Source organism: Drosophila subpulchrella, unplaced genomic scaffold (genome assembly GCF_014743375.2).
Source record: "Drosophila subpulchrella strain 33 F10 #4 breed RU33 unplaced genomic scaffold, RU_Dsub_v1.1 Primary Assembly Seq24, whole genome shotgun sequence".
NCBI lineage: Eukaryota > Metazoa > Arthropoda > Insecta > Diptera > Drosophilidae > Drosophila > Drosophila subpulchrella.
In genome coordinates, this window is record NW_023665550.1 from 1,447,570 (window position 1) to 1,735,927 (window position 288,358).

At 39.9% G+C, this 288,358-nt stretch overlaps 6 protein-coding genes and 2 long non-coding RNA genes across 18 annotated transcripts; 4 read left to right on the forward strand and 4 right to left on the reverse strand.

Annotated features, from left to right (window-relative positions):
• Positions 1–79,628: 79,628 nt before the first annotated feature.
• Positions 79,629–88,777, reverse strand: LOC119559436 (potassium voltage-gated channel unc-103). Of its 4 annotated transcripts, none has more exons than XR_005220772.1 (17): positions 88,644–88,777; positions 87,558–88,438; positions 87,256–87,499; positions 87,128–87,198; positions 86,960–87,070; positions 83,341–83,495; positions 83,163–83,283; positions 82,985–83,105; positions 82,873–82,921; positions 82,741–82,810; positions 82,627–82,681; positions 82,439–82,574; positions 82,243–82,385; positions 81,984–82,177; positions 81,471–81,565; positions 81,188–81,417; positions 79,629–79,759 (listed from the first exon to the last, which is right to left on the reverse strand). XR_005220772.1 is itself a non-coding variant. In XM_037872535.1 (17 exons), exons 2-17 carry the CDS (start codon positions 88,428–88,430, stop codon positions 81,279–81,281), a joined length of 2,514 nt encoding a protein of 837 aa, XP_037728463.1. In that variant the 5' UTR covers positions 88,431–88,438; positions 88,644–88,777; the 3' UTR covers positions 80,627–81,278. The 4 variants fall into 4 exon arrangements, 2 of the variants coding, with proteins under 2 accessions (XP_037728463.1, XP_037728461.1); XM_037872535.1 differs by lacking the exon at positions 79,629–79,759 and having other exon boundaries at positions 80,627–81,417; positions 87,558–87,883; positions 87,947–88,438; XM_037872533.1 differs by lacking the exon at positions 79,629–79,759 and having other exon boundaries at positions 80,627–81,417.
• A 1,599-nt stretch (positions 88,778–90,376) lies between these two features.
• LOC119559434 lies at positions 90,377–90,800 on the reverse strand. Its single transcript, XR_005220770.1, has 2 exons — positions 90,702–90,800; positions 90,377–90,582 (listed from the first exon to the last, which is right to left on the reverse strand). It is a non-coding gene; the product is annotated as an uncharacterized LOC119559434 (long non-coding RNA).
• Positions 90,801–93,900: 3,100 nt separating this feature from the next.
• Positions 93,901–95,055, forward strand: LOC119559415. Of its 2 annotated transcripts, none has more exons than XR_005220766.1 (3): positions 93,901–94,283; positions 94,364–94,432; positions 94,489–95,055. It is a non-coding gene; the product is annotated as an uncharacterized LOC119559415 (long non-coding RNA). The 2 variants fall into 2 exon arrangements; XR_005220767.1 differs by having other exon boundaries at positions 94,492–95,055.
• A 6,710-nt stretch (positions 95,056–101,765) lies between these two features.
• Positions 101,766–104,540, reverse strand: LOC119559432 (peptide-N(4)-(N-acetyl-beta-glucosaminyl)asparagine amidase). 3 transcript variants are annotated; one of them, XR_005220769.1, is made up of 7 exons: positions 104,102–104,540; positions 103,940–104,037; positions 103,042–103,892; positions 102,894–102,978; positions 102,735–102,831; positions 102,074–102,677; positions 101,766–102,007 (listed from the first exon to the last, which is right to left on the reverse strand). XR_005220769.1 is itself a non-coding variant. In XM_037872531.1 (6 exons), the coding sequence occupies exons 1-6, from the start codon at positions 104,460–104,462 to the stop codon at positions 102,268–102,270; spliced, it is 1,902 nt and encodes a 633-aa protein (XP_037728459.1). In that variant the 5' UTR covers positions 104,463–104,540; the 3' UTR covers positions 101,766–102,267. The 3 variants fall into 3 exon arrangements, 2 of the variants coding, with proteins under 2 accessions (XP_037728459.1, XP_037728460.1); XM_037872531.1 differs by having other exon boundaries at positions 101,766–102,677; XM_037872532.1 differs by having other exon boundaries at positions 101,766–102,677; positions 103,042–103,877; positions 104,102–104,536.
• Positions 104,541–108,151: 3,611 nt separating this feature from the next.
• On the forward strand, positions 108,152–110,012 carry LOC119559471 (actin-42A). The gene is made up of 2 exons (XM_037872583.1): positions 108,152–108,302; positions 108,515–110,012. The coding sequence occupies exon 2, from the start codon at positions 108,537–108,539 to the stop codon at positions 109,665–109,667; it is 1,131 nt and encodes a 376-aa protein (XP_037728511.1). The 5' UTR covers positions 108,152–108,302; positions 108,515–108,536; the 3' UTR covers positions 109,668–110,012.
• Positions 110,013–112,305: 2,293 nt separating this feature from the next.
• Positions 112,306–191,464, reverse strand: LOC119559373 (tyrosine-protein kinase Src42A). Of its 4 annotated transcripts, none has more exons than XM_037872415.1 (11): positions 190,643–191,464; positions 176,100–176,194; positions 115,532–115,653; positions 115,359–115,443; positions 115,196–115,274; positions 114,880–114,906; positions 114,208–114,376; positions 113,987–114,145; positions 113,645–113,822; positions 113,413–113,579; positions 112,306–113,341 (listed from the first exon to the last, which is right to left on the reverse strand). In XM_037872415.1, exons 1-11 carry the CDS (start codon positions 190,931–190,933, stop codon positions 113,133–113,135), a joined length of 1,581 nt encoding a protein of 526 aa, XP_037728343.1. In that variant the 5' UTR covers positions 190,934–191,464; the 3' UTR covers positions 112,306–113,132. The 4 variants fall into 4 exon arrangements, with proteins under 4 accessions (XP_037728343.1, XP_037728341.1, XP_037728344.1 ...); XM_037872413.1 differs by lacking the exons at positions 176,100–176,194; positions 190,643–191,464 and adding exons at positions 130,890–134,465; positions 149,379–149,747; XM_037872416.1 differs by lacking the exon at positions 114,880–114,906 and having other exon boundaries at positions 190,643–191,463.
• A 7,380-nt stretch (positions 191,465–198,844) lies between these two features.
• On the forward strand, positions 198,845–215,612 carry LOC119559376 (dosage compensation regulator). 2 transcript variants are annotated; one of them, XM_037872418.1, is made up of 5 exons: positions 198,845–199,004; positions 199,079–199,595; positions 199,943–200,261; positions 208,538–209,228; positions 213,297–215,612. In XM_037872418.1, exons 1-5 carry the CDS (start codon positions 198,929–198,931, stop codon positions 215,489–215,491), a joined length of 3,798 nt encoding a protein of 1,265 aa, XP_037728346.1. In that variant the 5' UTR covers positions 198,845–198,928; the 3' UTR covers positions 215,492–215,612. The 2 variants fall into 2 exon arrangements, with proteins under 2 accessions (XP_037728346.1, XP_037728347.1); XM_037872419.1 differs by lacking the exons at positions 198,845–199,004; positions 199,079–199,595 and adding an exon at positions 199,633–199,879.
• Positions 215,613–221,497: 5,885 nt separating this feature from the next.
• Positions 221,498–238,397, forward strand: LOC119559407. Its single transcript, XM_037872476.1, has 5 exons — positions 221,498–221,910; positions 221,967–222,362; positions 230,746–233,799; positions 237,482–237,729; positions 237,802–238,397. The coding sequence occupies exons 1-5, from the start codon at positions 221,584–221,586 to the stop codon at positions 238,247–238,249; spliced, it is 4,473 nt and encodes a 1,490-aa protein (XP_037728404.1). The 5' UTR covers positions 221,498–221,583; the 3' UTR covers positions 238,250–238,397.
• Positions 238,398–288,358: the final 49,961 nt, after the last annotated feature.

Sequence of the window (288,358 nt, forward strand, 5' to 3'; positions counted from 1 at the left end):
CGCTCCCTCTACGCCGAGATGTAAGTGGGTACTGCGCTCCGGCTGTTCGGGCGCTCCAACGACGAAAGATTAAATTAAAGTTGCACGGGCGCGTAAATGCGTCTCCAAATCTTGGACCATGCACCCAATGTGCGATGCCGATGCATTTGTTGCGCAACGCAAATTGGCCGCGTGCACTTGTTATATAACTCTTGGTGATTTGCCAACTTATAACAATACGCAAATCCGAAGCTTAGAAGACGGCCAAGAACCAGTGTGTCCACCCGGGGGCGCCAATGTTTGCTCAGGAAGCAGGAGTAAATATCCAACTTCGCGAACCCACTGGTTTTATTTAAAACATTGCTTAGCCGTCATCTATGTAAATTGTGCGTTTATTTCAAGAGCTTTTGTATTCAACCATGTTACCAACTTCCTCGTTTCAGATCTTCCCTATTACATTGGTATCTAGAGTTAGTATTTTATGGTAATCTAGTATTATTTTTAATCCAGTATTTTGTTGTATGATCGTTGCTTGCCGACTTGTAGGGGGTAATTTATTAGCGATTATCAGCTGTGCTACGCCCCTGCTCTCAGCTTTCGATAGTCGGCATCGCAACGACCATAGAAAACAAAACAAACAGTGAGATGACCAAACATACTCTTCATATAATAAAATTGTCTGAATATAATAAATTTAGAGTTATCACAAAAAGTTATTTTTTAAAACCACTTTTTGACTATTTTCTCAAAATTGAGTCAACCGATTTCTTTTTAAATTATAAATCATATAGCCCTTGAGATTCCTCAACTTTTAATATATAACACTTTTTGCCCTTAAAATTACCGTTTGGAAGATATTAAGCGACAAAAAGTGCAACTCGTTTCAGCTCCGTATACGAAATATTTCATACTTATTGGAACAAACAAGAAAAAAAACAATTCGATAAAAAATATTCTTATTAGATTTTTCCAAACGGAAAATCTGTTATGGTTTTAGGGTCCTTTACTTGCATGAAGCTAATCGAAATAGGAAACTTAATCTATTTGTTCTACCACTTTGGAAAAACCCGCTAGTTCGGCGGGAAATGTAAGAAACGACAGATTTTTCTTGGAATCTGAAACTATACAGCCCTTGAGATTCTAAACATGTGCTATTAAAATAGGTAATTGAAGCGATTAAGCTTGTTGTGCCTAATTTAAGTTTAATTTGTGTCTAAAATAAATAAACTATATTAAATTTATGTATTCGGCACGCTACAACAGAAAATTTACATGTAGGTAAATAAATACATATGTACTGTTGCGAACCGAAATCATAAATTTAATTTAGTTTATTTATTTTATCGAATGTAATATCATTTTTCGTCACAATTGTTGATATCAGAAATTTTTGTTAAAGGCGCGTTCGACACTACTTTTTACCTCGTTAAGAGGTGTTTTTGTTTGATAAATACATAGAAAAACAAGGGAGAACGCTATAGTCGAGTACCTCGACTATCAGATACCCGTTACTCAGCTTAAGCGACCAAAGGGAAATGGAGATATGCAAGCAGCAAAGCGAGATTTAAATGCGCCACCTACCGGCGGAAGACAGATTTAAGCGTTGTGTGCGTCAGGGTAGGCGTGACAAATTCATTGTTCAATAGAATAAGTTAGCCGCGCACCTTGCTCTCTCTGAGCGCCGGCAGTGCTTTTCTCTTTGCCGCTAAGTTCGGCCGGCAACTATTTACATACACACACATACACGCGTAAAAACATTTCGCACTGTCTGGCTCTGACGTCATAGCTTTTTTTCTTGGGAGGTTTGTGGGCGTTAGAGTGGGCGTAGAAAAATTTTTTTTGGGTCAATCGATAGGTATGGACAAGACTAATACATTTCAGTTAAAATTTTCTATCTAACATCAAAACTGTAGGAGCCACAGTTTTGGACGGTTTGTGGGCGTTAGAGTGGGCGTGGCACTCTACTGAAACAAACTTGCGCTGCGTAAGAAGCTCAGGAATCTGCTCGCCAAATCTCAATAGCCTAGCTCTCATAGTTTCCGAGATCTCAGCGTTCATCCGGACAGACGGACAGACGGACAGACGGACAGACGGACAGACGGACATGGCTAGATCGACTCGGCTAGTGATCCTGATCAAGAATATATATACTTTATGGGGTCGGAAACGCTTCCTTCTGCCTGTTACATACTTTCCGACGAATCTAGTATACCCTTTTACTCTACGAGTAACGGGTATAATTAATTAGAACCGGAGTCGAAGGCCACCGCATCCAGTGCTCTGTAATTTGTAATAAAGTTAGTCATTGTACGCTAAAATTAATTTGTTAAATAAATAAATAATGGCTGCGTTCAGCAGAACAACAATATCAAGTTTGTTCTGCTGAACGTCGATGACGACGTCGAACGCAGCCAATGACTTTCGTATAAGAGATTTTTTGATACTCAATAGGAGTATATTGACATCTAAATAGGACAATTTTTAGGGTTTTTTCTAGGGTGAATCAAATATGTCATGTTTATGTTTCTCGTACTTCGTGTAGTCTGAAATAAAATTGGTCTAATGAATGAATCTAACAATGCCGTGGAATAACCGCGTCATTAATAGACTGATAAAAAATTGGTCTAATGAATGTGCCGAGCAATACCGGGGAACAACTGCTAGTAACAATGATTTTAATTAACGGAGAGAACGCTAAAGTCGATGCCATCGAATATCAGATACGCATTACACATCTGAGTGTACTGGGAGCACTCAGGAAGTGCGAGGGAGATAGAGAAATACAAGTAATAAGGCGTCTGATCTCAGGATTGCACTCTTTATTTACGTATTGTTTAATAAATGGCCCGAATTGATAAATTCTTTTAAAATTGTTGTACATTGGAAGTGATCACTTCCCCTTTCAAATTGTGTTGTGTCTGAATCCGAGCCCAGACGGTTTTCCCTCTCTGCCAAATTAGAAAACTGATCTGATGGAACACTTTCAACAATAGGTACGAAGATTAAGTCCTACATGCACCAAAAAACCTCTCCCAGCTGCGATCGGTAGACACCAGTGCAGCACCTTTATAAGTCTTCAAATAGGACACACTCAACAAACACACGAGCACTTATTAAAAAGCAAAAATAGTCAAATTTGCTGTCTCTGCGGAGGACTCCTGAATATTGACCAGTTACTAAATGATTGCCCTAGCCTGTCTAGCGTAAGATCATACTTTTTTGGGCCTCAGCTGCCTACACAAACCTTAGTTCACAAGCCGATTTCATTAAAAAAGCAAAGATCTCAATATAAAAGAAAAGTAAAATATGAAAAAATAAATGTATAAATATATATGTATGTAAGTATAGATATTAACTTAATCACTGTGGACGGCAGTACACGTAGTGGCGAAGCGCGCAAGAGAGCGTGCGAAGACAACTACTATATATAGCCGCAGAATTGAAAATCTGCCATTATGGTCCGATCGTAACGAGTGACACACCAATCGATTTGAAAGGCAGGCTAACTACAAATTTTTCTGTAGAGTCACGCGAGACGGTGCTAGCAAACGATTTTTCACTCAACACTTGATCAGGGGTATAGAGCTGCGATTTTGTTAAATCGGGTATTCTTTCAATTTCCCAGAACTTCCTTAGCGTGTGATCCAAATTGTTGTCCTCAGTAGCTACTAGAGTGGAGTATGAGATACATCGTGCGGGCGGATTTTCTTTATAGGTCCCTGACGCTACCCAGCCAAAGACAGTATTTTGTAGAGTTGGACCTGAGTGCTTGTGACGTATTTGTCCTTCCCTAAGCAAGTCGAAAAACAACTCAGCGCCGATCAGCATGTCGACCCGTTTGGGCTTGTAAAAGTAAGGGTCTGCTAAGGAGATATCATTACGAATCCAATCGGAAGATATTGCGGTTGCTTCTGGACGATACCCTGAGATCGACGGTAAAATTATGCATTCAACTGCCGTTTCGAAGGAGTTTAATCGCGATCCAATTGTCGTCTGGACTGCGAAGCTAGCTGAACACGCGGAATTCCCAATGCCTGAGAATTTAGCGTAAGATGTACAACTCTGAATGAAATGGCTGTCTGACTTGCAGAAGCAACATTTAGACTTAAGTTCTTCGACAGGTCGGGAAACTGCTAATGTCGCTTTGCTATATCTGGGCTTGTTCCCTAGCTGTCCCTGTTTGGGAGCTTTTCTGCCTGTCGTGGATTCCTCAGCCGCTAAGTGTTGGTATCGTTTATTAAGCGCCTCTGAGCAATCTTTCCATAACGGAATAGAATCGTAACTAAGTTGCTCTTCCCATCGCGACCGCGTTTTGGGATCTACTCTAGATATGACGATGTGAATTATCATTGCGTTGGCGAGAGTTTTCTCGTTGCCGAGCGAGAGAAGAGATTCATATATAGCAGTTACAGTGTCGATAAGGGATCGCAACGCCGAGGCGGATGGCGCTTGCATTGTTGGGATTTCAAACAATCGAGAGATACTTTTAAGGTATATTAGGCACGGATTATCATAAACCCTGACCAAGACCGCATGGGCCTTTGCGTAATTTGCTTCTGTGATCTGGTAAGCCTTTACTGTTCCTAAGGCTTCCTTCTCTAAGCAGGATAACAGATGATTAAACTTTTCAACATTTGATAGAGATTCGTCATCGTGAACTAAGCTGTTAAATAAACCTATAAAATTTTTGAACTCGGCATAGTTGCCGTCGAATTTTGGGAGTTTCATTTGTGGTAGTATTCTGCTGTGACTTGCTGAAGAATTTAAACTACTGTTATTTGCGAAGGTAGAATGATTTCTTTCTCCTTCGGGCCGGTTGAAATTTGACATTAATAATGCCTTTGCGGATACACATAATTCTTCTAACTCCTCTCTACATGCTAATTCATTATTAATTGCCCCTAATTGTTTCTTGCAACTCGAACGCCTTTTCGATGTATCCATTTAAAATACCTAAACGACATTCCATTTCGCACGCATTAGGGGGAGTTACTTGACCACGAACTGTGACCTCAGTTCTAATTATATGATTCTTATTCCGCTCAAGCTGTTCCAGCAATTCGTTTGTGTCGTCCTCCGCTGAGGGAGTTCTGCCAAAACGTTTCCGACTTCCACCCATTGTGACTAGCAACTTCCCGTTTTTAGATTATTTCTAACAAGCAAATGCCAATGCAATGCTGCTGGTAGCGATAGAATGTCCGCACTGTCCCACCGTACTAAAATTCTCAGCCAGGCTATGCGCGATTGAAGCAAGGAAGGCGAAAAGTCCGACACAACCAAAGAGTGCGCGAAGATTAGGGCAAAGCAGATTAAGCAAGACCGAATGTGTGTGTGTGTATGTGTTGGGTATGGGCCTTTGTGTGTGTATGTGACTGAAAGCCAAGTGAATTATGATATGTGTTTGTGCAAGTGATGGAAATAAGGTTTGCATATATTTACGTAGGCCACTTTACCATATACAATACGGATCGCTGTACAGGCGCTCCTGCGATGAGATTGCGATTGGGATGTACTTCTCGGTGTTTCCGACGAGGTTAGGTTGAAGCCCGCTGATGCTCTCCTGTGACGAAATGGAGCTTAGTGACGCAGCCGATGTGCGCTCCCTCTACGATGATGTATGTGGGGCTCACCACTCTCCGGGTGCTCCAGAGACGAAGGACGACGTTCTATTGCACCTCTCTATGGGTGCCGACGAGATTGTGGCGAGGAGATGGACGCAGCCGATGTGCGCTCCCTCTACGCCGAGATGTAAGTGGGTACTGCGCTCCGGCTGTTCGGGCGCTCCAACGACGAAAGATTAAATTAAAGTTGCACGGGCGCGTAAATGCGTCTCCAAATCTTGGACCATGCACCCAATGTGCGATGCCGATGCATTTGTTGCGCAACGCAAATTGGCCGCGTGCACTTGTTATATAACTCTTGGTGATTTGCCAACTTATAACAATACGCAAATCCGAAGCTTAGAAGACGGCCAAGAACCAGTGTGTCCACCCGGGGGCGCCAATGTTTGCTCAGGAAGCAGGAGTAAATATCCAACTTCGCGAACCCACTGGTTTTATTTAAAATTGTGCGTTTATTTCAAGAGCTATTCAACCATGTTACCAACTCCCTCGTTTCAGATCTTCCCTATTACTTTGGTATCTAAAGTTAGTATTTTATGGTAATCTAGTATTATTTGTAATCTAGTATTTTGTTGTATGATCGTTGCTTGCCGACTTGTAGGGGGTAATTTATTAGCGATTGTCAGCTGTGCTACGCCCCTGTTCGCAGCTTTCGATAGTCGGCATCGCAACGACCATAGAAAACAAAACAAACAGTGAGATGACCAAACATACTATTCATATAACAAAATTGTCTGAATATAATAAATTTAGAGTTATGACAAAAAGTTATTTTTTAAAACCACTTTTTGACTATTTTCTCAAAATTGAGTCGAACGATTTATTATACCCGTTACTCGTAGAGTAAAAGGGTATACTAGATTCGTCGGAAAGTATGTAACAAGCAAAAGGAAGCGTTTCCGACCCCATAAAGTATATATATTCTTGATCAGGATCACTAGCCGAGTCGATCTAGCCATGTCCGTCTGTCCGTCTGTCCGTATGAACGCTGAGATCTCGAAAACTATTAGAGCTACAACACTGGGATTAGGCATGCAGATTCCTGAGATTCCTGCGCAGCGCAAGTTTGTTTCAGAAGAGTGCCACGCCCACTCTAACGCCAACAATCCGCCCAAAACTGTGGCTACTACAGTTTTGAAGCTAGAACAAAAATTTTAACTGAAATGTATTGTTCTCATCAATACCTACCGATTGACTTAAAAAAAAGTTTGCCACGCCCACCTTAACGCCCACAAACCGCCCACAAACTCCAAAAAATCGTAAATATGAACGCGGATATCTCGGAAAATATCAAAGATAGAGAAACGGGATTTCAGATTTAGATTCCGTAGGCTTGAGCGCAGCGCAAGTTTGTTACGCGAATATGCCACGCCCACTCTAACGCCCACAAACCGCCCAAATCTGTGGCGCCCACAATTTTCATGCTAGATAAAAAATTTTAACTGAAATGTATTGTTCTCATCAATACCTATCGATTGATAAAAAAACAGTTTGCCACGCCCACTTTTACGCCCACAAACCGCCCAAGCCTGTGGCGCCCACAATTTTCGTCCTAGATAAAAAACTTTAACTTAAATGTATTGGTCTCGTCAATACCTATCGATTGAACTAAAAAAAACTTTGCCACGCCCACTCTAACGCCCACAACGTTTAAATCTGTCTACCGCCGGTAGGTGGCGCATTTGCTGCTTGCATATCTCCATTTTCCTTTGGTCCCTTCAGCTGAGTAACGGGTATCTGATAGTCGAGGTACTCGACTATAGCGTTCTTCCTTGTTTTTTAATTAGTTTTACAACCATAGGATACATCTTTCCCCAACATAATCGGACTTGATCCCCTAAGATTTATATATCAATCTTTAGATGTTTTGGTTGTGTGATATTTATAACGTACACAGCAAACACATTTAAAATCAGAGTGTAAGTTTTTACTTCACATCGAAAGTCGTCTAGTGATCAAGAATTTTTGATCATTCTTAAGAAAAGACTAACATCTAGTGAAAAACTTGTATACATTTACCAAACATGTAGAAACCAGATACTAAGCAGCTTGTAACCAGCTAATAACATCTAGTAAACAACTTGTATACATCTACTAAACATAACTAAACATATAGAAACCAGATACTAAACAGCTGGTAACCAGCTAATAACATCTAGTAAAGAACTTGTATACATCTACTTAACATATAGTAACCAGCTAATAATAACTAGTAGACATCTACTAAACAGATAGTAACCATCTATTAATAGCTCATAAAAGTTAACAACAGCTAGTAATCAAAGTCCAAGCAGCTCAACCGCCATCACGAAAACCAGATGAGTATTGTTATTAAAGAGTTTATTAAACTTATTCAAAATCTTAGACAATGATGTCTAACTCATACAAATAGTGTACAAATAGAATAGAACCAGGTCACACCACCTATATCATATACTTGAATTAGAAATTAAATTAAAAGACTCTCCTATGTTAGCTAAAGATGCCTTCGAAATAGTTATAATAGTTATAATGTTTAAAAATAATACAACATCTGAGAAACACTAAATTGTGAGAATTTTTTGTACACCTATCTATGGGAACCAAGCGAAAATATGCGATTGGAACGAAGGTTAGCAACCCATATATTTCTTACAGAGGGAGGAGTCAGAAAATTAATTATATAAGAATATATATAATATATATTTAAGTGAGAATTATTTTACATCTAACTATGGGAACCAAGCGAAAATATGCGTTTGGAACGAAGGTTAGCAACACATATATATTTCTTACAGAGGGAGGACTCAGAAAATTAATTATATAAAAATATATATAATATATATTTAATTATGAATTAAATAAATTTTTTTACAAAAATAAAATAAATAAAATAATATTAAATGATCCTACAACATTTCTTTCTGACTATAATTAAAACAAGGAAGAACGCTATAGTCGAGTACCTCGACTATCAGATACCCGTTACTCAGCTTAAGCGACCAAAGGGAAATGGAGATATGCAAGCAGCAAAACGAGATTTAAATGCGCCACCTACCGGCGGAAGACAGATTTAAGCGTTGTGTGCGTTAGGGTAGGCGTGACAATTTCATTGTTCAATAGAATAAGTTAGCCGCGCACTTTGCTCTCTCTGAGCGCCGGCAGTGCTTTTCTCTTTGCCGCTAAGTTCGGCCGGCAACTATTTACATACACACACATACACGCGTAAAAACATTTCGCACTGTCTGGCTCTGACGTCATAGCTTTTTTTCTTGGGAGGTTTGTGGGCGTTAGAGTGGGCGTAGAAAAATTTTTTTTGGGTCAATCGATAGGTATGGACAAGACTAATACATTTCAGTTAAAATTTTCTATCTAACATCAAAACTGTAGGAGCCACAGTTTTGGGCGGTTTGTGGGCGTTAGAGTGGGCGTGGCACTCTACTGAAACAAACTTGCGCTGCGTAAGAAGCTCAGGAATCTGCTCGCCAAATCTCAATAGCCTAGCTCTCATAGTTTCCGAGATCTCAGCGTTCATCCGGACAGACGGACAGACGGACAAACGGACAGACGGACAGACGGACAGACGGACAGACGGACATGGCTAGATCGACTCGGCTAGTGATCCTGATCAAGAATATATATACTTTATGGGGTCGGAAACGCTTCCTTCTGCCTGTTACATACTTTCCGACGAATCTAGTATACCCTTTTACTCTACGAGTAACGGGTATAATTACAAGTACGAATGAAGGGAAAGTATGTTGTCCAATGTGTAACGTTGGCTACTTGCGAGTTGTTGCACGGTCGTAACTTCATCCCTTATCAATGGTCTTGAGATGTATGATCTTATCAGACGTCCTGCTCCTTAGGTCTTGGGCATGTGACTTTAATGACGGTCGGGTAATTATAGTTCACGGTAAGTTGGTTGGTATGCTTTGATAATTCTTAATGAGAGACTATAACTACTCATATCACTTGTTAACAGTTAGTCACCATCTAAAACCAAGTACTTTACAGATACTTTACAAAAAGTAATCATCCAAAATCATGTTCTTAACAGGTACTATACACAAAGTAACCATCCAAAAACAAGACTAAACAGAAAGTAACCATCAAAATACTGCTAGGTAACAACTAAATAACACGGGTCCAACGTGTCAAGTCCATGTCAATATGAGTACTACCCTAAAAAATTATATATCTCTGGATTATCTTCAAAGTCAAAATCTATTAAATTCTGGATGGAGCAGTGGAGACGAAATTTCTACGGGACCCCACTTCAATTTTTCTGTACCAATAAAATTTTGTTGAGATTTGCTGAGGATTGTAAAAAAAGTTTTGTTAAAATGTAAACATGAATTAGTGTTGATGTTAACTAAGAATCTTGGTGATGTGTTTGAACAACCCAGAAATGAACAATATTTTAAGCTGGAAATGACGAATATAACTTGGAAAATTCCCCATGTAACTCCGAGCGATTTTGCAAAAAATTTAGATGTATGATATTATTAAAAGTGGTGTAAGCCTACCAATTGCATTCCGTAGTTGGTATTCATATGTTAACCCCAAGTTGGGGTGTGGGAGTCAACACAGCTGGAATGTGAAATTGTCGGCTAACCGCGAAAAACCAAGATTTGCCATAATTGGATTTACACTAAATGGAGAACTTATAACAAATAACTTATCAAACTTGAAGCTCTGAATGTTGATTTTAGTAAGAATCAGTATGCTCACCTATACGAAATGTATACAAGACTTCAATCTAGTTACTATAATCGTAAATCACAACCATTTTTGACCACAAATGAATTTAAATTGAAGACCCCTATTATTGTGGTTGATCTTTCATATCAAAGCGAATCAGTGAAAACTGGTCCTATTGATGTGAGAATTTAAATAGAACTGAAGACACCAAGTCATGAAAATACCCAAGCTTACTGTCTCCTCATACATGACCGTTTAGTTGAATATAACCCATTAAACGGACTAGTACAACGAGTTGTTTAACATTAGAAAAATGTTGAAAGATACTGTTTCGACTGATGTTCAAGGTTTCTTTGATAATAATAATAGTTTTATTCTAAAGGAAATTGGAATTGTATTCGAAAAAGATCTAAATTTGAATAATAGTTTTTTAATAGAGCCACCATATGATTTTACTTTGCTAAATACAAAATCTCGAAAGACTGCAATTTGGTTAACCAATACACATCACAACATTTTTTGGAATGATGGAGAAAACAGTTTTCACAAACTCGAAAGTATCTAAGGACAATTTCAAGCGGAAAACAAATTATTTGTAAAGGTGTGGAAAAGAAACGATTTCTACAGACGTTTTTTGGGAGTCGTCAGCTCATTAATATCGAGGAAATGGGCTGCCCGTCATTAAACAGGTTTAAAGGAAACCAGTTTTCCTATTGTGAAACACACCTTAAGGGCGGGGTTTGTGCTCTTAACAATGGATACATTATTTTGACATTTTTTAAAAGTAGCTCCAAAACAATAAAATAATTTTTATACATAATTTTAAAGTTGAGACTAGATGTGTAAGGACCTACAAGAAAACAAAATTAAAACAAGGAAGAACGCTATAGTCGAGTACTTCGACTATCAGATACCCGTTACTCAGCTAAAGGGACCAAAGGAAAGTGGAGATATGCAAGCAGCAAATGCGTTACCTACCGGCGGTAGATAGATTTAAGCGTTGTGGGCGTTAGAGTGGGCTTGGCAAAGTTTTTTTTAAATCAATCGATAGGTATTGACGAGACCAATACATTTCAGTTAAAATTTTTTATCTAGCACGAAAATTGTGGGCGCCACAGGCTTGGGCGGTTTGTGGGCGTTAGAGTGGGCGTGGCAAACTTTTTTTAAATCAATCGATAGGTATTGATGAGAACAATACATTTCAGTTAAAATTTTTTATCTAGCATGAAAATTGTGGGCGCCACAGATTTGGGCGGTTTGTGGGCGTTAGAGTGGGCGTGGCATATTCGCGTAACAAACTTGCGCTGCGCTCAAGCCTACGGAATCTAAATCTGAAATCCCGTTTCTCTATCTTTGATATTTTCCGAGATATCCGCGTTCATATTTACGATTTTTTGGAGTTTGTGGGCGGTTTGTGGGCGTTAAGGTGGGCGTGGCAAACTTTTTTTTAAGTCAATCGGTAGGTATTGATGAGAACAATACATTTCAGTTAAAATTTTTGTTCTAGCTTCAAAACTGTAGTAGCCACAGTTTTGGGCGGTTTGTTGGCGTTAGAGTGGGCGTGGCACTCTTCTGAAACAAACTTGCGCTGCGCAGGAATCTCAGGAATCTGCATGCCTAATCTCAGTATTGTAGCTCTTATAGTTTCCGAGATCTCAGCGTTCATACGGACAGACGGACAGACGGACAGACGGACAGACGGACATGGCTAGATCGACTCGGCTAGTGATCCTGATCAAGAATATATATACTTTATGGGGTCGGAAACGCTTCCTTCTGCCTGTTACATACTTTCCGACGAATCTAGTATACCCTTTTACTCTACGAGTAACGGGTATAAAAATTAAAGTTCATGACGAAATTGACCAATTTAATGAACAATTTAAAAAACAGATAATTGGTCAGTATTTTCAATACCTTCTAAACCCAAAAACTATGTTCTTGAATCGAGGTGGACATGATCTCAAAACTACGAATTATGGTGAACACTTTACATTTTGTAATCCAGAAATGACGTCGGAAACGTGCGCCTGCTTCTTCTATGCAAATCGCCGGAACGAAGACAGAAAATTAATTTCAATATATAATAAAAATGTTCGCAATACCAAAATAAATGAATAAATGTATTATTATGCTACAAAATAACGTGATTTCAACCGCTATTACGGGAACGTATTAGAGCTAGCAGTCAGCCGTTAGATCGTTTGCGTGAGGCCCATGATCTTGTCAATGAGCGTGCGCCTTCTGGGTTGTGCATGTGTCCCTTTTATTGCGGTGCGCATGTTCGGGTAGCTCTTGCTTGAATCCCTTTTATGACATGTTTATGACCCATTTGTGGAAAGGAGAGAATCTTAGACAATTTACCAGTTAAACCTTCTGGGGCGGAAACAAAAATGTGTATTTAAAAATATTCCACATCTGAGAATCATTAACTTGTGAAACTTATTTTATTGGGGTTCTTTTGATTTCTTAATTAGTTTTACAATCATAGGAAACATTATTCCCCAACATGATCGGACACGTTCCTCTAAGATAACCATCTTTGAATACTTTGGGTGTGCGACCTTTCACACCTGCACAGCAACACCTGTGATAATGAGGTACCCTTTTACGTGATCACACCTTTCCCCAACATGATCGGTTATGTTCCTGTAAGATAACAACCTTTGGATCCTATGGTTGTGCGACCTATCTCACGTGCACCTTTCTCACCTGACTAGTAATTGCACATAATGAGGGGAAGGATACATGATCAATATTATCACATGGGGATGTGGGGGCGATGGGGGCAATTAAGTATACTCTTTATAGACATGATCGTGACATTTCTATGAGTTCAAAGTCCATTAAAATCAGTTTATCAGAGATGGATTTTGTCTTCGTTTACGTCGATGACATCGCGGTTGCATCAGTTAACATGGAGCAGCACCACGATGAACGACTGCGCCAATTCAACCTCACCATAAATCCAGCTAAATGTAGCTTCGTAAAAAAGTCGATCGATTTCTTAGGCCATCATATCGATTCAAACGGCATCAAACCACTGCCAGAGAAAGTAAAGGCCATTTCGGATTTCCCTCTGCCCAAAGTCGCAAAGGAGCTACGCAGGTTCTTGGCAATGATTAACTTCTACAGGCGATTCTTGCCAAATGCAATTCAACATCAGGCACCGCTAAGCCAACTTATCCCTGGAAATAAGAAGAATGACTCAACTCCAATCACTTGGACTGCCGCTACTATCAACGATTTCGGTGAATGTGAGCGAACTCTTGCAGAGGCAACGTTACTTGTACACCCAGCACCCTCTGCGCCACTTTCTCTCTACACAGATGCAAGCGATTTCGCAGTTGGAGCAGTACTACATTAAGTCGTGAGTGGCCTGTTTCAACCAATGGGATTTTTCAGTGTAAAGTTAACTGAAACGCAACGCAAGTATAGCACATGTGATCGAGAACTGCTCGCTATATACCTCAGCATCAGACACTTTCGCGACATGCTAGAAGGAAGAACGTTTGACATTCTGTTACGTACGCCGTCCCCCATACAAAGATTAACCCCGGCAAAACAACTGCCATTAGTTGAGGGTAGGGGCCGTAATGACTAACCACACTGCGATTGATAAAAGCAAAACAGGAAAAACAATTCGACCACTCATGGGTGTCGCGTGGCCAGAACAACGACCACGATCGACCTGCTCGTAACCGTACTCCAGTAAGGTGGCAAAGTGCACCAGCCGGCCATTGACTCCTAAAATAGGGGAAATGGAGAAACAGTACCCCTAGGTGGGAACACTTAGTTAATTCATCCAATATGGGGGGCTAGCGAAAGCTCTAGTCCGGTATAAAAGACCCCAGACAAATGGAGAAGGGACAGAAATTGTTCTGATCTCTCCCTGACGGTGGTCTAGAAGTACAACTCCCATCGACACAGACCACGACTGGAAGAAAGCTGGTGTCCAGAAGGATGTCTTGACGTTTCCCTAGGATCAACTTCACCCAGGAGAAAGTCCCGATAACCGGTCCTGCGATCGACCACAATCTGGAGGAAGTCAACCAGCAAAATCCCGAAGGACGAAACAAACTAGTGAACCAAGTGAATGGCCTAAGGACCCCAAGATGGGCGGCGAAACTTCCAAAGTGGCCGACAGCACCGCCAATGTGATTAATCACGTAGAGATCGTTAACCACAGGGACGATATTCAAGAAGTTAACAGGACCCTGAAGCTCATAGTTGGACTACTACTGGTTATAGTGATCCTTAAAGTGGTCAAGATGTACAAGCGCTCTGTTCAGAGACGCCGCGACCAACATCACACCCTGGAGAAGGTGGTGACCCACATCGGAGCATAAGCCGAGCAGATACAGTGAAGTGAAACCACAAAAAGACAATAAAAGCAGCAAAAAGTCAATAGAAACAATACAAATAATAATAAATAAATTGCACTCTAATATTATAAACAATAAGTGAATCGCCAAAACAATCAAAAACAATTTGCGAGTACATGCACTTCTGAATGCAAGTGTAAACAGAATCCCCAATTACATACGCTGAACAAGAAATTGGAGCTGCACCGACCAGCCCAGCCCGAGCATTGGAACTGACGTGTGCCTCAGTGGAACTCTCATACAATGCATACATTAGGGTGTCCCTTATATGGCAAAAAAAAATTTTTTTTCGAATTTTGTAATGCATACCCCCTGTATCTTTTATAAATGTAAAACCTTACTCAAATATGAAATTTGATCTTTCTAGCATGATTGCAACCCGTGCCGACCGAGCTTCAAATTTGATCAAAAAATGTTTTTTGTCCTATTATTCCAATCTTCTATAAAATTAATCAAAATGAAATTAATGAAGTGAATAAAATGGAAAATGAATTTATTGTAATATTTATATTTATTTAAACACATAAAATAATAACAATCAGGCAGGGTAACTTCTATTTAGTGTGGTTTTTTTACAGTCCGGATATAAATGTCTATGTTCGTTGACACAGCGCAACAGGTATTGTTTTTGTTCTTCTTCCGCCGTGATAAGTCCTTGAAAATCTTGCATTAATTTGACAGCCCTCTCAGCAGTGTCATTTACAACCTTCAACCGACTTATCCTACTTTTAGCTTTCAGAAAAGCAGCATTATCATCCCAAGAAGATATATCTTCCTGAAGAAAACTGTCGTCAATCTGCAGTCGAGTTAGAAATTGTTTGCTCTTCTCCGATACAAAATCATCCAGCGTTTTATCTGAAACAAAAAACAGGTTAATTAACAAAAAGAATTACAACGTAAAGTATATAAAAAACAGACACAAACAAGGGAGAACGCTATAGTCGAGTACCTCGACTATCAGATACCCGTTACTCAGCTTAAGCGACCAAAGGGAAATGGAGATATGCAAGCAGCAAAGCGAGATTTAAATGCGCCACCTACCGGCGGAAGACAGATTTAAGCGTTGTGTGCGTTAGGGTAGGCGTGACAAATTCATTGTTCAATAGAATAAGTTAGCCGCGCACTTTGCTCTCTCTGAGCGCCGGCAGTGCTTTTCTCTTTGCCGCTAAGTTCGGCCGGCAACTATTTACATACACACACATACACGCGTAAAAACATTTCGCACTGTCTGGCTCTGACGTCATAGCTTTTTTTCTTGGGAGGTTTGTGGGCGTTAGAGTGGGCGTAGAAAAATTTTTTTTGGGTCAATCGATAGGTATGGACAAGACTAATACATTTCAGTTAAAATTTTCTATCTAACATCAAAACTGTAGGAGCCACAGTTTTGGGCGGTTTGTGGGCGTTAGAGTGGGCGTGGCACTCTACTGAAACAAACTTGCGCTGCGTAAGAAGCTCAGGAATCTGCTCGCCAAATCTCAATAGCCTAGCTCTCATAGTTTCCGAGATCTCAGCGTTCATCCGGACAGACGGACAGACGGACAGACGGACAGACGGACAGACGGACATGGCTAGATCGACTCGGCTAGTGATCCTGATCAAGAATATATATACTTTATAGGGTCGGAAACGCTTCCTTCTGCCTGTTACATACTTTCCGACGAATCTAGTATACCCTTTTACTCTACGAGTAACGGGTATAAAAATAATTTTAGCTTACCAAACAACGTTTGGGACATTTCTTCCTTTGATGGAATATAGCGTTTGCCAACATCTGACCTCTTGTCCCTGTCTAAGTTTTTAATCATTTTCATTTTGGTTTGGTTATCAACCTCATTATCAAACAGTGATAAAATGACTGTCTCTTCACACAAGTACCATAGGTGGTGGCTGAACTTGCTTAAAGCAGCTTTTGAAACTGTTGTGTCAACTTTTTCGTACTCTTTTAATGCCTTCAAGAAGTACAAATCTTGGTTAGGTGCTTTAATCGCCACTGTGCATTCAAGCCAAGGCTTTACATACAATGTGACGATAAATAGGCAAACATCTTGTAGGGCCCTTTTGTCTTTTACAATCATTCTGACTTGAGATTGCAGCAAACATATTTTTAAAGAGTAAATCGCTCTTGCCATCCACCGTGCCTGATGCATAGCTCCAGGGGGCCTGATTTTTATTTTCTTGTTTGTATCTCCTCCCAGAAACACTACGCAAAGTTCAACTAATTCACGATAATCGTCTCTTATGAAAGATTTTTCCAGTTCTGCTTTATAAAACATTATCAAAGATGTAATATTTGTCTCAGCAACATATTCTTTAACGAAATCAAGGCATAGTTAAATTTTATTTGAATCGATGTTTTTCCAATTGTCTCTGAACTTTTTAAAGAGCGGAATATCTGCGCTGTTAGTAATGTGCTTTATCTTGGTTTCGAAGACAGTTTTTAAGACCAACTCATAAACATGATGACGACAAGCGAACAATAACAATTCTCTTTCTAAAGTGTGTTCTAAAAGAGCGCAAGCTCCATTGTAACGTCCAGTATTCGAAGATGTGGTGTCGCAGCACATTATTTGTACCTTGTTATTAAGATCCCAGTCACAAAGGGCGGTTGAGACGGCTTTTGATTGATGTTTACCAGAAGAACTCTCCAGTTTTGGTACTGCAAGAAGCTGTTCTTTGTCGTCAAATGAAACTATAATTGGCAAGCGTTCTTCTTTTGAAACTCGCACATTCAGCCCTGGTAATAGTTTTCCATCCCAATGGACTGTGACTACATCAGGAACATTGTTCTGAAAATCAGTTTTTATTGCTTCTGCCCTAGATTTTCTCATCTGAGTACGAATTCGCTGAATCGAGGATTTATTAATTGGGAAATCATCACTGCTCAGACCAAGCGCTTCTACAACCGCATGAAGAATGTAAACGGAGTCTCTAATGCTCAACTGACAACGGTCTAAAGCTGCGACAAGTTTAGGTGTTATCAGTTTCTTTCTACCTCTTTTCGAACTTGTTTTAGAGCCGAGAACCACTGGCAAGCTGATTTCAGAATACAAAATCTGTTCCCCGTCCGAATCTTCGGAATGTTCCAAGTTTTGTGTAGTAGAAGTAGATGCAACAGCCAATAATTCCATTTGTCTTAATTTTCTTTCCTCATCGTCTAATCGTCTCTGTCTAACTCTTTCTTCTTTCTCCGTCAATTTTTTGTCTACACCAGCTAAATATCCTGGTCGACCTGGTTCTCTTTGTTTATTCAAAAATAGTTTGTCTTCCTCTATTTTTATTATTTTCAAGGCATCAGCATGTGCAATATCAAATAAGTTATCAAGGCTTATTTTAAAATTCTTTTCTCGGTCCTTGAAAGTGGCTAGAGTTTTTTTTACAATTTTTTTGCAGCTCTCTCCAAGCATGGTATAAATCAATAAGTTTCTTCACGCAATTGGGCAATGCCCTTGTGGGAATTCTCGCTTTTTCCCAAAATATTAAACACTCCCTAGTCACAAGATTTGCACTTTCACTGAGAGTTAGCTTGACTTGCCGAATATTATAAAATAAAACGGAGAGAACCTGGCGATTTGATGGTAACTTTGCACCAGTGATTTGATGACTAGGTAGCCCGATAAGAAAAATATTTTCTTTATCACTACGTAATGTCACTGACATCTTTACTCAACAAACAATAGTGCACCAATAACACCAAAACTTACGAATGAAATAACGAATGAAGCGTAGTCCATAGTCGCAGCGCTGTAACCGCACCAACTTGTACGGACAAGCTTAAATTGCAAGTCGGCACGTGTTCTCTTGCATGCAACGGGCTAGTATTTTTTTCTAGAACATATTGAGTTATTAGGAACGTTTTAAGAAGGTATGCGTAAAAATATATCAAACATGAAAAATAAGGGACACCCTAGCATACATACATACATATCTATACAGCGGTAGTGTTATTTTTTTTTGTGTAACGTAATTTTTGTGTTTTGTTTTTTGTGAACCGTCATCAAGTCTTGCACGTATATACAGTGGTCGGCATAAGTATTTTGACAAAATAAAAGTTAAGTATACTCATAACTTGAATTTACTTCTTGTAAACTATAGGCATCAATGGAAAGGTAATTTCAATGCCGTTTGAATGATACAATACATTTCTTTACCCATTCAGTACTTATTGAAAAGGACGAATTTGTGTAAATCAACTTTGAAATTTAAAAAAAAAACTTTTTTCCTCGTCTTGAAAACTTAAATTTTTTGATGCAAGAAGTTTCTTCAAACAAAAATAATAGTAACTGCAAAAAGAATTTTTCAAATATCATTTTGCTTATATTTTTTATGATTTTTTGAAGGTGACAATGTCGGAAAAAATTTGTATGAAAAAGACAAAAATATGGCTCAAATGCCTGTTTTTAAGCATTTTCAAAAATTCATAAAAAATATAAGAAAAATGATTTTTGAAAAATTCTTTTTGCAGTTACTATTGTTTTTGTTTGAAGAAACTTTTTGCATCAAAAAATTTAAGTTTTCAAGACGAGGAAAAAAGTTTTTTTTAAAAATTTCAAAGTTGATTTACACAAATTCGTCCTTTTCAATAAGTACTGAATGGGTAAAGAAATGTATTGTATCATTCAAACGGCATTGAAATTACCTTTCCATTGATGCCTATAGTTTACAAGAAGTAAATTCAAGTTATGAGTATACTTAACTTTTATTTTGTCAAAATACTTATGCCGACCACTGTATATGTATAAACCAATTCTAAAATCTCCCAAAACCCAGGATCCGGAGCGTCGAGATCTCATCGCCCAGGATTAAAAAGAGGGTAAGTTTGTCGGAACACGGTTCCTTTCCTTATACATACATATATATATCCGTGCGCCATGATTACATCAGAAGCTTTAGCAAAAACAATAGACACCGATCCACAATTTAACGTAAGAATTTTATACTTGTTATCCAAAGCCAAACTGCCAATAACAGTGAGTGAATTAGAGTACTTATATATTGAGACCTTCCGTCTATATTTTTCTCCACTTGTCCACTGCAATAAGACACAAAAAGCTATCATTATCTCTACCGTTCCAACGGTCATTGTTCTCTCCCGTCTGGATAACAATTTGTTTTTGGGCAATGTTAATACTTTCCTAGTTAAGACAAAGAATTAATCTGTTAGGAATACATGTAATAATATATAATATCCACATATAATAATTGTTTCATATATATAATCATTTAGATATACTTTTCTTTTTATACCTTCTTTATACATAATAATTAGTATCAGCCTTGTAATTGTATGACAATTGCAAGAGCCCTCTGAGCGACGTTTGTAGTCGTGAATAGTCAGCATTTTGCTGATGTGTGCACCTTCACAGGTGGTCAAATCGATACTCTCCGCTAAAACAATAATTGTCAATTAATTTAACCCCCATATGAATTAGCCAAAATTATGTTACTCAACACCGGCACACGCCGACCTAAATATCATCCAATAAATTTGTAATGTGAAAAAGTATTCGAAAACATGGTGTGCTAAAGCTTTATTAAAGGGGTGTGCTGACGCGAGAAGTGGAGTAGGTCAAGAACCATGACATAACTTTTGACGGACAACCTTGACAATAGGGGATCGTATTGCGCGGCCCGCGACGATCCATTGGCACACGAACGTATGAAGGGGAGGGAATATGGCCAAAACGCAGCCCGATCGTATTGCGATCGAGCTACAGCTAAGCTTGTGGGGCAGTGTGGACTGACGACTGACGAACTTTACGAACTAATATTATTTTCCAGGCACTTTTAATATTTATTCTCGTTATGTTGGAGAGGAGAGAGGCTTACCAAGATCCCACGACCCGAATACGACGTAGCTTATGCCGGCAAATGGTGCCAGAATATCGGACGCCTCTCCCTCGGCCCAAGTCCTTGTCAGGACTCGGGCACTAATATGCCCACGTAACAGAATTGGCGCCCAACGATAGGATTTTTCATATTCCTTAAGGAATATTATTAGGGTCAACCATCTCGATGCCTGCGGTATCGGAGTGGATGCACCTAAGTATGGCAAAGCTTCCATCTTTATTTGCCATGAGTAATTTGACTGTTTTATAGAGCAGGGAGATTAAATAATTATACCCGTTACTCGTAGAGTAAAAGGGTATACTAGATTCGTCGGAAAGTATGTAACAGGCAGAAGGAAGCGTTTCCGACCCCATAAAGTATATATATTCTTGATCAGGATCACTAGCCGAGTCGATCTAGCCATGTCCGTCTGTCCGTCTGTCCGTCTGTCCGTCTGTCTGTCCGGATGAACGCTGAGATCTCGGAAACTATGAGAGCTAGGCTATTGAGATTTGGCGAGCAGATACCTGAGCTTCTTACGCAGCGCAAGTTTGTTTCAGTAGAGTGCCACGCCCACTCTAACGCCCACAAACCGCCCAAAACTGTGGCTTCTACAGTTTTGATGCTAGAGTAAAAATTTAAACTGAAATGAATTGTTCTTAGCAATACCTATCGATTGACCCAAAAAAAAGTTTTCCACGCCCACTTGGACGCCCACAAACCGCCCACAAACTTCAAAAAATCGTAAGTATGAACGCGGATATCTCGGAAACTATCAAAGATAGAGTATTGGGATTTCAGATTTAGATTCCGTAGCTTTGTACGCAGCGCAGGTTTGTTATGCGAATATGCCACGCCCACTCTACCGCCCACAAACCGCCCAAGCCTGTGGCGCTCAAAATTTTTATGCTAGATAAAAAATTTTAACTGAAATGTATTGGTCTCGTCAATACCTATCGATTGATCCAAAAAAAAATTTGCCACGCCTACCCTAACGCCTACAATGCTTAAATCTGTCTTCCGCCGGTAGGTGGCGCATTTAAATCTCGCTTTGCTGCTTCATATCTCCATTTACCTTTGGTCCCTTTAGCTGAGTAACGGGTATCTGATAGTCGAGTACCTCGACTATAGCGTTCTTCCTTGTTTTAAATGTACGCGTACTTACTTATTTGTCGAGCTAGTAACTGTAAAGTCCCCAACTTCTGTGACTGTCAGTGTTGAGCGGCCGCTCAATCAGAACTTTGTCGCAAAATAGAGGCCTGACTTTGAAATGCTTTTAACCTTACAAATTCTCTGTTTTGTTCATTTACAAATTTACCAGAACTTTCTTAAATAAAGAACTATGAGTTATCCTTTTTTATAATACTATACCTACAACTAAGTGTCGACCGACTACTTGTTAAAATTAACGTAAATACAATTTATAGGTGCTTTCTGGCCGACGCCACACGACGTACTAGGCATTTGCCCGGTCGTTTGAATTGGTTCGAGTCCAGAAAGAGCAGGAGCGCAAGCATTACGGTAACGCATTTAGCAGTTGCGGTGCGGGTCTACTGTTCGTTTGTCGATCCAGGACAGAATGTGGGTGGGGGAACTGACAGGAAACGCAAAGCCGACGCCCTACAACGTACTAGGCATTGGTCCGGTCGTTTGCTTGGTTCGAGTCTTTGCTGTTTCCCTTGACATATTTGGGCGGTGGACGATTTTTAGTTTCTCTGGCCGACGCCCCACAACGTTTTAGGCTAGCTGGTCAGGTCGTTTGCTTGGTTCGAGCCCAGAGAAATAGGAGACGGTTGTGGAGCCCGAGAATGATCGGTCAAACAACTTGTTTTCCGACGTCTGGCGGGAGGGGGTTTTTGGACAGATTCCTTATCTAGACACAGCAATTCCGTTTGGAACATTTGGGATGTCTAGAAAAAGGGAAAGTAAGGGCATGTTAGGTTAGCGGAACCGCGTTGTGTAGAAGCGGCTAACACCCCTAGTTAGGGAAATTTATTTTGTTTTTGTTTGGGGCTTAAATATCGGACGGTTCTTGACCGAAGAGAAACTTGAGAAGCAGAGAGAAGCACCCCCAGTTTATAAACATTTTCATTGTCGACTTATTCAGCGTATACGTCGCTGACCGGGTGTTTTGAAAAGAATCACGTGAACCTTTTATACCAAAACGCAAAAAAAAAAGTGAAGACAAATTTTAGTGCGTGTGTTAATCCGCACAAAGTGAAAATCTATAAAAAGAAAGCGGAGGCCTTTAAAGAAGGTCCAATCATATAAATGAAGGGGGCCAAGAAGAAGGTCTTATTCCAACCCAGCACCGGAAGAGTGACCCGAGCAACAACGCGCGAAGACAATCACCAACCCCGGAGTGCGAGCGCGCCAAGGCTAGGAGAAACATCTGAAAGAGAGCCTTGGGAGCTCGCACAGAATCAGCCAGGACAGGTAGATACCCTGTCCGAAGAAAACAATTTGGACCAATACACTGAAATGGAAGGAGCCGCCGGAGGGGAGAATCTACCCCTAGGACCGCCGAAAGGAAGATCAAGTATGCTTCCCCAATTTCAGAAGCACGAGGAGGACAACTTAGAGGCTGCCGAGCGACGTGAACAAAGATTGATGGAGCTCTTGAGGCAGAGCAACGAAATGCAGCGTGGAATGAATGCCCAGATAGAAGCGCTGAAAGCACAAATAACAGAATTGCAGTCTCCGACACCCAGGAGACCCGAACAGAAGGGACTGCCTTCGCCGCCCCGAACTGTTCCGAATCCAACGGACAGCTTCTTGATATACCAAGAGACCCCGCCTCTGGAACCGGTAACGCAGGACATGCTCAATAGCCAGATGCACCGGTTAAGAACACCCAGGCGGATGGACACCCCGTCCCACAGGCAGTCCAGAACAAACGAGAGGGAGACGAGTCACCAACTGCATCCAGAGATCGATCGGAGCTCATCATTTCAGGGACCAAGACCAAAAGACGTCAGATTAGACAGATGGAACCTAAAGTTCGATGGAAGCGGTCGCGGCATGACAGTTGAAAGTTTCCTGTTCCGCGTAGACCGATTGCAAGAATTGTACGACCTCAGTCGCCAACAAGTCTTTTGTGAGTACCATCTTCTGTTGGCAGGGGCAGCCACGAAATGGTATTGGCAGTTAATGGAGGACAAGGCAGAAGATTACGATTTTGACTACTACTCATTGACCCAAGAAATGAGACGGGCATTTTCCACTACCGGGAGTGACCTTATGAAAGTCAAGGAACTGATGGAAAGGAAGCAAGGGCCACACGAAACCTTTAGCGATTATGTCTCGGATATGCATAACTTTCATTTCAAGCTCAAGCACAAAATCGCTGAAGATGAATTCGTTGAGCTCTTAAAGGACAACATGAAATCCCAGATGGGGGGATTGCTACTAACATCCCCAATAGTCTCATTAGCGGAGCTCAAAAGAGAAGGTCTCAGAGTGGATCGCTGGTTGAGAAGTACTGGAAGAAACCTGCGCAGCCGAGCTGCAGTCAACGAAATAGAGGAATTCCAGACACTGGAGGACTTGCCGGACGCGGTCACGGTAGAGGAATTCAACCGGCAGCGGAAAGATACGCGAGGGCGTTACGAGGATGGACAGGGATGCCGAGGCCCATTACACGTGCTGGTGTGTTATAAGTGTGGCAAAGGAGCAGACTTCTACAGGAAGCATCCTTCGAAGGAAGAATCCTGCCCGATCAAATTCCACGATGCCACTTGCAGGTTCTGCGAGAAAGTCGGGACGGATGCAGATGCTAACCAAGCGGCTTTTGCGCGGAGTCCGTCAGGCAAGACCGGGATAGCCGGGCGGACCAGGACCAACCCTTTCCGGTAAAAACACCGAAGCCCAACCAAATCTCCCCCATAAGAGCCTAGAACAACGAGAGAGGGAGTACGAACTTGCTCGTAAACGTATCTTCAATGGCTCGGAAGATGCAGACAGCGAGACACGAACAACACGGAAAATACTTAAATTATATGATGCCCGAGCAGACTATCGCCGGCTCAAGCAAAAAGTGGTGGACACGGTGGTGAGCGTGCAAAATGACAACCGTTTCATTGCCAAAACAAAGGTCGATGGAGAAGAGATACTCGCGTTACTGGACACAGGCGCCAGTGCGAACTGTATTGGCAGAGGAGCACACGCTTTCTTGGAAAACCGGACGCGGCCGATAAGGAAGCTAAGCGAAGAATGCGTACGCACAGCAAGCGGTAATGAGACCCAAGTAACTGGAGCCATAACGTTAGCTGTGGAATGGGAAGGAAAAACCAAGGACCTAGAGTTTTTGATAGTGCCAGGTCTGACACAACGATTTTATTTCGGAATTAATTTCTGGGATACATTCGGCCTCACCTTCCTCGGTAAAGGTAGACGCGAGGTTGCCGCCGTTGAAACAACACCGGATTTCGACCTTATGACCGGCGACCTAGACATGACCAACACGCTCAAGCCCGAGACCGCCTATACCCCACATCAGCTTACCCCAGAACAACATTGTAAGCTGCAGCAAGTGATAGACACATATCCCTCTTGTCTAGGATTAGGAAAGACGAGCTTAGAGCAACATGTAATTGAAGTGACCAACGAGGACCTACCAATCAAGCAGCGTCATTACCCGATATCCCCAGCTAAACAGAAGCTGGTGTACGCCGAGCTAGATCGCATGTTAGGTCTAGGCGTGATCGAGGAGAGCAATAGCAGCTGGAGTTCACCAGTAACTCTGGTGCAAAAAGGGCCGAAAAATCGCCTATGCCTCGATGCGCGTAAAGTAAATTCCCGGACAATCAAAGATGCGTATCCACTACCACATATTGAGGGTCTGTTGAGTCGACTACAGGAAACGTATTACATTTCCGCAATTGACTTAAAAGACGCCTTTTGGCAAATACCTCTCGAAACCAAAAGTAGAGAGAAAACCGCGTTTACAGTGCCCGGCAGGCCACTGTATCAGTTTACAGTCATGCCGTTCGGCTTGTGCAATGCCGCGCAGCGAATGTGCCGACTAATGGATAAAGTTATACCAGCGGCGCTACGCGAGAATGTATTTGTGTATCTGGATGACTTACTGGTCTGTTCACCTACATTTGAAGCCCACATGGATATGTTGAGCCAGGTCAGTGCCTGCTTACAGCGGGCAGAGCTAACGATAAATGTAGACAAGAGCAAGCTACCTCCAGGCAAGATATTTAGGATATGTAGTTGGGGGAGGATGCATCCGAACGGATGACACGAAAATACAATCGATACAGGAATTTCCCCAGCCTAGCTCCGCCAAACAGATGCGGAGGTTCCTGGGAATGACAGGCTGGTACAGGAGGTTCATCCAAAACTACGCCCAGACAGCGGCACCGCTTCACGACTGTTTGAAGAAAGACCGCATAAAGAAATTTGAGTTGTCAGAAGAGGCAATCAAGGCGTTTGAACTTTTAAAAACCAGCATGGCAACAGCACCTGTACTCGTCACCCCGGATTTTAAGAAACCATTTACCAGCCCAATGTGATGCCTCGACCACTGGAGTGGGGGGAGTTTTGTTCCAAACAGATGACGAGGGCGGAGAACATCCAATCGCCTATATGTCATCCAAATTGAACAAAGCACAGCGGAATTACAGCATAACCGAGTTGGAGTGCTATGCCGCTATCCTCAGCATTACCAAATTCCGTGCCTACGTAGATGGGATGCCCTTCAAAGTGATCACTGACCACGCTAGTCGGAAATGGCTGATGAGCCAGAAAGACTTATGAGGCAGGCTTGCGCGATGGAGTTTGAAGCTACAAGCATTTGACTTCACCATAGAACACAGGAAAGGGTCACTAAATGTAGTCCCAGATGCGCTCTCACGAGTTCATATGGACGAGCTACGGAAGGCTGGGGCAGAAGAACTGGACATACACATCAACCTCGATTCGACAGCGTTCCAGTCATCGGATTATGTCAACCTAGTGCAGGCGGTGGACGAAAATTTAGGTAAAAGTCCAGACCTTCAAACATCAGAAGGCTATGTATATAAACGGATGGGATTCTGCCTAAATGACGCTGTGGATGAAGCCCGAGCATGGAAGCTCTGGGTTCCCGCCGAGCTGCGTCCTGATTTAGTCTGGAGAGCACATCATGCCATAACCGCAGGGCATGGGGGGTTGCACAAATCGCTAGCCAAATTGAGACAGTTTTACTATTGGCCAGGCATGACTGTAGATGTCCAAAAGGTAGTGAAGGAATGCGAGGTCTGTAAGATCACCAAGACCGCCGACTTTATGGGACCATACCCGAGGACCAAAGCTGGGAACTCGGTGATTTTTGTATGCCTAGACCATTTCTCCAAATTTGTCTGGCTACAGCCGATGAGACATGCAGTAGCTGCAGAAGTCATCAAATTCCTTGAGACCAAAATTTTCCATCAACTTGGAGTCCCCGAGTTTGTACGCTCAGACAACGGCAAACAGTTTGTGTCTCAAATTTTTGGCGAGCTAATGACCCGTTATGGTATTCGACACGTAAAGACTGGACTTTACTCTTCGCAAGCGAACGCGGCTGAGAGGGTAAACCGATCTGTACTCCAAATTTTGCGAGCGACAATTTCCACCGATCAGCGAAATTGGGATACCCAACTAAGTCGAATAGAGTGTGCCCTTAGGAATGGCCTACACGAGTCAATAGGCATGGAACCATATTACGCCATGTTCGGAACGCGGATGGTGACCCATGGAACAGCCTATCCGATTCTACGGAAACTGGGGGGAATACAGGCAGGAGATCCACAGATAAGTCTCCCAGACAAGATGGAACTTGTCCGACAAAAAGTGACCCAAGGATTATACCGAACTCATGAACGCGCAGAAAAGGCATATAACACCCGTAGCAAGCTCGTAGAGTTTTCCGTAGGACAAGTTGTCTATAGGAAAAACTACAAGCAGAGTAACAAAGCTGACGGATATAATGCCAAGCTTGGCCCGAATCGAATTCGCTGTGTTGTACTCCAGCGTAAGGGCAAAGCGCTATATGAGCTGGGCAATGCAGTGGGGAAAAGTGTTGGGGTATTCTATGCTAAACGTAATCCGACAACTCCAGAAGGCGACAAACTTAGAACTGTGGGATAGCACGAGTTGATAGAAGGTCCCGATCAACTGATGAGGTGAACACGTAATCAGAACTACCCTGATTCCGCTATAAAAGCCACAGCCGGGGACAGAAAATTATCCAGACATTATGAACACGTTCAGCACCTATGAACACTCTATCCAAGCTGCTCACCAGCTTAGGAGGCTGAAGAAGGAATACGAGGGCAGGGCCTCCTATCTGACGGTCCTGACGGAGTGGATGAGTGGGCTCTTCCACAGTATCCACATCGATGAGGAGTGTATCCAGCAGCGCTGGATACAACTCCTTTCGGCGCCTCAAGAACGAGAGACGATAGAACAGGAGATCAGGCAAAGGACCCGAAGCCAGGAGAATGACCGTAGTCAGTTGCTCCAAGTACAGAGGCAACTTGTACGGACTCAAAGACAGATAGTCAGGACTCAGGACAGTCAACAGAGGGTGGGGCGGCACATGAACCGCCTTGCCAGAAATTAGGCAAGAAGAAGCCCGCGCCTAGGAATCCTGGTGCGGGAAGACATTGTACTTATTTTAAGAAAACCTTAAATTAAGATTGTAACCAATACGTAAGTAAATATATAATAAATAAATATAATATAAAATATACTTATTCTTCTTGGGGAAATGGGAAACCTTTTTGTTCAACTTTTCACTTTTCAGCTGAGTAGCCCCTGGTCAAAAACCATGGTTATGGCATACTCAGCAATTTTATTCTCAACTTTTTAGCTTTTACTCACTTCTGATTTTTATATATATACTTATATATTATTTTTCATTAAAGCTATATTATATATTTTATTATGAGCCATATTTTTATTTACAGGTATAAATATGTACGTATGTATGTTTCCGTGCGAGGCCGGAAAGCTTTTCTTTTTCAGCATATATAATAGCATAATAAACAAGTACAATAATTAAACAACAAAGTAATAAGCCCGACTAGCTCATCTGAGACTGGGTTAATGTAGTGGGTCGAAGCCACACGTAAATGGGCGCCTAAGAAAAGAATAAAGGAGAAGAAGGAGATCTAACGAGATGGCCGTACGAAGATTTCTTTTACGAAGTCATTCCATGCGTAGCCGCATCGATCACTTCGAGCCTGTTACGTACGCCGTCCCCCATACAAAGATTAACCCCGGCAAAACAACTGCCTTTAGTTGAGGGTAGGGGCCGTAATGACTAACCACACTGCGATTGATAAAAGCAAAACAGCAAAAACAATTCGACAACTCATGGGTGTCGCGTGGCCAGAACAACGACCACGATCGACCTGCTCGTAACCGTACTCCAGTAAGGTGGCAAAGTGCACCAGCCGGCCATTGACTCCTAAAATAGGGGAAATGGAGAAACAGTCCCCCTAGGTGGGAACACCTAGTTAATTCATCCAATATGGGGGGCTAGCGAAAGCTCTAGTCCGGTATAAAAGACCCCAGACAAATGGAGAAGGGACAGAAATTGTTCTGATCTCTCCCTGACGGTGGTCTAGAAGTACAACTCCCATCGACACAGACCACGACTGGAAGAAAGCTGGTGTCCAGAAGGATGTCTTGACGTTTCCCTAGGATCAACTTCACCCAGGAGAAAGTTCCGATAACCGGTCCTGCGATCGACCACAATCTGGAGGAAGTCAACCAGCAAAATCCCGAAGGACGAAACAAACTAGTGAACCAAGTGAATGGCCTAAGGACCCCAAGATGGGCGGCGAAACTTCCAAAGTGGCCGACAGCACCGCCAATGTGATTAATCACGTAGAGATCGTTGACCACAGGGACGATATTCAAGATGTCAACAGGACCCTGAAGCTCATAGCTGGACTACTACTGGTTATAGTGATCCTTAAAGTGGTCAAGATGTACAAGCGCTCTGTTCAGAGACGCCGCGACCAACATCACACCCTGGAGAAGGTGGTGACCACATCGGAGCATAAGCCGAGCAGATACAGTGAAGTGAAACCACAAAAAGACAATAAAAGCAGCAAAAAGACAATAGAAACAATACAAATAATAATAAATAAATTGCACTCCAATATTATAAACAAAAAGTGAATCGCCAAAACAATCAAAAACAATTTGCGAGTACATGCACTTCTGAATGCAAGTGTAAACAGAATCCCCAATTACATACGCTGAACAAGAAATTGGAGCTGCAACGACCAGCCCAGCCCGAGCATTGGAACTGACGTGTGCCTCAGTGGAACTCTCATACAATGCATACATACATACATATCTATGCAGCGATAGTGTTATTTTTTTTGTGTAACGTAATTTTTGTGTTTTGTTTTTGTAAACCGTCATCAAGTCTTGCACGTATATATATGTATAAACCAATTCTAAAATCTCCCGAAACCCAGGATCCGGAGCGTCGAGATCTCATCGCCCAGGATTAAAAAGAGGGTAAGTTTGTCGGAACACGGTTCCTTTCCTTACACATACATATATATATCCGTGCGCCATGATTACATCAGAAGCTTTAGCAAAAACAATAGACATCGATCCACAATTTAACGTAACTGCCAATAACAGTGAGTGAATTAGAGTACTTATATATTGAGACCTTCCGTCTATATTTTTCACCACTTGTCCACTGCAATAAGACACAAAAAGCTATCATTATCTCTACCGTTCCAACGGTCATTGTTCTCTCCCGTCTGGATAACAATTTGTTTTTGGGCAATGTTAATACTTTCCTAGTTAAGACAAAGAATTAATCTGTTAGGAATACATGTAATAATATATAATATCCACATATAATAATTGTTTCATATATATAATCATTTAGATATACTTTTCTTTTTATACCTTCTTTATACATAATAATTAAATGTTAATTTTTCAGCGGCGAGTATCAGCCTTGTAATTGTATGACAATTGCAAGAGCCCTCTGAGCGACGTTTGTAGTCGTGAATAGTCAGCATTTTGCTGATGTGTGCACCTTCACAGGTGGTCAAATCGATACTCTCCGCTAAAACAATAATTGTCAATTAATTTAACCCCCATATGAATTAGCCAAAATTATGTTACTCAACACCGGCACACGCCGACCTAAATATCATCCAATAAATTTGTAATGTGAAAAAGTATTCGAAAACATGGTGTGCTAAAGCTTTATTAAAGGGGTGTGCTGACGCGAGAAGTGGAGTAGGTCAAGAACCATGACATAACTTTTGACGGACAACCTTGACAATAGGGGATCGTATTGCGCGGCCCGCGACGATCCATTGGCACACGAACGTGTGAAGGGGAGGGAATATGGCCAAAACACAACCCGATCGTATTGCGATCAAGCTACAGCTAAGCTTGTGGGGCAGTGTGGACTGACGACTGACGAACTTTACGAACTAATATTATCTTCCAGGCACTTTTAATATTTATTCTCGTTATGTTGGAGAGGAGAGAGGCTTACCAAGATCCCACGACCCGAATACGACGTAGCGTATGCCGGCAAATGGTGCCAGAATATCGGACGCCTCTCCCTCGGCCCAAGTCCTTGTCAGGACTCGGGCACTAATATGCCCACGTAACAATTCGCACAGAACATAAACCTTTGGTATACGCTTTTTCGCAAGAACCTGAAAAAGCCTCCCCACAGCAACTTCGACAATTGGATTTCATTAGCCAATTCACTACCTCTATCGTGCATGTGGCTGGAATTGAAAACTCTACTGCTGACGCGCTTTCCCGCATCTCAACCATCGAAAGCGAAATTATCGACTACAACCAACTCAGCATCGCACAAGTAAGTTGCGAAGAACTTAAACGACTACTGAACGACAACACCACTGCATTGCAGTTGAAGTCAATCAGCATTCCCAACTCTACCAATTCAATAGTTTGCGATTTATCTACTTCCAGCGTGCGACCTTTTGTTCCAGAGCCTCTAACGAAGAACGTCATCAGAAAACTACACAACATTTCTCACAGTGGAGTTGGATCAACTATAAAACTTATCAAGCAACGCTTCGTATGGCCCTCAATGCACAAGGAGATTGCTCAATTTGTAAAACACTGTACACCTTGCTAAAAATCAAAGATTTCCAGTCCCGTCCGCTCGCCGCTGCAGCAGTTCACGCTTCCTACACAAAGATTCGATCACATCAATTTAGATCTCATCGGACCATTACCGCAATCAGGTCAATATAGATACTGTTTAACAATCATTGACCGTTATACACGTTGGCCAGAAGCCATCGCAATCGAGGACATGCACGCCAACACTGTAGCCTCTGCACTCATCGGCTCGTGGATCTCAAGATTTGGAGTTCCAGCCCTCATCACAACGGATCAGGGCAGACAGTTTGAGTCCCAATTGTTCCATTAATTGTCACGACTGCTAGGAATAGACCACCTTCGCACAACAGCATATCACCCACAAGCAAACGGAATCATCGAACGCTGGCACAGAACACTTAAAGCAGCCATTATGTGCAAAAATCGTGTAAATTGGCAACAAAAACTTCCACTGATCCTGCTCGGGTTGCGTTCAGCATTCGAGCCAGACATCCAAGCAACATCAGTACAACTTGTGTACGGAACAACCCTTCGCCTTCCTGGAGAATTTTTTCATCAAAAGTCAAATTTCCAACCGCAAACTGACTTCGCAAAGGAAATGGAGGAAATCATGCGAGAAATACGGCCCATCCAGACGGCACATCACGACTCCTCCAAGCCATTTGTTTTTAAAGAGCTGAAACAGGCAACTCACGTCTTCCTACGCAACGACACCGTCCGTGGATCCCTTCAACCGCCTTGCGATGGACCTTTTGAAGTGGAAGAAATGCAATCCAAATACTTAACCATAAACACCGGCACTCGATGCATGAAGGTGTCTATAGACCGACTCAAGCCCGCCTTCATCGAAACTCCGCAGTCAATTATTCCACCCCAAATCCATCCAGTGACTTCAGCAACAGGATCGAAGACACCGTAACGACCCCTGCTGTTAACCAATCTTCAAGACCTCGTCGTACAATTAGACTCCCTGTTCGTTTTACAACATGAAGTCTAGGGGGAGTACTGTGGCGATCATGTTTTCTGCCATCTGGCATCGCTGAAAACTCCTCAGAATTTATTAGTATCAAAAAACCTCTCTGGGCATACTCTTTGAAGAACCACGATAAAAAGCCCACTAAGAAAACAGATCTCAATTCTGAACAATCACTCAGTAAAAAAAAGTGCAAAATATATATTAGCATCAAAGTTCTGTGTTTTACTTAAGAGCAGGACTTACCTTGGTTTAAAGACAAACCATAAACAATTGTGACTAAAAATGATATAACATTCGATAAAATTAATAAACTATATTAAATTTATGTATTCGGCACGGTACAACAGAAAATTTACGTGTAGGTAAATAAATATTTACTTTGCGGGCCGAAATCATAAATTTAATATAGTTTATTTGTTTTATCGAATGTAATATCATTTTTCGTCACAATTGTTGATATCAGAAATTTTTGTTAAAGGCGCGTTCGCCACTACTTTTAACCTCGTTAAGAGGTGTTTTTGTTTGATTACAACTAAAAAGTCAAAATAATATTTTGTAGCTTGTTATAATATTTTCTCATTTATTATACCCGTTACTCGTAAAGTAAAAGGGTATACTAGATTTGTCGGAAAGTATGTAACAGGTAGAAGGAAGCGTTTCCGACCGCATAATGTATATATATTCTTGATCAGGATCACCAGCCGAGTCGATCTAGCCATGTCCGTCTGTCTGTCCGCCCGGATGAACGCTGAGATCTCTGAAACTATAAGAGCTAGCTAGCAAGTTTGTTTCAGCAGCGTGCCAAGCCCACTCTAACGCCCACAAGCCGCCCAAAACTGTGGCTCCTACAGTTTTGATGCTAGAAAATTTAACTGAAATGTATTGTTCTCATCAATACCTATCGATTGACACAAAAAAAGTTTTCACGCCCACTTTAACGCCCACAAGCTTCAAAAAATCGCAGATATGAACGCGGATATCTCGGAAACTATCAAAGATAGAGAATTGGATTCCGTAGGCTTGTACGCAGCGCAAGTTTGTTACCCGAATATGCCACGTCCACTCTAACCCCCACAAACCAGCAAAGCCTGTGGCGCCCACAATTTTCATGCTAGAAAAAAATTTTAACTGAAATGTGTATAAGTCGGGTCAATACCTATAGATTGACCCAAAAAAAGTTTGCCACGCCCACTCTAATGCCCGTAACGCTTAAATCTGTCAATCTCGCTTCGCTGCTTGCATATCTCCATTTCCTTTTGGTCCCTTTAGCTGAGTAACGGGTATCTGATAGTCGAGGTACTCGAATATAGCGTTCTTCCTTGTTTTATTATTGTGAACATTATTCATTACATATAACTCTGGTGGTGAACTATTACCAACCTCTCTAAGAAATAAAATAATGTACCGGCTTTTATCCTACGCTGCTACCGCAGATTTCCGCATGCCTTCCACAAAAATATGTAAAATAAATATCTCAAGTTACTGCTTCTCAGATGTTGAAATATTTTCAAAACATCCAGTTCTTCCACCCCCAGCACCTTCAGAAACCAAAAAAAAACCTGATCAGGCTTAATAAGACAAGGATAGGTGTTAGTAATTTAGTATTCAAAGCATATTTTTCAAAAGGGGATAATGTGTTAGGCATCTTTGTCTAAGATAACAGAGCGTTTTGAATAAGTTTAATAAACTCTTAAATTACAATACTCCTCTGGTTTTCCTGATTCATGATCGGAGTTGAGCTGATTGGATTTTGTTTACTAGCTGTAATTAACTGCTACGGGCTGTTATTACTATCTGTTATTAGCTGGTCACCACCTGTTATTAGATGGTTACCATCTGTTTAGTAGATATTCACTAGTAGTTTGCTGGCTGCTAACTGTTCTTAACTGTTATGAGTTGTTATAAGATGGTCACTATGTGTTTAGTAGCTGCTTACTAGTTGTTATAAGCTGGTAACTAGCCGTTTACTAGCTGTTAACTAGTTTCTTATTAGTTGTCATTTGCTGGTTACTATCTGTTTAGTAAATGTTTACTAGTTGAAATTAGATGGTTACTAGCTGTTATTAATTGTTATGAGCTGCTTACTAATTGTTATAGCTGTTTACTAGTTGTTTACTAGTTGTTATTAGCTGGTTACTATCTGTTTAGTAGATGTCTAATAGTTGTTATTAACTGGTCACCAGCAGATTTTAACTATTATGAGCTGCTATAAGATGGCTACCATCTGTTCAGTAGCTGTTTACTCATTGATTACTAGTTGTTATTAGTTGGCTACTAGCTGGTTTTAACTTCTATGATCTGTTATAGCCTTTTGTTAAGAATGATCTAAAATTCTTGTCCTCTAGACGACTTTCGATGTAAAGAAAAAACGTACACTCTGATTTTCAATGTATTTGCTGTAAGAAAGATCGCACACCCAAAATATCTGAAGACTTATATCTTAGAGGAACATGTCCGATTATGCTGGGGAAAGATGTATCGTGTGATTGTAAAACTAATGTTGACAGAGAGCGTGCGAAGACAACTACTATATATAGCCGCAGAATTGAAAATCTTCCATTATGGTCTGATCGTAACGAGTGATACACCAATCGAAAGGTATCGCAAAAACTAAGAAGATTGCATACCAAGACTTTTGAAATATAGATGTTTTTGGGAGAAAAAGCGGTGAACGTGTAAAGGAAAAATTTAGAAAATTGAAGCTGCTGGATACGGTGGGAATAAAAGCCCCCGCCTGTTTAGCTAGTTTTATTTTTACTGAGAATACGCGTCGAATGACACCGAAATCCGATGTCCCCTTCAAAATGAATTCAAAAAACAAGATTTTCTTCTTCTTCCCAAAATGAAAATGTTTGTCCCCTTGTTTGTGGGTTTGTATGCATCCCATCTTAGTTTTAGGATTTTGGAAACTCTATGGGTGTATAAAGTAGCTTGAAGTAGAAAACGTTTGTTCTACGACTTTTGGAAAAACCCGCTAGTTTAGCGGAAAATCCAAAAAAAAGCCAGATTTAAAATGCTTATAGTAAACTAAATTTAATATAGTTTATTTAAATATTTTATCGAATGTAATATCAATTTTCGTCACAATTGTTGATATCAGAAATTTTTGTTAAAGGCGCGTTCGCTACTACATTTTACCTCGTTAAGAGGTGTTTTTGTTTGTTTATCATAAACTTCAATAGCTAACCTTACATAACAAGGAAGATCGCTCTAGTCGAGTACCTCGACTATCAGATACCCGTCACTCAGCTAAAGGGACCAAAGGGAGATGGAGATATGCGAGCAGCAAATTCGCCACCTACTCCCGATCTCAATATATGGGTATGTGGGCGGTAGACAGATATAAGAGTTATGGGCGTTAGAGTAGGCGCGGCAAACTTTTTTTTGCGTCAATCGATAGGTATTGACGAGAGTAATACTTGTTTTCTAGCATGAAAATTGCGGGCGCTACAGATTTGGGCGGTCTGTGGGCGTAAGAGTGGGCGTGGCAATTTTTTTTGGGTCAATCGATAGGTGCTGACGAGACTAATACATGTCAATTAAAATTTTGTATCTAACATGAAAATTATGGGAGCTGCAGGCTTGGTTGGTTTGTGGGCGTTAGAGTGGGCGTGGCATATTCGCGTAGCAAACTTGCGCTGTGTACAAGGCTACTGAATCTAAATCTGTAATTCCAATTTTCTATTGATCAGAAGGAAAAAGATGGAAATATATTGTGCCTTGTGATGTTGTAAACCAGTTTTTAATGAGGAAGAAAATGTGTCTGAATGGAATGGAGTTGGCAGCCATCCTTCTTGAAAATTGGTATTCACCGCGGTAATCTGTGAAATCAATAAATTAGAAAAAAAACAAGAAAGGAAGTTAACTTCGGCAAGCCGAAGATTGTATACCCTTGCAGATATAATTATTAAATTTTAAAAATACAAACAATTATATTTCCAAAAGTATAAGATTATATGTCAAAACACACCGAAGCTATAATTTGTTTCATATTATTTTCCCACCAATTTTCCGATCGTTCCCCTATGGCAGCCATATGATATAGTCGTTCGATTTTGATAAAATTAAATTCGAAATCCAGAACAAATTAAAAAATGTTATTTCCAAGCGTAGGAAGTAGGAATATGATAAAAAACACCGAAGCTATAATTTGTTTCATATTATTTTCCCACTAATTTTCCGATCGTTCCTATGGCAGCTGTATAATATAGTCGTCCGATTTTGATAAAATAAATTCGAAATTCAGAACTAATTAAAAAATGTTATTTCCAAGCGTAGGAGGTTATATGTTAAAAAACGCCGAAGCTATAATTTGTTTCATATTATTTTCCCACCAATTTTACGATCGTTCCTATGGCAGCTATATGATATAGTCGTCTGATTTTGATAAATTTAAATTCGAAATTCAGAACTAATTAAAAAATGTTATTTCCAAGCTTAGGAGGTTATATGTTAAAAAACACCAAAGATATAATTTTTTTAAATTTTTTTTCCGATTATTCCTATGGGAGCTTTAAGATATAGTCGTCCGATCCGGCTGGTTCCGACTTATATACTACCTGCAAAAGATATAAGACTTTTGGGAAAGTTTCAGCCCGATAGCTTTAAAACTGAGAGACTAGTTTGCGTAGAAACGGACGGACAGACGGACATGGCTAGATCGACTCGTCTGCTGATCAAGAATATATATACTTTATGGGGTCGGAAACGTCTCCTTCACTGCGTTGCAAACTTCTGACTGAAATCAATATACCCTCTGCAAGGGTATAAAAATGCAAATATTAAGCGGTTTTCCTAGGATTGCAAATGGTAAATTGAATTGTAGGTAAATCTTGTTTCTAAGAGTCTGATATTTTCGATTATATTCTGCTAGCTACATAGTATGAGATATTGTCTGGGATTTGATCAATAATCCCATAAAATGATAAAAATTTAATAACATACTGTTCGGAAAAGATCAGAAATATAAGGAAAACAAATTTTAAAAAAATTAAAACTGTGTACATTGCTTAGAAAAGAAAAGGGAAAATCATAATGAATGTACATTGTAGCTAGGGGTCGAAGCATGTAGTACTACTGTAAGTCTTTTTTTTGTTTACCTTCACCGTTTTGGGCGAGTAAACGAAATACGCCGACAAAGAAAAAGACAATGTAACAATAGGCAATTAAAAATACAGGTCAAAATACGAATAGACAAGATACATAAAGTAAAACTAATTAGTTACTAAGAAGGATGGTATTATTGATTTAAGGTTAGGCAGTGAGTCGGTAGTAGATATTAGGTGGTAGTCTATTATAATCATTTCAAGTACTTTAAAAGGTTCATTCATTGCATAATAAGATATAAAATGACTTAATACTAAAGCAATATAGTTTCTAGTGATGATGGATGAAATGATATTAGTTAGAAAAAGATGAAAATATCTCAAATATGAATTACAGATACCCATCAATGTTGCGGAGGAGGGGCGGGGTTGGCAACCATCATTATTTAACATATATTTCACTTGCGGGGAATTAGGGGGATCCAAAAGATCAATTTTAACGCATTTACTTCAACTGAGAAAACTAAATAGGCACGTGAAAATTAATATTACTCAACTAGTTTGAGACCATCAAACAATTAGTTATATCAAGCATTTTGATGGAAAGTCGGCGTATTGAATTAATATATATATTTTTTATAATCTTAATAGAAGAAAAGTAGGAAATAATTAAAACTTTTTATTAGCACAGTGATTTTGTATAACTTATATAATATAAATATATATATATATATGTCAATAATTATTGTGACAAAGCGATCTGTATAAATATTTTTTTTATATTTATTCATTTACCTTATAAATAATTAAAGTACAAATCATTTTCTAAAATATTCCAAGAAAAAAAAAAGTGAAAGCCTTCATATATCTTTATATAAATATATGTATATATTTTTTTATCATAATAAAAGTTTAATAAATGAATAAATTTATATGAACATGGTTAAGGTGAACGACGTCTGCGTTGCTTATATGGTTTCTCAAAATTCGCCTTGTTGTAGTAATCTTCTTCTAACTCCATTTCCTTTTGATCCCATCCCCATTCTGGATTTGAATTTGAATTTGAATTGAACGATGTACTGAAAAGCGATTGACTTTTTGTTTTCGTTCCTTTTTTGGTTGATATATAATTTTACCAAGAAAACATTTAACAAAACCAAATTTGCGATTTACTGTGACAGACACTTGACCCTGTTATTATACCCTTGCAGAGGGTATATTGATTTCAGTCAGAAGTTTGCAACGCAGTGAAGGAGACGTTTCCGACCCCATAAAGTATATATATTCTTGATCAGCATGACTAGGCGGAAGTCTTATATCTTTTGCAGGTAGTATATAAGTCGGAACCAGCCGGATCGGACAACTATATCTTATAGCTCCCATAGGTATAATCGGGAAAAAATTTTAATAAATGATATCTTTGGTAATTTTTAGCATATAACCTCCTAGGCTTGGAAATAACATTTTTTAATAAATTTTGAATTTTGGATTTAAATTTATCAAAATCGGACGACTACATCATATAGCTGCCATAGGAACGATCGGAAAATTGGTGGAAAAATAATATGAAACAAATTATAGCTTCGGTGTTTTTCAACATATAACCTCTAACGCTTGGAAATAACATTTTTTAATTAGTTCTGAGTTTCGAATTTAAATTTATTAAAATCGGACGACTATATCATATAGCTGCCATAGGAACGATCGGAAAATTGGTAGGAAAATAATATGAAACAAATTATAGCCTCGGTGTTTTTTAACATATAACCTTCTACGCTTGTAAATAACATTTTTTAATTAGTTCTGAATTTCGAATTTAATTTTATCAAAATCGGACGACTATATCATAAATCTGCCATAGGAACGATCGGAAAATTGGTAGGAAAATAATATGAAACAAATTATAGCTTCGGTGTTTTTTGACATATTATCTTATACTATTGGGAATATCATTTTTTGTGTTTTTAAATTTAATAATTATATCTGCAAGGGTATATAAGCTTCGGCTTGCCGAAGCTAGCTTCCTTTCTTGTTCCATTTTCATTTTTATGATTTTTTTTTTCAATTTTCCAAGGATTTCTTATCGATTGTGTTTACTTTTGCACCTCCGCTGTGGACCTTTAGAGACCCTTTGTAACCTCAACATTTGTATTGTTGGTAGCAGTTGTGGCTTTCGGTGTTCGATTTATGAGTACACTTCACAGACATTTTTTGACAAAGGATAGAATGGATCATTAAAGTATGGATCACACAGCTGCTTTGGTGATAGAATGCAGGATAAGTTCATTGTTTTTGTTGTTTTACTTTATACGCCGGAAAAATTATAAATAACATCCCCAATTATAGATTTTTATGACTTTTTTTATGAAGAGATAATGTTCATTGAATTAGTCCTATTACCTTGACCCTTGCGCCTGCGTCGAGGCCTTTCGGCAACTCATTACACATCCACCTTGTGTATTGTAGGTAACAAACTTAACTTTGGGATTATGGTATGGTTAGCAATAGGTGGCTTTAAATGGTGGCACGTAAATTTTCTGTTGTAGCGTGCCGAATACAAAAATTTAATATAGTTTATTTATTTTATCGAATGTAATATAATTTTTCGTCATAATTGTTGATATCAGAAATAATGCTAAAGGCGCGTTCGCCACTACTTTTAACCTCGTTAAGAGGTGTTTTTGTTTGATATCAGAAGTTTTTTTTGCTTAAGAGTTTAAGTACCTCAATACCATGACTAGGAGTCGTCCCCATATGTCTTTGCTATTGAAAAACCAAACACACAGATTCGACCCCTAATCTTAGCTGAACGCCACCTTAAATTAGGCACAAGAAGTTTTATCGCTTCAATTACCTATTTTAATAGCACAAGTTTGGAATCTCAAGGGCTGTATAGTTTCAGATTCCTAGAGAAATCTGTCGTTTCTTACATTTCCCGCCGAACTAGCGGGTTTTTCCAAAGTGGTAGAACAAATAGATCAAGTTTCCTACTTCGATTAGCTTCATGCAAGTAAAGGATCCTAAAGCCGTAACAGATTTTTCGTTTGAAAAAATCGAATAAGAATTTTTTTCATTAAATTGGTTTTTTTCTTGTTTGTTCGAATAATTATGAAATATTTCGTATGCGGAGCTGAAACGAGATGCACTTTTTATCGCTTAATATCTTCCAAACGGTAATTTTTAAAGCAAAAAGTATTATACACCAAAAGTTGAGGAATCTCAAGGGCTATAAGATTTAAAATTTAAAAAGAAATCGTTCGACTCAATTTTGAGAAAATAGTCAAAAAGTGGTTTTAAAAAATAACTTTTTGTCATAGCTCTAAATCTATTATATTCAGACAACTTTACTATATAAAGACAATTTAGCAAATTAAATTATCTTTTCAGAGATATATAGCACGTTCCTGTAGCATTACTTGTTTAGATACTATAGGCATTTTAATTCTGGCTCTTTTTATTTTCCGCTAAACTAGCCGGTTTTTCCAAAAGTCGTAGAACAAACGTTTTCAATTTCAAGCTACTTTATACAGCCATAGGCTTTCCAAAACCCTAAAACAAAGATGGGGTGCATACAAACCCAAAAAAAAAGAGACAAACATTTTCATTTTGGAAAGAAGAAGAAAATCTTGTTTTTTGAATTACTTTTGAAGGGGACATCGGATTTCGGTGCCGTTCGACGCGTAATCTCAGTAAAAATAAAACTAGCTAAACAGACGGGGGCTTTCATCCCCACCGTATCCAGCAGCTCCAATTTTCTAAATTTTTACTTTAAAACTTTCACCGTTTTTTCTCCCAAAGAAATCTATATTTTAAAAGTCTTGGTATGCAATCTTCTTAGTTTTTGCGTTACCTTTCGATTGGTGTATCACTCGTTACGATCGTACCATAATGGCAGATTTTCAATTCTGCGGCTATATATAGTAGTTGTCTTCGCACGCTCTCTTGCGCGCTTCGCCACTACGTGTACTGCCGTCCACAGTGATTTATTACAGGAACCTAGAAACAATCGATACCTACATAAAGCGAAAGAATAAGAAAAAAGGAAATGTCTTTTTAACAATACACTAGTTTCAGTGGATGAAAATATTATGTGGTCTTAAAATCTGTCAACATTAGTTTTACAATCACACGATACATCTTTCCCCAGCATAATCGGACATGTTCCTCTAAGATATAAGTCTTCAGATATTTTGGGTGTGCGATCTTTCTTACACCAAATACATTGAAAATCAGAGTGTAAGTTTTTACTTTACATCGAAAGTCGTCTAGAGGACAAGAATTTTAGATCATTCTTAACAAAAGGCTATAACAGATCATAGAAGTTAAAACCAGCTAGTAGCCAACTAATAACAACTAGTAATCAATAAGTAAACAGCTACTGAACAGATAGTAGCCATCTTATAGCAGCTCATAATAGTTAAAATCTGCTGGTGACCAGTTAAAAACAACTATTAGACATCTACTAAACAGATAGTAACCAGCTAATAACAACTAGTAAGCAACTAGTAAACAGCTATAACAATTAGTAAGCATCTCATAACAATTAAAAACAGCTAGTAACCATCTAATTTCAACTAGTAAACATTTACTAAACAGATAGTAACCAGCAAATGACAACTAATAAGAAACTAGTTAACAGCTAGTAAACGGCTAGTTACCAGCTTACAACAACTAGTAAGCTGCTACTAAACACATAGTGACCATCTTATAACAACTCATAACAGTTAAGAACAGTTAGCAGCCAGCAAACTACTAGTGAATATCTACTGAACAGATGGTAACCATCTAATAACATGTGGTAACCAGCTAATAACAGATAGTAATAACAGCCCATAGCAGTTAATTACAGCTAGTAACCAAAATCCAATCAGCTCAACTCCGATCATGAATCAGGAAAACCAAAGGAGTATTGTAACTTAAGAGTTTATTTAACTTATTCAAAACGCTCTGTTATCTTAGACAAGGATGCCTAACACATTATCCCCTTTTGAAGAATATGCTTTGAATACTAAATTACTAACACCTATCCTTGTCTTATTAAGCCTGATCAGGTTTTTTTTTTTGGTTTCTGATGGTTCTGGGGGTGGTAGAACTGGATGTTTTGAAAATATTTCAACATCTGAGAAGCAACAACTGGTGATATTTATTTTACATATTTTTGTGGAAGGCGTAAGGAAATCTGCGGTAGCAGCGTAGGATAAAAGCTGGTACATTATTTTATTTCTTAGAGAGGTTGGTAATAGTTCACCATCAGAGTTATATGTAATTAATAATGTTTACAATAATAAAACAAGGAAGAACGCTATAGTCGAGTACCTCGACTATCAGATACCCGTTACTCAGCTAAAGGGACCAAAAGGAAATGGAGATATGCAAGCAGCGAAGCGAGATTGAAATGCGCCAACTACCCGCGATCTCAATATATGGTTATGTGGGCGGTAAACAGATTTCAGCGTTACGGGCGTTAGAGTGGGCGTGGCAACAAACTTTTTTTGGGTCAATCTATAGGTATTGACCCGACTTATACACATTTCAGTTAAAATTTTTTTCTAGCATGAAAATTGTGGGCGCCATAGGCTTTGCTGTATTGTGGGGGTTAGAGTGGACGTGGCATATTCGCGTAACAAACTTGCGCTGCGTACAAGCCTACGGAATCCAATTCTCTATCTTTGATAGTTTCCGAGATATCCGCGTTCATATCTGCGATTTTTTGAAGCTTGTGGGCGTTAAAGTGGGCGTGAAAACTTTTTTTGTGTCAATCGATAGGTATTGATGAGAACAATACATTTCAGTTAAATTTTCTAGCATCAAAACTGTAGGAGCCACAGTTTTGGGCGGCTTGTGGGCGTTAGAGTGGGCGTGGCACGCTGCTGAAACAAACTTTCTAGCTAGCTCTTATAGTTTCAGAGATCTCAGCGTTCATCCGGACGGACAGACAGACGGACATTGCTAGATCGACTCGGCTACTGATCCTGATCAAGAATATATATACATTTTGAGGTCGGGAACGCTTCCTTCTACCTGTTACATACTTTCCGACAAATCTAGTATAACCTTTTACTTTACGAGTAACGGGTATAATAAATGAGAAAATATTATAACAAGCTACAAAATATTATTCTGACTTTTTAGTTGTAATCAAACAAAAACACCTCTTAACGAGGTTAAAAGTAGTGGCGAACGCGCCTTTAAGAAAAATTTCTGATATCAACAATTGTGACGATAAGTTTATTAATTTTATCAAATGTAATATCATTTTTCGTCACAATTGTTCGTATCAGAAATTTTTGTTAAAGGCGCGTTCGCCACTACTTTTAACCTCGTTAAGAGGTGCGTTTGTTTGATTACAACTAAAAAGTCAGTAAAGTACGTGATGACGTCGGAACGATTTCAACTACTTTCCCAATTATAGGTAGTTGCAAATCGTTTTTTGACATTCACATTTTTGTTTCTTTCTCCACGTTGTATTGTAGCTAATAACAATGGTTTTGGGATGTAAGGCTAGCTACTATAGGACCCTCGAAACAATCGATACCTACATAAGATGAAAGAATAAGAAAACAAAATGTTTTTATACTCTTGCAGAGGGTATAATGATTTCAGTCAGAATTTGCAACGCAGTGAAGGAGACGTTTCCGACCCCATAAAGAATATATATTCTTGATCAGCATCACTAGACGAGTCGATCTAGCCATGTCCGTCTGTCCGTCTGTCTGTTCGTTTCTACGCAAACTAGTCTCTCAGTTTTAAAGCTATCGGGCTGAAACTTTCCCAAAAGTCGTATATCTTTGCAGGTAATATATAACTCGGAACCAGCCGTATCGGACAACTATATCTTATAGATCCCATAGGAATATTCGGAAAAAAAAGTGGAAAAAAATTATATCTTTGGTGTTTCTTAACATATTACCTCCTTTCCTTGGAAATAATCTTTTTAAATTAGTTATAATTTCGAATTAAATTTTATCAAAATCGAAAGACTATATCATATAGCTAACATAGGAACGATCGTAAAATTGGTGGTAACAAATTATGGTATGAAACAAATTATAGCTTCGGTGTTCCTTAACATATAACCTCCTACGCTTGGCAAAAACACTTTTAAATTAGTTCTGAATTTCGAATTTAATTTGATCAAAATCGGACGACTATATCATATAGCTGCCATAGGAACGATCGTAAAATTGGTGGGAAAATAATATGAAACAAATTATAGCTTCGGTGTTTTTATACCCGTTAGTCGTAGAGTAAAAGGGTATACTAGATTCGTCGGAAAGTATGTAACAGGCAGAAGGAAGCTTTTCCGACCCCATAAAGTATATATATTCTTGATCAGGATCACTAGCCGAGTCGATCTAGCCATGTCCGTCTGTCCGTCTGTCCGTCTGTCCGTCTGTCTGTCTGTCCGGATGAACGCTGAGATCTCGGAAACTATAAGAGCTAGGCTATTGAGATTTGGCGTGCAGATTCCTAAGCTTCTTACGCAGCGCAAGTTTGTTTCAGTAGAGTGCCACGCCCACTCTAACGCCCACAAACCGCCCAAAACTGTGGCTCCTATAGTTTTTATGCTAGAATAAAAATTAGATTCCGTAGCCTTGTACGCAGCGCAAGTTTGTTACGCATATATGCCACGCCCACTCTAACGCCCACAAACCGCCCAAGCCTGTGGCGCCCACAATTTTCATGCTAGATAAAAAATTTTAACTGAAATGTATTGGTCGCGTCAATACCTATCGATTGTTTAAAAAAAACTTTGCCACGCCCACTCTAACGCCCACAATGCTTAAATCTGTCTACCGCCGGTAGGTGGCGCATTTGCTGCTTCCATATCTCCATTTTCCTTTGGTCCCTTTAGCTGAGTAACGGGTATCTGATAGTCGAGGTACTCGACTATAGCGTTCTTCCTTGTTTTTTATCATATTTCTACTTCCTACGCTTGGAAATAACATTTTTTAATTAGTTTTGAATTTCGAATTAAATTTTATCAAAATCGGACGACTACATCATATAGCTGCCATAGGAACGGTCGGAAAGTTGGTGGGAAAATAATATGAAACAAATTATAGCTTCGGTGTTTTTTGACATATTACTATTGGGAATATCATTTTTTGTATTTATACCCGTTACTCGTAGAGTAAAAGGATATACTAGATTCGTCGGAAAGTATGTAACAGGCAGAAGGAAGCGTTTCCGACCCCATAAAGTATATATATTCTTGATCAGGATCACTAGCCGAGTCGATCTAGCCATGTCCGTCTGTCCGTCTGTCCGTCTGTCCGTCTGTCTGTCTGTCCGGATGAACGCTGAGATCTTGGAAACTATGAGAGCTAGGCTATTGAGATTTGGCGAGCAGATTCCTGAGCTTCTTACGCAGCGCAAGTTTGTTTCAGTGGAGTGCCACGCCCACTCTAACGCCCACAAACCGCCCAAAACTGTGGCTTCTACAGTTTTGATGCTAGAGTAAAAATTTAAGCTGAAATGAATTGTTCTCATCAATACCTATCGATTGACCCAAAAAAAAGTTTGCCACGCCCACTTTAACGCCCACAAACCGCCTACAAACTTCAAAAAATCGTAAATATGAACGCGGATATCTCGCAAACTATCAAAGATAGAGTATTGGGATTTCAGATTTAGATTCCGTAGCCTTGTACGCAGCGCAAGTTTGTTATGCGAATATGCCACGCCTACTCTAACGCCCACAAACTGCCCAAGCCTGTGGCGCCCACAATTTTTATGCTAGATTTAAAATTTTAACTGAAATGTATTGGTCTCGTCAATGCCTATCGATTGATCCAAAAAGAAATTTGCCACGCCTACCCTAACGCCCACAATGCTTAAATCTGTCTTCCGCCGGTAGGTGGCGCATTTAAATCTCGCTTTGCTGCTTGCATATCTCCATTTCCCTTTGGTCCCTTTAGCTGAGTAACGGGTATCTGATAGTCAAGGTACTCGACTATAGCGTTCTTCCTTGTTTTAAATTAAATAATTATAGCTTCAAGGGTATACAAACTTCGGCTTGCCGAAGTCAACTTCCTTTCTTGTTTACAATACACTAGTTTAAGTGGGTGAAATAACTGTGAGGTCTTAAAATCTGTAAACATGAATCGAAATTGTTTATCAAAACCGCTTTTAAAATGATTTTAAACAGCTGGGGTTCTTTTGGTTTCTTAATTAGTTTTAAAATCACAGGATACATCTTTCACTAATACGATCGAACATATTTCTCTAAGATATCAATCTTCAGATATTTTGGGTGTGCGGCCTTTCTCACGTTCGCAACAAACACATTGAAATTCACAGTGTAAGTTTTTACTTCACATCGAAAGTTGTTTAGAGGATAAGAATTCTAGATTATTCTTAACAAAGGCTTTAACAGCTCATAACATTAACATCTTAACAAAAGACTATAACAGCTCATAACAGTTAATAACAGCCAGTATCCAGCTAATAACAACTAGTTAACAGTTACTAAACAGATAATAACCAGCTAATAACAGCTAGAAAACAACTAGTAAACAGATAGTAACCATCTAATAAGAGTTAATTACAGCTAATAACAAAAGTCCAAGCAGCTCAACACCCATCATGAATCAGGAAAAACAGATGAGTATTATTATTAAAGAGTTTATTAAACTTATTTAAAAGGCGCTGCTATCTTAGACAAGGACGTCTAACTTGTAGGGGTATGACGTATCCCCCCGAAGTTATACACCAACGCAGTTATCTTACAATCTTTGCTTTTATTTAATAACTTTTGTCTGTTCAGGATCACGGTCGGCGTTCAACTGCTCTCGCTCTCAGCTCACGATCCGCATCAACCCCCGAGAGTGTGAGAGCGATGAGAGAGAGATAGAGAACAGTGAGCGGCATCGTACAACAACAACAACTTATTCTTAGAACTTACACGAATATTTTGGCTACTCCAGACACCTTGATAAGGGCAACGCGATAATTGAAAACCTTCAACATCTTTTATCAAGTATCTATCATTCCTTAAAACTTTATATATAACATAAGGGACCTTATGTTTAGGTATTAGCTTTCTTGCAACTCCTACTGAGCTATCAAAATTTTTTTACAATAATATAGTCTCCCACTTTGTACTCCGAACTCTTTGTCCTTTTTTCATTATATCTCTGTTCGTTGTCTTTTTGTAATTTTCTTTGTGCTTTTGAACCGTCTTTTCTAATTTTGTCTAAATCTCTAACATCACTAACATTATCTTATTCTTCTAACTTTTGTCTCAATTCATCAATAACTGTGCCTTTCTGCTCGATTACAAACAACATCTTACTTGGCATTTGTGCTATGCTTCTTTGCTTCGTGTTGTTTAGTGAAAACTCAACATCCTCCACAACTGTGTCCCAATGCATTTTCTCTTCTGGATCTGCTAGTTTAGCCATCATTGGTCCCACAATTCGGTTAATCCTTTCTACTTGCCCATTGGCTTAAGGTGATCCGGTCGCAATTTTGACATGTTTAATATTACATTCTTCCATAAATTTTCCAAAATCTTCTGACGTAAAACAGCTTCCCCTATCCGAAACTATACAAGTTGGTCTCCTGTAAGACCTAAAGTAGTCTTTCAATGCTATAATTGCATATGTTTTTTTTTTGCATATAGCCTAACATATTTAGTAAATACGTCTATAACCACAAAGAGATGTTTCTTTGCTCCTCCATTATCAACCGGTCCATAATGATCAATATTTATAATTTCGAATGGCACATTTCCTTTTGGTATACTGTGCAACAGTCCTTTCCCTTTCCCTGACTTTGGCGAGTATGCTACACATCTTACACAATTATGAATACCAATTATTACCAATTATGAAAACCAATACGTCCTAACAATAGCATCCATAACTTTATCTCTTCCTTAATGACCTAATTCATTGTGATATTTGTATAATATCTTTTCCTCCATTTCTTCTGGAAAACAAGATAACAACTTTCCATTATTCTACTTTCTATATATAACTCCATTCCTCATCTCAAACATTTTATCTTCCTCCTTTTCTAACTTTCTTCTAACATCTTTTAATTTTTCATCTTTTGCTTGACAAATTATTAAATTATCTTCAAAGCTATTCGTTTCTACTACCATTATGTTTGTATTTTTACTTAACGCGTCAACATGTTGCATAAGTTTCCCCGATTTATGGACTAGTTCAAAGTCATATTCTAGCAATCCTAATGCCCACCGTGCAATACGGGGGTTTAACTCAATTCTATTTAACGTCAACGTCAGTGAGTTACAATCTGTGACTATTCTAAATCGTCTACCCTGCACATAAATTCTAAATCTTCTAAGAGCGTAAATTATTGCTAAAGTTTCTAATTCAAAACTATGATACTTTGCTTCATCTTTGGTTGTTGCTTTCGAAAAATAAAACATAGGATGTAGCTTTTTATCCTCTTTTCTTTGCAGCAAAACTGCCCCAAAACCTTGTGCGCTGGCATCTGTATGCAATTCTACCTCGTCCTTATAATAATATAGTCCTTTTATATACTTTTCCTTAAGCATTTCAAAAAATTGCAATTCCTTTTCTTCAAATACGAATTCCTTATACTTTTTTAACAAATCATATAGAGGTTTAGCGATCATCGAAAAATCTTTAATGAACCTTCTAAAATACGAACACAGACCCAGAAAGCTTCTAACACCGTGTACTTTATCTGGAACGGAAAAATCTTGAACAGCTTCTATTCCTTTGTCATAAGCCTGTATTCCCTTGCTAGTTACCAAAAATCCTAAGTATTGTACACTTGCTTGTAGAAACTCACAATTGTGCATTCTTAATTCTAGTTTGTTCCTTGCTAATCGATCAAAAACTTCCCTAAGAACACTGAAATGTTCTTGCATTTCTTTACTCGCAATCTTGATATCGTCCATGTATATAACTACCTTACCATCCCTTATCATATCTGCAAAAATCTTATTGATAAAGCGTTGAAACACCGCTGGTGCATTCTTCAGCCCCATTGGCATCCGCATAAACTCAAATTGTCCTAATGGCGTCATAAATGAGGTATATTTTATCGATTTACTATCCACAAACACATGAAAGTAGCCATGCTTTAAATCTAATTTCGATTTAATTTTATTTACCAGTGTATCTAATAAATCGTCGATCAAAGGTAACTGATAATTATCTTTAACCATCGTCTTATTAAGCTTTCGATAATCCACACATAGTCGTAAGTCGCCTGACTTCTTTTTAACTAACACTATTGGAGATGCATACTCGGATTCACTTGGCCTTATTACTCCTTCACTTAAGTATTCATCTAATATCACCTACAATTTTTCTTTTTCTGTGCAAGCTAAACGTCTGGGCGAACAACTGAATGATTTTGAATCCTCTAATCTTAATTTCATTTCGCATCTAACCTCTGGTTCTTTTGGCCTTTCTTTATTTACATAACAACTTTCTACCATCTTAACAAACTGACACCTAACATTATAATTCACATGATCACCAACTTTATATTCTACACTTTCATCCGTTAAATTTATATTAAAAGTTCCGTTTCTACTAGATTTATTTCCGGCTCAGTATAATTTTTATCCGTAACTTTTTCTTCGCTAACTATCTGCTTTTCATCACTAACATTAGAAGGATTTTTAATATTCTCAACCCTAACCATTTTCAAGGTGTCAAGGCTTAAATAAAGATTACAAGCATCCATAAAATCTCGTCCTAGGATTACATCATGACTCATAGATTCGTTTGCCACAATAACTAAATTAAAATGTATTTTATTTAAATTTTTCATAACATAACATAATACGTTTTTAGGTAACTTTTGTTTAAACCATAATATAAACTTAAAACTGGTAATTATACCCGTTAGTCATAGAGTATAAGGATATACTAGATTCAACGGAAAGTATGTAACAGGCAGGAGGAAGCTTTTCCGACCCCATAAAGTATATATATTCTTGATTAGGATCACTAGCCGAGTCGATCTAGCCATGTCCGTCTGTCCGTCTGTCTGTCCGTCCGGATGAACGCTGAGATCTCGGAAACTATAAGAGCTAGGCTATTGAGATTTGGCCTGCAGATTTCTGAGCTTCTAACGCAGCGCAAGTTGGTTTCAGTAGAGTGCCACGCCCACTCTAACGCACCCAAACCGCCCAAAACTGTGGCACCTACAGTTTTTATGCTAGAATAAAAATTTTAACTGAAATGTATTGTTCTCATCCATACCTATCGATTGACCCAAAAAAAAGTTTGCCACGCCCACTTTAACGCCCACAAGCCGCCCACAAACTTCAAAAAATCGTAAGTATGAACGCGGATATCTCGGAAAATATCAAAGATAGAGAAATGGGGATTTCAGATTTAGATTCCGCAGGCTTAAGCGCAGCGCAAGTTTGTTACGCGAAATCGGACTTCCTGTATCTATTCTGCAATTAACCTGGTATTAGAATTATTTATTACATTAATTTCAACATATCTTACATAATTGTTTTCGCCTTCGTTCTTGTTCTTCAAGCATTTCGCAACAAAATGTCCCATCTCTCCGCACGCTTAGCACGTGCATTACAATTGAAACAACGAGTCTCCTTGCTGTCCCTCGGATCCGTTGATGTCGTCGGCCAGCCAACGCCATATAACTTTGGCAAGCTTACATCCGCAAACGCCCTCTTTATGTGCCCAATATCCACAAAGCATTGAATATGCGCCTGATTACGTAGGCCTTGATTTGGAATACCTTCGATGATGCAGCTCAACATTTCCTCCGCATCAATATAAATGCCCTGACCAAGCATTATCTTGTCATCGACATAGTAGTTCCCAAAAGTTTCGCTTTGTTTCCATTTGCGACCTTCGAATTTGCGTCTTATTTCTAACTTCGATGATTTTCCGTCAAACGCTGAGATCAGCTCTTCAGTCAAGTCATCCAACGGTAGCAACACGCGGTCTGAGTCTGCGTGCAGCCACTCATACACTTTACCTTTAATTTTGCTCAGCATTAGCATCTTTACAAATTTTCCTCTTATTCCATAAATGGTCGCGATATTGTGCATTTGAGTAGTCCATTGTGGGCACATGACTCGCCCGAAAACTCACTTAATTCCTGCGTTGCCATACCCAACGGGACGTCGATGCTCTGGTTAAAATTTTCCACCACCGCAACGTTGCCGTTTTTCACTTTACGTTCGCTGCTTTTTGGGTTCTTTGAATTCTCTCCAGCCTGGTTGTGCATGTCGTCTTCTGCATAATTGTCGTTCCTTCCACCAACTTCGTTTTGTTCGCCGCCTTTTTCGTTGCTCCGTTTGCCTCTAATTCTAAGAATGCTGCCAGCAACTTCGTAATTTTCTTCACCATCTTCGCCGTTAGTTTCGCCGCCTTCTTCGTCGTTATTCTCACTGGCGCCGTCTTCGCCGTTACTTTCCCCGTCTTCTTCGTCGTAATTCTGGATGTCGCCGTCTTTGCCGTTACTTTTGCCGCCGTCTTTGCCGTTACTTCTGTCACCGCCTTTGTCGTAATTCTGGAAATTCTTCGAAATTCTCGTCGCCGCTGTCTTCGCCTTTACTTTTGTCGCCGTCTTTGTCTCCTTTGTTTCTCCATTTCGTCAAACTTTCCACGCATTTCCTTTGGTACTTTATTTAAACGCAAGATCAACTCCTTCTTTGTTCCGTTTATTGATAACTTCATCACACTCAACCACCTTTTTAATTGTTCAATCGACGCGTTGTTTAAATCCATTTTTATTTACTTTCGTATAAACGTTTTAATTAATTGGCTCGTGATCGGCCCACTTCTGATTTTGTAGGGGTATGACGTATCCCCCTGAAGTTAAACACCAACGCAGTTATATTACAATCTTTGCTTTTACTTAATAACTTTTGTCTGTTCAGGATCACGGTCGGCGTTCAACTGCTCTCGCTCTCAGCTCACGATCCGCATCAACCCCCGACTCATTGAAAGAGTGTGAGAGCGATGAGAGAGAGATAGAGAACCGCTCGTACAACAACAACAACTTATTCTTAGAACTTACACGAATTATCTAGAAGGAATACAATAACATATACATACATACATAATACTACGCAGCAATCCTGCTACAAACTCATTATCCCCTTTTAAAGAATACGCCTTGAATACTGAAATACTAACACCTATCCTTGACTTATTAAGCTTGATCAGGATTTTTTTGTTTCTGACCAGAAACGGAAGCCTGAAGGCGGACATCAAGTCGGAGATTTAGTTGCCATACGCCGCACACGGTTTGTTGCTGGAAAGAAACTTGCAATCTTGCAATCTTGCGCAGACCGCTTTACCGAACTCCAGTATATGCGTATTCCCTAGCGCTCCAGCTTAAGAGAGCATTATTATATATATAAAATAAATAAGATATACATAGCCGTCTTTCTGCTGTCCAACTGTGGGCAGCGCAGCTACGAGACTTAGGCTTACTTAGAACCTAAGGAATAATGTATGAACAGAAACAACTGAACGTTAGTAGCGGCACCTTTGCTGCTCCACATATAATAAAAGGATTATTCAAGTAAAAATTGAGGACATCTTTTTACTACATGGCGACCGTGACAGGTGTTCACAGTTCTGAACACAAGTGTATTTAAACAAAAACAACAACAACAACATCAACTCAGGAATTATCAACCACAACTACAAAAATGAGGAAAAATGTCATAAGTCTTTGCAATGACCAGCAGTATACAAGTACGAGTGGCAGTCCGTCACTTGTACCAACGCTGGAATAAAACACAAGATATTCAACAAGTGTGAGAGGCAATCCGTCCCTTACGCCAGCGCAGGAAACCGGTAGATAGGAAAGAAAAATCAAAAGTCTGAGTGAGTAGAGTGCGAGTAATGGGCAAACGCGGAGGCCAGAAAAACAAAATCAATAAAAGAATGGCACACAATAAGTGGCTATTATACACAAATACGCCGCCCACATGGGCAACAGCAGAAAAATTGACTGCTGAACTTGATTTTTTGAAAGAATGCCTCCAGCTACGAAAGCCAAATACCGCAACTCACTCAGCAAATATTAAAGTTATAAATAAAACACTAATTAACAAACCACCATCTCTAAGCCTTTTTCGAAAATACCTGACTTCTGCCCGAACGACTGCCGTGGACCACTATACGCTGCAGCAAACCAAAATCATGCATGAAACCAAAGACCAGTGCGAAGACCGGCACCGGCCCCACCTGAGCCAATAGGCCACGAACATCAGCAGCAGTGAAGCCAACAGCGCGAGGGGCTCTCCGCCACTTTCGCCTACCAAGGAGCGTCAGCGTAGCCAAACCGGCGACGACCAGCTAACGCGGAAGACATCCGGTGCAGCAATCAAAATAATTATAATATACATATATTTGATAAAAATTGTAAAGTTATGCGGAGCCATCTCCGCTCAATTAGAAGTATAGCCCGTAAAGCTATATAAAACAATAGGTAGTGTTCAGGCCCACTGTCCGGCGAATCTGGACCCCGTCACCGCTGTACAATTGCTCCGCTCTCCTAGTGCACCGCTCTCTCGCTCTCCCGCTGTGTTCCCATTTCCCCTCCGTGGAGTCTCCACTGCGCATTATTTTCCCAACAATTTTCCGGTCGTTCCTATGGCAGGTATATGATATAGTCGTCCAATTTTGAAAAAACTAAATTCGAAATTCAGAACTAATAAGAAAAAGTTATTTCCAAGCGTAGGAGTTTATATGCTAAAAAGCACCAAAGAAATAATTTTGTTAAATGTTTTTCCGATTATTCCTATGGGAGCTGTTAGATATAGTTGGCTGGTTCCGACTTATATACTACCTGCAAAAGAAAGAAGACTTTAGGGAAAGTTTCAGCCCGATAGCTTTAAAACTGAGAGACAAGTTTCCGTAGAAACGGACGGACAGACGGACATGGCTAGATCGACTCGTCTAGTGATGCTGATTAAGAATATAAAGGCAGAACGCTGTTGTCAAGTACCTCGACTATCAGATACCCGTTACTCAGCTAAAGGGACCAAATGGAAATGGAGATAAGCAAGCAGCGAAGTGAGATTGAAATGCGCCACCTACCGGCGGTAGACAGATTTAAGCATTATGGGCGTTAGAGTGGGCGTGGCAAAACGAGACCAATACATTTTAGTTAAAGTTTTTATCTAGCATGAAATTTGTGGGCGCCACAGGCTTGGGCGGTTTGTGGGCGTTAGAGTGGGCGTGACATATTCGCGTAACAAACTTGCGCTGCGTACAAGCCTACGGAATCTAAATCTGAGATCTGTGGGCGTTAAAGTGGGCGTGGCAAACTTTTTTTGGTCAACCGATAGGTATTGATAAGAACAGTTCATTTCAGTTAAAATTTTTACTCTAGCATCAAAACTGCAGGAGCCACAGTTTTGGGCGGTTTGTGGGCGTTAAAGTGGGCGTGGCAAGCTGCTGAAACAAACTTGCGCTGCGTAAGAAGCTCAGGAATCTGCACGCCAGTTCTCAATAGCCTAGCTCTTATAGTTTCTGAGATCTCAGCGTTCATCCGGACGGAAGGACAGACGGACAGACGGACATGGCTAGATCGACTCGGCTAGTGATCCTGATCAAGAATATATATACTTTATGGGGTCGGAAACGCTTCCTTCTGCATGTTACATACTTTCCGACGAATCTAGTATAGCCTTTTTACTCTACGAGTAACGGGTATAAAAACTATAGGACAAAGTTGGACCGAAACCTGGCAACAAATTGTGTGGTAACCCCTGACGAAATTTAAGGATTTCTTACAGAGTGCATTACCAAAGCCGGTAATAATCGAGGCCGAAGAAAGCCCAGAGACTTTAAGCAAGAGTGGTACACGGAGCAGTGTGAGGCAGCTCGAATACTTTTTTTCAATTTGTTAAGGCAGGCCAAATCAACAAACTCAGCAGGTGCAGTGGTAATGTATCATGAAGCAAACGCCTCATACAAGTTAACTTGTCAAAACGCTCGGACGACTTTTACATTAACCTAGCGAGATCATTGGATTCCATAACAGATGGCAGGGCATATTGGAGTACTATTAGGAAACTCAATGGAAACTCATTTGAAAAATCAATGGAAGTTAATGCAGATGATCTAGGAAAACATTTCCGGGATCTTCTAGCGCCTCCAGACTGGACGCTATCGCTGCACTTTGCAATGCCGTGGGTAAAAAATCATTCTTTAGATGGATGAATGACAGGACTTGAAGTGGAAAATGTACTTGCAATGTTAAAAGAAATTCGGAATTCATAAAGTACGCTACTTCTCAATTCAAAGCCAGCCTTATCACTGCATTCAACAAGTTCTTGGGATCGGAAATAGTCCCAAAGAGCTTTCAAAAAGCTATAATTTTTTCCATCTTTAAGTAAGGCGACCGGAAAGTGACATCTAACTACAGAAGGATCTCTTTTCAAAATGCGTTAGCTAAAGTCTTCTCTGCGTTGCTACTCGAGCGGCTAAAAAACTGGGTAAAAAACTAAATATTCTTACTGAATTCCAAGCCGGTTTTAGAAAAGGATATTCGACAGTAGACAACATTTTCAGTCTTACAAGTATAGCAAGGTCATATATCGACAGCGGGAAAAAGTTATACGCGTTCTGTGTAGATTTCAGAGCTGCCTTTGGCTTTATAGACAGAAGAACCCTAAGCTACAAGCTCAGCAATATCGGCATATCGACGACATTTTAAAACGTCCTACAAAGCTTGTACACGGATAATCTGGCGGCAGTATGTAATGGAGTAAAGCAAGGATGTCTACTCAGCGCCCTTCTGTTTTCCCTTTTTTAAACGACATCACGGATAGCCTGCCTTGTGGTATTCAAATACGCGGATGCGCGATCAAGGCTCTGCTGTATGCAGATGACATTGTGGTCCTCGCCGAATTCCCCGTTGAACTGCAAACAATGATTAATGCTCTGCACAAATACTGTTTGTATGGGGATTGTTAGTACACACCGAGAAGTCAAAAGTTCTGATTTTCAAGAGGCATTGGAGAAGGCTAGCACAAAACAAAAAGTGGAATTTGGGGTCTATTCAGCTAGAAATTGTCAATTCGTATAAGTATCTAGGAATCTGGATTTACCACAACGGTCGTTTCAACAACCATTTACAGGAGAAACTTCGAGATGCAAAACTAACCAAAAACTGCACATGGAAATCGTTGCTAGGGAAAAAGGATATTCCAATGAGTAGCAAGTACAAGCTGTTTAGTGCAGCAGTGCGGTCAACCCTTTGTTACGGCGCGCAGGTCTGGGGCATCTCACCTTATGAAGAAGTTGAAAGCCTTCTAAGATTATTCTTAAGGAAAATATTTCGTCTACCCAGATTTACTCCGAACAGGATGCTATATCTTGAAACAGGCCTGTAGCCGCTGAATATCTTTACAGCTGAAATGCATTTCAGGTATATACAGAAAGTGGTAACCATGCCCGAACATAGGCGGCCACGAATTCTAGCGAACTATTTGGTGCAGGAACGTAAGCAATGGGTCATAGAATGGGAGACGCTTGCCGAGACCTACGGAGAAAGGCTACAGTTAGGCGATCCTTCTCAATGGTCGCAATGGGCAAAAATTATTTTAGTACAATGGACGAAACCTATAGGACTCAGTTCAAACCGGAATCAAGGAGAAGCAGAAATCGTATGACTCATAGGTCCCTTAAATATGATCTGGGACTTGATAACTATTTTACTGACGCTTTCACTGTTGAGAAGATTCGTACCATTTTCATGGCCAGCGGAGAAATCCTCCCACTAAGCTATATCCCAAACGTGACAGCCAGCAACACTGTGTGCCCGCTCTGCAATATGAGGGAGCAGGAAAACGTCGTGCACTTTATAGGACGCTGCCCCATTCTACGGGAGATCCGCCTGCTGCATTTTGGTAAGACAGCTGCAACCGCGGGATGTATTCAATTCGCTGGATGGGCAATGTTGGTCAACTCTATACAACTACATCAACCAGGCTTTAAAGTACCGAAACAACATTTTAACTTCATATTCCAAATCCAACACGTAACTCCGACCCCATAGACTATATATATTCTTGATCAGCATCACTAGACGAGTCGACCGTCTGTCCGTCTGTCTGTCCGTTTCTACACAAACTAGTCTCTCAGTTTTAAAGCTATCGGGCTGAAATTTTCCCAAAAGTCTTATATCTTTTGCAGGTAATATATAAGTCGGAACCAGCCGGATCGGACAACTATATCTTATAGCTCCCATAGGAATAATCGGAAAAAAAAATGTAAAAAAATTATATCTTTGGTGTTTTTTAACATCCCTGCAAGCAAAAAGGCGATATTTCTATCTCCTGTCGTCCAGAAGTCACTTCTTAGTAACTTCTGCGCGATAGAAACACGATAGAACACATTTTACAAAAACAAAATATACATATATGGCGCAGAAGTAACTTCTAAGTCACTTCTGGACGATAGAAAGGCGATAGTACACATTTTACAAAAACAAAAAGGGTCGGGATCGCGAAGAAGTAACTTCTGAGACACTTCTGCGCGATAGAACGGCGATAGAGTAGATTTTACAAAAAAAAAAGTGTCGGGATCACGAAGAAGTAACTTCTGAGACACTTCTGCGCGATAGAAAGACGATAATAGTGGGTAAAACACGCGATAATAAGAGGTCGCGGTAATTTTTCGTTACCCCTTTTTTTCGGAAAATTTCTCGGGTCTTCCTTTTGACCCACGTGAACAGTGCGGATTTGCATCAAAATTGTGGGTTTACAAAATATAGCTTCGTTTTTTCCAAATGTTTTTAATTGCTTAACATATTTAAGTGTCCCTCCCAACAAAGGGTGCGAAATTACGTGCTTATCGTGAGCTGTACGATTACTACTTGGCGTGTAACTGCATCCAACGATTCTCAACGTATTTCATTGTAAAAGGTAATGAATTCTAGTTTATTTTTATTTTGATTGAACAAAAAACAATTTTGGTTTCTGTTTCTTTTAGAAATGGCTATTAGTAGCTTGACCTAAATAACATTGTTCAGCAAAATTTTCTTCATGCCAGGGATCTTCAATACAAGTGGACAAAGCCCTAATACAAAAAATAAATGCAAAATATTGAAAGTATAAAAAATATGTTTTTATTCAAGATTTTGCAATTGGGAAAGACTCTTCTAGGTATCTTCTACAGGCATATGTAAAGTCACTTCTGAGTGACTTCCAGAAGTTACTTCGTCGATATCGCATTCAGATCGCGGAAGTGACTCCCATCGGGAACAAATGTGCCACTTCGGCGACACTTCTCGGAGTCACTTCGGCGACACTTCCAGAAGTGACTTCGGCGACACTTCCAGAAGTGACTTCTGCGACACTTACAGAAGTGACTTCGGCGACACTTCTTTGCCACGCCCACTTTAACGCCCACAAACCGCCCACAAACTTCAAAAAATCGTTAGTATGAACGCGGATATCTCGAAAACTATCAAAGATAGAGTATTGAGATTTCAGATTTAGATTTCGTAGGCTTGTACGCAGAGCAAGTTTGTTATGCGAATATGCCACGCCCACTCTAACGCCCACAAACCGCCCAAGCCTGTGGCGCCCACAATTTGTATGCTAGATAAAAAATTTTAACTGAAATGTATTGGTCTCGTCAATACCTATCGATTGATCCAAAAAAAATGTTGCTACGCCCACTCGAACGCCCACAACGCTTAAATCTGTCTACCGCCGGTAGGTGGCGCATTTCAATCTCGCTTTGCTGCTTGCATATCTCCATTTCCCTTTGGTCCCTTTAGCTGAGTAACGGGTATCTGATAGTCGAGGTACTCGACTATAGCGTTCTTCCTTGTTTAACATGTAACCTCCTACGCTTGGAAATAACATTTTTTAATTAGTTCTGAATTTCGAATTTAATTTTATTACAATCGGACGGCTATATCATATAGCTATATCATAGGAACGATCGGAAAATTGGTGGGAAATTAATATGAAACAAATTATAGCTTCGGTGTTTTTTAACATAAAACCTCCTAAGCTTGGAAATAACATTTTTTTTAATTAGTTTTGAATTTCGAAAATCTGTCAACATGAATCGAAATTGTTTATCAAAACCGCTTTTAAATTGATTTTAAACAGCGTGGGTTCTTTTGGTTTCTTAATAAGTTTTAAAATCACAGGATACATCTTTCCCTAATATGATCGAACATATTTCTCTAAGATATCAATCTTCAGATATTTTGGGTGTGCGGCCTTTCTCACGTTCGCAACAAACACATTGAAATTCACAGTGTAAGTTTTTACTTCACATCGAAAGTTGTTTAGAGGATAAGAATTCTAGATTATTCTTAACAAAAGACTATAACAGCTCATAACATTATTCTTAACAAAAGACTATAACAGCTCATAACAGTTAATAACAGCTAGTATCCAGCTAATAACAACTAGTTAACAGTTACTCAACAGATAATAACCAGCTAATAACAACTAGAAAACAACTAGTAAACAATTAGTAAACAGATATTAACCTCTAATAACAGTTAATTACAGCGAATAACCAAAGTCCAAGCAGCTCAACACCCATCATGAATCGGGAAAAACAGATGAGTATTCTTATTAAAGAGTTTATTAAACTTACTTAAAAGGCGCTGCTATCTTGGACAAGGACGTCTAACTCATTATCCCCTTTTAAAGAATACGCCTTGAACTAACAACTATCCTTGACTTATTAAGCTTGATCATGGTTTTTTGGATTCTGACCAGAAACGGAAGCCAGAAGTCGGATATCAAGTCGGAGATTTAGTTGCCATACGCCGCACACAGTTTGTTGCTGGAAAGAAACTTGCAATCTTGCAATCTTGCGCAGACCGCTTTACCGAACTCCAGTATATGCATATTCCCTAGCGCTCCAGCTTAAGAGAGCATTATTATATACATATAATATATAAGATATACATAGCCGTCTCTCTGCTGTCCAACTGTGGGCAGCGCAGCTACGAGACTTAGGCTTACTTAGAACCTATGGAAAAATGTATGAACAGAAACAACTGAACGTTAGTAGCGGCACCTTTGCTGCTCCACATATAATAAAAGGATTATTCAAGTAAAAATTGAGGACATCTTTTTACTACATGGCGACCGTGACAGGTGTTCACAGTTCTTAACACAAGTGTATTTAAACAAAAACAACAACAACAACATCAACTCAGGAATTATCAACCACAACAACAAAAATGAGGAAAAATGTCATAAGTCTTTGCAATGACCAGCAGTATACAAGTACGAGTGGCAGTCCGTCACTTGTACCAACGCTGGAATAAAACACAAGATATTCAACAAGTGTGAGAGGCAATCCGTCCCTTACGCCAGCGCAGGAAACCGGCAGATAGGAAAAAAAAATCAAATGTCTGAGTGAGTAGAGTGCGAGTAATGGGCAAACGCGGAGGCCAGAAAAACAAAATCAATAAAAGAATGGCACACAATAAGTGGCTATTATACACAAAAACGCCGCCCACATGGGCAACAGCAGAAAAATTGAATGCTGAACTTGATTTTTTGAAAGAATGCCTCCAGCTACGAAAGCCAAATACCGCAACTCACTCAGCAAATATTAAAGCTATAAATAAAACACTAATTAACAAACCACCATCTCTAAGCCTTTTTCGAAAATACCTGACTTCTGCCCGAACGACTGCCGTGGACCACTATACGCTGCAGCAAACCAAAATCATGCATGAAACTAAAGACCAGTGCGAAGACCGGCACCGGCCCCACCTGAGCCAATAGGCCACGAACATCAGCAGCAGTGAAGCCAACAGCGCGAGGGGCTCTCCGCCACTTTCGCCTACCAAGGAGCGTCAGCGTAGCCAAACCGGCGACGACCAGCTAACGCGGAAGACATCCGGTGCAGCAATCAAAATAATTATAATATACATCTATTTGATAAAAATTGTAAAATTATGCCGAGCCATCTCCGCTCAATTAGAAGTATAGCCCGTAAAGCTATATAAAACAATAGGTAGTGTTCAGGCCCACTGTCCGGAGATTCTGGACCCCGGCAATTGCTCCGCTCTCCTAGTGCACCGCTCTCTCGCTCTCCCGCTGTGTTCCCATCTCCCCTCCGTGGAGTCTCCACTGCGCATTGTTTTCCCAACAATTTTCCGATCGTTCCTATGGCAGGTATATGATATAGTCGTCCGATTTTGAAAAAACTAAATTCGAAATTCAGAACTAATAAGAAAAAGTTATTTCCAAGCGTAGGAGTTTATATGCTAAAAAGCACCAAAGAAATAATTTTGTTAAATGTTTTTCCGATTATTCCTATGGGAGCTGTTAGATATAGTTGGCTGGTTCCGACTTATATACTACCTGCAAAAGAAAGAAGACTTTAGGGAAAGTTTCAGCCCGATAGCTTTAAAACTGAGAGACAAGTTTAATGGACGAATCGATGGAATATCTCGATAAACGGAAATAAGTCTAAGCACTGCAATTTCTCTCTTAGAAGTAAAATTCTCCCCAGAGTGAAATTCCAGGACACAGTCTTACCGCAATCAGCACAGGCTCAGTACTTGGGCTTGATTTTGGACAAACGTCTTACGTGGAGGCAGCACATAACGAAAATGACAGCAACATGTCGCGCTAAACCTCGGAAACTAAATTGGATGCTTAAAGGAACAAGTGAGCTCAGCCTTAGCAACAAGATGTTGCTGTACAGGTCGATAGTGGTTCCTTTATTCACCTATTGCCTATTCACCATGACTCAAATGTCATGAGGGTCCAAAGAATGCAAAACCGGGCGCTACGTACGATTGCGGGTGCGCCTTGGTACGTAAGGAACGATGTCCTAGCCTGCGATCTTCACATCCCCACGGTGCGAGAGCAGACAAACATGCACTCAAGCCGTTACAACGACCGTCTACTAGCCCACACCAACCATCTAGCAGCATCCCTGGCAAACCAAACTACAACGAGAAGAAGACTGAAGCGTCGGCACCCTGGCGATCTCTGGGCACGAGGACGTCATCGTACCCGTGTCCTAAAACAATAATGTTGAACTGACTCTGTTATAGCCATTAGGTTGGCTGATCAACGCTTAAATAAATATTAGCACAAAAAAAAAAAAAAATCTCAATAGCCTAGCTCTTATAGTTTCCGAGATCTCAGCGTTCATCCGGACGGAAGGACAGACGGACAGACGGACATGGCTAGATCGACTCGGCTAGTGATCCTGATCAAGAATATATATACTTTATGGGGTCGGAAACGCTTCCTTCTGCATGTTACATACTTTCCGACGAATCTAGTATACCCTTTTTACTCTACGAGTAACGGGTATAAAAACTATAGGACAAAGTTGGACCGAAACCTGGCAACAAATTGTGTGGTAACCCCTGACGAAATTTAAGGATTTCTTACAGAGTGCATTACCAAAGCCGGTAATAATCGAGGCCGAAGAAAGCCCAGAGACTTTAAGCAAGAGTGGTACACGGAACAGTGTGAGGCAGCTCGAATACTTTTTTTCAATTTGTTAAGGCAGGCCAAATCAACAAACTCAGCAGGTGGAGTGGTAATGTATCATGAAGCAAACGCCTCATACAAGTTAACTTGTCAAAACGCTCGGACGACTTTTACATTAACCTAGCGAGATCATTGGATTCCATAACAGATAGCAGGGCATATTGGAGTACTATTAGGAAACTCAATGGAAACTCATTTGAAAAATCAATGGAAGTTAATGCAGATGATCTAGGAAAACATTTCCGGGATCTTCTAGCGCCTCCAGACTGGACGCTATCGCTGCACTTTGCAATGCCGTGGGTAAAAAATCATTCTTTAGATGGATGAATGACAGGACTAGAAGTGGAAAATGTACTTGCAATGTTAAAAGAAATTCGGAATTCATAAAGTACGCTACTTCTCAATTCAAAGCCAGCCTTATCACTGCATTCAACAAGTTCTTGGGATCGGAAATAGTCCCAAAGAGCTTTCAAAAAGCTATAATTTTTTCCATCTTTAAGTAAGGCGACCGGAAAGTGACATCTAACTACAGAAGGATCTCTTTTCAAAATGCGTTAGCTAAAGTCTTCTCTGCGTTGCTACTCGAGCGGCTAAAAAACTGGGTAAAAAACTAAATATTCTTACTGAATTCCAAGCCGGTTTTAGAAAAGGATATTCGACAGTAGACAACATTTTCAGTCTTACAAGTATAGCAAGGTCATATATCGACAGCGGGAAAAAGTTATACGCGTTCTGTGTAGATTTCAGAGCTGCCTTTGGCTTTATAGACAGAAGAACCCTAAGCTACAAGCTCAGCAATATCGGCATATCGACGACATTTTAAAACGTCCTACAAAGCTTGTACACGGGTAATCTGGCGGCAGTATGTAATGGAGAACAACTATCCGAGTGGTTTACCACGGAAGCTGGAGTAAAGCAAGGATGTCTACTCAGCCCCCTTCTGTTTTCCCTTTTTTAAACGACATCACGGATAGCCTGCCTTGTGGTATTCAAATATGCGGATGCGCGATCAAGGCTCTGCTGTATGCAGATGACATTGTGGTCCTCGCCGAATTCCCCGTTGAACTGCAAACAATGATTAATGCTCTGCACAAATACTGTTTGTATGGGGATTGTTAGTAAACACCGAGAAGTCAAAAGTTCTGATTTTCAAGAGGCATTGGAGAAGGCTAGCACAAAACAAAAAGTGGAATTTGGGGTCTATTCAGCTAGAAATTGTCAATTCGTATAAGTATCTAGGAATCTGGATTTACCACAACGGTCGTTTCAACAACCATTTACAGGAGAAACTTCGAGATGCAAAACTAACCAAAAACTGCACATGGAAATCGTTGCTAGGGAAAAAGGATATTCCAATGAGTAGCAAGTACAAGCTGTTTAGTGCAGCAGTGCGGTCAACCCTTTGTTACGGCGCGCAGGTCTGGGGCATCTCACCTTATGAAGAAGTTGAAAGCCTTCTAAGATTATTCTTAAGGAAAATATTTCGTCTACCCAGATTTACTCCGAACAGGATGCTATATCTTGAAACAGGCCTGTAGCCGCTGAATATCTTTACAGCTGAAATGCATTTCAGGTATATACAGAAAGTGGTAACCATGCCCGAACATAGGCGGCCACGAATTCTAGCGAACTATTTGGTGCAGGAACGTAAGCAATGGGTCTTAGAATGGGAGACGCTTGCCGAGACCTACGGAGAAAGGCTACAGTTAGGCGATCCTTCTCAATGGTCGCAATGGGCAAAAAGTATTTTAGTACAATGGACGAAACCTATAGGACTCAGTTCAAACCGGAATCAAGGAGAAGCAGAAATCGTATGACTCATAGGTCCCTTAAATATGATCTGGGACTTGATAACTATTTTACTGACGCTTTCACTGTTGAGAAGATTCGTACCATTTTCATGGCCAGCGGAGAAATCCTCCCACTAAGCTATATCCCAAACGTGACAGCCAGCAACACTGTGTGCCCGCTCTGCAATATGAGGGAGCAGGAAAACGTCGTGCACTTTATAGGACGCTGCCCCATTCTACGGGAGATCCGCCTGCTGTATTTTGGTAAGACACAGCTGCAACCGCGGGATGTATTCAATTCGCTGGATGGGCAATGTTGGTCAACTCTATACAGCTACATCAACCAGGCTCTAAAGTACCGAAACAACATTTTAACTTCATATTCTAAATCCAACACGTAACTCAGCTCACCTAGTTGTTAAACTAATTGGTAGAACGATCTGATATCTGGGGAAGCCTTGGGAAGTCAGGTGTAGTATACTGTGCAGTTTTGACATTGGGAAAGCGGAGATCGACAGACTGTTAAAATAACCAAGTCGATATATTTTATTTATTTTTTTAAATCCATTCTTGTTTATATAAAAAAAATGGTGTATCCTTTAAATGCCTTTTGTTCAATGTTTTTTATAAATAAAGAATACTACTACTACTACTACTACTATAAGATATACATACCCGATTCTCTGCTGTCCAACTGTGGGCAGCGCAGCTACGAGACTTAGGCTTACTTAGAATATAAGGAAAAATGTATGATCAGAAACAACTGAACGTTGGTAGTGGCACCTTTGCTGCTCCAAATATAATTAAAGATTATTCGAGTAAATGATCAGGACTTCTTTTTACTACAATTAAATTTAATTTCTTTGTGTAGGGATATAATGTCAGCTAGCTTATTAAATGCTATGAGAAACCGTATTACTGAGATTGATGATCCTTGGGGGATTCCATTAGATAGGGGTAGTGAGGTGCTTAGCATAAAATGTTTCATATAATTTATTATTCTTTCATTCTTAAAGGAATTTTTATACACGTTACTCGTAGAGTAAAAGGGTATACTAGATTCGTCGGAAAGTATGTAACAGGCAGAAGGAAGCGTTTCCGACCCCATAAGGTATATATATTCTTGATAAGGATCACTAGCCGAGTCGATCTAGCCATGTCCGTCTGTCCGTCTGTCTGTCCGTCCGGATGAACGCTGAGATCTCGGAAACTATAAGAGCTAGGATATTGAGATTTGGCGTGCAGATTCCTGAGCTTCTTACGCAGCGCAAGTTTGTTTCAGTAGAGTGCCACACCCACTCTAACGCCCACAAACCGCCCAAAACTGTGGCTCCTACAGTTTTGAAGGTAGAATAAAAATTTTAACTGAAATGTGTTGTTCTCATCAATTCCTATGGAATGACCCAAACAAAAATTTGCCACGCCCACTTTACAACCCACAAACCGCCCGCAAGCTTCAAAAAATCGTAAATATGAACGCGGAAACTATCAAAGATAGAGAATTGGGATCTCAGATTTAGATTCCGTAGGCTTAAGCGCAGCGCATGTTTGTTACGCGAATATGCCACGCCCACTCTAACGCCCACAAACCGCCCAAGCCTGTGGCGCCCACAATTTTCATGCTAGATACAAAATTTTAACTGAAATGTATTGGTCTCGGCAATACCCATCGATTGATTAAAAAAAAAGTTTGCCACGCCCACTCTAACGCCCATAACGCTTAAGTCTGTCTACCGCCGGTAGGTGGCGCATTTCAATATTGCTTTGCTGCTTGCATATCTCCATTTCCATTTGGTCCCTTTAGCTGAGTAACGGGTATCTGATAGTCGAGGTACTCGACTATAGCGTTCTTCCTTGTTATTATACGAGTAACGGGTATACTAGTTTAAGTTGGTTGAAAACTCAGTCCAAGTCAGCGCAACGACGTTTTTGGCAAAACATGTTAATCGCGTCTAAAGTTTCAGGTACCCTTTTGTCTTCCTAAGGGAGCAAGTTGTAGTGTTTTATATATATTTGAAATTTATTTTTATATTACTGAGCAAATATGTATCAAAAATGTACCAAATTATGTAAATATTAAAAAAAAAGAAGGAAAAGTGCACTCCGTTGTCCGTTATAACCACCTTCGGGACCCCGTACCTTGCGATTATGCGCTCCCTAAACGCCTTCTTGAGCGACTCTGCTGTCGCACTGCGTAGGGGCACCGTCCATTTCGAAAACCTGTCAATCATGACCAGCAGCATTTGGTTCCCGTGCTTAGATCTTGGTAGGGGTCCAACAAAGTCTGCACATACCGTGGCCCATGGTTCCTCCGGCACTTGGGTCAACATCTTCCCGGCCGCCTGCATCTGATTGGGCTTAAACCGCATGCAAATCTCCCATTTTCGTACGTGGGCTCGCGCGTCTCTATGCATGCCTGGCCAGTAGTATCATTTCAGTGGTATGTTCATTTAGTATGGTCATTTCCTCGTGTGTCCTGGTTGTCTGTTTCCTCGCATCTTCTGCATGTGACCTGCGTTGGTGTTGCCGACTTGAGATCTTGTTCTCCTGTGCGAAAACTTCCCGTTTCTTTTCAAGTTCTTCGTACTCATCGGCTAGGATCATTAGCGTATCCAGGTCCGACACTTTGTACGCTCTTAAGAAGATCCGTAGGCTTGGGGTGCAGTTTTCTTTGATGACCCTTAACGTCTCCTTCGTAGAATAGTTAAGTGGCCTCACCATCGTCTGCATGTCGATCATGTAGTCCTTGAACGACTCGCTGAAGCCCTGCTTCAGTTGCCGGACCTGGTCCGCCAGCCTGGTGATGAAATCTCTTGACAGGAAATAGGTGTGGAAGCTTTCTAAGAACTCTGCCCAGGTTCTTCATTGCTTGTTGTAGGCGATGAACCATTTCAAAGCCCTTCCTTTAAGCAATTCCGGCATCGCTCGAGGGATCATATCAAGGTCCAAGCCATACGTGTTGGCGGACCATTCTACCTGCTCCTGGAACTGAAATGGTTTTTCCGCCCCGTCGAGCCTGAACGACCATTCGCGGACCTGTTTAGCGACCTTTGCATAGTCCGACTGGCTTGGTCTCGGGATCAGCGCTGCTGTTTACTTATCTTGGCCTGACTCTCTCCTGTGGGCCTCTTTTTGCATGTTGTCAATGCTCAGGCTTACCACTAGGTTGTCCCCATCAGCGTTCGTTAACGTAATGCTTGGGCCGGCTTTGTCGTGGTATGTTGCTTCCAGCTCGGCCCAGCTGTCGACGAGTTTTGGGTCGTTCTCTGTTTCTGAGTAGTACTCCGACAGTGTCTTCCTCATGTCGTCTAGCCTGTCCTCCAGGGCGACATTGAGCTTCTGTGTGACATGGGCGAAGTCCTCCTTCTTAAGGCGGTAAATCCACTTCTTTCCCATTTTTATTGTGCTGTTCTCACTGTTGGGACAATCACGTTGTATGTAATGTAATGTATGTAGATGTAACGAACTGATTTTGTGTGTCTGCTCGCTACGAGATTCGTGCGGCTAGCTCAGAAGATTGTGTGTTCGTCCCACCAAATTTATATGACGTGACTGCCCCGTAGATCAGTGAGAAAACACAGGGTTCGAATGGTAACAGTGGGATTTATTCTCGTGGTATTAGTACAGCGGGTGTGTGGCTGGGCTGGCTTCGGTATCTCCTTGCTCTGGTTCCGCCGGCTGCTAATGCTCCTCTTTCTGGCTTGTCGACGTGTTGACTCGGCTTCTGCTGGCTCCTGGGTTTCGGGACGCTCGTAGTGGCCTAGTGGACTAGGGTGAACAAGCCTTGCTCTCCAGGCCAACGCCTTTCGAAGCAATACCTGTCCCTTGCTCTGTCCCTGACGGTCCCGCTAGGTTCTTGCTCAGATCGCGCTGACAGTCAAGGCTACCGCCAGGAAGCTGCCTAGTTGTTCACTTTACATTACGCCTAGCGCAGACGAACGTACCAACCGGCTTCACCCTAATGCTTGACGTCCGCGACGCTCCTGCGCTCCCCAATGAGCTCCGCGCGGCGATGATAACGTGGCTGCCGGTGATGTCTGCTGGCGTCGCTGCTGATGTCCTCTGCGCCGTCTCCTGTCTTGCCGCTGGGCTTCTCCAGGACAACGCCTATTGACTGCTTCAACGGGTCGTTCGCTCGCCCTTCCTGACTAGTAGCTTGGTGTTTTGGCACTCGGGGATTTGGGCGGCTGCTGTTCGGGAACTTCGCCGGTAATCGCAGGGCTCTCCAGGCAAACGCCTCTTGAAACCGCAAATCGATCCACCGCTCGTCCTTCACGCCAGGTCCTGCTTGGTCGGGCAAGGTACGCTGGGTCTTAGACAACTTTCCTCCCCGAGCTAACGGTTCATCGTCGTAGGCATCTTTCGCTTGACTCTGACAGACCCGCCGGGCGATTCGCAAGGGTGTGGCCGTGACAAAGTTGGAAAACGAACGCCTTGACTTAGCCGTGTGATGCCTTAAGGACCTCAGCCACTTGTGTCTCAATTCGAAGATTCCTGATGTCCCAATCCCGAACGTCTCGACGTGGCGATCTTGCTCTTTGTGTGCTTCCCACGGCGCTGTTTCCGACGACTCGCCTTGTTGTGGCTCCCTCGTAGATTACTTGGTTGACTAACTGTTCACTTGGTACTTTAACTGATCTTGATGGTTTGACCCCTCGTGATCGACTGAGCCAGCTGCCAGCGCTCTGTGGCCTTAAATAGGGCCTCCGGGAACCGTTATTCCCCTTTTGCGCACGGCCCGCTGAATCTCTCCACTCCGGGTCCAAAGTCCGTGACTCCTGTCTGACCCACTTGTCCTTTCCGCACAGCTTCCAACCGATGTTCTGCCGCCGTCCCGCTGGTTCCCGTGATGCTTGTGGCACGCCTTTGTGCCGCTCCACTGCCGAGACGTGGCACTTCTTCTCCTGGTCCAAAGTTCACGGAAGAGTCCAAAGTCCGGTGGAGTTCCGTTATCCACACATGGCACTCTGGCTCTGCCCGCCAAGTCTCAATTCTCTCATTATCCGCTCCTTGGTTTCCAAACTCTCTTGATCTCCATCCTTGGTCTCCAAACTCTCTTGATCTACATCCTTGGTCTCCAAACTCTCTCGTTCTCCATCCTTGGTCTCCAAACTCTCTCATTCTCCATCCTTGGTCTCCAAGCTCTCACGTTCTCCATCCTTTCCTCGCCGCGCCGTCACTACGCGAATTCACCGCGTATCTGGTGAGCGGCCGGCCATATGCTGCTGCTGCTGCCTTGACTTGTGGGGAGTTATTCAACTCCTCGAGTGATCTAAAAAAAAATATTGCCAAGCCCACTCTAACGCCCACAAACCGACCAAGCCTGTGGCGCCCACAATTTTCATGCAAGATACAAAATTTTAACTGAAATGTATTGCACTCGTCAATACCTATTGATTGATCCAAAAAAAAGTTTGCCACACCCAATCTAACGCGCATATCGCTTAAATCTGTCTACCGCCCACATAACCATATATTGAGATCACGGGTAGGTGGCGCATTTCAATCTTGCTTTGCTGCTTGCATATCTCCATTTCCCTTTGGTCCCATTAGCTGAGTAACGGGTATCTGATAGTCGAGGTACTCGACTATAGCGTTCTTCCTTATTTTTTAAAATAGTTTTTTCTATTCAGCTTGCAAGTTGCCATGGGCATGCCAACGTTCTCCTTTCCTGGAAGGAGAGGTATGATGGGGCCCTGCCTGGCTAACTCGTCCGCTATGCAGTTGCCTACGATATCCCGGCGACCCAGAACCGATATTAGGCAGATAGTAAACTGGATAGCCATCTCGTGGAGAGATCTGCGACAGTCTGCTATTCTACGGGAGTTTGTGCTTGTCGACTAGCAGCTTGGCTGTCACTATATATATTTAGGTGTCCTCTTTGGGGGCTTGTGTTCCCTAAACAGTTTAGTGCTTCCTTTATAGCGTGGACCTCCGCTTGGAAGACGCTGCAGTGGTGCGGGAGCCCGAATGACTTGCTGATATTTAATTGTTCGGAGTAAACGCCTCCGCCAACTTGTCCTTCTAATTTGGAGCCATCTGTATAGAAGCAGATTGCGTGCGTCGTGCCAGGTCGGCCCTGCTCCCATTCCTCTCTGTCTGGAATCAGGGCCTCAAAGGGTGTGTGGCAGTATTCAAGGCATTTGCATAGATCCGTTTTCTTCGGAATCGATTTATCATGCTGGAGAATTTTAGCATAGCCATAAAATTGGGCATTCCACTGCCCGGTATCCCTCAGTCGAATAGCTGCCGCTTTGGCCCTTTCCATGCCTACTAAGTCCAGGCTAGGGAGGTCCAAGATCGCGTTCAGCGCTTGATTCGGGGTGGTTCGAAGGGCTCCACTAATACACAAAGCCGCCATTCGCAGTACTTTGTTTAGGGGAGTCAATATGCATTGTTTGTGTAGAGCTTTTTTACAGGAGTAAAGTGCAATGGTCGCTTTCTTGGTTCTCTCCTGGTTATTTAAGCCCCATTTGAGACGCTTATCTAATACCAACACCAAGTATCTGGCGTGATCGCTAATGGAGAGATTACAATTGTTTAGAATAGGTGGGTTGAGTTGTGGGATTTTGTATCTATTTGTGAATAAAACGAGTTCCTTTTTTGAGGGATTTACCCCAAGTCCGTTCTCTATCGTCCATTCCGATAGTATTTTAAGTTTAGCGGTCATGAGATCGCAGAGTGTTTGTGGATATTTTCCATTAAATATGATAGCGACATTGTCTGCGTATGCCACTACCTTACAGCCTCATCCCTCTAGAATCCGCAGAAGTTTATTTACTGCGATATTCCACAGTAGGGGGATAGTACTCCTCCTTGCGGGGTGCCTTTGCTCACTAGTCTAGTCTGGGTCCCTAGAGTGGCTGTGACCATTCTGCTTATCAGCAATTTATGGATCAGCCTCACTGTTCGAAGCAGATCGCCAGCGCCTAGTCATGCGCGCATAGGTGTACGACGGCACCTGCAGCGCTCTTTGCTTATCTTTTGTCGCTTTCTTTCTAATACCACTAAAGCTGTCGCTTATCTATTCAGCAACTACGTTGTAAGCCTGCATATATCTATATGAAGATCTTGGAACCAAGCTTTTTCACAGTCCGTCTGCCGCTCCGAATAAACGCTATACATTTAATATAACCTAATCGTGCGTTATTAATTATAAATATAAGGGTGGCATATTTGTTGTCTTCCCCACAAACATTTGGAGACCCCGACGTAATAGCAGTTTTTATCGGAGTCTGCAACTCGGTCTCGCGATTGTTTAATATAGTTTTAACAAACGATTTGTTTCGCTGTCATTATCGTGCATTCGGTCATAAACACACGAACAAACATACATATGTGCATATAAAAGTGCACAGCCGGCCGTTTGATTTTTTGTACATTTTGCGCTGTGAAAAAACACTAAAACGGTGCTGTGCAAATAATTCTTAACAAACTGAATCGAATTTAATCTTTGTTAATGGCGCATATAACATATACATATATGTACATATAGCCATACATACATTCGTTTGCCAGTTACATATATCCGTCGTTGCTAGGACAACAACAACCAAGTTAAAGGTTCTGTTGCATCTCGGCGACGCTTGTTAACCTTTACATTTTCGCAGTAAAAGGTATACGGTGTTTCGTGCCTGTAACGCGGTCGGACATTTTATTTTATTTCATTTTTTTTCTCGTGATTGAAAAATGTCTGATACGGAAAACTCGGTTCGGGCTCAAAATGAATCCACAAGTGACGTTGACTACTACCGAGTCGAAGCCCAATCTATTTTGCGGCAAATGAGCTCGATGAAATCTTATTTAAACACTGATGCGGTTAATCAGTTTGACGAAATGGAAATGGAATGGATCAATTCCTTAAACCAGGCAATTGATTCTGCGCAGACATCGTTGGAAAGTCTTGATTTTTCAGAGATCTCGATCGACCATCGGATTGAATTTGCCGAGGTTTTCATGGATGTGAAGGCGAAACTAAGCCGAGGCTTGACTGCTCATCGCAAGTCACAATTGCCGGCTTCAACCGCTGCAAATTCAACATCTATTGACATCACTAATAATGCGGATCTTTCTTTTCGATCTAGGAAGCCTCGGTTGCCAAATATGAAAATTGCTCGTTTTCATAGATCCTACTCTGAGTGGCCGGATTTTCTTGCGACTTTCACTACGGTCATCGGAAATGATGATGAGCTAAGCGCCATTGAAGGACTACAATATTTGCGTTCGAGTTTGGGCGGCGTGGCTCTGGAAACCATACGCTCGCTCGAATCCTCGAATGCTTATTATAAAAAGGCTATGAATTTGCTGGTTAATCGATTTAATAATAAAGTTTTACTTTTTCAGGCACACGTTCAGGCAATAATCGGTTTAGAGGGTGTCGAGAAGGGATCGTCGAAGGGTCTTCGGGAGCTCAGTGATTGCATGAATTCGCATCTGCGAGCAATTCGAACCCTGGCCACTACGCAAACAATTTTGGATGGACTTTTAATTCACATCTTAACCCGGAACCTGGATCAGAGGACGCGGGAAAAATGGGAAGAGGATTTGTCAATCACTGAGCTTTCTACCTGGGTTGCTATGGAGTCGTTTTTGGAAAAGAGGTGCAGGATGATGGAAAGCCTTGGTAACTCAAACACCAGGCCAGCAGGTGGGAAAAAACTTGCACAAATATAACCAAAATACACTTATTGCTTCTGCTACTAACTCAAATAATTTGATACGTATATTTTGCAATGCTCGGGATCATTATTTGCCAAAGTGTTCTCAATTTTTAAATTTATGTCCAAATCTTCGATAGAAAGAAGTTGCACCTTTGCCTCAACTATTTGCGCAAGGGGCATAGTTTGCAGCAATGCAAGTCGACTCACTGCAAATATTGTCGCATGAAGCACCATTCATTATTACACATGAACCATGACCCATCCGCAACATCCATCTCATTTTCATCTCCATCATGCGATCCATCCTCGAGCTCTCAGCCATTACCATCTACTTCATCAGCATTAGTATCATGTTCGCATACATCATCGCATCCTGATCATCATTTACTAAGCCCTCCACCCAAAACCTTAAATATTTTGCCGATCGACTACGTGTTCCTACCAACTGCTATTATCTACATAAATATAATTTGAGCATTTATGCCTTGCCGAGCAATTTTAGATTCGGCCTCCCAGCTAAACTTCATAACCTCTCTCTTAGCTAGCCAACTAAATTTGAATCATAGAAGATCGCAAACCTCGATTTCTGGGATAAGAGAATCTTCCATGATCTCTCATAAGACTGTCGATATTCTTGTACAATCACGGGATGCAAGCTATCGTGCGGCATTCACAGCGGTTGTGACTCACAGTATTACTGATTATCAGCCCCATTTCAATATAAATGCAACATCATGGAGTATACCGCAAAGCATTTCGCTCGCTGATCCTCATATTAATATATCACAACGAATTGACCTTTTACTCGGCGCTGGGTTGTTTTTCGAAATAATTTCTATGGGACAAATTCATTTGGATAGGGCTTTGCCAACTCTTCAGGACACCAAACTTGGTTGGATAGTCTCTGGAGGGTTATCATCGGACATGCCAACTCATAAATCGGTTTTACAAGCCAGCATCGAGGACCCAGCTGATCATTCCGATGACACACTTGCCGCCATAGTAAAACGATTTTGGGAAATTGAGGACTTCACTTCGTCTAAGCTATCTTAATTGCCGAAAGACTTGCGATGTGAGCAACTTTTCACTGAAAATTACACTAGACTTGGAAACGGGCAAAACTCTGTTTGTCTCTTTTCCACTTCCCGATTCGAATCCCTAGGTGATTCTTATTGCCTGGCTCGTCGTCGTTTCAAGAGCTTGGAAGCTAAACTAGATAGAAACCCAGCCCTAAAAGCTCAGTATTCAGCATTTTTGAGGGAGTATATCGATCTAAAGGAACCGTAAGAAACAAATTTATTTTATTTTCAATATCCTGCTTCGCTTTCGATTTTTATACCCGTTACTCGTAAAGTAAAAGGGTATCCTAGATTCGTCGGAAAGTATGTAACAGGCAGAAGGAGGCGTTTCCGACCCCATAAAGTATATATATTCTTGATCAGGATCACTAGCCGAGTCGATCTAGCCATGTCCGTCTGTCCGTCTGTCTGTCCGGATGAACGCTGAGATCTCGGAAACAATGAGAGCTAGGCTATTGAGATTTGGCGAGCAGATTCCTGAGCTTCTTACGCAGCGCAAGCTTGTTTCAGCAGAGTGCCTCCTACAGTTTTTATGCTAGAATAAAAATTTTAACTGAAATATATGGATCTCGTTAATACCTATCGATTGACAAAAAAATATGCCACGCCCCCTTTAACGCCCACAAACCGCCCACAAAATTCAAAAAATCGTAAGTATGAACGTGGATATCTCGGAAACTATCAAAAATAGAAAATTGGGATTTTAGATAGAGATTCCGTAGCCTTGTACGCAGCGCAAGTTTGTAATGCAAATATTCCACGCCCACTCTAACGCCCACAAGCCGCCCAAACCTGTGGCTCCCACAATTTTCATGCTAAATAAAAATAAAAAACAACTGAAATGTATTGGTCTCTTTAATACCTATCGATTGATCCCAAAAACGCTTAAACGCTTAACGCTTAAATCTGTCTACCGCCGGTAGGTGGCGCATTTCAATCTCGCTTTGCTGCTGGCATATCTCCATTTCCCTTTGGTCCCTTTAGCTGAGTAACGGGTATCTGATAGTCAAGGTACTCGACTATAGCGTTCTTCCTTGTTTAAAGTTGCCTTTTGTGGAGATATCTGCAAGATGTACCGTTGCGTGCGTGTTTCGTACTCGGATGATTTTTTGCAGTGCATCGTTTGGAGAGAGAGCTCCACGCAAGAGTTGAGTGTATTTAAATTGAACACGGTGACTTGTGGAACCAAGCCAGCTGCCTTCTTGGCTATAAGGGCCATGCATCAACTCTCTTACGATGAGGAGGAATCATTCCCTATTGGAGCATAAATTGTTCGTAGAGATTTATATGTGGATGATTTAATATCTGGTGGGGACTCAGTTGAGGAGGTGAGAGAAATTCGTCGTCAGGTGAAGGAACTACTGTCGCGAGGCCACTTTCCAGTCCACAAATGGTGTTCGAATGAGTCAGCAGCCCTGGAAGGAGAGTCTGAATGCGACAAGGAGCAGCTAATCAAATTTCACGATGGATCGGATGTCGTCAAGGCATTGGGACTAGTCTGGGATCCATCTTCTGATCAACTCCTATTTAATTTTTCTCAACTGCCAGCCAAGGAACGACCCACTAAGCGGGTTGCATTGTCAACGATTGCCAAATTCTATGATCCACTCGGTTTAATAACTCCAATTATCACAAAATCTAAGATTTTCCTGCAATCTCTATGGAGTGCGAACGTAGATTTGGATGACGTACTGCCAGAGCCCATTCTTTCGTCATGGGGGGAGTTGACCTCACAGTTATCGGTTGTACAGAACTTTTCCGCGATTCGTACTGCAACCAAGGGCTTCCGTTGAGTTGCATGGATTCTGCGATGCTAGCATGTCAGCTTATGAAGCGTGTCTATACTTGCGATCGGAGACCAATGGAGAATCAAAAGTCCACCTGCTCTGTGCCAAGTCAAGGGTAGCTCCATTGAAGGCCTTAACAATTCCAAGATTAGTACTTTCCGCAGCGCTTTTATCGGCTGATCTAATCGTAAACGCCAAGGAAGCCATAGATTTCGATTGCACCTTTCATTGCTGGTCGGACTCGACTATTGTGTTGGCGTGGATTCGGCAACCTCCGAGAGAGTTAAACGTTTTCGTATCAAACAGAATCGCGAAAATTCGGAAGATGACGAAAGACATGACTTGGCATCACGTTCCTACAAACTTGAATCCGGCAGACGTCGTATCGCGAGGATTTACCCCAAGAGAATTGTTGGAACATTCCCTTTGGGCTAACGGGACTCCATTCCTTCCGCAAAGCTCGTCAAACTTGCCGTTCCTGCTAGACTCAGTAAAGAATCTTCCGTTGGGGCCGTTTGCATATACTTCTTTTGAGGAGCATCCAACAGGTTAACTTAGCGAAGGAGTACGGATCTCTTAGCCAGGGCAAGCCGTTTCCACAGAAAAGCAAGCTGGTTTCGCTTAGGCCTATACTCGGCTCCGATGGGTTACTTCGAGTGGGTGGAAGGCTTCAGAACGCAAACTTGGATTACGATACGAGGCATCCGATACTGTTGCCCAAGGATCATCCAGTCACCAAGGCGATCATCGTTTATTATCATGAGAAATATTTGCATGGAGGATCGCAGGCGCTGCTTGCCGCATTACGGCAAAGGTACTGGCCGATTGGAGGCCGCAAGTTCGTCGCCAGCGTTATCAACAAATGCGTCCGATGTTTCCGAATGAAGCCTGTTACTTGGGAGCACATCATGAGTAGCCTGCCAGCAAATAGAGTGGAGCTCAATGCTTCAAACTTTGTCGGTGCAATGAGCGAGTTTGCCGAGCTGAAAGAGCTCTTTTTGAGCGAGCAGCACACAGCATCCATATCTTCCGTCTGTTTAGCTGATGGGATCGATTGGAAGTTCATCCCTCCGCGTGCCCCACACTTCGGTGGTTTATGGGAGGCTGCTGTGAAGTCAGCTAAATTTCACTTCTACAGAGTCGTCGGTGCATCCATCTTAGCCATTGATGAATTAAGAACTCTTGCTTATGAGATTTCTGCCATTCTTAACTCCCGTCCACTCTGTCCAATTTCAGAAAATCCTGAAAGCCTTGAGGTGGCGCATTTCCTGAATGGAAATGACTTGAGATGGCAGCTTGAGTGCATCCAGGAAGTCATACCCGGCGGGGACGGAGTCATCATAGTAGTAGTAGTAGGTCCGTACAGCTAATCAAGAGAGCCGATCAAGAGAGCCGTCGCCAAGCTAGCCGTTCTGCCCATCGACTCCGAGATAGTTGGAACCTTACCTCTTCCTACGGAGAGTATGTTCGGAGCAGATCGCCAGCGCCTATTCATGCGCGCATAGGTGTACGACGGCACCTGCAGCGCTCTTTGCTTATCTTTTGTCACCTTCTTTCTTATACCACTTAAGCTGTCGCTTATCTATTCAGCAACTACTTTGTAAGCCTGCATATATGAAGATCTTGGAGCCAAGCTTTTTCACATTCCGTCTGCCGCTCCGAATAAACGCTATACATTTAAGGGGTTATATACCTTTTTTATTTTCAAAAAATCGAAAATTTTTTTATTGCTTTATCTTAAAGAACAACTCCTTGAGAACATTTTCCCAAATTTTCATAGAGATTCGAGCAGTAGAAAAAAAGTTACAACGATCCTATCCGCGCACCTCGTCGCGCATAAACTGAACTTGAAACTTTAAACGCGAATATCTCGAAATGGTGCTTCTTGAAAAATGACTTTGCGGTGATATGGATTGGCGGAAAACTACTGAGCCGATTAACTTCAATTTTTTTTAAATGTTCGTAATGAAATTTTTCTGTGCTTGAACGATCGACTTTTCACGCACAAACTTTTTTTTCGCCGAAATGAATTTTTTAGTGAAATTTCTAGCGACCAAAAAGTTAATTTTTAGCATAAAACGTTCCCGTATGCACAAAATAAAAAAAATCTTAAAAACGATCGTTCAAGCACAAGGAATTACACTAAACTAATGAAATTTGTTTACTTTTATGGTTTCAGTTGACCTGTTCGACCTGGGGAAGTATCACCGCAAGGCTCTTCAAAAAAAAGGCCTCTAAGGGAAACAGCCACCCCTTAAAAACTATTTAATATTTTTCCACGAAATTTTGCACAAACATTGTTAATTAAGTGTACTATCAAAAAATTAAAACATTAGTGTAATGAAATAATTGCTACATACCTATAAAAAAATCCAAACTTTCCTCTTTTTCTTCGACAAAGAAGGTATAAAACCCCTTAATATAACCTAATCGTGCGTTATAAATTATAAATATAAGGGTGGCATATTTGTTGTCTTCCCCACAAACACTCACCATTGGCAGCTCAACCTAGTTCTGTAAGAGATTCTGTTATAGCAGTAGGGAGCACGTTATTGAAGGCTCCCTCTATGTCAAGGAAGGCGATGAGTGTGTATTCCTTGATGCTGAGCGATTTCTCGATGCTGCTTACCACCAAGTGTATGTATGTGTAGGCTTATCATTCTTTCAGAGCTCTTTAGCAGGAATGATGTTAGGCTTATTGGCCTAAAATCCTTTGCTGTGGTAAGGGTGGCCTTCCCTGCCTTGGGAATGAAAACCACTTTCGTTTCTTGCCATGCTGCTGGTAGTTCTCCTACCGCCAGGATGGAGTAAAATCAGTTATCAACGCAACTCATAACTCCGCGGTTCTACTTCCTACCTCTGGGAGTAGGGCTCGTTATACACTATCTCAACTAGCAGCTAACCACGTTAGCTTAACCTCAACGCAGTTCCTGCATCGCCTGTGGTCCGGCGTCGCAGTAACCATCGTTACCATTGCCGCGACGCGATCTGTCGACGTGTCTACTTCGGTTAGGCACAAACAGCCTTTCTATTCACTTCTTTTCTCGATTTTTGTTTTATTTTGCTTTTCTAAGGCGTATTAGCGAGAAGAGAGAAAAACAAAAGACCTAGATTGGAATCTGCGAGCGCCGATTAAAGGCAAATAACTCTAGCTGACATATCACCCAACCACGCGCTTATATATTAATAAAGTGCAGTTCTAAAAAAATAATATAAAACAATCCTTTATTTGTATTTTTCAGGTGCCGGAGTAAATTTCGAGTGCATCCAGTTCATTAACAAAGAAAATTAAAAGGAGGCGATAATCGGACTGATGATTGTGTACTAAAGATAAGTCAGCTGTAAGAATAAAATATATATAGTTATAAGAGTATTGTAATATCTGTACTAAGAATTTTCAAAATGAATAAAATGAAAGTGAATATAAATATTTGTAATTTTTACGAAAAAAAATTAATCGGGGATCGGCTATGGTAGAAATCAAGAAGAAAGTGTCTTGAAATCAAACCCGATTCATACTTAAACCAATCACTCTTGAAAACAAGCAAAGTTTCGTCTCGATCAAAGATATATTTTACTAAAATCAAGAACGATTTACTCTTGGAAGCGAGAGCGCCTATGCCTGAATTCGAGAGCGCTTATGCTTGAATTCGGAAATTCTTCTTCTCGAAATCGAGACAAATTATTTTCAAAAAAATGTTCTCAATCCAGAGCAGTTATTCTTGATTTTAGGAAAAGCGCGCTCGGCATACTATTGAGCACGAAAATACTGAGATCAAGACTTATGAGAACGTCTTTTTTCTCGGTGTAAGTGATCCAAATTTATTAACATCTACTCACTTTTGCTTCCCACTGTAAAAAATAAAATAACTTTTTTGGTCCCTGAAGTTAAATAATTGAAAAAAAAGGAAGAACGCTATAGTCGAGTGCCTCGACTATCAGATACCTGTTACTCAGCTAAAGGGACCAAAGGAAGATGGAGATATGCAAGCAGCAAAGCGAGATTGTAATGCGCCACCTACCCGCGATCTCAATATATGGTTATGTGGGCGGCGGACAGGTTTAAGCGTTATGGGCGTTAGAATGGGCGTACAAACTTTTTTTGGGTCAATCAAAAGGTATTGACGAGACTAATATACTTCAGCAAAAAAAAACTTTTTAGGCATACAAATTGTGGGCGCCACAGTTTTGGGCGTGGCATATTCGCGTAACAAACGTGCGCTGCGTACAAGGCTACGAAATCTAGATCTGACATTCCAATTCTCTATCTTTGATGGTTTTCGAGATATCCGCGTTCATATTTACGATATTTTAAAGTTTGTGGGCGGCTTGTTGGCGTTAAAGTAAGCGTGGCAAAATTGTATTAAGTCAATCGTTAGGTATTGATGAGAACAATACTTTCCAGTTAAAGTTTTTATTCTAGCATTAAAACTGTAGGAGCCACAGTTTTGGGCGGTTTGCGAGCGTTAGAGTGGGCGTGGCACACTGACGAAACAAATCTGTGCTGCGCAGGAATCTTTAGAATCTGCATACGTAATCCCAGTATTTGAGCTTTTATAGTTTCTGAGATCATAGCGTTCATACGGACGGACGGACATAGCTAGATCGACTCGGCTAGTGATCCTGATCAAAAATCTATTTGTTTAATGGGGTCGGAAGCGCTGCTTTCTGCCTGTTACATACTTTCCGACGAATCTAGTATACCCTTTTACTCTACGAGTAACGGGTATAACTATTGACAAGGCTAGAATCTTGAATGCTCTTTACTTTTCAACTTTGCCGCAGATTGTACTTGCTTTAAATCTCACTTTCGGCCAATGCTATTCGATGTTTTCATTTAAAATTGTACTGTTTGTGATTAACTATTATTTTCAAACAAATCTAAGTGATAGTTTGCGATTTCATTTTCTATAAAAATGTTAAGGTCACGGGAGTTATCGTTCTTAATTTTATGCACAGAAGTATTAACATTTTGTTTTTTATATCGCAGTCCAACTCTGAAAAGAAACAGATAGAAACAGCATACTCGTGGAACAGGACAGTAGCTTACATTCTTATAGAGGGTATGTCAGGAGAGCTTCTCATTTTATCGGAGGTCTTTGCTCTTAAGTAGCGATGCTTGATATCAACACCAGAGTGTGCGTCCTAAAAAATAAAAGGATCTTAAGAGCTTTCAATTGAAAACACTGTGCAGCATTATTATGGTTTTGGAGTGTACCGCAGTTAGGATTTTAAAATCTGAAAATTCTCATGAACACAAGTTAAATCATATTTGGAGTGAGATCGCGTTTAAATATTATTGCTTCTGATAATCACAGTATTGAAAGAAGTTTATAATTGTACTTTTCTATGAGCTTACCTTCAATACTGTTGTGGGCGTACACCTTAAATTTGAACGGGCTCAAAAAATATTGCCCTTTTAAATCAAGCTTTGCACGAAAACTTTTAGTCCAAATATAATATTCAAAGGAGAGCTAACCCAGAGAAACCCCAAATGATGGTGGACGCCGAACTGCGGTTACATTTTTAGTGTTCCACTTTGTAACTGAATTGATTTACTCACATCTCTCATGTTATAGGTTATAACCAAGTTGTTGACGAAGCTTTCAAGAAATTCCGGATAAGCATCCAGTACGTCCAGCAAGTCGTCTCTGTGCAACTTATGGATATCGCAATATGTCAGTGCTCTTACCACTCCGTTAGATTTTCCAAGCGTTGGATATATACACGGATTTTCGCCGAAGATATCGTTTTTCCCTGAAGCAAATCAAATGTTTTATTATTTCTCTTTTTGTTTGTATAAAACTGCAAAAGTAACCAACCCAGTACAACAATCATATTGCCACCTTTTTGAATTTCTATTGAGCCTCTGGCTATAAAAAATAATGAGGTAAGGACATCTCCTCTATGGACTAGGATATCACCAGGCGGCGCATGGGTAGTTTTAAATTTAAGGGAGAAAGCTCTGCAATTAACATTTAAGTTAACTTGAAGTTATCTAGTTATATTTAAATTCACCTTAGGCAACCAGGACTTGCTTCCGAAAAAGCCGCACACGTTGTCAGTAACTTTCTGTTCAAATGCAGGCAAATATCTGCTTGTAGGCACTCGGGAAAACCTTTAAGCAACGAGCTCATATCTATCCCATTCGTATCTTAAAAATTCAAAAAATAACAATAAGTACGAAAATATATTAAAATTATTACAGGTCCATGCGTGTTGGAAATATTCTTCTAGTCTTTGCCTAAGCGGATTTGGTATCTGTAAAGAAAGGACGAGGTAACATCTGCAATGTAACATCCGCTTTGTAATGTTAATACCTGGTGGAATCGAATAAACTCCCGAACACGTAACATTTGAGTATGATATCTTGCCGTTCCAGAGTAAAGCCTTTGTATTAGTAATAATAATAGATATAATAACTAATAAATTGTATCATATTAGTTGTATACCTTTGAATTATGGCCGATACATTTCCAAAGATACTTGCATACATAAGAGCTTAAAAAAATTAAAAAAATTATTAAGTATCTAGATTGTTATTGCAGTACAGATTTCTCCTACATCCAACAAGCATTACGCAAATAGTGAAAGCTTTTTCAGCATCAGTATTCGGTGCCACATTTCCGAATCCAACGGACGTGAGCGAGGTAAATGTAAAATATAAGGCTGTGATATACCGCGACTGCAAAAATGTATATTTTTAGGTTATGGGCTTTAGTTAACTGTAATTAAACTTTACCTTTATAGAGGGTCCACCAGTTCGGTTATCAAAATAAGGTTCTTGAATATCATAGGCTAACGAATTTAGCCAACCGATGTTTTTCGCGGTGATAGATTTTTCGGCATTTCCAATTGCATACCTGATATTGAGTTAAGAAATTTTAATAACAAATACATATGTTATCTGTTTTATTTACCATATGCAGGCCAACCAATGGGCAATCAAAATAAAGGTAGCCATTAATAAAATAAGAACTGCAGCTCCATATTCTGAATAACGATCTATTTTTCGGGCTACTCGAACTAGTCTCAAAAGACGCGCTGTTTTTAAAAGTCCTATTAAGGTAGTTGTCTAGAATAACGAGTGGATACACAAAAAAGTTAAATAATTATAAATTTCATGTTTTAGGCATTGCTACTATAAGAAGAATAAGAAAAAGCTAATAAAAACACAAAAATAAGGTTATAAGCCTGAACAAGAAAGGACGCTAGCATCGGCAAGCCGATGTTTCTATACCTTTACAGGTCGTTCCTGTTTTTATAAAACTAAAAACAAATTAAGGAATTTTTAAGATAATGTTCCATTTCAAGTTACTACTGAATATGTTTACCGAAAACAAAATATAACGGTCTTTGTATTATTTTGACACTAACTAGCCGATCATTCGTACGGCAGCTACACAATAAAGTCGTCCGATTTTTTTTTTCCAAATTCGAAAGTATTAAAAGAGTGTTGTGTTAATTTTTTTACAACATTTTTTTTAACATTCCTACGGGATATAGCTATCAGATCCGCCCCGTTCCGACTTCTATACTACCTGCAATAAAAATAAGACTTTTGGGAATGAAACCTTCCCGACAGCTTTAAAACTAAGAGACTAGCTAGCGTAGAAGTGGACAGACGGACATGACTTTATCGACTCGTCTAGTGATGCTGATCAAAAATATACATATATCTTAAAAAGTGTGAAACGTCTCCTTCACTGCGTTGCAAACTTCTGACTGAAAACATTATACTCTCTGCAAGCGTATAAAAAACAGATCGTTGGTCAATCCAATTTAGAGATATAAAGTATTTTTGTATAACATGACTGCGCAAGCAAATTACTTGCTTATTTTAAAAACCATACATAAAGCGTTATTTGGGCGTTTTATTAGTATCCAAAGTACTGCAGTTTTGGAAATCGATCGTATTTTTGTTCCGGACTGATAAGAAAAACAAGAATGGAAGCTAACTTCGGCGAGCCGATGTTTGTATACCCTAGCAGCTATAATTATTAAATTTAAAAATACAAAAAATGATATTCCCAATAGTATAAGAAAATATGTCAAAAAACACCGAAGCTATAATTTGTTTTATAATATTTTCCCAGCAATTTTCCGATCGTTCCTATGGCAGCTATATGATATAATCTTCCGATTTTGATAAAATTAAATTCGAAATTCAAAACTAATTTCCAAGCTTAGAAGGATATATGTCAAGAAACACCAAATATATAATTTTTATACCCGTTACTCGTAGAGTAAAAGGGTATACTAGATTCGTCGGAAAGTATGTAACAGGCAGAAGGAAGCGTTTCCGACCCCATAAAGTATATATATTCTTGATCAGGATCACTAGCCGAGTCGATCTAGCCATGTCCGTCTGTCCGTCTGTCCGTCTGTCCGTCTGTCCGTCTGTCCGTCTGTCTGTCCGTCCGGATGAACGCTGAGATCTTGGAAACTATGAGAGCTAGGCTATTGAGATTTGGCGAGCAGATTCCTGAGCTTCTTACGCAGCGCAAGTTTGTTTCAGTAGAGTGCCACGCCCACTCTAACGCCCACAAACCGCCCAAAACTGTGGCTTCTACAGTTTTGATGCTAGAGTAAAAATTTAAACTGAAATGAATTGTTCTCATCAATACCTATCGATTGACCCAAAAAAAAGTTTGCCACGCCCACTTTAACGCCCTCAAACCGCCCACAAACTTCAAAAAACCGTAAATATGAACGCGGATATCTCGGAAACTATCAAAGATAGAGTATTGGGATTTCAGATTTAGATTCCGTAGCCTTGTACGCAGCGCAGGTTTGTTATGCGAATATGCCACGCCCACTCTAACGCCCACAAACCGCCCAAGCCTGTGGCGCCCACAATTTTTATGCTAGATAACAAATTTTAACTGAAATGTATTGGTCTCGTCAATACCTATCGATTGATCCAAAAAAAAATTTGCCACGCCTACCCTAACGCCCACAATGCTTAAATCTGTCTTCCGCCGGTAGGTGGCGCACTTAAATCTTGCTTTGCTGCTTGCATATCTCCATTTCCCTTTGGTCCCTTTAGCTGAGTAACGGGTATCTGATAGTCGAGGTACTCGACTATAGCGTTCTTCCTTGTTTAAAATTTTGTTTCCGATTATTCCTATGGGAGCTATAAGATATAGTTGTCCGATCCGGCTGGTTCCGACTTATATACTACCTGCAAAAGATATAAGACTTTTGGGAAAGTTTCAACCCGATAGCTTTAAAACCGAGAGACTAGTTTGCGTAGAAATGGACGGACAGACGGACATGGCTAGATCGACTCGTCTAGTCATGCTAATCAAGAATATATATACTTAATGGGGTCGGAAACGCCTCCTTCACTGCGTTTCAAACTTCTGACTGAAATCAATATACCCTCTGCAAGGGTATAATAACAAAAACAAGGAAGAAAGCTATAGTCGAGTACCTCGACTATCAGATAACTGTTACTCAGCGAAAGTGAGATGAAGACATGCAAGCAGCAAAGCGAGGTTGTAATGCGCCACCTACCCGCGATCTCAATATATGGGTATGTGGGCGGCATACAGATTTAAGTGTTATGGGCGTTAGAGTGGGCGTGGCAACCTTTTTTTGGTCAATCGATACGTACTGACGAGACTAATACATTTCATGTAAAATTAGCATGAAAACTGTGGGCGCTACTGGTTTGGGCGGCTTGTGGGCGTTAGACTGGGAGAAAAAGTTTGCGTAACAAACTTGCACTGCGTACAAGGCTCTCGGAAATTCGTTTCCGAGTTATCTGCGTTGTTTGTGAGCGTAAACTTTTTTTAGGTCAATCGATAGGTATTGATAAGAGCAATACATTTTAGTTAAAATTTTTTTTATTTTTTATTTTAGCATTAAAACTGTGGGAGTAGTAGTTTCCGAGAACTCAGCGCTCGTACGGACGGACAGTCAAACAGACGGACAGACGGACGTGGCTAGATCGACTCGGCTAGTGATTCTGATCAAGAATATACAATATATACTTTATGGGGTCGGAAACGCTTCCTTCTACCTGTTACATACTTTCCGACGAATCTAGTATACCCTTTTACTCCACGAGTAACGGCTAAAATTAGCGCCGGAACAACATGGCTAGATAGACCGGTTCGTGATCCTGATCAAGATTATATATACTTTGGAGGGTTGGAAACGCTTCCTTCTACCTGTAACATACTTTCCGAAAAATCTAGTATACCCTTTTACTCTACGAGTAACGGGTAAAATACCTTAGGGATTGTAAGGCATAGCTTTACTCTTTAAGACAAAAACGGATCGGATCCCATGATCGGCTGAGCAAAAATTTTAAATGCCCCTTATCGGATGTCGGTAAAATTTTGTTATCTTAAAAAGGTCTGGAAGTCTTTTAGCGCCGAATTTCACGAAATCCTTTTTTAGTGCACCCCTTCTGTGTTACACGACTTAAACCCAATTTTTCACATAATTAAAGGTATTGGGCTTTGGCTGAAACTTTCATTCTTTAGTAGTAATTAGGATAATTTTCAGCTAAGAGTAATTAGAGCTCACCTCATCGGTATCACTACCGACTAGTAGCAAATCGAAAGGAACCGCTGCCACAAGATCGATTAAAAACCAACCGCTTAAGTAGTGAACAGCTATACGTCCAGGATGGGATACCTATAATATAGGACGCTTAAAGATTTTTGATTTTTTTTTTTGGGTTCTCAACAGTACCACTTCATCCTGTGCGTTGACAAAGGTGGTTCGAAAGTTAATCAAGATATCGACGATGAAAGTAACATCCACTACAAAATGGTATTAATAACGTAACCCACCAAACACTCCAATATTATTATGCTTACCAATTAAATCAATTATAACAATTGGGTCAGAGTTAATGTATTTGTTATTTCTTCTCTGGTAATCCTGCTCCCCAAGCAAAAATGCCGCCACATACGGTGTGAAAATGGCCGTGTACATCACCAGAATTAATATCACCCAATCCCACACAGCTTTAAAAGGCGAATAATGTAGGAGAGTCCACTTATGATAGTAGTTGTTCTGTAATTTTTGGTCTAGAAGTATGTTTCCTCCCAGAGAAGTAATCTTTTGAAAAATGTTATTAAATGTTAACAATAAAATAGATTTCGTGGTTTAGACTTACCATTTCGTTTGGATCTTGCATTTTTAGTTCACTCTTCGATCCGAGAAGTGCTTCTTTGTCCAGCATATCGTCATACGAACTACCCAATACGTTTTCTGCCGGCTTTTCACTTTGATTGTATTTCAAGTTCTTAAACATACACTCGTAAGAATTTCCTTTATGGGTTTGAAATATGTCGCTGTTTTTTTTAAGTGATGGATCATACGAGCAATGTAAATCGCAATCCCTCCTAGAAACTGTCTGATAGTTCTTAATGTATAGCTTCTTTTTATCACATTTAATGCATTTCTTCCACGATTTGCTACTAGTATGCTTCTTTTGTTGGCCTATTTTAAACTCGTTTGAAATATTATTATATTGGTTTTGATTTTCTCCTATTATGGCTTTACCTTTTTTTAAACATTCCCTTTTATTTTTTTTTTTTAATAATGGAGGTAAAAAAAAACAATCTTCAGTGTACTTTAAACTTTGTTTTTCCTTAGACTTTAAGTTGATTTTTAGTTCTGGTGTATCATCATTATTAGTGGGCCTAGACTGAATGAATTTGTGATAGACCAAAGTGCTGTGGTCAGGTACACTATTAGGAAATCTTGACAAACTATCCTTTTTGTCGTCGAACATACTGGCGTTTATCAAAATATCTGAAACAAAAATTTGTTTCTTTTCTATTTTATTAAGGTTGCACATAAGTGAAAAGAGTTCCCTTTCCACAAATTGAGTGGGTTTCACAATCCAGTTCCGTTTGAATTCCGTTAAAGATGGTTTCTTAGTTGTGTCATTTATGTTATTATTGGACATGTACAGCTCGCATTGCTGCACTATTTTATCCAGTTTTCGAATTTCGCTCAGTTCCACGCAAGACTTATGCGACATTTTTAAATCTGAATTGGAATAAAATAAGCATTCGTTTTTAAAAACATATACATTTCTTATATGGTCACCTAACGTATACAAAATTTCATTTTCTTATCTAATGCTCTTTCTTATTTATTTCTAAAATCAAACAAAAGCAGGTATTGATTTCTAAAGAAAACCAGCGATGAACATTCGTATATAAATATAAATAAAAATTGGCATTTATTTTACCATTAAAATTCTCGCTCAGGTATTTATCTTTAAATTTGTTCGGCTATAACATGCAACGAAATCTCATTTCCTAACAACAATAACCATAAAAAGTTATTGATAGTATATTCAAGCCTTATTATCAGAAATTTTCAGACATGCGCATCGGTTTACCTTTTAAACGGAGTACTGATAGAAAACCCCACCCAATAGTCAAAATCGTATTCTTTTAAGAGTTTGCCCAAACTGGTCTCACTATGTTTGTGGTCAACCAAAAAATAAACCAACCTATTGGAAGAAAATATGCCAACAAAATGTTTTATCTATAACGGTTTAAAATCAAATATTGCCAAAGAACACGATGCATTGCAAGATATGTTTAGGATATTTAAATTTTAAATTCTTTTTACTAATTATAAAGCAAAAGAGGTAGCATTTTTCCAAAAACGCAAATTTGTTTATTTTGGTGTTATCTTTGATCAAATCCTTTATCGTGGGACTTTTGTATATACAGTTATACAAAGATATGTCTCTCACAGACTAACACCCTGAGAAAAAATTCATCCAATTGAACAAGACAAAAAAAAAACAATTTCTTAAGTTTACGAAAATTCGACATTCATGTTGTTCGTAAGGCCTAGTACTCACATCGACGAAAACCGCGAGGTAACCATAGGAGTGAGCGAGAGGCGAATACGCGGCTAACGCTTTTCGTCGGGTCTGTTTTTCAGCGCGATACTTAGATAAGCTAAGGAAATACCAGAAAAAATACCAGATTTAGCTAGTTAATTATACCCGTTACTCGTAAAGTAAAAGGTATACTAGATTCGTCGGAAAGTATGTAACGGGCAGAAGGAAGCGTTTCCGACCCCATAAAGTATATATATTCTTGATCAGGATCACTAGCCGAGTCGATCTAACCATGTCCGCCTGTCCGGATGAACGCTGAGATGAACGCTGAGATCTCGGAAACTATGAGAGCTAGGCTATTGAGATTTGGCGTGCAGATTCCTGAGCTTCTTTCGCAGCGCAAGTTTGTTTCAGTAGAGTGCCACGCCCACTCTAACGCCCACAAACCGCCCAAAACTGTGGCTCCTACAGTTTTTATGCTAGAGCAAAATTTAAACTGAAATGTATTGTTCTCATCAATACCTATCGATTGACATAAAAAAAGTTTGCCACGCCCACTTTAACGCCAACAAACCGCCCACAAACTTCAAAAAATCGTAAGTATGAACGCGGATATCTCGAAAACTATCAAAGATAGAGAATTGGGATTTCAGATTTAGATTCCGTAGCCTTGTACGCAGGGCAAGTTTGTTATTCGAATATGCCACGCCCACTCTAACGCCCACAAACCGCCCAAACCTGTGGCGCCCACAATTTTCATGCTACACAGAGAAAAAAAAATACCAAAACTGGTCATCAATCGGGTATTTTTTCATATCAATTTTGATCCCTTATGTTGCCATATCATATTCATATTTTCGAACATATGACATTGATATTTTCGAACATGTCAATTTGGTATTTTTCATACCAGATTGATATGAGCACATATCAAAGTTGTGACCAAATTGTGGTATTTTGTAATATCCAACTGATATGCTTTCATATCAAACTGATATGCTTTCATTTCAAACTGATATACTTTCATATCAGATTGATATGTTTGTAATATCAATATTAATCACTTTTGTTTTTACTTTTTTGAATCTTATAAACAAATAAATATTGAAAACCCATAAGATCGCTGTAAATATTTATTTTTTATATATTTCGGATCAATTATAAAAATAATTCCAGGACTTAGCAATAAATGACCGATCACTCTGTACTCGGATGCCTCCTGTAGCTTTGCATCAGCGCCAGGAAGTCCTTCTTCTGTCCTCGATAGAAGCTTTCCAGCGAAGTGGTGAACGCCAACTTGCCCAGTTCAGCATCTTGGCCAGCCATTTGACTTTGTGTAGTCCAGTATGTGTTGTCATCCGCCGAAGCGCACGTTAAAGTGTCCAAGAAATAAATATTTTAGAATTAGACAAACATCAAGTACAATTGAAAATGAGATACTTAACTTACCATTTGCAAAAATAAAGAAACAACATATGTAAATGTTTCACTTTGTACACTTTCACTTTTCGTCGAATGTTAGAGTGGCCGCGGCAATTCTGTCAAAAAATATCTTTTGTACCATACTTAATACCATAAATACACAAAAAATACGAAAGCACAGCCATACTTTTTTTTCGAAGACTTTTCGATGTTACGATTGATATGAAAAACATATCAAATTAATACGAATATTTATTAATATGATGCAAAATCATATCAATTAGAAATGTTGATATGAATTCGTATCATGCTGATATGAATTCGTATTATTTTGATATGTAAAAGGTGATATGTGAAAATTGAGGAGACAATATCAATCGGGTATTGTTCCGTTTTTTTCTCTGTGTAGATACAAAATTTTAACTGAAATGTATTGGTCCAAAAGAATAAGAAATTTAATATTTGGCGGTGTTTGTGCAAAGGCGGTGTCGAAACTATAAAATAGCAGGAAGAACGCTGTAGTCGAGTACCTCGACTATCAGATACCCGTTACTCAGCTAAAGGGACCAAAGGGAAATGGAGATAAGCAAGCAGCAAAGCGAGATTGAAATGCGCCACCTACCGGCGGTAGACAGATTTAAGCGTTATGGGCGTTAGGGTAGGCGTGGCAAATTTTTTTTGGGTCAATCGATAGGTGTTGACGAGACCAATAGAGTTCAGGTAAAATTTTGTATCTAGCATGAAAATTGTGGGCGCCACAGGCTTGGGCGGTTTGTGGGCGTGGCATATTCGCGTAACAAACTTGCGCTGCGCACAAGACTACGGAATCTAAATCTGAGATCCCAATTCTCAATCGTTGATAGTTTCCGAGATATCCACGTTCATACTTACGATTTTTTGAAGTTTGTGGGCGGTTTGTTGGCGTTAAAGTGGGCGTGGCAAACTTTTTTTTATGTCAATCGATAGGTATTGATGAGAAAAATTTATTTCAGTTTAAATTTTGCTCTAGCATAAGAACTGTAGGAGCCACAGTTTTGGGCGGTTTGTGGGCGTTAGACACGTGGGGCGTGGCACTCTACTGAAACAAACTTGCGCTGCGTAAGAAGCTCAGGAATCTGCTCGCCAAATCTCAATAGCCTAGCTCTCATAGTTTCCGAGATCTCAGCGTTCATCCGGACAGACGGTCAGACGGACAGACAGACAGACGGACAGACGGACATACGGACAGACGGACATGGCTAGATCGACTCGGCTAGTGATCATGATCAAGAATATATATACTTTATGGGGTCGGAAACGCTTCCTTCTGCCTGTTACATACTTTCCGATGAATCTAGTATACCCTTTTCTCTACGAGTAACGGGTATAAAAAAATCAATTGGTAAAATTTACCAATATAATAGTAAAACGCTACCCAACCATCGAATTGTTAATTTAACCAATCAAATAGTTACTCTTACGTAACACGTAAGCGCTAGGTTTACTATAAAAAATGGTTGTTACTATAAAAAAGGGTAGAATGGACCCAGCCCATGGACTGTAGTTTTTTATATTTATCCAATCCATAAAATATAGTTGGCAATTTTTTTATAGTAAATATGTACCTATAAATGGATAGAGTTTTTAATTAAGTTCATATTTACGTAAAGTTGGCATGGTAGTTTATAATAAAAATAAGTAACTTTCAAATTGCACTTTTTAATACGCTAGACCCAGTTGGAAATTACAAGCTGGCAAACTTTTTTTGGGTCAATAGATAGGTATTGAAGAGACAAATACATTTTAGTTAACTTTTTTTTTTAGTATCAAAACTAAGGGCGTCACAGTTTTGGACGGTTTGTTGGTTAATCAATTGGTATTGACGAGACTAATACATTTCAGTTAACATTTTTTGCTAACTTAAAAATTGTGGGCGCAAGAGGTTTAGGCGGTTTGTGGGCGTTAGAGTGGGCGTGGCATATTCGCGTAATTAACATGCGCTGCGTACAAGGCTAAGGAATCTATATCTGCGAGTCCAATTTTCTATCTTTGATAGTTTCCGAAATATCCGTGTTTATATGTACGATTTCTTGAAGTTTGTAGGCGGTTTGTGGGCGTTAAAGTAGGCGTCGAAAAATTTTTTGGGTCAACCGATAGGTATTGATGAGAACAATGCAATGCAGTTGAAATTTTTATTCGAGTATTAAAACTGTAGGAACCACAGTTTTGGGCGGCTTATGGGCGTGGCACACTGACGAATCAAACATGCGCTGCGCAGGAATCTCAAGAATCTGCATGCCTTATCCGTTGCAGCTTCTACAGTTTCCGAGATCACAGCGCTTAACGGACAGACAAACAGACGGACATGGCTAGATCGACCCGGCTAGTGTTTCTGATCAAGAATATATATACTATATGGGGTCGGAAACGCCCGCGGATAATACGTTCGAGGATCAATTCTACTGTGAGGCTGGATTTAATTGTTTTACTTATATATTTTTCTTCTTTTTTCTAGCTGCTTTTTATTTTATTATTTAGCTGTATTTTACTTTACTTACTTTGAAGGTGACAATGTCGGAAAAAGAGAAAAATATGGCTCAAATGCATGTTTCTAAGCATTTTCAAAAAATCATAAAAAATTTAAGCAAAATGATTTTTGAAAAATTCTTTTTGCAGTTACTATTATTTTTGTTTGAAGAAACTTTTTGCCTTAAAAAAATTAAGTTTTCAAGACGAGGAATAAAGTTCAAAAAGTAGATTTTCACACAAATTCGTCCTTTTCAATAAGTACTGAATGGGTTATGAAATGTATTGAATCATTCAAACGGCATTTAAATTGCCTTTCCATTAATGCCAAAGTTAATAAGAAGTAAGTTCAAATTATGAGTATATTTAACTTTTGTTTTGTGAAAATACTTTTGACCGCCCCTGTACATATTTTGTTTATAGCTTTTTTAAATATTTATTTGTTATTTAAAATTTTATAGCGAGATTTCAAAATTTTTTTTTTAGATTTACCGATTTGGACTTAAGAAAGATATCACTCCTTCAGACTAGTACCCAGATCGGCTAAGAGTTTCACTAGTCGAACAATCGTATTTTTTGTAGTGTGACCGACGTTTTCAAAGTTCACCCGCAATGCGTGTAGTATTGTCTTTCTGAAAAGCAGCTGGGTTTGTTGCCAAACGGAAAACAAATCAATTGGAGAAATTTAAAAAGGAGGAGTCGCTGGTACACAAAGAAATTAAATTAAAAATAGATGGAATGTTCAACGAATGTTTTTATTCATGTAAATTAGTTGTTTAAAGCTTCCTTCTCGTTATAGAGTAAGAATCTATATAGAGACACCATTTGCTCTGCCGCTCTATTTTGAGACTTTGCCAATGATGCCACCTAGGCGAAAAGAGATAATATCCCTAGTTTTTAAAATGATCGATGGAACCTTGTAATTCGTTCCCGCGGTGAGTTTTATGGGAAATTATATATAAGCACCGCTCCTACTCACTGTTTTGTTTTTGTAAGTAATCCTCAACACTATTGCTGTTGCTTTGCACTTGTTGGGTGTGTTGAAAAATCGAAGTTAGCTTCAAACTTGACCTTGAATTGGCTCTCAGCAGAGGTTGTGCAGAGGTTCGTGCAGAGCAATTGGTGTCTCTATATAGATTCTAACTTTATGTTCTCGTCCCACGGTTGCTTCGCCATCTTTCCAGCGCCACCGCAGTCCAGCTCCGAGTCCCAACAGGCATTTTGTACCTTGAGGGCTTGTCCTCGCAAAGAAAGTAATATCTGGACAAAAGAATTTGGTTGCGTTGTACTAATAGAAGAATCTTTTTAGCAGAACCACCCGTAATATGATCTCCGAAGACCTCTCTATTAGGACTCCGTACCCCATAACCACCAGCTAATTGGCGGCTTAAGCGGAGCTGGAGGACGCGCGGGCTTCTATAGGGAGAAGGAAAATAGGGCGCAAGTTAAGGAACAGTTGCAGAAGCCATGGCCAGCCACTGCCAGGATGCTGTCCGACTTCCTGCAGCATCAGCGGATCAACCCCGTTCTCAATCCGGCTCCCACTTCCTCAAGGTCCAATATGCCTATTGGGACTCGGAGCTGAACTGCGGTGGCGCGGGAATAATGGCGAAGCATCCATTTGACGAGAAGGAAGGAACTACTAATTTACATAAATAAAAACATTCATTGAACATTCTATTTATTTTTATTTTATTTTCTTTGTGTACTAGCAGACTCCTCCTTTTTAAATTTCTCCAATTGATTTGTTTTCCGTTTGGCAACAAACACAGCCTCTTTACAGAAAGGCCATGCTACATGCACTGCGGGTGAACCTTGAAAACTTCGGTCACACTACAAAGAATAAGATTTTTCGACTAGTGAAACTCTTAGCCGATCTGAGTACTATGCTAAAGGTTTCAGTGGTGGAAACAGCTTGATTCACTTTGTAGCTCCATTTAAAAATACAAAATAACTTAAATATTTAGTTTTTAATTTTTTGAGGTTAGATCTTACAAACGAATATACGAGCACCACAATCAATAAATACAATATAAAGGTCTCAAACACAAGTTACAAACGTCTCTGATTGGATGGTATTTCAAGAACTGCAGTGCTTTGTTTAGTTTTACACTATTTGACAATTTAAACTAATAAGAACAATAGGCGGTTTACCAGCGCTGCCACCCCGTAAAAAAAAAACAGGCTTTCACAGCTGATAACTTAACAGTGCTGCGCAGTGTTAAACTTTTCTGCTAGTAACATTAGATATTGATGTTATCCTAATACATTCTGATAAACAAAACCAAAATTTAACGACTTAAAAAAATGGTTTTGGCCAAAAAAAGTGGTCAAATTCTCCATAGTGCAACGCACACTTGGAAGATCGAAAATCTACATGGAAAATCAACAACAAAAATATAGCCGTACATTCCGTTGTATGGTTGTTACTCATCTTGTAGTACATCATTATTTTGCTTCCACGCTAGCTGGAAGTCACTGGCCGCGTTCAGCAGATCAGTGTTCAAGTGTTCTGCTGAACGCTCATGATACATAACGACGTCGACGAAGTAAAAAAATGTCTCCTATGAAACTCCACTATGTATTTCAAAAGGGTTTGTTAAATTTAGTCCTAGTGCAAGGTTTCGACAATCACTTTAAAAAAACAAATGTTTTTTTTTATTAAATTGAGTTTGTAAAAACGATATATGTGTGCTGCCACTGCAACTGCAGCATAGCGCACAGCAATCGTGGACACGTAAAAATCAATCAATAAAATCTTATAGATGTTTTACTCATATATACGCCAACAGTAAGGTATCATGTATTACGAAAAGGTAGCGTATTATTTTTAAGCTCCTTTTTTACTGATCATGATGCGAGAGTTCTTGCAACATGATTAGTAATCAAGATAGAACCGCTTGAACCCTTTTCAGTACTTATAACACCTTCCTCCTTTTTTGACTATATCCATTTTGTAAGTACGCATTTTGGGAGGTGGATGCGCCTTGAAATGTTTTTTTCTGTGGATAAGCTTATACGTTATACGTAGCAATGAAAACACTTTCTAAAAGTGGACTTTCAAAAAAATTGAAAATATTCAATAAATGCTAAATAGGTTAAGAATAGTCTTGTACCATTCAAACGGAATTTTGACCTTTCCGTTAATGACAAAATGTACCTGAAGTAAGATCAAATTGTGAGTATATTTAACTTTTGTTTCGTAAAAATACTTATGCTGACTAGTATGCTTAAAATTTCTTGTGCTTTTACGCCTTTAACCCTTTAGTTGTGTGTCAAATTTTTTGCAACAAAATCAAATTCAGAAATTTCGGCAAAGAATAAAACGGCGTCGAAACTGAGAGACTTGAGTGCGAGAAAGGAAACGCTTTTAAATTTTGTTAATTTTTCTTTTTTCTCGCCACTCACATAAATATTTACAATTACATTTTCTTTTTAATAATTTAGGTTACTACAATTGACTTCCTTGGGCATATTATTATACCCGTTCCTCTTAGAGTGAATGGTAAAGTATGTAACAGGTAGAAGGGAGCGATTCCTTGATCAGGATCACTAGCCAAGTCGATCTAGTCATCTTCGTCTGTTTCCATGAACGCTGAGATCTCGGAGCCAGAATGTTGGGACTTGGCTTGCAGAATCTTATGCCTCCTGCGCAGAGCGAGTTTGTTTCAGCAGGGTGCCATGCCCACTTTAGCGCCAACAATCGCCCATAACGCTGAAACCCTTCTAGCGCCCATTTTTAAATATTTTGTAAATAAATTTAAATTAGATTTTTTCAGTGCCATTCTACATGCCAAAAACTATTGAAATCGGAAAAAAGTTATAACCAAACAATAATTAATAATGGATGGAGGTTTTACGTTACGTGGCGTTTTAGTGAAATCTTTTAAACAGCTTGTGTAACAGGTACCTGAGTTCCACTAGTCAAAAATCACATTCATAACCATACTTATAGTTCAGTCGTTTAAGATTGAACTCTAATACATTAAAATTGTTTGATAACTTGAAGATGCTATCATCGCTCTTGTGCTCTCCACATAACTCCACACGGAGTTGAGTGGAATGGACTTCCCAGTCGTAAGTTGGGGAACGTGTTTTAAAAAAACATAGTTCTAGGTCGTATCTTTTTTACGCAAAACAGCACGCATGCAAATTTACCAAGGCAAATGTGCGTGCTGGGTGCATTCTATTGCGGTGCCTTCTAGATGTGTTTCAGAATAATGCATCCAGAAGCATGCCCAAACGGGTATTCGGGAACGTATTCCGAAACAAATAGTTCTGGGTCGTATCTTTTTTACGCAAAACAGCACGTATGCAAATTTACCTAGCAAATGTGCGTGCTGGGGGCAGTCTTTAGGGTGCCATCTGGGTGTATTTCAATATAGTGCATCCAGGTGTATTTTAGTGGGAATGTAAAAAAACCAAACTCAAACCCGAAGGTTGCCGATGCCCATTTTTTTACAATCGAATTTTTTCGGTACTGTTCTCTTGACAAAGAAATAATAAAGACAAAAGGGAATATGCAAGGAAGCGCGCGGTTTTTCTTGTCTCTTGCATTTCTCGTCAGTTGCATTTTTAGTTCTGAAAAGTGAAGTTCGTGCCATGTGTTTTGAAAAAGTTTGTTGCTTTCTGCCACCAATTTTACATCAATATTTTCACAGGTAAGCAAAGTGAAGATAATTTAGTTCAATATGAACATAACAGAGTACATGTACATTGAACATTCAAACTAAAAACAAATTAAATTAATAAAATAATAATTATTTGAATGTAAATCGTACAAACAACAGTGTTAATGTGACAAAATAAATATATTGTATATTTGTAATATATATACACATGTTTCAAAATATATAATATTAAATTTCCTTTATATCTTTCAGAATCGCAAGAAATGAATGGGCACACCAAGGACTGAACTGCGTAAATGATAAAAGTACATCAACAAGAAGGAAGCAGCAAAGCCCCGTACAGAAGGAGAGTGACTCCGATCAAAAATTAGTTGAGTTCTTGAATATTGAAATAAAAAATAAATATGAAATTGAAATCCAGTCTTATGTATTCCTGGGGAAAACTTCCAGATATTTGATTTTTGAATGCTTCTAGGTGCATTCCTGGGTACATGTTACAGGCGCATTAAAAAAGAGCACACCCAGAAGGTGTTTAGTATGTTGCTTCCATGTGCATTAAAGAAGAGTGCACCCAGAATGTGTTTAGTTTGTTACTTCCAGGTGCATTCCAGGTATATGCTTCCAGAAGCATGCAACGGGTGCATTCTTTTTTGTCCCGCACCCGTGTAAAAAGAAGGGACAGACTCATCACTTCCGGAACACTTTTTTGATTCCATTTCATAATGAAAGAACGCATGCTGGAATGCTGTCATTTACGACTGGGATTCCAGCATGCGTTCTTTCATTATGAAATGGTGTTCCGGAAGTGATGAGTCTGTCCACCCGTGTAAAAAGAAGGGACAGACTCATCACTTCCGGAACACTTTTTTGATTCCATTTCATAATGAAAGAACGCATGCTGGAATGCTGTCATTTAGGACTGGGATTCCAGCATGCGTTCTTTCATTATGAAATGGTGTTCCGGAAGTGATGAGTCTGTCCATTCTTTTTACACGGGTGCGTTGCATGCTTCTGGAAGCATATACCTGGAATGCACCTGGAAGTAACAAACTAAACACATTCTGGGTGTACTCTTTTTTAATGCACCTGGAAGCAACATACTAAACACCTTCTGGGTGTGCTCTTTTTTAATGCGCCTGTAACATGTACCCAGGAATGCACCTAGAAGCATTCAAAAATCAAATATCTGCAAGTTTTCCCCAGGAGTACATAAAGCTGGATTTCAATTTCATATTTATTTTTTATTTCAGTATTCAAGAACTCAACTAGTTTTTGATCGGAGTCACTCCCCTTCTGTACGGGGCTTTGCTGCTTCCTTCTTGTTGATGTACTTTTATCATTTAAGCCTAGTACTCAGATCGGCTAAGAGTTTCACTAGTCGAAAAATCTTATTCTTTGTAGTGTGACCGAAGTTGTCAAAGTTCATCCGCCATGCATGTGGCATGGTCTTACTGTCAAGCAGCTGGGTTTGTTGACAAACGGAAAACAAATCAATTGGAGCAATTTAAAAAAGAAGAGTCTGCTGATGCACAAAGAAATTAAAATAAAAATAAATTAAATTTTCAACGAATGTTTTTATTTATGTAAATTAGAAGCTTAAGGCTTCCTTCTCGTCACACGGATGCTTCGCCATCTTTCCCGCGCCAGCTCCGAGCTGGCCAATAATGGCTGGTAATGGCTCCTCCAGCTGTCCCTTAGCGGGCGACCTTATTTCCTCCTCCCTATAGAAGCCGGCGCATCCTCTATCTCCGCTCCATCACAAGCTGCCAAGTAGCTGGTGAAGGAGGAGTCCTCAATGGAGAGCTCGTCGGAGATCGAGCGATGTCCCATGTTCCTTTCTCTAGTGGATCTCCTCCAGCGCTTCAACTATTCTGCGGATTACCCCCGTTGTGGTATTGCTTCCTGTCGGTCAAGTCCCACAACAATGGGCAACAGCTTGGATTAGGCGTCCTTTTTCATCTGCACTGACCTCCTTTAGCCGTTTTGGGTGTTTTTCTTCCATTTTTAATTTTTAAATTCCCCACCGCTTCTGCACGAACACCGCCAAAGATTAAATTTCTTATTCTTTGGGCCGCGGCTAACGGCGTTCATCGAAAATTCACTCGCGAAATCAGGTATTTTTTCTGGTATTTCCTTAGCTCATCTGAGTACCGCGCTGAAAAACAGACCCGACGAAAAGCTTTAGCCGCCTGTTTGCCTCTCGCTCACTCCTATGGTTAGCTCGCGGTTTTCGTCGATGTGAGTACTAGGCTTTACGCAGTTCAGTCCTTGGTGTGCCCATTCATTTCTTGCGATTCTAAAAGATATAAAGCAAATTGAATATTATATATTTTGAAACATGTGTATATATATTACAAATATACAATATATTTTTTTTGGCACATTAACACTGTTGTATGTACGATTTACATTCAAATAATTATTATTTATTAATTTAATTTGTTTTTAGTTTGAATGTTCAATGTACATGTACTCTGTTATGTTCATATTGAACTAAATTATCTTCACTTTGCTTACCTGTGAAAATATTGATGTAAAATTGGTGGCAGAAAGCAACAAACTTTTTCAAAACACATGGCACGAACTTCACTTTTCAGAACTAAAAATGCAACTGACGAGAAATGCAAGAGACAAGAAAAACCGCGCGCTTCCTTGCATATTCCCTTTTGTCTTTATTATTTCTTTGTCAAGAGAACAGTACCGAAAAAATTCGATTGTAAAAAAATGGGCATCGGCAACCTTCGGGTTTGAGTTTGGTTTTTTTACATTCCCACTAAAATACACCTGGATGCACTATATTGAAATACACCCAGATGGCACCCTAAAGACTGCCCCCAGCACGCACATTTGCTAGGTAAATTTGCATACGTGCTGTTTTGCGTAAAAAAGATACGACCCAGAACTATTTGTTTCGGAATACGTTCCCGAATACCCGTTTGGGCATGCTTCTGGATGCATTATTCTGAAACACATCTAGAAGGCACCGCAATAGAATGCACCCAGCACGCACATTTGCCTTGGTAAATTTGCATGCGTGCTGTTTTGCGTAAAAAAGATACGACCCAGAACTATGTTTTTCTAAAACACGTTCCCCAACTTACGACTGGGTATACATATGAGCATTTCCAGGGGTCGCGAACGTACGTTCATACGCACTTAGTGCAAATAAAAAAAGAAAACAAATCTTTTCTGAATTTTTTTTGCTATTCGATAGCATTTTGTTAGTTCTTTGCTTAGTGTATGTAAATGATGGAATTTATTGAGCTATCGTTTTCAAAATATTGGCAAAAAAAAAGGGGTTGCGAACGTACACAAAATGGAAGTCGACTTTGGCCTCATCTAGTAAAATGCAAATATCTGCGAATTGGGACGGAATATTCTAAAGCAATAACTTTACTTTTAAAATGGATTCATGTAGCTTTCATTCGAGTCTGTTCCCAAGGAAATATATCCATTTGTTTTTTTTTTATTGAATTAAGTACCGGTCGCGAACGTACGATTTTTCCATGTTGTTTTAACAGTTAATTAAAAATTTGTTTGCTGTCTTTGGATTTTTATCTTCTTATTAGATTGCAATAAAGAGATTTGGTAGAAAAAGGTCAAACAAATATGTTTTCCTTGCAAAATAATTAATCATAAGAATTACTTTAAAAGTAGATAAAAATGAAAAATAAGTGAATTTTTTCAGTATTGAGGGAAATTTATTCAACAAAACAAATGAAATATGCTTTGGTCCCACTGTATTATGAAAATATGGCCATTGATTTGTGAAAATACGCAAAAAATTCGATGATTTTGAAGATTTTAATGTTTTGGTCCTGGTTGACCATTTTTCGGATTTGCTCATATGCAAGAAATGTATATTCAAAACTTAACCGAAAAGACTTGAAAATAAGCACGCAATCCAACAAGGCACTTGTTCTGAGAAAAAAACAAATTTGATACGAAAAACGACTATGTATGTAAATAGACTTTAACATGTTTCTATTCGGCGCACTGCATTGCAAAATATGAGCATCTTTTCTTGCAGCATGCCGAAACATGCTAAAAACTGTGTTTATTTAATCGGATGTATAAGAAATTATTTTCACAAATTTGATTTCAGAAGTTTTGATGTTGAAGGTGGAAACGTCTCTAGTTTTGTACCTCATCAAGAGGTGTTTTTGTTAGTTATACTTTATAGGGTCGGAAACGCTTCTTTTTACATGTTAAATAAAAGAAATATTTTAGATGAGTAATCACATTTTACAAACTGGTGCTTACTTGTATTTCATGTTTAGGACCTAAGAGGAAATCTTTTGGCTTGAAGTAGAATTACAGTGACATTATGTGTCATGATCTTACATATATTAATAAATATCCATTATTTGGTGTATTTCACATTTTCATCCACACTAGGAATCGTACTTGCTTATCTACAGTTAGACTTTTATTTTGGAATATATTTTCAGCAGGCTTCAGTGTAGTTCAACCTGCAATTCAAAGGGGTAGTCTCGGGAATTTAGACTCTGCCTGAAGAGTTGGGTATGCTGCCACGCCATGTCGCCCTTACCACCAGTAAGCTTGGCCACAATTTGGAAACCATTGGCATTATCTACCGAACTGCTTCCATCCATGGCTTCAACGGTCACTGTGATTTTTCCGTCTACAAAAGTTTTCGTCTCAAAAACCAAGTTGTAGGACTTAACTTGTAAATTGGTCTTGCTAAAGTCGAACTTCCAAACAATTTCCCCACCTTCAGTATCCTCAAGTCTGGCCAGATAGGCCATTTTCCAATCGTGCTCAACTTTGCGAAATATGTTTTTTGAAGAAAATAGTGCATTTTGCCAACTTTTATAAGTGTTCAGAATTGTGACGTCTCCTTCATCTGCGAACGTGTAAGTTTAGTGTGTTCCCAATTATTTAAGATAGTTACAACACCCACCTTTGGCATACCGTTCGTAAGTGTCTGTTGCGCAGCTGTAACGCAAATTAAGTTGGCGTTTTTGCATCTCAACTTCATTCAGGTTGAAAACAAAAATCTGTAAATACACCTAAGTATAAGTCGTCACAATCGACCGGCAGGCAATCACAGGTTACTTACGTTGGTAAAAGTGTGCTCTCCCCTTGACTGACGCCACGAGAGACTACCCGAACTTCTTCCCTTTAGCTCGTTCTCTGTCGGCTTGCTGAGAAGAAAAAATATTGATTAATTGGAGCGCTGATCTTTGGAAAGAGGGTTAAAAGCTTACCGATCTACGGTCAAGCCGATGACTTCGCGCATGTTGAGCTGGCCCAGCAAAATCTTTCGTTCCGCAGTGCAATTTCTTCGCCGCTTTGTGCGAATTTCCACCAGCGCTTGCACCATTTCCTTTTCAGTGCAAAGCTTTCGCAACTGTAGGATCTTTTGGTGGTCGTTCGTGTAGCGCCAAGTTACATCTTGGATGTCGTCTCGCGAGTAGGCGAGCACATAGTCGATGTGACGCTTCCAGCCGTGCTGATACATCAGCGGCGAATCCACAACGTTCTCGGAGGGGTCAACGTGCAACCAGCGCATCTGCGCCTCGGAATACACCTCGGACCACACGTGGTCAAAATGGGAGTGCACAATGCGCGCGTCGTAGTCCAGGGTTCGACAAAGGAATGTGAAGCAGTTAGCGTACTCACCGCAACGGCCCTTGCGCGAGACCAAGAGCTGGGAAATGTCATTATATCGGTAGAACTTACTCTCCTGGCCGCAGCAGACATTGATCTCCACCCGAACATCACCCTCGCGTTGTGTGCGACGCAGCTTGCTTTCCTCACTACCGCACACGCGGCACGGTATATTGTTAACCCACTGGAAGAACTGAGTGTTGAACCAGTTAACCAGCTCCACGAGCAGCAGGTCCCGAACATCAGGCTCCTTTTCCTCGCACTCGCCCAGGGCTATCCGCTCCTGCATTTCTGTAAGTTTATCGCTTGCCCTTTCAGTCAGCTCGTCCACGGGGATCAGTGTGCGGCCAGTGGCGAGCAGAAGCTCGTCCTCGTACTGCATAACTGCATCAGAGTACAGTTCCAGCGACTGCAGAAAAAAGTTGTTGGTGCGCTGAAAACAAGCTATCTGGTGAAAGTTCAGCCGAAATCAATAGTGATGGATGTCTCGCTTACCAGCACACGGGGAAAGGCGATTCGCTGACGATACTCCACCGAGGGCTTGATAAACAACGGCGCCGGAGTGTTGCTGACGGAACTTTGTTGGGGCGGACCTACCGAAGATCCAAAGCTTAGGATTAAGATGCCGACACATCTTGCCCCCAGGTAAAATCTTACTCTTAGGCACCGTTTCGCTGAGCCAGGCAGAGCGCCGATCGCTCAGCGCATCCCGGTACTTCCGCACCTGCTGCAGGGACACTCCGGTGGGCAGGGTAAAGGCGTTGGAGGCCGGTGCGCGGACAAAGCCGATGGCTTCCAGCAGCCTCTCACACCCGGGCAGCGTGAGCAGCTTCTCCTTGATCGCTTTGTTCTCCAACCGTATGGTGCGGAATTTTGAGTTGTCCGGCTGCGCCAACACGTTTTCCAACAGCACAAGAAGGATGCGCACAGCTTCCAAGTATGCATCTTGTTGCTGTTTTCCCGTGGAACGGGTCTTCGGCTCTATCTGGTGAACGCACTCCAAGTTGATGTCCACCATGTTGATGACTAGTTACCGCTATTAGGTGAGAGAGGAGCCAGGATGAAGCCAAGGGCACGCAATTTCTTCAACTGCAGAAAAACGATAATAATTTTATAACCGTGTTCCACTGGTACTCTTACATTTTAAATATTGCTCATTGTGAACTACCTCATTTTTATACTTCATACTCGTATAGTAGGAGTGTATACTAGATTCGTCGGAAAGTATGCAACGTAAAAGGTGTACGTAAAGTATATATATTCTTGATCAGGATCACAAGCCAAGTCGATCAAGCCATGTCCGTCTGGCTGTCTGTCCGACCGTATGAGCGCTGAGATCTCGAAAACTATAAAAGCAAGAGAGTTGGGATTTAGCATGCAGATTCTTAAGGTTCGAGACAGCGCCAGTTTATTTTAGAAGGGTGCCACGCCCACTCCTACGCCCATACGCCCACGTAAAAGTGTAAATGCAATTTTGTTTCCACAATCAATATATACATTCATGCCAAAATTATCCAAATCGGATCATCTATTAAAAAATTATAAGCCAGTAAAGGAATCGATGCTAGGTGGCGCATTTTACATGCTAGAGTTTAAATTGTATTTAGTTTTCCGTTGTTTTTCATACTTTATTTTCGGATACGGTTTGCTTATGCCGATCAGGTTCGCTTTAGCAAATGCAGTTCCAATGCATTACCCTCTCGAAAAAATCACGAAACGTCAAGTACGAAAATCAGCTAATCCAGTAAAAAAAACTTAAAAACACTGAAATACTGAATCAATTTGGGTGCGCGGTCTCGTTTTTCACTGAAGCGAGTTGAAGCGACTTTTTCCCCATCTCTTTCTATCCCGTGTATTTCTTATGGAAGAATAAGTCGCTGAAGCGGAAACACGCTCCGTGTGTATTAGGTAAGTAACGAGTTTGTGAGGCCGTCAACTATAACGTTCCCTCTTCTTTAATATAGGAGCACATTTTAAATAGGCTTTGTTTGTTTTAATCAAATTATAAAAAAGCGTGGATTTATTATTTTGCATTTTAAGTTAATTTATAATTGCACGAGAGTAATATTTTGATATTTTTAAAAAGCTTTAAATTATATTTAAAAATACATTCCCAAGTTGGGACCATTTTTCCAATTGATAGTTAGGGTGGGTACTCCCTGAACTCTTGAATTGCTGTTGAGTCAGCTGTTCCCTACCAACTTCATATTTAGAAATTTCAGCCTTGAGGTTGTTCAGTCACTAAATACACAGGCTGTCGTGTTTTTTTTTTTATTAAAAAGCCATAGAAACATGACAAAAAGGCATGGACATTTTTAGTATTACCAGTACTTTTTTATTTTAAAATCATATTGGCACCAATCTTTGCTGTTTTTTAGAATTTTAGACAGTGACTACCAATAAAATATACAAAAAAAATGTCAATTACAGTAAATAATAATTTTTCTTTTGTTATGCCTAGTACTCAGATCGGCAAAGAGTTTCACTAGTCGAAAAATCTTATTCTTTGTAGTGTGACCGAAGTATTTTATTTTTGTTGTTCTGCTCGCTACGAGATTCGTGCGGCTAGCTTAGTAGATTTTGTGATCGTCCCACCGAATTTATATGACGTGACTGCTCGTAGATCAGTGAGAAAGGACAGAGTTCTAGGGATAACAGTGGGCTTATTTTCGATTTACTTATTACAGCGGTGTGTGGCTCGGTTGGTCTCGGTGTCTTCTCGCGCTGTTTTCAATGACTGCTGATACTGTTCGTCTTGGTTCGTCGACGCGTTGACTCGGTGATCGCTGACTCCTTACTGTGTCTCGGGATGCTCATAGTGTTCGTCGCCGATAACTGACTGATCTTGTTGAATTGACTCCTCGTGATCGACTGATGATGCTCCCAGAACTCTGCGTCCTTATATAGGGCATCCGGGAACCGTTATTTCCCTTTTATGGCCCGCTGGTACTCTCCACTTCAGGTCCAAAGTCTCTTTGTCCTAGACCCTCGGCCACCACCAGGAGTCCGATGTCTTGGCGCTATCCTGCTGAACGTCCTGCGGCATTTGGCAAGCAGGGGCGCCGTCCTGCTGCTGAGATGTGGCACTTCTTCTCCTGGTCCAAAGTCCACGGCAGAGTCAAAAGTCCGGTGCGTTCCGTTATTTCCTTTAGCACACAGTACCCTCACTCTGCCATCAAAGTCTCCACCCTCTATCTCTCCAACCTCTAGTTCTCCAACCTCTCTTTCTCCAACCTTCCGTTCTCCAAACTCTTTTTTTCCAAACTCTCTTTCTCCCACTTCTCTTTCTCCAAACTCTCTTTCTCCAAATTCTCATCTTCGTCATGCCGTTACTACGCTGCGTATCTGGTAGCCGGTAAGCCACCACGCATAACTGCCGCTGCAATTTGTGCAATTTACTGTCAAGCAGCTGGGTTTGTTGCCAAACGGAAACCAAATCAATTAGAGAAATTTAAAAAGGAGGAGTCTGCTGGTACACAAAGAAATTAAATTAAAAATAGATGGAATGTTCAACGAATGTTTTTATTTATGTAAATTAGTTGTTTAATACTTCCTTTTCGTCCCACGGATGCTTCGCCATCTTTTCCGCGCCAGCTCCGAGTCCCAATAGGCATATTGGACCTTGAGGAAATGGGAGCTGGATTGGGAACAGGGTTGATCCGCTGATGCTGCAGGAAGTCGCCCAGCATCCTGGCAGTGGCTGGACATGGCCTCTCCAACTGTTCCTTAGCGGGCGCCCTATTTTCCTCCTCCCTGTAGAAGGCAGCGCGTACTCCAGCTCCGCTTAAACTGCCAAGTAGCTGGTGGTTATGGTGTACGGAGTCCTAATGGAGAGGTCTTCGGAGATCATGTTACTGGTGGTTCTGCTGAAAAGATACTGCTATTAGTAAAACGCAACCAAATTATTTTGGCTAGATCTTACTTTCTTTGCCAGGACACGCCCGGCAGGATGTCCATGTAGAGAGCGAAGTCCCACTCGGCATGTTCCTTCCCACTGGGATTCTCTAGTGGATCTCCTCCAGCACTTCAACTATTCTGCGGATTTGCCCCTGTTGTGGTATTGCTTCCAGTCGGTCAAATCCAACAATAATGGGCAACAGCTTGGATTAGGCGTCCTTTTTCATCTGCACTGACCTCCTTTAACCGTTTTTGGAGTTTTTCTTCCATTTAAAATTTTTAAATTCCCCACCGCTTCTGCACGAACACCGCCAAAGATTAAATTTCTTATTCTTTGGGCCGCGGCTAACGGCGTTCATCGAAAGTTCACTTCCGAAATCTGGTATTTTTTCTGGTATTTCCTTAGCTCATCTGAGTACCACGCTGAAAAACAGACCCGACGAAAACCTTTAGCCGCCTGTTTGCCTCCCGCTCACTCCTATGGTTAGCTCGCGGTTTTCGTCGATGTGAGTACTAGGCTTAAACAAAAAAATCATGGCAAAGAACAATACTAAAAGAAGCAACTAAACCAGTACATTTCTTATGTATCACAGATTCAATAGCCGGTATAATTTTTATTTTTCCAGTTTATGTATTTTTATTGTTTGAGTTTTACACAGATCTTAAAAAAATTTTATAACTATTTACAGTTGTTTGCATATTTAACAGGAATACCCAGAATAAATTAAGCCTAGGCAAACTAAAAATCGAGAAACTAGTTCCGTTCCTTTCGTAGTGGATTTACAGTATTTTCCAATAGTTGAGTACCATGTTATTTTTGGACGCAGATGGTCTCACTGCTTTTCAACCACTTTAACGAAAAAGTAGGCGTCGGTCAATTCAATCTTGGAGCGTCTGTCATTGTGTTTGGAGTGCGCAGCGGATAACTAAAACCTTCTAGCTTTACATATTTCCATAAAAGGTAAGGTTTCTGCCCGGCTCTTTGTTCATTTGTGGGTGCGTGAGTCCTTCTCTCCGCTCCGCTCGCCTGCATGTTTTATGAATGGTGGAGTGGAGTGGAGTGGAGGTTGGACTGCGTTCTATGGCTGTACCTGCAGTTTTCTTTTGCGGCAGAATCCGCTGCTTAGTCTCCTTGATTCGAGTGTACATATCCGGCGTTATTTTCTTTTGTAGATATCAATCTATCTGCAGCAAAATGTGTGACGAAGAGGTTGCAGCTTTGGTGGTCGACAACGGATCTGGAATGTGCAAAGCCGGCTTTGCCGGTGATGACGCACCGCGTGCTGTCTTCCCCTCGATTGTGGGCCGTCCACGTCACCAGGGCGTGATGGTTGGAATGGGTCAGAAGGACTCTTATGTGGGCGATGAGGCGCAGAGCAAGCGTGGTATCCTCACTCTGAAGTACCCTATCGAGCACGGCATCGTGACCAACTGGGACGACATGGAGAAGATTTGGCATCACACTTTCTACAACGAGTTGCGCGTCGCCCCGGAGGAGCACCCAGTCCTGCTGACAGAGGCTCCCTTGAACCCTAAGGCCAACCGTGAGAAGATGACCCAGATCATGTTCGAGACCTTCAACACCCCGGCAATGTATGTGGCCATCCAGGCGGTGCTGTCTCTGTACGCCTCCGGACGTACCACGGGCATTGTGCTAGACTCTGGTGACGGTGTCTCCCACACTGTGCCCATCTATGAGGGTTATGCCCTGCCCCACGCCATTCTGCGTCTTGATCTGGCCGGCCGCGATCTGACCGACTACCTGATGAAGATCCTTACCGAGCGCGGTTACAGCTTCACCACCACCGCCGAGCGCGAAATCGTGCGCGACATTAAGGAAAAGCTCTGCTACGTGGCCCTGGATTTCGAGCAGGAGATGGCCACGGCTGCATCCAGTTCTTCCCTGGAGAAATCGTATGAGCTGCCTGACGGGCAGGTCATCACCATTGGAAACGAGCGTTTCCGCTGCCCTGAGTCGCTCTTTCAGCCCTCTTTCCTGGGCATGGAGGCCTGTGGCATCCACGAGACCACCTACAACTCGATCATGAAGTGCGATGTGGACATTCGCAAGGATCTTTACGCCAACACCGTTCTGTCCGGCGGTACTACCATGTACCCGGGTATCGCTGACCGCATGCAGAAGGAAATCACTGCGCTGGCTCCATCGACCATGAAGATTAAGATTGTTGCCCCGCCGGAACGCAAGTACTCCGTCTGGATTGGCGGCTCCATCCTGGCCTCGCTGTCCACTTTCCAGCAGATGTGGATCTCGAAGCAGGAATACGACGAGTCCGGCCCCTCCATCGTCCATCGCAAGTGCTTCTAAGCAAAGATGGGCGTGGTCGTGCCAAACCGAATACACCCACTACAGACAAAGGGCGGGAGTCGGAAATATAAGGCACGAGTACATTAATACCGGGAGCAAGCGCACAACTCTCCTGCTCCTTCCAAAAGAATGCATTCCATCTAATTTTGTGCACAATTATACACGTACGCATCAGCTTTACATACCGTTTTATTCGAAATTCAAGTTCATATGCCCATTGGCGTTTATAAAATCAATTCATATCTAATTTTCTTTACTTCATGCATTCCTACATATGTACTAAAATAAAACATACCATACCACTAAAATACTTGTAACAGCTTTTAAGTAATAAAGCGACGAAAAGAACTGAAAAATTCCTTGTTAACATCATTTTTTGATGGCACTGCTAGCAATTGGCTAATAAATGACTAAGCGGGTCTGTGGCATTGATATTTAGATAGCTATGCGCTTATTCTACTGCCATGTTTTTGCGAGGGCGTCAGCTGCGATAAAGTACTTATACAAAAAGCAAACTTGGTGATTTGGAGTCAGATGCGAGCCATCATTGGTTTCCAGGAAGGGTCTTGATAACAAACAATTGGTCAGCTCTGTCTGCGATTTCCGACAAAACGGATATCTGTGCACGAGTGTGATTCAGTTTAGACTCGCTCCGCTTATCGCGCGACCCCGCCCAGACATAGCGGTATTTTACGTTGATTAATTGCAAGTTAAACCTCAAAAATAACTGCAGCAGCGTTACCTTATAAGGAAATAATGGATACAAATCGAACGCGCACTCGCAACTCGAGGCGAAAACTTTGCCGCATTGTTGACTCACTTATAAATGTTTGGAGTTGTTTTTGTTGTCATCAATTGGCATTGTGTTTGCCTAGGTCCGTTTATGGGCGGGGTCGGGCTTCCCATTGTCACTTTGGTAATGAAACGTAAAGAACGACATTTTAGGGGAACTCTGACAAATCTGCTGGCGATCTGGCCGGAGAATCAAGTTGACCAAATTTAATCAAGTATGGCCTCAAGTCGACTAGTAAGCAGTGACTACGGGACTGACACTGTCCATATATGTATGTACGTCATAAATCATGTTTTTAAAAAATATTTGTTTTCTTTATTTATATATATATTGTCAAAACGGGGTAGCATATTTTCTAAGTTTGTAGCTTACATGAATTTGAAACTCACACCACGCGGCTACCGGCTTTGTTAAATATGAGTCCAAATTATATCCTTATACTCCTTATATATGTATATATGATTATTTCTTGTAATAGAACTTCTTTACATATTAAATATGAGTTTTTTTATGTTATTGGATACACATATCTACGCGATTCGTGTACGAATAACCATTCTTACATATATAGCATGGAGAGCACCGAATTAAATAAATCATAAGGTTCCCTAAACTCTATGTTTTGATTCAAGTTATTTGAGGGACTTTATGGAATATATAAAAACATACTTGAATACTTTGTGCATATCTGTATATTCAGATTTATAGTCCACGTATTTTTTCGAATGAAGCTCTCTCCTAACTCCTTACAAAAATACTCACCCAAGCAATGTATAGAAAACTTAAGGAGTTGTAAGCTTTGAATAAAATGAATAATAAACTAGATATTTGGCAAGTACTATTATACGAAAGCAGTTATAGCATGTAAAAGAATTTATTAGAACCAAATGTTTTCTAATGCAATTTTAAAATCTCATACGTGAAACTATGAATACCAAATTACCAATGGCAAAAACCTTTTCCAATTCCCCATTTTAAATTGTTCTTACAAAAGGTATCCAATCAGACGACAGTAGGACAAGGCGGCAAATACTCGCCCAATGATGCTGATCTAGAATATACAGGGGTGGTCAAAAGTATTTTCACAAAACAAAAGTTAAATATACTCATAATTTGAACTTACTTCTTGCTAACTTTAGCATCAATGGAAAGGTAATTTAAATGCCGTTTGAATGATACAATACATTTCTTAACCCATTCAGTACTTATTGAAAAGGATGAATTTGTGTGAAAATGTCCTTTTTGAACTTTTTCCCTCGACTTGAAAACATACATTTTTTGATGCAAAAAGTTTCTTCAAACAAAAATAATAGTAACTGCAAAAATAATTTTTCAAAAATCATTTTGCTTATATTTTTTATGATTTTTTGATGGTGACAATGTCGGAAAAAATTTGTATGAAAAAGAGAAAAATATGGCTCAAATGCATGTTTCTAAGCATTTTCAAAAAATCATAAAAAATATAAGCAAAATGATTTTTGAAACATTCTTTTTGCAGTTACTATTATTTCTGTTTAAAAAAACTTTTTGCATCAAAAAATTTAAGTTTTCAAGACGAGAAAAAAAAGTTCAAAAAGTAGATTTTCACTCAAATTCGTCCTTTTCAATAAGTACTAAATGGGTTAAGAAATGTATTGTATCATTCAAACGGAATTTAAATTACCTTTCCATTGATGCTAAAGTTAGCAAGTAAGTTCAAATTATGAGTATATTTAACTTTTGTTTTGTGAAAATACTTTTGACCACCCTTGTATATAGGGTTGGAAATATCTCCTTACCGCACTTCTCTGCAACGATCATTCTTTCGATTATCACATCCCTGCAATTCCATTTCAGAGAATTGGCTTCGATTTTATATTTATAAGTGAAGGGAAGAAATTTATTTTCTTTGTTCTAAATGTACATGTTTTCGTATATGTATATGTGATTACAAATTACAATTAAATTCCTAAAAAAATAATCATATGAATTTAGCATTGCGCACGGCAAGTAACGTATAGCTAGCACTTGATGATTGGCGTTTGTGTTGCTTTTTACTTTTCTATATCTGAAAAAGCATATAATGTCGTTGATAATGTTGAGTAAGAGTTGGGGTAAGACACGAATTTAATGAATTAACTAAAAGCGAATTATTCGTTTGTATTTGCACGCTGCAATTATCGTTTTCAACTTGACCTATAAACTAGTGAAAAACAGGAAATTTGAATATAAAGGGGCCTCCGCATACATCTGACTATACGCTTGTATATCTATATATATAAAAGTGTTCGATTATTTATATTTATGCTATATGCTTTATATGAATAATAATACATGTGATATATAAATCAAAAAATACGACAAGGATGTCAGGAGGTATTAATTCGACCAAGTATCAGTATGTTTGTCATAATAAACAACAAAAAGAATGTCCCGATGGAAAGTCCTTTGAAATTGCACTCCACTTTTGCAACTATTTCTTAGCTTAAACGCTAATAACATGAATCGTATCTTATGGAGTTACCTAAACAAGCACACCGAAGTCTAGAGTGTGCTGTAGTAGAAAATCTATGAAAAGTTGAAGTAAGTAACTTAGTAAAAATTGTCCGTTTTGGGATTCCCGGCGATTATTTGCAGCTGTCTTGCTTATCGTCACGGCTGCTGGCCGCTTCCGTGATTCCGTAAAGCATTTATCAGTAGGCCTGTGCCTCCTTATAGTCGCTCTGGTCGGATGTATAAAAATCTTCCAGCTTCCACTGCAACGTCTCAAAAGTGGGTCTGCGCATTGGGTCCTTGTGCCAACACTCCAGCATAATCTCGTAAAGGCGCGGCTCGCAATTGGGGGGTTGCGGCATACGGTAGCCGTGCTCCACTTGCGTTAGGACCTCGGCGTTGGTCATGCCTGACCAAAAGGAATTCAGTTGATTATATTGTTTCATTATTGTACATTTCGAAGGCAGCTGAATGACTCACCTGGATATGGTATACGTCCGTATGTGACCAACTCTGTGAGTAAAATACCGAAGCTCCAAACATCAGATTTGATTGAGAATTTGCTGTAGTTTGCAGCCTCAGGAGCCGTCCATTTTATGGGGAAGCGGGCGCCCACTCGTGCCTCGTACTCGTCCTCCTTGATGAGCCTGTACAATGAAGATTCATATTAACTTATGAAATTAACTTGTACGCCCTAAGTTGCTTCCTTTACCTGGCTAAGCCAAAGTCAGCAATCTTGACGATGTTGCCATCACCAACAAGCACATTGCGTGCCGCCAGATCTCGATGGATATAATTTTGGGACTCCAGGTAGGCCATTCCAGCTGCTATTTGCGCTGCCATATCAATCAGAGTTTGCATTTTGAGACTACGACCCTTGCCTGCAATGGCTAAGAGATAAAAAACAGAAATAAGCAATTGACATGTCGTGATAAGCGTTCGATATGTAGGTTGTTTCAAGTTGCGTAGCATGAAAGGTGTACACAGTTTTGGTTAATATAACCAGCCAAAATATTGGGGTAAACTCATCCATTTAGTTTTATGATTGGCATACCTTGAAGATATTCCAGCAGGGAACCATGCTTCATCAGCTCTGTGATTATGTAAATGGGCTCCTCCACAGTGCATACCGCATACAACTGGATGAGCTTGGTGTGGCGCAATTTCTTCATGATCTGAGCCTCCGCTAAGAAGTCCTTGGGATCCATTGTACCTAAAAGGAGAATCATACATCAATACACCGTACTGCAGGCAATTGGTCGGCAGCAAAATTACCAGATTTCAGAGTTTTAATGGCAACAGGTGTCGTGTTGTTCCATAGTCCCTCCCAGACATCGCCAAACTGCCCTGAACCCAGTTTCCGCACAAATTTCAGGGATGTTCTGTCGATTTCCCACTGATCGCGAGTGCGATGCGAAAGTCCCTCCGTAACAGGTTTCTCGATCTGTGATGCGATTGTTACATGGAGGATAAAGAAATAAATTAGCAAATGCCTTTCTATTGCACATTTTCAGGCGCAGCAGTGTTTAATTTGAATAAATGATAGTGCCAATTTAGTAATGAATTTTTAGCGTACATTTCGGCCTTATTTACAAATTACAAGTTTCTTTTTTATTAGCTGGCTCAGATGCGAGTAAAGGGGAGGGTCTTAGTTCGGTGTTCAAAGCAAAACAGTCAGAGTGCAAAAGATTAGTTTTAACCTGTCGATATCACTGTTAAGTGCAAAAAAAGGGGGATGTCATGTGCCAGGGATCGTCCCGAATGTAATTTGAACACTGACTCCTTGTTTCGGCACTAAGTTTATTGTACTTTAATGAAATATGATCGGATAATTTGATTTATTGTGAGTTGTGTTGATTGGCGGTGACAGAATGGGCTATGGTTTTGGTACTTTTGTGTTAATGGGAAATAAACACACAGCACAAAGCTTTAGATAGATATTCCTACCTCAAAGACACCCGAAAAAGAATTTGTCTTTTGAATTTGAATTCGAGTTGGATTGGTTGTCGTTTTATGTTGTTATTTTACAGGCACAATTTGGTGTTAGTTAAAGAAAAATGAAACAAATACAAGGAAAATGTAAACAGTTCTTTAGTATACACGTGTTGGACATTTCGAAATAAACAAACCAAGGCATAACAATGTCAAATGCAAATTTTGTCATTCCACGCATCCACACATTTGGCGGCAAGTCGGATTTATAATACGCGATTAAACCAAAGCAAATAATGTCTACAGCGACCCTATTCGCTTGTCAGCTTACCTGGACACACGGCTTGCAGAGATTTACGCAGAGGCCATCCGAGTCCTTCGAATAGTGTTCGACCAGCTCCTGGAGGGTTCTGTTTGGACGAGTGAAAAAAGGTGTCAGTGCTGCTGTTTACTGGGGCTCCGAGTCCGCGGACCACCAGCTTATGGGAACTCACCTAAATGTTGTGCGCCTGGCAATGAAAAAACCGCCCTCGTCCAACTGTCTGATGCGATAATGCTTAACCGTATCGCCATCGCGCACTGCAAAAAGCATTCATACACAACCATATTAATACCTCGTAAATGTAATGCACGATAACGCTAATTGTATGCGTAGGTCGACACGCACCTGATAGCGAATAGTCGTTGTGACGGCTTTCGGAATCTCGAATTAAAAATGCACCGTGCTCGTTCTCCGGCAGTAGAAGTTTTTTCTCAGCCTCAATACGTTTGATTTTGCGGAAGTACCAGCTGCAATTAAATAGAAAATCGGCGAGAAGGAAATTATTAGTATGGCAGACAAGTGAAAAATATGTAGAAAAAAAGATTAGTTTTGTCATAAACCGGGTGACTTTATTAAGGAAACCGCTCTAGCAAGGTTACAAAATTGTATGCCCCCAGTTCCTCTTGCTTTAAAATAGAAAAGCGGCGAAAGGGGGGAACGCTGTAATCGCGCGGGAGGCCTATAGATACTTTCTATCTATGTATGTGTCTTATCTAGTTCGTGCTGGAGATTGTGAACTCCCTATTTCATCCCAGTCATTGTGAAATGATCACCAAAAACGTGTACCAAAAGTAATGAACTCTTCCATTCTATTTACATGGGTGCGGGACAAAAAAGAAGGTATCTTTTGCATGCATTTTGAAGGGCACCTAAATGAATTTTTTTTGAAATGCTCCTGTATGGCACGCATTTATTCAGAATGCGCCTGTAAATTGTACCCAGGAATGCACCTATATGCACCTATTAAATACATCCAGTACGCATTTATTTTAAATGCGCCTGTAAACTTTACCCAAGAATGCACATTTATGCTTTCAAAAAATAAATATCTGTAAGCTTCCCCGAAGAATACATAAAACAAGATTTTAATTGCACAACTATTTTTTTATTTTAATATCGCTCTCCTTCTGTACGGCTCCTGCTTCGGGGGTTGCTCTCTTCTGGGCGCACTTCATCTTATAGTTATAAAAAGTGTATTCTTCTGTCGCAGAAAAGCTTGCCGAACGTCCTTCTCGTAATCCAGCATGGTGTACCCATCACTTTTTTGCGGTTCTGCTAGATATTTAGCCAATTTAATATTATATATTTATATGCATGTGTATGTACATATAATACGAATATACAATTTTTTTTTTGGCACAATTTCACAGTACATATATATGTACAAAGTACATACAAATAATTATTTTTTTACTTAATTAATTTGTTTTTCGTTTGTACAATGTTCAATTGTAAATATGTATTATGTAATTTGTACTTTACACTTTTGTACATATGCTTTTGCAGATATGTTTCTTCAATTTTTGTTTTAATATTGATATACAGTATCTACACTTAACTTACCTGTGAAAATGTAAAATTGGTGGCAGAGAGGGACAAACATTTTGAAAACAAGAGGTACAAACTTCACTTTTCAGAATTAACAAGGAAGAACGCTATAGTCGAGTACCTCGACTATCAGATACCCGTTACTCAGCTAAAGGGACCAAAGGAAAATGGAGATATGCAAGCAGCAAAGCGAGATTAAAATGCGCCCCCTACCGGCGGTAGACAGATTTAAGCGTTGTGGGCGTTAGAGTGGGCGTGGCAACATTTCGATAGGTATTGACGAGACCAATATATTTCAGTTAACATTTTTTATCTAGCATGAAAATTGTGGGCGCCACAGGCTTGGGCGGTTTGTGGGCGTTAGAGTGGGCGTGGCATATTCGAATAACAAACTTGCGCTGCGTACAAGGCTACGGAATCTACATCTGAAATCCTCTATCTTTGATAGTTTCCGAGATATCCGCGTTCATACTTACGATTTTTTTGAAGTTTTTGGGCGGTTTGTGGGCGTTAAAGTGGGCGTGGCAAACTTTTTTGTATGTCAATCGATAGGTATTGAGAACAATTCATTTCAGTTTAAATTTATACTCTAGCATCAAAACTGTAGGAGCCAGTTTTGGGCGGTTTGTGGGCGTTAGAGCGGGCGTTGCACTCTACTGAAACAAACTTGCGCTGCGTAAGAAGCTCAGGAATCTGCACGCCAAATCTAAATAGCCTAGCTCTCATAGTTTCCGAGATCTCAGCGTTCATCCAGACAGACGGACAGACTGACGGACGGACAGACGGTCAGACGGACAGACGGACAGAAGGACAGACGGACATGGCTAGATCGACTCGGCTAGTGAACCTGATCAAGAATATATATACTTTATGGGGTCGGAAACGCTTCCTTCTGCCTGTTACATACTTTCCGACGAATCTAGTATACCCTTTTACTATACGAGTAACGGGTATAAAAACGCAACTGACGAGAAATGCAAGAGACGAGAAAAGCCGAGCGCTTCCTTGCATGTTCCATTTTGTCCTTATTATTTGCTTGTCAAGCAAACTGTACCGAAAAAAACGTCCATCGGCAACATCGGGTTTAATTTTTGTTGTTTAAATTCAACACTTCTAAAAAGCACCGCAATGCAACGCTCCTAGCATACCTTAAATGGGGTGAGAGTATGACCTTAAAATTTTCATATAAAAAAGTTATTTTCAATAAGTACTGAATGGGTTAAGAAATGTATTGTATCATTCAAACGGCATTTAAATTACCTTTCCATTGATGCCAAAGTTAACAAGAAGTAAGTTCAAGTTATGAGTATATTTAACTTTTGTTTTGTCAAAATACTTATGCCGATCACTGTATGTACAATGTATTATGTAATTTGAAACTCGGACTTATGTACGTATGTAAGCTTTAGTTACTGTGTTAATATTGAACTACATTAACTACATTTAACTTACACACTACACTTAACTGAAAATATAAACGTAAAAAACGTAAACGTGGCAAAAAACAACTTTTTGAAATCGTGTCACGAACTTCGCTTTTTGAAATTAAAACTGACGAAAAATGCAGAGACGAGAAAAACCGCGCTTTTCCTTCTTTGTTCCCTTTTGTCTTTTTTAAAAGAACAGTAAAAAAAAAATAGATTGTTTAAAACCGACCATCGGCCACCTTCGGGAGTTATTTGCTTTGCTTTCCCCAGCAAAATAATCCTGGATGCTTCATATTTATTGGGGTGCTTTTCTGTTCTGCCTCTAGTGTTTGTGTGCTATTTCCATAACAATTTTAATAACAATTTCATGAGCTGTGAAATGCCACTACAGTAAAACAATAACACTGTGGACGGTAGTCCACGTATTGACGAATCGCACTAGGAGAGTGTGTGAAGGCTACAACTATATATAGCCGCAGAATTGACAAGGAAGAACGCTATAGTCGATTACCTCGACTATCAGATACCCGTTACTCAGCTAAAGGGACAAAAGAAAAATGGAGCTATGCAAGCAGCAAAGCGAGATTGTAATGCGCCACTTACCCGCCATCTTAATAAATGGTAATGTGGACCGCCGACAGATTTTTAGCGTTATGGGCGTTAGAGTGGGCGTGGCAAACTTATTTTTTAGTCAATCGATGTATTGACGAGACCAATACATTTTAGTTAACAATTTTTTTCTAGCATAAAAACCACCACAGTTTTGGGCGGTTTGTGGGCGTTGGAGTGGGCGTTGCACCCTGCTGAAAGAAACTTGCGCTGCGTAAAAAGCTCAGAAATCTACACACCAATTTCCATATTCTTTCCTTAAGAAATGAAGCCCTGGACGTAGGAGTTATGTTTGATACCAAATTTACTTTCATTTATCACATAAATTACATAATTCCAAAGGCATACGCTATGTATGGGTTTGTAAAACGAAATTCCACGCAATTTAAAGATCCGTACACGAAACTAAGCCTATTTTCTTCGTTCATTAGGTCCAGAGTGGAATATGCTTCGTTTGTCTGGAGTCCGACTGGTACTACACACATCAATCGTATTGAGCGTGCTCAAAAAAAATTCCTACCTTTTGCCATTCTTTCTCTAAACTTTAATGACCCGGTTCCCTCTTACTCTGGGAAATGTCGTCTTGTGCACCTTTCTTCCCTACAAGATCGTAGAACAACTAGCCCACTAGTGTTTATTTGTGACCCGCTGTGCTCCAAAATGACTGCCCTGCATTGCTGAGTAGCATAAGCTTTTCCGTACCTGGTAGGTCTTTAAGGTCATTTGAACCTTTTTTTATTCCGGCCTATAGAGCAAACTATGCTTTTAATGAGCCTTTGTGTAGAGCCTTGTTCTACTGGAACAAACTTCCATCTCACATGCGGCTGGGCTCATGCACCCCCAGAGAATTATTTAAGAAAACCCTTTAAAATTACCTTTCGTCCCTTAGTATTTAGTTTAGTAATAGACAAGTAGCCAGTTAAGGTACCAACTGTTGGCGAAATAAATAAATAAATTAAATTGGAAATCCCAACTTTCTAACTTTTGTAGTTTACGAGATCTCAGCGTTCATCCGGACGGACGGACAGGCGGACATGGCTAGATCGACTCGGCCAGTGATCCTGATCAAGAATATACAGGGGTGGTCAAAAGTATTTTCACAAAAAAAGTTAGATATACTCATAATTTGAACTTACATCTTGTTAACTTTGGCATCAATGGAAAGGTAATTTAAATGCCGTTTGAATGATGCAATACATTTCTTAACCCATTCAGTACTTATTGAAAAGGACGAATTTGTGTGAATATGTCCTTTTTAAACTTTTTTCCTCGGCTTGAAAACTTAAATTTTTTGATGCAAAAAGTTTCTTCAAACAAAAATAATAGTAACTGCAAACAAAATTTTTCAAAAATCATTTTGCTTATATTTTTTAAGATTTTTTGAAGGTGACAATGTCGGAAAAAATTTGTATGAAAAAGAGAAAAATATGGCTCAAATGCAAGTTTCTAAGCATTTTCAAAAAATCATAAAAAATATAAGCAAAATGATTTTTGAAAAATTCTTTTTGCAGTTACTATTATTTTGTTTGAAGAAACTTTTTGCATCAAAAAATTTAAGTTTTCAAGTCGAGGAAAAAAGTTCAAAAAGGACATTTTCACACAAATTCGTCCTTTTCAATAAGTACTGAATGGGTTAAGAAATGTATTGTATCACTCAAACGGCATTTAAATTACCTTTCCATTGATGCCAAAGTTAACAAGATGTAAGTTCAAATTATGAGTACATTTAACTTTTTTTTTGTGAAAATACTTTTGACCTCCCTTGTATATACTTTAGGGGTCGGAAACGCTTCCTTCTACCTATTACATACTTTCCGTCGAATCAAGTTTACTTTAGTAGTAGTACTAGCATACTATACTCGTAGAGTAAGAGTAACGGGTATAAAAATCTGCAGTGGTGGTCCGAATATAACGAGTGATACACAAATCGATCGTCACGACCCCTTACCTCGTTAGAATGTGCTTTTGTTTATTATATTGCATAATAAACGTGGTAATTGAGTAGTGGATTCAAACTTGAATGGAAGTGAAACAATGAAAATATCATCTTCAGTTTCACTTGCCGGCAAAACCTGTAATCAATTCGCAACGATTTATAGCTCTGCTAAACTGTCAAAACTCGATCCATTTCAATCTCATTTGACGCAGCATTAACATTGACCTTAATGAAGAAACGTAACTGGATGTGGTTTCGGTTCGCTCTCTCTTCATCTTTTTATCGAGGGAGCGAAGTGGTAAATTAACAGATGCGAGTGACAGATCTCTTTCATAATACCCCGACTCACATTTTGAAGTTCGTGGCGAATGCCAGATAACGGATGTTGAAAAAAGAGTAGCTTAGTCTGCGCAACACACTGAGAGCCGAAAAATAACAATGTCGTGATATGTGTTTGCTTTTATATGGGTTATCCACTCCTCGAACAAACTTGGATAAAGGGAAGATTTTTCTTTTTGATGTACACACTTACGTGGAATGGGTTTCGGATCTTAAATAGTTAAAGCTAATTTTACGACCACTTCTGCAGCCGAAAAATGCCAGGACAGAAGGTGATTAAGTAGTTATGCACTCTAGCCATGAACCAATTCAGTTCTGATTTCGCAAAACTAGTAACTAGTTAGTAACTAGTTATTATTAACAGGACTTTGTCTTTCGCAGTCAGCCAGACAGCCCAATTTCAATTCAATGTCCGTTTGCTCAGAAGGCAACGAAGCGTCTTACGATAAGTTTTAGCTGCCACCCCACCTGCATCACATCATTGTCCGACGCAGCAGCCATCTTCAAGCTACAACAAAGTAATCTAGCCATCTTCTAGTCAACAGAGTGATGCCTTGTCTGAACATGCTCTAGTATGGAAGGTGTTTGCATGTAGTTGGATTGATTAAAGGGGCATAAGCGAGGGGAGGTTAAATCATCGCCAGCACGTGTCTATTACGCCAGTAAACGTTTATTAGACGTCATAAGGGCCCTGCCAGGGGTTTGGTCCGATCCGTGGCTCCTTGTAGAGGCTGCTAGCCATTTGAACGTTTTTATAGACACGCTCCTGGCCTGGTCGAGTTGGCTCGGTGTGCTTCACCCATTTATATGCATGCATGACTTTCATAAATATGCAACATGATTTAATTATACACAAGACAAGTCGACGACAGGCATTCCGTTGGAGCTCATAGGAGCAGCTAAGTCGTTCAGGCAGAACGAGAAGCGCAAAAATCATGATACCTCCTCTGGATTCACCATCTTCCACAACGAATACTAGCCGATCTAGTATTAAAGTATTAAAGCAAAACAAGTTCGGATATGCAAGGTGTCAATCTTATAGTAGATTTAAACATTAAATTAAATTACTTACATTTATTGTTAAAGTTTGATGCACCCACAATGTTCATGCTAGGAAAAAATTTTAACTGAAATTTATTAGTCTCGTCAATACCTATCCAAAAACCGTCTAAGCCTTTGGCGCCCACAATTTTCATGCTAGAAAAAAAATTGTAACTGAAATGTATTAGTCTCGTCAAAACCTATTGATAGACCCAAGTTTGCCACGCCCACATAACCATATATTGAGATCGCGGGTAGGTGGCGCATTTCAATATCACTTTGCTGCTGGCATATCTCCATTCCCTTTTTGTCCCTTTAGCTGAGTAACGGGTATCTGATAGTCGACTATAGCGTTCTTTCTTGTTTTAATCTTGGCATGCCCATGTTAATCGATTTTGTCTAATAATATGAAAAACAATATTTGAGACTATAATTTGTCTACGCCTCAACATGGTTTTTGGCCTTTTTTGGCCATGGCTAATGAAACGGCGATGGCAAGATGCATGTATGATCTTAGTCGAAACATATTTGTCTCGTTCTAGTTAGTAACTTGAGCGCACTGTGCATGGGCATAGGCACATTAGAGTTAAAATTGGATTAAATGGTGAGTCAATCGGTCAACTGTGTAGGAGGAGCTTGCTCCAATTCATTGGCCGTATAGTTAGTTGGCCTATAGACGAGGCCGGGTAGACTGATTGACACTTGTTTGCCCTAGAGCCTTTGGCTGGGCCTTTTGGACTAGTTTCCTCGAGCCGTTTCCATTCACTTGAGGCAGTTGGGCCACACGATTAGCGTTGCCAGTTCGAATTGATTCCAGCAACGGTTTGGCCTCGTCAACCGCTGTCGTGGTCGCTCTGTATTCCCCATTCTAGAGGTGCCATTATTAAAATGCATTCAAGCAGGTCATGGCGGTTTTCGCAGACATTGTTTGTGCAGTCTGTTAGCGGATACCTTTGAAAGGGGTTGGTGCGGTTCGGTTTAGTTCCTAACACGTCACGAGTATGAGTAAGCGAAGGTGTGAACTGTTCAGCTTGGCGATGATATTGCATTGCCTGATATTTGCATTTCCTAATTTCTGTCCAATCAGTTTCCCGAATGGTCCTAACAGTTTTAAAATATTACCTGTTGTATACCAGAAATCTTCTTCACAAGGTCCGTCCCGCCTTTTATTTTAAACCAAACCATAAACGTGTTTATGAAAAATAAATGAGAAATACTATAAAATAAACTGCATCAAAATATTCCTTCAATGCAAAAGAAATTGAGCTGGCTTTAATTTGCCCAAAGTCAGCTTTACCTTAAGCCCTATGTCAAAGAAACAAAATCTTGAAACTTTTTTTGTTTTTTATATTCTTTATCAGGATCTCTCGCCGAGTCGAAATACAAATGTCCGTGTGTCCGTTCGCCCTTATGATCGCTAAGATCTCGAAAAGTATAAAAGCTAACTTGAACCGTATAAAATTTAGTAAGTACTTGCGTGGCTTGCCTGCTAAAATATACTTACGCTGCGCAAGAATATCTAAAATCTACATGTTAAGACCCAACTTTCTAGCTGTTATAGTTTCGAAATATCAGCGTTTTTGAGGAAGATTTTTGAAGGTTGTGGGCGGCTTGTGAGAATTATATTCGCAAAATTGTTTTGGGTCAGTTGATAGGTATTGATGAAAGCAATACATTTCAGTTTTATTCTATCATTTAAACTGTAGGAATCAATGTTTTGGGCGGTTTGTAATTCACACTCTAACGTCCACAAACCGCCCAGAATGGTGGCGATCACATTTTTATTGATTAAAATTTAAAATACATATTGTTTTATTCAGCTTGTACCTACCGGCAGGACAACATTTTTTAAAAACGGACCGATGCTTAATAAGTAATGACCATACGCCCGTATCTAGCCAGAACATCGATAATGACGTCACAGTCAGTAGATAAGACCATAAGACCATAAGATTTTACGTCTTATGGTCTTATCTACTGACTGTGACGTCATTATCGATGTTCTGGCTAGATACGGGCGTATGGTCATTACTTATTAAATGTTAACATCGAAGCTTTTCGCCTCTTCTCGAAGGTATATTTATTTTGAAGTTGTATAACGGCATCTGAAAGACCATATCGATCTCTCTTTTTTTTCATCTAGTGAAATGTAGTAAAATTTTTATAAAATGGATATGAAATTTAAACTAAAAATTAAATGGTTCAAGGATAAGGCCAATAAATTACAAACAATTAAAAAAACCGTTAATCTGTTTCAAATTTCAAATAATATAAAACTAGCGCGGCACACACCACTGATGCCAGCGCCACGGCACCTAGCGGTCGGTAGCGGTACTACTGACCATGAAAAACCCTGATTAACTAAGTTACTCATAACTTTCAAAATAATGATACGATTGGTACGATTTTCTGCATTTAGATGGGTATTGATCAATAAAATCCATTTCAGTTTTCACTAAGAGTCTTCAAAAATGTGGAAGCCAGAAAGACTTTTGCGTCATGGGCGTTTGTGGGCGTTAAAGTGGGCGTGGGTCTTGGCTTAAACAAACTTGCGATGCGCAGGAATCTTAGCTGAGCCCCAACATTGTAGCTTTTATAGTTTCTAAGATCTGAGCGTTCATACGGACAGACGGTCAGACGGACATGGCTCGACTTGGCTGTCTTATACTTTCCGCCGAATCTAATATACCTTTTTAAACCCGTTACTCGTAGTGTAAAAGGGTATACTAGACTCGTCGGAAAGTATGTAACAGGCAGAAGGAAGCGTTTCCGACCCCATAAAGTATGTATATTCTTGATCAGGATCACTAGCCGAGTCGATCTAGCCATGTCCGTCTGTCCGTCTGTCCGGATGAACGCTGAGATCTCGGAAACTATGAGAGCTAGGCTATTGACATTTGGCGTGCAGATTCCTGAGCTTCTTACGCAGCGCAAGTTTGTTTCAGTAGAGTGCCACGCCCACTTTTACGCCCACAAACCGCCCACAAACTTCAAAAAATCGTTAATATGAACGTGGATATCTCGGAAACTATCTAGGATAGAGAATTGGGATCTCAGATTTGGATTCCGTAGCCTTGTGCGCAGCGCAAGTTTGTTAAGCAAATATGCCACGCCCACTCTAACGCCCCCAAGCCGCCCAATTCTGTGGCGCCCACAATCTTCATGCTAGATACAAAATTTTAACTAAACTGTATTGGTCTCGTCAATACCTATCGATTGACCCAAAAAAAAATTTGCCACGCCCACTCTAACGCCCATAACTCTTAAATCTGTCTACCGCCGATAGGTGGCGCATTTCAATCTCGCTTTGCTGCTTGCATATCTCCATTTCCCTTTGGTAACTTTAGCTGAGTAACGGGTATCTGACAGTCGAGGTACTCGACTATAGCGTTCTTCCTTGTTATTATACGAGTAACGGGTATACTAGTTTAAGTTGGTTGAAAACTCAGTCCAAGTCAGCGCAACGACGTTTTTGGCAAAACATGTTAATCGCGTCTAAAGTTTCAGGTACCCTTTTGTCTTCCTAAGGGAGCAAGTTGTAGTGTTTTATATATATTTGAAATTTATTTTTATATTACTGAGCAAACATGTATCAAAAATGTACCAAATTATGTAAATATTAAAAAAAAAAGAAGGAAAAGTGCTTGTCTATGTACCCTCCTAAACGAAATATAAAAAAAATGAAAATCCAACAATTTTTGGCAGAAATATAGTAAATATCGCAATGCCCGTTACCGTTGTTCACCGATGTATTACACCGATACAATAATTGGTGGATTATATTCAAATCACACCTAATAATATACAAAAAGGTTAAATGAAATAAAAAATTTCTAAGTTGTATGAGTTTTTTCAAGCAACAATTGATTTCCGTCACTTCAGCTTGGCAATGCAGCTACTCTTAACTTTGCAGCCGCACTCGACAATTGACCGTTGTGAGCCACAACTGGCTGGCGAAGCATCTGTCTATTTTTAAAACCAAACCAAGCCAAGCCGATTCAAGTTAAAGCAATTGGAGCCACGTAAAATTGTTGGTTGGCGCCAATCGCACTGGGACATGATGATTAAAAGAGCACACATTGAAATGCATTGAATAATAACAATGTGGCTACTCAAATGGAGTTTACATCTTGGCTCTGATATGCGAGCTGCTGGACGTGGGACTCATTTAATTGAGGCAGTCTGCTGTCCGGACAGGATTGCCTACGCAGCATACATCACAGAAAAACTTGCTGCACAAATTCCAAATCACTGCGGACAACGAGGAGCTGGAAAAGCAACCAGTTCGGTGCATCTAAAAATAAATATAGCAAGGCATGTCTTGGCTGGGCGTTGTCTGGTCCGGATGGAGCAATAGATTTGGTTTTCATGGATAAATCATGTTTTAATGCTAGGCTTGTGAGCGGGGTAATTCCAATACCTATTTATCCGGATTTATTTGTCCGGTGCGATGGAAGACCAGCATGTTATCAAGTTCCAGATACGTATAATGTAGTCACTTTTCTAGAAAAATAGTTTATGGCTAGGTCTCTAAGGGCAGGTTTCTCGAGTCCCTGCCAAGTCCCTGATAGCTATTTGTCCGAAAAACTTAAAGACCAGATAAAGTTGTCGTAAAGGAAATCGGTTTTCTCGACGCCTTTAATTTATCTGAACGAGAAACAATTACATAGTGCTGTTAATCACAAATTTAAGCTGTTAAGGGAAAACACAGGACTTGCTTTGATTATTGCATCAACTTTTTAGGCTTTGTTTATGTTTATTATATAATTTTATCTTAGTAAGCTTTGTGAAAATAGCTATCATTTTATCGAGTCGAAAAAGACTTAACAGGGAGTCTGAGTCCCTGTCAAAGTTAGCTCTCGCATTGAGGCTCGAGAAAGCCAAAATCGCTTAGCAGGGACTTTTTCTGTTCGAGAAATGTTAGCCGGCACTCGAGAAACCGTTTTTTCTAAGTTCTGACACGCGAGAAAACGTTTTTAGGTGGCTAATGCTAAAATAAAAATTGTTAATAATTTACATGAGGAAATAAAAACGCAGTCTGCCATGGTTCTGTTGTAATCGAATTTCAATGTTAATAATAAATAAAGTAGCCTTTTCTATGATAATGAGTGTTTTGCTTATTTAGGGTACTCATCAATTGCGTTGCAAACGTTTGAAGAGTAAAAGTGTGAGCAGTTCCAACAACAATTTCCATACAAAATAGTTTTCAAGGCCTACAACACCCCAGCCTATGTATACAAATCTGTTGTACTTGTGTAGAAATAGGGGGTTAATAATGGGTAGGAATTTGATCCAAAATACTAAAAATATACAGCAAATTTGGGTTTAAATTCATGGTAATGACAGTGAAAGGAAAGAAACAAATTTGAATTTTAAATGCAAAAGAAAAAAATTTGTCTTCTATAAAGCAAAATCATTGAGCAACAATTTCAATGGAAGACAAGAAAGGAAGTTAACTTCGTCAAGCCGAAGTTTCTATACCCTTGCAGTTATAATTATTACATTTAATTCAAAATTTTTAAAAGTACAACAAATGATAATCCCAATAGTGTACGATGATATGTCAAAAAACACCGAAGCTATAATTGGTTTCATATTATTTTCCCACCAATTTTCCGATCGTTCCTATGGCAGCTATATAATATAGTCGTTCGATTTTGATAAAATTAAATTCGAAATTCAGAACTAATTAAAAAATGTTATTTCCAAGCGAAGGAGGTTATATGCTAAAAAACACCGAAACTATAATTTGTTTCATATTATTTTCCCACCAATTTTCCGATCGTTCCTATGGCAGCTACATAATTCCGGGAATTCACCAAATTCCTACCGAAACATTGTGACCATATTAAAAAGTATCGCCTCCATATTAAATGTTATGTTTATATTGATTTAAATCGATACTAAAAAAAAAATATCTTCACACCTATTATATTGTCCATGAGTGTATATGGTATAGTCGTCCGATTTTGATAAAATTTTATTCGAAATTCAAAACTAATTAAAAAATGTCATTTCCAAGCGCATAGGAGGTTATATGTTAAAAAACACCAAAGATATAATTTTTTTCCGATTATTCGTATGGGAGCTATAAGATATAGTTGTCCGATCCGGCTGGTTCCGACTTATATACTACCTGCAAAAGATATAAGACTTTTGGGAAAGTTTCAGCCCGATAGCTTTAAAACTGAGAGACTAGTTTGCGTAGAAACGGACGGACAGACGGGCATGGCTAGATCGACTCGTCCTTAATGGCTTTTTATTACTTGTCAAAATAATAAGCATTCTAAATAATGTGACAAAAATGTGTAATTGTTTTTGTAGCAGGCCAGGCCCCACAGCCGCGAATTAAATATCGTCGATAGACCGCGATTACTTAAGAAATCGCGTGACCATCGATGACCAACTTTTCAAAGCGAGTCTGAAGAAATCGCGGTTGTTGACTTACAGGAGCCAACAGTAGTCCATGGACCGCGATCTATGAAAAAGTCGTGATTGCAGACAAATTGAATCTATGTAAAGCATTAAATAATACACTATCTAATTCTTATGGTTTTTTTTTATTTAATCATCAACATTTTTCCGCACCTCCATATCATATCGGGAATCAAAGAAATCAACTAATTACTTTCAAGATCTGCATCGGCTAAATCCTAAATAAACATATATTTAAGAGAATATATTTGACGTATGTTTAAAAAAAACTAAAGATTCGTAAAAGTAAAAATGAATAAAAATCGTCCAAAATAAATTGGGCATAGATTTAAAAAAAAATCGAGCGATTTTTATAATAAATTATATGCCTAGTTTTTACATACATCAAATCATTTTATCTTTGGATTGTATAAATTGGCCATCGCTGTGAAGATGCCGTGAATTAATGTGGTGTGGGATTTGTGTTTCTTCAGGAAGGAAACTCCGGAAAGCAACGTTGCAGGACTGGCACAGACATTTTTTAGTTGCTTTACAAAAATTCAAAAGCCTACATGATTTTTATAAAAAATCTTTGAAAAGCCAATATATTTTGTGAAAAGGCTACTTTATTTTTACAGCAAAACACGTAACTTTGAAATTCGATTACAAGAGAACCATGGCAGACCGCGCCTTCATTTCTTCATGTAAATTCTTAAGAATTCGTCGAGGATAATATTTTCGCGAATTTTGGGGGTGAGGACCGTAAACTAGAGTATTACCGTAAAATCTATGAGATTAGAGAGAACGCAAAAAAGAAAAGGCAGAACCAAATATCACTGTTTGGAAGATCACTTCATCCAAATCGGGAAGCTGAACCCTAAATGTAAATAAATTCTTTATAGCTGAAATGGCAAATATGATTTTTTTCCCCCCTTCCTCGAGGTCTAATTGCGTCACTCGATTTAAGCGTTGTAATCACAAGTGTTTTTTTTAAGTGCCTGTGAGAGAAACATTCAAGCACGTCCCAACATCAAGTTAACGTTAATAATCTTTTATATTCTATGGGACATTTACCGTTAATTTATTGGCCAACGAAGTAGTTCAGTTCAGAAGAGTTTTTGAATATTCCCTATTCTGAAGTGGAACATTATAGAATAAGAAATGTACAATTGCTTTAAATTGTAATTCAAAACAAGGAAGAACGCTATAGTCGAGTACCTCGACTATCAGATACCCGTTACTCAGCTAAAGGGAGCAAAGGAAAATGGAGATATGCAAGCAGCAAATGCGCCACCTACCGGCGGTAGACAGATTTAAGCGTTGTGGGCGTTAGAGTGGGCGTGGCAAAGTTTTTTTTAAATCAATCGATAGGTATTGACGAGACCAATACATTTCAGTTTAAATTTTTTATCTACCATGAAAATTGTGGGCGCCACAGACTTGGGCGGTTTGTGGGCGTTGGAGTGGGCGTGGCATATTCGCGTAATAAACTTGCGCTGCGCTCAAGCCTACGGAATCTAAATCTGAAATCTCGTTTCTCAATCTTTGATATTTTCCGAGATATCCGCGTTCATAATTACGATTTTTTGAAGTTTGTGGGCGGTTTGTGGGCGTTAAAGTGGGCGTGGCAAACTTTTTTTAGGTCAGTCGGTAGGTATTGATGAGAACAATACATTTCAGTTAAAATTTTTGTTCTAGCATCAAAACTGTAGGAGCCACAGTTTTGGGCGGTTTGTGGGCGTTAGAGTGGGCGTGGCACTCTTTTGAAACAAACTTGCGCTGCGCAGGAATCTCAGGAATCTGCATGCCTAATCCCAGTATTGTAACTCTTATAGTTTCCAAGATCTCAGCGTTCATACGGACAGACGGACAGACGGACAGACGGACAGACGGACAGACGGACAGACGGACAGACGGACAGACGGACAGACGGACATGGCTAGATCGACTCGGCTAGTGATCCTGATCAAGAATATATATACTTTATGGGGTCGGAAACGCTTCCTTCTGCCTGTTACATACTTTCCGACGAATCTAGTATACCCTTTTACTCTACGAGTAACGGGTATAATTATTGTGTAAAGAAATCGTGGTTGAAATTATATCGATTTTTGCGATCACCAGTCCGGACTTCCACCAAAATAGATATCTAAATCCCTCTCCTTATTAACCTTACACATTCATATCTTTATAGCAAGATTTAAATTGACAAGTTAAATTTTCGCTAGTGCATTATTTAAATAAAAACATATAAATAGACTCAAATAACTCCCAGTATTGGTAGTTTTTGAGTATCAGAAATGTTATTTTAAAACGCTAAAATAGCTTTCGACGAGGAGTAGGGCAGGTGAACGAGGGACGTTCGGCTGTAGTTGAAGGCTAAACTTACGATTTTTCATTTAAAAATTCACCGCGCGTAAATTCTGAAAGTCGACGCGATTTGCCTTTCTTGGCTATCGTTGTTTTTTTGAAGGACTTTGTTGTGGTCGCGCTCTGATCGACTGAACTTGAGTTTGCACACGTATGAAAGTAGGGAGCGGAGCAAGCGGTTGGCAGCGAGCGGGATTTCTCATTGGCGGTCAGCGAAAGTTCCTCGGCATCGTGTTGGCAGGTACACTTCAACGCAGTTTGGTTTGACCAGCGACGAAGAGGCTGCCGGCTGGGCATCGCCGACACCATTTGAAGGCAATTATCCAGCGAGTGCTTCTTGGCTAAAGGTATTTGCTGACGCTGGTGGAGGCAGCGGTGCTGCTTAAGGCTGCGACGGGGACGCGGGGGAGAGGGCGAGGGCTCATTCGAAATTGCCACCGACAGGGAGATGGCGTCCAGCGAGCTGGACTTGGTCAATGCATTGCGAGGGCACAGATCTGCCTCGCTGCCACTATCCGCTTGTGGGTCCTGAGAATGCTTCTTTTCAAGCATTCGTTGTTGGGCGATAATGCGGGTATACAGCTCCTCAGAGTCCAGTGGCAGCAGCAGGTTGGTGACCCCGATCCGCCTCTTGGCCTGTGTGCGCTTCTGTTTGGCCTCCTGCTTGACAGCCGTATTATGGGGATCCTCCCCAGCGTTTCGACTGTAGCTAAGGATGTGGGACAGCCGTCGCATTTTGTGTGGCTTGCTGGGCTTCGCAACACACCGATCCGGGGCACTAGACTCCAGCTGTTCCGTCGGTGGCGTCTGGGCAGGCTCCTCTACCTGGCTAACCACGAAGCGCGTTGTTTTGGCCAATGCTGGCTTGGAATCTGCCTTACTATTGCCAAGACTAGCATCAAGTTTCTCGCCCTGCAGGATGTCGTAGATCGTTCCATATTTGTAAGGACCGAACGTGGATACTTTGATCGGATCCAGGCATTCCAGAGTACCATGCTGAAGCTGTTTCTCACGCTCCCGTTTCTGGACGATATCGTATATAACGTCCGCCGAGGATCGCTGGCCCTCTGAGGTGGAGCTAAGGCTTTTGCGCTGCCACCGGTCGCCACATTGTGAGGACTTCCGGTGCAGAATCTCATAGATGGTGCCGTAAGTCATGTACTTATCGTACTTCTGGTATATATCATTCTTGCGCTGAATAATATCATAGATAGTGCCGTACACTAGCTTGTCGTAGATCTTAAAGTTGCGCCTATAATGGGACCCCAAACTGTCATTGCTGTTGCTCCTGTAGGGCGGCAGTTTGCTGCTGACCGCCAGGTGCTTATCTTGCGGTAACACATTTAGATCCCGGGAGAAGTTCTCTTTGTCAGTCTTTTCTTCTTTTGTAAAGTGCCGGCGCGGCAGAAAGTAGCTGGCGAAGCTTTTACGTTGCCGCGAGTTCTGGCGCTTTAACGACGAGGTGGCTATTTCTGCTGCAGTTCTCAATGCGACCACAGACTCCAAGGCGAGTGGTGGGGCGTCTTGGCATTCCAGTGGCTCGATTTCGTTAACAAGACGTTTAAATTCCTCGTACGAAGTGCGACGCTTATGCGCCTTTGCTCGCTCCTTAGCCGCAAATTGATGATCGAGAATTTGCGATAGAAAATCCGAATTTTTTCGAAGCGCCTGTGTGGTGGTGTTGCTGACTAAAGGTACTGCTGCTGTGGTTTTTGTTGCTGTTAGATGGCCATCGGCAGCAGCAGCTTTTTCACCATCACAGTCACTATCACCGGTATCCATTTCATCGGCACTGGCGGGAAACTCGTTTGCGCAATCCGGTTTGCCTCTCACACCCCGGATGCCTGTGGTTTCTTGTTCTGAAATGGAAGAAAGTGGCATCACGGTGTTGCTAGCTGGTGTTGCGTCATCCGCTGCTGTTGCCACCAGCGGTGGCATGGACGTTAAAATGGATGCTTCCACGGGTTCAACAAACATGGCTTTGAACTCCTCGTAGGATTTTCGGCGGTTCCGCGACTGCGTTAGACACTCCTTATAGTTGCGTCTCTCCATTTGCTCGCCGCTTGACGACAAAGTTGCTGCTTCTCCCAAAGGCGCTGCTGTCGGTGCTGCTGCTGCCAAGGCATCCAATTTGTTCTGCATCTCCATAAACCCAGAGTCCATGGAGCTGAGGGTGCTTGTGGAATCAAAGCTGGTTTTGCGGCTCGAGTTGTTGCTTCCAGGGGAACTGGGCTTGTTCGGAGTGGCTGGCGGGGTATCTAGCAGGGCCAACAAATTGTCCTCTTCATTGGGGGCGCATAGCAGGTCTATAGCAGTTCCAGACTTCTGGCCTACAGCCTCAACCTCAGCATCCACCTGCGTCTGGTCGTCGTCAAAGCTGATCAGATCGCGCCCGTCTGCGGGGTGTGGCGACGACTCCTCGGGCACCACGGACAGCATGGTTGTTGCGGATTTCTCAGTCTTGTCACCGCTCGCCAAATCACGATTTTTGTTTGCCACAGCGTATGGGGCCAGAGATGTTGCCGACAGTGTTTTCAATGTTTTTGTCACCGATCTAGATCGCGCCGGTGTCGGCTGGCTGAGTTTGGAATTCGAAATCGGATTCGAGCTTAAACTCGGAATCGGAATTATTGACACCTCGCCGCCCACAGAGCACTCTGCCGGACAAGCGATTGTCATTGCTCCTGTTGCTTTAGTGGCTGGCATATAAGTGCTACGATTATGAAAGATTTTAACACTGTGCATGGGTAGTTTGTGATGACGATGGGTGCGATTACGTGCGATGCCCATAGAGACGGTGCAATGTTGCCTATGTCGCTGCTGTCGCCGGGTGTACTTGCTGGCAATGCTGTTGACAGGATCCACTTGTAGCTGCCATGTAGCTGGGACGTTGACCGGTTCGTAGTCGTTGCTTCTGCCACTGACACAGCCACTGGCACTGCCACTTCCACTGCTGCAGGTCCTCAAAATGCGTAGCAAGCGCCGCCCTGTACAAGTAGGTCCAGTCCGTTGCGCGTTCATGCACTTGGCGCAGCATAGGAACTCGTACAGAACTTCCCCTGACGCTCCGGCCTTAGCCACTGCTGCATTCGCTTTCGCGTCCCCATTGGCTTCGAGCGTGGGCAAATACTTCGGCTCCAGCAGGAACTCTAGTTGGGCGGCAGCAGCTGCAATCGCCTGTCCTGACACTCCTCCGCCTCCGGTCAATGTACCTCCTCCGTGTCTGGAGCCTTCCGCCTTGCTCACGGGCATAAGGATGTATGTGTTCTTGGAACTCTTCGGTTGAGCCAGTGGATCAAGCTCACCGGTACTAATCGAGCTGCAAGACTCTTGCTCTACGATTGAGCTCTCGATGCTAAGACCGCTGTCTAGAAGAGTGAAGGTGCCGTCCGAGGGCAGGATGAGACGGCCTTCGGCGGCGGCGTTAACCAGCTCACGGAGGGCGTGGACCTGCTTCTCAGTCACATTTCCCTGCAGCTGGATTCCGTGCAAGGCGAAGGCTGTGGGCTTGTTGTTCACCGAATTGGGATCGGTGCACCAAACTACGGGCATGGCCGTCATAATGGCACCTCGTATTGATAAGTGTAGTAAGCGGCTGTGGGAAGAGAAAACGTTTCAGTACTAGAAAACTGGGAAAGATTTGGTTGCCTTGGGGATTTCTCTACTGTTTCTATGCTCCACTGATTGCTTGATCTTGCTTGATCTGAGAGATCATTGGCGGATCTTCATTGAGCGACCAAAAATATATATGTAAATTACGAAGATTTCCGACTTCGACTTTGTCCTCGTTTTAGAAACTGTTCTTAAAAGTGGTGGGATAATTTTAACACCCTTTGTCGCCATAAAAATATTTTAAAAGGTCAAAATATTTTAAAAAAGAACAGATTTTTTTTAATCTTCCGATCTAAGACAACTTATACTTACTAAAATGTTTTCATTTAGCCTGCTTCAGCAAAATATCTAAGCTACTCGCATACATAGGAATATTCTTTTGCACCGTGCCCAATGAGTACATTTTGAAAAGTTAGCGTTATTTGTTTTAAATTGTTAAGTCTCCCGTTACTATACTAAAAGATTCGTCCAACCCTATGAAGTATATGGGCATTTCCACGGGTCGCGAACGTACGTTCCTACGCACTTAGTGCAAATAAAAAAAAGAAAATAAACGTTTTCTGAAACTTTTATTTGCTTTCGATAGCATTTGGTTAGCTCTTTGCTTAGTGTAAATGATGGGGTTTATTGAGCTATCATTTTCATAATATTGGCAAAAACATGAGGTCGCGAACGTACGCAAAATGGAAGTGTACTTGGGCTTAATGTGGTAAAACACAAGAATCTGAGAATTGGGACGTAATATTCTAAAGCAAAAACTTTACTATCGAGTCTGTCCCGAGGAAATATCTCCATTTCTTTTTTATACCCGTTACTCGTAGACTAAAAGGGTATACTAGATTCGTCGGAAAGTATGTAACAGGCAGAAGGAAGCGTTTCCGACCCCATAAAGTATATATATTCTTGATCAGGATCACTAGCCGAGTCGATCTGTCCGTATGAACGCTGAGATCTCGGAAACTATAAAAGCTACAATACTGGGATTAGGCATGCAGATTCCTGAGATTCCTAAGCAGCTCAAGTTTATTTCAAAAGAGTGCCACTCCCACTCTAACGCCCACAAACCGCCCAAAACTGTGGCTCCTACAGTTTTGATACTAGAATAAAAATTTTAACTGAAATGTATTGTTCTCATTTTTTGTCACGCCCACTTTAACGCCCAAAAACCGCCCACAAACTTCAAAAAATCGTAAATATGAACGCGGATATCTCGAAAAATATCAAAGATAGAGAAACGGGATTTCAGATTTAGATTCCGTAGGCTTGAGCGCAGCGCAAGTTTGTTACGCGAATATGCCACGAATATGGCCAAGCCTGTGACGCCCACAATTTTCGTGCTCCATTTTTCTTTGGTCTCTTTAGCTGAGTAACGGGTATCTGATAGTCGAGGTACTCGACTATAGCGTTCTTACTTGTTTTTTTATTGAATTAAGTATTAGCAGTTAATTTAAAATTTTTTCGCTCTCTTTTGATTTTTATCTTCGTGTTAGTTTGGAATAAAGAGATTTGGAAACATATCATATGATTTCCTTGCGAAATAGTTAAACACGAAAATGCCTTTAAAAGTAGCTAAAAGTGAAAAAGTAATTTTTTTCAGCTTTCCGGGAAATTTCTTCAACAAAACCAATAAATTATGCTATGGTTCCACTGTATTATGAAAATATGGACATTTATTTATGAAAATACACAAAAAAAATACGATGCTTATATATATTAGCCAAGTCCGTCTGTCTTCTGTCTGTCCGTAACCTGCAAGCATTTTTTATCGCGAAAGGCACTATTTAGTGACTTTGATACTTATCGACATGAGAAATTTATTATTAGCCATTTCTAAAAGAAACAGAAACAAAAATGGTTTTTTCTCAGTAAAAATAAAAATAAACTTGAAGGCATTTCCCCTTATAATCCAACAAGTGGATAAACTTTGGATGCTGGGTTTCTCCTAGGGTTGTGAAAATATATATAAAATATCGTATCGATGATATATCATTTTGTAAAAAAAAATTTTGATATTAAACACCCAAAACAAAGTATTTTTGTTGCCCAACATTACAAATTATGTTTACATGTTATTTCTATTGTACTTTTTGAAAACTCTGAAAAGAAAACTAGATTACAAAGTGTGGCCAACCACTTGCTTATATCGTATTTTATATGTATATTTTTTTTTAAATTTAATTTGGCTGCACTTTATTATTTAGCTGTCTAGGGATACATTGGCTCTTAAACTAAATGAATTCCTAAGATATTGCGATTCCCACCATCGGAATACGTTATGAAAATGTAATCTGTTTTGTAATTTTGTAATTTACATTTTATGCTTTCCGGAGTCATTTTAATATTTGAAATGAGTACACTATTTGTGATTTCAAATATGAAATCACAAATGTATACTGTTCATTTTGCACATCGTTTCAGATCAATTTATCCAATTAGGAAATTTTAAAAACATATTTTCAAAAATATCGATATATCAAAAAACATCGATAAATTTAAATTTTCATATATTTTTCACATCCCTAGTTTCTCCCAGCTACACGCAAATAAATGTCGACAGTTAGCTTGCCCGTACATAACTTAAAATAATTGCACAGCTTCACTCTAAACCAGGGGTCGGCAGCGGCCTATCTAGTGAGCATAGGAAAGTGTTCTGCCCATCCTCTGCTCGCTCACGTATAACGTAGATGTTCGTATGACTTCGGCATGAGTCTTCGGGTCTTTTTTTTCTCAGCTTCGGCGTGTTTTTTTGCTGCTGCGGCAGAGAATTTCAGTGCAAAACAGAGAAACGTCAGGCGACAGAGCGCTGCGCGCCAACTTCGTGTTTTTTACACTTACACTAATGCAAGGCAAACTGTGACCCTGCAAGCAAAAGGGCGATATTTCTATCGCCTGTCGTCCAGAAGTCACTTCTTAGTAACTTCTGCGCGATAGAAACGCGATAGAACACATTTTACAAAAACAAAATATACATATATCGCGTAGAAGTCACTTCTAAGTCACTTCTGGACGATAGAAAGACGATAGTACACATTTTACAAAAACAAAAAGGGTCGGGATCGCGAAGAAGTAACTTCTGAGACACTTCTGCGCGATAGAAAGGCGATATTACAGATTTTACAAAAACAAAATATACATGTATCGCGAAGAAGTAACTTCTGAGTCACTTCTGGACGATAGAAAGGCGATAGTACACATTTTACAAAAACAAAAAGGGTCGGGATCGCGAAGAAGTAACTTCTGAGACACTTCTGCGCGATAGAAAGACGATAGTAGTGAGTAAAACACGCGATAAAAAGAGGTCGCGGTAATTTTCCGTTACCCCTCTTTTCTGAAAATTCTTTGGGTCTTCCTTTTGACCCAAGCCGTTATTTTTCGCCCGAGCGTCATTTCGTTGCGTGATTTGTCTGTGGACAGTGCGGTTTTGTATCAAATTTGTGCGTTTTATAAATATAGCTTTGTTTTTTTCTAAATGTGTTTAATTGCTTAACATATTTAAATGTACCCCCAACAAAGCGTGCGAAATTACGTGCTTATCGTGAGCTGTACGATTATTCAAACCTTTTTACGGACAAGCTAGCTGTGGACATTACTTGGTGTGTAACTGCGGAGAAACCCAGCATCCAACGATTCTCAACATATTTCATTGTAAAAGGTAATGTATTCTACTTTATTTTTGCTTTGACTGTACAAAAAACAATTTTTGTTTCTGTCTCTTTTAGAAATGGTTATTAATAAATTTCTTATGTCGACGGAGCTGGACCTAAATAACATTGTTCAGCAAAATTTCCTACATGCCAGGGACCGTGTATACAAGTGGACAAAGCACGTTAACAAAAAATAAATGAAAAATATTAAAAATAAAAAAAAATATGTTTGTATTCAAGATTTTCCAATTGGGAAAGACTCTTCTAGGTATCTTCTACAAGCATATGTAAAGTCACTTTTGAGTGACTTCCATAAGTGACTACGGCGACACTTCCAGAAGTTACTTCGGCGATATCGCATTCGGATCGCGGAAGTGACTCCCGTCGGGAAGAAATGTGCCACTTCGGCGACACTTCTAGGAGTGACTTCGGCGACACTTCCAGAAGTTACTTCGGCGATATCGCATTCGGATCGCGGAAGTGACTCCCGTCGGGAAGAAATGTGCCACTTCGGCGACACTTCTAGAAGTGACTTCGGCGACACTTCCAGAAGTAACGCAGAAGTGACTTCGAGAAGTGTCGCCGAAGTGGCACATTTCTTCCCGACGGGAGTCACTTCCGCGATCCGAATGCGATATCGCGGACGATCGTTTTCATCTTCTAGAAGTCACTTAATAGTGCCTTCCGCGATAGAAAATGCTTGCAGGGTGATGGTATGTGTGTGCCGACCACGTGGTCGTAAGTTGCGGAACGTGTTTTAAAAAAACATAGTTCTGGGTCGTATCTTTTTTACGCAAAACAGCACGCATGCAAATTTTTCAAGGCAAATGTGTGTGCTGGGTGCATTCTATTGCGGTGCCTTCTAGATGTGTTTCAGAATAATGCATCCAGAAGCATGCCCAAACACCCGTTTCGGGAACGTATTCCGATAAAAATAGTTCTGGGTCGTATCTTTTCTACGCAAAACAGCACGTATGCAAATTTTCCAAGGCAAATGTGCGTGCTGGGGGCAGTCTTTTGGGTGCCATCTGGGTGTATTTCAATATAGTGCATCCAGGTGTATTTTAGAGGGAATGTAAAAAAACCAAACTCAAACCCGAAGGTTGCCGATGCCCATTTTTTTACAATCGTCTTTTTTCGGTACTGTTCTCTTGACAAACAAATAATAAAGACAAAAGGGAATATGCAAGGAAGCACGCGGTTTTTCTTGTCTCTTGCATTTCTCGTCAGTTGCATTTTTAGTTCTGAAAAGTGAAGTTCGTGCCTCGTGTTTTGAAAAAGTTTGTTGCTTTCTGCCACCAATTTTACATCAATATTTTCACAGGTAAGCAAAGTGTAGATAATTTAGTTCAATATGAGCACAACACAGTTCAATATGAACATAACAGAGTACATGTACATTGAACATTCAAACTAAAAACAAATTAAATTAATAAAATAATAATTATTTGAATGTAAATCGTACATACAACAGTGTTAATGTGACAAAATAAATATATTGTATAATTGTTATATATATACACATGTTTCAAAATATATAATATTAAATTTCCTTTATATCTTTCAGAATCGCATGAAATGAATGGGCACACCAAGGACTGAACTGCGTAAATGATAAAAGTACATCAACAAGAAGGAAGCAGCAAAGCCCCGTACAGAAGGAGAGTGACTCCGATGAAAAATTAGTTGAGTTCTTGAATATTGAAATAAAAAATAAATATGAAATTGAAATCCAGTCTTATGTATTCCTGGGGAAAACTTCCAGATATTTGATTTTTGAATGCTTCTAGGTGCATTCCTGGGTACATGTTACAGGTGCATTAAAAAAGAGTACACCCAGAAGGAGTTTAGTATGTTGCTTCCAGGTGCATTAAAAAAGAATACACCCAGAAGGTGTTAAGTATGTTGCTTCCAGGTGCATTAAAAAAGAGTACACCCAGAATGTGTTTAGTTTGTTACTTCCAAGTGCATTCCAGATATATGCTTCCAGAAGCATGCAACGGGTGCATTCTTTTTTGTCCCGCACCCGTGTAAAAAGAATGGACAGACTCATCACTTCCGGAACACCTTTTTGATGCCATTTCATAATGAAAGAACGCATGCTGGAATGCTGTCATTTACGACTGGGACTGCTCTAAAACTGAGAGACTAGTTTGCGTAGAAACGGACGGACAGACGGACATGGCTAGATCGACTCGTCTAGTCATGCCGATCAAGAATATATATACTTTATGGGGTCGGAAACGTCTCCTTCACTGCGTTGCAAACTTCTGACTGAAATCAATATACCCTCTGCAAGGGTATAAAAACACCGAAGCTATAATTTGTTTCATATTATTTTCCTACAAATTTTGCGATCGTTCCTATGGCAGCTATATGACAAAGTCGTCCGATTTTGATAAAATTTAATTCTCAGCTTCGGCGCACTTTTTTGCTGCTGCGGCAGAGAATTTCAGTGCAAAACAGAGAAACGTCAGGCGTCAGAGCGCTGCACGCCAACTTCGTGTTTTTTACACTCACACTAATGCAAGGCTAACTTGTGATGGTATGTGTGTGCCGACCACTGCTCTAAACACGTAAGTTTGCACCCTTTGTTAAGATGGACATTTATATGTTATACAATTCAAAACATTAAGAGCTAGAAAGGAAGTCAGCTTCCGCAGTCCGAAGCTTGTATACCCTTGCAGTTATAATTATTATATGTAAAAACACAAAAAATGATATTCCCAACAGTATAAGTCAATATGTCAAAAAACACCGAAGCTATATTACTTCCCCACCAATTTTCCGTTCGTTCCTATGGCAGCTATATGATATAGTCGTCCAATTTTGATAAAATTAAATTCGAAGTTCAAAACTAATAATTGGTGGGAAAATAATATGAAACAAATTATAGCTTCGGTGCTTTTTAGCATATAATTATAATAAGTTCTGAATTTCGAATTTAATTTTATCAAAATCGGACGACTATATTATATAGCTGCCATAGGAACGATCGGAAAATTGGTGGGAAAATATTATAAAACAAATTATAGCTTCGATGTTTTTGACATACTATCTTATACTGTTGGGAATATCATTTTTTGTATTCTTAAATTTTATAATTATAACTGCAAGGGTATAAAAACTTCGGCTTGCCGAAGTTAACTTCCTTTCTTGTTTTATTTTCCTTTCTATCTTTTTTCTACTTCTAAAAGTCATTTGGAAGATATAGTTCTATTTGTATACCCTTGCAGAGGGTGTTAGGATTTTAGTCAGAAGTTTGCAACGCAGTGAAGGACACGTTTCCGACCCCATAAAGTATATATATTCTTGACCAGCATCACTGGACGAGTCGATCTAGCCATGTCCGTCTGTTTCTACGCAAACTAGTCTCTCAGTTTTAAAGCTATCGGGCTGAAACTTTCCCAAAAGTCTTATATCTTTTGCAGGTAGTATATAAGTCGGAAACAGCCGGATCGGACAACTATATCTTATAGCTCCCATAGGAATAATCGAAAACAAAAATTTAAAAAAATTATATCTTTGGTGTTTTTTAGCATATAACTTCCTACGCTTCGAAATAACATATTATAATTAGTTCTGAATTTCGAATTTAATTTTATCAAAATCGGAAGACTATATCATACAGCTGCCATAGGAACGATCGGAAAATCGGTGGTAAAATAATATGAAACAAATTATAGCTTCGGTGTTTTTTGATATATTATCTTATATTATTGGGAATATCATTTTTTGTATTTTTAAGAATTTCGAATTAAATTTAATAATTATAGCTGCAAGGGTATACAAACTTCGGCTTGCCGAAGTTAATTTCTTTTCTTGTTTCGAATAATTAAGTTTCTTCTTTCAGATCCCGACCCTTTTGGTTTTTGTAAAATACGTTCTAACGTCTTTTTATCGTCCACAAGTGACTAAGAAGTGACTTCTATGCGATATATGTGTATTTTGTTTATGTAAAATGTGTTCTATCATGTTACTTCACATCTTAGTAACTTCTGGACGATAGGCGATAGAATTATTATTACGGAACATATACAAACGTATGTGAGCAATGCTCACTGAGCATGTATACTTCTTTGCTTTCAAAACGAAACCAAAATAATGTTTTTGATTTTGTATGCTTTATCAATACAAATTCCCGTACTTGTTCAAAAATGCTTGACTTAAGTTGTATAAATAACTATTAAACTCTAAGCGCAGGTGAAGTGGATTCCTAAAAATGTTTTCTTGTTCTGTTCTCTCTTGGATCTTCTGTATTAAAAAGCAACACATAAACGCACAAAATTTTAAAAAATCTTTTAAAATACTTAAAAGTAATGGAAGAGATTTAAAAACAACAAATTAAGCAAGATATAGCCGTGATCAAAAAATCATCTTGTTTTTAGTTGTTCTCCAAATTATGGGGGAGTTAAAAAATTCTTTTTTGGTTTATGATTTTATTTTTTATACTCGTTACTAGTAGAATATAAGGTTAAGCTAGATTCGTCGGGAAGTATGTAACAAATAGAAGGAATCGTTTCTTGATCAGGATCAATTGTCGAGTCGATCTAGCCATGGCCGTCCGTCCGTATGAACGCGAAGATCTGGATAACTAAGAAAGCTAGAAAGTTGGGATTTGGCATGTAGATTCTTAAGCTTTTTGCTCAGCGCAAGTTTATTTCAGCAGGGTGCCTACATTTTAGAAGGTTTTGGAAAAAAAAATAAATGGGATTTTGTTTTGATTATCAATACCCATTTACATTACATTCCTAAGACCATTTATTAAAAAGTTATAAGCAAAAAAATCTGCCTGCATATTTCCATCTCCCTCACACTTTCCTTAGCTGATTAACAGGTATTTGATAGTCGATGGTATCGACTATAGCCTTCTATTCTAAGTAAGGAGAATTTATTTTTTTTATTTTCGTCGCACTATGAATTCCTTCCACCCGGCCAAACTGTTAGTAAGGAATATTATTTGAGCGTTATGCGTCGACCAGAGTTTTGGGCAACAAAAAGATTAGGTTTTTGCATCACGATAATGCACCGGCTCTAATCGTGATACAAATGGCTATTCCAAGGGACTATTTCGAGGAATGAAAAATACGTTGGCATAAGTGTATTTTATCGGGAGGGGACTACTTTATTGGGGATGAAATTCATTTAGAAGAATAAATAAAGATTTTTTATTTTACAATCAAATTCACCTTACTGTTTACCCGCAGTGGTATATCATGAGTTTTCGCCCATCATGCAAACCCCTTACAGAAATATTAACACTTTGTGCATAAAACACATTTGGGCCGTAAGAAATGTTTTCTGCAAGCTGAATGTGATAGAAAAAATTAGACCAAATCACTCAAAATTAGTGGAACGTTTAATAGAAATACGCAAGCCCAAACATCAGAGACATACCCGGAATCGTCAACGTGATCTACAATGATTTTCAGGGTATTGATTCTTATATTTTGGCAATAATATTAGTTCCTAATTAGAGTATATTCTACCATATATACTATTATTATCACAGTACTGTCCATATCAGCAAACATGTTTGTTTCCGAACGCAGAAGTTGAATGTGTCTTTCAGATGACTATAAAAAGTTAACAAGGAAGGACGCTATAGTCGAGTACCTCGACCAAAGACCATAGAATAACAAGATGCGAACCAGCCATACAACGGAATGTACGGCAAAATTTTTGGTGTGGATTTTCGATGTGGATTTTCGATTTTGCTAGTGTGCGTTGTCCGTGTAAAGCTCTTTGGTTGTGTTGGTGAATCATTTCGTGTGGTCTGCTGCAATAAGGGCTCAATGTCACATTTGACTAACGTGAGGTGTCAATGGCCTGTAGGCCATGGGTCTAGTCGCTCAACCGCGGGAATTGCAGGTCGGAGTTCAACCCCGACTGGGAACAACTTTTTTTTATGCAATCTTTTTTTTTTTTTAATTAATGAAAATCATGAGTGCTATTCACATAAAATGCTAATGCTAGATACATTGATTAGAGTTTTGCTGTACAAACATTGTTAGTGGCTAGACTCCCCAGACAAATGTAAAAGTAGCAATAAGCTAAATGTACTTCGTCATAAATAAATAAATATCTGGGGATCTTTGAACAGTAAAGCTTTAATCTATTTATCAAAAATTTGCATTTTGCACTCACCATATTCAACAAAATATAATGAAAAATCGTTTTCTCGAGTACACATTACGCTTTTATTCAAAGTGAATTACTTATTGTGTTCATGTTTTTATTGTTATTGGATATATTTTTAAAGACTGATATGTAATTTACACAAAAAAAATATATCTATAGGAGCGATTAATTGCTAAAGTCCCAATTGGTACATCTAAAAAAAATGTCGGCTATAAAAACATAATTTAAAATAATAAAAAAAACTAAAAACAAACTATAAATATAAAAAATCTATCTATAAAAAAAAATAATCAAAAAAGTACAGCTAAAAAAATATTAAAATAAAAAAAAAATTTAGTTGAATCCAGCCTCTGAGTGGACTCGAACATGGAACTCAAATCCATTATCCACGGGTCACCAACATACGCAGAGCGCCACAGCCCGCTTATAATTCGCATGAGCAATGCGTCTCTTAGATCGGTTCCTTTTCGTCAACATAATTCACAATTGAGACAAAAATTGAATTTTGACTTTTTCACAGCACAGAGTGTCGTGAGCGAGATAGCAAGAGAGAGGGATAGATTCCTATACGTGTAAGGGTTGCTTTGCAAAAATTAGCCCGCCTGTGTACATTTTCTTACTCCTAGTTACGCATCTTGTTATTCTATGGTCTTTGCCTCGACTATCAGATACCCGTTACTCAGCTAAATGGACCAAACGGAAATGGAGATATGCAAGCAGGAAAGCGAGATTGAAATGCGCCACCTATCGGCGGTATACAGATTTAAGCGTTCTGGGCGTAAGAGTGGGCGTGGCATATTTGCGTAACAAACTTGAGCTGCGCACAAGTCTACGGAATCAACATCTGAGATTCCAATTCTCTATCCTTGATAGTTTCCGAGATATCCACGTTCATACTTACGATTTTTTGAAGTTTGTGGGCGTGGCAAACTTTTTTTTTAATCAATCGATAGGTATTGATGAGAACAATACATTTCATATTTATTCTAGCATCAAAACTGTAGGAGCCACAGTTGTGGGCGGTTTGTGGGTGCGTTAGAGTGGGCGTGGCACTCTACTGAAACAAACTTGCGCTGCGTAAGAAGCTCAGGAATCTGCACGCCAAATCTCAATAGCCTAGCTCTCATAGTTTCCGAGATCTCAGCGTTCATCCGGACATGGCTAGATCGACTCGGCTAGTGATTCTGATCAAGAATATATATACTTTATGGGGTCGGAAACGCTTCCTTCTGCCTGTTACATACTTTCCGACGAATCTAGTATACCCTTTTACTCTACGAGTAACGGGTATAAAAAGGCGTCCCCGAGTGAATTGACTTTAGTAAAGATATTAGCAACACGAACGAATTCCAAATAAAATTTTGTTTTGACAGACGAATTTTGGCCTTTGCTAAATTTGTATATTTGTCTTGCCCAGGATAATTAAAAATCTTGTTGCCAATTTCTCAATCTATTGCTAGAATAAAAAAAAACATATTCTGATAGAAAATGAATAATTAAGATCCCTTGCTCATTATCTCCAATTTTAAAGGTTAAACAGATTTTTTCTTAAATATTAAATGAGTGATTGTCCTGAAGTAATTACCAGTCTAGATAATATTTTATTAATGTTAATAAGATTTTCGTAAATCATCAAGAATTTTTTTTAATCTTTTCCGTTATGACCCCGAACTCTTTTTATTTGCTTGCAAAATAATGGGTTTTGATTATACAACTTTCCAAATAAGTTTTAATAAACATTACTTAAGGCTAGCGTTTTTATACCCGTTACTCGTAGAGTAAAAGGGTATACTAGATTCGTCGGAAAGTATGTAACAGGCAGAAGGAAGCGTTTCCGACCCCATAAAGTATATATATTCTTGATCAGGATCACTAGCCGAGTCGATCTAGCCATGTCCGTCTGTCCGTCTGTCCGTATGAACGCTGAGATCTCGGAAACTATGAGAGCTACAATACTAGGATTAGGCATGCAGATTCCTGAGATTCCTGCGCAGCGCAAGTTTGTTTCAGAAGAGTGTCACGCCCACTCTAACGCCCATAAACCGCTCAAAACTGTGGCTCCTACAGTTTTGATGCTAAAACAAAAATTTTAACTGAAATGTATTGTTCTCATCAATACCTACCGATTGACCTAAAAAAAAGTTTGCCACGCCCACTTTAACGCCCACAAACTTCAAAAAATCGTAAGTATGAACGCGGATATTTTGGAAAATATCAAAGATAGAGTAACGGGATTTCAGATTTAGATTCCGTAGGCTTGAGCGCAGCGCAAGTTTGTTACGCGAATATGCCACGCCCACTCTAACGCCCTCAAACCGCCCAAGCCTGTGGCGCCCACAATTTTCATGCTAGATAAAAAATTTTAGCTGAAATGTATTGGTCTCGTCAATACCTCTCGATTGATTAAAAAAAAACTTTGCCACGCCCAGTCTAACGCCCACAACGCTTAAATCTGCCTACCGCCGGTAGGTGGCGCATTTGCTGCTTGCATATCTCCATTTTCCTTTGGTCCCTTTAGCTGAGTAACGGGTATCTGATAGTCGAGGTACTCGACTATAGCGTTCTTCCTTGTTTTTAAATTAAAATGAGTTAAACAGTTGCTTCAATGATTAACACCAACAATAACCGTAATAGTAATGGCGTCGGACAAAACCAGTTGAACCCGTATTGGTTTCTCTCGGATTTTTGAAAAGAGATTATAAGCTCCTCTGGAAATGGTAATGAGTTCCTCTCAGCCGTTTTTTGCGCCAAAACGCCAAGAACTAGTCTTGTCATATACAGGCAACCTTTTTGACACACTGTATACCTGCATAAACAGCTCCACATCTAAACCGAAAGTTGTTCACAACATCAGTTCCATGATCCCCAGAAGTGCAGGTCGTTTAAATGAACTAAAGACGATCAGAAACACAAGAGCAATGGGATTGTCCCTACAGTATTTTACTTAGAAAGTAGAAAATAATTCATTCTAATATCACATGTATCCCTATACAGCAGCTAACTCAGACCCGACCTGACTGACCTATGCTAACCAATCCAAAACATGGTCATTACAAAATACCGCTCGGATTTTTGTCTTTCATAGGTGTGGGTGTTGGTTTCTTTGATGGCAGCGCGTGCCAAGAAAACTGAATAAGACCAACGTAGCAACGGCCAAAATGAGCTGCAGAGCGAGTGGGATCGAGTGCGATTGCCGAGACTGGTGCTTTTATTGTTACTGAAAAGGTAACAATTGCACTCAAAAGTACTACGACCCAATTTAAACCGGTTTGTTTTTTTTTGTGTTTATTTTTTACGTTGTTTCTTTCTTGTAGCACGATAGTCTACAAACAGTCAAGTTTGAAAATAAAACACAAACTCTTTTGGCTGTTGCCAACGCAATGTTTGATGGTTACCTTCGATTAGATTGATCTAAAAAATATAAACATGTGCAGATGAAGATGTCGTCTACCTGCTACCTAATGGATCGCTCAAGCAAATAAGTAGCTAATTAGTACGAGGGCGACAGGAAGTGGTGGGTAATTGATGTTCTAATTCGTAGGTTTGGCCCTATCTTTCCCCGCGAATGCAAAAACTAAATCAAGGCCAAGACGGCGTGCTGCTGCCCATTAAAGTAAAAAAAATTTTGGGTTAAAAATGATTTTGACTTTGATTTTGTCTACACAATATAGATCATTGCACAATGCTAACGAAACCATTTAAAGTATTAAAGTTAGTATTAGCCCTTTCATTTTACTTGAATCAATTCAATACTCAGTCATGCCCGTATGTCCGTGTGAACGCTGTGATTTCGGAAACTATAAGAGCTAGACAGTTGGGATTTCAGATTTAGATTCCTTAGCGCAAGTTTGTTATCCGAATGTGCCACGCCCACATAATGCTAGAGTAGAAATTTTAAATAAAATGTATTGCTCTCGTCAATACCAAAACAAAGTTTGGCCCGCCAACAAACGCTCATTACGCTACCTTTATCTATACCATTACAGAAATGGGACCATGCATAAAGAATATATCACCAAATATTGTAATCGCCACTAGGTTGCGCCCTGTCATAATGTATGAGTTTATACATTTTTTTATGTAAGCAAAATATGAAACATTTTGACGCGAGGAACACCCGCCTTTGCAAGAAATTTTCCACTACGTTAATAGAAATACCTAAGTGCTAAATAAAGCTGGACTTACTACCGATCCTATCAATTGCTTTGAGAAACGGTTGGCTTTAAAATGCTTCACTTCACTTATGTAGAATGTCAGTAACGACAGCAAAGGTTACCGCTCGTATTGCTAACAATGAGCCGACCATAAACCAGCCATTATAAACAATGAGCTTTTTTGCCTCTCATTTGCTCTTCTGGCGCCATATACTCAATACCATTAAAAGCAATTTTCATGTGTTTTCAACTGAATATTTTGCATCTGTATTTTTATCGTTTTTTCTTCTGCCAATGTTGTTGTTAATCGACTTCGACTGACTGGCATGAGTCATGGCTCAGGAAATTTACGACCGTGGTATTCTGCTCCAAGAAAGGAGGAAAAAAAGCACAGCGGAAGAAAGGGCCCTAGAGTCAGCAAGCTCCAAGCTTGAACCCACATTTTAAACCTAGCTCGAAGGCACAGAATATGTGCGAAATGGTGCAGTTTGTCCAAGTCACGTAAGTCCAAATTGATATGGTTACTGCGGCCTGGGATGGTGGCTCGAAAAACAAAATCGCTGACGTAGTCAACCGCAGTCGGTGCATGTGCTTGTGCACGCTACTCTGTGCACCCGTATTCACAGAAATGTATCACCCGTTTGGTAAGTCAGTTGTGCATTTCAGCACATAGCGAACGATAAAGTTCGCGAAAAGTTGAGGACATCTTTGTTGGCAGGCAGGCAGGCATTGCATAACCCCACCGATCCAACAATCGTTTTGCGACTCCCAGGAATTAACTTACTAAATAAGCTCAACTTTGTATTTTGCACGAAAAACGCTTTCCTAATTCTAGGGGCGACCAGCGAAGCACAGTTGAAACAGTAAAGAAAAAAGAAAGTTCTGCTCCCATCTTTTTTCGGATTCGGCATCTACATTTGGGATGTTCCGCATATTGCAGCTCGCCCGGAATTTTACCTTTTTCCGTTTTGCTGCTACTGTTGCTGTCGTTACCACTTCTCCATATCAAAGTAGATCTTTCTTGGGGCACTTTTGAACAAAGGAAACACTGGATGTTAGAAAAATGCCGCCAGCATAAGCACGTCGCGCACGCCCGTAAAGTTCAGCGGGCTGGTATTAATGGATAATGGATATTCAGTCGACGCATAAACCAAACGACTTGTAAGCGCAGTCCGCGAGCTTTAGTCGAATACGATTAAGGCATTTGATTTGAATTCGATTTCCTATGTGCTGCGTGTACAGGCGCTATTCCGATTTTCGAACCGTTTTGGCGCGGCTTCCGTTTACACGTCCGTTTTAAGCACCGCTTCGCAAACAACTGATACGTATAAGAAATTTTTATAGAAAGGTTTTAACCGCATTGCGTTGGCCGATACACTCGCGTTTGCCGTCTTGGCATCTATGTGTGTGCCATTTGAGCCAAGCTCTCTGCCAGGTGTAGGTGAGACGCTACTGCTCCACTCTTCGGCTCTCTGACCCGCCTTTGTGTTTAGTCTCTTATAACTTGTCAGAGACGTCCAACAGCTGATCAACGAGCAGACTCTTTCTCTCTCTTTGGGCTCAAGTGGTACGCTCTTACATATAACGCTCTGAGATTAACTGCACAGTTTAGCAATTACGAAAACAAAGTGCGTTGATTGCAAAGATCAAATCGAGTTGAAAGCCATTATCTCGTCGCTGTTACTGACAAATGTCAGGTTGTATTAATTTGTTCACGTAACCAAAATAACTTGGCGTTGGCGCGTCACTGGAAATCAAATTATGCGTTTCTAAATGTCTCCGCGTAGGTTCTTGTGAACGCCATTGAACCCGTCATTGATAAAGAGTGCTAGTGAACACCGCTAATATGTGAGTAGAAATACTAAATGGATGAACCAGAAATAGTAGGGACTCAATCTAGGACTGGGCACCTGGTAAAAATTAATATACACTAACGAATGCGTGGAGCATTCTGCGAAAATTCTCAAGAGCTGACATCTACGAACATATTTTGTATAGTTCGTTGGCTCCAGCACTTGACAAAATACACTTCTTCAGACGACTTGTGTAAATAGGAATCAGCACTCACACATAAACACAGGTGTTTGCCTTGATAGCTCAGATTACCCGTTCCAAGGTGAGCACTAAGAACCTTTTTCAAAGTCCAAAATTTCTTTGTATAAAAATATGTCTGGACTTACCTGGAAATATGAAAAAAGATAAACAAAAAAGTATTAATGCAGGAAAAAGTATTTTATCGAGGTGCATGTTGTAAAGTTCTTCAAGTGAAATCTATCTGAACACATAAAATAACTGTAACGACCAATCGGAAATCCAATCCAAGTGTCCTTCTACTTGCCTAAGCTGACTGAATTTGTGCATTACCTGTAAATAATTTACGTGCTCAATGGACGACTAACAAATAGACTGTTAACTTCCTGTGCAATTTTGGGCACAGCCAAATTTCTTTAAAATCAACAAGTTTACTGTTAACTACATACGTTTTTAACGGATGTGTCAGTTAAAAATTCTAACGAATTTGACTAAATTAAACGCATAGGTACATAGCAAAAAATTTCTGAGTCCTCCTAAGTAAAAGTCCCATTCAAGCATTTGTGGCATCACCAACAGGTTCCGCGTTATAAAAATACAAGAAACATATGTTTGCCGACATTTTGAATTATGTTGCCAAAATGAATGTACCCTTTACTCGTAGAGTAAAAGGCTATATTGTATTCAGGGAAAAGTATGTAACAGCTAGAAGTATATATATATTCCTAATCAGCATCACTCACTAGCCGAGTCAATCTAGCCATGGCTGTCTGTCTGTGTGAACGCTGTGATCTCGGAAACTATAAGAGCTAGAGAAATGGAAGTTCTTAGCTTTGTACGCAGCGCAATTTTGTCAGGCGAATGTGCCACGCCCACTCTGACGCCAATAACTATAGCTCCTACAATTTCAAAGCTAAATACAAAATTGTAACAAAAATGTATTGCTTTTAAAAAATACCTATCGATTGACCTAAAATATTTTTGCCACGGCCACTCTAACGCTCTCAAACCGCCCACTAACTTCAAAAAATCGTCTATATGACTGCTTATATCTCGGAAACTATCGAAACTAGAGTTGGTAGTTTAGATTTAGATTTTTTAGAATTGTACGCAGCGCAAGTTTATTACACATTATCACACCGCCCAAATCTGTGGCTCCTACAGTTTTAGTTCTTGACTAACTTATTAACTGATTTGTATTGGTAAAAAATGTTTGCCACGACCACTTTAACGCTTAAATCTGCCTGCCGCCCACATTTCCGTATACTGAAATAGCGGGTATGTGGCGCTTAACAATCTCGCTTTTCTGCTTGTATATGCCCATCTCCTTTTTGCTCCATTTAGCTGAGTATCGTTTATCTGATAGTCGAGGCACTGAATTATAGCGTTCTTCCTTGTGCGATTTATCTTTAATATTTTTGCTGAAACACACTCTTAATTCAAGACGGTATTACTAAAAATAATTTCCATCTTAAACCCTTGCCCATGTCTTCGATATTTGACGTCAAAGTTGAAATGCCGTTATTACTCATAATTTCTCTGGTTGAAAACCAGCATACCGGAATAATACTTTATGGGGTCGGAAACGCATGCTTTTACCTGTTAAATACTTTTCGACGAACTTCCCTATTGTCTACGAGTAACGGGTATAAAAACGCATTTTGTCTCAAGAATAATTTGCTTTTAGTCGCACTTTGCGATCATCTTTGACATTTTAACTCCTCAAACAACAATATACATATAGCGAATTTGTGACACTGACATAGAAATTTGTTAAAAACGAAAACCTCATTAACCGATTAATTTCGACGCTACAATTTGAAGTCAATAACCAACAAAAGAGAAGCAGAGCGGACCTAAGCATAGGTGCGTCAGGTTTTGTCTTCCGTACCGAAAGATGAAACAAATAAAATGTAAATAAATTAGCAGTCGAGCAATAACAAAAGTGTGGCAAAATAGAAAACAAAGAGAAGTTGATATACCCTTGCATATTATTTATTTATTGATTTATTTATTCATTCTCAGATTAAAAGGCAATTAAAAACAAGAAAGGAAGTTAACTTCGGCAAGCCGAAGTTTGTATACCCTTGCAGTTATAAGAAATAATCAATGTTAGTAACACCACGTTAAATTTTTAAGGATTGTTGCTAGCTTCAGTAATATTTGTGTAAAATTAAATTCGTAATGCTGAAAAGCTAAAATATTCTATATCCCAGATTAAAAGAAAATACAATAAAAATCAACAAAGCAAAATTTTGTAAAAAAAATAATTGTCTTTATTTCATTGACCGTTTCTTTGACAGCTCTATGATGGAGTCGTCCGATTTTTATTAAATTTAATTAGAAATTCCTAAAAATACAAAAAATGATATTACCAATAGTATAAAATAATATGTTAAAAAACACCGAAACTATAATTTGTTTCATATTATTTTCCCACCAATTTTCCGATCGTTCCTATATGATATAGTCGTCCGATTTTGATAAAACTAAATTCGAAATTCAGAACTAATTAAAATCTGTTATTTCTAAGCGTAGGAGGATATGTTAAAAAACACCAAAGATATAATTTTTTAAAATTTTTTTCCGATTATTCGTATGGGAGCTATAAGATATAGTTTTCCGATCCGGCTGGTTCCAACTTACAAGGAAGGTCAAAAGTATTTTCACAAAAAAAAAGTTAAATATACTCATAATTTGAACTTACATCTTGTTAACTTTGGCATCAATGGAAAGGTAATTTAAATGCCGTTTGAATGATACAATACATTTCTTAACCCATTCAGTACTTATTGAAAAGGATGAATTTGTGTGAAAATGTCCTTTTTGAACTTTTTCCCTCGACTTGAAAACATACATTTTTTGATGCAAAAAGTTTCTTCAAACAAAAATAATAGCAACTGCAAAAAGAATTTTTCAAAAATCATTTTGCTTATATTTTTTATGATTTTTTAAAGGTGACAATGTCGGAAAAAATTTGTATGAAAAAGAGAAAAATATGGCTAAAATGCATGTTTCTAAGCATTTTCAAAAAATCATAAAAAATATAAGCAAAAATAATATATATAAAAATAAAATATAAGAAATGTATTGTATCATTCAAACGGCATTTAAATTACCTTTCCATTGATGTCAAAGTTAACAAGATGTAAGTTCAAATTATGAGTATATTTAACTTTTTTTTTTGTGAAAATACTTTTGACCACCCTTGTATAACTACCTGCAAAAGGAAGAAGATTTTTGGGAAAGTTTCAGCCCGATAGCGTTAAAGCTGAGAGACTAGTTTACGTAGAAACGGGCGGACAGACGAACATGGCTACATCGACTCGTCTAGTCATGCTGACCATGAATATATATACTTTATGGGGTCGAAAACGTCTCCTTCACTGCGTTGCAAACTTCTGACTGAAATCATAATACCTTCTGCAAGGGTATAATTACCTATAACCTATCCCCTTGCATCTTAAACCATATCATGCAATTAAAGTCATACGTTTATTACAGAAACCGTATATTCTGAAGATTTCTATATAAATATACCAATAGTTCCTATGATATAGTCGTCCAATCTTTACAAAGATCTCAACATAATGCTATGCCACAGTGTAGAAGAAATTATGATCAGCAGCAAGGAAGCTAGAGTATTGAAGTTAGAATCTATAAGAACTATAGGATATAGTTGTCCGATCTGTATCGTTCCGATTTATATACTACCTGCAATAGAAAGAAGGCTGTTTGGAGTTTCATACCGAACATGCAACTTAGTTGCAATCTTCTGACTTTAATGATAATAACCTCCGCAAGTGTATAAAAACCGTCTACCTATCGAAAAAGAGTAACTATCTACTAAATCACAATTCTTACATTATTAATTTTTAGCCTGCCACTGCCTTGGCATTGACTTTTAATCACTACGCCTGATAATTGATTAATGCTACAAACGAAAACCAAAATATGTTTTGTTGCTGTTTTGTTTGGATTTTTTTGCGTGATCTGAAAAGAATAAAAATTTGTAATATGGATTTAGGTGATTTGTGGGTGGCTTTGGACAGATCCCCACTGTGTAAAATTCCACGTTCCGGGTCAACGTGCTAGAAGAGCTTCCAAATGGACTCGAATTCTTCTCGTATAAACTACTTGAATATTTTGAGTCTGTTGGCTCATTGGTAGTCAAGTTATATCGCTTGGTAATGACCAATTGTGAATTTATGGCTTAAACGTTTAGCACTTTGGCAAATAATTCGTCTCATTCGGATTTTTCTCAATTTCGGAAGTGAAGCCAAAAAAGACGAGCGTAAAAAACCAAAACATCTGCCTGAGTGCAGGAATTTTCCCGAAACATTTATTTCAATAAATATTATTATAAACAAGAGAGAACGCTATAGTCGATGCCATCGACTATCAGATACCCGTTACTCAGCTAAGGGGAGCTCGAGTGGTATGCAGATATTTAAGCAGCAAAGTGACTGAACAAAGATTGCACACTTTATTTGCCCATAACTTTTGTAATGAATCGTGAGATTTGAAAAATTTGATGAACATTGAAAATGAAACAACATCACATTTACATTTTTCAAAAATATTTAAAAATGTGGGTGCTAGACGGGTTTAAGCGTTATGTGGGTGTTAGAGTGGGCGTGACACCCTGCTGAAACAAACTTGTGCTGCTCAAGAAGCATGAGAATCTACATGCCAAATCCCAACATTCTAGCTTTTATAGTTTCCGAGATCTCAGCGTTTATACGGACGGACATACAGACGGGCAGACTAACATGGCTAGATCGACTCGGCTAGTGACACTGGTTAAGAATATATGGACTTTATAGGGTCGGAAACACTTTCTTTTACCTGTTGCATACTTTCCTACGAACCCAGTATAACCTTTTAGTCTACGAGTAACGGGTATAAAAATTAAGTCAAGTCGGTCTCGTCTCGAGCGATTCTGTGTAACCGCTGAGCTCAGGGCTCGTTGCCGTCACTGAATTTCGAGCACCATAAAATCACCATTTTACGCATCTCCCTACCCGCACATTTTTCTCTCTTTGACCTACATTCCGAGCTGCAGAGAAATGCACTGGAGCTGGTTGTTTAGTGCCTTCCGATTGAAAATCTGTGAGGCTCTAAAATCGTGTGGCAATATATGGAGATTATATACGTTAAAATAAAAACATATCAATATTTATTATGCATGGGAAAGATGGCTTTTGTCGCGTGTTTACGTGGAAGTTATGATATTTCTCCACTTATGAACGAGATGAAAACTTAATCAAAAATGGGAGTATCCAACCTTTAAACTGAACTTGCGCAGGCATCCCTAGAATCTGCAAGCTTAGGCCCAACTGTCTATCCGTCTTCTGGATCTTTATAAGGACAGACGGACATGGTAAGGTCAACTAGTGGTCGAAGTGCCATTTTGCACCGCAAATTTAATTTTATTTTTTGCTTACACTTATAGTATATCATAACAGAAAATTATTTAAAATAAAGCAAAGTCCTCGAAACCTTAAAATACAAAAAAAATTAAAATAATAACAACTCGCATTTAATAAATTTAGCTCGCTATGAAAAACAAGGAAGAACGCTTTAGTCGAGTACGTCGGCTATCAGATACCCGTTAATCAGCTAAAGGGACCAAAGGGAGATGGAGATATGCAAGCAGCAAAACGAGATTTTAATGCGCCACCTACCCGCGATCTCAATATATGGTTATGTGGGCGTCAGACATATTAAAGCGTTATGGGCGTTGAAGTGGGCGTGGCAAACTTTTTTGGGTCAATGGATAGGTATTGACGAGAAGAACACATTTCAGTTAAAATTATTTTTAGCATGAAAACTGTGGGCGCCACAGTTTTGGACGATTTGTGGGCGTTGCAGGAATCTAAATCTGAAATCACAATTATCTATCTTTGATAGTTTCCGAGATATCCGCGTTAATATTTACGATTTTTTTAAGATTGTGGTCGTTAAAATTGGCGTGGCAACATTTTTTTAGGTCAATCTATAGGTAATTTCAGTTAAAATTTTGTTTTTAGTATAAAAACTGTGGGCGCCACAGTTTTGGGCGGTTTGAGGGCGTGGCACCCTGCTGAAATAACTTGCGCTGCGCAAGGAGCTCTCGAATCTACATGCTAAATCCCAAATTCCATTCTAAAAAATGTTATTTTGTTGTGTTTGTCAATACCTGCCGGCACGACCAAAAATGCTCAAATCGGATTATTAATTCATAAGTTATGATTTTTCGCTCGTATCTAGCAAGAACATCGTTAATGACCTCACAGCCACTGGCTAAAAGTGAAAATTGTTAGATGTAAAAATGTTAGGTACGCAGGGAAAATAAATTACCAAATCTGGTCATCAATCGGGTATTTTTGCGTATCAATTTTGGTGCCTTATGTTGCCATATCATTTTGATATTTTCGAACATATCAATATGGTATTTTTCATACCAGATTCATATGCGCACATATCAAATATGCGATCATACTATGGTATTTTTAATACCAGTATGGTATTTTGCAATATCAAACTGATATGCTTTCATATCAACCTGTTAATCTTTCATATCATACTGATATCCCTTCTTATCAAATTGATATCAATATTAACCAGTATTGATTTTACTTTTTTGCATCTTGTACTTATAATTTATTTTATTTATATATCAGATCAATTATAAAAATAATTCGAGGACTTATCATTAGAACCATACAAAATACCATAAATATACAAGAAATACGAAGGCACAATCATACTTTTTTTTCGAAGACTTTTCGATGTTACGTTTATTATGAAAAACATTAAATTTATACGATCAATACGATTCGAATTCATACCAATTAGAAATGTTGATATGAAACAGTATCATGTTGGTATGAGTTCGTATCAACTTGATATAAATTCTTATCAACTCGATATGAGAAAAAGGTATGTGTTACGTCTCGTCAAAAATTACGAATAATTGCAGTCGACTTCTCTTATTGCGCCGAGAATGTATTTACAATAACATTATTAAAAAATCGCTTAATTTGTTCGTTAGATGAAAAAAGATGGAGGAAAAAATTAAAAAACCTGTTCAATTTATAATGGTTTCCGCAGTGCCATTTCTTTTCTACAGCCGATAACTAAATCAACAATTATTATAACCGTTACTCGTAGAGTAGGATATACTAGATTCGTCGGAAAGTATGTAACAGGTAGAGGGAAGCGTTTCCGATCCCGTAAAGTATATATATTCTTGATCAGAATCACTAGCCGAGTTGATCTAGCCATGTCCGTTTGTCCGTATAAACGCTGAGATCTCGAAAACTATAAGAGCTACAATACTGGGATTAGGCATGCAGATTCCTGAGATTCCTGCGCAGCGCAAGCTTGTTTCAGCACGGTGCCACGCCCAACACAAACCGCCCAAAACTGTGGCTATTACATGCTAGAATAAAAATGTTAACTGAAATGTATTGTTTTTATTAATACCTATCGATTGACCCAAAATAAAGTTTGTCAAACCCACTTTAACGCCCACAAACTCCAAAAAATCGCAAATATGAAAGCGGATATCTCGGAAACTATCAAAGATAGAGAATTGGGATCTCAGATTTAGATTCCGTAGCCTTGTACGCAGCGCAAGTTTGTTACGCGAATATGCCACGCCCACTCTAACGCCAACAAACTGCCCAAGCCTGTGGCGCCTACAATTTTCAGGCTAGAAAATAAATGTTAATTGAAATGTATTAGTCTCGTCAATACCTATCGATAGACCCAAAAAAAAAAGTACACGCCCACTTTAACGCCCAAAACGCTTAAATCTGTCTACCGCCCACATAACCATATATTGAGAGCAAAGGTAGGTGGCGCATTTCCATTTCCTTTTTGCCCCTTTAGCTGAGTAACGGGTATCTGCTAGTCGAGGTACTCGACTATAGCATTCTTTCTTGTTTTTTATTAATAATTTTTCATAAATATATATAAATGCAGAATAATGTTATTTAGCAATTGAACTTTAAGCTTAGTACATTTTTTATAGGGCAATTATTTGTTATACCTGTTATAGGGACACACGTGGAAATATTGCATATTGTTAACAAAAAATCGTCTCTGTGAACCTTCTTTTTGGATTGTCTTTTTCTTTCTCCTTGGCAACAAAATCCGGTATTGCACATGGCGCCTGGTGAGCACTCTAATTACAAAAACCCAATAAAGGTGCGAAATTACTAAGAACTACGCGAGTGCCCCGGTCGGGCTTAGGCGAGGAAGTGGGGAAGTTCCGCAGAACATTCGTTACATTGATGCCAGGTGTGGGGTCATTAGGGTTTGGGAGAACCCTTGACCGACGTAGGGCCTAAGAACTCCGCCCGCCAAGCTTCGCCAGAAGGGTGTAGTTTAGAAGAACCGCAGGATGGAGCTGCCACGATGGATGCAGTGGGCCGCGCCATCAACCGCTCGTTCCGCCTGATCGAGCAAAAAGTGCATGCTTTGGATCAGTCGCTCAACCTCCAGTTTGAGTTCAAACAAATGTGGGCGACGTTCGAAAGTAACATGCTAGGCAATAGTGAAGGCCATTCGGCGCGCAACCGCGACGGCGTGACCAAAGCAAGGGGTGATAGACATTTCCCCAGCATCCCAGCTTAGCTGATGTAGTCAACGCAGGCTTAAGACAGTCGCAGCAAGTGTTTCCACGGGAAATGGACGGCAGTCCATGGTGCGCGTCTATGGCTCCCCAGCGTCCAGTCGGCGACAAAGCCTTACAACGGGGGATTCTGGAGGTGTCGGATACGGAGTCGCCTCTCACACGTCCCTGGTCCGAATTTTAACGCCTACTTGAAGGAAAGGAAGAAGTGTAGAAAGTTGTATACGAGTCTGCGTGACGTGCTCAGCGTTCTCACACTACCCTACCAGAAGGCACTCTCAGCTTCTACAACTCCCTGTCGGCCGCCATGCGCGAATACTTTACAATCAGTGCTATCACGGCTATCACACTATCCACAATCGCATGCAGGGACCACGAGAGTCATTCGAGGACTTTGCAATGGAGCTTTAACGCCTGGACAGTGCCGTTTCTGGTGAGTTACCAACCGCTACCTACAACAGCATCATCGGGCAGCGTTTTGTCGACGGGATACGCGAGACGGGATACCAGGTCACTATCATAAGCAGCAACCCGTGCTCTTTAACGGATGCTCTCGATATGGCGTGCCGCATTGAAGCTCAGTGCCGACGACGCCCCGTCCCCGCAGTGATGAACGTTGCTGCCGTAGCCGTAGGCTCTCATGGAAGAAGAACGCGAGGCTCACGTGGGAATAACCCGAGAGGCACGGGGTTCCCAACTAACTCCGAGTTGCCAGCGGGAAACTAGCTACCGTCAGCCTCTCAGGGCAAAGGTTAACAGGGAACACCGTAAGCCCCAGTGAGCAGACGCCTTGATGAACCGCTTTCAGCGAGTGTTTGTCGTCGATTGTAACAAAAAAGAGGTACGATCCTTTGCGGGCCTCTGTTCTTACTACCGCAAATTCATTCCGGACTTCGCCACAATCGCTCGCCCGCTACATGAACTCCCGGAAACTAAACGTGCCTTCACATGGTCCTCATCGGCTCACGATGCCTTTGAAATGCTTAAAGTCAAGTTCACAATGCCACCAGTTCTAACGTTTCCCGCTCCCAATGGGGTATTCGTCATGTATACAGATGCGTCAAACCATGGTGCGGGCGCCGTGCTTAGTCAACAACAAGAATGACAGGAGCATGTCCTTGAGTATTACAGCAAATTATTTAATGCGGCCGAACGCAACTATTGCGTAACTAGGAGAGAGCTGCTAGACGTTGTTTTGCCACTAGGCATTTCCATCACCACTTATAAGGCAGGAAATTCTTGCTGCTCCAACTTTGTCGTTGATCCTGCAGTGGTTAAAAACAGGAGAACGACTTCCTAAGTCCACAACATGGAGTGAAAGCCCCGAGACGAAAGCGTATTGGCATTTGTTTGAACACCTTTTCATGAAAAAGGGTCTTCTAGTAGTACCTCGCTCCCTCCAGGAAGAAGCTCTGCGCAGCGTCTACAACTCTACCACTGGCGGACATTTCGGTTTTATGAAGACAGTCGGCAAGCTCAAGCAACGTTACTTTTGGATCGGGCAAATAGCTGACGGGGACATTTGGTGCGCACGCTGTACCGAATGCAATGCTAGAAAAGGACCTTCACGCCGTACCGTGGGTCAACTACAGCCCCGCGTCCTAAGTGCTCCGTTTGAACGACTTGCGATCGACATACTCCGTCCTCTGCCCACTACCACACTCGGGAATCGCTACATCGCTGTGGTGATGTGCTACTTCACTAAATGGCCGGAGTGTATAGCTCTGCCCAGCCAAACCGCCGAAACGGTAGCTCGAGCAGTCATCCAAGAAGTGTTCTGCCGCTTTGATGCCTTAACTGTTGCCGCTAGCTCTATGTGCCCATCGCTCTGCCTCTCATGGGGCACTGGGTTTCACCATCGCTACTGATGCTGGGTCAGGAACTTCCACTACCGAGCGAACCTCTGTATGGTTGACCATCCCCTCATCCGGAAACTTACCCGGCCTACGTGGAACAATTGCAGGATCGCCTACGGCTCACACAGCAGATTGGACGACGAAACTTAATGAAAGCCGCTAGCGCTAACAAGTTACACTACGCACATGGCGCCTGGTCCGAGCTCTAATTCCAAAAACCCAAATAAAGATGCGAAATAAACAAGAACTACTCGTGTGCTATGGTCGGGCTTAGGCGAGCAAGTGGGTATTGACTGGATCGTGACCGCTCACCGATCTAAATAAGTTCCGCTTGGGTTTCCGTGACGAGATCTGCCCCTCCACGGCAGAACATTCGTTACACTATTTATAGCTGTTTTCCCTCCAAATTAGCAAGTTTTTCCAAAAGTGGTAGAACTTTAGATTCTTAGATTAAGCTGTTTAACATCATTTTAAATTTTCCTGACCCTACAATAACGTTTTGGGACCAATTGACAACAAAACAAGGAAGAACGCTATAGTCGAGTACCTCGACTATCAGATATCCGTTACTCAGCTTAAGGGACCAAAGGGAAATGGAGATATGCAAGCAGCAAAGCGAGATTTAAATACGCCACCTACCGGCGGTAGACAGATTTAAGCATTCTGGGCGTTAGAGTGGGCATGGCAAATTTGTTTTTGGATCAATCGATAGGTATTGACGAGATCAATACATTTCAGTTAAAATTTTTCATCTAGCATAACAATTGTGAGCGCCACAGGTTTGGGCGGTTTGTGGGCGTTATAGTGGGCGTGGCATATTCGCGTGACAAAATTGCGCTGCGTACAAAGCTACAGAATCTAAATCTGAGATCCCGATTCTCTATCTTTGATAGTTTCCGAGATATCCACGTTCATACTTACGATTTTTTGAAGTTTGTGGGCGGTTTGTGGGCGTTAAAGTGGGCGTGGCAAACTTTTTTTTGGGTCAATCGATAGGTATAGATAAGAACAACACATTTCAGTTAAAATTTTTACTCTAGCATCAAAACTGTAGGAGCCACAGTTTTGGGCGGTTTGTGGGCGTTAGAGTGGGCGTGGCACTCTACTGAAACAAACTTGCGCTGCGTAAGAAGCTCAGGAATCTGCACGCCAAATCTCAATAGCGTAGCTCTCATAGTTTCCGAGATCTCAGCGTTCATCCGGACGGACAGACAGACGGACAGACGGACAGACGGACAGACGGACAGACGGACATGGCTAGATCGACTCGGCTAGTGATCCTGATTAAGAATATATATACTTTATGGGGTCGGAAACGCTTCCTTTTGCCTGTTACATACTTTCCGACGAATCTAGTATACCCTTTTACTCTACGAGTAACGGGTATAATAAAATGTTCATTTTGAGAAGTCCTCAAAATTATGTTTCGCGTATAATATATGAATATATATATAATATACGCGGTATTTTAAGTGAGAATACAACTAGACTAATGAACTTGTTCATTTATCCCCAACGGCCCCAAAAGATCAAGTTTTCTAAATTTTTACTTTTACACTTTCTTTGCTCTTTTTTCTAAACTAATTGATTTTTTTAAAGTCTTGGTATGCATTCCTTTCGATTGATGATTTGTTACGATCGTATTATTATAATAGATATTCATTTTTCCGTGTATTTATAGTAGTCGCCTTGGCACACTCTCCTGGTGCGCTTCGTCACGACGTGGACTGCCGTCCACAGTGATTCTTAGCTATATCGCGGAACCTGTAGGTGATGGAAATTAAGTTTGTATTGGACTTTTAGTCTGGAGCACCCAAATGTCGTGGAAAACTAGAAATGGTTAGTAGATATTTAACAAAGATCCATTTTGTGTTATTGTGTTATCGGATTTCAATAATTAGAACTTTAAATACTTGCCCCACGAAACCCTATTTTTGAACCAGCATACAACGTTAATTCTCCTGCGTCTGAAACTTATTTAATTCGCAAACATTTTGAATTTGCCTTGAAAAGCGAAAAGCAAGGAAGCCAGGTGTTTTAAATCTTACACTTATTTTGGCCCGTCTGGTATCTCTATCAGCGGAGAATTAATAAATTCACAAATCCGTATATGTTTCACGCATTCAAGAGGTGAAACTTTAAAGAAATTTTCGGAATTTTTTTAACAAATGTCATACGCTTATAAGGATATACATATCCTCATTCACATACGAATACAAACATACACAATAACATGTTTTTTTTTGCATACATAGCAGAATAACGTAGGAATTTTTCCAATGTTTGCTTACTACTTTCCGTACTCGTTGAAAAATGCTAGCCTTAATCTTATTAAAGACCTTTAAAGCACTTCACCTTCGCTATTATAATTCTTATCCAATATTGATTCATATGGGAGTGTCAGCCAGTCTTCAACGCCTCACTATGGGGAAATTAAAAAAAAACCTTGTCAACCTCGTTTTTTTAAGATTTTAAAAGTTGTTTAACTTAAACTAAAAAAGAATTTGAAATCAACAAGAAAAATAAAAAAAACAAGGAAGAACGCTATAGTCGAGTACCTCGACTATCAGATACCCGTTACTCAGCTAAATGGACCAAAGGGAAATGGAGATATGCAAGCAGCAAAGCGAGATTGAATTGCGCCACCTATCGGCGGTAGACAGATTTAAGCGTTATGGGCGTTAGAGTGGGCGTGGCAAATTTGCGTAACGAACTTGCGCTGCGCACACTGCTACGAAATCTAAATCTGAGATCCCAATTCTCTATCCTTTATAGTTTCCGAGATATCCACGTTCATACTTACGATTTTTTGAAGTTTGTGGGCGTAAAAGTGGGCGTTTTTATCAATCGATAGGTATTAATGAGAACAATACATTTCAGTTAAAATTTTTATTCTAGCATCAAAACTGTAGGAGCCACAGTTTTGGGCGGTTTGTGGGCGTTAGAGTGGGCGTGCGTAAGAAGCTCAGGAATCTGCACGCCAAATCTCAATAGCCTAGCTCTCATAGTTTCCGAGATCTCAGCGTTCATCCGGACAGACAGACGGACATGGCTAGATCGACTCGGCTAGTGATCCTGATCAAGAATATATATACTTTATAAGGTCGGAAACTCTTCCTTCTGCCTGTTACATACTTTCCGATGAATCTAGTATACCCTTTTACTCTACGAGTAACGGGTAGAAAAAGAAGTCTCTGTTAAGTTTTCCCACTACAGACTACAAAGTTCAAGTTTTCTAAGAATCGGGATGCGCTGTACATACAATGTTCCTACGCGAACGACCTGCGCGGGTATAGAAACTTCGGCGTGCCAATATTAGCTTTCTTTCTTGTTATTAATTGTTTTAATGGCGACTAAGTTTCTTATTTGTATATAAATGCAATAAATCTATAGGATTAACCAATTCTTAGCATGGTGCAAAAAAAAAAGATTTTTTAGTTCATAATTACTATTTTGGTACCCTTGCAGAATTAGGATAAACATCATTCAAAAAGTCATATACTGTCGTAACCCATTTTTTCTGTCAAGAAGAACAAAGTATTTTATACGAGGTTGCTATTATATATATATTGATGACCCATCAATTCGACGTTTTGCCCGATCAAAAAGGTGCTGGTTTGAGCTTATGTGTGTGAGCTCTTATTGTCATAGTGCACAGTGATCTGTCTTCTCTTGTTCGTTTATCGAATGCCTCCGAAGACTTCAGGCAAACAAATTGTGGGGTACCGCGGAGAAGTCTCCACATGACCAGTTTAACCAAAGAATCAGGCAAAAAGTGTTTCTTCCACGAACAACTTTCGTTGGATTTGGATTGTTTTCGAAGACCCACGCAGTTTTCATGACTCGTAACCTGTGACGATTTTATAAACGTGGAAGAATTGCCCAAGGATGCCTCTCTCACGATATGTCACACAGTACGATCTTGCATTATCAGATAACGCACGGCATCACTGTTCTCTGAAACAATGACTGTTTTTGGACGACCTTCACGACTTTCGTCTTCGAGCGAGCGTCGGCCACGATTGAATTCATTAAATTAGTTTTTCACAGTGCTATAGGATGGTGCTTCATCGCCATACAACGATTTAAGTTAATCGATGCACTATTGTCGGGATAATCCACGTGGAAAGTTGTGAAAAATGATTGCATACTTCAATTTTTTCGCCGAGGTAAGTTTTTGATTAATCGTTAATCGATATCAAACGTCGTCACATATAAGAAAGTTGTATGGAGCTTTTATCGATAAAAGTCCAAACTTTTTTTTTGGTAAAAAGGCAATTGGTTTTAATATGGCTAGAAGTGACCTAGGCCAGATATAAGCTCATTAATTATGTACTTTAAAAAAAATTGTAAGTGCTTACTCATGATAGTAACACAATTTATTTACATAAATGGTTTATTATAGTAAATTGGGATGGGTAAATATTTTTTTCTTTTTTTTAATTATTTTAATTTTGTCTGAGCTACGGAATCACAGGCCCCGCGTCAAAAGCAAAGGCTGGTTCTGGTTCAAATAAGTAGGGTATAGTGACGAACAATTTGTTTTTGAAAGCCAATTTAGATATTTATCAAAGGTTTAAAAGCAGAAAGTTGCTGACATCTTTTGAGCATATTCCTGTAAAAGTTTGATGGTGAGTTTCTAGCGGAATTAATTACTACAGCTCTTGGAGTGAACCAATATTTCACTTTTAAAAGTTGTAGGGTAAGGTGACAAACTGATAAATACACACTAAAACTCTATGCAGATGTGAAAATTAATTATTTTTTCTTCAAGAAAAGGAAAAATGTACAATTATGGAATACAATTTTAACTGTACACCTAAAAAATTACTTCTTCAGTTCATGGTTTAAATTAAAGACCCGGGTACTTTTCGTACGTCTCAACGCGCGATAGCCAAGTGCAAAAAACGACCCTACTGACGGTCGATAGCCAAAGAGCACAGTCTTGCGCACCCTCTCTACTTACCTACCGCCTACTCCGACGGCGAGGAGCTCTCAGTGCAAAACCCCCCCACCATCAGATTTGCTGCGCCAGGGCAGCAACAACTTGCAGCGGTTAAACTTCTGCAATCGCACTAAATGTAACAGCAACTACCGCAACGGCAGCAAAAAAAAACCAACAAAACCAAAACAAAATTTAACTAGCGGGCCCGGCATTACAGACCGTACAGATCGCTACATCCATATCAAGCGTAAGCTTAGCCTGCAGAACACCGCGGTAGGTAGGTAACACGTCAAATATAAACCAAATATACAGAAAACTACCCGGGAGATCAAACAATAAAATATATTCCCTTTTAGCAGAAAATGAACCGGAAATGGGTCAAGAGACCCAACCGAAACCAATGCCCCAATGCATTAGGAAGAAAATCTCGAATGCCCTGGTCAACAAAATTGTTGCGCTGACCGGGATCGGCAACTTTCATGTTGTCCCGGTCACAAAAGAGGGATATAGACGAGACCAAGCTTCAGACCAAATCTGAAGAACATTTCCGAGCTGTATCCAAATACCTAGAGGAAGCTAAGAAAAACTACAACACGTTCCAGCTAAAAAGCAGCAAGGGCTTGCAAGTGGTACTTAAAGGAATCGAGCCCGACATAACCCCCAAGGAAGTTAAAACAGTTTGGAGGAACCCACGGCCATCATCTACCTGATATTGCAGACCAATCCGGTTCCAATTTAGAAAGGAAACGACTCAGCCTTACTTTGACGAAGGGGCGTAATTCGAAAACAAGATTGATAAACTTATTTGAAGCATGGTTGCAATTAGAATAGAAGGCTAAAAAAAAGATTTCATTAAGAAGAAAATGTTTCCAAAATGAGTTCAGGGCCAAAGTGGGTCGAATAGTAGATAAACCAAGAGCTGGAGGAAGTGGAACTTCGAATGATGGGGACACAGCCAGAAAATTCTTCAATAATCCTGATATATCTGCCGACATTACGGGAATTGAAAAAGACTTAATAATCGGAGTCTCAACTTAATTGCAAGCTTTATCTTCGGGCTACAAGATACATCCGCCAAAATTTAGTAACTGTGCTCTTCAAACCGCAAAGCAGCTGATTGACAAGTACCCCTTGTTTTATCTCCCCCAACGGGACATAAAAATGTACTTCATGATCCTGACACTATAAAACAATTCTTACTTTTGATTGGAGAGCTTTCTGAAGAACCCGCTGAAGCAAAAGTTAAGGATATTTAAAATTTCAGTTCAGCCTGTTATGATTACAAGAAATGAATTTTTGAGTGCTCTCTCATGTAAACGCAACCACTGAGAAAATCGATCCTATGGAAGCTATAGGATATAGTAGTACGATCTGACCAATTTCTGTAACATATGTTTATATTTTTCAAGATTTTTGGTAAAAGTTTTATAGCGATATCACATCTATAAATATTTATGGCCGCGGCTCTATACAAGCATAATCACTGTGCACTGGTTCAAAACCAGAACATGGTGTTACTGCTGTTTGCAGCTAAGCAGTCCAAATAACTGATGGCAAATCTATGAATATAGATGTGGAACGTCAATGGCGTTTCTCGGTACAAGCTCGAAATAACACAGTTCCTAAATAAAACAAGGAAGAACGCTATAGTCGAGTACCTGGACTATCAGATACCCGTTACTCAGCTAAAGGGACAAAAAGGAAATGGAGATATGCAAGCAGCAAAGCGAGATTGAAATGCGCCACCTACCCCTGATCTCAATATATGGTTATGTGGGCGGTAGACAGATTTAAGCGTTATGGGCGTTAGAGTGGGCGTGGCAAACTTTTTTTTGGGTCAATGGATAGGTGTTGACGAGACTAATACATTTCAGTTAACATTTTTTTCTAGCTTGAAAATTGTGGGCGCCACAGGCTTGGGCGGTTTGTAGGCGTTAGAGTGGGCGTGGCAAACTTTTTTTGGATCAATCGATAGGTATTGACAAGACTAATACATTTCAGTTAGTTTTTTATTTAGCATACAAATTCTGGGCGCCACATGTTTGGGCGGTTTGTGGGCGTTAGAGCGGGCGTGGCATGTTCACGTAACAAACGTGCGCTGCGCTCAAGGCTACGGAATCTAAATCTGAAATCCCGATTCTCTATCTTTGATAGTTTCCCAGATATCTGCGTTCATACTTACGATTTTTTGAAGTTTGTGGGCGTTAAAGTGGGCGTCGCAAACTTTTTTTTTTGAGTCAATCGATAGGTATTGATGAGAACAATATAATACAATCTAGTATACGCTTTTACTCTACGTGTAACGGGTTAAGATACTATTGACATTATGCTACTGGTGGAGACGTACCTCACAAGCAAATACAACTTCGAAATGAAGGGCTACACTTTCTACCGCACAGATCATCCAGATGGTAACGCTAACGGCGGAACCGGCATCTTAATCGGGGAACGCAAACACCACTTTCACCAAAGGTTTGCAACTAATTACTTGCAGGCCACGTCTATCAAAGTGCATTCAGGTAACAAAAACCTTTCCATAGCCGTTGTTTACGGCCCGCCTAGCTTTACAATTTCTGAAGGACAATTCATGGATTTTTACAACTTACTCAGGGATCGTTTCATAGCTGCAGTGGACCAAAATGCGAAACACACGCACTGCGGATCACGCTTCGTGACTTCCAAAGGAACAATCATAAAACCGAACAACACCGAACATACTGGCCAGCAGACCCCAGAAAAGTTCCAGACTAATAGATTTAGCTAATAACTCTTCTGCAAAGCTCAGAAACTACAGATCTCCCCCACAGGCTGACGTCGCTCAAAACCAACTGGTTAAAATATGAATAGTATGTAAGTTCCCACATTGAACTAGCTCCGCAGCTCAACATCGAAGCGGACATAGACTTCTCTACCGATGCTCTTGAAGATGCATCAGTCACTATCTCAACAGCACTAAAAAGGGACGTGTAATCCAACCACTTAAAAACTAATCCGATCCCTGCTACTTGTCCATTTGTCATACTACAAATCGAATCTGAAACTATTTCACTACCAACACTGTTTCAGCCAAAGGAAATCGCGAAAGTCATCGGGGAACTGAAATCGAAAAAGGCCCAGGCGGTGACCTAATAATCCTAAAAATGACAATGGAACTTCCAAACTCTGCTATTGACACAATTCCGTCATCCTACAGACCAATAAGTTTATTATCGGGTCTGCCTAAGTTCTTCGAAAAATGCCTTCTTACACGAATAATACCATATTAAGGAGCACACAATGTTATCGCGGCTCATCAATTTGGCGTCCGTCAAAACCATGGAACAATTAAACAACTTAACAGAATAACATCAGAAATACGCACAGCCTTTGAGCATCGGGAATACGGCAGCTACTTGAGTCGTATCTCTACAACAAAGTCTTCGCAGTAAGGTGCAGCACAACAACATCCGACCACTACATTATCGAAGCTGCAGTTCCGCAAGGAAGCGCACTAGGGCCTTCTCTGTTCGTCCTATACACGGCGTAGGAATCTACAAACAAGCATCAAACAACATCTACGTTCGCTGACGACACTCCAATCCTAAGTCGCTCGAGGTCCCAGGCCCAGCAACAACACAGCTACCCAATCACCTCATCGTAGTTGAGAGGTGGCTATCTGCCTGGCGTATTAAAATAAATTTTAAAAAATTTAAACATATGTCGTTTACTCTCAACAGGCACTATCACTGAATAGTAAGCAGGTTCCCCAAGTCAACGAAGTAACGTATCTCGGCGTCCACCTCGACAGACGACTAACCTGGAGAAGACACATCGAATGCAAGAAATTACATCTAACAAGGGAGAACGCTATAGTCGAGTACCTCGACTATCAGATATCCGTTACTCCGCTAAAGGGACCAAAGGAAAATGGAGATATGCAAGCAGCAAAGCGAGATTAAAATGCGCCACCTACTGGCGGTAGACAGATTTAAGCGTTGAGGGCGTTAGAGTGGGCTTGGCAACATTTGTATACGTGTAACGGGTATAGATACTATTGACATTATGCTACTGGTGGAGACGTACCTCACAAGCAAATACAACTTCGAAATGAAGGGCTACACTTTCTACCGCACAGATCATCCAGATGGTAACGCTAACGGCGGAACCGGCATCTTAATCGGGGAACGCAAACACCACTTTCACCAAAGGTTTGCAACTAATTACTTGCAGGCCACGTCTATCAAAGTGCATTCAGGTAACAAAAACCTTTCCATAGCCGTTGTTTACGGCCCGCCTAGCTTTAAAATTTCTGAAGGACAATTCATGGATTTTTACAACTTACTCAGGGATCGTTTCATAGCTGCAGTGGACTAAAATGCGAAACACACGCACTGCGGATCACGCTTCGTGACTTCCAAAGGAACAATCATAAAACCGAACAACACCGAACATACTGGCCAGCAGACCCCAGAAAAGTTCCAGACTAATAGATTTAGCTAATAACTCTTCTGCAAAGCTCAGAAACTACAGATCTCCCCCACAGGCTGACGTCGCTCAAAACCAACTGGTTAAAATATGAATAGTATGTAAGTTCCCACATTGAACTAGCTCCGCAGCTCAACATCGAAGCGGACATAGACTTCTCTACCGATGCTCTTGAAGATGCATCAGTCACTAACTCAACAGCACCAAAAAGGGACGTGTAATCCAACCACTTAAAAACTAATCCGATCCCTGCTACTTGTCCATTTGTCATACTACAAATCGAATCTGAAACTATTTCACTACCAACACTGTTTCAGCCAAAGGAAATCGCGAGTCATCGGGAAACTGAAATCGAAAAAGGCCCAGGCGGTGACCTAATAATCCTAAAAATGACAATGGAACTTCCAAACTCTGCTATTGACACAATTCAGTCATCCTACAGACCAATAAGTTTATTATCGGGTCTGCCTAAGTTGTTCGAAAAATGCCTTCTTACACGAATAATACCATATTAAGAAGCACACAATGTTATCGCGGCTCATCAATTTGGCGTCCGTCAAAACCATGGAACAATTAAACAACTTAACAGAATAACATCAGAAATACGCGCAGCCTTTGAGCATCGGGAGTACGGCAGCTACTTGAGTCGTATCTCTACAACAAAGTCTTCGCAGTAAGGTGCAGCACAACAACATCCGACGACTACATTATCGAAGCTGCAGATCCGCAAGGAAGCGCACTAGGGCCTTCTCTGTTCGTCCTATACACAAACAAGCATCAAACAACATCTACGTTCGCTGACGACACTGCAATCCTAAGTCGCTCGAGGTGCCCAGGCCCAGCAACAACACAGCTACCCAATCACCTCATCGTAGTTGAGAGGTGGCTATCTGCCTGGCGTATTAAAATATATGAAAAAAATTTAAACATATGTCGTTTACTCTCAACAGGCACTATCACTGAATAGTAAGCAGGTTCCCCAAGTCAACGAAGTAACGTATCTCGGCGTCCACCTCGACAGACGACTAACCTGGAGAAGACACATCGAATGCAAGAAATTACATCTAACAAGGGAGAACGCTATAGTCGAGTACCTCGACTATCAGATATCCGTTACTCCGCTAAAGGAACCAAAGGAAAATGGAGATATGCAAGCAGCAAAGCGAGACTAAAATGCGCCACCTACTGGCGGTAGACAGATTTAAGCGTTGAGGGCGTTAGAGTGGGCTTGGCAACATTTTTTTTAGATCAATCGATAGGTATTGACGAGACCAATACATTTCAGTTAACATTTTTTATCTAGCATGAAAATTGTGGGCGCTACAGGTTTGGGAGACTTGTGGGCGTTAGAGTGGGCGTGGCATATTCGAATAACAAACTTGCGCTGCGTACAAGGCTACGGAATCTAAATCTGAAATCCCAATTCTCTATCTTTGATTTTTTGAAGTTTTTGGGCGGTTTGTGGGCGTCAAAGTGGGCGTGGCAAACTGTATGTCAATCGATAGGTATTAATGAGAACAATACATTTCAGTTAAAATTTTTATTCTAGCATCAAAACTGCAGGAGCCACAGTTTTGGGCGGTTTGTGGGCGTTAGAGTGGGCGTGGCACTCTTCTGAAACAAACTTGCGCTGCGCAGGAATCTTAGGAATCTGCATGCCTAATCCCAGTATTGTAGCACCTATAGTTTCCGAGATCTCAGCGTTCATACGGACAGACGGACATGGCTAGATCGGCTCGGCTAGTGATCCTGATCAAGAATATATATACTTTATGGGGTCGGAAACGCTTCCTTCTGCCTGTTACATACTTTCCGATGAATCTAGTATACCCTTTTACTCTACGAGTAACGGGTATAAAAATAAAAGCCAGCAGCTTCCACTGGATCTTAAACGCTCGTTCACCTGGCCCCTGCACCTGGACTCCACTCTCAAGTCCATCTGGACTGATGGCGGGCACAATCGAAAATCTTGCGAACTTTCACTGGGGCACCATGGTGTATTCGCAACCAAAACACCCACAGCGACCTCGGCATTCTTGCTGTAAAAGATGAAATAAACAAACAAAAAGCTTCCTCGTACAATGAAAATCTCTCTGTGCACCCAAATCGTCTCACAAGAGGCTTGACTCTGGTTTCAAGCAGATCCCGCCTACAACGCAACAACCTCCCAACCCAGCAATAACTTTCAGGGCCCCTTACCTCAATACCAGTCATATGACTGTTTGTTAGGTTTTTACTATACGATTTGATACACTTATTGTTAGTACCCAAAGGGAAAAGATTAAATAAATAAATAGCAAAGCAAATTAAATTATACCCACTAACTTTTCTCTCCTTTCCATTAGTTCCTAATCCGTTCGTGTCAATTTTAAATAACTATTTTAACAGATCCCGCCTACAACGCAACGATCTCCCAACCCAGCGATAACTATCAGGGCCCCTTACCTCCATACCAGTCATGTGACTGTTAGTTAGGTTATTACTATAAGATTTGATACACTAAACATGGACCACACTTACTCCAAACAGCGACAAAAGATTTAGATAAGTAATTACAAATTTACTTTACTACAGACAACAAATTAAAAATTTAATTTTTTTTAGATACTGATGATCCTTCTAGTCTGTCTTCGCATGTACCGTATTTACTCGGTCATGGGTCCACTTCTAGTCGGTCCTTACTTTCTCCCCAAGGATTGTGCTTAGCAGAAAGGACCTTCCAGGATACTACCCACTGTGGCTATGATGGGCTCGACCTTCTTCTCTTGCCCACGGTCCAAACAGCTGGTTTCCGATGTCGGTTTCTAGTGGCACATTATCCTGGTTAGTTTTTATTTTTAGTGATTCCATTTGATAAATATATTTATTTTTAGATTGGGCACCATCTGTCATGTCCTGCTGTTTGCGCGGTGTAGTTGCCGGCTATCCATAGAATGTCCCAGGGAGGGGCATAACCGATATTTTAATCCACGCAGCCGACTCAACAAAAACAAAACGGAATTTTAAATATTGAATATGGTAATTTTTACGACGTATTCTGATCATAATGACTGGACTACACGACTATAATCGTAGTTTTTCACATATAACCTCCTACGCTTGGAAATAACATTTTATAACTAGTTCTGAGATTCGAATTTAATTTTATCAAAATCGGACGACTATATCATATAGCTGCCATAGGAACGATTGGAAAATTGGTAAAAAAAAAATAATATGAAACAAATTTTAGCTTCGGTGTTTTTGACATATTATTTTATACTTTTGGGAATATCAGTTTATGCCAAGCGATATTGCTTATTCATACGCATGTTTTCTTTGAAGATAATGCTCTCTTAACAGTTGCTCATTAGCATAAATTAGCGCTTATGAATTAAAACTCAAAAACTGCAACCTTTGTTGTTTTTTGTCTCCCAAGCATTTGACCGAGTTTGTCTTGAAGGCCTTATAAAAATACAATCATAACATTACTTTCAGAAAACACTCGTAAGTTACTTGAGTCGTACCTTTACCACAGAGTCTTCCCGGTGCGATGGAATGCAATAACATCCAACCAGTATACCATTGAAGCTGAACTTCCACAAGGTAGCGCACTGGGCCTTACTCTGTTAATCCTGTCCACAGAAGATATTCCTACAAACGAAAGGCTAATTACGTCCACATTTGCTGACAACACTGCAATTCTGAGCAGCTCGATATGCCCAACTAGAGCAACAGCTCAACTAGCGGATCATCTGGTAGTAGTTAAAAAGTGGCTATTAGACAGGCGAATAAATATTATTGAACAAAAGGTTAAGCATATAACGTTTACTCTTAACAGACAATCGTGCCCCCACCAACTTTGAACAGTAAGCAGATCCCTCAATCCAACGGTGGAACATATCTCGGCGTTCACCCCGACAGATGAACTAGAGGAAACACATTGAATGCACATCTCAACACATCTCAAACTTAGAGCTAGCAGCCTACACTGGACTATAAATTCTCGATCACCACTGTGTCTGGACCTCAAGGTTGTGCTCTGCAATTCCAGCTCTTAAGCAAGCAACAGCAACATTGATATTATACAGCGCTCAAAATCAAAAAAAGGGCGAACACCCACTGGTGCAACATGGTATGTTCGAAACATCCTTAGAGATCTTGGCATACCGCCGGTTAAAGATGAAATATCAGAGCACAAAGCGGCTTACCATAAGAAACTTACACTGCACCCAAATAATCTCGCAAGGAATCTAACAAGGGTCTCGAACAGTACCCGACTACTTCGAAACGATCTACCACCCCGGCAATAATTATCAGGGCCATTTAATCTTAAGTTAGTCTACATGACTGTAAGTTAGTTTATATTTCTAAATTTTCCGCGTGCGTTTATCATTTTAATAATTATTACGGGATCCACATGTGTTTGGTTTCATTTGAATTTGTCGGTTATATGCACTTGTGTTAGCGACCGTTTCCGTGTTTGTGATGTTAAAGTTCGAGTTACGGCTGGCAGTTTTTGTCGCTTACTATTTTCCAAATGCGTCGGTTGTGGTGTTGGCTTGTTCACGAGTGAGGCGCTCAATAGAGTAGTTTTCCTCACTCAGTTTGTTAGTTTTTCACTTGGTCAGAACTTCTTAGCTCGCTTATTCGTTTTTTGCCCACTACAGGGAGCAATAGTACTAAATTCCCTTCTCAAAATTTTTGTCTAATAACATATTTTTTAAGAGTCTGATTAAACAACCAAGGAACAACAAGGGAGAACGCTATAGTCGAGTACCTCGACTATCAGATACCCGTTACTCAGCTTAAGCGACCAAAGGGAAATGGAGATATGCAAGCAGCAAAGCGAGATTTAAATGCGCCACCTACCGGCGGAAGACAGATTTAAGCGTTGTGTGAGTTAGGGTAGGCGTGACAAATTCATTGTTCAATAGAATAAGTTAGCCGCGCACTTTGCTCTCTCTGAGCGCCGGCAGTGCTTTTCTCTTTGCCGCTAAGTTCGGCCGGCAACTATTTACATACACACACATACACGCGTAAAAACATTTCGCACTGTCTGGCTCTGACGTCATAGCTTTTTTTCTTGGGAGGTTTGTGGGCGTTAGAATGGGCGTAGAAAAATTTTTTTTGGGTCAATCGATAGGTATGGACAAGACTAATACATTTCAGTTAAAATTTTCTATCTAACATCAAAACTGTAGGAGCCACAGTTTTGGGCGGTTTGTGGGCGTTAGAGTGGGCGTGGCACTCTACTGAAACATACTTGCGCTGCGTAAGAAGCTCAGGAATCTGCTCGCCAAATCTCAATAGCCTAGCTCTCATAGTTTCCGAGATCTCAGCGTTCATCCGGACAGACGGACAGACGGACATGGCTAGATCGACTCGGCTAGTGATCCTGATCAAGAATATATATACTTTATGGGGTCGGAAACGCTTCCTTCTGCCTGTTACATACTTTCCGACGAATCTAGTATACCCTTTTACTCTACGAGTAACGGGTATAAAAACTATTGGGGAATTAAAAAAATAAGCGCAACAAAAAAACTGAACAAGAGAGCAACTAAACAAATTGAACGATTAAAGTTAATCATTATACAAGTGAGTTCATGAATTCTCTTAAAAGTGAACAACTTATCTTGTTCATAAAGTGAACAGTGTTTACCAACAGTAGTCTTTTGAAGAAGTGGCCTATTTAGGATTTTGTAATACATGAGTTTTTAGCACGTTCACTAATTCGTTCATTAATACGTACAAATTTGTCCAATTATCGTACTTACGGTTCTGCTTCGATTGATTTTAATTTGGCCACATAATTAGAAGGAATATAGCCCTCGGAACGAGTCTTCTTGCTGCGCGCCAGCCACCAGTCGCCCTGTTGGTATAATTAAAAATTAAAGCGATGCACAGATATTTTAAAATTAATTGTTCTACATATATACATTTTGATTGCATTACTCAAAATCTCTGCTGCCTTATTAAGCGTGTTCCGTAAATTATGAATATATTTTTTTTCTTTTAATCACCTGGTAGAAATTTTTTCCATTCGGCATGTTTTATCAACTTCGTACAGCTTATTGCCTACACAGGCATATTGTATTGCATCATACCAAATGAGAAACATTTAAGAAGTGCGTTTATTTAGTGTATCGTAAAATACATTTTCGTTACAAAAGTTGATATCAGAACTTTAATATGTTGAAGCAACATAAATGTATACATTTTTAAGGTAATACTCTCACCCGCTTATTGCATTCGCAAACGAAGGTGCGAGATAGCCAATTATTAAAATAAATTAAAAATTAAAAAAAATAAAAATAATTTTAAAAAAATAAAAATAATTTAAAAAAAATATTTTTTTACATTCTTGATTTGCTTAAAACTTTTTTACATATACTGTTTGGTAAATAAGTAACACTCTAGAAATATCAGAGTTTGGTCGACAAAAGAGTTTTTAAGTTCAAATTTTTTAGTATGTTAAAACCGCCAAATTTAAAAAATTCCCCTTTGAACATCTATCCGCGATCTTGAAACTGTTTCAGTTTTCACTTCCGAAATATTCAGACTGATTAGAATTTTCCAGACCTGTTCCGATACCATTAGTATACAGCCACAACGCACCCAAACGATTAATAGCAAATTCCGTAAGCTGTATACTCCTGGATCACGAAAATGACACAAACATTTTTTCCGATAAGTTTTTTTTTTAAGATTTTTGGAAGTTTAAAACGTTAAAGCGTTGACTTTTTCGAATTTCTTCTTATATCTCACCCAATTCATTTAACCCACGTTAAATTCCAATTTTCCATTAATTTTGCCCATATACGACTTGTTCTTCATTTGCTGGGATGTAAACTTTAAGTTCGAACCCAGTATTTTCGATTTTTACTAAATGTACAGCCGTCTTATAGTCGATTAAAATTATCTTTTTTGTCTTGTCGAGCTCCGGCGCTGGCATTACTTATGCAATCATATTGATATTTATTGCAAAGTTTAGCTCTGGTCTATTGACCTAAAAAAAAATTAGGTGGATACGATTCGTGATTTAGAGGGATCCCACACTAACAGAATTTTTATCACGCGCTTGGTTGCGTTTCATGGATATTATTTTGTACACTAGTAATTCGTGAAGTTCTTCAGGAAGTAAGTATTCTAAAGAACATCACGAGTATCCCCATCTTACTCTATTAGCTTTCGAAAAGTTCTCACGGGACATTTTCGACACACATTTGACTGTCGCATTTAGGTTCGACAACAGGAATATTATTATTATACCCGTTACTCGTAGAGTAAAAGGGTATACTAGATTCGTCGGAAAGTATGTAACAGGCAGAAGGAAGCGTTTCCGACCCCATAAAGTATAAATATTCTTGATCAGGATCACTAGCCGAGTCGATTTAGCCATGTCCGTCTGTTCGTCCGTCCGTCTGTCCGGATGAACGCTGAGATCTCGGAAACTATGAGAGCTAGGCTATTGAGATTTGGCGTGCAGATTCCTGAGCTTCTAACGCAGCGCAAGTTTGTTTCAGCAGAAAGCCACGCCCACTCTAACGCCCACAAACCGCCCAAAACTGTGGCTCCTACAGTTTTAATGCTAGAATAAAAATTTTAACTGAAATGTATTGTTCTCATCAATACCTATCGATTGACTCAAAAATAGTTTGCCACGCCCACTTTATCGCCCACAAACCGCCCACAAACTTCAAAAAATCGTAAGTATCAACGTGGATATCTCGGAAATTATCAAAGATAGAGAATTGGGATTTCAGACTTAGATTCCGTAGCCTTGTACGCAGCTTAAGTTTGTTACGCGAATATGCCACGCCTACTCTAACGCCCTCAAACCGCCCAAACCTGTGGCGCCCACATTTTTCATGCTAGATACAACATTTTAACTGAAATGTATTGGTCTCGTCAATACCTATCGATTGATCCAAAAAAATTTGCCACGCCCACTTTAACGCCCATAACGCTTAAACCTGTCTACTGCCGGTTGGTGGCGCATTTTAATCTCGCTTTGCTGCTTACATATCTTCATTTCCCTTTGGTCCCTTTAGCTGAGTTACGGGTATCTGATAATCGAGGTACTCTTTCTTGTTTTTTTTTTAGGTATACCTATCGGATTCTCCGTTCCAAAGTACAACGAACAAAATGGAGAATGTTCAAAATTTTATCTTAACTGTGGCAGATAGTATTTTTCTTTACTTTATTCGTTTTATCTCACACGCTTCCTTTTTCTTCTAAAGCCTAGTACTCAGATCAGCCAAGAGTTTCACTAGTCGAATAATAGTATTCATTGTAGTGTTACCGAAGTTTTAAAAGTTCTCCCGCCGTGCATATTGCATGGTCTTACTGTCAAGAAGCTGGGTTTGTTTTGTTGACGATCTAAAAGAGACGAATCTACTGGTGTACAAAGAAAAAAATATACATGGAAAGTTCAAATGATGTTTTTTTTTTTATTTTTTTTTGCGCCATCTGCAGTCCAGCTCCGATTCCTCCAGCTGTCCCTTAGCGGGCGTTTTTTTTCCTCCTCCCTATAAAAGCCAGTACACCCTCCAGATCCGCATTAGCTGCCAAGTTGCTGGTGGAGGTGGAGTACTGCGATTCTCCAATGCTGAGCTCGTCGGAGATCGCAAAACTGGTGGTTCTGCTAAAAAGATACTTATATTAGTACAACGTGACCAAATTCCTTTGGTCAGAACTTACTTTTTTTGGGAGTACACGTCCGGCAAGAAGTCCATATAGGGAGGGAAGTCCCACTCGTCATGCTCCTTCCCAATGGGCTTTTCGATTGAATTATCTCCAGCACTTCAACTATTCTGCGGATTTGTACTATTGTGGTATTGCCTTCTGTGGGTCAAGTTCCACAATAATGGCCAACTTGGATAAGGCTTGGATTAGACGTCCTTTTTCATCTGCACTGACCTCCTGCAGGCGCTTAGGGTTTTGCCTTCCATTTTTAATTTTTCCTTTCAATACCGCTTCTGTACGAACACGTCAAAATTCAGTTCATCGAAATTCATTCGCGAAATCAGGTATTTTTTCTGGTATTTCCTTAGCTTATCTGAGAACTAGGCTGAAAAACAGACCCTCACTCCTACGGTTAGCTCACGGTTTTCGTCGATTTGAGTACTTGGCTTAAGGATCCTATCGGAACATAGTCTTAGCACCTAAGACATCGTACATCTATCGATACCTATTTACTTTATACTGAAACTCCATAACATATGTTCTAAAAGCTAGAGTGATCTGGAGTTGGCCTAATACAATAGGGGAGTGTTGGGCATAGTGACGAACCATTCTTTTTTTAAATGTTACTTTCCACCAATATTTTTTTCCTTTTAAAAATTGTAGGGAAAGGTGACGAACTGATAAATACACACTAAAACTCTGTGCCGGTGTGAAAAAAAAGTTGAAAATGTACAATAATGGAAAACAAATTTAAAAATATTTCTACTTCAGTTCTGGGGTTAAATTAACAAATTAAGTTGCTCAATTTCAAGTTTACAAAAATCAACAAAAAATATATAAATATAATTTTTTTAGTTGTCAGCTGTAGAAAAGAAACAAATAACAATATAATGTCAACAAATACCGAAAAAAATTAGGGTTTATACCCTACACAATCTTTGGTACGATACCCCACAAGGTATTGTTCGAAATATGATGGTGATACTTTCATAAGACGCAAGAACTGTTGCTAAAGATCTTATTAATATTTGTATATTTTTATCTGACTTGGTTTTTCACAAATCTTTGGACGTGACGTCACATTTAACGACTTCGCCACCTTACCCTACTCTTCAACTCTTCCAAAAATTGGAAATCGCGAACGTACGCAAAATGGAAGTCGACTTTGGTTAAATCTTGTAAAATTCAAAAATCTGAGGATTGGGACGGAATGTTCTAAAGCAAGAACTTTACTTTAATCGAGGGTGTCCCCAAGGAAATATCTCCATTTGTTTTTTTTTTTATTGAATTCAGTACCGGTCGCGATTGTACGGGTCGCGAACGTACGATTTTTCCATGTTGTTTTATTAACAGTTAATTTAAAATTTTTTCGCTCTCTTTGAATTTTTATCTTCTTGTTAGTATGGAATAAAGAGATTTGGTAGGAAAAGTGCAAACATATTACATGTTTTCCTTGCGAAATAGTTAAGCATATAAATGCCTTTAAAAGTAGCTAAAAATGAAAAAAAACGTAAATTTTTTCAGTTTTCAGAAAATTTTTTCAATAAAACAAATGAAATATGCTATGGTTCCACTGTATTGGGAAAAGATGGCCATTTTTTTATGACAATACGCAAAAAATACGATGATTATGAAGATTTTTTAGTTTCGGTCCTGGTTGACCATTTGGCGGATATGCCCATATGCAATACATTTTAATTCTGATGATGCAATAGAACATTAAAAATCAACGAAATTGATAAAAATATCATTTAAATACAAGAGTTATCTCGAATTATTTTTAAGTAATCTATTATTATGCCAGCGGACTTAAATGGTGGAAAGTATTTTTCGGAAGTTAACAGAGTAACAACAAAGGGAAATTCGAGTACGTGCTGTTCTTTAGAGAGTACATAAGTCTCGGAACAGGTCTGGGTAATTTGAATCCGTGTAAATCTTTCGGAAATGAAAACTTGAACAAAGCCGAATAATTTGTTTGCATCTTTTCCCCGTTATCGTCCCTTTTCCTCGTAATCTCGTTACTCCGTTGCGTTTTGCCCCTTTTCAAACATGGCTTTGCTCCTTTGCAATATTATCCCTTTGACCCTTTGCCAAGTTCCCCTGGGAGCATTTCTTTCTTGTTAGCAAATCGTGGTTATTAAAATGATTTAAATTATATTATCATTATTTGTTCTCGGTTAGTTTAAATATTTTATATGCACTTTGAGGGCAAATAAATTTGTTTGTAAATTTAAATTAGTTTAACCGTTTTAAGAATGACATTTTCCTCTTTTTAAGGGAAAATGGTTTTTTGAAAAAACAAAACAAACAGTTACACACACATGCACATAAGGTGGCAAAGGCGATCTAAAAAAGTAAACAAATTCGCCCTGTTAACAGGTTGTATTCTCACTCAACTGCGATAGATAACTTTTGTGTTCTATTTTAATGATTGCCCTTCTAGGATTAACGGAATATCCTATCCACATTGATATAAGAAAGCAAACATACGCACAAACAATATAAGCAAAGCAAATATATCCAAGCCAGTGACCGTAACAGTTATAACTTTTTATTTAAAAATCATTCTTTGATCATTACTCATCGCCTTTTCCTTATAAGTCATTAAGTAACTGTTATTTTCCAACTTGTATATAACAGTCTGTAAATAACAGTTATTTTCTCACTAAGAATTAAGAGTCTTTCCATAACTTTTATTCAATGACTTTTAAATAAAAGTTTAAAAATAATTTTTATTTTATTATAATTCGTAGAGTTAAAGGAATTTGTAAATTTGTAACAGGTAGAAGGAAGTGTCTCCGACCCCATAAAGTATATGTATTCTTCTTCAGCATCCCTAGCCAAGTCGATCTAGCCATTTTCGTTTGTCCGTCTGTCCGTGTGAACGCTTAGATCTCGGAAAATATAAGATCTAGAGGGTTGATATTTCAGATTTAGATTCCTTATTTTCTTAAGCAGCGCATGTTTGATTAGCTATAACATATTAATCTCGTCAATACCTAATGATTTACCCAAAAATAGTTTGCCACGTTCACCCTTACGCCCACAAACCGCCCAAAACAAAGGGGCCCACAGTTTTCATGCTAAAAAAAATTATAAATGAAATGTATTTCTTGTCAATACCTATCGATTGACATAAAAAAAAAGGTTTGGCACGCGTACTCCAACGCCCACAAACGCCCAAAACGCTTAAATCTGTTTGCCGTTCACATAACTATATCTTGAGATTCATACATTAATGATGGTTGAAAATGGCCAGTACTAACAAATTTGTTACCGTTGTCAATAGTGGTTCCTCTTGCTCTGAAGAATTCGCGGTCGTGTGTATAAGTACAAAATGAAATTTCAACAGAATTTAAACAAAAGAGATAACCAACAGATATTTATGAAAAATAAAATTTTTTTATGATTTTTTAAATAAAAGTTTTGTCGTAACAGCTATTTAGACATTTATTTTTTCAGTAAATTCAGAAAATAACTAATATTTATATACTTTTATTTATTCCAAACATGTGTATATATACACGTATAAATAAAAATCTGCTGTAATCGTCCGATTGTTTCGAGTGAAAACTTTAAAAAATAACAATTGGGTTCGGAGAAAGAGCGGTAAAAGTGTAAAAGTGAAAATTGGATCTGTTGGGGCCGGTGGGGATAAACACCCACCGCTATTAACCTACTTGTATTCTCACTTAAAATATGCGTCATTTCAAAAGATTTTAGGGAAATCTCAAAATGAAAATGTTATTTTGGTTGTCAGTTTGTCCCAAAACGTTCTTTTAGAGTCCTGAAAATTCCAGACGATGCTAAACAGCTCAATATAAAACAAGGAAGAACGCTATAGTCGAGTACCTCGACTATCAGATACCCGTTACTCAGCTAAAGGAACCAAAGGGAAATGGAGATATGCAAGCAGCAAAGCGAGATTTAAATGCGCCACCTACCGGCGGAAGACAGATTTAAGCATTGTGGGCGTTAGGGTAGGCGTGGCAAATTTTTTGTTGGATCAATCGATAGGCATTGACGAGACCAATACATTTCAGTTAAAATTTTTAATCTAGCATACAAATTGTGGGCGCCACAGGCTTGGGCGGTTTGTGGGCGTTAGAGTGGGCGTGGCATATTTGCGTAACAAACTTGCGCTGCGCACAAGGCTACGGAATCTAAATTTGAAATCCCAATACTCTATCTTTGATAGTTTCCGAGATATCCGCGTTCATATTTACGATTTTTTGAAGTTTGTGGGCGGTTTGTGGGCGTTAGAGTGGGCGTGGCAAACTTTTTTTTGGGTCAATCGATAGGTATTGATGAAAACAATTCATTTCAGTTTAAATTTTTACTCTAGCATCAAAACTGTAGAAGCCACAGTTTTGGGCGGTTTGTGGGCGTTAGAGTGGGCGTGGCACTCTACTGAAACAAACTTGCGCTGCGTAAGAAGCTCAGGAATCTGCTCGCCAAATCTCAATAGCCTAGCTCTCATAGTTTCCAAGATCTCAGCGTTCATCCGGACAGACAGACGGACAGACGGACAGACGGACAGACGGACAGACGGACAGACGGACAGACGGACATGGCTAGATCGACTCGGCTAGTGATCCTGACCAAGAATATATATACTTTATGGGGTCGGAAATGCTTCCTTCTGCCTGTTACATACTTTCCGACGAATCTAGTATACCCTTTTACTCTACGAGTAACGGGTATAACAAGGGAGAACGCTATAGTCGAGTACCTCGACTATCAGATACCCGTTACTCAGCTTAAGGGACAAACGGGAAATGAAGATATGCAAGCAGCAAAGCGAGATTTAAATGCGCCACCTACCGGCGGAAGACAGATTATAGCATTGTGGGCGTTAGGGTAGGCGTGGCAAATTTTTTTTTGGATCAATCGATAGGTATTGACGAGACCAATAAATTTCAGTTAAAATTTTTTATCTAGCATGAAAATTGTGGGCGCCACAGGTTTGGGCGGTTTGTGGGCGTTATGGTGGGCGTGGCATATTGGCGTGACAAAATTGCGCTGCGTACAAAGCTACGGAATCTAAATCTGAGATCCCGATTCTCTATCTTTGATAGTTTCCGAGATATCCACGTTCATACCTACGATTTTTTGAAGTTTGTGGGCGGTTTGTGGGCGTTAAAGTGGGCGTGGCAAACTTTTTTTTGGGTCAATCGATAGGTATTGATGAGAACAATACATTTCAGCTAAAAATTTTATTCTAGCATCAAAACTGTAGGAGCCACAGTTTTGGGCGGTTTGTGGGCGTTAGAGTGGGCGTGGCACTCTACTGAAACAAACTTGCGCTGCGCAGGAATCTCAGGAATCTGCATGCCTAATCCCAGTATTGTAGCTCTTATAGTTTCCGAGATCTCAGCGTTCATACGGACAGACGGACAGACGGACAGACGGACAGACGGACAGACGGACATGGCTAGATCGACTCGGCTAGTGATCCTGATCAAGAATATATATACTTTATGGGGTCGGAAACGCTTCCTTCTGCCTGTTACATACTTTCCGACGAATCTAATATACCCTTTTACTCTACGAGTAACGGGTATAAAAAAACTCGCTAATTTGGCGAGAAAACAGCTATAAATTGCTACATTTTGTACACCCGTAACTTGTGAACTACTAAAGCTACATGCTTGTGCTATATGTCGTTAGAAAGCTATTTTGAAATACTTTGTACGCCTTCTAATATAATTTAGTTTTAAATAATTTAGATTTTTTTGCTTGTTTTCTGAGTCCTAAAAAATGGCATAAACGATTTCAAATAAAATTTAAAGGTGTATAGTCCTTGAGATTCCTCAACTCTTGACATACGACACATTGTAGTAAAACGTCTCGTTTCAAAGGTATTAATCAACAAAAATGTCTACATTTACCAGTTCAGAACATCTAACACTTCAAACTCTATTTGAAGGTCCTGGAAATTTAACATGATGTTAAACAGCTTCATCAATTTGGTCGGCAGCGCGCCAGGAGGGTGTGCGAAGGCGACATGAAGGAATGAAAACCTACTGTAATCGTCCGATTGTTTCGAGTGATACATCAATCGAAAGGAATGGCAAAAACTAAAAGGATTGCATACCAAAACATTAAAAAATCAATTGGTTTGGAAGATAAAGTGATGAAAGTGTAAAAGTGAAAATTTAGAAAATTTGATCTGTTGGGGCGGTTGGACAAAAATGAACAAGTTCATTAGTCTAGTTGTATTCTTGAAATACGCGTCGAAACACACCTCATATGGAAAAATCCGATGTTCCGTTAAGAAGTTATACGCAAAACAAGATTTTGGCGGACGTTCTACCACTTTTGGAAAAACTAGTTTGGCATAGGCATATTGAACTGCAGCGTACCGAATGTAACAAATTTAGGAAGTGTTTTTATTTAGTAGATCGTATAATACATTTTCGTCACAAAAGTTCATATCACAAATTTTGTTTGTTTGAGGTGCGATCGTCACTACATTTTTACCTCGTTAAGAGGTGTTTTTGTTTGATATTCTGTTGATGGAAATTCTGCTGTGATGGTCTGATCCCAACGAGTGATACACTGATCGAAAGGTATCGCAAAAACTTAATTGCATACCAAGACTTTAAGAAAATCAACTGGTTTGGGCTGTTGGAATTATTGTTTTATTAGACTTTAACGAATAATCTAGTATACCCCTTTAATTTACGGGTAACGGGTATAAAATATGATATTCCTAAGAGTAGAAGACAATATCTCAAACAACACCAAAGCTATAATATAAAAAAAAATTTCATTATTTTTTCGATTCTTCCTATGGGAGGTACATATAGGATATAGTTGTCCGATCGGCCTCTTGGGAAGGTTTCATCCCGATAGCTTTAAGCAAAAAGACTAGATTGTGCAGAAAAGTTGGTAACCGATTTTTGTGAAACTTACTTCATTTTGCTTTCAGACAAAAATAAAAATTCTAAATAAATAAAATGTTTCTACTTTTATACCAGTTACTTTAGAGTATAAGGGTAGATTCGCCGGAAAGTATCTAAAAGGTGGAAGGAAGGGTTTCCCACCACATAAAGTATATATATTTTTGATTAGGATCACTAGACGAGTCGATCTAGCAATCCCTGTCTGTCCGTATAAACGCTGTGATCTCGGGAACTATAAAAAATATTGGGATTAGGTATATTCTAGAGATTCCTGCGCATTGCAAGTTTATTTTGGAAAAGTGCTCACTCTAACGCCCACAAACCGCCCAAATCCTATAAAGTGTATATATTCTTGATCAGGATCACTAGATAAGTCGATCTAGCCATCCCCGTTTGTCCGTATGAACGTTCTGAACGGATAAGGCATGCATATTCCAGAAATTTCCGAAATTTCCAAAATCGATCGTTTAAACCCCGATATCTCGGACTAAAAAAGGTACGACGGCTACTATGTAAGTTTCTTGCCTAAGTCACTTCTAACCATTTTAGAATCAATTGGCTCTTCTTCAATAAAAAAAAATGTTTAACTTTTTTTTATCGATAAAAGCTAAAAACAACTTTAATATGTATGCCCACGTTTGATATCCAATAAAAACGAATAAAAAACTTACCTCGGAAGAATGATGGAATTAGATCGAGAATATTTTTTGCAATGCATACTACAGCACTGTGAAAAACTGGTTTAGTGAATTCAATCGTGGCTTTGTGCCAAAGAACATTGATACCATGCTTAAACTAATAATGCAAGATCGTGAGATAAAGGCATCCTTAGGCAATTCTTCCACCAGCATACATTCGATATTGCATGAACACCTGGCCGTAAAAAAGTTTGTTCTCGTTGGATCCCGCACAATTTGACAACCGCTCGATAAAAAGACCGTGTGGATTGGTGCTAAGAAATTTTGATAAACCGTCATGAGGTGACGAATCATGAAGACCGCATGGATCTTCAAAGACATGCCAAATCCGAGGAAAGTTGTTCGTGGAAGAAGCGCCTCAAAGCAAATGGTCGCCTGATTTTTCGGTAAAACTTCTCAAGTGGCGACTCTTCCGCTTAAGCAACGTAATACGGTCAATTTTGAGCGGTACACCTTAATTTGTTTGCCTGAAGTCTTTGGAGAAATTCGATAAACGAACAAGAGAAGACAGATCCCTGTGCACCATGACAATAAGAGCTCACACACATCAGCTAAAACCAGCGTCGAATTTATGGGTCACCTGCAGTACAGCCCTAACTTGGCACCCAATGAATTCTTTTTATTCTTGCTCATCAAAAGAAAAATGCGTAGTCAACAATTTTCGTCGGCAGAAAAGTCTGTTGAAGCGTTCAAAAACCATTTTTTGAATGTGTCTTAAATCGGAGTGGAAAACTATTGGTTTCAGATCATCCAAAAGTGTATAAATCTTGATGGATAATACTTTGAAATACAATAAAACTCGAAGAGTAAACGAGTATACTAGATTCGACGGAAAGTATGAACAGGTACCCCACAAAGTATATATATTCTTGATCAGGATCACTAGCCGAGTCGATCTAGCCATGTCCGTCTGTCCGTATGAACGCAGAGATCTGGGAAACTATAAAAACTAGAAAGTTGTAACTTGGCATGGAGGTTCTTGCGCTTCTGGGACAGCGCAAGTTTGGTTCAGCACGCCCACTCCAACGCCCAATACGCCCACGCTAAAACCTGTCTAGCGCTTGAAGATTATGTAAAAGTGTAAATGCAATTTTGTTTTGATTATCAATATCTATTATCCTGCCAAAAATTGTTGAAATCGGACCATAAGTTATAGGCAAATGAAGAAACCGACGCTAGGTGGCGCCGTTGCGGGGTGTGCCTTGCTTTGCTGCATAAATCCATCTCCCTCGTACTCCCCTTAGCTGAGTAACGGGTATTTAATAGTTGATGGTACTGACTAAACCGTTTTCTCTTGTTGATAATAAATATTCGCATTTTTGTTATTGGCCAGAAACCCTCGTATTAGGCACACAGATTCTAGAAATTATTGCTCCGCGAAAGACAATTTCATCCGGGTGACATGCCCACTCCAACGCCCACAAGCCACACAAAACTGAGACGCCCAGTTTTGATGCTAGAATAAAAATGTAAGCAGAAATGCGCCCACAAACGACCATAACGCTATAACCTCTCTGACGCCCACATAAACAAATGTTGTAGGCTTTGCTGTATCTAATAATCGAGGCAGTTGTCAACTGCGTTTTATTATTTATTCCTTAAAAGTCATTTTAAAGGAGTATTCTTTAAAAACTATAAGAACTGATTTTAGCATGAATGGTAACATAAAATTAACCAAATACATGTTTGGAAATTTTTGTCAATAAGTATAATTTTGTATACCCTTGCACAGGCTATAATAATTTCAGTCAGAAGTTTGCAACGCAAGAGACGTTTCCGACATAAAGTATGGATATATATTCTTGATCAACATCACTCGACGAGTCGATCTAGCCATGTCCTTCTGTCTGTTCCTACGCGAACAAGTCCATCAGTTTTAAAGTAATCGGGATGAAACTTTCTTAAGTCTTTTTTCCATTGCAGGTAAATTATAGCTTTGGTGCTTTTGACATAATGCCTTATACTTTTAGGAACATAATTTTTTTGATATTTCAGAATTTTTATTAACGTCGTTAAAACAATCGTACGACAATCGATAATACTCAGTAATAGATAATAACTATTTAAACAAATAAACATGAGAAATTAATTTAAATTATTTATTATACATATATTTGAAAAATGGTGTAAAAAAGTGTTTGTAACTAATGTTTATTCGTTTAAATTGTTTAACCAATTTTTCCAATATTTAGTAAATAAAAAAGTTACACAACAGTGCCTAAGGGAATACCATGAACCTCCTTACGTTGGTCAATACTAAATTTAAATTATTGCATCAGCTAATAAGGTTTGGTAAGTGTAAGTAATCCTAATAGGCTTTGAAAAATACTTAACAGGAAGTCCGAGTCCTTGTCAGAGCTGGTTCTCACATTGACTTTGACATTTGACTCTTTTTTAGTTTTTTTCTTAAGAAATCCCTAAAACATTAACCATTTTTAGTTCCAGTGCTTCGACTGTACAGTCTTGATCATATAAATAGCACAAAAGCAACACTCTATTAGTGAGCACTGCAAAGGCAACATATTAATTAATGGACCAATTTGTTTCCAATTGTGTTCAAAGACATTTTTTCTAAATAAAAATACCATTTTACATCAGTTAGTGCCATGGTTCTAAAGGTAACCAATTTTAAGGCGCTTATTTGTAAATGGATCTGTGCGCGTAAATAGCAAACTTTGGATTTAAATTAGGAAATGTTGCTTCGAGAAATTCTTTTTATAAAAGGTATTATGATTCTTGATTCTTGAAAGCAATCTTATTTGTGTTAAGTCTCGGCAAATGTGACTTGCCACAAAGTATCCAGCCAAGTCTTTGGGTGGGCTTAAAGCCTAGTACTCACATCGACGAAAACCACAAGCTAACCATAGGAGTGAGCGAGACACAATAGGCGGCTAATAGGCGTCCGGTCTGTTTTTCCGCGCGGTACTTATATGAGCTAAGGAAATACCAGAAAAAATATCATACTTCGGTAGTGAATTTCGCTGCTAGCCGCCGCCTATAGAATAAACAAAAGCAAAAGCGGTATGGAAACTGATAATCAAAAATTGAAGGAAAACCCCAAAAACGCCTGCAGAAAGCCAGTGCTGTTGCTCATTATTGTGGGAATTCATCAACAGGAAGCAAAGCCACAACGGGGAAAAACTGCAGAATAGTTGAAGTGCTGGAGGAGATCCACTAGGATTCTATAGGCAAAATGAAAAAAGGGCGCCCGCTAAGGGACAGCTGGAGAAGCCATTACCAGCCATTGCCAGGATGCTGGGCGACTTCCTGCACCATCAGCGAAACAACCCCGTACCCAATCCGGCCCCCACTTTCTCAAGGAACAATATGCCTATTGGGACTCGGAGATGGACTGAAGATGACGGGAAAGATGGCGAAGCATCCGTGGGACGAAAAGGAAACTTTAAACTACTAATTTGCATAAATAAAAACATTCGTTCAACATTCTATTTATTTATATTTATATTTCTTTGTGCACCAGCAGATTTTTCTTTTTTAAATTTCTCCAGTGATTTCTTTTCCGTTCGTCCACAAACCTAGCTGCTTGACAGTAAAACCATGCTCCATGCATTGCGGGTGAACTTTGAAAACTTCGATCACACTACAAAGAATAAGATTTTTCGACTAGTGAAACTCCTAGCCGATCTGACTTTTCGTCGTTGTCCTTGGGAGTACGCATGCATACTCATTTGTTTATTCGTTATACTTACTCACAAGGCTGTAAATATTATTAATAAATGCACATATTGCTATTGCAAAGGAGTGATAAACTTCTCACAGTAGGTGTGAAAAATCTGTTAGTGCAGGAAGGGGAAAACCTCTATGATTTCTGCCTGCTTTGGGCAGCCAGAAAAAATCCTTAATAATTCATTTAGCCCTGTTTTTATTGTGTCACCACCGTGTATTTCGCAACCAAAAGTGGTAGAAATAAAAGCAGTTTTTTGGCGAAGTTAGAAAAAAAAATTACATTTTCCTACGGGTTTTTCCCGCTGAATAAGGCGTGAGTGTGAACGTAGAAAAACTCACCTGTGTGTCATTCAGTATCTCCAGATGCTCTCCCTTCCGGAAGCTTAGATCCTCGTCGGTACGGGCGTCGTAGTCGTAGAGGGCGACGAATATTTTGGCATTGGAGCCCGCAGTGTCGCTCTCCGGGATCTGGGGAACTGGACGGATTTGCTCTGCCGGCTGTCCAGCGTGTGAGGGCATGGGGATCTGTGGCACGCCCACTCCCACGCCGACGGTGGGCGGGTCGTCCAGCTTGATGCGATCGGCTGGTTTGTCCGGCTCGCCCTTTTGGGTGGTGAGGCAGTTGCCCATTGTTGGATGAGTAGTAGTAGTACTGCTAAAAGTCCGATAGCTAAATGCAGTCAATGGAAGCCAAGTTGCAGCGAACGCGTTTACTGTTACTTTCTCTGTTTGTTTATTGCTTATCGCTGCAAGATCATCGCATGGGTGTTGCACTAATTGTTGCTCTCACTCGATCCACTCTCCACCTCAACACTTACAATTTGATTAAGTTTCAGTCGCGTTTTCGCCCAACTCTGTTTTACAGGGCATTAACTAAATTAAATGCTTGTCCACGACCCAGCGTGTGCTTTTGTGTGCGTACGTGAGTGTTTTCTCACTTTTATCTAAATTCGCTAGTGTAGGTCAGTGCGTGGTATAAATGTGTGTGATGATGGGGTGCTGGCAACAAAACAATCGAGCGGACGCAAGAAGAGTTTTCGCTTTGTGAATAAATTGGTTACTTCGCGTGCACTATTTTTCAGCAGGCCTGACAATCGCGTTTACATATTTTACTTAGTTATCGCCTCTTTTCCTTCGCGTTACACAGAGACAGTGTGACCATGCCGAATGCAAGAATAAATACCTATGTATCGTAAAAGATATTAAAGTACTGACGTTCAGACATAGGGTGTTTCTGCATTAAGCCGAGTACTCACATCGACGTACGGCTCCCTCTTACCGCAGGAGCGAGCGTGAGGCAAAGAGGCGGCTAACGCTTTTTGTTGGAGCCTTTTCACTGTTCAAATGAGCTAAGGAAATATCAGATTTCGTGACTGAATTCCGATGAACGTCGTTAACCGCGATGCAAGGAAAAAGAAATTATATATTTGGCTGTGTTTCGGTGTGGAAACAATAATATTAAAATGGAAGGAACAAATTTAAATCCACGGTTAAAACGACCTACAGGAAGGGGATATCACCCTTCCCATAGAGTCCATCCTTTCGAAACGGTTGGGATCTTTGGCAATTGTGAAACTCCGATTCCCACAGGGCACATCAACCGTCTATCATGCGATAACAGCTGATCTGAACAGCTGTGGCTAATAAAAACATAAGTAAACATTGTTGAAGTAGATTCTGCGAGACCAAAATGAATAATTTACCCACCATTTTGGCTGTTGTTCAACAGCAAAATATGAAGCTGCATCAGCTTTTATTGGCAGCCAATTCAGAGGAGTGGAATGACGACGAACTGTAGCTATACGAAATTTTTTCCTGCAAAATGTCAATCAGCAGAAGCTCCATCTTTATAAAGAACATTAGCTTGCCTCCGGAGGCTTGCATATTATCGACTGTAATATTGAAAACAATGAATTATTACAAATACAAGGGCATTTTTTGTTCGTACCTATTGCTTTGGCGCCTTCGATTTTCAAAAGATTCCCGTCATCATTGTTTACGTTTTCGTATTGAATGTTTCACTTTTCAATGTCAAGAAGAAGAATTCAGAGTTGCACCGAAAAAACTTCGCCTAACTATCGCATAAAAGAGTCCGTCAAATTTGGACCTTATGGACCATCCGTTCAACGGGTGGAAGATGGTGGATGGATCTCTGTGGGAAGATGCTTACCACTTTCACTAGTCAAAAAATTTTATTCTTTGTAGTGTGACCGCCATTTTCAGAGTTCACCCACAATAAATGAAGCATGTGTCAAGCAGCTGGGTATGGTGAGAAGCGGAAAACAAATGAATTGCAGCAACTTAAAAAAAAAGGACTCTTTACGTCAAAAAGGCGTTTAATTTCAGGAGGGAGTGTCGAGCGGCAGTTTTATCCAGATGTCTACATCTCGCGCGCTCGTACTGCCGTCCGCTCTCCCTCTCCATCTCTCCCCTAAGTCGCCGCTCCGCACTGGAGCGCTTAAGTTAAGTTAGGCTTAACGAGTTCTTATTTCAAAGTGTACCAAAAAACACCTATGCCCGTCGCGCAAAAATGCCCAAGCTACCCCCGTGTTTTTTGCTTACCCTTCGTTCTTGGGACTTCAACTATTTCAGCGATCAAGCCACCCCGCCCCAACAAGGACTGCTGGTGTACAAAGATATGAAGATAAAAATAACCTCTAAGACTTAGAAAGTATATTTATTTAGTAGATCGTATTATACATTTTCGTCACAAAAGTTGATATCAGAACATTTGTTTGTAGAAGGTGCGATCGTCACCAAATTTTTACCTCGATTAGAGGTGTTAAAGCCGTTTTTGAGGAATAAGAAAACAAGCTAAATAATCTAAAAAAATATATATGGTCATAATTTTAAACGGTTGTTTTTAGAGAAATTATGTTAGAAAGGCGTGCAAAGCATTTCAAAATACCTTTCTTACGACATATAGCAGAAGCCTGTAGTTTTAGTAGTTTACAAGTTACGGGTGAACAAAACGAAGCTATTTATAGCTATTTTCTCGCCAAACTAGCAAGTTTTTCAAAAATTCGTAGAACTAATCTTTCTTGTATTGAGCTGTTTAACATCGTCTAGAATTTTCAGGACTCTAAGATAACACCCCCTTTGGGGGGTGTAACAGAAATCCCTGCCAACCAAATTTCCCCAAATTTGTAAGTCTCCCGTATTTTGGCAGACGTTTTGATAAAATAAACCAACTTACAAATGCTTGCCAAGAATAAAACTTTATTTAAGACAACACTAATGAAATCTATGAACTATCTGCATACTACAATATTTATATGTTCTTCGGGTTATATTTAAAAATCGTCTTGAAAAAATTAGCTAAAAAACCGTCTGCAAACCGTCCAGCCTGACAGTGCTACCAATTTGCTCGAACTTTAAAATATCAAATTTCGGAGTATTTATCGAAATGTTGTGTTAACGAATTATTTATAGAACGGTACTTAGTATTGTAGTAAAAAATAAAACCTATTTCTGGTAAAAATTTCATGTTAAAGCCTAGTACTCACATCGTAGAAAACCGCGAGCTAACTTTAGGAGTGAGCGAGAGGCGGGTCTGTTTTTCAGCGCGGTACTCAGATGAGCTAAGGAAATACCAGAAAAAATACCAGATTTCGCGAGTGAATTTTCGATGAACGCCGTTTGCCGCGGCCCAAAGAAGTAGAAATTTGATCTTTGGCGGTGTTCATGCAGAGGCGGTGGGGAATTTAAAAATTAAAAATTGAGGAAAAACACCCAAAACGGCTAAAGGAGGTCAGTGCAGATGAAAGAGGACGCCTAATCCAAGCTGTTGCCCATTATTGTGGGACTTGACCGACAGGAAGCAATACCACAACGGGGCAAATCCTCAGAATAGTTGAAGCGCGGAAGGAACATGGGACATCGCTCGATCTCCATTGAGAACTCCTTCACCAGCTACTTGGCAGCTATGATGAAGCGGAGATATAGGATGCGCCGGCTTCTATAGGGAGGAGGAAATAAGGTCGCCCGCGAAGGGTCAGCTGGAGGAGCCATTACCAGCCATTATTGGCCAGCTCGGAGCTGGACTACAGCTGGCGCGGGAAAGATGGCGAAGCATCCGTGGGACGAGAAGGAAGCCTTAAACTTCTAATTTACATAAATAAAAACATTCGTTGAAAATTTCATTTATTTTTATTTTAATTTCTTTGTGCTCCAGCAACTCTTCTTTTTTAAATTGCTCCAATTGATTTGTTTTCCGTTTGACAACAGCCCAGCTGCTTGACAGTAAGACCATGCCACATGCATGGCGGGTGAACTTTGAAAACTTCGGGCTCATTACAAGGAATAAGATTTTTCGACTAGTGAAACTCTTAGCCGATCTGAGTACTAGGCTTAAAGGAAGTTGTAGTTATTGAGAAAAATTGCAAAAAGGTGGCAGCACTGTCGTCAAAAATGTCCTATTTTTTGCCGAATAAGAAGCCGGATATGAAGAAGAAGAAAACATGTAAGTAACAATAAACAATTTTTGTTTATTATTAATTTTACCTAATAAACGTTGCTAATTTTCAAGGGTAAACATGGGTAAGCAGCACAAGACGCTATATTCTTGCGATTCATTCTCGAAAATATCTACATTGCCAAAGGATTTACTCGAGGCGACCGCGTCCTTGTGACCACTGCTGTTCAGGGCTGCATGTCATGTTTTTCTTTTATTTTGTACAATATGCGCTCTAAACAAGTATTCTTTTTGTAATTTTGCAAAAAAGCATAACTTAAGTTTAAAACTTATCGGAAAATGGTCCAAATAAGTCAAATAAAAATCGATAATTATTCAATATTCGTTATTTATGTGTATCCAGCCCTTGTCATTTTTCGGTAATTTTTCCGAAAAAAGGAAATCGCTCGAATTTCTGTGATAGCTACGGTTTTGATGGGTTGGTTTCCAAAAATACTTTAATAAAATACTAACTTAGCTTGAATACGATTGAATAACGTTTGTTATAGTCCAATAAAGTTAGTAAACTATTCAAATGCAATTCATGAAAAAGCAACTTAAAAATAACACATTATTTTCCTACGCATGTAAATCCAGGCGAACATACAATATATATTTAGTACTTACCTTATTTTAAAGGAAACAAAACTATTATTATAAATAAACTGTAAAAACTTTCCTTTATTTTATGTTTAAAGACGGATCACAAACAGCCTTAAATTTTTGCATGAACACGTGCTGAAAATAGGCCAAGTTTTTAAAGCTCGCATCCGATCAGGGATGCACTTAAAAGCTAATTCAAAAGCGTTTTTGAGATTTGCAAAGTGTTTCCAATTAAATGTAAAGCCTAGTACTCAGATCGGCTAAGAGTTTCACTAGTCGAAAAATCTTATTCTTTGTAGTGTGACCGAAGTTTTCAAAGTTCACCCGCCATGCATGTAGCATGGTCTTACTGTCAAGCAGCTGGGCTGTTGTCAAACGGAAAACAAATCAATTGGAGCAATTTAAAAAAGAAGAGTCTGCTGGTGCACAAAGTAATTAAAATAAAAATAAATGAAATTTTCAACGAATGTTTTTATTTATGTAAATTAGAAGTTTAAGGCTTCCTTCTCGTCCCACGGATGCTTCGCCATCTTTCCCGCGCCATCTGTAGTTCAGCTCCGAGCTGGCCAATAATGGCTGGTGATGGCTCCTCCAGCTGTCCCTTGGCGGGCGACCTTATTTCCTCCTCCCTATAGAAGCCGGCGCATCCTCTACCTCCGCTCCATCATAGCTGCCAAGTAGCTGGTGAAGGAGTCCTCAATGGAAAGCTCGTCGGAGATCGAGCGATGTCCCATGTTCCTTCGCACTGGTATTCTCTAGTGGATCTCCTCCAGGCCTTCAACTATTCTGCGGATTTGCCCCGTTGTGGTATTGCTTCCTGTCGGTCAAGTCCCACAATAATGGGCAACAGCTTGGATTAGGCGTCCTTTTTCATCTGCACTGACCTTCCTTAGCCGTTTTTGGTGTTTTTCTTCCATTTTTAATTTTTAAATTGCCCACCGCCTCTGCACGAACACCGCCAAAGATTAAATTTCTTATTCTTTGGGCCGCGGCTAACGGCGTTCATCGAAAATTCACTCGCGAAATCTGGTATTTTTTCTGGTATTTCCTTAGCTCATCTGAGTACCGCGCTGAAAAACAGACCCGACGAAAACCTTTAGCCGCCTGTTTGCCTCTCGCTCACTCCTATGGTTAGCTCGCGGTTTTCGTCGATGTGAGTACTAGGCTTAAGCAAAAACAAGGAAGAACGCTATAGTCGAGTACCTCGACTATTAGATACCCGTTACTCAGCTAAAGGGACCAAAGGGAAATGGAGATATGCAAGCATCAAAGCGAGATTGAAATGCGCCACCTATCGGCGGTAGACAGATTTGTAAAAAAATTTTGTATCTAGCATGAAAATGGTGGGCGCCACAGGCTTGGGCGGTTTGTGGGAGTTAGAGTGGGCGTGGCATATTTTCGTAACAAACTTGCGCTGCGCACAAGGCTACGGAATCTAAATCTGAGATCCCAATTCTCTATCCTTGATAGTTTCCGAGATATCCACTGTTATATTTACGATTTTTTGAAGTTTGTGGGCGTAGAAGTGGGCGTGGCAATTTTTGAGTCAATCGATAGGTATTGATGAGAACAATACATTTCAGTTAAAATTTTTATTCTAGCATCAAAACTGTAGGAGCCACAGTTTTGGGCGGTTTGTGGGCGTTAGAGTGGGCGTGGCACTCTACTGAAACAAACTTGCGCTGCGTAAGAAGCTCAGGAATCTGCACGCCAAATCTGAATAGCCTAGCTCTCATAGTTTCCGAGATCTCAGCGTTCATCCGGACAGACAGACGGACAGACGGACAGACGGACAGACGGACATGGCTAGATCGACTCGGCTAGTGATCCTGATCAAGAATATATATACTTTATGGGGTCGGAAACGCTTCCTTCTGTCTGTTACATACTTTCCGACGAATCTAGTATACCCTTTTACTCTACGAGTAACGGGTATAATTAACGTTATTTTCAAAAATTTAAAATCGACCTTTATTCCCTTAGACTTATCATTTGATCCTCTGTGCACCGGCCCCAACAGATACAATTTTCCAAAATTTCATTTTACACTTTCACCGCTCTTTCTCTCAAACCAATTGTTTATTAAATGTCTTGGTATGCAATCCTTTTAGTTTTAGCAATACCTTTTGATTGATGTATCTCGAAACAATCGGACGATTACAGTAGATTTATATTTCTTCGTGTATATATAGAAGTCGCCCCCTTCTGATGCGCTTCGTCACTACGTGGACTGCCGTCCAGAGTGATATCCATGATCTATCTCCCCGCAGGTTATCCTTATAAACACATCTTACGTCCCAAAATAATGGTCTTTTGGATATATGGCTTTTCATTCCATTCCATCCATCACATTGAAGGAATCGTTACTGACCCAGTCGTATGTTCGGGAACGAACAAATATTGCAGATCCTGGCGCAGTTCAAGGTTTTGTCACCAAGGCGCCACGCCCACTATAATGCTCATAACGCTTAACCCATTCTAGCACTTTCTAAAAATTTTTTTAATCGCAACATCCATTACTAAGTTATAAAGAACTGAAGGAATCGGCCCTAGATGGCGCTGTTGCGGGGTGTGCAATCTAAGGATCGTTGTGCTTCCTCCATATTTCCATCTCCATGTCTCCCTTGAGCTGAGTAACGGTTATCTGATAGCTGAGGCCATCGACAATAGCGTTCTAGCAATGGGCCAAGTCAGCTGTTATAAGGAAATATTCGTTGGTTCAAGAAAATTAAGCCTTTCAAAGGCTTCTTACTCAGCGAATGATATTATCGTGTAAAGATATGTTGGTTTGCTTTCACCTCCAGCTTATGTCCTTCTTGGCAAGACCTGACAACTGTTGCACAAAATCATTAAGTGTATTATTAACCGCTTTGAAATTTTTTTGAGAAGTAGCTGGTGGAGGTGGAGACCTGTGGTTCCTCAATAGAGAGCTCGTCGGAGATCGAGCGAATCTCGCTTTGCTGCTTGCATATCTCCATTTCATTTTTGTCCCTTTAGCTGAGTAACGGGTATCTGATAGTCGAGGCACTCGACCATAGCGTTCTTTCTTGTTAATTTTTAGTTTCCATAACGCGTTTGCACGAACGCCGCCAAAGGTTAACTTTCTTATTAGTTGGGCCGCGGCTAACGGCGCTTATCGAAATTCACTCGCTAAATCTGGTATTTTTTCTGGTATTTCCTTAGCTCATCTGAGTACCGCTCTGAAAAACAGACCCGACGAAAAGCGTTAGCCGCGTATTTGGCCCTCGCTGACTCTTATGGCTAGCTCGCGGTTTTCGTCGATGTGAGTACTAGGCTTTAGTGGCGGATGTGCTCTGTGGTAATGGGAGTTTCACATTTGATAAAATTCCCAACCGTTTCGATCAGATGAACTCAATGTGAAAAAGGTATTAGCTTGTTTGGGAAGGGGGTATTAGTGAAAACATCGAAGTTGGAATAAAACATCAATGTATTGCCGTTTTTTTAAAACAACGGTGTTATCGATAGTGTGTGTTATTTCCAACCCCCGATCTTAAGAAAATTCAGGATAGGTTTGCAAGTTGCCTCTGCAATTGAATATATTGAAGAATATGGATATAAAATCATTTCTTTATGAATTTTGCGCGAAGTCGCGTATTGAACCTAAGTTTGAGGTTCGTCAAACGGGTGAGTGACTTGAGTTTATTACTCAGCCGAAATTTTACAACCACAAACATGTATGCCTTTTATATTTCGTGCAGGTCCCAAAAACCGTCAACGTTTTCTGTGTGAGGTACGGGTGGACCAGAACAACTACATCGGTGTGGGAAATTCCACTAACAAGAAGGATGCTGAGAAAAATGCGTGCCGTGACTTTGTTAACTATTTGGTGCGTGTCGGTAAGCTGAATGCCCAAGATGTGCCGGCGGATGTGGGTACTTCGGCGGGAGCAGGACCCAGAACAGGTCCTCAGGGCGAGGGCGCGTCTCTAGGAGGACAGCAGAAGCGCATGTTTGGTGCCCAGTCCGGTCCCCAGGATCTGGGTGAGGCCTACCGCCCACTGAACCACGAGAGCGGTTGCGACAGTAGCCGCTTTAACATTATCGACCATGTCCAGGAGCAGAAGGACATGAACGAAGCTGAGTCCATTGATGTTAACGCCGCTATCCATGGCAACTGGACCATAGAGAATGCCAAAGAACGTCTGAACATGTACAAACAGGCAAACAACATCCGCGACGATTACAAGTATACCCCAGTGGGCCCGGACCATGCTAGGTATGTGCTTTCCTTAATTTTTGAGTAATCCTTGGGAAGACTGTGAAAGATCCGTGGAGGGCTTGGTTAGCAGAGTGACGTAGTACGACACACTAAGCTACTAGAACCACGTCCTGCTACTTTGTATGGGTCTGTAAGCAAAACGGATGCCCATGCAAGGCGGTGTAGGTGGCAATAACACAAGCGCTAGCCTGTCAGCTGCGTTTCAACATTAGTACCATATCGCTCTGCTAGCTTTCCCCCTCTCCGCTGTCCACGGTAGCCCACAATAACCTGCATAGAAGGTAAGTTCCGACTTTGGCCCGCATGCTAGTCCGGAACTTTCCCTAAAAGCCTTGTCAATCTAGGAGCTTCATGGCCGAGTTGTCTATTTACGTGCCGGCGCTCAAGCGCAAAGTGACGGCCCGCGAGACTGGATCCAACAAGAAGTCTGCCAGCAAGTCATGCGCCCTGTCCCTGGTGCGCCAACTTTTCCATTTGAAAGTAATCGAGCCCTTTAGCGGTACCCTAAAAAAAAAGAAGGACGAGGAACTGAAACCATATCCAGTGAAGCTGGCGCCCGAGCTGGTCAACAACATAGACGAGGTGATCCAGGTGCTAGACCTTCCTGTCGTAAACCCACGCAATATAAAAATGGAGTCGGACGGCGCTCCCATTCCACTGATTGTAAGTGCTCAAAAACTAGCTATGTAAATATATACCTTTTATATACATCAAACAAAACACCTATCGATGTAAACAACTAGTGACGATCGCACCTTCAACATACAAAAGTTCTGATATCAACTTTTGTGACGAAAATGTGTGATACTTGCTATCAAAACTATCTCCACAATTTCGTACATATTTTTTTAAACCACTTTTAAAAAATTACTTACAATTTTTATTTTATTCCGATCAAAATAAAAATCACTTTATCATTGCATTCTTTAAATCTAAAAATTAACTAAAGTTAAATAAATATCGATATTAGAACCCATATGTTTTTACAATTTACAAGATTATGTATACTCTTGGTGCTAAATTTTTGGAATTAATAAAAAGTTATTAGACAAGCCATTTCCTACAAGTGGTTGAAAAAATATGTAAAAAAAAATTGTGGACTTACACAGATGTGATATCAATTAGGTGAAAATTCCTACACGAGAACCGCGAGGCTATGTTTTATTCTGATCGGAATAAATTAAAAATCATATAAGTTATATAAAAAAAAAAGGTAAAAAAATATTTAAAAAACTGTTGATAGTTTGATAACCACTTACATTAATGTGAAATCAGATTGGTCGAAAGTCTTACACGAGGGCCGCGAGGCTCTGATGAGTTTTATTTTGATCGGAATATAATAAAAATCATTTGATAAGCAGTTTTTAAAAGTGGCAAAAAAAAAAAATATATAACAAATTGTGAAGATAGCTTTGACCGCTTTGGCGGAAAGTCTCTCACGATGGCCGCGAGGCACCGACATATTTTATTTTGTGCAAAAAAAATATCAACTATTACCTTTTGAGTTTAATTTTTTTTATCAAAGGTAATGATTATGGTCTAAGTTTTTTTTATATTACTCAAACATAAAGATTACACTAACTTACAAAAAAAATATTTTGATTCTGCCCAAAGTTGGATTATGGTAGTTCCTGGTAGAGTTGAACCCCTTAATCACACAAAAGAAGACTAATTATTTTTAAATAGAAGCTTTTTTTTAAAAGATTTTTTAAAGAAATTTGTTTGGTTTCACTGTGTTTTTATTTTAGTTATATCTCGAGTTGCGACTACCCAATTTAGTTGACATATGTTTTAGTATACAACTATGTCACCCTTTAGTTTTTCCGAATAAATATATAGGATACATTGAGTATATTGTGAGCTACAATTCGGTAAGCTTTAAACAACAATTTAACAATTTTTTAACTGTAAGGCTGCTTTTGATATCGTAAAAACTAAAAAATAATAAACTAAGCGTCCATACGAACTAAACAAGTCATATTTGGACAAATTCCATGGTAAAATAAGTTTATTTTTATTTGTTATGACTTGCCTTGTTGGCCCGATTACAGAATTGCGTAACGCAATTCCCTTAGGCGGTGTTGTGAAACTTTGGTTTTTAACGTCGTTAAGCCTAGTACTCAGATTAGCTAAAAGTTTCACTAGTCGAAAAATTGTATTCTTTGTAGTGTGACCGAAGTTTTCAAAGTTCACCCGCAATAATGCATGTAGCATTGTCTTACTGTCAAGCAGCTGGATTGGAGCAATTTTAAAAAGAAGAGACTGCTGGTGCACAAAGAAATAAAAATAAAAACAAGGAATAACGCTTTAATCGAGTACCTCGACGATCAGATATTCGTTACTCAGCTAAAGGAACAAAAGGAAAATGGAGATATGCATGCAGCAAAGCGAGATTGAAATGCGCCACCTACCCGCGATCTCAACATACGGTTATGTGGGCGGTAGACAGATTTAAGCGTTATGGGCGTTAGAGTGGGCGTGGCAACATATCTAGCATGAAAACTGTGGGCGCCACAGGCTTGGGCGGTTTGTGGGCGTTAGAGTGGGCGTGGCATATACGCATAACAAACTTGCGCTGCGTACACGGCTACGGAATCTAAATCTGAAATCCCAATTCTCTATCTTAGATAGTTTCCGAGACATTCGCGTTCATATTAACGATTTTATGAAGTTTGTGGGCGTGGCAATCTTATTTTTGGTCAATCGATAGGTATTGATGAAAACAATGCAATTCAGTTAAAATGTTTATTTTACCATCAAAACTGTAGGAGCCATAGTTTTGGGCGGTTTGTGGGTGTTGCACGCTGCTGAACCAAACTTGCGCTGCGCAATAAGCTCTGGAATCTGCATGCCAAATCCCAGTAGCCTAGCTCTTATAGTTTCCGAGATCTCAGCGTTCATCCGGACGGACAGACGGACATGGCTAAGTCGACTCAGCTAGTGATTCTGATCAAGAATCTATATACTTTATGGGGTCGGAAACGCTTCCTTCTGCCTGCTACATACTTTCCGACGAATCTAGTATACCCTATTACTCTACGAGTAACGGGTATAATAAATGAAATGTTCAACGAATGTTTTGATTTATGTAAATTAGTATTTTTTTTTATAAAGTTAATAATATTTAAGTAAAAATATACCGGAAATGGTGTCAAAAGTGAGTAGTTGTTATTGATACATGTTGAATTTTTAAAAAAGTTTTACCAATATTTTTGATATTTCGTAATCAACAAGTTTCACAACGCTGACTAAGGGAATAATACTCTCTGCACACAGTCGCTGAAAGATAGTTGTTGCAATTTTAGGCGTACTCCTGTTCACATAGAGAATCGCTAAAGGGAACAGCTGATCGGCGTAAGCAAACCGTATCCAAAGGGATAAGACAAGCAAATATAGATGCTCTGAAATTATACAATACAACGCAAATTTAAATACAGTTTGACCGCTAACATGTTGAATGTTTTTAGCCCCAATGATTATTCCATTGCAGTTCAAATGCATTTCCTTCTCCAGAAATCCCGAAACGCCAATTACTAATATCACCTAAAATCGTAAAAAATTCTAAATAAAACACTGGAATACTGGATCGATTTGCGTGTGTTATCCCAGTTTCCGCTGCAGCGAGTTGTATCAACTTTTTCTCGTCTTTCTCCTACACGTGTATTTCTTATGGATGAAAAAGTCGGTGATGCGGAACTTGAATGCTGAAGCGAAAAACCCTTATGTCTGAATAGGGTATAACATGAACCACCTTAAGTTAGGTTAGGTTAGGTAGGAGTGGTTGGAGATTAGATACTAATCCCCACACTTAGGCCACATTGGGCCCCTTGTGATACCACATGATCTCTGATTATATTCTTTTCCCTAGCTCATGGGTTATTTGCTTTCGCGAAGTATTTTGTCCTTCTTAGGAAACATAAGAGTTTCGGAGGTGTGTAGCTACCTAGGGTTTGAAAGCGCTTTAGGTTATGCGCTGGGCAGAAGCATAGGAGGTGTTCGATGCTCTTCTCTTCGTCTATCTGTTTGCAGCTGCGGCAGAAGTCGTGGTTACTGAGTCCCAGCCTGTGCGCATGAGTCCCTATAAGACAGTGGCCCGTGAGGGCATTTAGGAGAGTGATGTCCTCCTTGCTACATTGTAGGAGAGTTTTTGTTCGATTCTACGATATCAACAGATGCCTTACAGTCACTAAATTCTAAAGTTTGACGAGTTGTAGCTGTTGAGAGCGAAACTGAATTGGTTTTACAGCAGCCCACACTACCAAATTGAAGGCACAGACGGATAGCGGTAAACTACGTTTTTGAAATAAGCTTTATTTAAATTTCAGCTTCCGAATCAATGTGTATTACATTAAATGTGTATTAAAAACGCGGAGATATAAAAAATATTTTCTTTAACAAAAAACTTGTCTATTTAAAATATTTTTGAATTATTTTTCGTGGTCTAGGGGCTTAACTGTAGGAGAAACTATCAACATCCCTCTTGGGGAATTTTGGCTGTAAGCTAGTTAAATAGGCAATAAATGGAAAAAAAAATTTAACAAAATTATTGCTGTGGTGGCTTGCGACACATTATTGGGCATGTCCCATTTATCACTGGGAAGTGAGTTTATTAACATTGTCGACTTTTCCTTTTACATAATACAACTTCCCTACTTCTTGGGTAATTTTCTTAGGGAAATTCCCTTTTGATGTCTGCATGACTGCAGCAACAGCCTCTTAACAGAAGACTTAACTTGCCTGCGCTTTTTAGCCAAAGTGCCGATTAAATTTTGGCCCGCTGTTGCTTTTTATCTATTTGCGTTAGATGTGTATACATTTAATGCATAAAATCCAATAAACAAACACTCTGGGTATTCCTAAACTGTTGAAAATTCAACAGAATATTTCAGCAATTAAGGGAACGACCCTAAAAGTTCACTGTTGAATTTTCAATTTTAAGATGACAGCTGTTATATAAGCTGTTTGTCAGATTGTCAAATTGCCAAGCTGTGTTTACCAAAGATTATGTTTAAAATTAAGGAAAAGGCCAAAAAAAGCCGAAAAAACTAAACTATTAGAACTGCTAACAGGCAGCATCCTATTAGATATCCTTTACATATATGCACATTTAATACTATTGTAATTCCTCCATGTTTACAAGTGACCAGAGTTACACTCTTACTTTAAGTCGAGAACAGCGATAACTCTGGTTTTCAGCAGTTAAACAAAATTTTCAACAAGCCCGAGGCTGTTGAAGTGCTAAAATTTCTGACAGTTGACTTTGTATGGAACAGCTGATTAACAGCTGATCAAAATTCAACAATTCAGCAATTCAACAGTTTGGGGAATACCCTGAATAATTGGCATGAACACAAATTGCAAAATATTTGAAAAAAATTTAACTGCCTATGCATTATTTTCACTGTATCGTCTAAAAATATATATAATCTACCGAAGTACAACGATCAACACAAAGAATGTTCATATCTCATCTCAATTAAATACTTTCTTCATGCGCCGGATTCGCAAAAATTGTTTAGGTTAGAATATACCGGGTTTTGAGGCGCATCCACAAATTAATTAATAATAAATCAAGAAAGCATTTAATTTAAATTCTCATGATGCAATTATAAAAAACAATTATAAACTTCAACAAATATGATAAAAATATCTTTTGCATTTAAAGCAGTCGTGAAGTATTTTTAAACAATTAATGTTTATGCTGTCGGATTTAAATCCGCGTCACAATTTTAAAAAAATATGACGACTATATCAGTTAGCTACCATTTGATCGGAAACAGAATTATTGGGAAAATTAAAAGAAAACAAGGAAGAACGCTATAGTCGAGTACCTATAGTCGCTATAGTAGAGTACCTCGACTATCAGATACCCGTTACTCAGCTAAAGGGACGAAAGGGAAATGGAGATATGCAAGCAGAAAATCGATATTGAAATGCGCCACCTACCGGCGGTAGAAAGATTTCAGCGTTAGAGTGGGCGTGGCAAATTTTCTCAGAGATCTCAGAGCCCACAAACCGCCCAATCCTGTGGCGCCCACAATTTTCATGCTAGATAAAAAATTTTAACTGAAATGTATTGGTCTCGGCAATACCTATCGATTGATCCTAAAAATTTGCCACGTCCACTTTAACGCCCACAACGCTTCAATCTGTCTACCGCCGGTAGGTGGCGCATTTTAATCTCGCTTTGCTGCTTGCATATCTCCATTTTCCTTTGGTCCCTTTAGCTGAGTAACGGGTATCTGATAGTCGAGGTACTCTACTATAGCGTTCTCCCTTGTTAGATGTAATTTCTTGCATTCGATGTGTCTTCTCCAGGTTAGTCGTCTGTCGAGGTGGACGCCGAGATACGTTACTTCGTTGACTTGGGGAATCTGCTTACTATTCAGTGATAGTGCCTGTTGAGAGTAAACGACATATGTTTAAATTTTTTTCATATATTTTAATACGCCAGGCAGATAGCCTCTCAACTACGATGAGGTGATTGGGTAGCTGTGTTGTTGCTGGGCCTGGGCACCTCGAGCGACTTAGGATTGCAGTGTCGTCAGCGAACGTAGATGTTGTTTGATGCTTGTTTGTGTATAGGACGAACAGAGAAGGCCCTAGTGCGCTTCCTTGCGGATCTGCAGCTTCGATAATGTAGTCGTCGGATGTTGTTGTGCTGCACCTTACTGCGAAGACTTTGTTGTAGAGATACGACTCAAGTAGCTGCCGTACTCCCGATGCTCAAAGGCTGCGCGTATTTCTGATGTTATTCTGTTAAGTTGTTTAATTGTTCCATGGTTTTGACGGACGCCAAATTGATGAGCCGCGATAACATTGTGTGCTTCTTAATATGGTATTATTCGTGTAAGAAGGCATTTTTCGAACAACTTAGGCAGACCCGATAATAAACTTATTGGTCTGTAGGATGACTGAATTGTGTCAATAGCAGAGTTTGGAAGTTCCATTGTCATTTTTAGGATTATTAGGTCACCGCCTGGGCCTTTTTCGATTTCAGTTTCCCGATGACTCGCGATTTCCTTTGGCTGAAACAGTGTTGGTAGTGAAATAGTTTCAGATTCGATTTGTAGTATGACAAATGGACAAGTAGCAGGGATCGGATTAGTTTTTAAGTGGTTGGATTACACGTCCCTTTTTGGTGCTGTTGAGTTAGTGACTGATGCATCTTCAAGAGCATCGGTAGAGAAGTCTATGTCCGCTTCGATGTTGAGCTGCGGAGCTAGTTCAATGTGGGAACTTACATACTATTCATATTTTAACCAGTTGGTTTTGTGCGACGTCAGCCTGTGGGGAAGATCTGTAGTTTCTGAGCTTTGCAGAAGAGTTATTAGCAAAATCTATTAAGTCTGGAACTTTTCTGGGGTCTGCTGGCCAGTATGTTCGGTGTTGTTCGGTTTTATGATTGTTCCTTTGGAAGTCACGAAGCGTGGTCCGCAGTGCGTGTGTTTCGCATTTTAGTCCACTGCAGCTATGAAACGATCTCTGAGTAAGTTGTAAAAATCCATGAATTGTCCTTCAGAAATTGTAAAGCTAGGCGGGCCGTAAACAACGGCTATGGAAAGGTTTTTGTTACCTGAATGCACTTTGATAGACGTGGCCTGCAAGTAATTAGTTGCAAACCTTTGGTGAAAGTGGTGTTTGCGTTCCCCTATTAAGATGCCGGTTCCGCCGTTAGCGTTACCATCTGGACGATCTGTGCGGTAGAAAGTGTAGCCCTTCATTTCGAAGTTGTATTTGCTTGTGAGGTACGTCTTTACCAGTAGCATAATGTCAATAGTATTTATACCCGTTACACGTAGAGTAAAAGCGTATACTAGATTGTATTATATTGTTCTCATCAATACCTATCGATTGACTCAAAAAAAAAAAGTTTGCCACGCCCACTTTAACGCCCACAAACTTAAAAAAATCGTAAGTATGAACGCAGATATCTGGGAAACTATCGAAGATAGAGAATCGGGATTTCAGATTTAGATTTCGAAGCCACTCTAACGCATACAAACCGCCCAAGCCTGTGGCGCCCACAATTTTCAAGCTAGAAAAAAATATTAACTGAAATGTATTAGTCTCGTCAACACCTATCCATTGACCCAAAAAAAAGTTTGCCACGCCCACTCTAACGCCCATAACGCTTAAATCTGTCTACCGCCCACATAACCATATATTGCGATCAGGGGTAGGTGGCGCATTTCAATCTCGCTTTGCTGCTTGCATATCTCCATTTCCCTTTGGTCCCTTTAGCTGAGTAACGGGTATCTGATAGTCGAGGTACTTGACTATAGCGTTCCTCCTTGTTTTAGCTTAATAACTGTTGAACTGGAGTTTTCCCGAAAATAAGCTCTATGTCAAAAGTCGTAAAATAGTTCGATTTCGTCAGTGTTTTTTGGCATATTAATTTTTACTCTTGGTAATAAATTTTTTGTAATATTTTAGAGCTTTAAATTAAATGCATACCAAAAATCGGTCGATTATATCATATAATCACGTAAATAATGCAAAAAAAATAATACCGAAAAAAAGACCTTCGCTTATTTTAAACATACTCCCTTCTTTTCTGGAATAAATAATTTTTTAATATCTCAGAACTACGAATTACAATTTAGACAAAAAGAAGCTAACTTCGGCAAGCCGAAGTTGATATACCCTTGCAGCTTAAACCATAGAATTCAATTTAAATCATACTTATAATAAAGAAAGCGTATATTTGGAAAAGTTGTATATAAATATACCGATAGTCCGATTAAAGCAAAATTGTATTCGAAATTCGGAAATTTCGTATAGTTACTTAACTAGTTAATTTGACCAAGAGTTTTAATTTGTGTATACGACTATAAATATTGAAAATACCAGTCCTTAAAAACTATAGGGGTCGTGGGAAATAATATTCGCAAATACACTATTGTAGTCCCTCTAATGAACGACGGTGCTTTCCCTAGGTTAACGCAAACCGCATCGACTCTATCCAACAAGATGGGGAGAAACGTCAAGAGAGCTCGGTTATTCCGTGGGCCCCTCCTCAGCCAAATTGGAACACGTGGCATGCGTGCAACATCGACGAAGGTGAATTAGCAACCGCCTCTATAGATGACCTTTCTATGGACTTCGAACGCTCTTTGCGAGAGCGACGCCAAAACGACGCTGAGTATCGAAAATTCCTCGAGTTTCGCGACAAGCTGCCCATAGCAGCCATGCGTTCCGAGATTCTAAGCGCCATTAATGACAGCCCAGTGGTAATCATTCGTGGCAATACAGGTTGCGGCAAGACCACCCAGATAGCCCAGTACATCCTAGACGACTACATCTCTTCCGGCCAAGGTGGCTATGCCAATATTTACGTAACCCAGCCTCGCCGCATTTCGGCTATTTCTGTGGCAGAGCGTGTAGCCCGTGAGCGGTGCGAGCAGTTGGGCGACACTGTCGGCTACTCGGTGCGATTTGAGTCAGTTTTCCCACGGCCCTACGGCGGAATCCTCTTCTGCACAGTAGGTGTGTTGCTGCGCAAGCTGGAGGCGGGCCTACGTGGAGTCTCGCACATTATCGTCGACGAAATTCACGAGCGAGATGTGAACAGCGACTTCCTATTGGTGATACTTCGCGACATGGTCGACACCTATCCGGATCTGCACGGTAAGCTCAAATATTTATGTTACGATTTACCTTTAAGGCTGTAAAATTTCAAGAAATATAGTTTACTAATTTGTAAAATCTGAAAGGTATTATTTAGCGAGATAAATAAATCATTTATTTTGTTTTATAACGTATTACAATTTAATGATAGATACTTTTCCCCGAATACAATGCTTTTGTGGGCAACAAGTAAGGGCAATTTATTTGAAAAATGAAAAGTCTTTACTTATTCTTCTAAATCAATTTCTCCTTTAAAGTAATCCCCTCCCGATCAAATACACTTACGCCAACGTTTTTTCCAAACCTCGACACATGCTAAGTAGTCAGCTTTTTTATCACCTCAATCGACTCGAAACGCGTTCCCCGGAGTGGTCTCTTAAGTTTTGGACATAGATAGAAGTCACACGAAGACAATGGCGAAATGGTCACGATGAACGAGTGAAATGTGAGCCGATTAACAGTAACATGCAAAAACCAAGAAATGTTGTTGCCCATAATTCTGGTATTTTTATACAAATTGCTTCACCCAAACGACGCATAATGCTCAAATAATATTTCTTACCTACAGTTTGGCCGGTTGGATGAAAAAAAAAATCGAGTAACGGGTATAAAAATCATTAAAAACTTGGGTACTAGACAGATCTGGGCTTTGGAATAGTCGTGGTAAATTTCTGTTAAGTCAATCGATAGGTATTGGCAATATCTTTTAGTTAAAATTGTTATTTAAGCATATAAACTGTAGGAGCCACAGCTTTGGGAGGCTTGTGGGCGTAGCAACTAATTATTAAAGTCAATCAATAGGTATTAAAGAAACCAATTCATTTTAGTTAAAAGTTTGTATCTAGTATCCAAACAGTGGGCGCGATAGCTTTGGGCGGCTTGTGGGTTTTATAGTGAGCGTGGCACCATACTGAAACAAACTTGCTCCGGGCAGGAGACCCAAGAATCTGCATGCTTAATCCCAACATTCTAGCTCTTATAGTTTCCGAGATCTCAGCGTTCATACGGACAGACGGACATTGCTAGATCGACTCGGCTAGTGATTCTGGTCAAGCATATACACTTGGTCCTCGCTTAACACAAACTCGGTCTTACACGGTTAGGGGCCGTCCATAAACCACGTGGACAAATTTTAAGCACTTTTTGACCCCCCTCCCCCCTTGTGGACAATCGTGGATTTTTAACTAAACCCCCCCCCCCCCCCCCCCCCTATTTTTGTCCACGTGGACTTTTTTATTGAACATTTTTTTTTTCCTTTTAAAAATGATATAGAGATTTTTAAAAATGGTAAATAAATATAAATTTAATAGTATGTCCACGTGGACATTTACCTCGAACCCCCCTCCCCCCCTCGTGGAAATCGTGGACTTTTGACGAAACCCCCCCCCTCCCCACAAAACTGTCCACGTGGTTTATGGACGGCCCCTTACAAATTTGCTCCCATCCCCCATTTAACACGCTAAAAACCTCGTTCTTACACGATTGCAATCGAAAACAAGGAAGAACCAAAGACCATAGAATAACAAGATGCGTAACTAGGAGTTAGAAAATGTACACAGGCGGGCTAATTTTTGCAAAGCAACCCCTTCACGTATAGGAATCTATTTTTAGAATGCCGTTGCTTTGCTTCCTTCTCTTTCCCTCTCTCTTGCTATCTCGCTCACGACACTTCGCGCTGTGGAAAAGTCGAAATTCAATTTTTGTCTCAATTGTCGATTCTTGAATTATGTTGACGAAAAGGAATCAATCTAAAAGACGCATTGCTCATGCGAATTATAAGCGGGCTGTGGCGCTCTGCGTATGTTGGTGGCCCGTGGATAATGGATTTCAGTTCCATGTTCGAGTCCACTCAGAGGCTGGATTCAACTAAATTTTTTTTATAGTTTTTTTTTATTATAATTTTTTTTTTAGTTGTACTTTTTTGATTATTTTCTTTTATAAATAGATTTTTTATTATTTTAAATTATGTTTTTATAGCCGACATTTTTTTTAGATGTACCAATTGGGACTTTAGCAATTAATCGCTCCTATAGATAAATTTTTTTTGTGTAAATTACATATCAGTCTTTAAAAATATATCCAATAACAATAAAAACATGAACACAATAAGTAATTCACTTTGAATAAAAGCGTAATGTGTACTCGAGAAAACGATTTTTCATTATATTTTGTTGAATATGGTGAGTGCAAAATGCAAATTTTTGATAAATAGATTAAAGCTTTACTGTTCAAAGATCCCCAGATATTTATTTATTTATGACGAAGTACATTTAGCTTATTGCTACTTTTACATTTGTCTGGGGAGTCTAGCCACTAACAATGTTTGTACAGCAAAACTCTAATCAATGTATCTAGCATTAGCATTTTATGTGAATAGCACTCATGATTTTCATTAATTAAAAAAAAAAAAAGATTGCATAAAAAAAAGTTGTTCCCAGTCGGGGTTGAACTCCGACCTGCAATTCCCGCGGTTGAGCGACTAGACCCATGGCCTACAGGCCATTGACACCTCACGTTAGTCAAATGTGACATTGAGCCCTTATTGCAGCAGACCACACGAAATGATTCACCAACACAACCAAAGAGCTTTACACGGACAACGCACACTAGCAAAATCGAAAATCCACACCAAAAATTTTGCCGTATAGTATAGTCGAGTACCTCGACTATCAGATACCCGTTACTCTGTTAAAGGGGCCAAAGGGAAGTGGAGATATGTAAGCAGCAAAGCGAGATTGAAATGCGCCACCTTCCGGCGGTAGACAGATTTAAGCGTTATGGGCGTTAGAGTGGGCGATAGGTATTGAAGAGACCAATACATTTCAGTTAAAATTTTTAGTCGAGCATGAAAATTGTGGGCGCCACAGGTTTGGGCCGTAAGTGGGCGTGACATATTCGCGTAACAAACTTGCGCTGCGTTCAAGGCTACGGAATCTAAATCTGAAATCGCAATTCTCTACCTTTGATAGTTTCCGAGATATCCACGTTCATACCTACGATTTTTTGAAGATTGTGGGCGGTTTCTGGGCGATAAAGTGGGCGTGGGTCAATAAATAGGTATTGATGAGAACAATACATTTCAGTTAAAATTTGTATTCTAGCATCAAAACTGAAGGAGCCAAAGTTTTGGGCAATTTGTGGAATCTCAGAAATATGCATGCCTAATCCCAGTATTGTAGCTCTTATAGTTTCCGAGATCTCAGCGTTTATACGGACATGGCTAGATCGACTCGGCTAGTGATCCTGATCAAGATCATTTTTCTGAGATGGTCACATTCAAAAAATTATACAAGATAAAGGCAAGAGATTTTCGAAAAATGTTGCTTGCAGTTACTATTAGTTTATAGTTTATACAAGCTTTTGGCATTAAACAATTTTGAATTTCAAGCCGTGGAAAAAAGTTTAAAAAGTACACTTTCAAAAAATTTGACGTTTTCAATAAGTGCTAAATTGGTTAAGAATAGTCTTATATCATTCGAACGGAATTTAGATGCCCTTTCCACTGATGCCCACATGTACATACATGTTCAAATTATGAGTATATTTAACTTTTGTTTCGTCAAAATACTTATGCCGACGAGTTTGTAGTAGACGCTTTGTAAAGTTTCCCGGTGCGCTTCGTCACAACGTGGACGGGCGTGATAAGCTGTGATGTAAAAACATCTGTATTTTCCGCTTTTTGACGATTAACCCACTATCCCAACGACTGCCTTCAGTCTCATGTGGGTCAGGAAACCGCTCCTGCTCAATCAACTAATGATTCTTGACCGAATATATATGTACGTTAGGGCGAGTAGATCTGTAGGGGCCGAAAAAGTTTCAAATCGTAGGGTAAGAGCGTAATCTTTAAACGATTGTATGCAATATTGCCGAACAAACTTAAAGCCTAAAGTTGCGTTTGATCACAAAAATAAAGCTGCATATTGAAAAGCCAACGTCCGCGCCAATAGAAATACCCAGAATTGTTTTTTTCAATTTGAATTTGATAATCGAAGCACTCGACCATAGTGATTTTTTTTTTTTGCTAAATGGCAATGAAACTAATGTGAAATTTTTTTTTATTTCCAGTTATTCTAATGTCGGCCACTATTGACACGACGCTCTTTTCCAAGTACTTTGGGGGCTGTCCCGTTCTGGAAGTGCCTGGCAGGGCTTTTCCAGTACAGCAGTTCTTCTTGGAGGACATTCTTCAAATGACTGACTTTGTCCCCTCGGCGGAATCGCGCCGAAAGCGAAAGGAGGCAGAGGACGAAGAACAACTTCAGCTCTCAGAAAACAAAGAAGAGATAGAGACCAACTTTAACAAGGTCTGCGAAGACAAGTATTCAGAAAAAACCCGCAACGCAATGGCCATGCTTTCCGAATCGGACGTTAGCTTCGAACTCCTGGAGGCATTGCTGGCGCATATTAAGTCAAAAAACATTCCTGGTGCCATCCTAGTGTTCCTGCCCGGCTGGAACCTGATCTTTGCGCTTATGAAGTTTCTGCAAAATACGAACACTTTTGGTAATTCGGCCCAATATCGCATTCTGCCTTGTCACTCGCAGATCCCGCGAGACGACCAACGTAAGGTTTTTGATCCAGTGCCAGACGGCGTCACCAAAATCATTCTCTCCACCAACATCGCGGAGACTTCTATTACAATCGATGACATTGTCTTTGTAGTTGACATCTGTAAGGCGCGCATGAAACTCTTTACTTCACACAACAACCTTACCAGCTACGCCACCGTATGGGCCAGCAAGACCAATCTAGAACAGCGAAAGGGTCGAGCTGGACGAGTCCGTCCGGGCTTCTGCTTCACGCTCTGTTCTCGTGCCCGCTTCGAAGTACTTGAGGATACCCTTACTCCAGAGATGTTCCGGACTCCGCTGCATGAGATGGCTCTCACCATTAAATTGCTCCGCCTTGGCGCCATTCACCACTTCTTGTCAAAGGCGTTGGAGCCACCGCCAGTGGACGCGGTCATCGAGGCTGAGGTGTTGTTACGGGAGATGCGATGTCTCGACGTCAACGATGAACTTACACCATTGGGCCGCCTTCTGGCACGCCTTCCTATCGAGCCGAGACTGGGAAAGATGATGGTGCTCGGGGCGGTGTTTGGCTGTGCCGATCTGGTGGCCAGCATGGCCTCCTACTCCAGCACCTTTTCAGAAGTGTTTAGCCTGGACATTGGCCAACGCCGCCTGGCAAATCATCAAAAAGCGTTGAGTGGAAGCCACTGTTCCGATCATGTGGCCATGATCGTTGCCTCACAAATGTGGCAGCGAGCAAAACAACGAGGTGAGCAGGAGGAGGCCCGCTTCTGCGACTGGAAGGGTCTGCAAATGAGTACTATGAACGTTATGTGGGATGCAAAGCAGCAGTTGCTGGATCTGCTTCAACAGGCCGGATTTCCAGAAGAGTGCATGATACCCCACCATGTAGAATCAGAGACTAATGGCGATGACCCGGTACTGGACATGTCGTTGGCTCTGCTATGCCTGGGCCTCTACCCCAACATTTGCGTGCATAAGGAGAAGCGTAAGGTGCTAACTACAGAGTCCAAGGCGGCGTTGCTCCACAAAACTTCAGTGAACTGTAGCAACTTGGCCGTTACCTTTCCGTATCCGTTCTTCGTTTTCGGAGAGAAGATACGCACGCGCGCCGTTTCCTGCAAGCAACTATCTATGGTCTCGCCTTTGCAGGTGATGTTGTTCGGATCGCGCAAAATCGATTTGGCAGCCAACAGCATAGTGCGCGTTGACAACTGGGTTAACTTTGAAATGGAGCCGGAACATGCGGCCAAGATCGGGGCCCTGAAGCCGGCACTAGAGGATCTTATAACGGTCGCCTGTGACAATCCGGCCGACATACTGCAGCTGGAGGAACCTTATGCCAAACTGGTCAAGGTCGTTAAGGACCTCTGTGGAAAGGGAGCAGGCGATTTTGAACTGCAGCGTGACTCTGGAATTTTGCCGCACCAGTCACGTCAGTTCAGCTCCGGAAGTGGACCAGCCAAACGAGGTCGTTTCGATGGTGGCGGCGGCAGTGGTGGAGGACGCTTCGCTAACAGAGGTTTTGGCGGTTATGGCAACCGAGGAAACAGCAGCTTCAGTAGTGGGGGAATTCGTGGTGTTGAAGGCGGTGGATATGGAACCAACGGTGGGGGGTATGGTAACAATCCAGGCTTTGGAAGCAATAGAAGATCAGGAGGCGGCTTTGGAAACTTTGGAGGATGCAACGATGGTGGAAACCAAACTGGCAGCTGGGGACGCTTTTAACGTATAAGGTTCGTTGTTGTCTGAATTGAAAAATAAGATATGTAAGTGCACACTAAAGCGCGAGACCTTTGATTTTCTGATGGAATTTACGTGGTATATAAATAAAAGACGTTTAATCTCATGCTTAAGTTTTTCATGGGACTATGTGCGTCAGCCTGGAATCTATAATGTAAAAGTAGGTCTCGTTTTGTCCGTCGTTTAATCTCCACCAAAAGTGCGTCCGAAAACTTCGACACAGGCCTTTTTCCACAGACCGCGGTGATGAGTCTGCAAATTCCGGTGTCAATGTCCTACAGCTTGAACATTTCGGAAATGTTATAGACCGATTTGGTCGAGGATCCGTCGCAAGGCGTTCGTCTTTAGCAAGCTGTGTAGCTTTTTTGTGAGGGCCAAAAGATATTCATGAATTTCGCTTTCAAGCTGTATAGCAACCTTCCGTTATTAAAGGCTGCCCTCGTCAAGACTTGACCCGGTCCATGATTTCTTGGCATCTAATATTTCAGTGAGGTCAAAGTCGGTGTTCGAGTCGATGAAAAAGGTTTGTGAGTCTTTCATCCGTCCCCTCTTTTCTTGTATATTAAGTAACTTCCTATCCTTTGAAAGAAGTTCTTTCAACGTTATTCCAATTTGGCGTTAACCCGTTCCAACGGGGCGGCCAAATAATTCTTCCATCTTCACGGAAGAAAGTAACTTAATATATATAAAAAAAAAAAAAGTTCCAAGCAAGGAAATTTCGATAGTGCGCGCCATTAACTTTAGTGTTTTTTAACTGCAAAATGTTGTGAATTATCGATAGGCACTAACAATACTAGGCCCCGTTTACACCTTAAGTTAAATCAAAAAAATTCAGAAACTCCGATGGAGGTCGGCTCTGTTACGATAAGAGCTGTTAGGAAGAAATTCACTTCTAGGGGTGAAGAACATCGATGTTTCAAATTTAAAGTTTTTAAGCACTCTAAAAGCCTTTTACACTATACCGATTTAGCCATAAGCCCGATTGCTCCAACATAGGGCTAACAACGCGTTAGCTCCATAACTCAAGTCAAATGCCCAATTTACACTACGCGGTATATTTGGAATTTTTCGATAGGCAACGCGGTGCAAACGCGTTTGCAAGAGCTGTTCTGTGGTATTGTAATATGTGAGCTACTCAGAAGGACACAATTATCATGGAAAAGTAGAAATGGTATTGGAAATTTCACAAAGTTCAATTTACTGCTCGGGTGTGGGTTCCATATTAATAAGGTAAGAAGAACTTAAAACAAACTTTCTTAATTGATTTTAAAGTAAGCAATGCTTACTGGTAATAGTAATATGATACAAGAGTTGCCACATCTTTTTAATGAAATAAGGTGTAAACTCTAGTTTTCAGCAATTTAACAGCCTCTTAACGCTGAATTGCTGAGATTTCTGAAAATGTACTTTGTATGGAGCAGCTGATAAACAATTGACAAAAATCAACAATTCCGGAAATTATGCAGTTTAAGGAATACCCGCAAACCGTCTGAACACCGCCGCTTTAAGTCGCTGTTTCAACTTTAAACGGATTCCTGTTCAAATAGAGAATCGCTGAAGCGAACAGCTGATCGGCATAAGCATACATAATCCGAATGAAGAGGACGTGCAAATCAGTTGCTCAAAAAAAATGCAAAACATCGCAAAACTAAATACAATTTGAACGCTAGCATGTGGATTTTTTTTTAGCACCAAATGATTATTTCATTGCTATAGCCTAGTACTTACATCGGCGAAAACCGTGAGCTAACCATAGGAGTGAGCGAGAGTTAGCTCGCGGGTTTAGTCGATGTGAGTACTAGGCCTTAAAGACTCGGATCGGCTAAGAGTTTCACTAGTTAAAAAATCTTATTCTTTGTAGTGTGACCGAAGTTTTCAAAGTTCGCCCGCAATGCATGTGGCTTGGTCTTACTGTCAAGCAGCTGAGCTTGTTGTCAAACGGAAAACAAATCAATTGGAGCTATTTAAAAAAAAAAGTCTGCTGGTGCACAAAGAAATTAAAATAAAAATAAATAAAATTTTCAACGAATGTTTTTATTTATGTAAATTAAAAGTTTAAGGCTTCGCCACCTTTCCCGCGCCATCTGTAGTCCAGCTCCTAGCTGGCCAATAATGGCTGGTGATGGCTCCTCCAGCTGTCCCTCAGCGGGCGACCTTATTTTCTCCACCCCTTAGAAGCCGGCGCGTCCACCATCTCCGCTTTAGCTGTCAAGTAGCTGGTGGAGGTGGAGTCCTCAATGGAGAGCTCGTCGGAGATCGAGCGATGTCCCATGTTCCTTCCCACTGGGATTCTCTAGTGGATCTCCTCCAGCGCTTCAACTATTCTGAGGATTTGCCCCGTTGTGGTATTGCTTCCTGACGGTCAATTTCCTCAACAATGGGCAACAGCTTGGATTAGGCGTCCTTTTTTATCTGCACTGACCTCCTTTAGCCGTTTTTGGTGTTTTTCTTCCATTTTTAATTTTTAAGTTCACCACCGCTTCTGCACGAACACCGCCAAGGATTAAATTTCTTATTCTTTGGGCCGCGGCTAACGGCGTTCATCGAAAATTCACTCGCGAAATCAGAATTTTTTTTTGGTATTTCCTTAGCTTATCTGAGTACCGCGCGGAAAAACACACCCGACGAACTGCTTTAGCCGCCTGTTCGCCTCTCGCTCACTCCTATGGCTAGCTCGCGGTTTTCGTCGATATGAGTACTAGGCTTAAGGAAGAAAAAGTGGCTGAAGCGGAAATCTCCATTGTGTGAATATGAATATGAATATGAAGTAAAATTCAGGCGCGATTATCGAGTTGACGATGCAGGTCTCTGAATTACATGCAAATTTGCATTTCAAATCCAATGGTCGGGTAAATTATACCCGTTACTCGTAGAGTAAAAGGGTATACTACATTCATCGGAAAGTATGTAACAGGCAGAAGGAAGCGTTTCCGACCCCATAAAGTACATATATTCTTGATCAGGATCACTAGCCGAGTCGATCTAGCCATGCCCGTCTGTCTGGCTAGACTATTGGGATTTGGTATGTAGATTCCTGAGCTTTTTGCGCGGCGCAAGTTTTAGTCAGCAGGGTGCAACGCCCAAATTTTAACTGAAATGTATTAGTTTCGTCAATACCTATTGATTGACCAAAAAAAAATTGCCACGCCCACTCTAACGACCATAACGCTTAAAGCTGTCTACCGCCCACATAACCATATATTGAGATCGCGGGTAGGTGGCGCATTTCAACTCGCCTTGCTGCTTGCATATCTATATTCCCCTTTTGTGATAATCGAGTTTGTCGACTATAGCGTTCTTCCTTGTTTTATATAGTAAATTTTGTGTCAAATATTCTTCACCAATCTGTCGTATGTTTTACATAAAAAAGGTTTCCATTAGGAAAATGCTTAGGGTATTCCCTAGACCAGCGGTCGGCACAATGTTAATTGGTCATTATCTTAGATTATCGATGTACGAGGGACGACTGCTGTTGTACACTGTGCGAGTGCTGGCAGAGGCTGAGCACCCTCTTTAAGGGGGTATTCTAGTCTAGAAATTTAAAAAAATCGAAAATTTTTTTTTTCATAATTTGATAGTTTAGATATTCAAAAATATCTCCCTAAACGGATTTTTCAAAATTCAAATTATTTTTAAAATTATGGCTGATTAAGAGAATGTAAGTTATACGTGCTATTCTATCAGTTACACTGCCTGAAATTTAACGTAAAACTTTAAACGCGTTTTTCTCCAAACTACTTTTTCTGATACGGTAGCCATAATATTTCAAGTTTTAATCAGCCGATTTACTTAAAATTTGGCATGAATATTCTTTCAATATCTCTCTATCGCATGAACCAACAAAAATTAGGAATTTAAAATTTTTAATATTTTTAAAAAAATCGATAAAATTAAAAAATTAGTAAAAAAATCGACCTTTTTTTTGAGTGGCCGCCATTTTATGAAAAAAAAATTTTTTTTTAGTTTTGCTGGTTCATGACATAGCGACATTCGTACTAATTAAGAATCTTTTTTTTTTTATTTTTAAGATGACCACAAGGGTAGAAATCATGGCGACGAGGCCACGGCCTTTTTTTTTCCCCCTCTACTTCAAGGACGCATAACTCGATGAAAAAAAAATTTTTGTTTTTTAAATTTTATTTTATGTACTCTTCTAAGTTAAATAAACAAATGATAAAAAACCCGACACTAAAAATATCAATTGTTTAGTTTTAATTAATTGTTAAAAAAGGCTCGAAACTAGAGCCTCTAGACTAGAACACCCCCTTAAGCGGATGCCTCTTCACATAGAGAACCGTTGAAGCGAACAGCTGATCGGCATAAGCAAACCGTATCCAATGTGGGAGGACGTGCAAATTCAGTTCCTCCTAAAAAAAATGTAAACAACGCAAAACTAAACGCTAGAATGTACAGCTAGTCACAAAAGTATTCGTTCCGAGGTACAATACGAATAAGCACATGATTTTATAAAATGAATATGTAACAAATTGAAATTTTTATTTATTGTTTAGCGTAGCGCACTTATTAAACATACAAAAAATAACAAAAAAATTAAAAAAAAATAGCTTCATTACTTTTTTTTCTTTGGAAATCATTAGGGGTACAAAATATCGTCCCTCAACAGTATTCGTTTTTTTCGGCATTAAATACTTATGTTTTTTTTTAATTTAGTATTTTGTGTGCAAGCCGTTGTTTTCTTTAATAGCTTGTAAGCGTCTCGGCATTGACTCAACTAGTTTTCGGCACCTCACTTCGGGTATATTCGACCATTCCTACAGGAATATCTCCTTTAGCTCATTCTTGGAGGAAATCTTATGTTCCTAGACTTTTAGCTTAAGATGGGCCCAAAGATTTGCAATACGGTTGACGTCTGGGCTCTGTGGAGGAGTGTGGATATGCTTGGTGTTGTACAACAGCCACGACTTGACTTTCCAAGCCGTATGTTTGGGATCATTGTCCTGTTGGAAAATGAACTTGTCGCGTTCTAGACCCATTTTGGTTGCCTTAGAGTGTACATTTTTCTTTAATATTTTCAGGTATCCAGGTAGCCTTTAAAAGACAAACGCAACCAAAATGCCTAAAAAAAAAATGCGCTAGCCCAAAAAAATACTACAAAATAAAAAATTTGTATGTGCAACGAATACTTTTGTGAGCATACAAAACGGATCATAATTATATTTTTGTCCATAACTTTTTATGGAAAACGTTTTCTGTTTGGTTTTTTCGTCATATACTTCACAAAATATGTATCTTTGGAAAAATAATAAATTTTTTAACATTTTAAAATGGTTACTTATTTAAAATTGGCCTTTTTCTCTTAACCCTCTTTGCAACGAGTACTTTTGTGACTCACTGTAGAATATATTCAGAGCCATCATTGCTATTGTTGTAGGCTGTTGTAGGCCAACAGTGACACCACCATCATTTTTACAAGCTTGGACTTTGACTATATCCTTTTTTTAACAACAATTTTAACTTTCAAATGGCTTTTTCTTTAGATATTTAATGTACGTTTTGGTGAAACAGGTGCCACGTCTTGCCAAGAAGGACAAAGGCTGGAGGATTGTCATTTCCTTAAAAAAAGAGCACAGCAATACTTATTTTCAAGATGAGATCAACTGCTGGGTTCCGAACCGTTGGGAGGCTCCTTGGGCCTGCACCAACAACAGTTTCCTTATAACGGCGTCATTGCAGCTTATGTGCATTTCCTTCTCAAAAAAAGCCCGAAACGCCAAGTACGAAAATCACCTAAGGTCGTAAAAAATACTGTCCCATTTCTATATCTTATGGAGGAACAAGTTGCTGAATCGGTATTTGGTCGCGAAAACCCCCTATGTCTGAATAGGTTATAAGGGAAGCTGCTGACCGCTGGTTTACACCCATATTTTGGCAAATAAATGTGTGAACATATTTTGGGAATCAATTGTGTGAACATATTTGAAGCCGAAATATCGATACACATATCGAAATGGCAAATTATTCATATCTATCACCTCTAGCATTTTGTACGGCGCGTAGTTTTAGTTAAGCTGATTTAACGTACAAGTTTTCAGGTTATTTGTTCGCAAGAAGATCCGATGGACTTTGATGACGCGAAGGAGAACATTCAGCCGTTGGCCAGCGGTCGCAACGCGAGCCTGCTGCAGGCCTCTCTCACTCAGGACGCCGCCCACAGTCAAGAGCTGCTGGCGCATCGCAAGCAATTAGAAGAGGAGGTGCGCACCTACGCAGGCGAGGATCCGCTGGGAGCCTGGTATAATTACATCTGCTGGATTGAGCAGAGCTACCCGGCAGGGGGCAGTGGCTCCGGTCTTCAGGCAGCCCTTTATCAGTGTCTCACCAAATTCGAAGAGGAAGAGCGCTACCGCCAGGACAAACGGCTTATTAAGCTCTTTATTAAATTTGTAAGTAATTTTGGTAAGGCCAACTTACCAACCCATATTACCTCGTCGCATTTTAGATGGAGAATCAAAAGGACCAGATCGAGTTTTACCAGCAGATGTATAACAACGGGATCGGAACAATGCTGGCGGATTTTTACATTGCATGGGCCTACAGCTACGACCTAAGCGGCAACATGCGCAAAGCTGACGAGATCTTCCGTTTGGGACTCGAGTGCCGTGCCGAGCCGCTAGATGAGCTTATGGAGGCACACCAGCACTTCGGCTATACAGTCGGCCAGCGCATGCTCTACACCACCGGCGAGGAGGCCAACGCGGTAAACCAGGAGCTAAACGAGCGACGGCTGGCTCTGCAATCGCTGCACGGTCGCCGCGACTACAAATCTAACATGATTACTGTGGGGAGTATCCGCACCGGACAGGCGGTTAAGAGCGGCTTGCCAGGCGTTGTTCAGGTGGGTGTTATGAGACTTTGATTGTTCTGAAAATCCAGCTGTTTTCCATTAAGGTGGTTTAAACTCATATACCTACTAAAAAAGGGAATTAATTTTTAAATGTTATTTTAAGGAATAGTTTTAAGTAAACAAAAAATCACACTACCCCTAGGAGGTATAAAATGAAAGGTTACAAATTCTTTGTACAATACAATTTTATTTCTTGCTAGTTCTTGCACGTGCCTCCAAAATTCGTCGCATTATCGCAAAAAATGTATGAAGGCAGACCACGCCTGGCGACCATCCGCTTAAGAGCACACAAGAACGAATCAATTGAAAGTTCTCCGACGATCTCAATATAAGACGCCTTCGTTGCGAAGCACACAAAAATTGCGATGTTGATTTTAAAGGGCAGTTTCCCTCGAAACGGTGTGCACCGGCCCACAGAAAAAAAAGTATAAAGTAAAAGTAATATAAAGTATTTACAGAAAACATAAGTTAAATATTCTTATAATTTGAACTTTATGTACACGTTGGCATCAATGGAAAGGTCATTTAAATTCCTTTTGAATCATACAAGACTTTTCTTAACCCATTCAGTACGTATTGAAAATGCCGAAATTTTGTGAAAATCTACTTTTTTAAACTTTTTTTCAAGTCTTGAAAACTTTAATTTTTTGATGCTAAAAGTTTCTTCAAACAAAACTAATAGTAACTGCAAAAAAAAAGTTTTCAAAAATCGTGTTTTACGAAGATTGAGATAGATTGTTCTACGGCTTTTAAAAGACCCGCAAGTTTGGCTGAAAATCCAAAAGAAATAGATAGATATTAAAGGCTTTTAGTTTCTAATCAACTAATGCTACAGATTCGTGTTATATATCTATCTTAATATGCTAATCAAGCTGCCTTTGCTTATTTTTCTAAATACAATAGATTTAAAGTTATAGCAAAAAAACAATTTTTGCCTATTTTTTCCAAATTTTTTCGAATTTCTTTTTAAATTTCAAACAGAGAGATTCCAGAACTTTTCATAAATATATATCTTTTTGTCAATAAAATTACCGTCTGGAAGATATTGAGCTATAAAAATTAAATTACATGTATGTATGGCCGAAAACCAAGCAAAATTAAAATAATGAGCAAAAATTCTTATTCGATATTTTTTAAGTAAAAGGAAAACATTTGGATGTTTTTGTCAAAAATTTAAGACTACAAATTTGTTGTGATAAATTTATTATTGAAACTAAATCAAGCAAGAACGCTTTAGTCAAGTGAGTCGACAACGAGTTACCCGTTACTCAGCCAAAGAAAGCAACAAGGGGAAGTAGATATACAAGCAGCAAAACGAGATTGTAAAGCGTCACCTACCCTCGATTTTAATGTATGCTAGTGTGGGCGGCAGACAGATTTTATCGTTACAATACCCCACTGACCACAGATAATCGAAATGACGCTCGGTCGAAAAATATTATTGCAACCTCCTTTTATAGCGTGAGCGTTGTTTTTTGTTTTCCTTTCAATCTTCTTTTTAACTTCTAAAAAACATTTGTAAGACTGAATTTTTCCAACAACTTTGTTTTTTAAAAAGTTGTTTTATCATATTTCTGACGCTCAGAAGTTTCTCAGAAGTTACTTCTTCGCGATCCCAACCCTCATTGTTTTTTTAAATGTGTTTTATTGTCGAGAAATGTCTCGGAAGTTACTTCTTTGCGATCCTGACCCTTTTTGTTTTTGTAAAATGTATTTTATAGTCTTCTATCGACCAGAAGTTACTAAAAAGTGACTTCTACGCGATATATGTATATTTTGTTTATGTAAAATGAGTTCCATCGTGTTTCTATTATCCAGAATTATGGTAATGTTGCTTGCAGGGTAGTCGCGGTATGTGTACAAGAGAGCGGTTGGCTCTAGAATGGTATCTATCTGGTTTTAGAACAAACATTTTAAGAGAGCCTGGAGCCAGCTCTAGAGCCAACACAAAAAATTTTTCATAAATAACCTGTGTTCTTTGATTTATTGAAAAAGACGAATTTGTGTAAATCTCCTTCTAAAACTTTTTTCCTCGACTTGAAAACTTAAATTTTTTGATGCAAAAAGTTTCTTCAAACAAAAATAATAGTAACTGCAAAAAGAATTTTTCAAAAATCATTTTGCTTAAATTTTTTTGATTTTTTGAAGGTGACAATGTCGGAAAAAATTTGTATAAAAAAAAGAAAAATATGGCTCAAACTTATGTTTCTAAACATTTGCAGTTACTATTATTTTTGTGTTCTGATAAACCGAATTCGGTCATCATTTTACAGGTAATAAAATGCCCTTTAACTTTCCTATACACATCATTGAGTTCCATTCATTCGTTTTGAAGCTACAATTCGTCAAAGTTAAAAAAGTTGGAAAAAATGCAAAAACGCTGACATAAATGGCTTTTTTTAAAATACACGCCTAAAAACCGAAATTAGTTTTATGATGTTTTCTTGAAGGCTGAACCTTAACGGAGAATATGCGCCATTGATCACGACAATCCGTTGGTAAACCGATTTTTTTTACAGATTTTTAAAGGTATATACCCAAGTTCAGTATTCGGGTGCAGCGGCCGTTAAACATTATTTTAAATTTTTAGTGTTGGGAAACGTAAGAATTTGGTGCAAGTTGTAATGCATAATTGCTCGCTATTAGTGCTGGGCAAGCTAAAAAGTATGCGATTGCAGTTACGAGGAAATCATTTTCATATATTTTTAGCAAGGAAACTGACGTTATGAGTAAGTTGCCACTAAAAAACAAGGAAGAACGCTATTTCCGAGATATTCGCGTTCATATCTACGATTTTTTGAAGTTTGTGGGCGTTAAAAAGGCGTGGCAAACTTTTTTTGGTATGGATGAGAACAATACATTTCTGTTAAAATTTTTATTCTAGCATAAAAACTGTAGGAGCCACAGTTTTGGCGGTTTGTGGGCGTTAGAGTGGGCGTGGCACTCTACTGAAACAAACTTGCGCTGCGTAAGAAGCTCAGGAATCTGCACGCCAAATCTCAATAGCCTAGCTCTTATAGTTTCCGAGATCTCAGCGTTCATCCGGACGGACAGACAGTCGGACAGACTGACATGGCTAGATCGACTCGGCTAGTGATCCTGATCAAGAATATATATACTTTGTGGGGACGGAAAAGCTTCCTTCTGCCTGTTACATACTTTCCGACGAATCTAGTAAACATTTTCACCCAAATGAGCATTATATACCCAACACTACCCCTTTGTCCTTTGCCCATATTAATGATGGACACAGGTCTGAGGAAACATGAATTAAACATTTTGAATGATGCACTTTGCAGCCAAATAAATTTGTTAGTAAAATAAAATTAATTTTTCCGTTTTAAAACTAAAATTTGATTTGATTTTTATTTTTAAATTTTATTTTTATTGGTGATTGACCTTAATTCACAAATAGACTGGTTCTAATTCTAAAATTGTATCCAACGAACCTCGGCCAGATGCTTTTCTTTCTTAAGCTTCTAGAACTTTAATTTTTTGTCTAAAATAAAAGCTTATGCTGAAACTTTCGCTGAAGGCTACGGCAATATAGCTGAGATTGCATTCAAAAATTTATTTATAAATTTCATAAATGGAACCTTTTTACGGGTTGGATAACTCTACCCCTTTTAAGATGGATTGTCCCTATTCATAATGAATTTCGTTTAAGCGATCTCTTAATTCTGTTAAAAAAAATTTCTTCGTTAATAGATTTTTCAAGATCTGCTTGTTGTTTTTTTGGTTACAAGTATATTTTTGTATTTAACAATAAGTAGAGAAATCAAATATATAATAATTAAAATTAATAATATAAAGGATATAGATATTTTGGTATTATTAGTTTTAATGAATGAATTTAAAATGTTTATATTATCCAAAGTGAGTTTCGTGTTATTTGATAATCGGATATTTCATAATTTTTGAAGTGGTTCGTAGTTATATAGTTAAGAATTTTGTTTTCTAAATTGGTATATGAAACGTTAATAATTGTGGCTGTACCATTAAATGTTTATAAGAATGATCCGCTAAACTCGGAGTTGTTGACAATACTGTTACCATTTATTAAAATGGAACTATCTTGGATAATGTCTGTTTTTTATTTTTCTCTTATTTTTTTTACAAATTGTTTTCTCACCCTTTAATAGTCGGGTAAAACAAGTTTTTTCTAAACTTAAAGTGCAAACTAAAGAGTTCTTTATTAAATGTAGACATTTCGTAATATGTATTTGCGCATTTTGCGACTTGATTACATTTTAATAATTTACCATGGGATTGGGAAATGGATCGGGCGTAATAAATTTCGCATCTGATTTGTATTATTGGGTATTTTTTATAATTTATTAAAAGTTCTTTATGTTATTAATAAATTTTGTAGGTCAAATGTCTACAATCGTAAGCGATGTTTTCTTAGTGGTAGATCTTGATCATTAAAAACCTTTTTAAAATCTTCAGAAAGAGGTTCTATTTCTTTGATCAATTTGGAATTGATAATAAATGGTTTATTATTATTTTCAATTAATTCATTGATTATACCAGATTATACTAGATTCGTCGGAAAGTATGTAACAGGCAGAAGGAAGCGTTTCCGACCCCATAAGGTATATATATTTTGATCAGGATCACTAGCCGAGCCGATCTAGCCATGTCCGTATAAACGCTGAGATCTCGGAAACTACATATAAGAGCTACAATACTGGGATTAGGCATGCAGATTCCTGAGATTCCTGCGCAGCGCAAGTTTGTTTCAGCAGAGTGCCACGCCCACTCTAACGCCCACAAATCGCTCCGACAGTTTTGATGCTAGAATACAAATTTTAACTGAAATGTATTGTTACATATATATGTATATATATATAGGATATTGCAGTTACTTTTTTTTTTGTTTGAAGAAACTTTTTGCATCATAAAATTTAAGTTTTCAAGACGAGGAAAAAAGTTCAAAAAAGTAGATGTTTACACAAATTCGTCCTTTTCAATACCTATCGATTGACCCAAAAAATGCTTGCCACGCCCACTTTAACGCCCATAATCCGCCCACAAACTTCAAAAAATCGTAAGTATGATCGCGGGTATCTCGGAAACTATCAAGGTAGAGAATTGGGATTTTAGATTTATATTCCGTAGCCTTGTATGCAGCGCATGCTAGATAAAAAATTTTAACTGAAATGTATTAGTCTCGTCAATACCTATCGATTGACCAAAAAAAATAGTTTGCCACGCCCACCCTAACGCCTACAAACCGCCAAAGCCTGTGGCGCCCACAATTTTCATGCTAGAAAAAAATGTTTACTGAAATGTATTAGTCTTGTCAATACCTATCGATTGACCAAAAAAAGTTTGCCACGCCCACTCTAACGCCCATAACACTTAAATCTGTCTACCGCCCACATAACCATATATTGAGATCCGGGGTAGGTGGCGCATTTCAGTCTCGCTTTGCATGCAAGCATTTTCCCTTGGTCCCTTAAGCTAAGTAACGGGTATCTGATAGTCGAGGTACTCGACTGTAGCGTACTTCCTTGCTTTGTTATTCTTAAATTGAAATTGCATTTCTATGTTTAAACAAATACATAAAAATGTTTAAACAAATAGATTAACGGCTTTCCCTCACACCTTTCCGATATATTATGATTAATAAAGTTAGTATTATTATTAACAAGCACCAGTGGGTAAAATCAAAAAATATCGTTTATAGGAAAGTCTTGCGGAAATTTTTGAAATTAAAATAACATTGAGCTTGGTTTTAATAAAATGTGGTCAAAGGAATTTGATGATTTTTATATTACTAAGACCTTATTTATTTCGCTTGTCCGCCCGATACTTGAGTGTCTCCCGTCCGGAGTCCCCAATACGGAATTCAGGTTGATCGTATCAAATCTGTACAGAACTTTTTGCTATTTGCTTAAAGGCGCCTAAAATGAAATGCAAGCCTCATGTTACCTTCTTATTCTAGTAGTTTACTTCTAATTAACTTACCCTCCCTAGCCAACCGCACAACGATGCTTGGAACAATCTTTATTTATAACCTTTTTCGAGGTGAAATTGATAGCCCCGACTTGGTTAGCCAGCTAATTTTAAATGACTTGCATGAACCTCTCAGAGTATTATGTTCTGACTGTAATAGACTTTACCCTTATATCTCAAGATCCGACTATCTGACTCTCTTAAAACGATTAATATTACAATACATACAACTTTTTTTCCTCGAACTATATCTTTATTTTTCTACGCGTCTATCTTCTCGCGATTTTGTGCCGTTCGACACACGGACACGTGCCTCGGTCGGGTAGGCGGAAGGTGTGTCCGTGGGATTCCGTAAGAGTAAGAGTTTAATCAAATATTTGAATTGTGGAATAGGTCCTTGGGGAAACCACAAAAAAGGCGCCAAAACCTCTACCTCTATAGTGATGTTGAAATGAGGAATGTTTTAAATTTAGTTCAAGTAGGAAAGATAAAAGCAAGTCAAAAGTATAGGATTATATAACGATATATTTACGAAATTTGCGCAGGCGAAGCTGCGGGCGACCTTGCTGTTAACTAAAATATATATATATATATTCCGATTATTTTAAAATTTTTTTCGGAACTCTGAATCACTTGAAGAACGATATTCCCAAGAGTAAAACTTAAAATGCCCAATAAAACGGAATTTGTATACCCTTGCAGAGGGTATAATGATTTCAGTCAGAAGTATAAAGTATAGCATCAATAGACGGGACGATCTAGTCATGTCCGTCTTTCCAAAAAGTCTTCTTTCGGATCGGACAACTATATCTTATAGCTCCCATAGGAATAAACGGAAAAATTTTTTTTTTAATTATATCTTTGGTGTTTTTAATATATAACCTCCTACGCTTGGAAATAACATTTTTTTAATAGTTCTGAATTTCGAATTTAGTTTGATCAAAATCGGACGACTATATCATATAGCTGCCATAGGAACGATCGGAAAATTGGTGGCAAAAAATAATATGAAACAAATTATAGCTTCGGTGTTTTTTGACATATTATCTTATACTGTTGGGAATATCATTTTTTGTAATTTTAAGAATTTCGAATTAAATTTAAAATTTATAACTGCAAGGGTATAAAAACTTCGGCTTGCCGAACTTAACTTCATTTTTTTTATGTATATATTTTAAAAATATTTTTTTGATCATTCCTATGGGAGCTATAGGATAATGCAGTTTCTATTATTTTTGTTTGAAGAAACTTTTTGCATCAAAAAATTTAAGTTTTCAAGACGAGGAAAAAAGTTAATAAAAGTAGATGGTTACACAAATTCGTCCTTTTCAATAAGTATTGAATGGGTTAAGTAACGTATTGTATCACTTAAACAGCATTTAAATTACCTTTCCATTGATGCCAAAGCTTACAAGAAGTAAGTTCAAATTATAAGTATATTTAACTTTTGTTTTGTCAAAATACTTTTGCCGACCAGTGTATATACTGCCTGCAATAGAAATAAGACTTTTGGGAAGGTTTCATACCGATAGCCTGAAAACTGAGAGACTAGTTTGCGTAGAAACGGACAGACGGACGGATAAACGTCCTATCGAAACAAGAAAAAATTTATTTTATTCGGGATTAAATTCTGTCTAGTTGAACCTAAAAAACCTAAAGAAAGTTATGATTAACACACTTTAAACAAGCTAAAGTGAATTTTTTTTTTCAAAGAAAATGTTTTTTTTTTAATTTGCGAAAAATTCTTGAATTTTTCACTTTTTGTTCAATTGTTTTGGTTTAACTAGAAGCTATACTATTGAAAATATACATTTTTGTGTGTTTTTTTTTTGTATCAGATGGAAATTGAGACCTATATCTTTCCCGCCGTATAGCAACAAAACCTGAAAGTTTCGGTTCAATCGAATATTTTTTCCTTCCCAAAAAAGTTCTCCCCCATTATCATTGCTCTATTAAAATATAGATCGGAAACGTCTCCACCAATGCGTTGCAAACATTTAACTGATATCATAACACTTTATGCGAGGGTATAAAAAAAATATCAATTAAATACAATGTACTCCTCACAGTTAGAATATTATTAAGTTAGTTAGTTGACTAGGCAACTATTTCTGCCAGCTATATTTTGATTGTAGGTTTTAATGTTAAGTTAGCTCTTCTCTCGGCTAATCGGTCAGCTGGCCAGAAGTTCGGGCAGCCACGGGAAACTTAGTCAAGTTTGTTGATCAAGTTCATAATGGCTTTGTATAATTGCAATCCCTTAGGGGTAACATGGCATGACCGCCCTTGGTTACGATTGGAATCGTAGGCTCTGGATGCTATAAACTATGCCTAGTTGCATTATTTTTAATGCAAAAAAAAAAAGCGAAAGTAAATCAGTCAGACTAATTATACCTTGTCATCCATCCTTTAGACTGATGCTCAAAGCACAAGTGGAAGGACTAATGCCGGTCGCAACGTGGATGTGTTTAACGACGAAAACACTGGGACGAAAATACCGCGGCCGATATCCGAGGTGGAAGTAAAGCCTAGCTTGCGTTCAATCATCGACGCAGCTCGCGGACAGGAGAATATAAAGGAACCTGTTGCCTGGAACAAGGCAAATGCAAAACGCCACAAAAATGGCAAGATCTTTGGAAGAAACACCTCTTTGGGCCTGGGCTTCGACATACACTTAGATGAACAAGTAATGCCACCCATCACAAATTACGAGCGCCGCCTGGAGCAGCCCTTCAAGGTCCCGACAAACTTTGTGTCCAAAAACAAACCTCAGGAGCCCTGGGTGACCCCAGTTACCATAGAAGACGAACCGAATGCAAATGGTCTGCCTTGCTACAATAAGTGCCTCCTTTATCCGCGTCCCAATCTCGAGTTCTCCCCCGAGGAGTACCGTGCCTACGCCCATTTGAAACGCGGCAATCTACAGCATCCGTATGTCCAGCTAAACGATGAGTGGTGGGGCGCTGGCTGGGTCCTTAAAGGAATTCGCTGTTACCCGAATTTTGCTAGGTCTTCGAAGCCGCAGCCGCGCGACGAGTTAGACAACTTTTGGAAGCCCCCGCCGGTGCCTGGCCTTCAGGTTGTCTTTGACAATCTCTACAACGACGAGGAGCAGCAGGAATACCAAACAGAGGAGCTGTTGACAACCAAGTGGCTACAAAATCGTAATGTGACAGTTCATGGTGCCTTCGACATGGAGGAAACCGTGTGCTTGCCTGGTAACAAGATGCCTCGGCGAAAAAGTTTTTTTCCCTCTTCTTCCAGAAAATCCATGATGCCGCACAGGGTTTCCTTTGTTCAGGAGAAGAATGAGGAGGAAGCTACAGTGGTAGTAAGAGAATCGACTTTGTCGTCGCCACCTGTTATATCCAAGTCGCCTAGTCCATCTGAGCAGAAAGCAGAACCAGAAATAAAAATGTTTAAGGATTCTATCGAATATTTCGATAACCATTTTGCGGTACCAGCTCCTCCTGTACGTAAGATAGAGATCTATCAAGACTCAGAAGAGCCGCAGTCAACAACAAATAATAAGTCACTAAATGTCGAGCCGCTTTTTGATGTGAATGAGACTTGCTCCACGCAAATTTTCAACATGTTCATTGAGTCACAGGCTGTTAGTACGCCAATGGGCACACAGAAGCAAGCACAATCTCGTCATTTTGGAACCATTCTCAGAGAACTAGCACTACCAGAGGACACAGTTTCTGCTCCTGCCGTCGAGTCTCCAGTAGAGTTACGGAAGCAGCTATCCACCATACTAGAGACCTCTGAGCATGCCACTCAAAGCTTGGCGACTAGCGGCGCTGCCACCAAGTCGACCATTACCTCATCGTTTTCGCCCGGATCGAATACTTATTCGAAAGTTCCCAGCAAGAGTGAAGAGGGCACTCCTGGACAAATGCGCGTGCAACGAGGAGTTGGTCTGGGGCCTTCAGCGGTCGTCGTGGATCCGGAAAAACAGGGTGGCGACAATTTTACCCGTCGCGAGTTATGGGAACCCAATGCTCCTAGCGTGCCGATGCTAAAGTCCCTGCGCGTCCAGGAGGATAAGACAGAGACTATCCCCAGACCTCTGGCGTGCTTCCAGGAAGACAAAACTGAAACGTTGCCACGAGTGCCACACGCTCCGGTCTGTTTCCAGGAAGATAAAACCGAAACGCTGCCACAAATCCCTTCTGCTATTCCTGAGATGTCCATGCTTCAGCACTCGGTGGTTGTTGGAAAATGTTTATCCCCACCACAAATACCTACTCTGGATGATGAAAACGACTTGTGTGGATTTTTTGGAAAGACACCGTGCAAGACTAATACTATTGACTCTCCAAAACGAAATTCTGACCAAGCCGCTCCCCATTTTTATAAGGTGCTAAAAGGCACACAGAATGCAATAACCTCCTTTGCTGTGGCCAACAATACCGCAGCTACGCCAAGCAACGGAAAGCTGGAGGATTCCATTATGACCAACCTTTCCTTTGTGCCCGAGACACAGCCTAAGGCCAAGTCAGAAACGGAGGCCGTTCTAAATAAGTTTGAAATCTTTCTCGACGAGACGCAACCAGAGGTAACTGATCCAAAAACCGTATCTTCAATTGGATCCAGTTTTGTTTTGGAGTGCACCCTGCCGAAAACGCAACATCCAGTACATAAGGATCCAGCTAAAAACCAGGAAACTATTGGGCAGTCCCACATGATTGCTTCTTTCATGAAGGATTGCACAGAATTAAGCAGCTGCCCTCCATCGGTGCCAACCCCGATTGTCGCAACTAATCCCAAATGTAATTCGAATAAAGTCATGTTTTCCACCGATTTCATGACAGAATCTATTAGAAAACCTACCGCGAACGACGAATTGAGCTATTCAAAGCAACCTGACAACTTTTTTGAGCTGAACGCAGCCACAGAGATGTTTGCTACCAATATTAGCATGATTAAAAATTCCACCCTACTCGTCCCGCCTGTAGTATTAAACCCTTCTGCTGGAGCAGGGGAAGTATCGGACTTAAGCATTTACTACAAAACAACACCACTAACGCCGAAGCAGTCGCATCATTCCTGGTCGCAGTCTGACTTAGAAACACCTCCGCGGGAGCAGTATGTCCACCCAAAGTCGAACGCAGATCTCTCTGTGTTAAACGATACATTGGCCGACCCCAATAGGAACCCTTTCAACGTAGAGCTTATCAGCTCATTGCTGGAATCAATAGACTTCACCATGTACATCGAGAAGCTCCCCCACTGTCAGCTGGTGGGTCACGTCAAGCGACTACATCCAAACACCCAGCTGGAGGTACAAAACGAGAAGTTCGAGGTGTCCAAGATGATAGGCAAGGGAGCTTACGGTTCAGTTTATGCAGGACGGAATGTCAAGTCTGGCAGGAAGGTTGCTCTCAAGCAGGAACGTCCAACCAACTACTGGGAGTTCTACATATGCCTGGAGATTCATAGCCGTTTAACAAGTGAGCAAATGGTAAGGTTCAAATGGTAACATAACCCAACATGAAATTGTTTGACATAAGAAGACTCAGTATGTAGATTGAATCGATTTTGGTAATCTAAAATTGACTAGATCGGACGGTTCCAGGTTTCTCTCGAAAGTGAATTGCTAGGACTTCTAAATACATTATACAATTTACCTTGATGCTGGTTTAAAAACCAATCGCCATACTTTTGTCAATTTAAGACAGCCGTTTATTGGTAGTACTGTTTGGTTTCCATATATAGAGCTACACAATACAGAAGAAAAGGGGAGCCGAGGTCCACAAAAAAATTAAGATATAATTAGCTTGTAAAGGTTTCAGAAAGAATTTTTAATCAAATAATTTCCGAATACTTGGCGGAAAGTTTTTGTGTGATTATTTTTAGATTTTATAATGTAATAACAAAGGGAATACAATTTCCGTAAGGGGGTTTCGGAAGTGTCAAGTAGAACAGGTCTTTGATATTTGATTTGTTCTGATTCTTTTGGATGTGAAAACTTTAACAAGACCAGTGACACAGTGTTACACAATGGAATCTTTATTTATTTTGGGTTTTTTGCCAGAGTTCCATAGACTGGTTTCAACCTCATGGCAAACTGTTTACAGACGCGTCTTAGCCATAAATTAGAAGCGACCCCAAATTGTTCGAAAATTCGAATGCTTTTTCTTTGCCATTCCTTTGTTATTAAAGTAAAAATTTTTTGTTTCTAACTGCATACCCGCTTAATTTAAAGTTTTTAAAATGCAGCCTCCTCAAGTTTCCCAATTTTAAGCTATTGCGCTTTGCCCATTGTGACGTTAAGGTTTTTCTATCTTTCTGTCTCGCACGTCAGACGTGGTTACAGCCGAATGTATGACCGTATACTAACAAAGGTAAAACACTCGATTAAGTTTTTTAAGGTGTATTTTTACCGTTTGTTTTTAGATTTCTTTTTAGTGCTACTGCTTACTGACAAGAGTGAGTGAGAATTTCCGTAGTGGTTTTAAGAAAATGTTTTCTCTAATTTCACCATTAAAAGCTTAAGTTTATTTTCAAGCAATAAGACTTTTTTCGATGGCTTTAAGATTTGTATTATTTTGCGTCGGAATTTACTGCAACGTGCTAGCGTGGGAGACCAGTGGGTTAGGGAGGGTCGTAAGTAAAATTTCATCGTAAAATTGTTTTGTCTTGATTCTAGAATCCGTAGTTTATGGGGTCGGAAACGCTTTCTACTTTTAACATACTTTTTTTAAAGAGCACCGGCTTAAAAACAAACCCTCACAGTTTTTTGGTAAAAGTCATTGATTGTTTTTGTTGTGTTTTTACTTAACGCCATAAAAACTTTATTTTTGGGTCAGTAAGGCTAATAAATTGCAAAAAAATGTATTTCTTTAAAAACTTCTGATGTCAACCAAAAATTGCTATGAAAATGTGAGTACATACAACATTTTTAAAACTCTTTTTTCATTTTCTCATTTTTTATACTGCAATAATTAGCTGATGCAGGCCGAATGATTAAAGATCTTTACCGATCGAGTCAGTAATCATTTTCGTCAGTTTTCTTATCTCGTCAAGGGGTGTTTTAGTTTAATATCAGAAGTTTTTGTTTTAAACGATATCTTTTTTTCCTAAGTCCATCGACATTATGTATATCCTTTCCCAAGTTAACTTATTTTGTTAAAAAAATGTTCAAACTTGCCGTGGTGTAAAAAAATTGAAACAGGACAAAAATATAAGGATTTGTCAAGACCTCTTAAAAAAAGGTCTCGGTAGTGCTTGCTGTCAGAAAATAACACATCATAAACAGACTCAATGCGTGGCTGTAACCAAAAACCCTAAAACTACGTTTGCCTTAGGTTTGTTTCCTGCTCAACCGTTGAGAGATTTTGTTCGCTCGGTCGGGTCATGTGTTGACTGTAGACCCTTTACAAATAAATACTCGGCAAAAGGTCATTTGCGCTTGTATGTTTGTATAGATCGGTAACATTTTTCGGGCAGCCTTAATGGTTTTCGGGAGTTATCCTTTCTTACTACTCAGTGGAAGAGGTGAAAGAAAATAAAAACTTTTGTATTTGATTTATGATTGGTATCCATTTATTATTAATTGTTAAACTTAATTTGTAATATTTAATTTGATTCATTTATTGCATTGATACATGTTTTCAATAATTTTGTTATATCATTATAATATGTATATATAACATATTTTAATGTATATGAATATTAATTCCCAACATATTAGTCTTTTATTTCCCATCGTATATTATTGTACGCGTGTATGCGTACGGAATTACCGATTACCCTCGCAGACTTTATGAGTTTCAATGTGACTAAAATTAGATAAATATAAAAAATAAAGGCATTTATAGCTCGCAAACGTTATTAAATAGACGGTCAGACGAAACGTCTCCTTCAGTGCGTTGCAAACTTCTGCCTGAAAAATACCCTCCCAATGGTATAAAAAAGCCAGATCATTTTTTTCTCTCTCTCTCTCTCTCTCTTTAATGCTTTGCCTGTCATAAAATATCTGAGGCAACAACATAAGAAAACACAATAACAAAAATAAAGACCTTGTGTGCGGGCCCTTTTGTTGTTTTGCTCACTTACTGAATATCAATAGATGAGCGACGAAAGGTTTCGTTTGAATCGAGTGGTCAGTAAACCCGAGATCGAGACCGTGAACGAAGCGAAAATATACTATGTTTATGCATTTCATGCATTCTCCAACACATGAAATTTTAATAGCCCCTGTTTATACAATACAGACAAATTCATGAAATGATAGTAAAGCTGTAAAATTTGTTGAATTTGATATAGAGCTCTATAGAGTAGTAGGCTGTGAAGTAGGCTGTGGCTCAGCATTTCGTAAATTGGGACTGAATTCATAGTCAACTTTCGCGTGTTATCGAATTCATGAAACGGTGTTTATGCACACACGAATTTGCTCATTTCATGAATTGATTTCATGAAATAGGCATAGCATAAACACAGTAATAGTTGACCGTATTTTACGAACTCTGATTTTTCCACATTCAATGTCATTCGAAAGTTACAGCGCTGACAAGGATTGCCCAGCAGAGCGCTCTAGAAATAACTTTAAAATTCGCTTTTCTTCAAGCCACGTTTTATCAACTGGTAGTCACGAACGACTTGACCGACTTGTTCAAAAAATGTGCAACTATCGTATGAATTAAAAAATTAAAACAAACCACGTAAACCACATTTAATACAACAACATCCACAAAATTACTGTTTTAACAAAAAAACTTTTAAGTCGCCCCAAACTATCATTTTTTAATACTTTTTATTGTTTCAGTTCATACGAAAAGTAAATTCCCCTAAACCAAAATTTTTTGAAAGCCGATCACTCGTTCGGCCTGAATTGGGTATTTAATGTTTGGGTTACTTTGAAGAGCTGTTTAATAAAGAGCTAACATTTTTTTAAAATGGTTGTTAACAATTATAATTTCAAAGTTTTAATGGTTCTTCACAAAAAATTTCAAATGAAAACAATCAAACGGGCAAGACTGAATTAGAATGTTAGGAATCTGCATGTCAAATCTTAGCTATCTAGCTTTTAAAGTTCATGGATCTCAGTGGTTAAACGTTTGAAAATTGATGAAATGACCGACTACAACTAAACCTTAAAATAACTTGTACTATGAATCGAAACAAAATGAAAATTTTTACAGATCCCAGCCTATGCACATATCGATTATGCCCTGGTGGGAAACAATTCCAGCATATACATCTCGGAATTTTCAGACTATGGATCACTAATCGGCGTGTGCAACAAGGTTAAGAGTATTACCAACAGGAACATAGACGAGTATGTGGTAATGCATTTGAGCTGTCAGATGCTCGACATTGTGGATCATCTGCACGCCATGGGTATCATTCATGCCGACATAAAGCCGGACAACTTTCTGCTACTGAGGCCGTAAGCACATCCAGCCAACTACAAGTACTTTAAAAACTTTGCAGATGATTTTATTTATTCCTTCTGTTTCAGGCTTCATGCGGATCCCAACGATGTGAGTCTGCAGCTTATTGACTTTGGTGTGTCTATAGACACTAAGTTCTTTCCGAAAAATTACACATTTAATTATGTCCATCACGATGATCTGTTTAAGTGCATTGAAATGCGAACCCAGCGACCGTGGACTTATCAGCTGGATTTATTTGGTCTTGTAAGCGTTATGCATGTGCTGCTTTTCGGGCGCTATATGGAAGTGGCTCAACGAACTCCAAGTCCCATTTGGATGCCGAAGACAACCGTGCCTCGCTACTTTCAGCGGCAAATGTGGGAGAACATCTTCCGAACACTGCTTAACATTAGAGACTGCCGCACCATGCCCAATCTACAGCAATTACGTACGCAGCTTAAGTCTGCGCTAGCTGAGAAGGAAAAATATGTCGGAGAGGCCATAAGCAAGTTCAATACGACACTACAAAAATAGCTTGATTCACTAATTTTTTGTATCAGCTATTCTTATTCTATACTACACAACAAAAACAAAAAACTTTAAAATAGTTATTAAGCCACAATGTTTTCTTTATAATGATTTTTTAAAGCTTCTGAAAAAATATACAGTTTAGTCAATTAAAGAATGCCAGCTTTGAGTTGAATATCGTTTCCAGCCAAAGAGCCACATCATAAATACCTGTTGACCAGTTCGTGCGGTCGCAAAATAAGTGTATTTCTCTCCGACTTTGAGGAAAGAATCCGAGAGTATCCGATTGATTTTTCCGTTCTCTTTTGCTTGGCTCATTCACGTACCTATTGGTTTTGAACGACGATTCAAAAAGTCTTGCCCATGTATGTGTGTATGTAAAGTTTCGTGGATCCTTCGTGTCACTTGGCTTTCATAATTTCGCGTGTTAGCAGTGCTCCTCTTAATTAAAAAATAATACGTGATTACCATAAAAAAGGGCATCAATTTTTGAAATTTAATACATGGGCAAAAATCGGAGTGTAAAGTATGCGGAGTAAAACTAGCAGGCAATCATTGAGAACTTACCGGAAAGAAAAGAAATTATTGAAAAGACCGTTTGCGTTGACTTTTTAGTCAATTGGTCTTTTAATAAGTCTCTCTGTATATATGTGACTCGTATCTCTTATTGTGCGATTTCGGTAAGAGAGCGCCTCACGAACAGCTCAACGTAAAGCGCTTAACAGAAACCCAAAACGAAAAGTAACGAAGTCTGCTGCTCAAAAAAAGAACATAGATTGTGTATAGATTGCTGTATTCCGCGAAATACAGATGTCTAACAATAAAATACTTTAATTTTTTGATTATTTTTCGATTTTTAAGGCCATAGGTGCATTTCCTTGAAAGGGTGTTCTGGCTATTTCTTGTCCCATTTTAACCTCCTCGTTGACAGCACATACCAAAGGAAGTCCAATATCCATCTGTCTGGTGAGAAACTTAGCACCGCGAAAGTATAATGTTTTTGATTAAAGAAGGCGTTTGTTGCCCTTCCAAGAGCAAATGGTTTTGGAGTAGCTACACGGAAAAACAATATTTTCTACACTCGGTATGGTACCCCTAAAACCGCCGTTAGCATTACATGCCGTTCTAAAACCTTCCAATGATTCATTGACAATATTTTTCGTGGCGATGATTTCGTTTATTGCTATATAGACGATATCCAGATGATGTCGAAAAGGAACACGAAAAACATATTCGTGTCGTCTTGGAGATCCTTCGTAGCCTTGGACTCAAAATCAGCCTTAGCAAGTGTCAGGTGGCCCAGGCAGAGGTGCAGTTTCTCAGCTACTTCATCAATGAGCACGGAATCAAACCTTCAAGTCAGCGAATAGTAGCAATTGAAAACTATGCGAGGCCTTCTACAATCAGTGAATTCAAACGATTTCTCGGTACCTGCCTTGTTCGCCACACAATTAGGTACCACTTTTAGAACTCCTGAGAAACGTCAGGAAAAGCAACCAACGCCTGGTCGAGCTGACTCCAGATTTTATTTTTTATCGCCGCCTATGACGCATGCAAGTCTCTCACAAATCTCGACCGTTGTATTTTTATACCCGTTAGCGCCAGTTTGTTTCAGCAGGGTGCCACGCCCACTCTAACGCCGACAAACGCCCATAACGCTAAAACTAGTCTAGCACTCACATTTTTGAATATTTTAAATTTAAATTTAAATTAGATTTAATTTTGATTATTAATGTCCAACTACATGCCAATAAAGGTTACATTCGGGACTGTTGGGGCGGGGTGGCTTGATCGTTGAAATAGGATGAAGTCCCAAGAACGAAGGTACGAAAAAACACGGGTGTACTTTGGGGTTTCGTTCGCGACGTGCGTGGGTGTTTATTGTTATACTTTGAATATATAATTCTTTAAGCCTAACTTAACTTAAGCGCTCCAGAGCGGAGTGAAGACTTAAAAGGAGAGATGGATAGGGAGAGCGGAAAGCAGTGCGGGCGCGCGTGATGTAGACATCTGGATGCTCGACACTGCCTCCAGAAATTAAACGCTTTTTTGGCGTGAACTTTCTAGGCTAGGGGATCCTCTACCGTCACGGCACGGGGTGGTTCTTCTTCAAACACAGATCGCAGCCTTTGGGTATCGGAACTACCTTTGTGTTGAAGGAATTTATTTTTGGAAATTATGCCACTCGATTTGTGTTTTTGGGCTGGAAATGGAGGAAATTGGCAGATCGGAAGCTATCGACGGCCTCAAGAGTTCGATGGCTCTCAGTCAAAAAGGATTCAGGCTCAAGCCATGTAGGAATTTAGGCTTTATTTTGGATGGATTGCTCCCATAATGAGAGCGTGAGCTTTTGTAGTTTTGTCGAGCACATATAAACCAGGATAGGGTCCCAATTCTCAATATTATTGCCGGAAAATGGTAAGGAAGTTAAGCAACCTTGAAAAGTGCGTTGAAGTCCAGACTCATGTGCTATGGATTGCACATTGAACAGAGTTTTCACGTGACTGTTCACCTGCAATCGCATATTTTCGAAACGCTTAATTTGGTTTCCCCAGGCAGAGCGAAAGCCATCATTGGTGAGTGGGGATCTCGAAACTATGGAATGAGCTTCTCCACTTGATTTTGAATTTATGTGGAATAATTTTCAACGGGCGTTAGACTTTGATTGCCTATGTATATCGCCTTGAACAGATAATCGCCCGAGAAACATCTGTCGATACGAGGGAGCCGACAGCCATGACGTGAAATTTTGGGACGGAGTTACTGAAGCTTGAGGTATTTGAGAGGAGCCCTGTTGGATTTGTTCCATGAGCTGCGTGGCAAACATTTCATAAGTGGAGTACGTTTGGTTAGACTTGGATTTTAGGGGTAGGAGCACCTGGAGCGTTCACAGTGGCCTCAAAATGGATCAGACAGTCAGCTGTGGCCATAAATCAGGCTAAAGTGGATTTTGCTGATGTTGCCATGACGGAAAATAATTCAGAAGTAGGGAAACGGAAATGGGCTAGAAAACTAATTGAAATTTAAGAACCAATCAAGGTCCTTAAAAATATACGGTCACACTGTCGGATAGGCATAGGCAAGGCAATTCAATAAATATTTATTATATCGTATGGTCGGATTTAGGTAAAGAATTACGGAGTTTAATTTTGATTCTTTGGAAGGAAAATTTATTGTGAGCCCTTGAACCACTGTGCGTATGTAAATTAATTTTATTCCTAGTCGTTGATTTCTAAATTGTATTTTATTTGTGATTGACCTTAATTCACACACTCAAGACACTTTTACTTTTAATTATTAAGTATGACCGATCGCTGCTTCAATCCGAAATAGACTATCTTCCCTTCAGTTCCAAAAAAAAGTTTCACTTGTGAATCACCTTGTGAATCCCGTGGGACATGTCCTCTTGCACAAATGAAGAACAAGTGACGCTCCATATAGAAAATTGTATGGGATGTCCGCATTTTCACAAGTGAAAATTCAAATGAAAATTTTTCGAAGTCCCACGGGATTTCACTTGTTCCTTATACTCATATTTCGTATGGCCTGTCACGTGCCGGTGACACGTCCCAAGTGAATCACTTGTGAAAATCAGAATTTTTCCATGAGTTTTCCCTTATGAAATCACTTGCAAGTGAAACGTCCCAAGTGAAATCACTTGTGAAATTCAGAATTTTTCCCATGAGTTTTCACTTATGAAAATATAGAATTTTTAATTCATACAATTTTAATTACATTTTAATTTATTTTAATTAAATCGTATTATTCCGATTTTCAATAAGGGGACAATTATTGTTAGTATTTCTGTTTTTTTGTTTTGTTAGTTTGTTTTTCACGTTCGTCATCGCCTTTCTCAAACATGTGTCCGAGTCCTCGGAGTCCTTAACCACGTTCCTGAAAAAATGTATGGGCATATGATTAAAAAATACATTTTACTTGTTTTTTTGTATATTAACCTTTTAGAGATGTGTATAAACTCTTTGCGGGATTTTTTTTTGGCACAAAACATTTCATCATCCACTTTCGGCTAACAGAACCCATTGAATACCTTCAAATTGTACGTATTTTAAACTAAGATCAATGCACAACATCTTAAACTTAATGTAGCACTTACCTGACTTTATTATATTAACTTAACGATTTAAGTTACCCTGCTGCGCACAATTAAAATGGATGCTCCCCTTTCAATCACTCAAACAATATGCACCAAGTCTTCTTCTCACCCCTTTACTTGATTTCTTATGTTTTTTCTTCGCTGTTGGCGCGTGCCACTGCACCTAAAGGGTATAGGCGAAAATATCCGACTATATATTTTTTACTTCTTGAGTAAAAAATACAATACGATTTTTTTAAAAATGTTAATACTAAAATGTTTTAAATATTTAAATCAATTTTAACGGACTAAATTTCTATAACTAAACTACAAAATTAAATTGTAATAAAAATGTATAATAAGTAAACATAACATTATGAGTAAGTTCAATTTACTTAATTTTACTATAAAAAATTATAAATCAATATTAGTTTTTTTTTCGATATACAATAACGCTCCTAAAATATTAGGGCATTCACATGTCGCTGCTCCACGAAAATTTTTCCGCCGAAATATTAGTCTTCTACGCTGCGCCGACTTCTCTGCTGATGTCAACAGCGGCACAGCGTTTTAGGCACAAAAAAAAAAAAAAGTTTTTTGCCTCAAGCCATGTCACCGCGTCCCTACTGCAGAACTGAAGAGTTCTTAATTCCAAAAATGTATCCAACGAACCTCGGCCAGAAGCTTTTCTTTCTTAAGCTTCTAGAACTTTATTTTTGTTTATAATAAAAGCTTATGCTGATACTGTTTCATCTCTTTGTGAAATGAAATTATGCTGACCGATGCAATTTCATTGAAAATCGGAACGCAATATGATCTGAACTTAGAACGCAATACTGTAGGCTTCGAACGAAAGAATTTGGGATTCGAACGGAAGTTTGTGTTTACTTTACGATTGGTTTATTTATCTTAGCAGGACGGTCGAGCGCGGCCCTTGAAGTTAATGGAAAAGGCAAAGGCAGTACCTTAATCAACGGCAAAGGCAATGTTGCTAAAGGCAAGGGAAATATAGCTGAAATTAAATTCAAAAATTTGTTTATAAATTCCATAAGTGGAACCGTTTCACATGTTGGATAACTCTTCCCCTTCTAAAATGGATAGTCCCGATTCATTATGAATTTCGATTAAGCGATCTCTTAATTCTGTTAAAAATATTTTTTCGTTAATAGGCTACTCAATAATAGGTAGAGAAGTCAAATATATAATGATTAAAATTAATAATATAAAGGATATAGATATTTTGGTATTATTAATTTTAATGAATGAATTTAAAATGTTTATATTATCCAAAGTGAGTTCTGAGCTATTTGATAATCGGATATTTCATAATTTTTGAAGTAGTTCGTCGTTATATAGTTAAGAATTTTGTTTTCTAAATTGGTATATGAAACGTTATTAATTGTGGTTGTTACAGCCGACCCCTTAATGAAAGCTTCTAACAGCACTGCTTTATAATCCGAAATTTTTATTAGTTAAATGAAATTACAAAATGAAGATAAAATCAAGAGCTTTAAAAAATCTTCTTCTGCTTTTGAGGATCGCACTGTAACTGTATGGTCGCTCGATTGTCAGCGAGATGTTGATGGGTGTCGGATCCAACCGATTAATTTATGTAAATTAATCGACGTTTCAAAATGTACTGGGGCTCTCTGCGGTTCCTAGCAATAAATGGTTGGGAGTAAATGCGTCATCGTCTTCTGCCTCCAAAGAAACGAAGGTCAGTGGGCGGGAGTTTATTACGTATTCTGCACTTATAAGAGCATTTTTGAGACTTTTGTCGTTGTTATTGGCGTTCGGGGAAATGGATTTGAGTACCATTTTAATTGATCGAATTAAACGTTTCCATGCCCCGCCCATGTGTGGTGCGGCAGGTGGATTGAAGCGCCATTTAATTTTGTCATATTCTATAACGAGCTTGTCGAACTCAACTTTTTTTAGCTCCTCTTTGACAATCTTTTCAGTTGCTTTGAAATTTGTTCCATTGCGACATAAAGTTTGCCAGGCACATTATGCAAGAGCTAGAGTCAAGGCTATGGGCTATCTCTATATGAATTGCGCGCAGAGTGAGACATGTAAATATAACACCCCAACGTTTTTCTTTGTGTCGGCCTACGTTAACGAGAATAGGATCGAAGAAATCCACTCCAGTGTATGTAAACGGCCTCTCGATGCTGGCGACTCTAGCTTGCGGTAGTGGTGCCATCTGAGGTGGTTCCGGGATCGCCGTATTATTTTTGCATTTTTGGCACGCTTTCCGTACGGATTTGTAAACAACACGTAACTGGGGAATAAAATATACGCTGCGGATTAGATTAATTGTTCCCTCGTGAAGCATGTGATGGATTGTTTCGTGAAATTCCTTTACTATAAGTTGAGTGATGTGGCGCTTTGGCAAGACAATTTGGTCTCGGCTTTGATTTATTGTGTCTGAAGCTTTCTTTAAGCTTTGTTGGTACCCAATGCCACTGACCAGAGTTTGTGGTCTCCAGAATTTCTCCTACGCGATGCATTACAAAAGAGTAAAAATTACGCGGGTCCATCGTCAGCCAGGATAGAACTGTCCTTGAATCGGTCCAATAAGTGTGTTGATCGACGCTTATGTTGCGAATGCTCCGCACTTTGTAGGATAGACGTGCACCGATTACGGCAGCAATTAGTTCCATGCGGGGTATGGAAAGTGGCTTGAGGGGAGCCACCTTACTTTTTGCTGCGATCAGTGAGACAGTGATGTCATCCCCTTTTCCTATCCGAAAGTAACACACGGCGGCATATTCGTACTCACTGGCGTCCACGAAAGTATGTAGTTCAATAAAATCGGCCATACGAAGTAAGGGAAAGTAATGACGCGGTACTTGAATAGTTGTAGCTTGGGGTAGCAAGTCTTTCCATTTCGTCCAAAAACTCAGTTGAGGTCCTGATAATATGTCGTCCCAGCCTATGCCTGTGCGGCAAATTTCCTGAAGGAGCATTTTGAGGCCAATAGTGTAGCAGTATAAGAATCCTAATGGATCAAATATGGACATTAACACTTGCAGTACCTCGCGTTTGGTTGGCAAGGCTTCTTCCGAAAGGACGTTTCTTTTCATTCGTGCAAATCTGAAAACATATTTAAACATGTCAGTTGTTGGTACCCAGAACATACCGAGGACTTTTTCTGGATCTCCGAATTCCTTTGGCGACTATAGATCGAGGGAATCACCCTGTAAATGTTTCAAGACTTCGGGTGAATTAGAAGCCCAGTATGTATCGGACCTTTAGGGTAACCTCGATTGCATCAGTTTCGTCGCCTAGGCTATCTATGTAGTCGTCGACTTAGTGTGCATTGGTAATGGCTTCGAACGCACTCGGGCTTAGCAGATTGTATTCCTCCGCGTTCTTGTCGCGAACATAATGAGCAATGCATGGCGCACAGGATATTCCGAATGTCATAGATCTCATTACAAAGGTTCTGATTGCCTGCGTTTCGATCTTGTACCATACAAACCAGGATTCATACCAGGATTCGAATTTTGTGGAACATTTCAGCAAATGTCGCCACAAACAGCTTTCTTACTAACTCGTAACGCCATTAATACTTCGGTAAGTGGATGTAGTAAATTGGGACCGGTATACATGAAGTCGTTGAGTGACTTCCCGTGGGATTTAGCAGCCCCTTCCCAGACGAGACGGACTTTTTGAGGTTTATTTGGATTGTGGGTTATAAATATTGGGAGGTACCACACGCGTTCAGGCTGTTCAACAAGTTCGGCACTGGACAGTTCGGATGCATGCCCTTTTTCGAGTAGATCTTTTATTTGCATCTCAATTTTGACAAAAAGTTCAGGCTCTCGGTTTATCTTAGCCTTTAGACAGCTTAGCCGTTTCATTGCGTTGTTGTAGCTTTCCGGAAGAGTTGGATTATTCTCGCGCCAAAGAAATCCAACTGATAATGTCCTTCATTCTTTGAACAAGTTTTACCCAATATTTCCAGAGCCTTCTCGTCAACCACGGAACGAAACGTCTTTGGAGTAACAGTTTCAACGCAAAAACTATCTTTAATGCTCTTTTCAATCTCGTCCCAGTTGCACTGGCAGTGGTGCATGGAAAATGCAGTTTTGGAGCTTATGGAGCCTTGCAGTCTCCAGCCGAGAATACACTTAGACGCAATGGGATCATTCCATTTTCCTTCTCTGAGCCTTCGTGGTACAGCAAGCTTCCAGTTGTTGGCTCCAATAAGAATCATTGGCATTCAAATAAGATTGTAGGGGTATTCCATCTAGATGTGGAAACTTGATGCGCAATTCATGTACGTTCACCGACTGTTTTGGCAAGCCTACACAGAAAAAAAAATGAGCCAGGATCAATTTGATATGCGCATGGTAAATTTGTGTTTTTTAGACACATATCATTTTTACCATTAAATAATGTCAAATTGATACCAAAAAATGTCAAGTTGTCGATTTCTCTCTTTTCGAATAGTCTTTGACATCGAAAAAGAGAGGATATATCAATACGGCGACATCAATCACGTGAGTGGAAGCGAAAAAGATATATTCGAAATTCGAATTGGCCCACTTCGACCATGTTGTCTCGCTTGCACTTACATACGTTTTAGTGGATTTTTTGACACTTGAGTTTTATCGTGAAGCCGGTCAGACGTAAATTTTCAGTTTTTCACTTAGCGAAGAACAAGGAAAAGGTGAGTAAACTTCATATATAATGAGTAAATGTCTAGTGTTATAATAACATAGAAACATAAAAAGTGCAAAAAAATAAAATCGTGTGCGATTTTCAAAAGCACGTGCAACTATGTATGTACATACATACGTATGCGTAAGCGTGTGTATGTGTAGAGGCTGTGTCAGCGTAAAAACAAAATTAATAAGTATGTACATCTAACAATACACATAATTGCATTTAAAAATAAACATATTTTAAAATACGCTTAAATTTATATTTAGATGTATTTACATGCCTATTAATTATTTTTTCTACGCCGCCCTGCAAAGTCGCTTCTCATGTACATACGTACATATATATGTATAGACAGATGCACGTGATTTTCATTGCTTTTCATAAAATTTTGCATATTCTTGAATGTCTTTCGCAAATTCGTTGTTCTTACTCAATTAATTAAGGTTTTCAATTTTAGCGAGCACTTTCAAGCTTATGTGGTGGATGCCGAACTGGAATCTTATACGATTGTATATAAACTATAATTATAAGTGAATCACAATTAAGAAATTTTAGTAAATAAGTATACAAGACACAATGTAAATATCTAAAATAATATGTAAGTAAGAAATACTGTGAATATTTTGTACAAACTGTAAATAGGTAATAAAAGGTATATGAAAATAAAATAAATAATAAAAAAAATTGGTATAGTATTTTTTATTTAAATTTGGTATTTTAAATATCCAATCTACTACAATGTACATTTGAAATTATAATATCAAATTTACAACAAAAATATTTCAAAATATTGATACCGCCTAATGTAAAAATGATATTACCGAAATATCGTTTTTACCATTTCGAACATATCAAGTTGATATGTGCCTTATCAAGGCCAAATTGATACTGGATTTCATCAAATTGACCATCATATCATATCAATTTTTTTTTCTGTGTAGGTTTTTCACAGTGTGGATATGTTTTAGTGCCCCGGCGACTCGAATATTGCAGCGTACGGAATTGCCCTTTCTTCTGGTAATTTGATTGGTCCACTGCATACAGATCGGTTCGGGGGTGCCACTTATGTTTACTCGCTTTAAGGGGGTATTCTAGTCTAGAGGCTCTATTTTAGAGCCTTTTTTAACAATTAATTAAAACTAAACCATTAATATTTTTAGTGTCGGGTTTTTTATCATTTGTTTATTTAACTTAGAAGAGTACATAAAATAAAATTTGAAAAAAAAAAATTTATTTTTCATCGAGTTATGTGTCCTTGAAGTAGAGGGGGGAAAAAAAAGGCCGTGTCCTCGTCGCCATGATTTCTACCCTTGTGGTCATCTTGAAAAAAAAAAAAAAAAAGATTCTTAATCAGTACGAATGTCGCTATGGCATGAACCAACAAAACAAAAAAAAAAAATTTTTTTCATAAAATGGCGGCCACCCAAAAAAAAAGTCGATTTTTTCACTAATTTTTTAATTTTATCGAATTTTTTAAAAATATTACAAATTTTAAATTCTTATTTTTTGTTGGTTCATGCGATAGAGAGATATTGAAAGAATATTCATGCCAAATTTTAAGTAAATCGGCTGATTAGAACTTGAAATATTATGGCTACCGTATCAGAAAAAATAGTTTGGAGAAAAACGCATTTAAAATTTTACGTTAAATTTCAGGCAGTGTAACTGATAGAATAGCACGTATAAATTACATTCTCTTAGTCAGCCATAATTTGAAAAATAATTTGAATTTTGAAAAATCCGTTTAGGGAGATATTTTTGAATATCTAAACTATCGAATTATGAAAAAAAAAATTTTTCGATTTTTTTAAATTTCTAGACTAGAATACCCCCTTAAGAAGGATTCGTCATAAGTGTGACCGAAGAGCCTTCGTCCAGGAAAGCAAAGGTGTCAACTTTAATATTGTCACCTTGGACATGAACTGACACAATACGAGAATATTGTTTAACTTCTGCTGATTTGACTTGGTGAGACGTGACAACGTTGATATTGGGCTTGCCTTTGTGAAGTAAGGGATGATGCCTTGACTCACATCCTCCAACTCCGCATGCATTAGTAAAAGAGCATCTACGGCCATGAACTTTCAGGCATTTAAAACAGAGCCTGTTGTCGCGTACAACTTGTTGCCTTCCTTCGTAAGTGAGATTTATGAATTGTTCACATTGAGCGACTTGATGCTGTGCGCTTTGGCATAAGAAGCAAGGTGAGTTTTCAGATCGGTAGGAATTGTGTGGGTGCTCCTCCGGTTCCGCAATTTGCGGCTGTACATCATTGTAGGTGGTATGAGTATGTACATTATTCGTCCTTGAGTATGAGGTTGAAACGACTGTGGAGGCTGCTTCTGCGATCTTATACAACCAATCGCTAAATGCTTTAACATTTGCTATGGATCCATCTTTTGGGTGCATTGGCCAGTTAGCTTATATTGATTTGGTAGTTTGTCAACCAACTCGCGAACAAGCATAGGGTTGTTTAGATGTGCATCTAGTTTGCAGGCCTCCATGGTAGCACAGATGTTGCGAACAGCAAGGGCGTAGTCGATAAGTGAATCCAGCCTGTCCTTGTTTACCGAAATTCGTGTCTCGGACTAGATCGTACGCTTTCCCTTTCAGACATATTTGAAGTCGAAGCATATTTTCGACATTTGAAATGCCGGCAGCAGAAGTGCTGTTTTCAAAGGCGCTTATAAAGGTGTGCCACTCTTCTGGGTTTCCGTTAAATGTAGGTAAATCAGTTGCTAGTATTTGTCGAGCTGATAATAATTGAAAGCTGCTGGGGCCCATTGTCGTGGGTGTCCATGTCATGTTGGAATCATGTTGGCGCGACAAAATATTATATTTTTGTTTCACCAATACGCGGAGTGTCTTCGCAAGAATCTTTTTGTTAGTTTCTGTCTTCGGTTGGTGTGTATACACTGATTATAAATGGCGCAGTTAATTTAAAGTTCGTGTCACGATTACGGTTAATGTACGGGACTGCGGAACTTTATTGTTCTTAAGACCCAGTCGAGCACCAATTAATAGTTAACCCGCTGTTGGAACTATACTAGGTTTAATATTGTTACTACGGAGCTTTATTGTTCAGACGCAGCAACTTGAGGTGTTTTGTTTCTTTGTACTCTCGTATATTAAGATTTTTTAAAGAATGTTACAGCCGACCCTTAATGAAAGCTTCTAACAGCACTGCTTTATAATGCGATAATCTGATTAACTAATAAAATTAGTTGAATCAAATTACAAAATCAAGATAAAATCAAGAGCTTTAAAAAATCTTCCTCTCCTATTGAGGATCGCACTGTAACTGTATGGTCGCTCGATTGTCGGCGAGATGTTGATTGGTGTCGGATCCAACTGATGAATTTATGTAAATTAATCGACGTTTCAATATATAAGAATGATCCGCTTAACTCGGAGTTGTTGACAATACTGTTACCATTTATTAAAATGGCACCATCTTGGGTAATGTCTATTTTTAATTTTTCTCTCTTATTTTTTTACAAAATATTTTCTCACCCTTTAATAGTCGGGTAAAACAAGTTTTTTCTAAACTTAAAGTGCAAAATAAAGAGTTCTTTCTTAAATGTAGACATTTCGTAATATGTATTTGCGCATTGTGCGACTTGATTACTTTTTAATAATTTACCACGGGATTGGGAAATGGATCGGGCGTAATAAATTTCGCATCTGATTTGTATTATTGGGTATTTTTTATAATTTATTAAAAGTTATTTATGTTATTAATAAATTTTGTAGGTCAAATGTTTAGAATCGTAAGCGATGTTTTCTTAGTGGTAGATCTTGATCAATAAAAACCTTTTTAAAATCTTCAGAAGAGGTTCTTTTTCTTTGATCAATTTGAAATTGATAATAAATGGTTTATTATTATTATACCCGTTACTCGTAGAGTAAAAGGGTATACTAGATTCGTCGGAAAGTATGTAACAGGCAGAAGGAAGCGTTTCCGACCCCATAAAGTATATATATTCTTGATCAGGATCACTAGCCGAGTCGATCTAGCCATGTCCGTCTGTCCGTCTGTCCGTCTGTCCGTCTGTCCGTCTGTCCGTCTGTCCGTCTGTCCGGATGAACGCTGAGATCTCGGAAACTATGAGAGCTAGGCTATTGAGATTTGGCGAGCAGATTCCTGAGCTTCTTACGCAGCGCAAGTTTGTTTCAGTAGAGTGCCACGCCCACTCTAACGCCCACAAACCGCCCAAAACTGTGGCTCCTACAGTTTTGATGTTAGATAGAAAGTTTTAACTGAAATGTATTAGTCTTGTCCATACCTATCGATTGACCCAAAAAAAATTTTTCTACGCCCACTCTAACGCCCACAAACCTCCCAAGAAAAAAAGCTATGACGTCAGAGCCAGACAGTGCGAAATGTTTTTACGCGTGTATGTGTGTGTATGTAAATAGTTGCCGGCCGAACTTAGCGGCAAAGAGAAAAGCACTGCCGGCGCTTAGAGAGAGCAAAGTGCGCGGCTAACTTATTCTATTGAACAATGAATTTGTCACGCCTACCCTAACGCACACAACGCTTAAATCTGTCTTCCGCCGGTAGGTGGCGCATTTTAATCTCGCTTTGCTGCTTGCATATCTCCATTTCCCTTTGGTCGCTTAAGCTGAGTAACGGGTATCTGATAGTCGAGGTACTCGACTATAGCGTTCTCCCTTGTTTTCAATTAATTCATTGATTTTATTTTGTACTTTAATGAAATCATGATGATCCGGAGTTCCAGCCAACCATTTCTACACGGTGCCTTACTCATTTATTCTTTTTTTTGATCTAGCTGATATTGACTGCGATACAATTAATTCGATTACTCCTATGTTGTATTTAATTTCCCATCGTGACCGTTTATTTGAATCCCTTTTTATATTGTCTGATTCTATATTTATTATTTCTTTATAAAAACTTAAATTACTCACGTGGAATAAATCGTTGTACGATTCAGAGGTAAGAACATCCTTGTTGTCTTTGAACAGAAGAAATTCATGGTTCGAGTAATCAATTTCTGAACTGCCCAATATTATGATTGATAAAATAAGTATTAAGGAATGCATTTTGTGTATTTAAAAAAAATTATTTATTTTTTTTTAATATAACCTTTGTGTATGATTCTGTTTCTACTGTTGAGTATTATATTATTAGTCAAAACCTCCTTAGCTGTTTGCTTTTTATACCTTGGTTTAAGTTTATTTCTTTCTCCATATTTCTTTTCATAAACAACTTGTCCCACATGATATTGTTTTTCTATTCAGATTTCATTATGTGTTTCTAGCATTTTCTCTTGTTTTTTTTTTCAATATTTGAGGAATATTTTCGGGTTCGATTTTGTTGTAAAGAATGTAAAAGATTTCTGCTTTGTTGTGGAATGAATACTCTGATTATATTTCTGAGCTGCTGTATTAAAAATGTCAGAATTATCGGTTAGATTACATTCTTCTGTTATGCAGTGTGCTAATTCTGTTTGTGTCGAATGTGCCCTTTCAACATGTCCGTTTGAGACATTGTGCCTCGGATCTGCGTAGTGTAAAGTTAATTCGCACCTTTGTGCAAAAGACTTAAATTGGGCCGACGTAAAGCTCGGTTCATTATCTGTCATAAATACTTTGGCTTGGGGAAATTGTTGAAGAAGTTCCATTACTTTATTTTCGATATTAAATTTATTATGAATTTCTTTAACTACTAGGAATTTAGAGTACGCGTCAATACAAGTTATAAAAGTTAAACTTTGCGCATAGTATATGTCAATGTGTAAGTTTTCTCCTTTTTTAGTTGGTATTGGGGCTTCTCCAATTGGAATTTTAATGGGGTGTCTTTTATATTGGTTCTCATTGCAAATTTTTTCAGTTTTTCATGTATTCGTTTAGTTTTGTATACAGATTGGGCCAATAATACAATCTACTGATTTGTTTATAATTTTCGTCTAGTCCCCTTTGAGTTCGATTGTGTGTTTCTTCTATTATTATAGCTCTATCTTCGGCGTTTTCTACATCTTAAGTAAATATTCGCGAAAAAAGAAATTAGTAAAATTATTTTTTAAAGATACTTGAATATGATATACATTTAATATAAATTTATATACATTTAATAATTATAGCTGCAAGGGTATACAAGCTTCGGCTTGCCGAAGTTAACTTCCTTTCTTTTTTAAAGATACTTGAATATGATATAAATCTTCTAAGCTACAATGAATTCCAACCGTTATGTTAGGTGGAACATACTCTCTTAATATGGTTACTAAGTTCTCAACTGTATCATATTCGATTATGTGTCTCGTCTTGTCAAAAATTTTCAGTGACTCATGTATTGTATACCTTCCCGTTGTTGATAACCATTGTTGTTTAAATTGATTTAAAGGTTTACGAGTCTCTTGTATTACAGTTTCAAAACTACTTTCTGCAGAATGCTATGTGTCTTGAGTTTGACTGTTCAGAAATGTTTATATCGCTGTTTGTAATATTATTTATCTGTATTCGTGATAATGCATCGGCTACAACATTTGTTGTTAAAACTTTCAACGAAAGAATACCATCTTTTCATTTCTACGTTTGGATTTTTATCTAAAATTGTGAACGTTTGTATTCCTATGCCAATTACTCCATATAAATAATTCCGGAGATTTTTTGAAGCCCATAATATGGCTAACAATTCTTTTTTATTTGTGGCATAAAGTTGTTCCGTTTAGAAATAATCGTAATTGGTTTATTATCTTGTGTTAGTACTGCCCCAATAGCTACGTCTGATGCGTCTTTTATTAAATCGAAATTCGTACTATAATCTGGCTGAACTAATTCAACTTGTGCTTTTAGATTATCTTTTAGCTCGTTAAAAGCTTGTACAGCTGATTCGTCAAACTGTATTGAAATTTTTGTAGGCATTCTGTGTAGAAACCTTTCCATTTTCCCCTCCTAGACACTTTGTTAATAGTTTAGCAATTTTTGCATAGTTACGGACAAATTTTCTGCTTAGAAACTTCGGAGTTCTCTAATGTTGCGTGGAATCGGATATTTTGTAATAGTGGCAATTTTTTCAAGATCCGATTTAATTTCATTAAGAGAAACAATGTAACCTAGAAATTCGGTTTCTAATTTAAATAACTTAGATTTTTCGAGAGATTTTTTCATATTTGCTCTTTGTAAAATATTAATTATTTTAATTAAATCAGCATAATGTTGTTCAATAGTGTTTGAAAAAATAATAATATCATCCATATAGACATTGCAAGTTTTTCGTACTTGTTCCCTTAAGATATCATCCGTAGCTCTTTGAAAAATTCTGGGTGCGTTTGTAAGCCCAAAGGGCATTCGTAAAAATTCAAATTTTCCGTTATTAATAGAAAATGTTGATTTTTCAATATCTGAATCCTTCATTAAGATTTGGTTGAATCCAAATTCTAAATCAGTTGTTGAGAAGTATTTAGCCTTTCCTAAATTAGCGAATATTATAGACGGGTCTTGCATCGGGTATCTATCCGGTATAGTGTTCTCGTTTAGTTTTTTGTAATCTATCACTAGTCTATGTCTATGTCTATGTTTGCGACTGCCATCTTCATTCTGTTCTTTTTTGGGTACCACTAGCACTGGTGAATTATAAGGGCTTCTACTTGGTCTTATAATATTTTCCTAAAGCATTCTATTGATTTCAGTATTAACGAAATCTGAATCTGATAAGGCATAGGGATATTGCTTACTATAAATTGACCTGTCATTTTCGGTGTTTATTTCACTTCGAATATCGGTTCGAAATGGAATTTGTAAATTTATTTTTGAATGTTCTTCTTCGATTATGTCAATTATTTTCTTTTCTAGTATTTCTATTCGATTTGAACTTGATATATTAATATTGTTTTATTTTGTTTCACTTGGACTCTTTAGTTCCAATGTTTTTTACTTTTTTGTTGACGGATGAATCGACGTCGGGATGTTTAGGACTTTTAGATCTTAAACAATTTACTTTTTTGTTGACGGAAATTTCATCGTCGGCCTGCTCAGGATTTATTGATCCCAAACTAATTAATTTTTTGTTGACGGAAATTTCATCGTCGGCGAGATCAGGATTTTTTGATCACAAACTTTTTAATTTTTTATTGACGGATATTTCTACGTCGACGTGTTCAGGATTTGTTGATCCCAAACTTTTTAATTTTTTATTGACGGATATTTTTACGTTGGCGTGTTTGGGATTTATTGATCCCAAACTTTTCTCGCTACTTTCCACAGATATAGAATTTGTGTATTCGTAACTTTTACAATCAAAATATTTTTTCAAAATAAATTCATTTAATGGAAGTGTATTATTGACTTCAATTAAACTTGTTTCGATTTTTTCCTCACTATCATAATATATTAACTTTTCTGTCGTCCCTTTATACTCCAACACTCCCTTTTCTATATTTAGCTCCGATTTTCGATCGTAAATTAAATCCAATTATTAGGTCAGATTTCAATCCTTCTGTTTCATAGAACAAATGCCTTGTCTCAAGTATATTTACATGATGATCATATTTAATAATTTAATACCCATGAACTGTAGAACCTTTTTTTTAAATTGATAATTCATTTTGATTCTCAAAAATTTAGCTCTTTTTTAGTTGTTCTGTCCACTCTTTTTAAATAAGGCATTTAATCTTGTTTCCTTATTAGGAGGCTGATTAACTGTTCCTTTTGGTTCCCTTTTTTAAGCTGGAGTTTGCTCCCTGGTTTTGGTTTGTACGATAATAGTTTGAACGATTATTTTTTTGATAATAATTATTATTATATCTTCCTCGATTTTTATTTGTCTGCCAATTATTACTAGGTTTATTTTGAATTTGTAGCGATGGATCAACGTCCTTTGGCTCGACAGTTTGTTGTTTTTTATTGGTATTCTGATTATTGTTTTGCCAAAACTTCCTATTCTGTGACCAATTATTATTTCCTGATCCCTCAGTATTAGTACTTTGTTTGGAATTTGTTGGCTTAAATCCTAAATTATTTTCCTGATTTGGAAATTGAGCACGGAAGTTGTTTGATTTCAATTCCTGGACCTTTGTCAAAGCATTGGGCAAGTCCGGTGGATTTAATGAGAGAAGAGTTTCTGATATTAAACCATTTAGTCCAGAGATAAAAATTTGTAGAGCATTGCTCCTTATTGTTTTGTTTGTTACCTTGTTAGTTACGTTGTCCTTTCCGTATGTCATTATAGTTTTGTTTATTAATAAAGTCATTTTTTATTGACTTCATTATAGTATTCAGTAACTGTCAGTAACTGTTACACTGTCTAAGGATACTTAATTCGGATTCAAGAACATGGATTGGTCGTTTGTCATTGTATATAAAGTCCAATCTAGATAAGATTGCTTGAAAATTTAGAACAGTGCCATGATTGGTTATAATTGGTATAATTGTTAACGCCATAAAATACTGCTGACTCTGAATTTTATAAAGGCTCATTGCAGTTTCTGCAACCTCCCTCCAACCTACGTATTGTGCTGGTCATCCGGTGAACTTCGGTAATGATTTAATTACTTCAAGAGTGGTTTCACATTTTACATTTGGGTCAACTTCTTGAATTTTATAGTCCTCTACTATGTTTGCATCTGTAGCTAACTTTTCTTCTAAGCCATCCATTTGTTTGCTTACTTCGCTCAATTGAACATTAGTTAATGTATTAATTAATTCAACAGTTAAGTTACTGACTGTAGCTAAGCCACCTGCAAAAAAATCAGCTGAACCTCCAGTTGCCATTGAAAAATTTAATTCACCGAAACTATATATTTCATTTTCCAGAATGTTCTCTTTAATTCTCAATGTTTTTATTAAATTTTTTGTCTTAAATTTTTTTTTTAAAGACCTTATTTAAAATACAATTTTAGTTATCCTCACGATACTGTCCGATGTGGTCTTCCTTCAGTTTGTAAGATGATCTTCCTTCTTGTTGATAGTGAGAAATTTTGCGTTGGCGAGGGAATGCCCTACAGCTCTTCCTGCCTTCTTCGGGTTCCTTTGGAATTTTTATGGTTGTTTGTTGTTTGGTTAGTTTTTGTAGTTTTAATTATTTTTTGCCGTTTCGAATTTGTTTTGTTATAATAGTGATATTGATGTTTATGAAGTTGATCTTCAACTTAATGTTTATTTTAAATGAATTATTTCATTAATTGTTTTCCACATAAAATTTATCACGATCACTGTATCTTTTTTTTGTGACGTTGGTGGATGTTTTAATTTTTCCACTAAAAATTTTAGTTCTTTGCTGCGCGAGATCCGTTTTTAAATTTAATTTTTATTTGTCATTAAATTGTTATTTTTGGAACTTTTGATGACGCAGCCCAACGTTGGGCGCCAATTAATTTTTTTCGTTGTCGTTGTTTTGAAAAAATATAATTATACCCTATTGATTTCAGTCAGAAGTTTGCAACGCAGTGAAGGAGACGTTTCCGACCCCATAAAGTATATATATTCTTGATCAGCACGACTAGACGAGTCGATCTAGCCATGTCCGTCTGTCCTTCTGTCCGTATGAACGCTGAGATCTCGGAAACTATAAGAGCTACAATACTGGGATTAGGCATGCAGATTCCTGAAATTCCTGCGCAGCGCTAGTTTGTTTCAGCAGAGTGCCACCCCCATTCTAACGCCCACAAATCGCCCAAAACTGTGGCTCCTACAGTTATGATGCTAGAATAAAAATTTTAACTGATATGTATTAGTCTCGTCAATACCTATTGATTGACCCAAAAAAAAGTTTGCCACGCACCCTCTAACGCCCATAACGCTTAAGTCTGTCTACCGCCCACATAACCATATATTGAGATCGCGGGTAGGTGGCACATTTCAATCGCGCTTTGCTGCTTGAGTATCTCCATTTTCCGTTGGTCCCCTTAGCTGAGTAACGGGTATCTGATAGTCGAGGTACTCGACTATAGCGTTCTTACTTGTTAAATTTTATTTTATTGGTGATTGACCTTAATACACAAACTCACTTATACATCAAGACACTTTTACTTTTAATTATTAAGTATGACCGATCGCGGCTTCAATCCGAAATAGACTATCTTAGTTCCAAAAATGTATCCTACGAACCTCGGCCAGAAGCTTTTCTTTTTTAAGCTTCTAGAACTTTATTTTTTGTTACGTACGCCCTCCACATAGAAAGATTCACATAGAGAAACAACGACGAATCTTTAGCCAGGGGGAGGGGTGCATGTGACTAACGAGACTCATACAGGTAAAGGCAGAAGAAAATGCAATTCGGCAATTCTCGGGTGTCGCGTGGCCAGAACAACGGCCACGATCGACCTACTGGTAACCATACTCCAGTAGCTGGCAAAGTGCAACAGGGTGTGTCTTGGATCGCTCCGAACTTATTTTATGTGGCGTGTTTCACAATGAAGGGATTACAACCACGGCACTCTAATATACCCACAAGTGAGTATATAATGCACGGGTTTAGGTTAAGCGCCAGACCAACGCCCCGGACTAGAGCTATAGCTATGTACATAGCAACCACCCCAGTAGCAATTGGAGTACTTACTTGTCGGGCAAGCACTCCCCCTTGCGTAGGGGCGAGATCTATCTATAATCTCTACTGTTCTGTGGGTCACAACACCCGAGTTGTGTAAAGCAACATCCACGTCGAGCCCGGAGACTCTACCCTCTATTAAGGTGTCAACCACAGCCACCACGATACTCCCACAAGGGGGCCAACCTCAATGAGCAGTCTTGGAGCTGCTCAACCCGTGGTACCGAAATTACAAGCTCGGTACGCCTCACCCCTTCAGCTCCGACAAGCTCGGATAGGGCAACCATTGCCATATTAGTCGCCTCCTACGACAAGCTATGACACGCTGTGGTAGTATTCTTCGCCGCTACCACACGGCAAGGCAAAGTGCAATAGCCGGCCGTTGACTCCCAAGATAGCAGGTATAAAGAAACAGTAATCTTAGGTGGGAACACCTAGTTTATCCGATCCATACCGGCAGCCAAGTAAAGGCTCTAGTCTGGTATAAAAGACCTTAGACAAATAGAGAAAGGGAGAGAATCCATTTGTGTGTCTTGCTGACGGAAGCCGGCAGCTCCGAGGGAAGACGACTTTCCCTGGGGGTAGTCGTCCACGGAGTCTTTTGCCACCAGGACCAGCCACCATATCCAACAGTCCTTGAGGAGGACACAAATCGCTGCTCGAAAGATCCTTATGTGTTGGACCAGCGCCGCCATTGTCATCAAATAACGTGGAGAGGATCAACAATAAGGACGACATCTGATATACTGTGATGTTTTTAGCCGCTGTACCCGTGATCCCCATGCTCCGGAAAATTGTTCAGCTGTAGGAGCTATCAGTTCGAAAGCGTGGTGACCAATAACGTACTTCGGAGAAAGTAGTGATGCAATATAAATTTGTTAATCGAGCCAACCAAAGCTAAAGTGAACTCATGCATAACCAAAGACCAATATCCTCAAGTAATACAATTGGAGAACAAGTGAAAATCAACAAAAAACATTGGAAGCATTCAAACATGCACTGAAATACATTTAAACCAACCGAATCGATAGACAAAGTGCGAATCATTATGAACAGCCGTTGAAGAAGTTGCATGCTTCTGGCATAATATAACTATATATCTTGTGTTTAAGTGAATTGGTATACTTAAGAACAGTCGTATTTTGGTGCTCGTATATTTATATATATATATATCCAATATAGTATTTTCCAAAGCCCAGGATCCGGAGCGTCGAGATCTCATCGCCCAGGATTTAAAGAGGGCGTAAGTTTGTCGGAACACGGTTCCTTTCTTATAAACATACTCGCCGCTGAAAAAGTTTATAGTAGTCTATAAAACTCTAGAATACTGCACGGATATTTATATATGCATACATACAATTACAAGGCTGATACTCGCCGCTGAAAAAGTTTATAGTAGTCTATAAAACTCTAGGATACTGCACGGATATTTATATATGTATGTTTATAAAAAAGGAACCGTGTTCCGACAAACTTACGCCCTCTTTAAATCCTGGGCGATGAGATCTCGACGCTCCGGATCCTGGGCTTTGGAAAATATTATATTGGATATATATATATATAAATATACGTGCACCAAAATACGGCTGTTCTTAAGTATACCAATTCACTTAAACACAAAATATATAGTTATATTATGCCAGAAGCATGCAACTTCTTCAACGGCTGTTCATAATGATTCGCACTTTGTCTATCGATTCGGTTGGTTTAAATGTATTTCAGTGCATGTTTGAATGCTTCCAATGTTTTTTGTTGATTTTCACTTGTTCTCCAATTGTATTACTTGAGGATATTGGTCTTTGGTTATGCATGAGTTCACTTTAGCTTTGGTTGGCTCGATTAACAAATTTATATTGCATCACTACTTTCTCCGAAGTACGTTATTGGTCACCACGCTTTCGAACGGATAGCTTCTACAGCTGAACAATTTTCCGGAGCATGGGGATCACGGGTACAGCGGCTACAAATATCACAGTATATCAGATGTCGTCCATATTGTTGATCCTCTCCACGTTCTTTGATGACAATGGCGGCGCTGGTCCAACACATAAGGATCTTTCGAGCAGCGATTTGTGTCCTCCTCAAGGACTGTTGGATATGGTGGCTGGTCCTGGTGGCAAAAGACTCCGTGGACGACTACCCCCAGGGAAAGTCGTCTTCCCTCGGAGCTGCCGGCTTCCGTTAGCAAGACACACAAATGGATTCTCTCCCTTTCTCTATTTGTCTAAGGTCTTTTATACTAGACTAGAGCCTTTACTTGGCTGCCGGTATGGATCGGATAAACTAGGTGTTCCCACCTAAGATTACTGTTTCTTTATATCTGCTATCTTGGGAGTCAACGGCCGGCTATTGCACTTTGCCTTGCCGTGTGGTAGCGGCGAAGAATACTACCACAGCGTGTCATAGCTTGTCGTAGGAGGCGACTAATATGGCAATGGTTGCCCTATCCGAGCTTGTCGGAGCTGAAGGGGTGAGGCGTACCGAGCTTGTAATTTCGGTACCACGGGTTGAGCAGCTCCAAGACTGCTCATTGAGGTTGGCCCCCTTGTGGGAGTATCGTGGTGGCTGTGGTTGACACCTTAATAGAGGGTAGAGTCTCCGGGCTCGACGTGGATGTTGCTTTACACAACTCGGGTGTTGTGACCCACAGAACAGTAGAGATTATAGATAGATCTCGCCCCTACGCAAGGGGGAGTGCTTGCCCGACAAGTAAGTACTCCAATTGCTACTGGGGTGTTGCTATGTACATAGCTATAGCTCTAGTCCGGGGCGTTGGTCTGGCGCTTAACCTAAACCCGTGCATTATATACTCACTTGTGGGTATATTAGAGTGCCGTGGTTGTAATCCCTTCATTGTGGAACACGCCACATAAAATAAGTTCGGAGCGATCCAAGACACACCCTGTTGCACTTTGCCAGCTACTGGAGTATGGTTACCAGTAGGTCGATCGTGGCCGTTGTTCTGGCCACGCGACACCCGAGAATTGCCGAATTGCATTTTCTTCTGCCTGTACCTGTATGAGTCTCGTTAGTCACATGCACCCCTCCCCCTGGCTAAAGATTCGTCGTTGTTTCTCTATGTGAATCTTTCTATGTGGAGGGCGTACGTAACAAAAAATAAAGTTCTAGAAGCTTAAAAAAGAAAAGCTTCTGGCCGAGGTTCGTAGGATACATTTTTGGAACTAAGATAGTCTATTTCGGATTGAAGCCGCGATCGGTCATACTTAATAATTAAAAGTAAAAGTGTCTTGATGTATAAGTGAGTTTGTGATTTAAGGTCAATCACCAATAAAATAAAATTTAACAAGTAAGAACGCTATAGTCGAGTACCTCGACTATCAGATACCCGTTACTCAGCTAAGGGGACCAACGGAAAATGGAGATACTCAAGCAGCAAAGCGCGATTGAAATGTGCCACCTACCCGCGATCTCAATATATGGTTATGTGGGCGGTAGACAGACTTAAGCGTTATGGGCGTTAGAGGGTGCGTGGCAAACTTTTTTTTGGGTCAATCAATAGGTATTGACGAGACTAATACATATCAGTTAAAATTTTTATTCTAGCATCATAACTGTAGGAGCCACAGTTTTGGGCGATTTGTGGGCGTTAGAATGGGGGTGGCACTCTGCTGAAACAAACTAGCGTTGCGCAGGAATTTCAGGAATCTGCATGCCTAATCCCAGTATTGTAGCTCTTTTAGTTTCCGAGATCTCAGCGTTCATACGGACAGAAGGACAGACGGACATGGCTAGATCGACTCGTCTAGTCATGCTGATCAAGAATAAATATACTTTATGGGGTCGGAAACGTCTCCTTCACTGCGTTGCAAACTTCTGACTGAAATCAATATACCCTCTGCAAGGGTATAATTATATTTTTTCAAAACAACGACAACGAAAAAAATTAATTGGCGCCCAACGTTGGGCTGCGTCATCAAAAGTTCCAAAAATAACAATTTAATGACAAATAAAAATTAAATTTAAAAACGGATCTCGCGCAGCAAAGAACTAAAATTTTTAGTGGAAAAATTAAAACATCCACCAACGTCACAAAAAAAAGATAAAGTGATCGTGATAAATTTTAAATGGAAAACAATTAATGAAATAATTCATTTAAAACAAACATTAAGTTGAAGATCAACTTCATAAACATCAATATCACTATTATAACAAAACAAATTTGAACCGCAAAAAATAATTAAAACTACAAAAACTAACCAAACAACAAACAACCATAAAAATTCCAAAGGAACCCAAAGAAGGCAGGAAGAGCTGTAGGGCATTCCCTCGCCAACGCAAAATTTCTCACTATCAACAAGAAGGAAGATCATCTTACAAACTGAAGGAAGACCACATCGGACAGTATCGTGAGGATAACTAAAATTGTATTTTAAATAAGGTCTTTAAAAAAAAAATTTAAGACAAAAAATTTAATAAAAACATTGAGAATTAAAGAGAACATTCTGGAAAATGAAATATATAGTTTCGGTGAATTGAATTTAACAATGGCAACTGGAGGTTCAGCTAATTTTTTTGCATGTGGCTTAGCTACAGTCAGTAACTTAACTGTTGAATTAATTAATACATTAACTAATGTTCAATTGAGCGAAGTAAGCAAACAAATGGATGGCTTAGAAGAAAAGTTAGCTACAGATGCAAACATAGTAGAGGACTATAAAATTCAAGAAGTTGACCCAAATGTAAAATGTGAAACCACTCTTGAAGTAATTAAATCATTACCGAAGTTCACCGGATAACCAACACAATACGTAGGTTGGAGGGAGGTTGCAGAAACTGCAATGAGCCTTTATAAAATTCAGAGTTAGCAGTATTTTATGGCGTTAACAATTATACCAATTATAACCAATCATGGCACTGTTCTAAATTTTCAAGCAATCTTATCTAGATTGGACTTTATATACAATGACAAACGACCAATCCATGTTCTTGAATCCGAATTAAGTATCCTTAGACAGTGTAACAGTTACTGACAGTTACTGAATACTATAATGAAGTCAATAAAAAATGACTTTATTAATAAACAAAACTATAATGACATACGGAAAGGACAACGTAACTAACAAGGTAACAAACAAAACAATAAGGAGCAATGCTCTACAAATTTTTATCTCTGGACTAAATGGTTCAATATCAAAAACTCTTCTCTCATTAAATCCACCGGACTTGCCCAATGCTATAAACTTTTTCAGCGGCGAGTATCAGCCTTGTAATTGTATGTACAATTACAAGAGCCCTCTGAGCGACGTTTGTAGTCGTGAATAGTCAGCATTTTGCTGATGTGTGCACCTTCACAGGTGGTAAAGTCGATACTGTCCGCTAATAAAATAATTGTCAAGTAATTTAATCCCCATATGAATTAGCCAATATTATGTTATTCATCCACGGCACTCGCCGTTATAAATATTATTTAAAAAAACTGTAATGTGAAAAAGAATTCAAAACCATGGTGTGCTAGAGCTTCATTAAGGGGGTGTGCTGACGCGAGAAGTGGAGTAGGTCAAGAACAATGACATAACTTTTTACGGACAACCTTGACTATAGGGGATCGTATTACGCGGCCCGCGACGATCCATTGGCACACGAATGTGTGAAGGGGAGGGAATATGGCCAAAACACAGTCCGATCGTATTGCGATCAAGCGACAGCTAAGCTTGTGGGGCAGTGTGGACTAATGACTGACGAACTTTGTAAACTAATATTATTTTTCCAGGCACTTTTAATATTTATTCTCGTTATGTTGGAGAGGAGAGAGGCTTACCAAGATCCCACGACCCGAATATGACGTAGCTTATGCCGGCAAATGGTGCCTGAACATCGGATGCCTGTTCCTCGGCCCAAGTCCCTGTCAGGACTCGGGCACTAATATGTCCACGTAACAGAATTAGCGCCCAACGATAGGATTTTTCATATTCCTTAAGGAATTTTACCAGGGTCCACCATCTGGGTACCTGTGGTATCGGAGTGGATGTACCTAGGGATGGCAAAGCTTTCATCTTTATTTGCCATGAGTAATTGGACTGTTTTATAGAGCAGGGAACTTAAATAATTTTAAATATGCGCATACTTATTTATTTTGTCTTTCAACTAGTAACTTTAAAGTCCCCAACTTCTGTGACCGTCAGTGTTGAGAGGCCTCTCAATCGGAACTTTGTCTCAGGATAGAGGCTTGACTTTAAGATAATTTATTTTTTGTCTTTTACAATAGTAGAATTGCCTGTTTCGTTTATGGGCAAATTTACCGGAACTTCCTTAAACCAAGAACTATGAGTTATCCTTTTTATAATACTATACCTAAAACTAAGTGCCGACCGACTATTTGTTGAAATTAACGTAAATACAATTTATAGGTGCTTTCTGGCCGACGCCCCACGACGTACTAGGCATTTGCCAGGTCGCTTGATAGGTTCGAGTCCAGAAAGAGCAGGAGCGCAAGCATTGCGGTAACGCATTTAGCAGTTGCGGTGCGGGTCTACTGTTCGTTTGTCGATCCAGGACAGAATGGAGGTGGGGGAACTGACAGGAAACGCAAAGCCGATGCCCCACGACGTACTAGGCATTTGTCCGGTCGTTTGCTTGGTTCGAGACTTTGCGGTTTCCCTTGACCATATTTTGGGCGGTGGACGATTTTTAGATTCTTTTGCCGACGCCCCACAACGTATTAGGCTAGTTGGTCAGATCGATTGCTTGGTTCGAGTCCAGAGAAATAGGAGACAGTTGTGGAGCCCGAGAATGATCGGTCAAACAACTTGTTTTCCGACGACTGGCGGGAGGGGGTTTTTGGACAGAGTCCTTATCTAAACACAGCTAGTTTCCGTTTGGAACATTTGAGCTGTCTAGAAAAAGGAAAAGTAAGGGAATGTTAGTTTAGCGGAATACAGTTGTGTAGAAGCGGCTAACACCCCTAGTTAGGGATATTTGTTTTGTTTTATTCTTGGGGAAACTTAAGAAGCAGAGAGAAGCACCCCCAGTTTATAAACATTTTTTTTGTCGACTTATTCAGCGTTTACGTCGCTGACCGGGTGTTTTGAAAGGAATCACGTGATCCTGTTATACCAAACACAAGAAGTGAAGACAATTTTAGTGCGGGTACAAAGCACAAAGTGACAATTTATAAAAAGAAAGCGGAGGCCGTTAAAGAAGGGCCAATCATATAAATGAAGGGGGCCAAGAAGAAGGTCCTATTCCAACCCAGCACCGGAAGAGTGACCCGAGCAACAACGCGCGGTGAAAATCACCAACCCCGCAGTGCAGGCGCGCCAAGGCTAGGAGATTCACCTGAAAGAGAGCCGTGGGAGCTCGCACAGAATTAGCCAGGACAGGTAGATACCCTGTCCGAAGAAAACAATCTGGACCAATATACTGAAATGGAGGGAGCCGCCGGTGGGGAGAATCTACCCCTAGGACCACCGAAAGGAAGATCATGTTCAGAGGCACGAGGAGGACAACTTAGAGGCTGCCGAGCGACGTGAACAAATATTAATGGAGCTCTTGAGGCAGAGCAACGAAATGCAGCGTGGTATGAGCGCCCAGATAGAAGCGCTGAAAGCATAAATAACAGAATTGCAGTCTTCGACATCCAGGAGACCCGAACAGAAGGGACTGCCTTCGCCGCCCCGAACTGTTCCGAATCCAACGGACAGCTTCTTGAGATACCAAGAGACTCCACCTCTGTAGCCGGTAACACAGGATACGCTCAATTGCCAGATGCACCGGTTAAGAACACCCAGGCGGATGAACACCCCATCCCACAGTCAGTCCAGAACAAACGAAAGGGAGACGAGTCACCAACTGCACCCAGAGATCGATCGGAACTCATCGTTTCAGGGACCGAGATCAAAAGACGTCAGATTAGACAGATGGAACCTAAAATTCGACGGAAGCGGTCGCGGCATGACAGTTGAAAGTTTCATGTTCCGCGTGGACCGATGGGCAAGTCTTTCGTGAATTCCATCTTCTGCTGGCGGGTGCGGCCACCAAATGGCATTGGCAGTTAATGGAGGACAGGGCAGAAGACTACGATTTTGACTACTATTCGTTGACACAGGAGATGGAACGAGCGTTTTCCACTACCGGAAGTGACCTTATGAAAGTCAAGGATTTAATGGAACGCAAGCAAGGACAGCACGAAAACTTCAGCGATTATGTCTCCGATATGCACAACTTGCATTTCATGGAAGTTCCCCATTAACTTCGTTAGCGGAATTCAAAAGGAAGGGTCTCCGAGTGGACCGCTGGTTAAAAAGTACTGCGAAAAACATGCCCAGAACTACAAAGCTTTCCTAATAGTACAAAAGTTCTTACACCTTATAAACATATAAATCAAACATTTCTAATAAATGTGATTTAATCGGTCGTCAGTTAGATCAAAAGAGGAAACATCATAACCCAAATTCCATGCGCCAAGTTTATGAAAAATACTAGAGTACATAATATACCTGTAACATTAAGCAACAGCAGTGAAGATATCAGCCCGGACAGCTCAGCCGATAAAACATGAGACTCTTGATCAGAGGAGTGGGTCGAAGCCACACGTGAATGGGCGCCTAAAAAGGAGAAGATACACGAAACAGACAACGATGGTCGTACGCAGATTCCTTTTGCGAAGTCATTCCATGCCGTCCGCATCAATCACTTCGAGCCTATGACTAACGAGACTCATACTGGTAAAGGCAGAAGAAAATGCAATTCGGCAATTCTCGGGTGTCGCTTGGCTAGAACAACGGCCACGATCGACCTACTGGTAACCATACTCCAGTAGCTGACAAAGTGCAACAGCCGGCCGTTGACTCCCAAGATAGCAAATATCAACAGTAATCCTAGGTTGGAACACCTAGTTTATCCGATCCATACCGGCAGCCAATTAAAGGCTCTAGTCTGGTATAAAAGACCTTAGACAAATAGAGAAAGGGAGAGAATGTCTTGCTGACGGAAGCCGGCAGCTCCGAGGGAAGACGACTTTCCCTGGGGGTAGTCGTCCACGGAGTCTTTTGCCACCAGGACCAGCCACCATATCAAACAGTCCTTGAGGAGGACACAAATCGCTGCTCGAAAGATCCTTATGTGTTGAACCAGCGCCGCCATTGTCATCAAAGAACGTGGAGAGGATCAACAATAAGGACGACATCTGACATACTGTGATGTTTGTAGCCGCGGTACCCGTGATCCCCATGCTCCTGAAAATTGTTCAGCTGTTGGAGCTATCCGTTCGAAAGCGTGGTGACCAATAACGTACTTCGGAGAAAGTAGTGATGCAATATAAATTTGTTAATCGACCCAACGAAAGCTAAAGTGAACTCATGCATAACCAAAGACCAATATCCTCAAGTAATACAAATGGAGAACAAGTGAAAATCAACAAAAAACATTGGAAGCATTCAAACATGCACTGAAATACATTTAAACCAACCGAATCGATAGACAAAGTGCGAATCATGATGAACAGCCGTTGAAGAAGTTTCATGCTTCTGGCATAATATAACTATATATTTTGTGTTTAAGTGAATTGGTATACTTAAGAACAGCCGTATTTTGGTGCACGTATATTTATATATATATATATCCAATATAATATTTTCCAAAGCCCAGGATCCGGAGCGTCGAGATCTCATCGCCCAGGATTTAAAGAGGGCGTAAGTTTGTCGGAACACGGTTCCTTTTTTATAAACATACATATATAAATATCCGTGCAGTATCCTACAGTTTTATAGACTACTTTAAACTTTTTCAGCGGCGAGTATCAGCCTTGTAATTGTATGTACAATTACAAGAGCCCTCTGAGCGACGTTTGTAGTCGTGAATAGTCAGCATTTTGCTAATGTGTGCACCTTCACAGGTGGTAAAGTCGATACTGTCCGCTAATAAAATAATTGTCAAGTAATTTAATCCCCATATGAATTAGCCAATATTATGTTATTCATCCACGGCACTCGCCGATATAAATATTATTTAAAAAAACTGTAATGTGAAAAAGAATTCAAAACCATGGTGTGCTAGAGCTTCATTAAGGGGGTGTGCTGACGCGAGAAGTGGAGTAGGTCAAGAACAATGACATAACTTTTTAAGGACAACCTTGACTATAGGGGATCGTATTACGCGGCCCGCGACGATCCATTGGCACACGAATGTGTGAAGGGAAGGGATTATGGCCAAAACACAGCCCGATCGTATTGCGATCAAGCGACAGCTAAGCTTGTGGGGCAGTGTGGACTGATGACTGACGAACTTTGTAAACTAATATTATTTTTCCAGGGAATTTTTTTTTATTTATTTTCGTTATGTTGGAGAGGAGAGAGGCTTACCAAGATCCCACGACCCGAATACGACGTTGCTTATGCCGGCAAATGGTGCCTGAACATCGGATGCCTGTTCCTCGGCCCAAGTCCCTGTCAGGACTCGGGCACTAATATGCCCACGTAACATTTTGTTTATAATAAAAGCTTATGCTGAAACTGTTGCATCTCTTTGTGAATTGAAATTATGCTGACCGATGCAACTTAGAACGCAATACTGTAGGCTTCGAACGAAAGATTTTGGGCTTCGAACGGAAGTTTGTGTTTACTTTACGATTGGTTTATTTATCTTAGCAGGACGGTCAAGCGCGGCCCTCGAATTAATGGAAAAGGCAGAATCTTAAGCAAAGGCAATTGCAATGTCGCTGAAGGCAAGGGCAATATAGCTGAGATTGAATTACAAAATTTTATAATAAACTCCATAAGTGGATCCGTTTTACGGGTTTGTTAACTTGTATGTACACTGTACGTACGTATGTGGGGTGCGAATAGCGGAATAACGTTGCGGGAACTGTGAAGACTTTGCCTATGTATGGTTGTCGGTGCGTTTATTTGTCACCTGCACAATTTTTTTTTTTAATGCTTTGCTATTTATTTATTGAATCTTCTCCCTTTGGATACTAACAATAAGTGTATAAAATTAAACTAATTAATCTAACTAACAGTCATTTGAGTGATATTGTGCTAAAGGAGGCCCGAAAGTTATTGCTGGCTTGGCTGGTCGTTGCGTTGTAGACGGGATCGGCTGGAAACCCAAGTCAAGCCTCTTGCGAGGCGATTGGGGTGCACAGAGAGTTTTTCATTGTATGACGCTTTTGTTTGTCTATTTTATCTTTTACGGTAAAAATGCCTAGGTCCCTGTGGATGTTTTGGTTGCGAATATACCATGGTGCCCCAGTGATATTTCGCAGGAATTTCGATTGAACGCGCTGTACAATATCTAGCTGGGAGCCATATGAGTGATTCTTTGTGAAACGTATCGAGGTTTTCATTATGGTCTCAAAACAGTTTCATATTTTTATCACGATATTATTCCATTTATACAGAATCTTAAAAATATTAAAAAAATTTATCCATTTGACAGAAGCAAAGATATGGCGATGCCTTTTTTTTGTTAAGATTGTGTATAACTTTAAATTACATGGTGTAAAAAATAATAAAAAATTCTTCTTAATTATTATTTTTGCCAACCTTTTAGATAAAAATAACTCCAATAACAGTTTCCAAGCAAATTATAGTCCAAACTTAAAAAAAAAAATTCAATCGCGGTTTTCTGCAAATCGGCATTTTTAATTTTTATAAAAAATTAGTATAATGTTCTAAACATAATCCTTGTTGAATCCTACAAATTTTGACGTGGGACCTCCATGGGTTTCCCCAGAATTAATTAAAACAGCTTATATTAAATCAAAATCAATGCAGTCTTTTCTTGTTATTACTATTAAATTATGTTGTAACGAACTGTTTTCGACCGTTTTTTGACCTCGTCAGTTAGTTGTGGTGGCTTACATCGCTTCTTTAAATGGGAGCCCACTTTCTCATTTTATCTAATTTTAATATTCTTGTCAATGATCCTATAAAAAATTAGTTATATCAGCCCAAGACAAACAATTAAGTTTTCCGATTTGTCCCAATCGGATATCTAGCATTTGCAACATAAATTTGGTGGGACGAACGTACAATATCTCTGGGCTAGTCGCGTCGTTTAAGTAGCGCGTAAAACGGTCGAAAACAGTTCGTTACAACATAATTTAATAGTAATAACAAGAAAAGAGGTGGAGGTCCCACGTCAAAATTTGTAGGATTCAACAAGGATTATGTTTAGAACATTATACTAATTATACCCGTTACTCGTAGAGTAAAAGGGTATACTAGATTCGTCGGAAAGTATGTAACAGGCAGAAGGAAGCGTTTCCGACCCCATAAAGTATATATATTCTTGATCAGGATCACTAGCCGAGTCGATCTAGCCATGTCCGTCTGTCCGTCTGTCCGTCTGTCCGTATGAACGCTGAGATCTTGGAAACTATAAGAGTTACAATACTGGGATTAGGCATGCGGATTCCTGAGATTCCTGCGCAGCGCAAGTTTGTTTCAAAAGAGTGCCACGCCCACTCTAACGCCCACAAACCGCCCAAAACTGTGGCTCCTACAGTTTTGATGCTAGAACAAAAATTTTAACTGAAATGTATTGTTCTCATCAATACCTACCGACTGACCTAAATAAAGTTTGCCACGCCCACTCTAACGCCCACAACGCTTAAATCTGTCTACCGCCGGTAGGTGGCGCATTTGCTGCTTGCATATCTCCATTTTCCTTTGGTCCCTTTAGCTGAGTAACGGGTATCTGATAGTCGAGGTACTCGACTATAGCGTTCTTCCTTGTTTTTTATAAAAATTAAAAATGCCGATTTGCAGAAAACCGCGATTGAATTTTTTTTTTTAAGTTTGGACTATAATTTGCTTGGAAACTGTTATGGGAGTTATTTTTATCTTAAAGGTTGGCAAAAATAATAATTAAGGAGAATTTTTTTTTATTTTTTACACCATGTAATTTAAAGTTATACACAATCTTAACAAAAAAAAGGCATCGCCATATCTTTGCTTCTGTCAAATGGATAAATTTTTTTAAAATCCTGTATAAATGGTATAATATCGTGATAAAAATATGAAACCGTTTTGAGACTATAATGAAAATCTCGATACGTTTCACAAAGAATCACTCATATGTCCTGATGGGCTTGAGAGTGGAGTTATAGAGCAAAACCTTGTAGTCCAGACGCAGGGGCGAACGAGCCTTAAGAATCCAGTGGAAGTTGCTGGCTTTTAGTTTTAGATGTACTTTCTTGCGTTCGATGTGTCTTCTCCAGGTTAGTCGTCTGTCAAGGTGGACGCCGAGATACATTACAGCTTTGATAACGTAGTCGTCGGATGTTGTTGTATTGCACCTTACTGCGAAGGTTCTGTTGCATAGATACGACTCAAGAAGCTTGTGAGTGTAATCAGGCAAGTGTGTTTTGATTTTGTGCATGAGGCCACCTTGCCATACTCGATCGAAGGCTTGAGATACATCGAGGAATATTGCGCTCCAGTATTCCCGATGCTCAAAGGCTGTGCGTATTCCTGATATTATTATGTTAACTTGTTCGATTGTTCCATGCTTTTGACGAAAGCCAAATTGATGAGCAGGGATAACATTTTGTGCTTCTTGATATGGTATAATTCGAGTTAGAAGGCATTTTTAGAACAACTTAGACAGACATGATAATAAACTAATTGGTCTGTATGATTACGGAATTGTGTAGTAGCCGAGAGTTAAGATCCCATTGAAGAGCTTACAAATAACCTCAATGTCGGAGTTTGGAAGTTCAATTAACATTTTTGGAGTTATTTGGTCACCGGCAGGGGCCTTTTTCGGATTCAGTTTCCCAATGTCTTTCGCGATCTCCTTTGGCTGAAACAATGGTGATGAGGAAATAGATTCAGATTCGATTTGTGGTAGGACAAATGAACGAGTGGCAGGGTTCGGCTGAAAGACGTTTCTGAGATGTAAAGCAAAAATTTCGGATCTATCTTCGTCGCTGCGGACCCAGCTGCCAGATGAATTTTTTATCGGAGTGACTGTTTCGATTGGAGAGCTCAGATTTGGGTGAGCTCTCCACATTGGATATTTTGTACTGGTTGGCGAAAGTTTTTTCATGTACCGCAGCTGTGCATTTTCTGTTTCTTGCTTTAGAGCTCGATTAAGTGTGCGAGTGGCTTCCTTAAGACGTTGTTTTGATGACGGCGATCTGTTGGTTTGCCGGGCACGTCGCAGGCGCCTCTTTTCTAGGTCTAGCCGTTCAATTTGCAGATTAGTTTTGAAGTGGTTGGTTTGCACGTCCCTGCCTTGTGGTGTTGAGATAGTGGCTGCCTCAACGAATACTTCTTCAAGAGAATCGGTAGAACAGTCGATGTCCGCTTCGATGTTGAAATGATGGGTTAATTTGATGTATGAGCTTACATGCTTTTTATATTTTAACCAGTTGGTTCTGTGCGACGTTAGCCTGAGGGGGTGATCTGTAGTTTTTGTGCTTTGAAGAAGAGTTATTAGCACTGGCGAATGGTCTGACGACAGGGCCGAAAGCGCCTTGGCGCTTATTACACCAGTTTACAAAAAAAAAATTGATGAAATACGCCTTCAAGGAAACCTTTGTTTTTCCGGTAAGGTACATCTCCCTGAATAAGAAAAGGGTACTTAACATTTTTTCTATGCTACCAATTTTTTTTAAAGTGTAAAAAACGTTTTTCGCCTTTTTTTTTGTAACTTGAATTCTGATAAACCGAATTCGGTAATCAAAGACTCATTTTACAGGTAATAGAATGCCCTTTAACTTTCTTATTTCGTATTTTATCGATTTTTATACCCGTTACTCGTAGAGTAAAAGGGTATACTAGATTCGTCGGAAAGTATGTAACAGGCAGAAGGAAGCGTTTCCGACCCCATAAAGTATATATACTCTTGATCAGGATCACTAGCCGAGTCGATCTAGCCATGTCCGTCTGTCCGTCTGTCTGTCTGTCCGGATGAACGCTGAGATCTATGAAAGCTAGGCTATTGAGATTTGGCGAGCAGATTCCTGAGCTTCTTACGCAGCGCAAGTTTGTTTCAGTAGAGTGCCACGCCCACTCTAACGCCCACAAACCGCCCAAAACTGTGGCTTCTACAGTTTTGATGCTAGAGTAAAAATGTAAACTGAAATGAATTGTTCTTATCAATACCTATCGATTGCCCAAAAAAGTTTGCCCCGCCCACTTTAACGCCCACAAGCCGCCCACAAGCTTCAAAAAATCGTAAATATGAACGCGGATATCTCGGAAACTATCAAAGATAGAGTATTGGGATTTCAGATTTAGATTCCGTAGCCTTGTACGCAGCGCAAGTTTATTATGCGAATATGCCACGCCCACTCTAACGCCCACAAACCGCCCAAGCCTGTGGCGCCCACAATTTTTATGCTAGATAAAAAATTTTAACTGAAATGTATTGGTCTCGTCAATACCTATCGAAAAAAAAATTTGCCACGCCTACCCTAACGCCTACAATGCTTAAATCTGTCTTCTGCCGGTAGGTGGCGCATTTAAATCTCGCTTTTCTGCTTGCATATCTCCATTTCCCTTTGGTCCCTTTAGCTGAGTAACGGGTATCTGATAGTCGAGGTACTCGACCATAGCGTTCTTCCTTGTTTTATTGTAAACTGGTGTTATACTGCGGGAAATGTTTTTGTCACCGCAAAGTCTATTAGGTCTGGAACTTTCATGGGCCAGGATGTGGGGGTGCCAGGGGAAACATAGTCTAATTTGTTGTTCGGTTTTATGATTGCATTGTACAATTGCCTTCCTTTGAAAGTCACAAGGCGTGATCCCCAGTGCGTGTGTTTGGCGTTATAGTCCCCTGCAGCTATAAAGCGATCTCCAAGCAAGTTTTAGAAGTCCATGAATTGTCCTTCAGAAATTGTAAAGCAAGGCGGGCAGTAGACAGCGGCTATGGTGAGGTTTCCGTTGCCTGACTGCACTTTGATAGACGTGGCTTGCAAGTAATTAGTTGCAAACCTTTGGTGAAAGTGGTGCTTGATGCGTTCCCTGATTAGGATTCCGGTTCCGCCGTGGGCTTTACCATCTGGATGGTCTGTGCGGTAGAAAGTGGAGCCTCTTATTTGGAAGTTGTATTTGTTTGTGAGGTGCGTCTCTACCAGTAGCATAATGTCGATATGACTATCATTCTGGAACTGTGTTACTTCAAGGTTGTGCCGTGAAACGCCATTGGCGTTCCACATTGTTATTTGTAGATGTTCAAAAGGGCGTTTAATTTCAGGAGGCAGTGTCGAGCGGCAGTTTTATCCAGATGTCTACATCTCGCGCGCTCGCACTGCCGTCCGCTCTCCCTCTCCATCTCTCCCCTAAGTCTCCGCTCTGCTCTGGAGCGCTTAAGTTAAGTTAGGCTTAGGCAGTTCATGTTTCAAAGTGTACTAATAAACACCTACGCTCGTCGCGTAAAAACCCCAAAAGTACTCCCGTGTTTTTTGGGTACCATTCAGTCTTGGGGCTTCAACTATTTCCATCGATCAAGCCGCACCGCCCCAACAGTAGATTTGCCATCTGTTATTTGGACAGCTTAGCTGCAAGTAGCTGTAACACCATGTTCTGGTTTTGAACCAGTGTTTGCATGCTCGTTTTCATGAATGACATGAATTCCATCATATTTTGTTGCATGGTGACCATCATAGATTCCAGAGTGCTTTGTGACTGGAGTGGTTTTCCGTCCCTGATCGAAGGGCATCGACGTATGAGAAGCCCTTCTGGGTATTTAGTTGACCAAATGAGGATCTTGCAGCCGTGCCGAAAAATACTTCCGGCGTCGTACGTGAGTAAGTGTACACATTTTGGGTATTCTGATGACGCGTTGCTGTCACTTTTCGCATGCGGTCCTTCATCTCCTTGTAGATCGGACAGCCCCTGTAGTTTGCCGTGTGGTTACCATGGCAGTTAACGCATTTTTATACCCGTTACTCGTAGAGTAAAAGAGTATACTAGATTCGTCGGAAAGTATGTAACAGGCAGAAGGAAGCGTTTCCGATCCCATAAAGTATATATATTCTTGATCAGGATCACTTTTCTCATCAATACCTATAGATTGACCCAAAAATAAATTTTGCCACGCCCACTTGAACGCAAAAAATCGTAAATATGAACGTGTATATCTCGGAAACTATAAAACGCTTAAATCTGTCTACCGCCGGTAGATGGCGCATTTTAATCTCGCTTTGCTTCTTGCATATCTCCATTTCCCTTTGGTCCCTTTAGCTGAGTAACGGGTATCTGATAGTCGAGGTACTCGACTATAGCGTTCTTCCTTGTTTCTTTTTGGGTCTTCTTTGTTGGCAGGGCAGTTAGCCGAATTGTGGAAGTCTCCACAAGCTACACAGACTGCTCGAAGTGAACAGTATGGCCTGGTGTGTCCATACTCCTGGCAATTTGTTCATTGCACTGGGCCGTTCCTTTTATGTGGCTCTTCCACGTTAATTCTTCGGTGCAATAAGTATTGCAGGTTATAAATGGGGTTCACTTCATTTTTCTTCAAGACTCTGCTGTCTGGCTCCAGCTCGACCCTGAAGAGTGTTTGCGGCTTTTTTTCCTGTTTATAATGTTACTGACGTTCTTTGCAGAAAACCCTTTTTCCTTGAGAGCATCGATAACTTCCTTGGCGGTTACGTCGGGCTCGATTCCTTTTAGTATCACTTGCAGGCCATTGCTGCTTTTTAGTTGGTACGTGTAGTAGCTTTTACTAGCTTCCTCCAGGTATTTGGATACTGCTCGGAAATGTTCTTCAGATTTGGTCTGAAGCTTGGTTTCATGGATATCCCCTTTTGTGACCGGAACAACATGAAAGTTTCCGTCCCCGGTCAGCGCAACAACTTTGTTGACCAGGGCGTTCGAGATTTTCTCCCTAATGTAAATTGGTGGGGACTTAGGTTTCGGTTGGGTCTCCTGAGCCTGTTCTGGTTCATTTTCTGCAAGAAGCACAAATCTATTGCTGTTGGATCTCCCGGGTAATTTATCTTCTATTTGGACACGGTTTATTTTTGACTTGTTACCTACCGCGGTATTCTGCGGGCTAAGCTTACACTTGACATGGATGTACCGCTCTAGTCCGGTCTGTATGGCCGGACCCGCTTGCTGAATTTTGTTTTGGTTTTGATTTGTTGTCGTGGTTTTTGTTGCCGTTGCATTTGCTGCGGTTGCAGTCGATTCCGAAATAAAAGCCGTCGCTGTGGTTTTTGTTGGTTTTTTTGCCGTAGCTGTAGCAACAAGCTGACAAATTTAGTTTGCGGATAGCGAGCGCCCTGGTTCTCCAGGGTAGCTATGAATAAGCGTGGAAGTTGGACACGGCCAGGCTACCGCCAAGCCCCCTACACAAAGCGTAAGTAAGTAGCCCCGGACAATCAGCGGGTATCTGCGCTGTAGGAGTACCGACGTCGCGCTTATGCTGCCGCCTCCGACAAATAGCTCATACATACCCCCTTCCCACACTCTTTGAACCTACCTCTTCCCAACCCACACAACTCATCTCACCCCGGGCTGGAGAGTGCCGAGAGTCAATCTGGCTGGGAGCCCGAGTCTTCAAGGAACCTACACGCTCCACCGATGCATGTACGCAACGGTCAAGAACTAGATAACCAGGCTAACACTTTTACTGACATCTGCGGTGAGGCCATAAAAAGGGCTTGCCCAAGCAGAACAGTCAAAGCAAAGAACAAACTCCCACAACCCTGGCGAACCTTAAAAGAGAGTGTAGAACTTACTTCAATAGAGCTAAATACAACAATAGCGAATCTTCCTGGAATGTATAGCATACAAAACTAAGCCTATTCAAAAAGGAAATTAGAATATCAAAACGAAGAGCTTGGACTAATTTCTGCAGTAGCATAGAATCTACTGCGGAAGATTCCAGACTCAGAAGAATTTTAGCAAAATCTCCAGCAACCATTGGCTATCTAAAAACCAATGCTGACAGCTGGACGGAAAACAGTCAGGAAACCCTTGAACTACTGTTAGACACCCACTTCCCTAAAAACACCCAAGTAGTGGAGGACCTCTACATAGAGGAGAACCTAGAACCCAAAGGACTTCCGCCCGATTAGTCTCTCCTCCTTCTTGTTGAAGACCCTGGAAAGGCTTATTGAAATCCATATCAGGCTAACCATTAACCAAAGTCTACTCTCTGACGCACAGCACGCGTACCGTAAGGGTAGATCAACAGATACCGCCCTTCTTTCTCTAGTATCCAGTATAGAGAGAGGTTTCCGCAATAAGGAATACTCTCTGGCAGTGTTTCTAGACATAGAAGGCGCCTTTAACAACGTCACCCCAACGGCCATTACTGGTGCTCTGACTGAACTGGGCATTGAGCGGCCCATAGTGGACTTATACACACCAGCAGCGTAGTGTACTCCACTATGGGATCAGCCCACTCAGCGCAGCTGCAAACAGATAGACGAAGAGGAGAGCATCGAACACCTCCTAAGCTTCTGCCCAGAAAACTTAAAAAAAACTTAAAACTACCAAAACTTATTCTCCCAAAACTACACCAAACGCGCCTAACCCTTAGCAATCAAGCAAAGTACTTAGGTGTCATCCTTGACAAAAAGCTCCTCTGGAGAGACAACATCCTAGATCGCACACGCAAAGCTTGTAAAAAAGCCATAGGGAGTAAGTGGGGTTTCTCCCCTATGATATTTCACTGGCTATACACTGCAATAGTCAGGCCCATTCTCCTCTACGGAAGCATCGTAAGGTGGCCTTCCATAGAAAAGAATTGCAACCTCCGGATCCTTCACAAGATTCAAAGAAGCGCGGAACCCTGCATCAGTGCCCATGGCTACCTGCAAGCTCCATCTTAGGCAGAGACTGTACACACTATCCAACAACCGTTGGAACTCAATCTCAACATGCCACAATTCTAGACCCACATGGCCAAACTACAACTCGAAAAGAACATAAACTCTCCTACAATGTAGCAGGGAGGACATCTCCACTCTCCTAAATGCCCTCACGGGCCACTGTCTTATAGGGACTCATGTGCACAGGCTGGACTCAGTAACCACGACGTCTGCCGCAGCTGCAAACAGATAGACGAAGAGGAGAGCATCGAACACCTCCTATGCTTCTGCCCAGCGCATAACCTAAAGTGCTTTTAAACCCTAGGTAGCTACACACTCCCGAACCTTGCGGCCATTCAGGGCGTAAGCATCCAAAAACTCTTATGTTTCCTAAGAAGGACAAAATACTTCGCGAAAGCAAACAACCCATGAGCTAGGAAAAAGAATCTAGTCAGAGATCATGTGGTATCACAAGGGGCCCAATGTGGCCTAAGTGTGGGGATTAGTATCTAATCTCCAACCACTCCTACCTAACCTAACCTAACCTGAAGCGGTTCAAACCTGCTGAGAAAAATCCAAGGAAACTACAGGAGAGGAAAGTCCAAAATTTAGAAATCCGGCTCGATGGACCAGAATGTTGAAATGTTGCTGAAATAGGATAAAGTCCCAAGAACGAAAGTACGAAAAAACATGGGTGTACTTTGGGGTTTCGTTCGTGACATGCGTGGGTGTTTATTGTTATACTTTGAAAATATAACTCTTTCAGCCTAACTTAACTGAAGCGCTCCAGAGCGGAGCGGAGACTTAGGGAAGAGATTGAGATGGAGAGCGGAGGGCAGCGCGAACGCGCGAGATGTAGACATCTGGACTAAACTGCCGCTCGACACTGACTCCAGAAATTAAACGCCCTTTTGGCGTGAACTTTCTACACTTGCGAAGAAAGCCGTAGCAAGAACTTCAGGATAGTAGGCTCAGGAGTATGATGGAAGTGAAGATCGATCGTCCGTATGTAGAAGAGTGTGGTGGCCCTTTCCACACTTGTGGCAGTGATGACCACTGCGGCAGGAGTCCTTGGAATGATTGTGAGCCAAGCAATTGGAGCAGTACTTCTGGATATGTTCTTCCTGGAGCCGTTTCTGGGGCTAAGTAGCAGAAAGTGGTGGCACTTCCTTAAAGGATGAATCTTTTGGCAGACTCCGCAGCCTGACGGTTGGGCTGCCACACTCGTTATAGGAATTAGTTATATAAGTTTAATATTATTATTGTCATTAGTTTGCAAGAGATATGAAATGAAGTATTATTATTTAATAGTCGGAAAGCGAGAATAGCCAGAATAGGCCAAGTTTAGTTCCGCCCGAGGTGGCAACCATAAAGGAAAATACTAGAAAAGAAGAGGAAAATTAGAGAAAAATACTAAAACGATCCTGCAAGGAAAAGACCGGAGAGTACGAGTGGGTCACACGTACCTCGAGGCAGACGGTCGCGTACGCGGACGACGCGAAAGAAAAAGTTGCAAGTTAAGCACGCGGGGATCAACATAAGATTAGTGCGCAAGAAGTGCAATCGGTGCAGTGAAACGGAAAACAGAGCAACAACGCAAGGCACTTGTGAAACAAAAATGCATTTATGCAACGGAAACTCTAAGAAAGGTGTCAGTGAATGAAAATAAGTGAAACATATGTATATGCAGAACGACAAAGGATGTTCTTAGTGTTTATTATTTTTTCCCCCACGCACCCCTTTCCCCAAGTGACTTAGGTTACCGGCGATCCGGCTGGGCGAGGTAGAGATATCCACACTATATATGTTCCCCCAACTTTTCGTTAATCTACCTGCGCAGTGAGGCTGAAGATCCCCTCACTCTCCCACTTATTCCCTCCGACGAAGCGGCAGAAGCCTTCGTGTCCCACTAACTCCCGCAACGAGACGGAAGATCCTCTCGCGTGTTCCCCCTAACACTCTACAGCAAAGCGGAAGAGCCCTTGCGCTTCCTTCCTTCTCCGCAACGCTTTCGATGATCAATTTAAATTCTTCCGCGACGATACTTCATGTGTTTCCACTAGGGTATCGATAATTATCTGCTATCGATCCCCAGCTCGCTGCTCGATACTGCGCTCTCCTCCTTTTCGATGTTTCTTCGTCTGGTCAAACCATCCGTGCTTGTTCGATAGTTCATCGTCTATCGATACGAATGGCGAAGCGTTGCCACCTGCTCGTTGCCAGTACTTTCTTGTGCCGGTCAATCGCCATTATCGTCCAGTGACAATCGATCGCCTACTAATTGAAGCGCCCCCTTCCCTAGGTAAAGGTGATGCAGCAAAATTCCTCTGGTTCGGTGAGTACTCTCGCATTTCTTTTCCTTTCTCTCTCTTATTTTCTACTGGTGCCCTTCACAGGTTCAATCACTCCTCCGCAGGGATGGTGGCGTGCTTGAGAGCGCAGAGAGGATTTCCTTTTCTTTGCTCGGCACTACCATTCGCCCTTGGCAACAGGTTAGTACCATGGCATCCACCCTTTCTTCGTCTGGCTTCAACCTCATATTTCTTCTTGCAGGTTGCTGTTGCGGACATGTATGCCCCCATGTGACCTCTTTTTCTTCCTTTTTTGTGTAAATACACGGAGGCCAGCGACCCGGAACTACCGTCCGCCCTCGGTGACCAGGACGCAACGCCTGCGACCCTTCCGACCCGCCGTCGTGAGCGCGGGTGCCTCCTCGGTCCCCTCCGGTCAATCGATCGACCTACCTCGTGCCAACCTTCCTCCGGGGCCGACATCTGCCGGGCGATTTGCGGCCGCGGCCGTGCCGTCGGGCGTCGAATGATGCCGCTGCTGCTGAGGTCTATGGGATGACGTTGGCTCGGGCCACACCCAGGGTCCCTTCTCCAGCGATTCCAGTTCCTGCGTCGGTAACGTCGTCGCCGGTGTGGGCAGGCCTGTGCTCGGTGTTGGCGGTGCCCACACACCCGGCCGGCCTCTCTTCCGGGGATCCCGGGGGCTCACCTTGGGGACCCCGTCTTCCCATATCATAAGTCCCTCGCCGCCTCCGTTGCAGGTCCCTCCGGCCACGCCCACACCACCGTCTGCTGCCGCCACCGCACACTCTTGGCCACGAATGCCCGCGCGACCAAAGCATGCAGCAGCGTAAGACCTATCGGAAGCACCACGCGTCAGTGTACTGGTGTAGGAGGAAATCGCTAGATTGCGCAGGACCTGCCTTCGTGCCAGGAGGTTGGTCCAAAGGGCGAGAGGCACGGCAAACCTCTCAACCTGCAACTCAAGCTTCAGGAGTGCAAAGAAGGCACTCAAGCTGGCGATACGGGACAGCAAGAGGGAAAGCTACCTCAAGCTCTGCGACGAGCTGGAAAACGACCCATGGGGAAGAGCGTATATGACGGTGGTGTGAACGCCGGCAATAGGTCGCCTTCTGACCCGGCGGTCCTGGAATGTATTGTCCAAGTGCTGTTCCCAGAAGGTCGCCCCAATTCCATCCCCCGATGGACGCGACAAGTTGGGAGCCCGATATGTCCGGTCACGGAGACGAAACTATTATCTGTGGCAAGAGACTTGAAGAACAGGAAGGCACCTGGGGCGGATTTGGTCCCGAACAGTGCAGTGAAGGCCCTGCTATCCCTCCACCCGGATGCGGTAGCACCGCTCTACAACACGTGCCTGCTGGATGGGACCCTCCCCGACAGGAGGAAACGCCAAAAGCTCATGCTCCTGTCGAAGCCAGGGAAACCAGCGGGAGATGCATCTTCTTATAGACCCATCTCTGCAGGACAATCTCGGACGACGCAGCGCTCGTCATTGCAGGCCAAGCTCCCCTATGTGAACTGGTGCGGGAGGCCAAGGAGATACGAGCGGCTCTCGCAGGCGAAGGGGCGAACCACAGAACCAAGACCGAGGTGAAAAAGAGTGCCAGGATGCAGAGCGTCGATAACTGGCAGGCAGTCTGGGACAACTCCAGCAAGGGACGCTGGACGCACCAGCTCATCCCCAGCATAGAGCCATGGGTAAATAGGATGCACGGCCAGGTAGACTTCTACCTCACGCAGGCGTTGAGTGGACATGGTTGCTTTCGAAGCTTCCGGACACGACACGGAGGACGGTTGCCCAGAGTGCGGCAGTGGGAATTGTTGAGGACGCTCAGCATGTCCTATTTGAATGTCGCCGTTTCGGCTATGATCGCCAAATGCTGATGGAGACCACCGGGGCAAGAGCTCGGCCAGAAACTTTTGTGCTCCTACATGCTGATGAACGAGGTGAATTGGGAAGGGACGGCAGCCTACGCGGCGAGTGTACTGCGAACGCTGCGTCGCATCGAGAAGGAGAGGAGAAAAGCTACAGCCTAGGTGGCTACCATTGCGCAAAGCAATACCTTGCGGTGATACCGCGCAATCAGGGCCCCCTTCTTTTGTTGTTTGTACTTATTTTAGTCTGTATATACGTGTTAGGTAATAAAGGAATATAAAAACAAGGAAGAACGCTATAGTCGAGTACCTCGACTATCAGATACCCGTTACTTAGCTAAAGGGACCAAAGGGAAATGGAGATATGCAAGCAGCAAAGCGAGATTTAAGTGCGCCACCTACCGGCGGAAGACAGATTTAAACATTGTGGGCGTTAGGGTAGGCGTGGCAAATTTTTTTTGGATCAATCGATAGGTATTGACGAGACCAATACATTTCAGTTAAAATTTGTTATCTAGCATAAAAATTGTGGGCGCCACAGGCTTGGGCGGTTTGTGGGCGTTAGAGTGGGCGTGGCATATTCGCATAACAAACCTGCGCTGCGTACAAGGCTACGGAATCTAAATCTGAAATCCCAATACTCTATCTTTGATAGTTTCTGAGATATCCGCGTTCATATTTACGGTTTTTTGAAGTTTGTGGGCGGTTTGTGGTTGTTAAAGTGGGCGTGGCAAACTTTTTTTTGGGTCAATCGATAGGTATTGATGAGAACAATTAATTTCAGTTTAAATTTTTACTCTAGCATCAAAACTGTAGATGCCACAGTTTTGGGCGGTTTGTGGGCGTTAGAGTGGGCGTGGCACTCTACTGAAACAAACTTGCGCTGCGTAAGAAGCTCAGGAATCTGCTCGCCAAATCTCAATAGCCTAGCTCTCATAGTTTCCAAGATCTCAGCGTTCATCCGGACAGACAGACGGACAGACGGACAGACGGACAGACGGACAGACGGACAGACGGACATGGCTAGATCGACTCGGCTAGTGATCCTGATCAAGAATATATATACTTTATGGGGTCGGAAACGCTTCCTTCTGCCTGTTACATACTTTCCGACGAATCTAGTATACCCTTTTACTCTACGAGTAACGGGTATAACAAGAAACAAGGAAGAACGCTATAGTCGAGTACCTCGACTATCAGATACCCGTTACTCAGCTAAAGGGACCAAAGGGAAATGGAGATATGCAAGCAGCAAAGCGAGATTTAAATGCGCCACCTATCGGCGGAAGACAGATTTGAGCATTGTGGGCGTTAGGGTAGGCGTGGCAAATTTTTTTTTGGATCAATCGATAGGCATTGACGAGACCAATACATTTCAGTTAAAATTTTTAATCTAGCATAAAAATTGTGGGCGCCACAGGCTTGGGCGGTTTGTGGGCGTTAGAGTGGGCGTGGCATATTCGCATAACAAACTTGCGCTGCGTACAAGGCTACGGAATCTAAATCTGAAATCCCAATACTCTATCTTTGATAGTTTCCGAGATATCCGCGTTCATATTTACGATTTTTTGACGTTTGTGGGCGGTTTGTGGGCGTTAAAGTGGGCGTGGCAAACTTTTTTTTAGGTCAATCGATTGATGAGAACAATTCATTTCAGTTTAAATTTTTACTCTAGCATCAAAACTGTAGAAGCCACAGTTTTGGGCGGTTTGTGGGCGTTAGAGTGGGCGTGGCACTCTACTGAAACAAACTTGCGCTGCGTAAGAAGCTCAGGAATCTGCTCGCCAAATATCAATAGCCTAGCTCTCTTAGTTTCCAAGATCTCAGCGTTCATCCGGACAGACAGACGGACAGACGGACAGACGGACATGGCTAGATCGACTCGGCTAGTGATCCTGATCAAGAATATATATACTTTATGGGGTCGGAAACGCTTCCTTCTGCCTGTTACATACTTTCCGACGAATCTAGTATACCCTTTTACTCTACGAGTAACGGGTATAAAAAACGCTAGTACCTCGACTATCAGATACCCGTTACTCAGCTATACGGACAAAAGAGAAATGTAGATATACAAGCATTTTCTAGCATGAAAATTGTGGGCGCCACTAGCTTGGGCGGTTTGTGGACGTTAGAGTGGGCGTGGCATATTCGCGTAACCAACTTGCGCTGCGTACAAGGCTACGGAATCTAAATCTGAAATCCCTATTCTCCCTCTTTGATAGTTTCCGAAATATCCGCGTTCATATGTACGATTTTTTGAAGTTTGTGGGCGGCTTGTGGGCGTTAAAGTGGGCGTGGCAAACTTTTTTTTTGATCAATCGATAGTTATTGATGATAACAAGAACAGACAGACGGTCAGACGGACATGGAATAAAAAGAATAAATATACTTTATGGGGTCGGAAACGTTTCCTTCTAGCTGTTACATACTTTCCGACGAATCTAGTGTACCCCTTTACTCTAAGAGTAACGGGTATAACAAGGAAGAACGCTATAGTCGAGTTCCTCTACTTTCAGGTACCCGTTACTCAGCTTAAGAGACCAAAGGGAAATGGAGTAAGCGATCTCAATAAACGGTTATGTGGGTGGTAGACAGATTTAAGCGTAATGGACTTTAGAGTGGGCGTGACAAATTTATTTTTGGGTCAATTTATAGGTATTGACGAGACCAACACATTTCCGTTAAAATTTTTTTTTTTTAGAATGAAAATTGTGTGCTCCACATGCTTTGGCGGTTTGTGGGCGTTAGGGTGTTCGTGGCAAATTTTTTTCGGATCAATCGATAGGTATTGACGAGACTAATAAATTTCAGTTAAATTTTTTTTCTATCGTGAAAATTGTGTGTGCCACAGGCACAATGGTTTTGGGTCAATCGATAGGTATTGATGAGAACAATACATTTCAGTTACAATTTTTATTCTAGCATCAAAACTGCAGGAGCCACTGTTTTGGGCGGTTTGTGGGCGTTAGAGTGGGCGTGGCACCTTGCTGAAACAAACCTGAACTGCGCAAAAAGCTCAGGAATCTGGATGCCAAATCCCAATAGCCTAGCTCTTATAGTTTCCAAGATCTCAGCGTTCATACGGACGGATAGACGGACATAGATCGACTCGGCTAGTGATCCTGATCAAGAATATGTATACTTTATCGGAAACGCTTCCTTCTGCCTGTTACATACTTTACGACGAATCTAGTGTACCCCTTTTACTCTGCGAGTAACGGGGTGTACGTGAAATAATAAGGAAAGATTTCCATATAGGTGACCTAATGACTGTGGCTGATTCTATAGAAGATGGCAATAACTTAATTCAATTAATTTCACAAGAATTGCAAAAAGTGGGTCTGAATTAAAGGAAATAGATTTCCAACACCTTAAAAATAATGCAGAATGTAGGGAGATAACAGGCACCGGAAATAAAAGTTCTCAATCGTTGACAATAAAAGCGTAAAAACCGTGGGGCTACGATGAGAGCCGCAAAAGGATTTATTTAAGTTTCAAGTAAATTGCGGGAAATCTAAAAGGACAAACAAAAGGATAGTGTTATCAACATTATCAGAAATATAAGACCTTTTGACTGGCTCCTGTGATTTTAGGAAAACTTTTTAGTTCAAATTCAAATGGATAAATAAGAGTAAATGGGATCAAGAATTATCCAAGAAAGAAAAAGATTATTGGGTAAGTTATAAAGAAAATTTATTGCTTTTAGAAAAGATTCGAGTTCCCCGATGGATTACTTTCAAGAATGGCTTAATAATAAAGCTTCATGGATTTACTTCCGAAAAGGCAAATGCAGCAGTAGTATATGATAAGGTAGGGAATTATGTAAGCATAACAGCCAGCAAAAGTATAATTATTCCAATTAAAATTGATCAAACGAATAATTTAATCCATTGATACTAAGGTAAAAATCTATGCTTGGTGATAGTAAGGTCAAAATTATTAGGCGAAGAACGGATGACATTCGAAAATTCAGGAATACCGAATGGAACCATGTGAAGTCTGTAGAAAATCCTGCAGTTTTAACATCTAGTGGAATTAGTTCTAGCCAATTGACCACCTGTGATTTATGGTGAAAAGGTCCGAAATGGTTATCTGAGCCAAAGGAGCATTGGCCTCGACGGCAATCCAAAGAAAATGTAGTTTCCATAAATTCATTTCGAGTTTTTGGAGAAATTTTCTTACATATGTAGCGAACTGATTTGGTTGCACTGCTCGCTACGAGATTCGTGCGGCTAGCTCAGTAGATTGTGTGTTCGTCCCAGCAAATTTATATGACGTGACTGCCGGTAGATCAGTGAGAAAGCACAGAATTCAAAGGATAACAGCAGGTTTATTTTCGTTTTACTTGTTACACCGTTTGGTGGCTCGGTTGGTCTCATTGTCGTTCCGCGCTGGTTCCAATGGCTGCTGATACTGCCCGTCTTGGATCGTCGGCGCGTTGACTCGGTGATCGCTGACTCCTTCTGGGAATGATCCTAGTGTCACTCGCCGCTGCTCATTCGCTGACGCGTTGACTCGAAGCCGCTTGTCGCGCCTTGGACTTGCAGAGAGATCGGCCTTACGGGCTTAGGGAAGCGTCACCGTTCTCAGACTACGGTGAACAGGTGCCTCGCTTTCCAGGGCAACGCCTTTCGAGACAATGACCGCCTGTCGATTGCTCTGTCCCGGACGGTCCCTCTAGGCTCTTGCTCAGTTCGCGCTGACAGTCAAGGCTAACGCCAGGAAGCTGGATGCCCCGCGACGCTCACAGCTCTATCCTGAGTTCCACAGCGCCGGGTCTCGATCAAGTTTGCATTCCCTTCCTCTGCGCCTGCCTTGACGAATTTAAATTCTCCCGCGCCGATACTTCATGAGTTTCCACTAGGATATCAATAATCATGGGCTATCGATCCCCAGCTCGCTACTCGTTACAGCGTTCTCCTCCTTTTTGATATTTCTCCGTCTGGTCACACTATCCGTGCTTGATCGATAGTTCATCGTCTATCGATACCGATGGCGAAGCGTTGCCACCTTCTTGTTGCGATGTTTCACCCTTTGCCGATATTTCCAGTATTTTCTTGTGCTCATCGATCGCCACTATCGTCGAGTGACAATCGACCGCCTACTAATCGAGGCGCCCCCTTACGTAGGCAAGGGTGAATTGGCGAAATTGGTTCTGCCAATTTCCTTTCTTCTTTTTTTCAGCTCCCATCAGCCTATGCCGATCGTTGTCGTTACCTTCAACTACAATAGTCCCAGCGGTTTTAAGTACCGTTCGGACCTCGTTTGCAGCACGGCTTTTCTGCCCGTGGTGAGTTGTACTTTTGGTTAGATCGGCATTTTCTTCTCTTTATTCCAGGGTTTTCCCGTATTTTTTTCCCTGTTAATTGTTGGTGCGATGCGTGTTTCTGTCTTGTGCGACCAGCTGGATACGGTGAAGATCTGAATCTGAACCGTCCCCCCCTTTTCTCGGGTAACAACTAGACGATGCTACGGTGTTTCTGGACTGCGCGACTTGTGTTGCTTGCCAGCCTCCGCGCGTACTCCCTTCTACATGGAGTAGTCGGTTGACTCTGGCCCGCGCCCGACGCTGAAACCGTTTCCTCGTCGTCGGGGTCAGCGTACACCCTTTATCGCGTTCTTGTGCCGTATCCTTATGATTGTCCTTTCTGCGTGGCTTATGGATGACTCTCGCTTAGGCCTGTCGCGTAATCCTGTGGCCTCGCAGACTAGATCAATGTAAAATCCTGATAATGTCCTTGTGCCGTATTCCATGTATGTCCTCCGCCTGGCGTGATCACGGATGACTTTGGCAAATGCCTGACGCTGAATACTGTTGCCTTGCGGTCTGGATCTGCCCTTGTGTTTGTTGTTGCTTAAGCTCACCAACGTGGATAGTCCGCTCTTTCTTTGTATGTATGTGGCGTATTTTGCAGAT

Coding starts and splice junctions, on each gene's coding strand:
- LOC119559436 (XM_037872533.1), bottom strand. CDS start 88,430: ATGTCGCATAAGTCTTGCGTGGAACTGAGCGAAATTCGAAAACTGGAT. Junction 82,922..82,984: donor TTGCGTAATGCTTGTTGGAT/GTAGGAGAAATC, acceptor AATTTTTTTAAG/CTCTTATGTATGCAAGTATC. Junction 82,682..82,740: donor AGTTTATTCGATTCCACCAG/GTATTAACATTA, acceptor CTTTCTTTACAG/ATACCAAATCCGCTTAGGCA.
- LOC119559432 (XM_037872531.1), bottom strand. CDS start 104,462: ATGGTGGACATCAACTTGGAGTGCGTTCACCAGATAGAGCCGAAGACC. Junction 104,038..104,101: donor CAGCGAAACGGTGCCTAAGA/GTAAGATTTTAC, acceptor GATCTTCGGTAG/GTCCGCCCCAACAAAGTTCC. Junction 103,893..103,939: donor TCGCCTTTCCCCGTGTGCTG/GTAAGCGAGACA, acceptor AACTTTCACCAG/ATAGCTTGTTTTCAGCGCAC.
- LOC119559471 (XM_037872583.1), top strand. CDS start 108,537: ATGTGTGACGAAGAGGTTGCAGCTTTGGTGGTCGACAACGGATCTGGA.
- LOC119559373 (XM_037872413.1), bottom strand. CDS start 134,431: ATGACGGCCATGCCCGTAGTTTGGTGCACCGATCCCAATTCGGTGAAC. Junction 114,377..114,879: donor CTTTTTCGGGTGTCTTTGAG/GTAGGAATATCT, acceptor ATCGCATCACAG/ATCGAGAAACCTGTTACGGA. Junction 113,342..113,412: donor CGGACGTATACCATATCCAG/GTGAGTCATTCA, acceptor CCTTTTGGTCAG/GCATGACCAACGCCGAGGTC.
- LOC119559376 (XM_037872418.1), top strand. CDS start 198,929: ATGGATATAAAATCATTTCTTTATGAATTTTGCGCGAAGTCGCGTATT. Junction 199,005..199,078: donor GTTTGAGGTTCGTCAAACGG/GTGAGTGACTTG, acceptor TATTTCGTGCAG/GTCCCAAAAACCGTCAACGT. Junction 199,596..199,942: donor GTGGGCCCGGACCATGCTAG/GTATGTGCTTTC, acceptor TTGTCAATCTAG/GAGCTTCATGGCCGAGTTGT.
- LOC119559407 (XM_037872476.1), top strand. CDS start 221,584: ATGGACTTTGATGACGCGAAGGAGAACATTCAGCCGTTGGCCAGCGGT. Junction 221,911..221,966: donor TTAAGCTCTTTATTAAATTT/GTAAGTAATTTT, acceptor GTCGCATTTTAG/ATGGAGAATCAAAAGGACCA. Junction 237,730..237,801: donor AACTTTCTGCTACTGAGGCC/GTAAGCACATCC, acceptor CTTCTGTTTCAG/GCTTCATGCGGATCCCAACG.